This window comes from Chiloscyllium plagiosum, unplaced genomic scaffold (assembly GCF_037043375.1).
Source record: "Chiloscyllium plagiosum isolate Xiang-an unplaced genomic scaffold, Cpla_swu_hap1 HiC_scaffold_6, whole genome shotgun sequence".
NCBI lineage: Eukaryota > Metazoa > Chordata > Chondrichthyes > Orectolobiformes > Hemiscylliidae > Chiloscyllium > Chiloscyllium plagiosum.
In genome coordinates, this window is record NW_028270144.1 from 93,761,299 (window position 1) to 94,049,656 (window position 288,358).

The 288,358-nt window shown below is 42.2% G+C and overlaps 1 protein-coding gene across 1 annotated transcript; it reads left to right on the forward strand.

Moving 5' to 3' along the window:
- Positions 1 to 27,294: 27,294 nt before the first annotated feature.
- On the forward strand, positions 27,295 to 168,599 carry b3glcta (beta 3-glucosyltransferase a). Its single transcript, XM_087988554.1, has 13 exons — positions 27,295 to 27,409; positions 28,912 to 29,021; positions 57,962 to 58,038; positions 77,269 to 77,377; positions 77,857 to 77,993; positions 80,289 to 80,352; positions 88,756 to 88,887; positions 100,666 to 100,735; positions 107,177 to 107,290; positions 128,487 to 128,586; positions 149,065 to 149,184; positions 161,178 to 161,322; positions 168,108 to 168,599. Exons 1-13 carry the CDS (start codon positions 27,295 to 27,297, stop codon positions 168,279 to 168,281), a joined length of 1,467 nt encoding a protein of 488 aa, XP_087844680.1. The 3' UTR covers positions 168,282 to 168,599.
- Positions 168,600 to 288,358: the final 119,759 nt, after the last annotated feature.

Here is a 288,358-nt window from a genome sequence, read left to right on the forward strand (position 1 = left end):
GAAATCAACATTTTGGAAATAACTATTCTTCAGAAATGGAGGTGGAGGTAGGGGGAACTGCAGATAAAGAGAGTGGGAGAGGGTTTTGGGTAGGGTGGAATGGTGAGGTAGTGATAGGAGAACACAGGAGGTGGGTACAACTTTGTCATTGGGAAGAATGAATCCAGTTGGTAGCTGGAAGGAAGGGTCGGTAGGTGGAATGAAAGGGAGGAGGCAGGGCTGGAAAGGGTATTGGGGGTTGGAGAGGGAGGTTATTTGAAATTGGAGAACTCAATGTTGAGTCCTTCGGGCTGCAGGCTGCCCAAGCAGAATTGTTCCTCCAATTTATGGTCTGATTCACTGTGGCCTGAGGTCGAGGATGGACTTGTTGGAGAGGGAATAGGAAGGGAAATTGAAATGGACGGTGGCTGGGAGGTCAAGTGTGCCCTTACGGGCCTGGCTAAGATGCTTGGTGGAACGTTCCATAAGTTTATGTTTGGTCTCATTGATATAGAGAAGACCACATTGGGAGCACATGATACAGTAAACTAGATTGGAGGAGAGGCAGGTGAACCTGTTTCCCCTGGAAGGACTGTTTGGGGTCCAGGATGGAGGTGAGGGGGGTGGTGTGCTGGCAGGTTTTGCATCTTTTACAGTTGCAGGGGAAGGTACCGAGGGGAGGGTGGTGTGAGCGAAGGAGTCACGAAGGGAACAATCTTTGCGGAAGGCAGAGAGGGATGGGGAGGGGAAGATATTTTGGGTGGTGAGGTCTAGTTGGAGTTAGCAGATGTGTTTGAGGATGATAAGTGGATGCAGAAACTAGTGGGGTGAAAAGTAAGATCAAGGGGAACGCTGTCTTTATTACATTTAGAGGGTGGGGTTTAGAACAGTAGAGCAGGGAATAGAGGAGGTGCAGTGGAAGACTGTCTGAATGGCAGAGGGTGGAAAAGCATGTTGCTTAAAATAGGTGGACATCTGGCATATTTGGGAATGGAACGTCTCCTCGTCAGAGCCGATGGAACAGAGACAGAGAAATTGGGAAAACGACATGGAGTTCTTGCAGGATGAGGTGTATCCAGGTAGTTCTGGGGGTTTGTGGATTTATAACAAATGTCAGTCCGTAAACTGTTACCGGAGTTGGAAATGGAAAGGTCAAGAAAGGGGAGGGAGCTCTCCGATTTTGAGGGCCGGGTGAAAGTTGTTGGCAAAGTGGCTAATGGTGACATTGTAACATTGTGGCTGATTGTATTCCATATCAAGAGCAATGCTGCAGCAAGTTTTGCTCGAGACCAGCAGGTGGAGCCTTGGCTATTATTCCTCACTAACCTCTTGAGATGGTGAAGTTTAGTGTGCGACTGCTTTGTATTGTTATTCCAAACAGTTCCACCCCTTTTGCCTTTTGTTCCACAACATCTTTAGTGTTACTTAAAAAAACACATTTTGTCAAAGTTTATTGTCTTCTGTTGCTTTGTACTGTAGTGTGTAACCGAAACAAAATTAGAAATTGTTGGAAAAGCTCAGAAGGTCTGGCAGTATCTTTGGAGAGAAATCAGAGTTAACATTTCAGCCGAATGACCCTTCCTTAGTGTGTAACAGCTCATTTTAGATTTTACTCAAAGTTTTAAGATACTTTACCTTTCTAGGAAGTTCTGAGATGGACTGTAATTTTTAGGATTATGAATGATGCCCTTAGGACTTTGCATTAAGCTGTGAATGATTGTTTTGTCCTTGAGTTGGTATTCTTGCAAATTATCCTAATGAGTGCACAATGATACACTAAAATTTGTCCAAAATACTGAAGTTCTGTACCACCAAATATCTTTGGTATTTAAATTCCCCTGTCCTGACCCTTTTGTTTCACCTGATCTTTTTCTCAACAGCATTAAGTGCATAAAATTCTTACCTTTCTTCAGCTCTAAAGATGAATCATATTGAACTCAGTTTCTCTCTCCTCGGATACTGCCAAATCTGCTGAGTTTTTCTACCACTTCCTGTTTGATTTCAGATCTCTAACATCTGCAGAATTTAGCTTTTGTTATGTTGGAAATATGTCAGCACTCTTTCAGAGAAGTTATACCAAAATTCTGGAACTCCTCAAGTAACAACACTGTAGCTATATCAACACCACGAAAACCGCAGCAGCTCAAGAAGGTGGTTCATCATGAGCTTCTCATTGGCATTAGGGATGGGCAGTAAATGCATAAGCTATACATACATCCCACAAAATAATCAAACAAACACTTAAGGCCCTGTGTCAACTGCTCTAAGTTTTTTTTATACAGTGTGGAAACAGGCCCTTCGGCCCAACAAGTCCACACCGACCCACCGAAGTGCACCCACCCAGACCCATTCCCCTACATTTACGCCTGCACCTAACACTACGGGCAATTTAGCATGGCCAATTCACCTGACCTGCACATTTTTGGACTGTGGGAGGAAACCCACGCAGACACGGGGAGAATGTGCAAACTCCACATAGTCAGTCGCATGAGGCGGGAATTGAACCCGGGTCTCTGGCGCTGTGAGGCAGCAGTGCTAACCATTGTGCCACTGTGCTATTGTATAGCTTACGGTTCGCTTTTTAGTTATCATTAAAAAGACCAAGGGTTATTCTCTTCTCTTTTCTAGCTTATACCTCTTGAGCTGTGCAAGAAGCTATAATGGGTGACAGAAATGTATTCATTTTTGTCGAATTTGTGCATTAGTATAGTTGTACTTTTTGCCTTTTTGGCATGTATTTTTAAGTCCATCATCCCGGATTCTTCCAATGTTCAGTGCATCCTTTCAAATGTTTGTTGGGGGTAGATTGTTCAGCTCTCTCCTCTGATCCTTTTGCAACTGGCTAGCACTCTTACTGTGAAGATGCCAATGCTCAAATTCTTTTCTCTATACCCTAAGCATGAAATTTCAAGTTGACAATAAAATCATGTGAATTGTTAGAGTTAATTTCCCTGCACATCTTGAAATTTCTGGCCTAATATGTGTGAAATTTGTTTTTCCTCCAAAGCACACAACTTCTGAGTTTAATCCAATGTACTCTGGCATTATGAACCTTGTCATTGTCAGAAGATTCTGACCAGTAAAGAACCAGTTGCTCATAATATTAAGAGTGAATACTCAATTAGTTTGCTCAATTAGTTAGTCCTTCATTGGTAGTCAGTTAGCTCAATTGGCCAGACGGCTGGTTTGCGATGGAGAGTGATACTAACAGTGTAGGTTCAATTCTTGCACTGACTGAGGTTAACATGAAGGATTTTGTTTCTCAACCTGTCTCCTTGCCTGAGGTAAACCACCACCAGTTATCTTTCTCAAATGAGAGAGTAGCTCTATGGTCCAGTTGTACTTTGACTACTTAACTTTTACTTTGGATTTTGAGACAGCAAAATATTTGGGATTAATTTTGATTGGTATATGGTCAGTAATGGAAAGGAGGATTTGGTAAATTTTGAAAAGTTGGAAACCGACCCTGAGTTACAGAGCATTTGGGAGCAACATCAGCAAGCAGGATCGAACCTTGCTATGATCAATGAAAACACAAAATGTTGGAAATACTTAGCAGGTCAGGCCACATCTGTGGGAAAGAGTTAACGTTTCAGATTGATGATCTTTAAAAAAAAAAACTGAGAATATTTAGAAATGGAACAGCTTTTAAATAAGCAAAATGTAGGAGGATGGAAAAAGAAAAAAAGGAAAGATGTGTGAAAGAGTATCAAATGAGAAAATAAGTGACACAGGAGTTAGTAGTGTAAAGTCAAAGGGAGCTGTAATGATACACGTAAAACAAAGATGTATCTCGACGAGGGTGAATGATGAACCACTGGCATTCAAAAGCAAAAACAAGAGAGAACAAGAGAGACTAAAACCTATAAAGAGAAAGAAAACATGATGAGGGCTGGAATTACAGTCTGCAATTGTTGAACTCAATGCTGAGTCCAGAAAGCTGTGAAGGGCCCAAGTGGAAGATACTGTTTCTTGAGCTTGCATTGATCTTCACTCGAACACATCACAAGGCCAAGGTAAGGGTACATAAAATTAAAACTCAGATCTGCAACTTCAGTCTTCATTTAGTATTCCCATTGCAGAGAAGGCCACATGGTTAGCAGTGAATACTGTATACTAAATTGAATAAAAGTACAAGTAAATCATTGTCTCTCTGAAAGGCATGCATAGGTCCTTGGACCATGAGGCTGGAGGACTTAAAAAGCGTGGGTGTTTTGTTGCTGCTACAGAATGAAAAAGGGAAGATTATTGAGTATCACTGAGAAATTAATAAGGATGTCAATGAGGTAACAGTCCTTTGTAATGCTGAAAGGGGAGTGGAAGAAAATGGATATTTGGCATTGTGTTGGAGGAGGAAGAAATGGTGGTTTATCATTGTTGAAAATATAGGCTAGTGGAGTGATAGGTGAGTAAAAAGGACACGGGGTGAGGGAGAGTAAAGGGTGAGAGCAGAAGGGTAGAGAGTGGATTAAACTGGGTCAGTGACCCTGTAAATCATGGGTGGGGAGAATCCTTAATTGTGTAAGAAGTAAGACACATAGGATAGGTAGGATGGAAAATGCATAATTTAGTAAGATAAAACAGAGAGGTTGGGAGAATAGAACAGGGCCATTACAGGAAATAGGGTGAAAGGAAGTGTAATTGTCTTAATTGTGTAAAGCTGCCTGTGGGAGTAGTAGATTCATGACAAATATTTATTGATAACAATAGCCAGAAATAAATACAGAAAAGTCATGGAATAGAAGGCAAGAGTTGGAGTATGGCTGATCTGATAAACTTCAACCCTTGCTTTTCCTACTGATTTAAAAATCTGTCTATCTCAGCCCTGAAAATTCTTAACCACCCAGCCTAATTTCCACAAATGCATTATGCTCTGAGAGAAGAAACTCCTTTTCATCTCTGTTTTAAATGGGCGACTGCTTAAGCTATGTTTCTGCTCCCAGACACTCTCTGAGAAGAAAGCTCAAGTCTCCTAAGAATCTTGTATGTTTCAGTAAAGTCACTTATCTTCTAAATTGCAATGAATACAGTTCCAACTTGCTCTATCTCTCCTCATAAGAAAATTCCTCTATGATTAACCCAGTGAAGGACTGCTTTCAATGCTAGTACGTATTTCCTTTGATAAGGAGACCAAATCTATTTACAGTATTGTAGGTGCAGTCCACACAACACTGTTTGACTATCAAGATCCATGGTGAGTATTGGACAGTGTTGTTAATTGTCATGTTTTGGAAGCCTCCTTTCAATGAGGGCAGACATTACTAATGAAATTCAATTATATCACAAGTGCATCAGTGCAGCCTTTGGCCATCTGAGGAACAAGCTGTTTTATGACAGAGGCATTGAACCTGGTCCCAAGCTACAGTGCAGTAGTGCTTTCTGTCTGCATTGAAGACATGGACAGTGTACAAAAGACGCTCAGGCCTTTGAGGAATATTACCAGCAGTGCCCACAAAATCCTGCAAATCCAATGGTAGGATAGGTGCTCCAGTATTTATGTCTCAGGTTAATGACCCCAACATTGAGGAATTGGCTACAGTCAATCAGCTGCGTTGGGCACGCTACATTATCTACATATTTGACACAAAACCTCCAAAAAAGCCACATCCAGCTCTGTTACGACAAGAGGTTATTTGGATGACAGAGAAAACACTTTAAAAATGTCCTCAAATTGTCTCTGAGAATATGACACACCCCACCAACCCAAGAGAAACTCTTGCCTAAAACTGCTCAAACTGGAAAAGAGGCCTCCGTGAAGGTGCATCCATTTCGGGTATCTCCAACAGGCCCAGGTGTAAGCCAAGTGCAAGCAGCAGAATTCACTTGTGAAAACCTAAGAATCACACACACCTGTCTCCTCAAGGACCACCTTCCACAGCTAGGGGCAATGCTTGAAGATGCGATATTGGACTGTTTAGTCATCGCATGATCCACAACTCCAAAGTGGAAGAAAGTCATCCGCAATTTGGAGGAACTGGCTAAAAGAAGAAATCTTACAGCTATCCCAAGCGGAATTTAAATAATGAAATTATGGAGAGTAGCATTGTTCCTGATCACTGCACTCTCCAAATAGTTGATTCTATCAAAGGCTCAGAGATAAATGGGTGTCTTTTTTTATCCTTCATAGAATAATGTTTTGAAAATCTTGTCTTGGCATTTTTGATTTTTTTTAAAAAATCTGCCAAAGGTACAACAGCTGTATTAGAATTTTGGGAGGGCTAATATAAAAGTTTATAACATCAGGAACTACTCCGGGTATATTTTTAACTATACCTGAATGCTTTTATCCTGCTTTTAGGTTAATTTGATCTATAGTATAATGATGGACACTCATTCTCCCACAAAATAATCAAACATGGTCAGACAGTGCTTTAGAGTAATTGAAGATAAAATTGAATGGAAGGGGGATTAGTAATTGCAACAATCATTTGCATCTAAAGATCAATTAAATTCTACTATCCACTAGAACAACTCATTTCAGCATTCACAATTTAATTAGGTTTTGAGTAAAATACAAAGGGAGTTAGATAAGTATCATTCTAGTAGTGAAGGATTAGGTTTATGCACATAATTATTCACAAAAATATTGATCGAGGAGAATTTTTAATTTCTATCATCATGCAGATGTGATTAAGAATAGTGATTGGAGATGTTATGCAAATCAGTTTGACCATGATAAATTTAAAACAGAATTTTAAATTAGAATTTTACATGTTCATTTAGTCAGTTGTCAAATGTGATATATACATAATTCATAAAATGTAACAAACAATTTTTCCAGGTATTTATCCAGCACTTTGCATTTGCAAATGATTACTCTCTGGCTTTGCTTTCATAGGTATTGAAATTAATGATTAATGAATTGCCGAAGGAAGTACATTCATAATCTAGTAATTGTGGTGAAATCCAGTTTTTAATGGTTTGTCCCAATTATTTTAATAATAAAAACTAAGTTGTGATCATATGGCTGCACATCCCTATGAAGATTGGCCCTCACTGGCAAGGACTGGGACCAATCCTGTAAAGATGCATTCTCTCTCTCTCACCTCCTGCAAAAACAGCATTAGCATGGTTTCCACAGCCAAGATACTCACTGCAAGACATGCCCTCCTCCATCTCTGGGAACATGCACACAGATGTACAGGCAACCTCCTGCACCCCACAGCAGCTCAGATTCTGACATCTCGGGGGTTATTTTATCTGGATTAGGTTTGGGAGCATGTGCTATGACAGCACATCACTGCCATGTCTCCATGGGGAGGAAACTCCCAGGTTACTAGTACTAAGAGAGCTGCCACAGGCAAGTCTCCTGCTCAGCACCAGGCAGGATAGGCCCTCACAATGTCAGCTGGTCAGGTCTTCATTAAAATGCACAAGTGCAGCGGGCAGGTTTTTTCTGGGCATTATGAGCGTGATGCAAACACTACAGTCACACAATTGAGATCCTGCTTCAGGCGGGCAAGTGCCTGGCTTCCTTCATGGAGAGCTTGGTCCACACAAATTTGCTGGAAATACAAACAGAGCTGCACTCCATTGCTTTAGCATTAGTGCTCAGATCGTAGAGTCAAAAAGCACAGAAACAGACTCCTCGGCTCAACTTATTTGTGCCAACCAGGTTTTCTAAACTGAACTAGTCCAATTTGCCTGCATTTGACCCATTTCCCTATAAACCTTTTCTATCTATGTACCTGTCCAAATGACTTTTAAACATTGCAATGGTACTTGCCCCTACCCCTTCCTTTGGTAAATTGTTCCATATAAGTAGCACTATCTGTGTGAAATAGTTGTCCTTCAGGTCCCTTTTAAATCTTTCCCCTCTCACCTTAAACCTATGTCTTCTAGTTTTGGATTCCCTTACCCTGGGGAAAAGACTTTGGCTATTCATCTTATTTATGCCCCTCATTTCATGAACCTCTGTAAGGTCACTCCTTAATTTCCTATGCTCGAGGGGAAAATAAATCTCCGTCTTGGCTTATAACTCAAACCTTCAAGTCTTGGTAATATCCTTGCAAATCTTTTTTGCACTCTTTCCAGTTTAGTGACATCCTTTCTATAGATGTGTGACCAGAACTGTAGGCAGTATTCCAAAAGCGCCTCATAGCTGTAACATGACATCCAGGTCTCCCTCCTCATGAGGAGATAATGTAGTACCAGTAGCCATTCTGCCAGAGGAAGACACATACAGACCTCCTCAGGAATTCCATCTCAGGATACTTCTGAGGACTGCAGATTAGAGTCAAGATGTGGTGGTGGGAAAGCCAGAATGCTGCCTGACCTGCTGTGCTTTTCCAGCACCACACTCACGACACATCCTTCCTGCCTAGTCTGTCCAGCCCTGTTAAGGGAGCCGCGGTGGTAGTTTGGCACACCGATCTTTATATTGCTGAGACTAAATGCCAGCTCGTGGACACCTCCTCCTACTGCCCCCTTGACCATGACCCCACCTCCCACCACCAAACCATCATCTCCCAGACCATACATAATCTCATCACCTCAGGGGATCTCCCATCCACCGCCTCCAACCTCATCGTCCCACAACCCCTTCGTTGAATATGTGGAACAGTCCATCTTCCGCAGCTACACTGGCACCACCCCCCACCTTTTCCTCCGCTACATCGATGACTGTATCGGCACTGCCTCGTGCTCCCACAAGGAGGTTGAACTGTTCATCCACTTTACTAACACCTTCCAACCCGACCTCAAATTTACCTGGACCGTCTCAGACTCCTCCCTCCCCTTCCTAGAACTCTCCATTTCTATCTCGGGCGACCGACTCAACACGGACATTCACTATAAACCGACCGACTCCCACAGCTACCTAGATTACACCTCCTCCCACCCTGCCCCCTGTAAAAACGCCATCCCATATTCCCAATTCCTTCGCCTCCGCCGCATCTGCTCCCAGGAGGACCAATTCCAGTACCAAACAATCCAGATGGCCTCCTTCTTCAAAGACCGCAATTTCCCCTCAGACATGATTGACAGTGTTCTCCACTGCATCTCCTCCACTTTACACTCGTCCGGCCTTGAACCCCACCCCTCCAATCGCCACCAGGACAGAACCCCACTGGTCCTCACGTACCACCCCACCAACCTCCAGATACATCATATCATCCTTCGTCATTTCCGCCACCTCCAAACAGACCCCACCACCAAGGATATATTTCCCTCCCTTCCCCTATCAGCGTTCCGGAAAGATCATTCCCTCCGTGACTCCCTCGTCAGGTCCACACCCCCCACCAACCCAAACTCTACTCCCGGCACCTTCCCCTGCAACCGCAAGAAATGCAAAACTTGCGCCCACACCTCCCCCCTTACTTCCCTCCAAGGCCCCAAGGGATCCTTCCATATCCGTCAGAAATTCACCTGCACTTCCACACACATCATTTACTGCATCCGCTGCTCCCGATGTGGCCTCCTCTACATTGGGGAGACAGGCCGCCTACTTGCGGAACGTTTCAGAGAACACCTCTGGGACACCCGCACCAACCAACCCAACCGCCCTGTGGCTGAACACTTTAACTCCCCCTCCCACTCCGCCAAGGACATGCAGGTCCTTGGACTCCTCCATCGCCAGACCATGGCAACACGACGCCTGGAGGAAGAGCGCCTCATCTTCCGCCTAGGAACCCTCCAACCACAAGGGATGAATGCAGATTTCTCCAGCTTCCTCATTTCCCCTCCCCCCACGTTTTCTCAGTCCCAACCCTCGGACTCAGCACCGCCTTCTTGACCTGCAATCTTCTTCCTGACCTCTCCGCCCCCACCCCCTCTCCAGCCTATCACGCTCACCTTAACCTCCTTCCACCTATCGCATTCCCACTGCCCCTCCCCCAAGTCCCTCTTCCCTACCTTTTATCTTAGCCTGCTTGGCACACCCGCCTCATTCCTGAAGAAGGGCTTATGCCCGAAACGTCGATTCTCCTGCTCCTTGGATGCTGCCTGACCTGCTGCGCTTTTCCAGCAACACATTTTTCAGCCCTGTTAGAATGTCATACATTTGCATCAGAATCCCTCTCGTTATTCTAAACTATATGAATACGCACCCATTTGAATCTCTCCTCCTATAAAATACGAAAAACTTACCCTGTCCACTCCAGGTTTGATGGCAGCCATTTTCAGCTCCATTGCACACCTGTTATTTTACAGCATGTTGAAAGGAAACAATTCACACACCGAGTGTCAGCCTCATACCCGTGATATCCCTCATCATCACCCCCATTAACTTTGAATTTCTCCACATTTCCACCCTATCTCTCAATCTAACTCCGTATTCCACCCCACCTCCCTGGACCACAGGCATATCAAGTTAACATGCGTGATATACTAATGTACCATTCTGTACCCCAGCTACCCCTATTGAAACCAGGATGTTGCTGACTGTTGCTTGCCCCCCTCCCTGCCTCCAACACTTGCCACTCTCCTTCCAGTGCTCTGTCACCCTCTTGTATATTGAGTTCCTCCACCTCTTCAAAATTAGCTTTATATCCTAACACGCTACTTCCAGTCACCACATTTGAGTTTCCCAGCTTTTCTTCCAGAGTAGCACCACCTGATTACAAACCCTTTGATGTTTAGTGGGTATACATCCAGGACTGACTGTGGCCCACCACACCGGAGCAGCCTAGATGGCCTGCCCTGAACAACGAGTGACTGGACCCCTGACTGATATCTGTACAGCTTCCCAACTGATTTCCTGTGACACTCTGGACTGGTTGCACTGGACTTGCAGGACAATGGTCCATTCCCCTGACAGTAGAGATCCAGATCCCCTGAACCTGACCACTCTGGTCTGACTGATCACACCAAAGCCCTTGAACTGACAACAGTAGCTGTCCTTGACTTGTTGCCAGGATCTCCTGACCGAAGGGTATCTCCCTGATTTGATTAAGGAGTTTTGCACTGAAACTTTAAGATATGGCCACTTAGTTGAATTACATGCAGTGTGTTTGCTGCATACACTGCTGGCTAATGTAGAGACTGATATAACATCCTGATGTCCAGCCCATTGGACTGACAGACTTGCTGGCTTTGTGACTTCTCTAAAAAGAAAGTCAAGATAGAATTACTGAGTCTTTTAGCTCCAACAGAGGGGGAAAAATGCAAAAAAAAAGTAGAGGTGCTTTAAGCATCAAAATAGACACAATGAGTGAACGCAAGGAGAGAAAGTGAGGATCACTGAGATGCAGCCTGGTATATGAGATGGCTGCATGTCTTTGCATTCAAAGTGCCCTTGCAGTAGCATTGTAATGAAAGCTCTTACTGTGTTTCACAGTGCAGCAGTGTACTATAAGACCAGAGATGTGCCATGGTGATGCAGTGAGGCCAATACGTATCGGATGCCAATCTGTGGACAGGGATGCATCTGATCCCTGCCCATGAAGTGTACCTGGAGATGTTGGTGCCAGGGACCCATAATGGAGCTCCAGAGGAGCAAGTGGCAAGCTGGAATTGCTAGATAACAACTCTGACCTTCATGTTGGGAATTACCATTGTTTACTTTCTATCAGGCGGGTAGAAGAATGGGAAACTGTATTTTAATGAGGCAAGATTAACTAATACTGAGGTGTTAATGCATGCTAATACATTCAGCGAGATCTCTCACTGTCCACTGGTGAGAATTTCATCTTGATTATCAATGCTTGATTGGAAAATGGGACTTTTTGCTCTTGATGTTGAGAAGCTCCTCATTGGCTGTCTCACTCCATTTGCCCAACTCTCTTGCCATAACCCACAACATTCAAGGACTGAGAAGATTCTGCCATATATTTTTATTTTCAAAATGAACAGCCACTGCTGCACTGTGAAACACAGTAAGAGCTTTCATTACAATGTTGCTGCAAGAACACTTTGAATGCAAAGACATGCAGCCAACTCATATACCAGGCTGCATCTCAGTAATCCTCACTTTCTCTCCTTGTGCTCACTCATTCTGTGTCTATTTTGATGCTTAAAGCATCTCTACTTTTTTTTGCATTTTTCCCCTCTGTTGGAGCTTACACGCCATCAGTCAAATTCTTACTAATTCACTTAAACTGCCTTTGCAGATCTTTTGCATCATCATCACAACTTTCCCAACTATCTTTAAAGATATTTTTATTATTCTGCCTATTCAGTGATGCTATTACACACCTCTGGGGCAGCTGACACTACGTTAGGCCTTCTAGTTTAGAGGTAGAGACTATACTATGGCAACACAAGAGCCCAACCATCTATCCTTTTGGACTTAATTGTTCCCCATTGACTGTTTTCATATCTCTGCAAAAAAAACCCCACAGAATCCATTAATGGTGGATTACAGATTTTGCTTATACTTTTTAAAAATTATGATATTGATATGTACAAAAACACAACACTTTCTCACTGTTCAGAAATTGAAAGGAACTTGTGTGCTTGTTTTATTTGGAAACTCAATTTGCTTCACCTTTAAATTAACAGTCAACAAGAAGCTATAAATTGTTTAGTGGAATCTGATAGACGGTGGTTAACAATTTAAATGGTCATTATTAAACTCCAGAGCATTCAGTTTAAAGGTTCAGATAATTTCTGTCATCAGGTAAAATAGGATTTATTTTTGTGCTCAGTGGATCATGTTTCTTACCATCTCTGTTTTTTTCTCATTGCTGAGTGCTGTAAGTTGTTGCTACGATTAGTCAATAATGCTACATCAGACTAGAATGTGAACTTCATGCCTCCTCTATTTATGTTCCAGTTCTAAGTTGCTGTACGCTCAGGTATGAATGTTAGATATATTTCTGTTCATTTAATGTTCTGAATTCTAGAGCATATATTACCTTCACATTTTTACATTTTAGTTTATTTGCAAATATTTCAGAACTATTGAAATATATAAATGGAACTGAACCAGCTTTTTACACCAACAAACAATGGGCTGAATTGCTTCAGAAATTGGCTAAGGGTCAGTTTCGGCAGTTTCATGGAGGCTTTCTCACTGTGCGAGTTTTCTTATGCAATTCTCTGCAGCTTGCCTCGTAGCATATGCACCACACATTTATGGTGCCCCGCCCATATTCTCATGCACTCAGCAATGGCAGATATATTTGCCTGGTGTCAGTGCCACATTTGAAGTCAAGCTGTGCACCAAGTCAAACACTGCTAGCCAGCAGCTACTGTCACACTGCAGCAAGTGGGAGTGGAACGAAAATGAAATGCTTCTGACGTCACGTAGGTGGTACAGGTGACACTTCATTGCAAAGAAGCTTGCATATTTAAATGGACTAGAAACAGAAATGTATTCAAAACAGGATGTGCTCTAGAAGTTCAGCAGATCTGGCAGCATCTGAGGTAAAGAAACAAATTTTGTGTTTTGACTCTAATGACTGGACTTTTCTTCAGTTCTGGAGAGGAGTCATTCAACTCAAAATGTTGAATCTGTTTCTCTCTTCAGATGCTGCCAGACCTGACTGAGTCTCTCCAGTACTGAAAATGTGCCGCTGGAAAAGCGCAGCAGGCCAGGCAGCATCCAAGGACAGGAGAATCGATGTTTCGGGCATAAGCCCTTCTTCAGGAATCTCTCCAGTACTTTGTTTTTAATTCAAATATCTGCATTCACAGAAATTTGCTCTTATTTTCAAAAACATTCTGCTTTTTAAAATCATCATCTGTCTGATCACATGTCTTTGTAACTACAACTACAAGAATCAAGCAGCAAGCCATCCTTTCTGCCATGCTATGTTAGAACACTTGTTGTGGGAGCTATACTCTTTCTCTAATGCTCTGTGTAGCATACCATCTTCTCATTGCTCAATGTGGGAGCATCACATAACCAAAAAGCCTTCAAAGGATTGAAAAGATTCACTTGTGTTCAGCAACAGCAAAAGTAGAGAAAGAAAATAAGAATTTCATTTGTTATTGACAACAAACTGGGTTTATTTGTATTTCTGGAAACGAAATATTTACAATCATTACAGCAAGCTCACATCTACTGGAATTGGGTGTCAACTAAGTCCTGCCTGGCTTATTGTGTCTTGCGCTGCAGTTCAACATCTGTGCTGAAGGTAATATTTCTCCTGCTCAATGTCCTCCTCCTCCTCCTCAGAAGACTGCAGTAAGCTCTTCAGAGTCCACTATATCCCCTCTTTGCCTGCTCCTACTATGCAGGGATTGTGCAACACACTCTGATGGGACTGTACTGTAAGGTTGATCCAGGCATCATAAACTCATTGTCAGCCTATCTAGCCCACCATGGCCCTGGTGAAAGAAAGGACAGCAATGTATCTACATTCGAATTCGGTCAGGGGTGTGTGTGTAATGGAGTCATTACCCATGGTGGCAAGGATATAGGCATCAGCTGCTCCCAGGCTATGTTGTCCAGATGTCTAAGAAGCGGTGCCAATGATCAAAGGTGATTTGAATATAGATAGAATGAAACACTTTTCTTTTGAAGTTAGCCGTGTTATGATATGTTGCTGTCAACAGAACGTGTATAATTCGTGATGCTTTGCATCGGAGAGAGCAGCAATATGAGCATGGTCTCCTGCTTGGGTTGCAGTACCGACCTCGTCAACTGGTGACTGAAAGGAATAGCCAACAGCCCTGATGTATTTGTGGGTCAAGGGTTATGAGATCCCACACAGGTTTTCAGTGGCTTCTCTCAGAAGCGAACAGTTACATAAGAGTTTATCTACATATTATTTCACCTTGACAGCCACTGGGATAGGATGGCCACCCACTTCTTCACATCCTAGTTCTGCTGCAGTGGCTGCCATTGCTCTGTGATAGCGTCCCAAGTCAGTGTCTGTCTGTTATCAGACAGCACCACATTCATCTGGAGGAAACTGCATCGAGGATGATAGACTCTGGCACCCTTTACCTCCTCCACATCCTGAGGAGACCTTTATAACACCATAAGATATAGGAGCAGAATTAGGCCATTTGGCCCATCAAGTCTGCTCCACCACTCGATCATGGTTGGTATGTTTCTAAACTCGAATCTCCTGCTTTCTCCCAGTAACCATTGATCCCCTTACCAATCAAGAACCTAGGTATCTCCATCTTAAATACACACCACAGTGCTCTGCGGCAATGAGTTTCACAGATCAACCACTCTCTGGCTGAAGAAATTTCACCTCATTTCAGTTCCTTCACTCTGAGGCTGCTCCCTTGACTCCTAGTCTCTCCTACTGGGGGAAACATCTTCATGTCCACTCTATCCAGATCTCAGTATTCAGTAAACTTCAGTCAGATGCAACCCCCCCCCGCCCCCCCACCTTATATAGCAAGCCCTTCATCCCTGGGGCCATTCTTGTGAACCTCCTGTTGACCCCCTCCATGGCCGGCGCATTCTTCCTTAGATACAGGGCTCAATATTCCAGCCTCTGCAGTAATTTCTGCTCTTGTATTTTAACCCTCTTGAAATGAATGCTAAAATTGCATTTGCCTTCCTAATTGTCAATGGAACCTTAAGATAATCCTGAACTAGGATTCCCAATATATTTGTCCTTCAGATTTCTGAAGCATTTCTCCATTTAGAAAATAGTCTACACCTGTCTCCATCCTACTAAAGTGCATAACGTCATACTTTCCCACATTGTATTCCACCTGCCACTTCTTTACCAAGTTTCTGTTGCCAAGTCCTTCTGCAGCCTCCCCATTCCTCAGCGCTACGTCAATGTATCTTTGTATCATTTGCAAACTTAGCAACAGTGCCCTCAGTTCCTTCATCCAGATCAGTAATCTGTAATGTCAGTAGTTGTGTTTCCAACACTGAACCCTGCGGAACTCCTCTCGTCACTGGCTGTTATACTGAAAAAGAGCCCCTTATCCCTACCCTCTGCCTTCTGCTAGTCAATCAAACTTCTATCCATAACAGTACCTTGCTTATAACTTTATTTAGGAGCCTTCTGTGCAGCACCTTTTCAAAGGAAGTTTGGAAATCCAAATAGATTATGTCCACTGGCTGTTCTTTGCCTATCTTGTTCATTAACTCTTCAAAACATTTGAACAGATTTGTAGGCATGACCTTCCCTTCATGAAGCTGTGCTGACTCAGCCCTATTTTACCACACACTTCAAAGTACACTACAATCTCAACCTTAATAATGGACTCTAAAATCTAACCAATGACCAAAGTCAGGCTAATTGGCCTCTAGTTTCCTGTTTTATGCCTGTTTCCCTTCTTAAATAGTGTTGTTACATTAGCCATTTACAGTCCACTGGGATCCTCCCTGACTCCAGTGATTCCAGAAAGGTCAACACCTCAGCTATCTCTCTCAGAATCCAGGGTGAGATGCTGGAAAGCACAGCAGGTCAGAAAGCATCCGAGAAGCAGGAAAATCGATGTTTCGGCCAAAAGCCCTTCAGCAGGAATGAGGTTGGGAGCCTTCGGTGTGGAAAGATAAATGGAAGGGGGTTGGGACCGGGGTGGAAAGTAGGTGAGAGTGCAATAGGTGGATGGAGGTGGGGGTAAAGGTGATAGGTCAGAGGGAACGGTGAAGCAGATAGGTGGGAAGGAAGATGGACAGATGGAACAGGCCATGACGGCGGTGCTGAGCTGGAAGGTTGGAACTGGGATAGGGTGGGGGGAAGGGAAATGAGGAAACTGGTGAAATCCACGTTGTTGCCTGGGGTTGGAGTGTCCGGAGGCGGAAGATAAGGCATTCTTCCTCCGGGCATCGGGTGATAAGGGAGTGGCGATGGAGGAAACTCAGGACTGCTCGGCCAAGGAAAGTTATTAATGAATCTCATTATCCTTTCTTGTAGTATATCCCAGTTTATAACAATTACATTAAAAAATTGTGTTTTCCTTCAAACCTTTCTCTTGTCTGTCCCCATAAGAGAAGTCCTTCATCCCTGCTTTTCACCCATTGTGAAGCCTGAGCATCCTTAGAATGTAGTTCTCAGAATTGGGCCAGCTGAGGTCAAACTGTTGACTTATAAACATGAGTCCAAGATCCTTGCACTTTTATACTCTGTGCCTCTACAAAGCAATATTTTCCTTTTTAACAGCTTTCTTAGTCTTGTACAAGTTCGTTTATGTCATCAAGCAAACAGAATATTGGGAAAATTGAACATTTGCATGACATTCTTATTTCCATGCAAGTGATTATATCATTCATTTTCTGAACGTTTTAGCAGAGTCTGTTCAGTCCAGTGACTTCAGGTCATAAAATGTCCCTGTAGCATTATTCCTAGAGCAGTGGAACCTTCATGAATGCTTCACAATCATCCGTCACTGCAATGTTTAATAGGTTGTTTCCACTGTTACTATTTTTGACATTATGTTGTAAGTGGATTGACTACCCATTTCCCTTAACTTCAACATTGACAACACCTCAAAAATATGTAGTTGGCTTTGAGACACTTGGTTTTGCTAGTCCTGAGATTGTGAAGGTGCTTTATGTCAGCATGTTCTTTCGTTCTTACATTATCTATGCTAACACACCTCCAGCATTATGATTGTCATGTGGGATTCATCAAGCTTGACATATTGTTCAGCAGAGTGTCAAAATGAAATTAACTGTCAAATTAAACTTTCTTCCCTGCAAAGACATCTACTTGTTTCCTGAAACAGCTTTTAGTTTTTGCATATGAATAATTCTATCCAGATTCTCAGAGACAATGAGCAATTGTTAATTTCTAGTAGAGTAGTGCAGATAATAATGCTGAATGAATTTAGGAGACAGTGGATTGAACTAATATTAGGAAAGCAGGATGTGACTGGATAGATGAATTAATATGGATCATATAGCCTTCCTCATCAATAAATACTTGATGATCTCCTGAAGTTAGCTGCATATATTTCATGGGAGTACAGTTAGAGTTCTGTAATGATTCCAAGTATTCTGTTCTTTGGAGTTCAGTGCTCCATTAAATGTACATTGTGTCTGGAATATACATTGAAATCATCTAGGAATGATGCTTAGCATTGCTTTTAGTCTTTCATTTGAAGATTCAATAGTATATTTTATATACCATGTATGAAAAATCTTTTTTTGGACAGCAGTAAGATGAATTCATTGAGTAGACCGTCATTTACTGTGATGAATGCATTTCTGAGCTAAATATGAGAAGGGAGAAGAAATAATTCATAAGTTTAATAAATCAGTTTATTTTATAATATTTATAATTTATAATCTGTATAAATCTGTATAAATTCTAAAGATAGTAATAATAACAGTACAAACTTGGTACAAGTAGAAAAGTGTGTTAGCTGATGTAGTCACCTCTGATGGACCTCACCCTAATTTCCTCCTTTTCATTAACTTTAATGGAAAGTAAAATCAGGGTTGTGGATCCGTAATCATCTATTTTCTTCTCTACTGAAGTTGAATTTTATTCTGTGTATTTTTTATATAAAATCAATGTTATTGTATTTCTTCAATAAAATGTTCAATTTTTAATGCTTTTGTTTAACGCATACAGCAGTTGAATATATTATTGGTTTTCAACTTAGTCAATCCGAGTCTTTCTGAAAAGCTGAAATGTGAATAGATTTTGAATAGATAGCGAAAGCAACAGAGAGTATGGAGTCAAGTAGAAAGATAAGCAGCAGGTTAGCATGTGCGCAGGGTTTAAGTTCGAGGCAGACTAGGAATGAAGCAAAAAGGAAGGATAACTTAGGACATATTACTAAAGGTGATGGAAATCACGAGGATAAGAAAATTAGCATCAAGGTGCTTTATCTGATCGCTCGTAGTATTCGTAACAAACTAGATGAATTAACAGCACAAGTCATCGTAAATGATTATGATGTGGTAGGCTTCACAGAGACGTGGTTGCAGGGGGTTCAGGACTGGCCGTTAAACATCCAAGGATTTACAACAAATTGAAAAGACAGGGAGGTGGGCAGAGAGGGCAGGGTTGCCTTGTTAGTTAAGAATGAAATTAAATCTACGGCACTGAATGACATAGGGTCAGATGACATGGAGTCTGTGTGGGTGGAGTTGAGGAACCACAAAGGCAAAAAAAACATATTGGGAGTTATGTACAGACTCTCAGCAGTGGTCAGGACCAGGGGCACAAGATGTACCGGGAAATAGATGGGGCATGTCAGAAATGTAAGGTCAGGGTGATCATGGGGGACTTCAATATGCAAATGAACTGGGTGAATAATATTGCCGCTGGATCCAAAGAAAAGCAATTCATGGAATACTTATAGGATGGCTTTTTGGAACAGCTTGTGATGGAGCCCACAAGGGAGCAGGCTATTCTGGACTTAGTGCTATGTAACGAGCCAGATTTAATAAAAGATCTTAAAGTCAGGGAACACTTAGGAAGCAGCGATCATAATATGGTAGAGTTCCGTCTGCAGTTTGAAAAAGAGAAGGCAAAATCGGATGTAATGGTGTTACAGTTAAATAAAGGTAATTACAGGGGCATGAGAGAGGAACTGACGAAAATTGACTGGAAGCAGAGCCTAGTGGGGAAGACAGTAGAACAACAATGGCGGGAGTTTCTGGGTGTAACTGAGGACACAGTACAGAGATTCATTCCAAAGAAAAGAAAGATTACCCGGGGGGAATTAGACAACATGGCTGACAAAAGAAGTCAGGAAATGTATCATTGAAAAAGAGAGAGCCTATGAAGTGTCCAAGAGCACTGGAAAATCAGAAGATTAGGAAGACTACAAAAACAAACAGAGGATAACAAAGAGAGAAATAAAGAAGGGGAGGATCAAATATGAAGGTAAGCCAGCCAGTAATATTAGAAATGATAGTATAAGTTTATTTCAATACATAAGAAACAAACGAGAGGCAAAAGTAGAGATTGGACCACTCCAAATTGATGTCGGAAGGGTACTGATGGGAGATAAGGAAATAGCTGAATAAATGATTAAATACTTTGTGTCAGTCTTCACAGTGGAAAGCATGAGTAATATCCCAAAATTAAGGAGAGTCAAGGGCAAAGTTGAGTATGGTAGCCATTACAAAAGAGAAAGTACATGAAAAGCTAAAAGGTCTAATAATTGATAAATCTTCTGGCCCGCATGGGCTACATCCTAGAGTACTGAGGGAGGTGGCTGAAGAAATAGCAGAGACGTTTGTTGTAATCTTTCAAAAATCACTAGAGTCAGGGAAAGTCCCAGATGATTGGAAAATCGCTGTTGTAACCCCCTTTTTCAAGAAAGGATCAACACAAAAGATGGAGAATTATAGGCCAATTAGCCCAACCTCGGTTGTTGGTAAAATTCTAGAATCCATCGTTAAGGATGAGATTTCTAAATTCTTGGAAGTGCGGAGACGGATTAGAATAAGTCAGCATGGATTTAGTAAGGGGAGGTTGTGCCTGACAAACCTGTTAGAATTCTTTGAAAAGGTAACAAGTAGGTTAGACTAGGGAAACCCAGTGGACGTTACCTACCTTGACTTCCAAATCCCTTTGATAAGGTGACTCACGGGAGGCTGCTGAGTAAGGTGTTCGAGGTGAGCTACTGGCATGGATTAAGGATTGGATGTCTGACAGAAGGCAGAGAGATGGAACAAAAGGTTCTTTTTTGGAATGGCAGCTAGTGACTAGTGGTGTCCCGCAGGGTTCAGTGTTGGGGATGCAGCTGTTCACTTTATATATTAATGATCTGGATGAAGAGACTGGGGGCATTCTGGCAAAGTTCACAGATGATACAAAGTTAGATGGACAGGCAGGTCGTACTGAGGAAGTGGGGAAGCTACAGAAAGATTTAGACAGTTTAGGAGAGTGGTCTAAGAAATGGCTGATGAATTTCAATGTGAGCAAGTGCGAGGTCTTGCACTTTGGAAAAAAGAACACAGGCATAGACTACTTTCTAAACGGTGAGAAAATTCATAAAGCCAAAGTACAAAGGGATCTGTGAGTGCCAGTACAGGATACTCTAAAGGTTGACTTGCAGGTTGAGTCTGTGGTTGAGTCTGTCATTTATCTCAAGAGGGTTGGAATGTAAAAGCAGTGATTTGCTACTGAGACTTTATAAAGCTCTGCTTAGGCCCCATTTAGAATACTGTGTCCAGTTTTTGGCCCCACACATCAGGAAGGACATACTGGCATTGGAGCGTGTCCAGCGGAGATTCACACGGATAATCCCTGGAATGGTAGGCCTAACATATGATGAATGGCTGAGGATCCTGGGATTGTGTTCATTAGAGTTTAGAAGATTGAGGAGAGATCTAATAGAAACTTACAAGATAATTCATAACTTAGAAAAGGTAGATGCTGGGAAATTGTTTCCATCAGTTGGGAATGCTAGGACCCATGGGCACAACCTTAGAATTAGAGGGGGTCAATTTAGAACAGAAATGAGGAGACATTTCTTCAGCCAGAGAGTGGTGGGCCTGTAGAATTCATTGCCATGGAGCGCAGTGGAGACCGGGACGTTAAACGTCTTCAAGGCAGAGATTGATAAATTCTTAAATCTCGCAAGGAATTAAGGGGTATGAGGAGAGTGCGGGTAAGTGGTGTTGAAATGCACATCAGCCATAATTGAATGGTGGAGTGAACTCAATGGGCCGAATTGCTTTACTTCCACTCCTATTTCTTATGGTCTCATCTAAACAGAGAATGCCCAAGTTTTTAATACTATAAAGGACATTGCGAAGAATATAATGCAGAACATGACAAGATGTGGAAAGAAATCCAAGAACCTGAGTCATGAAGTCAGACTTATTTTAGGTTGAGTGACTTGAATTTAGTGTTTTAGGTGGATATGAAAATGTGGAAGGTAAAGAATTGTACAGTTTACATCATCTCAGAAAGAAGTAACAGGTGGAATCCAATAGGAGTCAGAGTGACCTGAGCAATGGTGAGATTAGATTAGATTACTTACAGTGTGGAAACAAGCACTTCGGCCCAACAGGTCCACACCACCCCACCGAAGCGCAACCCACCCATACATTTACGGGCAATTTAGCATGGCCAATTCACCTGACCTGCACATCTTTGGACTGTGGGAGGAAACCGGAGCACCCGGAGGAAACCCACGCAGACACGGGGAGAACGTGCAAACTCCACACAGTCAGTCGCCTGAGGCGGGAATTGAACCCGGGTCTCTGGCGCTGTGAGGCAGCAGTGCTAACTAACCACTGTGCCACCGTGCCGCCCACGGATTACCCATGCCCATGAGATCTAGATTACTGTGTTCAGTTCTGGTACCCAGTTATAGGAATGATATTATTAAGCCGGAGAAGGTTCAGAAGAGATTTATCAGAATGTTGCCAGGTATGGAAGGTTTGAGTTATAAAGGAAGACTGGATTGACTGGGACTTCTTTCACTGGAGCGTAGGAGGTTGAGAGGTGATCTCATAGAAGTTTATAAAGTAATGAAGGGTATTGATTGAGTTAATGATCGTTATTTTTTTCCCTAGAATGGGGTATTTCAAGACCAGGGTGCACAGTTTTAAGGTGAGGGGAGAGAGATTAAGAAAGACATAGAGGACAAGTTTCTAACACGGAGCGTGGTTCACATGGAGAATGAACTTCCTAAGGAAGTGGTGGATGTAGGTACAATTGCAACGTTTAAAAGATATTTAAATAAATTCATAAATAGGAAGTGTTTGGAGAGATATGGTCTAGGAGCAGGCAGGTGGGACTAGTTTGGTTTGGGATTATGTTTGGCATGGATTGGTTGGACCAAAGGATCTGTTTCCATGCTGTATGACTCTGTGGCTCTCTGTACTACAGAATGAGAATTCCAGCGAGGCCTGTAGGACATAGGCAGCATCTCTCTCCATCGTTTGTGCTTTTCACAACCACATGGCGAGTTTCTCTCTTGGTAATGACAAATTGCCCGTTGAGGGGTAGTTATTGCTCATTGAATGCTGAAATTGCCTCATAAATGTTCAGTCTTCTATCTTACCAAACAAGCTAGACATTGAAAAAACTCGACATGGAACCACAGCAGGTTCCTGCCAGATTTAGTGTGTTGCTTGCTGTGAAGAACCTCCATGTTGGACACTGGGCATCAACATCTCAGGACATGCTCCAAAGGCATAGGTTGCAAACATTGCACTTCCATGAACATTGGTATCTGATATGTGCCATCCTCTAGCAACCCTCCTGGCATATCTCCATGGCAGATCTCCAAACCATGTATAGATTGCTTCTGCATTTCAGTGCTCTTCTTGGGGTGCACTGGAAGTTGGCATTGTAATGTTCCTTATAAAGGCACTGTCACACTTACACGGAACCGACCTGGATGCTCACAATATTTCAGCCTTGCATTCCCTTGCCCTTTCTTTTTGAACTTTGTCCCCTCAGTCAGCAATACAAGACTTATTTCTGCCTTGCCATGCCATTAAGCACAGGCACCAAGCCAATAAGCTTGTCTTAGTTGTCAGCAAGTCTCATTCAAGTCAAGGGAGATTGATCATGAAGATTGTAAGCTGTTTGCTATCTGTCCCACAATGACAGAAAGCCCAACAGACTGAGGAAAGAAGGAAATCCTTTGTAGAGGGTGACTGTGAGGCATGGGTACAAGAGGTGCATAGGATGATTGAGCATTTTGGCTGCTGAGTTGTGAGGTGCCTTGGAAAGTTAGAATGTTTGGGCTTTGCTCTCACAAGTGTAATGTCACTCACCTGTTGTTCCCTCCTGAGATTGTGGATACTTTAGAGCATTATTTCAGGTTGGATTGAGCGTGTTCTTACTGCCTGTTGACTTAGTCTCTCCCCTTCACATTTGCTTGGTTGTGGAGGTTTTGCTCTTTCACCCAGTCTTTGGAAACGTCATTCAAATCCTATAGAACAATCTCCAATTACAAGTGAGAGGAGCAGTGAACAGCCATCTGATGTTCTTTCCCCATGTCTGGAATTGCAGCAACCAAAACATCTATGTCCTGATGTGCCATTGTAACTTGCTTTTCCTGAGGTGGAATGCTAATGTCCATGGCCCAGAGAATGAACTGCAGAAAAACTCACTCCTTTACCAGTCAGACACATGACTTACAAATTATCCCAATTTTTGTCCAGGGTCGAAGTCAACAAGGTTACATTTAAAATCTTGATTTCAACAGCATGAGGATGTAGAAAGAAAGAGCCTGTATTTTTAACGTAATCACAGCAAAAAAGGAAAGCGCTGTTGTTAAAATGGATCAAGAGAGATTGCAAGTTAGCGTTGACAGAGAAGGAATGACAGTTAGATATTAATATTTTCCTGTTTCCTATTTGTGAGTGTTGCAGTTTCCTCTTTGTATTGAAATGTTGCATCAATAGAAATTGTTGCGAAATGAGGTTTTGTGTATTATTATATCCTTATAGTATAAGGCTCAGTGATGTGGAACCTTAGTGTGTGGAATGTCAAACTAAGTGTACCAAAAGAACACTTTTTGGTTTCAATCTTGACTGAGGGCATTTCACAACACACTTCCTTATTTCAGCGCTTGGCATAAGAATGGCATAAACACAAGGCTAATCTCAAGTCATTTGCTTCTCTTCGTTGTTAACTAATGTGTGAAACTAAAGAGTCTGATTTTCAACTTGCTCAACATGAAAGACCTATTGACTATCACATGCAGTGAACTGGATTTTGCACATGGGGGTTGGGTTAGAGTGGTGCTGGAAAAGCACAGCAGGTCAGGCAGCATCCGAGGAGCAGGAAAATCGACGTTTCTGGCAAAAAGCCCTTCAGGAATAGAGGCAGGGTGCCTGCAGAGTGGAGAGATAAATGGGAGGGGGGTGGGGGTGGGGAGAATGTAGCATAGAGTACAATAGGTGGGTGCGGGTGGGAATGGAGATGATAGGTCAGAGAGGAGGGTGGGGGAAGGTAGCAAAGAGTAAAATAGGTGAATGGGGGTGGGGATGAAGGTGACAGGTCAGAGAGGAGGGTGGAGTGGATAGATGGAAAGGAAGATAGGCAGGTAGGACAGGTCATGGGGACGGTGCTGAACTGGAAGGCTGGAGCTTGGGTGAAGCGGGGGAATGGGAAATGAGGAAACTGGTGAAATCCACATTGATGGCATGGGGTTGAAGTGTTCTGAGGCGGAAGATGAGGCGTTCTTCCTCCAGGCGTCGGGTGGTGAGGGAGCGGCGGTGGAGGAGGCCCAGGACCTGCATGTCCTCAGCAGAGTGGGAGGGGGAGTTGAAATGTTAGGCCACAGGGCGGTGGGTTTGAATGGTATGGGTGTCCTGGAGATGTTCCCTAAAGCACTCTGCTAGAAGGCGTCCAGTCTCCTCAATGTAGAGGAGTCCGCATCGGGCACAACGGATACAATAAATGATATTGGTGGATGTACAGGTAAAACTTTGATGGATGTGGAAGGCTCCTTTGGATGGAGGTGAGGGGGGAGGTGTGGGCACAGGTTTTGCAATTCCTGTGGTGGCAGGGGAGGGTGCCAGGAAGGGAGGGTGGGTTGTAGGGGGGCATGGACCTGACCAGATAGTCATGGAGGGAATGGTCTTTGTGGAAAGGGGAAATGGGTGGGGAGGGAAATGTATCCCTGGTAGTGGGGTCTGTTTGGAGGTGGCGGAAATGTCTTTGGATGATGTGGTTTATGCGAAGATTGGTAGGGTGCAAGGTGAGCACTGGGGAGTTCTGTCCTTGTTACGGTTGGAGGGGTTGGGTTTGAGGCAGAGTGGCGGGACATGGATGAGGTGCGTTGGAAGGCATCTTCAACCACGTGAGAAGGGAAATTGTGGTCCCTAAAGAAGGAGGCCATCTGGTGTGTTCTGTGATGGAACTGGTCCTCCTGGGAGCAGATACGGCAGAGGTGAAGGAATTGGGAATACAGGGATGGCATTTTTGCAGGAGGTAGGGTGGGAAGAGTTGTAATCCAGGTAGCCGTCCACTAATGACGACCGACTGGACACTGACATTTTTTACAAACCAACTGACTCCCACCGCTACCTAGATTACAACTCTTCCCACCTTACCTCCTGCAAAACTGCCATCCCGTATTCCCAATTCCCAATTCCCATCATGGTGTCTCAAACCCAAGCCATCTCCCTTCTAAATCTCCCTTGCTAGGTGCCTTCTCAGTTGGTACCTGCTGAGACCCTATGCACTTACCCAGTTTTCACTTCACTATTCTGATTGGCTGGCAGCTCTCTGAGGCGGGATTCCTGTCCTTACTGCCACTTATGAATGGCCAATGGCTGTGGGGTAGCCAATTTTCCCTTAGTGGGCTTCATAGCTGTAGCTGGAGAAAGAGAAGAAGGAACCTGATCCCTTATATAATTCAGCCTACTGTTTCCTATAACTTGCACGGTTTAAGTTACACGCTGGAAGGTACTGTGCAGGCAGCTCACATAATGGCTCCTGTGAATTATTGTTCATGTGTGTACGTTGTCACACACACAAAAAAAGGTTTTGTGCATTCAAGTGAACTGCACAAGCTCAACGAAAGCATCTGGCAAGGAACAAAAATAGAGATTACTGGAGAAACTTCAGCAGGTCTGGCAGCATCTGTGTAGAGAAAGCAAAATTAACCATTTCAGGTCCAGTGACCCTTCTTCAGAACTGATCTAGGAAAAAGGTGGTATTTATGCTGAAGACAGAAGGTGGGTCGGGGAATGAAGAAGAATGGAGATGGAGCCCGGAGAGGGAAATTGATAGTTAGGCAGACAAAGAGATGGATGATATTATGCCAGGGAGAAAGAAAAGCTGATAATGGGGGACCCCAAATATGTGAAAATGGATTAGCTGTGCTGAAAGCAGCCTATGTCATGACAGGGCCTGAGGTGTAGTAGTGGGTAAGGGACATGAAAAAAGATGTTCAGGTTGTAAAATGATTGAACTTGATTGTGACTCCTGAAGGCTGCAGGATTCCCAAGCAGAAAATGAGATGCTGTTCTTCCGGTGTGTGCTGAGCTTCACTGGAGCATTGTAGCAAACTTCAGGTAGAAATATTAACCAGGGAACATAGTGGGGTGTTGAAATGGCAAGCAACTGGAAGTCAAGTCCTGAAGAAGGGTTACACCTGAAATGTCGACTTCTCCACCTTCTGACATTTCCTGGCTTGCTGTGTTCTTCCAGTCTTCTGCTTGTCTACCTTGGATTCCAGCATCTGCAGTTTTTTTTGTCTCTAACTGGAAGTCAAGCTGTTTTTTGCAGACAGAATGTAGTATTCTGCAAAGCGGTCGTCCTGTCTACGCTTCATCTACAAAATGGAGAGGCCACATTGTGAGCAGTGAATATAGTAGACTAGATTGAGTGAAGCACAGGTAAATTGCTGGTGGTGTGTCTGGAGCTCTGGATAGGGAAGAGGGTGGAGGTAAAAAGGCAGGCATTGCTGCTTCAGTGATTGTATGGGAAGGTACATGTGGATGTGAGAGGGTGTTGGGAGTGGAGGAGGAGTGAACTGGAGTGTCCTGGAGGAGATGGTCTCTGTGAGATGCTGACAAGGAAGGAGTGGGGGATGTGTGGGATCATCCTGCTGGAGGTGGTGGAAATGATGGCTAATGATCCTCTGGATGTAGATGCTGATGAGTTGAAAGTGAGGACCAGGGAGCCTGTATCAGTGTTGTATGAGGGAGTGAAGAAGAGGGATGAAAGCCGAAGTGTGCGAAGTGAGTCAAAACAGCTAAGTGCTCTGTCAGCCATGCTAGTGGGGAATTCTCAGTTTGGAGAAAAGGTGGACATTTGTGAGGCCCCTTGTGGATTGAGTTCTCATCAGAACAGATGCAACAGAGAAAGAGAAACTATGAGAGTGAAATGAAGACTTTACAGGAAGCAGGTTGTGAGAATGTATAGTCCAGTAAAAGGTGGGTATCAGTGAGTTTGTAGTGGATGTTGGTGGCCAGCCTGTCCACAGAAATGGAAACAGAGAGGAAGGAAAGGGCGGAGTCCGAGATGGACTAGGTGAAGGTGAAAGCAGAGTGGAAAGTGGAAGTCCAATTGATAAATTTTTACAAGTCTGAATGAAGAGAGGGAAGCAGCACCAATGTTGTCATCAGTGTAGCAGAGAGAGAGTTATGGGAAGGGCCCGAGTAGGATTGGAACCCCACAAAGGGAGAGGTATATCTGGGGCCCATGTAGGTACTCAGGCCACACCTTTATCTTAAGAATGTGAGAGGAGAAGTTGTTCAGGGTGAGGACGAGCTAGGCCAGGTGGAGGAGGGGAGTGTGGAAGGGGGCTTTTCAGGCATTTTCTCCAGGAAGAAATGGAGAGCCTTGAGACCGTCCGATGGGGGAACGGACATATAAAGGGATTTCACGGTGAAAAGGAAGCAGCTGGTGTCAGGAACTTCTGAAACTGATGTAAAGCATCAGAAGAATTATGAATGTAGGTGGGAAGGGGAGAAAAAAATCAAATAAACATAGAAATAACTAAGTTCTGTGGGGGATGGGCAAACTCAAAAACAGTATCTGGATTAGTGGTGCTGGAAGAGCACAGCAGTTCAGGCAGCATCCAAGGAGCTTCCTGAACTGCTGTGCTCTTCCAGCACCACTAATCCAGAATCTGGTTTCCAGCATCTGCAGTCATTGTTTTTACCTCAAAAACAGTATGTCTACCTGGGTAGTTCTGTTTGAAGTGTTTGGGAAGAAGGTAGCAGCGGGCTGTATGGAGTTGGGGGATTGACAGTTTGGAGGCTATGGGTTGTGTCTAGGAGTTTGGAGTGGGGGCAAGAGATTCCCAGACAAGATGAGATAAGTAATCATCATGGATCTAGAGAGGCTATTGGTTATACGGGGAGAAACGTTTCAGCAGCTACAATCCTATTCGGCATGAATCCAGGAGACAAAACCATTCCGTAGCTGTTGGTATTGGAGTGACAGTTTCGTTCAGATAGGCCATGCAATTTTGGACTGGAAGATGCCTCAGAAGTGCAATATTGGGACTTAGTGGAAGGAATTTTGCTGTGCTTCCACTTGTCTTGCAAATACCTTAGGAGTATTGTAGTTTTACGGAAGTAATACCTAATCTTTTGAGTGAGCGCATTTGCAAAACAAACAATATTGGAAACTGAATCATTTTGAACAGTCCTTATTGCTAAAAATTATATCAAAACAGATTTTGTATATGTTAACACAATTGTGCATTATTCTTCCATGTTACTTTGTCTTACAGAGATCGATGAAATTGTTTTTGTTATTCAGAGTCAAAAGCAATCCTTCCATGTGACTCAAGCAAGAAAGCTCAGACAGGATATCTTACAGCAGGCGGAAGCTTTAACTCAGGCAAGTATCTGAAGAGGATATGGGTAGTCATGCTAATCCATGCCGTAGAAATTAAATTGTTTTGCATCTTTATGCAATAAAGGATAAAATAGCTTGGCTTTGAAATTAATATTTAGACAGTTTCAATACTGTAGTTGTACCACTATAAAGAACTGGTGTCTTTCCTTTTACTAACCTAGAAATGCCATGCTATTTTAGATTCTGTGTAATGCTACGCTGATGTTATTTCCTCCTTTCTTTGTTGTGTAAAGTGCCAAAAAGTCCTGAACTTAAGGTGACTTTGTAAAGCCAGGAAAAAGCATTGATTTGTTTTTTAATGCCGATTGAAGCCTAAGACATGTGAACACAATGAGAGTGAAGTCACTCAAAATGGGACACCAGGGAATTGGCCAACTGTTTTACACTGGACCTGATTTCCTTCTTTCTTAAAGTCAGAGGAAAATCCAGTGTAGTGTAAAATGGACTGACAATTTATCATTAGGACATTTAAAGCTACTGATGCTAATCTATCTCAAATCAGTAGCATTCAATTTTGCCATTATTACTGGATTTGTAAGCATACTTCCCAATATATCACAAATCCCAAAATGCAAATGTATAGATTTGCCCTACATATTTAATACATTAGAAAAAAACATAATCGGTTAGAATGTTTGTACTTTATATTTAAACTACAGTAAAGGGAGCAGAGGCAGAAACCAGTGAAATTATGACAAGGAGTGATAGAGTCATAGAATCCTACAGTACTGAGATAGGTCCTTTGGCCAAAACTGGTCCATGCCAGCCAAAATGTCAGTCCACGCTAATCCCATTTCCCTGCACTTGGCCCATATCCTTCTAATCTTTCTCTATCCATGTATTTGTCCAAATGCCCTTTAAATGTTGTTGACGTACCCACCTCAACCACTTCCACTGGCAGCTCATTCCATATGTGTACCACCTTCTGCCCCTCAGGTTCCCTTTTATTCTTTCCTCTCTAACTTTAAACTCATGACCTCTGGTCCTCGATTTCCAAATCTGAGAAAAAGACTGAGTGCCTCTCATGATCTTACAGAACTTAGAACAGTGCAGGCCCTTCGACACTCGATGTTGTGCTGACTTTCTGTCCTGCTTTAAGATCAGACTAACATACATGCCCTTCATTATACCAACTTCCATGTACCTATCCAAGATTTGCTTAAATGTTCCTAATATATCTGACTCTACTATCACAGCTGGCAGTGCATTCCACGCACCCACCACTTTCTGTGTAAAGAACATTCCTCTGACATCTCCCCTGAACCTTCCTCCAATTACCTTAAATTTTGTCCCCCTCGTGATAGACATTTCTGCCATGGAAAAAGGTCTCTGGCTATCCACTCTAGGCCTCTCAACATCTTGTACACCTCTGTCAAGTCACCTCTCATCCTTCTTCGCTCCAATGAGAAAAGTCCTAGCTCCCTCAACATTTCTTCATAAGATATACCCTCTAGTCCAAGCAGCATCCTGGTAAATCTCCTCTGCATCCTCTGTCAGGCTTGCACATCCTGCCTATAAAGAGGCGATCAGAACTGAACACAATGTTCCAAGTGTGATCTAACCAAGACTCCATAAAGTTGCAGCATAAACTTGTGGCTCTTAAACTCAATCCCTCTGTTAATGAAAGCTAATATACCATATACGTTCTTAACAACCCTGTCAACCTGGATGGCAACTTTAAGGGATCTATGGACGTGGACCCCAAGATCCCTCTATTCCTCCACACAACCAAGGATCCTGTCTTTAACCCAGTATTCTGCATTCAAATACGACCTTCCAAAGTGAATGACTTCACACTTTTCTAAGTTGAACTCCATTTACCACTTATCAGTCTTGTTCTGCATCCTGTCAATGTTCTTTGCAACCTACAACAACCCTCCACACTAACCACAACTCCACCAACCTTCATGTTAGTGGCAAACTAACCCACCCTTCCACTTCCTTATCGATGTCATTTATAAAAATCACAAAGAGCTGATGTCCCAGAACCAATCCCTGTGGAACATAACTGGTCACTAAGCCCAGGCTGAATACTTTCCATCTACTACCACCCTCTGTCTTCTATGGGCCAGCACCAATTCTATATCCAGACAGACAGGTTTCCCTGTATCCCAGATTCTGGATCAGTGGTGCTGGAAGAGCACAGCAATTCAGGCAGCATCCGACAAGCAGCAAAATCGACGTTTCAGGCAAAAGCCCTTCATCAGGAATAAACGCAGAGAGCCTGAAGCGTGGAGAGATAAGCTAGAGGAGGGTGGGGGTGGGGAGAAAGTAGCATAGAGTACAATAGGTGAGTGTGGGAGGAGATGAAGGTGATAGGTCAGGGAGGAGAGGGTGGAGTGGATAGGTGAAAAAGAGCTAGGCAGGTCGGACAAGTCCGGACAGGTCAAGGGGACAGTGCGGGCTGGAAGTTTGAAACTAGGATGAGGTGGGGGAAGTGGAAATGAGGAAGCTGTTGAAGTCCACATTGATGCCCTGGAGTTGAAGTGTTCCGAGGCGGAAGATGAGGCGTTCTTCCTCCAGGCGTCTGGTGGTGAGGGAGCAGCGGTGAAGGAGGCCCAGGACCTCCATGTCCTCGGCAGAGTGGGAGGGGGAGTTGAAATGTTGGGCCACGGGGCGGTTTGGTTGATTGGTGTGGGTGTCTCGGAGATGTTCCCTAAAGCGCTCTGCTAGGAGGCGCCCAGTCTCCCCAATGTAGAGGAGACCGCATCGGGAGCAACGGATACAATAAATGATATTGGTGGATGTGCAGGTAAAACTTTGATGGATGTGGAAGGCTCCTTTAGGGCCTTGGATAGAGGTGAGGGAGGAGGTGTGGGTGCAGGTTTGGTGAGGGAGGAGGTGTGGGCATCCCATACAACCTTACTTTCTGAATGAGCCTACCATAGGGAACCTTATCAAATACCTTGCTAAAATTAATGTACACCACATCCACTGCTCTACCTTCATTAATGCATTTTGTTACATCCTCAAAGAATTCAATACGGTTGTGAGGCATGATCTTCCCCTCACAAAGCCATGCTGACTATTTCTAACAAACTATGGTTTTCCAAGTCATTGTAAGTCCAGTCTCTCAGAATTCTCTCCAATACTTTGTACACCACAGATATAAGACTATCTGGTCTGTAACTCACACAAGTGAATAACATTTGCGACCCTCCAATCATCTGGTATTACACCAATGGACAGTAAGGATGCAAAGATCATTGCCAAAGGCACGGCAGTCTCTTCCCTCGCTTCCTGTAGTACCCTTGGGCATATCCTGTCAGGCCCAGGGGATTTATCTATCTTTACGTTTTTCAAAATTTTCAGCACATCCTCCTTCCTAACATCAACCTGTTCTAGCATATCAGTCTGTTTCACACTGTCCTCAGAAACATCAAGGTCCCTCTCAGCAGTGAATACTGAAGCAAAGTATTCATTAAGGATCTCCCTTACTTTCTCCAACTCCAGGCGCAAGTTCCCTCCATTATCCCTGATCGGCCGTACCCTCACTCTGGCCATCCTGATGTTCCTCACATGTGTGTAGAATGCCTTAGGGCTTTTCTTAATTCTAATCGTTAAAGCTTTTTCATGCCCCCTTCTAGCTCATCGAAGTCCTTTCTTCAGTTCCTTCCTGGCTACCTTTAACCTTTTATCGCCCTGTCTGATCCTTGCCACCACAACCTGAAGTAAGCTTCCTTCTTCCTCTTGACTAGATGTTCCACATCCCTTGTCACCCAAAGTTCTTTCAACCTACCATCCCTTCCTTGCCTCAGTGGGACATACCCTTCCAGCACTATCAGCAGGTGCTTCCTAAACAACCTTCACATTTCTGTAGTGCATTTCTCTCTCTATATGCCTCTATAAGGTCCCCCCTCAGTCTCCTATAGGTCTGAAGAAAAAAGACCTAGTTTGTCCAACCTCTCCCTATAACTCAGACCATTGAGTCCAGCCACCATGCTTGTAAGTTTCTTCTGTACTCTTTCCAGTTTAATTTCATGCTTCCTATTACAAGGTGACCAAAACTGAACACAATACTCCGAGTGCAACTTCACCCAAAGTCCTGTATAACTGCAACTTTACTTCCCAACCTCTATATTCAGTACTCTGACTGATGAAGATCAGTGTGCCAAAAGCCTTCTTCACTGCCCTGTTTATCCATGACTCCACTTTCAGAAAACTGTGAACCTGAATTCCAAGATCCCTCTGCTCCATGACATTCCTTAAGGCTGTACCATTCAAAATGAACTCCTGCCATGATTTGACTTTCCAAGATGCAGCACTTCACATTTATCTGTGTTAGACTCCATTTGATTTTTCGGCCCACTTCCCCAGCTGATCAAGGTCTTGCTGCAAGTTCTGATAACCTTCCTCACTGTCCATGATACTGCCTATTCTAGTGTCACCAGGACACTTAATAATCATGCCTTGTATATTCTCATCCAAATCATTGATATAGAAAGCAAACAGCAACAGGCCCAGCACTGACCCCTAAGGCACTCCACTCGTCACAGGCCTCCAGTCCATCAAACATCCTTCCACTATTACCCTCTGCTTCCTACCATCAAGCCAATTTTGCATTCAGTTCGCTAGCTTGCACTGAATTCCATGTGATCTAACCTTACAGAGCAAAGGCCATATCAAAGGCCTTACTGAAATCCATACAGAGTACGTCTACCATCCTGTCCTTGTCAACCTTCCTGGTCACTTTACCAAAGATCTCTAACAAATTTGTGAGGCATGATCTCCCACTCACAAAACTGTGCTGACTGTCCTAATCAAACCCTGTCTTTCCAAATGCTTGTATATCTTATCCCTCAGAATCTTCTCAAGTAACGTACCCACCACAGCTGTTAGGTTTATTGGTCTATAGTTCAGAGGCTTTTCTTTTCACTTCTTGAATAATGGCACAACATTCTCTATCCTCCAGTCTTCCGGGACCCCACCCGAGGATACAAATGATGCAAAATTGTAACGAGCTTATGCTCAAAATGTCGACTCTCCTGCTCCTCGGATGCTGCCTGACCGGCTGTGCTTTTCCAACATCACACTTTTTGACTGCGAAAATATCAGCCAGGGCTCTGCAATTTCTTCTCTGACCTCTTGCAGTGTTCTTGGATATGTCTGGTCAGGACCAGGAGATTTATCCACCTTCGTACATTCTAATACATTCAAAACCTCCTCTAATGTGATATGGAGTGTCCCCACGATACCACCATTAACTTCCCCAAGTTCCCAAGTCTTCTTGTCATTATCCAGGGTAAATGCAGAGGATAAATACTCATTGAGAATCTCGTCCATCTCTTGCGGTTTTACACATACAAGTCCTCTTTGGTTCCTGAAGGGCTCTATTCTCTTTCTGTTATTTTTTCTTTAATAAACTTAAAGTACCTCTTTGGATTCACCCTAATCTTCTCAGTCAAAGCTATCTCGTGCTCCCTTTTCACCCTCCTGATTTCCTTCTTCAGTAAACTCCTGTTTCCCTTATATACCTCTAGGATTCCCTTGAGCCCAGCTGCCTGTACCTGAGCCACACCTTTTTTCTGGCCAGAACCTCAATATCTCATGTCATCCAAGGTTCCCTATTCCTGTCAACCTTGCCCTTCACTCTTACAGGAACATATAGACCTTGAACTCTAGCTATCTCACTTTTAAAGGCCTCCAACTTGCCAGAGGTCCCTTCGCCTGCAAACAAACTACTCCCAACAGCCCCTGCAAGTTCCTGTCTAAATCCATCAAAATTCTCCTTGCCCCAATTTAGAACTTGAACCTCTGGACCAGTTTTGTCCCTCTCCATAACTATTTTAAAATTAATAGAACTGTGGTCGCTGGTCCCAAAGTGCTCCCCCACTGTCACCTCAGTTACCTGTCCTGCCCTACTTCCCAAAGTAGGTCGAGTTTTGCCCCTTCCTGAGTAGGACCCTCTATATACTGCTTGACGAAATGTTCCTGAATGCACTTAACAAATTCCATCCCATCAAAGCCTTTAACTCCCTGGCAGTCCCAGTCTATGTTAGGAAAATTAAAATCCCCTACAATGTGTTCCAGCCTGACCTGCCTCTTCACTTTACTATTTCTGATTACTGTACATCATTCCAGCCTTGCAATTGCCTCCCTGCTGCTGAGGATCTCAACCCCCTGCCAATCAGGTTTAAACCCTCCCTTGTAGCACTAGCAAACCTGGTCACCAAGATATTGGTCTCGCTCCAGTTCAGGTGAATCCCGTCCCTCTTGAACAGGTTAATATATTCTTTCTCAAGATATGTCATTTTAATTTTTAATGTATTGCAGGACTGATATAGACTGATAGTTTGGTATCATGTACTTATTGTTCGCATCTAGGACCTGAGTTTCAACTTAGCCCAGATTGAAGAGGTGAAAACCTCCTGGCAAAATTACTACTACAGTAATACATTAGTAATTAATATCTCTCACTTAGTTTTGGAACCTCTCTTTCTCATGCTGAACAGGAAAATCAATCCATTTATCTTCCTCGGATATTTGTGGCGAAATTCCCAATGGGTGATTCTACAAAGCTCCTTCAGCAAGTGAAACCATGGTGACATTGTCAGTTGTATATTACCAACTGACAATCTCCCTGATCTCGCTAATGCCATTCTGCCCATCTACCACCCAATCCCCAGCAATGTATAGCCCTCACCCTTGCTGCCTTAGCCATTTACCTCATCAGTATATATCAACACATTCACCCATTCACTGTGCCACTAAAGAATCCTTGAGACCTTTAAACTCCTATTTACAAGAATACAGGGATTAATGCTGTAAAAATGCAGCGTGGTTTCTGCGCAGATTTCCATTGCTCATGTCACCATGGTTTCACTTGCTGAAGGAACTTTGTAGAATTATCCACTGGGAATTTTGCCAGAAATATCAGAGGAAGATTAGGATTTTCTGTTTAGCATTTTCTGTTTAACAGCTTAAGTCCCTGACTCAGATTCTGAATATTTTGTAGGTATCAAATATATACAGCATTGAACCAAAAACTGCATGCTAATTTATACATCAATTTAGTTTTGTTACTCATGAATTAAATTACTCGGCAAAAGTAAGTTACAAAATAATGGTAACCTAACCAGAATAAAATAGGAAATCACTCCTTGTTAGATTGAATGGAAATAATACTAACTCTCTCCATATTTGAGGGGTGAGGGCAGAAGCAACTAACACTAGATAACATAAAACATGTGAAGAACTTAGTTTAAAACGGGCATTAAATTTAACATCCTTTGCAGTAAAAGAAAATTAGAAGGAACATTGCCAAAACCCGGTTTATTTTCATGACCCTCAGATCTCTAATCTGAGCTTCAGCTAGCATAGTACTTCAAGTAGTTGAAAAGTTTTATATAAATATTGGAAGTGACATTCATTCTAGATTAGAGACTGGAAATTTCTGGATTGCAACTATACAGAAATGATGCTACTTGAAACTTATACCCTAATTTTCTGCGGTACCAGTGAGATGTGGTGAAAGATGAAGAGATTATCTGAGATAACAGCAGGTTGAGTCTCTGCTTTGCACCTTATACTCAGAGCCCCTTGCCTCTTTTGTTCCTTCTCCTGTTCCATAAAAGCATGCCCATTAGGAATGCCATTCTAGCTGCATGTTCCCTCTGAATGTGAGAGGGAGAGGGTGAAAATTTGAAATAGTTGTGGAGCATTTAGACTAACAGCATTGCTATTGATTACGGTGCAGATCTCGAGGAGAATTTTTAATTAATAAAAGGAAAACCCTATCAACCTGTCAAAATCTCAGTTGCACTGATATAGTGAGTTTGAACCATATTTCATTTATATTTTTACTTGTAAATCTATGCCACCATTTCTTTTATGTAAATCTAGGAATCCCATGCAAGTTGATCTTCTGCATGTTGATGCTGCAGAAGGTTACGGTCAGAATGGTATAAATAAGCAATATCATGGTTTCAGCAGAAGACGTGACTCAAAAGAGTGAGAAAATTTACATCCCATCAAGTTTCAGCAGAAATTCAGCACAATTCCTTTACAGGGAAATCTAGACAGAGATGTAGATAGATATTTTATATTCATATGTTATGCAGCTTCCCATTTTTCAGAGTTAAATTGTTAATTAGGGTGCATTCTGAGTGTTAATGAAATGTACTACATATATCACAGAAGGAATATTTAGCTATATTTGGAAGATGAAATAATAAGAACACCATCTGTGAATAATAGATTGAGGTTGTAAGTTTGCTGGCTGAGCTGGTAAATTTGTTCTCAGACATTTCGTCGCCATGCTAGGTAACAACATAAGTGAGCCCCAGTTGAAGTGCTGGTGTTCTGTCCCGCTTGCTATTTATGTGTCTTGGTCTATTATGGTGGGTGATATTACTTCCAGTACTTTTTCTGAGAAGTTGGTAAATGGGATTCAAATTGATGTGTTTATAAATGGACATCTGGTTTGACTGCCAGGCCTCTAGGAATTCCCATGTGTGTCTTTGTTTAGCCTGTCTCAGGATGGATGTATTGTCCCAGTCGAACTGTTGTCCCTCTTCGCCTGTGTGTATGAATGCCAGTGATATATCTTGGTTATATCTTTTGGTGGCGAATTGGTGTTAATGTATCCTGGTGGCTAGTTTCCTGCCCGTCCATCCAATGTAATGTTTGTTGCAGTCCTTGCAGGGTATTTTGTATATGACGTTCGTTCTGCTGGTTGTTGGTACAGGGTCCTTTAAATTCATCAAGAGCTGTTTCAATGCGGTGGTAGTTTTGTGGGCTACCATAATGCCTAGGAGCCAGAGTAGTCTGGTCATAATCTCCGAGATGTCTTTAATGTATGGCAGGGTGGATAGAGTCTCTGGGTGTGTTGTGTCTTCTTGTTTAGGTCTGTTGTGCAGGAATCGGTGGACTGCGTGTATTAGATACCTGTTGCTCCTCAATACATCGTATAGGTGTTTTTCCTCGGCTTCTCGTAGTTCCTGGGTGCTGCAGTGTGTTGTGACTCATTTAAATTATGTCCTGATGCAGCTCCGTTTGTCAGTGTTGGGATGATTGCTCCTATAGTGGTGTATCTGGTCCGTGTGTGTGCTTTTTCTGTAGATGTTGGTCTGCAGCTCTCCTTTGGCTTTTCTAGTTCTACTGTGTCGTTTAGGAAGGGAAGTCAGTTATTGTTCTCTTCGTATTTGATGAACTTTATACCAGTAAGGATGTTATTTGTGGGTTTCTTCTAATTTGTTGCTTCTTGTGATGACAAAGGTGTCATCCACATAGCGAACCCAAAGCTTGGGCTGGATCATAGGAAGGGCTTTTTGTTCTAACCTCTGAATAAGTGCTTCTGCTAAGAGTTGTCAGAACAGTGCTGCTGTGTCTAACTGATTTGTACACAAGTGTGTGTTTGTTTCTGACAAGTGCCTATTGGTGGAGAAGGTGAAAGCTGTTGGATAAAACTAATTTGCACTTTGTGCATAATGGAAATAGTGCTCAATGGAATATATTCTATATAATTTTAGCTTTAAAATTCGATCTTGATGCATGTACAACACAGAAGGAGAGCATTTGGCCTGTGCTGGATCTATCATACTTGTGCTGGATCTATCAGCTGGCAGTTGGGTTTCATCCTGTGTGTTGCTTTTTGCCTATAACTCAGCAAATTCTCCGGCCATAGATATCTGTTTAACTTCCTTTTAAAATTATTTTTTGAGTGATTCCACCACCATTCCAGGTAGAATTGGCCAGATCATGACAACTCATGACAGATATAGAAATTTAAATGTAATAAAATATAGCATTAGAAGCCTTTGTAACAGCAACCATGAAACCATTGTCGATTGCAGTAAAAATCCATTTGGATCACATATCCTTTATGAAATGAAATCTGCTATCATTGCCAGGTTTGGCTTACATGTGACTCCAGATCCTCCGCAATGTGGTTGATTCTTAACTGCCCCCTCAAAATTTCTTTGAGTCAATCAGTTCAAGAGCAACTAGGGTTTGGCAAAAAATGTCGGCCTTGCCAGCCATGTCCACATCCCATACAAGAATGAAGGGATCCTCAGTGTGAAATATCTGCTTATATATAAGCTCTCAATGGCTGACCCCTTACCTGTGATTGTGCCTCCTCCTTTTGACTCTACAGCCAGAGGAACCAGCCTTAACATCTAACTCGACAAGTTCTCTTAGGATCAGTCAATCAACACTCATTCTTCTGAACTCAGGAGTATAGGTTCATTTGGCTCAATATCTCACCATTTACAATCCTACTATGAGTTGTTTAGTGAACCTTCATTGTACTTTTCTCTAATCAAAACTGAGAGGCCTGGATAGAATGGAGGTGGAGAAGATGTTTTCCAATCGTAGGAGATACCAGGACCTGAGGGCACAGCCTCAGACCGAAGGGATTGTTTAGAACTGAGATGAGCAATTTCTTAAGCCAGAGGGTGGTTAATCTGTGGAATTTATTGCCAGCAGAAAGCTGTGGAGGCTAAGCCAATGACTGCATTTAGGATGGAGATAGGTTCTTGATTGGAAAGGGGATCAAGAGTTAATGAGAGAAGGCAGGGAATGGGGTTGAGAAACACATCAGCCATGATTGAATGGCGGAATAGGCTGGTTGGCTGAATGGTTTTATTCTTCTCCTAAAGTTAATGGTCTTATGGTCATAATGCAAGTATATTCTTTCTTAGGTTCAGTGGCCAAAAGGTTCAGTTACCAGTCCTCCAGTTGTAATCTCATTAAAGCCTATACAAAGTACAAGACTGCCTTACTCATTTACTCCTTGCAATAAAGGCCGAAATGCCATTTGCCTTCCTAATTGCTTGCTGTATTTACATTTTAACCTTCTGTCAAAATAAGCCAGAAAAGGTCTAACCAGTGATTTATAAATTTCTGGCATAATCTCCTTTGTTTTTATATCCTTTTTCTGTATGTGAACCAAAGTAACTGTATAGTTTTATAACCTACTTGCCCTGTCTTGATGATTTGTGTCTTTGTACATCGTTTCCATGCCTAGCCCCAAAATCAATATGAAGGTAATTTGCTGAAGGTTAAGGTAGTTATCTGGAGTGTTCCTTTAACACTTAAACAAATTACTTTTGATTTTTTCCTTTTCAAAGCTTTTGGGTTGAATGAGTTGCTAATAATACCCTAAGTATCCAGAGTTGTTCTTCAAGAATTAAAATCATCACTAGGTGGCAGTGATGTTGTGAAGTTCTGTGCAGTTCATGTACTTGGTGGTGATCTGTCTTATGATGATGTTGGAAAGTCTTCCATCTTTTAATTTCTGTTATCAATCCCTTTATTTCAGTGTGAGTGAAAGAGTTTTATTTAAACATCAATTTTGTGCTCCAAGTTTTCTTTTTTTCTCCTTTCTGTGCTGAAGTCAGTAACTTCCTGGATTATGAGTTGATGCAAAATGATCCTCTGGCATCCTTTCTAAATGGCCAATTTTCACATGTGAACTAAAAACTAGAAGTTGATGAATTGTTGAACTGTGGGCAGAATTACAGATCAATAGGAAGTGTCATCAGACAAAAATTGACACAGACTTGGCTGCAGAAAGGCAGTTCGAGGGGGATCTGCCTTTGGAGGTAGTATGGGCTGAAGTCAGAAATAGGAAAGGAGCAGTCACCTTGTTCGGTGTTTACTATAGGCCCTCTAATAGCAGCAGAGATGTGGAGAAACAGATTGGGAAACAGATTTTGGAAAGGTGCAGAAGCCACAGGGTAGTAGTCATGGGCGATTTCAACTTCCCAAATATTGATTGGAAGCTCTTTAGATCAAGAAGATTGGACGGGGCGGTGTTTGTGCAGTGTGTACAGGAAGCTTTTCTAACTCAGTATGTACATTGTCTGACCAGAGGGGAGGCCATATTGGATTTGGTACTCGGTAACGAACCAGGACAAGTGATGGGCTTGTTAGTGGGTGAGCATTTTGGTGATGGTGACCACAATTCTGTGACTTTCACCTTGGTTATGGAGAGAGATAGGTGCGTGCAACAGAGTAGGTTTTACAATTGGGGGAAGGGTAAATACGATGCTGCAAGACAGGATCTGAGGAGCATAAGTTGGGAGCATAGGCTGTCAGGGAAGGATGTCATTGAAATGTGGAACTTTTTCAAGGAACAGATACGACGTGTCCTTGATATGTATGTACCTGTCAGGCAGGAAAGAGATGGTCGTGTGAGTGAACCTTGGTTGACGAGGGAGGTTGAATGTCTTGTAAAGAGGAAGAAGGAGGCTTACATAAAGTTGAGGAAACAAGGTTCAGACAGAGCGTTGGAGGGATACAGGATAGCCAGGAGGGAGCTGAAGAAAGGGATTAGGAAAGCTAAGAGAGGACATGAAAAATCTTTGGCGGGTAGGAACAAGGATAATCCCAAGGCCTTTTATGCGTATGTGAGAAACACGAGAATGATGAGAACGAGGGTAGGTCCGATCAAGGACAGTAGTGGGAGACTGTGTATTGAGTCGGAAGAGATAGGAGAGGTCTTGAATGAGTACTTTTCTTCAGTATTTACAAATGAGAGGGACCGTATTGTTGAAGAGGAGGGTATGAAACGGACTGGTAAGCTAGAGGAGATACTTGTTAGGAAGGAAGATGTGTTGGGCATTTTGAAAAACTTGAGGATAGACAAGTCCCCCGGGCCTGACGGGATATATCCTAGAATTATGTGGGAAGCAAGAGAGGAAATTGCAGTACCGTTGGCAATGATCTTTTCGTCTTCACTGTCAACGGGGGTGGTACCAGGGGCCTGGAGAGTGGCGAATGTTGTGCCCCGTTCAAAAAGGGAAGAGGGATAACCCCGGGAATTACAGGCCAGTTAGTCTTAATTCGGTGGTAGGCAAAGTAATGGAAAGGGTACTGAGGGATAGGATTTATGAGTATCTGGAAGGACACTGCTTTATTAGAGACAGCCAGCACGGATTTGTGAGGGGTAGGTCTTGCCTTACAAGTCTTATTGAATTCTTTGAGGAGGTGACCAAGCATGTGGATGAGGGTAGAGCAGTGGATGTAGTGTACATGGATTTTAGTAAGGCATTTGATAAGGTTCCCCATGGTAGGCTTATACGGAAAGTCAGGAGGCATGGGATAGAGGGAAATTTGGCCAGTGGATAGAGAACTGGCTAACCGATCGAAGTCAGAGAGTCGTGGTAGATAGTAAATATTCAACCTGGAGCCCAGTTACAAGTGGAGTTCCGCAGGGATCAGATCTGGGTCCTCTGCTGTTTGTAATTTTTATTAATGACTTGGAAGAGGGAGTCGAAGGGTGGGTCAGTAAATTTGCAGATGATACGAAGATTGGAGGAGTTGTGGATAGTGAGGAGGGCTGTTGTCAGTTGCAAAGGGACTTAGATATGATGCAGAGCTGGGCTGAGGAGTGGCAGATGGAGTTCAACCCTGTCAAGTGTGAGGTTGTCCATTTTGGAAGGACAAATAAGAATGCGGAATACAGGGTTAACGGTAGGGTTCTTAGTAAGGTGGAGGAGCAGAAGGATCTTGGGGTCTATGTTCATAGCTCTTTGAAAGTTGCCACTCAGGTGGATAGAGCTTGTAAGAAGGCCTATGGTGTATTAGCGTTCATTAGCAGAGGGATTGAATTCAAGAGTCGTGAGGTGATGTTGCAGCTGTACAGGACCTTGGTAAGGCCACATTTGGAGTACTGTGTGCAGTTCTGGTCGCCTCACTTTAGGAAAAATGTGGAAGCTTTGGAGAGGGTGCAGAGGAGATTTACCAGGATGTTGCCTGGAATGGAGAATAGGTCGTACGAGGGTAAGTTGAGAGTGCTAGGCCTTTTCTCATTGGAACAGCGAAGGATGAGGGGTGACTGGATAGAGGTTTATAAGATGATCAGGGGAATAGATAGAGTAGACAGTCAGACTTTTTCCTCGGGTACAACAGAGTGTTACAAGGGGACATAAATTTAAGGTGAAGGGTGGAAGGTATAGGCGGGATGTCAGGGGTAGGTTCTTTACCCAGAGAGTTGTGGGGGCATGGAATGTGCTGCCTGTGGGAGTGGCAGAGTCAGAATCATTGGTGACCTTTAAGCGGCAATTGGATAGGTACATGGATGGGTGTTTAAGCTAGGACAAATGTTCGGCACAGCATCGTGGGCCGAAGGGCCTGTTCTGTGCTGTATTGTTCTATGTTCTATGTTCTAGACCTAAATTAAGGATATGTTGGCTTAGATTGGTTAAAGAGAGGATTTCAAGTGATGACTGAAAGCAGGGAAAAGAAGTGGAATGGATTTAGGGAGAGGATTGCAGAGCTTTGGACGTGGACACTGTAAGGGATGGCTGAAGTGAATGTAATTCATGGTGCCCAATGTTTTGACTGGTTGTAATGCTGGAGGGGTTATTGACCGATGGATTAGTGAGACTGTGAAGAGTTACAAACATGAGAGTGAGAATTTTGAAATCAGTGTCAGTGGATTGGGAACTTTTGTAGTTCCGTAAGTATGGTGTTATTGGGTAACTGACTTGATGTGAATTAGGATGCAGAGATTTGGAATGAAAATAGAAATGCTAGCAATACTCAGTAGGACAGGTTGCAGCTATGAGACAGAAACAGAGTTAACTTGTGACTTTTCATTAGAATGTAGTTTTGTTGGAGTTCAAGTTCATGGAGGATAGAAAATGGAAGGAATGCATTGAAATTGTTGAGTCCAGGGGCAATAAAAAATATAGAGCAGATTATAGCCCAACGCTGAGTGTTCAAATGGCACAAAAAGGTTACAAATATAGTTAAATAAAACATTGGTCAGGAACAGGGATGGAACCAGTGGCTAGAGTGCAGAATTTGTGGCTTAACGTGTATTTTAATTTTCAGTTGATGTTTGCGCAAAAATAGTGCTAAATTTGATATCCCTTAAAAATGATTGAGAGACATGATACATGATTAACTATGATTGCATTGCAGGCTACATGCCAACTCCATGCTGCCAGCCCATCTCAATAATTTCAGCAATAATCTCAGCTGGTGATATCAATGTCACTGATTGACTAGTCGACTGAACAGGGACCAATACTGTGAGTGGCCAGCCCTATTTAAAACTATTTTACACTGTTTAAGGTTATCCTGCATCTCTTAAAGGCAAGGTAAATGGCAGTCTTGCAGGAAGTGACTCTGACCTTGTGAGACGTTGAAGCTTGGCACAAAATGGTAGGGGAGCTGTTCAGATGTGGCTTCTTGAAGGAGGAGAAAAACCTTATTTTTGCAGGGGGACAGCAGGGCCTCTAGACACACCGAAAAGGCAGCAGGAGCAGATACCTGTGGGTCTAAGGTCCTGGATGGTGTGTTGCAAGATGTTGTGTAATCTCATATGATAGTCAAGGTGACCACAATAGCATCAACACGTCTCCTGTCCCACTTGAGGCCCGAACATCCTTGACCATTGCTATACAATCATCTGCTTAGAAGCAGAAATTAAAGTGTGAGGACTCAGTACATAAAATAGTGCAGTGTTGGCCTGATGCACAGAAGGGCTTAGAGTCAGTGGACTGGTCCATATTCAGGAACACAGCGACCAACCTAAATGAGTATGCCACTACTGTTACAAACTTCATTGTGTAGTAGACTGTGTTCCAAACAAGTTGATCTGAATGTCCCCCAACCAGAAACCATGGATGAACTGGGAATTCCACTCCCTACTGAAGGACAGGTCTGAGGCATACAGATCAGGCAACACTGACCTATACAGGAAATCCAGGTATAACCTTAATAAGGCCACCAGAGATGCCAAGAGATAATGCCAAACTTTCTCATAGCAACATAGAATTTAAAACACAAATAAATCATCCGTGACTCTACTGAATGGTAGAGGTGCTGAATGCTGAAAACGTGTTGCTGGAAAAGCGCAGCAGGTCAGGCAGCATCCAAGGAGCAGGAGAATCAACGTTTCGGGCATGAGCCCTTCTTCAGGCTCATGCCCGAAACGTCGATTCTCCTGCTGCTTGGATGCTGCCTGACCTGCTGCGCTTTTCCAGCAACACATTTTCAGCTCTGATCTCCAGCATCTGCAGTCCTCACTTTCTCCTAGAGGTGCTGAATGGCCTACTTCTCTTTCTAATCAATAAGTTCATTGTACAGTCCGGTCTTTCTTGAGAATGATGGTCTGGATCTCTCATCCACTGCCCAACTGGCAGCCGCGATTGTCTCTCTCCTCATAAAATTCTGCCCACAGTATTTCCTTGGATTGCAAATTTGATGTCAAAATGGTGATTTCTAGATCTCAGTATCTCAATTATCAGCATGAATTTTGTGTACTTCGCCATGTCAAAATTCAGTTTCAAAAGTCTGACTACATGGTGATTCTTTACATTGGACAAAATGTAAACTCAATCTGAAAAGACAAAATATGTGAAATCATTGTCTATTTGTACAAGATGGATTTCGTACTGTATATGAAAATAGAAAACTGTGTGAGTCAGAATGTCCACAAGTTCTATACAGTCAATGACTTCTTTGAAGTGTAGCCATTTTTGTAATGTTTGTATAAATGATAGCTAATTAGTGCACAGCAAAGCCGCCCCATAAAGCTTTGAAGTGAAGCTATCCTAAGACATTTAGTAAGGACAGGGTATTTTCCATGAATTTCGAGATCCCGAGTACACCAAATTTGGGGCCACCTGGAGTACCTGAGGGTGCCCAAAGCCACACCGGTGAGACTGTTTCCAGAAGCAACCTCCTAATTGGCTGGTTACACCCTTGGCAATCTCTAAATGCTGTTGATCCAATTACAGGGCTGGCAGCTCAAGAACCTCAGCAGCCCCACCTGATGAGATTGGCACTGCTTGGGGCAGTTTGGAAAATTTTCGAGATTATATTTTGGATAGAGGAAAACAATGGGTTGATTAGAGAGGAAGAAGCATTGATAGGAGTGTTGAGCCTTGGGAGAGGCCCTTCCTGTCATTACCCTGTCAATGGGGTATGGAGCCTTTGGGTCCTCTGCCTCTCATGTGGAGGACACCTCTATTGTGCTGGCAACTAACCTTTGCAATGGGAAGCGACCGTGAGTCTGACATTGGTGGTGGGTACATTGTTGGAGAGGATTCTGAGTGATAGGACTTACGTGCATTATGAGAGGAATGGACTAATTTGGGATAGTCAGCATGGCTTGGTGCATGGGAAATCATGTCTCTCAAACTTGATTGAGTTTTTTTTTAACCGAAAGATTGATGAGGGCACAACAGTTGACGTTGTCTACAGGGACATTAGTAAAGCCTTTGACAAGGTTCCACGTGGTAGAACAGTTAGTAAAGTTAGATCACATGGGATTCAGGGAAAGCTTACCAATTGGATACAAAATTGGCATTTTCGTAGGAGACAGAGGCTTGTGGTGGAGGGTTGTTTTTCAGTCTGAAGGCCTGTGACCAGTGATGTTCAACAGAGATTGGAGCTGGGTCCACTTTTGTTTGTAATTTATATGAACAATTTGCATGAAAATTTAGAAGGCATGGTTAGTAAGTTTGCAGATGATAAAAAATTGGTGGTACAGTTGACAGTGAAGAAGGTTACCTAAGATTATAAACGGATCTTGATCAATTGGGCCAATGGGCTGAGGAGTGGCAGATGGAGTTTAATGTGGAGAAATGCAAGGTATTGTATGTTAGTAAAACAAACAAGGGCAGGACTTCTACAATTAATGGTAGAACCTTGGGTAGTGTTGTTGAACAGAGAGACCTAGGGGTTTAGGTACATAGTTCTTTGAAAGTTCCAGCACAGGTAGACAGGATGGTGAATAAGGCATTAGCATGCTAGCCTTCATTGCTCAGACTGTTGTTGTTTAAAGATATTCATACATTTCCCGACTTCAACTTGCTGTCTTATGACTATCGTTATTGTGACTTAAGGTGGTCTGTTCAGGAAGTGGGGTGTTACCTTGCTCTTTTCCCTCTCTGAGCTGGGTAAAACCCATCCAAGATCAATATGGTGAAGCTCTTATCAATCACTGCTGGAATTAAGAATATGATATGTTACATGTCAACCTAATTTCTGTGTGCAAACTCCAACCAAACAAAACTGTGCTTAATGTTTAGGAATGGCTGATATACAAAATGGGAAGAATTTTTATTAATACGGTTAGGTTGCTGATGAAAAAAAGCATCACTCAGTTTGCAATCTGCAAAAGCACGTCTGCAAATCATTGATTCTTAAATTGCTCACCTTGATACACATGTACCATTCTACAGTCAGAATAAAAGGAAATGTGAAATTCAATTTGGATAGGCAAAATTGCCAACTGTGAATCAGCAACCAATTTTCTCTAACATTGACTTCACGTTAAATTTTCTCTTCCTCCTCTACCACAGCCTAATGTTTAATAGTGTGAAATACTGTAAATCAGAACTACTATGTTACCAGCATTGCACTGCACTTATATAAATTTATTTTAAAGTCTCATCAAAACATATCCAGATTAACTTGTGAAATGGTCCGTTTCTAATATGGACTCTCAAATTCTAATTCTCAGGATTTTGTCATATTTACAATTTCCTTCATCATAAAAGCAAGGACAGAAATCACTCATGTGATCCCATCAGATCAGCCTTGCAAGTGCTGCAATGAATACAAGTGCTTAATTTACACTGCATAAACCTTTTCTGTTGAGACCTGTAATCTTTACACATGCCTGATCCCAGGTCATGATAACTTCAGCAGGAACTAGTTGCTGTTACTCATCATCATAAGAAACAATGCTTCATTTTAATGTGCAAAAAAGAAAATGGTCCATTATGATAGTTAATATTCATTATGGATAACAAAACAACCTAATTGAAGCCAGAAATTTATGTGCCTTTGTTCAGAAATGGAATCTTAGAATCACATTGACAGATTAAGGAAGACAGATTAGTTCATACCCATATAGGATTTCTGTGCCAAACCACGAACAAGCTCACAGCATGCTTGATATATATATATATATATATAATGCTGTCAGTGGGGAACTGTGGAGTGCAGAACTTATTTCAGGTAATTAATATTATCTCAAGAGTATTATAAATGAAGCTTACAACCCATCATTTGCTGCTAGGTATTGTCTTCACATGATAAAGTGTCAAAATTTAGTTATATTTTTAATGAAATTTTAACCCATCTAAGTCTTGGGAGATAAAGTCTGTACGGATACAGGAATATGGTAAATAGACAGGAATACGGTAAATCCTTGATGTGTGTAACAGGCCTCCAAACAGTCTAGTTAAGATATAGATGGAGATCTGCAGGAAACTATAGAAGAACATATCAGACATTCATTTCAGTCAATCTTCCCTAAGCTATAATAGACTAGAAAAAAGACACTGAGTTGGATTTAATATTTGCAGCAGTGAGTCAGTATTACTAGCTAAAGATCCACAGGCAGCCCTTCCTGGGTTCCCAACATGACCAAAAGCTAATCGGGCATCTATCTGGTCAGTGTTGGGATTCCTGATCCAGTGTCCCATCTTGGAAAGCTGCTGGTCATTCAGGAACAGGATTCACTGTTGGCACAGCTATAGACCTGGGTTCAGAAGCAGGATTGGTGGCTCAGAGGAGAGGTAAGTGGACTGGGCTTATAGGATGTGCCTGACTGACTTGTCCTGAAGAAGAGGTGGAAAGGGGTCAGTTTAAAGGGCAGGAATGATCTTCTCATGGTGCAGACCTGGCTGCTGGTGTGAACACTCCATTTGGCACAGTGTGCTTGAGCAGGAGCAGCGCTCCCATCACTGACCACAGAAAGTATACCTGAGTATACCTTGAGGCTTGCTGCTGTTCAGCAATGGGCTGAAGCTGATAAATGTCCTTTAACTGGGTCACTTCAGACTTAATTGGGGAGAGTTAGGAAGGTGTCTGCTTCTGGGTTACATTATATTTCATCCAATGCATGTGGAGAAGTTGGGAAAATTTTCAGAATACATCTAAGGCTGCTTCCTAAATCATTTGGATTGGGATATCTGGTTGGCATGGACGTGTTGGACCGAAGGGTCTGTTTCCATGCTGTACATCTCTATGACTCTATTTTAAAATCTTTTATGTGCCTTTAAAAACACTCATCCCTTCTATATTTTTATTCATATATTCTTCTAGATGTTCTGATCTATCTATTCACACAATTTTGTTTTGCACAATTATCATTACTTTGTCATAACTATGAGCTGAATCTTACAACTTTTGGATTAAAGCTGAGTTGCACTGCATTTCTTAGAAGGATTCTCACCGCACAGCCCAGTGAGATTACTTGTCATATTTTATCAAATGTGTTGCATTAACTATCTATTCCCATGCCGTGAAATCTCTCACGTCCAATTCTAGCCCTATCTTACCACATGTGGTTCCCAATACAACTCACTTTTGACTCGAAATCCTCGCGAAAAACTCACCTCGCTGCTCAGAAAAACCATAAAAGTTGCAGCGAGACATTCCTCGTCAGGCTTCTTGTCCGAACCACAAAGAAGAATGTTGGCTGAATTGCTTTGAAGGTGTTGGTTTAATTATACAAGTGGATTTTAACTCAGTGTATTATGAATGGGAACTAAAGAAACATTGTAATATTTGAAACCTAGTGTGTTAAATTTAATTCTGAATGTTCTTCACATTTGAAAGCAGCATAATTCAGGATACAATTACCTACTCCCAGAGGTGGTGAGAAGAGTAGTGGGTATGCAAACTTAATTAGGTGGAAATTCAAAATTTAGATGTCCATTATCAGTATCAACTTCAGCAATTGAAGCTGAGAGAAGCTTCTTGCCATCTGGTGTCAGGAACCAAATTTGCATCTCATTACTTGCATAACTTTATGGAATTAACCATAAAATATAGGTGCAGAATAAGGCTATTTGGCCCATCACGTCTGCTCAGCCATTCAATCATGCCTGTTATTTTTCTCAACCCCATTCTCCTGCCTTCTTCTTGTGACCCTTGATCTCCTTACCAATCAAGAAACTATCTTTGTTTTAAATATACTGAATGACGTGTCCTCTACAGATCTCTGTGGAAATGAGTTCCACAGATTAACCACAGAAATTCCTCCCCGTCTCATCTCTAAAAGGTTGACCCTTCATGCTGAGAGGTCGTAGTCTCTCCTTCTAGTGGAACCGTCTTCTCCACACACACTCTATTCAAGCCGTTCAGTATTCTGTAAGTTTCAGTCACATCCCCCCTTTCATGCTTCTAAACTCCATCAGGTACAGAGCCAGAGACCTAAGCCCTTCATTCTTGGGATCATTGATGTGAACTTCGTGTGGACTCCCTCCAATGCCAGTACATCCATCCTTATATATGGAGCCTAAAACTGCTCACACTATTCCAAATGTGGTCTGACCAAAGTCTTAAACAGCCTTAGCAGTACATACCTACTCATTACTCTAGCCCTCTTGAAATGAATGCCAGGATTGCCTTTGCCTTCCTAACTACCAGCTGAGCCTTCAGAGAATCCTGATCTAGGACTCCCAATTCCCCTTCTGTTTCAGATTTCCAAAGACGTTCCCCACTCAGAAATTAGTCTATGCCTCTGTTCTTCCTATCAAAGTGGATAACCTCACACTTTCCTGCATTGTATTACATCTTTGCCACTTCTTTGCCCACTCTCCTGGCCTGTCTAAGTGATTCATTCCTGATGAAGGGCTTTTGCCTGAAACATGCTTTTCCTGCTCCTCCGTTGCTGCCTGACCTGGTGGTGCTTTTCCAGCACCACACTCTTGACTCTAATCTCCACCATCTGCAATACTCATTTTCACCTAAGTCCTCTGTAGCCTTCCCGCTTCCTTAACATTACCTGACCCTCCACCTATGTTCAACTGAATTTCATTTTCCCTATTAACTTCTGTCCAATCAATGACATATAGCAAAAACGTGCCTTGTGTTGCCAGTCCAATAAGCTCCTTACTTTTTCACACTTTTGCTATGAGCTTAATGCCAGGAATATGTGGTCACCTGAAGAGCCATTCCAATAATCAGGAGTTTGATGATTATTTAATGCTGAGCATCTGCTCTTGATTCCACTTAAGAAGTGTGTCTACGTAGGCCATACCATCCAATTTTAACCTGACCTCATGAAATACGTTGTGGCATGATTAAATTCTTGTAATGTTCTCAGGTCTGCAAGAATCAGTTAAGCCAGGCTCGTATATTCATAGTCTCATTTTCCCCATTGGCAATGGCAGACTGCTAGAAGAATTTAAAGCTATGACTTTGTGGTTGCCATATCCTCTCAAGTGAGATGAAGAGTGTCAGGAGAGATCTGGTGTGTTAAGGTTTTGGGTGTTGCTGGGGGATTCAGGAAGCAGCTTAATAGCAAGTCCATGTTGACAAAATTTAGGGCCAATATGAATTAGTTCAGGCTGACTGTTGTACTTGGGCAGAGATGGTGTCAGGTGAGAAGGTAATGCTGGTGTATTAAATGCCTCCAAGCACCTACAATTTCAGTGATAAGGAGCTGATAACCTAGCTAGGATATAAATCTTCCCAACTGCAGCTTTCAAATGAGCAAATATCATGGGATGAAGGCGAAAATATCATGTGTTGAGGGCAGCACAGCGGCTCAGTGGTTAGCACAGCTGCCTCTCGTCGTGAGGGACCCAGGTTCGATTCCACCCTCAGGCGACTGTCTATGTGGAATTTGTACATTCTCCCTGTGTCTGCTTGGGTTTCCTCCCGGTGCTCTGGTTTCCTCCCATGGTCCAGAGATGTGCGGGTTAGATGGATTGGCCATGCTAAATTAACCACAATATCCAGTGATGTGCAGGCTAGATGGATTAGCCATGGGAAATGCAGGGCTATAGGGATAGCATAGTTGGGTGGGTTGGTGTGGACTTGATGGGCTAATTAGCCTGTTTCTATGCTATGATTCTATGAAATGGGAGGAGAGAAGGAAGATTAGGAATATATAATCACCTTTGGTGTTTTCATCCCCATTTTTTGCAAAAACCTCAATCATGTCTGGTCTAATAATGGTGAATATAATTTCTTTCATTGGGTTGAGGACATGCATCCATTGCAGTCCCTGCCTGTAGGTGATACTGCCTGATGGAGCGGTTACCTTCTCCCTGCAAGACAAAAGGAAGTGTTTTGATGAGTGTTGTGCACTGTGTTTGAGTGATATGGCTGTGATGATAATACAGGCGAAAGTGTGAAAGATGAGAGTTCTGGTGTGAATACCATAAGTGGTGCGAAGAGTGAGCGTGGAATGAAACCTAAAATTAATGTCTGAATCCTAATTGATAGAGATTAGTGATGGGTGAGTGGAAGGAGTGAGTTGAGCCATGAAACATTAATAGTTAACTTGCAAGAAAATGATATTTGAAGATATATTCACTTATCTCGACCACTCGTGAGTTATAGAAGTACAAGGAGCAGAGCATTCAGGTCTGCAGGGATTTGCTGCTACATTGACATCAACAATTACGTAGTCTCATACCTTTTGTAGTCTCTGTTCAGAGAACCTTCTGGTTTCACTAAGCACCTTTGTCCTCCTGTAAACTGATGTTTCTGGTGTTGCGTCAGTGAACCTTGGAGTGTGCTCTCTGCCACATTGCAGCATTTGTCCATGATGTTCCTGCTGAAATACCCTTTTCCAACCACTTATGGAACCTGCTTCAGTCAAAATTCACCAAAACCTTCAAAGGTGCAGACTGCCTCTGAGTGGTGCTAGTATCTCATAATTTTTGCCCAGTATGCTCAGACGTTCAGCAGTACATTTTCTACTGACACCACGTAAAAAAGATTTGGGGTGTTTGTGTACTGTCCGAATAGATGGGAATTGATTTTATCATACATCATAAACGCTGAGTTTGCTCTTAGCCCTATCCAATTTTTGTGTGATAGTGTGAAGTAAGGATTATCTATGTATTTTGTGATTACTAAAATTATTCCTTGGAGGATTAGTAGGGAAATCTGAACGGCAGCACAAAGTAAGTCCTCTGCATCGTGCCTACAACTGAAATAAGTAATGGATAGTGTAGTCACTAACTGTAGCATAACACGCTGGATTACCATTCCCTAACTATGCATTAGCTTTTATTCCAAACTACCATCATCAATGAAGATATGAGACCTATCGGCGATTAACCTCCAAGTTATGTGATTCGCCAGCTAGTCATTGGGTCAGCCGAGCAGTTGTTTTCTCATCTGCATGGCATCAAATTCCTCCCAAGACTGAATTATTTGCTTCCTTGTTTGAAAATTATTCAAATCCATCCAATCTGGGTTACTTTTCTGACCCAAAACTTATTGCAAAAAACAATTCTTTAAATTGCTTCAAGCCTTTATTAATTTAATGACTACATCAAAATATTAATGAAAGTGCAGATTGGACATTAGGTCCATAATTATACACATGAAAATAATATTTTTCTCCTGCTAATGTCATTGGCACCTGATCTGTCTACATCCATGAGGTATTCTGACCAGGCATGTTCATTGACTGTAACAAAAAAGTGAATAGTCACAGAAACAGGAAACATGTGGAAATGTGGTGCTAAGTACATTTTACTATAAGATTGTAAAATCACATTTGTGCCTGGAAATTGGTGCTAATATTGCCTATATTGTCTTTGCAGAGTTTTTCAGTTCTACCATTGTTAGAGCTAGGCCGAATTTAATACAATCAAGGATGAATTTTGTTACCTAGTCTTGACATAACATCAGTATCAGCCACATTTTGGGATAGGAGTCCTCTCTGTTTAAGATACTATGACCTCCCTCAGCAATTTTTGCAGGTCATTGTGACTTTTTTGTATTATCTTTCCGTGTCTAGACACAAGTTCCAATTCTTACCATGCATCATTTTGATCAGTATGATAGAACCCATTGTTCAATCCCTTTGAACTGCTGGATTCCAACAGCTGCAAAGACTAATAATTACTGAGTCAGTTGAACAATCATTTTCTTAGTTTCTGTCTGTCTTCCTGCACTCTCTGCTGATGTCTGGTAAAGGATTTCCCAGTTCAGTGACTGAGATGTTTATTTATTATTGATGCGCCTAATTAATTGTTTACCGTTTACAATCTTTGGAGAGCTAAGTGATGCCATAACCCAATGGATCACCTCAACATTCTGCAGTCTTGCCGCATGCCAGTCATGTATGTTGGCAGACAGCAAAACAACTAACCAAAGCAGAAAGATTCCCAAATATCCCAAACCCTACTAAAAGGAAAACGTGTAAGCTGGAAATCTGAAATAAAAACAAAAATGCTGGAAATTCAAAGTTTGGGAGAAGATTTGTAGCTCGGGTGCTCGTTGTTGTAGTTCTGTTTGCCGAGCTGGGAATTTGTGTTGCAGACATTTCGTCCCCTGTCGAGGTGACATCCTCAGTGCTTGGAAGCCTCCTGTGAAGCGCTTCTGTGATGTTTTCTCCGGCATTTATAGTGATTTGTACCTGCCGCTTCCAGTTGTCAGTTCCAGCTTTCCACTGCAGTGGCCAGTACATTGGGTCTAGGTCGATGTGGTTATTGATTGAATCTGTGGATGAGTGCCATGCCTCTAGGAATTCCCTGGCTGTTCTCTGTTTGGCCTCTCCTATAATAGTAGTGTTGTCCCAGTCGAACTCATGTTGCTTGTCATCTGAGTGTGTGGCTACTAAGGATAGCTGGTTGTGTGGTTTCGTGGCTAGTTGGTGTTCATGTTTGCGGACCGTTAGCTGTCTTCCTGTTTGTCCTATGTAGTGTTTTGTGCAGTCCTTGCATGGGATTTTATACACTACATTGGTTTTGCTCATGCTGGGTATCGAGTCCTTCATCCTGGTGAGTTGTTGTCTGAGAGTGGTGTGTGTGCTGTTATGAGTCCTAGTGGTCGCAGTAGTCTGGCTGTCAGTTCAGAAATGTTTTTGATGTATGGTAGTATGGCTAGTCCTTTGGGTTGTGGCATGTCCTCATTCCGTTGTCTTTCCCTTAGGCATCTGTTGATGAAATTGCGCGGGTATCCGTTTTTGGCGAATACATTGTATAGGTGTTCCTCTTCCTCTTTTTGCAGTTCTGGTGTACTGCAGTGTGTTGTGGCCCTTTTGAACAGTGTCTTGATGCAACTTCTTTTGTGTGTGTTGGGGTGGTTGCTTTCGTAGTTTAGGACTTGGTCTGTGTGTGTGGCTTTCCTATATACCTTTGTGGTGAAATCTCTGTTCGGTGTTCTCTGTACCATCACGTCTAGGAATGGGAGTCGGTTGTCCTTTTCTTCCTCTCTAGTGAATCGGATTCCTGTGAGTGTGGCGTTGATGATCCGGCGTGTGTTCTCTATTTCTGTGTTTTTAATGATTACAGAGGTATCATCTACATATCTCAACATGTTCAGCATGTTGAGTATCATCTGTGGAGAGAAATGGTTCAAGTGTTTTTGCAAGAACTGAAGATTATCAACCTGATGGTCTCTTTCTCTTCCCAGATACCTTAATGATGTGGAGCTCAGCACATCAGTGCAAAAGGCAAGGCTTGAGCATTTGCAACATCTTCAGACAAAGTTGTCAAATGGATGATCCATCTCTGGCAAAGTTAAAATAAATAGTAACCACAGTGAAAACTCTCAGCAAGTGGGAGTCATGCATATCACAAAGTTTGTACTGGTTGAAGGCCAACCATCTAAACACCAGGACACCAGTGCAGGAGTTCTTTAAGGTAGTGTCATGGGTCTAATCACCTTTCGTTGCTGCATCAATAGCCTTCCCTTCGTCTTAAGGTTTGAAATGGTGTCACTTAGAACAGAAGAGGCTGAATAGTGAGTTATTTGAGTTATATAGGATAATGAGGGGCTTGGATACATTTCTTTTGGACAAGACAGACCTGTATCCCTGAGCAGAGAGGTCACTCATTGGATGCACAGACTTTGAGATGATGACTGGAAGGATTAGAGGCAGCATGAGGAACAACCTCTTTATCCAGAGGGTGGTGTGTGTCTGGACTTTGCTACCCATTTTGGTGGTTGAGGTGGAAACCCTCTACTCAATTAAAAGGAATCCAGAAGCAGTGTAACCTACAAGTTTAAGGGCCATGTTCTGGAAATGGAATTAGAAAGAACAGCTGGTATGTTCAGCTGGCACAGACTTAGTGGGCTGAATGGTGTCTTTCTATGTTGTAGGTGTTCTGTATATCCTATTGTTTGTGATGATTACACAATGCTCAGCACTATTCGTGACTCCTCAGATACTGAACATAGAAATAGACCCTTTAGCCTCTTGCACTGATGTGCTGAGCTCCTCCTCATTAAGGTATCTGGGAAGAGAAAGACTATCAGGTTGATAATCTTTAATTCTTGCGAAAACACTTGAACCATTTCTCTCCACAGATGATATTCAACATGCTGAACATTTCCAGCATTTTTGTTTCTATTTACAACTGAATTTAAAAAGCATAATATTCTGATTTTACCAAACTTTTACATTTTGTTGCTTTGTTCCTGAGATTAAGGAAATTATTCCACCTTTTCAAATAACCACTTAAATTCGCAAGTGGTCCTGATTTGGACAATTTCCTTAAGCATCTGCCAGTACAACAAGAAAAGATGCACTTCATTAAAATTATATTAAGGCAGTATTTTGAAGTCACTATTGAAGTTAAGTGTGGAATAGTGACTGATAAAATAGCTATGCTGTACTGCACTAATAGCACATTTGAATCCTATGTTATAACAATAATGATGGTTCCTGTACGAAAATCAGTTTAATTGCTATTAGACAACAAATTTATCAAACACACAGACAACAAAATTTGCATTTATAAAGTATTTTTATAATATAAGAGTGTTTATTGCAAAAAAAGCCTTCTAAACAGCAGCTGATGAGAAAAGAGAAGTTGAGAAACAGGAGAACATGGGAAAGCTGACCCAGAGCTTGACTGAAGAAGTAATTTTGAAGAATTTTTTTTCGAAAGAGAGAAAGAAAGAGAGAGAAGTTTAAGGATTGAATTTCAGAAACTAGTCTTCAGACACTTGATTGTCTAGGTTCTGCTACAAATGGTGTGAAATACATTAGGCTAGCGGGGGTTGTTGGTTGGAGTCCAACAGAAAAGAGAGGCAAATGGCTTTCGAAATTTAAAATATATGAAGTGCAACTAGACCTTGGTTGGATTTGAAGACGAATCACGAACGATTATTAGGAGCATAACCTTCCCAGGTGTTAAGTAACATGGGCAGTGAGGAACTTCCCACTGCTGAGCGCGAAGTGTTGAACAGCAAGTGGGGATTCTCATGAGTGAGCAGAGAGAGGCCTATTTGAATGTATCAGCATGCATTAACTTCTTTGTTAATCTGTCATCTTTCCTCATGGATATGCAATTTCCCATTCTCCCACCCACTGCGTAGAAACTAGACAATGGCAATTCCTCACATGAAAGCCAGACTGGGCAAGTCATAACTCTAGTTTGTTGCTTGATCTTCTGGACCGTCCATCAGTTGCCAACATCTTGGACATGCTCCATGGGCAGGAACCTTGAGTATAGCCCTTCCCCTACCATTGAGCTGGACCTCCAGGTCTCTGTTGGGAGGACAAAACAGAATTCCAGTTACCCTCTGTTCAACATGTATGTGGCAACTAGAACTGTGCAGGGCAGACTGACAGCACTTGACCATGTGTACAGCTGGCTTTTTAAGATGACACTGACAACGGGAATCCTGGCAGGTCCTGGCGAGGATTGTACTTCCATCTATAGCGAGTGGGATAATACAATGAATGGAACGCTGTAGAGTGTGATATGTAGGTTGTGATGAGCTTGGGAAGATGCGTGGGAAAACCTGCCAAGGCTATCAATGAAACTCACCAAAATTGGCAGTCAGTTTCTGGAAAGATTCAACCTTAGGTTTATTTTGAAATATGCAACTGCTAAATTGTATTTAGTTTTGAGGGAGTTAGGCCATAATTATATGTATCAGTGCTGATGGCCATGCTGACACATAGATGGTTCAAACCATTCCACTAATGACACAATGAGAATTCCCATAGAAATGATGATGAGGGAAAAATAATATTTTTTGGTTTCATGTTAATCCTATTCATGTTTTTCCCCTCTTAGCATCTACCCACAGTGCTGCTTATCCATGAACTGGGTAAACAGGAAGGAACTTGGACAATCATTCCCATTATACCACAGTAAGTGTTCCATCTAATGCAGACAAAATTTATGGGCAATTAAATTGTTTCTGTCTACCCTTAATATCCATATGGTCAGAAAGGTAGTGATCCTCACTGCTGACGTCGGGGGTTTGTGTACCTATTAACATTGTTTGCTTTCAAATAATATATTGTAAATATTTAATAATCAACTGATTTACTGTATGTGCCAAGTATATTTGTTTGAAACTTTTTGAAATGTAGAACAATCTTCTATCAACACATGTTTCTCCATGCAGCAGAAATAAATACTTCACAAATATGATTTTTACATCGAATGAAGTATTCCCAATGTATAGGATTATGGCAGAGAATGGATTTTTCAACAGTCATAATGTGCAGCCCTAACACAGGTGGCATGGTAGCTCAGTGGTTAGCACTGCTGCCTCACAGTGTCACGGACTTGGGTTCGAATACAGCCTCGGCCAGCTGTCTGTGTGGAGCTTGCACATGAATGTTGCCCATGTCTATGTGGGTTTCCTCCGGGTGCTCCAGTTTCCTTCCACAGTCCAAAGATGTGCGGGTTAGGTGGATTGCCCATGCTCAATTGCCCACAGCGTCCAAGGATGTGCAGGCTAGGTGGATTAGTCATGGAAAATGTAGGGATGGTTGGGGGTAGGTCTGGATAGGGTGCTTTTCGGAGGGTCATTGTGGACTTGGTGGGCTGATTGGCCTGCTTCCACACTGTGGGGTTTCTACAATTAGATGTTTGTTGCATCGGGTTATGCTTGTAATATCCAATTTTAATGTTTTTATCTGTGAAACAGTTAATAGGGCTGCAACTTGTGAAAAGCACAATCTATTCTATTTAATGGACAGTAATTTGTGTTTTGAAAAAGGCAACTAAAATTTAATTAAAACTCTCACTGGGACATTAGCTGTGGCTTTCATTGTTGATATTTATTATAAAAACGTAAGTCCCCTTTAATTTGTCAGTAGCAATGAACTGAAGCAGATGGCAAAAATTAAGTTGAACTAATCACGTTTCAAATTTGGACTTCAATATCTGTAGTTTTCAAGAGATTGTAGTTCAAAGTTTATTCAAGATTGTACACTGACATTTACATGGAACTATATAAAGCCAAGAATCAGACCCTTTTTATAGAATTTATGGACTCCCTACAGCGTGGAAGCAGACCATTCGGCCCATCGGGTCCTCACCAATCCTCCAAAAGCATCCCATCCAGACTCACTCTCCGATCCTAACCCTATAACACTGCACTTCCCATGGCTAATCTACCTAGCCTGCACATCCCTGGACACTATAGGCAATTTAGCATTGCTGGTCCACCTAACGTGCACCTCTTTGGACTGTGGAAGGAAACTGTAGCAGACATAATTATTTTTGTCAAAACAATTAAATCCCTGATGGGATTAGATTAGATTAGATTAGATTAGATTAGATTAGATTACTTACAGTGTGGAAACAGGCCCTTCGGCCCAACAAGTCCACACTGACCCGCCGAAGCGTATACCACCCAGACCCATACTCCTACATTTACCCCTTCACCTAACACTACGGGCAATTTAGCATGGCCAATTCACCTAACCTGCACATTTTTGGATTGTGGGAGGAAACCGGAGCACCCGGAGGAAACCCACTCAGACACGGGGAAAATGTGCAAACTCCACATAGAGAGTCGCCTGAGGCGGGAGTTGAACCCGGGTCTCTGGCACTGCGAGGCAGCAGTGCTAAGCACTGTGCCTCCGTGCCGCTCACTTGTATGGTTTTGAAATATGTAAATGTGATTTTGTAAATGTTAGTGAAAGATAGCAATCAATTGTGAGACTGACTTAACCAGGATATACCATTATAGAGACAGGTGTGGAAACAGGCTATTTGGCCCAACAAGTCCACACCGACCCTCTGAAGATTATCCCGCCCAGACCCATTTCCCCGAATTAATGTACCAAGCCTATACATCCCCGAACACTATGGACAATTTGTCATGGCCAGTCCACCCAACCTGCACATCTTTGGACAGTTTAGGGAAACTGGAGCACCCAGAGGAAACCCACACAGACAGCGGAAGAATGTGCAAACTCCAGACAGACAGTCAACCGAGGCTGTAATCGAACTCACCTGGGTCCCTGACGCTGTGAGGCTGCAGTGCTAGCCACTGAGCTACTGGACTGCCCTATGTGACAAAAGGCTCAATATTGCAAGAGAAAGTTCTGCTTTACTTGCGAGCACTGTATGCCTTCTGTCAGTAATAGCAGTCCTGATGATTATTTTCAAGGATAATTTGAACAATTTTTGGTTGTATAAATATGGTAGTCAAAGAAAGCTTCCCACTATATTAAAAGAGTTGCCTTTATAGCGTATATGTCAATAGATTGAGAGTAGGTGGTGACATAGGGGTAATGTCACAAGATAAGTGATCCACAACCAGCATAAAGCTCTGGGTCAAAGATTAAAAGCCCACAGCACATAGTGAAATTTAAATTCAGCAAAAATATGCATTTAATCATGTAAACATTTGTTGATCATCGTAAATAACCATTTGGTTCGTTAATATCTTTTAGTGGAGGAAGTTTGCTGTTCTAACCTTCTCTATTACATATCACTCCATAACTAAAGATTTGTGGTTGTCTCTTAACCACCTTCTGAAAGGGCTTAGCAAGCTGCTCACATGTATCAAAACTGCTACAAATCTAAAGGAGGCCTGAAACTGGATAGTCCATGCAGTATCGACTAAGACATTGGAAATAACAATGACAAACGCAGCCCTGTTAATCCTGCGAAAGACTCCTGACTAATGTCTTAGGATTGTGCTAAATTTAGGAGAACAGACCCAAAGATATTCATAGTCATGGCATTGTAGATATGGAATCATTTGAGCTAATGATCTAGACATCATCATTGCTATCCCTGAGGATGTTGTGTCCCACTGGCAGACAAACCTACCAGAGGTAACCGCACTGTGATATACAGTTGGGAGGGAAGAAGGGCTTATGCCCGAAACGTCGATTCTCCTGCTCCATTGATGCTGCCTGACCTGCTGCGCTTCTCCAGCAACACATTTTTCCACTCTGATCTCCAGCATCTGCAGTCCTCACTTTCTCTTAGTTGGGAGGGATTGCCTTGGAAGCCTACACCATTGAATTCATGTTTCATGAAGTTTGATGTTATCAGATCAAATAATGACAAGGAAATCACCTGCTGATTACCATCAATGATCTGTTCTGAATCAATGTTCTTCCATTTTAAACTCCACTTGAAAGAAGCACTGAGGATTGCCAGAACACAGAATGTAACCTTGGTGAGGGATTTCAATGTAACACTAAAGTGACCAAGCTGACTGAATCCTAAAGGATAAGTCTGCAAGAGTAGATCTGCAACGAGTGCTGAGGGAACCAACAAGATGGAAAACTTATTTGATCTCATCCTCACCAATTTACCTGTCGCAAATGTACCTGTTTATGACCATATTGGTAGTAGTGATGACCATACAGTCCTTATGGAATGCAGTCCCATCTTCATATTGATGGTAACCTCCATCATGTTGTGTGATATTAACACTCTGCTAAATGGAATGGACTTTGAACAGATCTAGCAACTTAAAACTGGGCATCTTGAAGGCTCTGTGGACCATCAAAGATATATACAGTACAGAAAGAGGTCATTCATCCCATTGTGCTCTTTGTGGTCAACAGAGATCTGACTACCCTAATCCAATTTTCCAACTTCTGGCTCACAAGTTTGGCAGACACAGCAATCAAAGTAAATTTATAAACTGCTTTGATGTTTTGAGAGTTTTTGACTCAACCACACTTTTAGGCAATGAGTTCCAGACTCCCAACGCCATCTGAGTGAGCTTCTCAACTCTTAAGTTAGCCTTTTACATCTTAGCTCTAGTCTATACCCCCTGTTTATAGACCCTTCCACTAATTTAAAAAGTGCTTTCCTATCCAACATATGTCTGTCATAATCCTACACATCTCTATCAAGTCCCCACTCAATCTTGACTGTTCCAAAGAAAACAATACTAACCTATGTAGTCTTTATCATAGCCATAATATGCAGAAAAAATTGTATTTAACCACAATCTGTAACCTGGTGGCCTAACAAATGTCCACTCGACTGTTTATCATCCAGCCGTGAAATTAATCCTGGTTCAGTGAGGAGTGCTGGGGGCAGTGAAGAGGGCTGAAGTACCAAGTAACTAAAGCAGCATGCAAAGACAGGACTAAGCAATTCCATAATCAAACATCTGATATCAGCTTTGCATCCCTGCCACATACAGTCATGAAAGTAATGGACAATTAAACAATTCACTGGAGGGCAAGGCACCACAAATTTTGTCATCCTCAATGATGGGGAAGCCCAGCATATTAATGCAAGAGACAAGGCTGAAGCATTTAAATTCATCTTCAGTCAGAATCCATAGAATTATTACGGTGCACATGGAAGCCATTTGGCCTATCATGACTGCACCAGCTCTATTATTTGTACAAAATGCCTTTCTTATTCTCAAAAGTACTGATTGAACAATCCACCCAGCCTCTTCTAAGGTTCCAGCATCACAGGTACCAGTTTTAACCAATTTGATCCACTCCATGTCACATCAAGAAATGGATCCAACAACACTGAAACAGCTTGACACCATCCAGAAAACCATCTCCAAGATGCACTGCAGCTCATCACCCGGGTTTTTCTGACAGCACCTTCCAAATCCATGTCTACCACTGAAAAGGAAAAGAGCGGCAGATACACAAGAACCCTACTACATGCAGGCTCCCCTCCAGATCTCATAATGGTCCTGACTTGGAGCCCAATAACCTTACTGTTGCTAGGTCAAAATCTTACAACTCCCTAGCTCCCAGCGTTATTAGTGAACTCTTACAGTTTAACTGAGAAAGTGTATCAATAATAGAGCACAACTATTCCACAAACAATGTAAGTACCAATGGAGCCACCAAGATGATCAATTTGCCTGAATGACTGATGGTCAGAATGGAAGCAATTTCCACCAAATATTGTCATTAACAGAAAATAACTACTGTAAACACACTTATTATTGAAGAAATGGCAGGGAATGAAAATAGGATTAGTGGTCCACCATTCTGCCTCTTAACCTATACCTAAAATGTGCGCACACAATCGTGTGTGAATGCATCAGATGAAGGACAAACAGCTTAATGCAAATATTATGGTTGGGAAAATGCAGACAGTGAAAACAAAATTTAGTATAAATCACAAGAGTGGGTCATGTTGTTTCTTACAGTTCTTTTGATTTGAGCAATGATGACATGCTGTTACCTGCAGAGCAGTGGTTGTTCATTGACTCGGTGGTTGATCAGGTGGATCCAGGTCTTGTATAAGAATTCCTTTTTTAAACGTTTCTTAGTTTTAATGTATTTTCACTCCTGATTGCACTGCTCCAATGAGTCTTTAGATTAGATTAGATTCCCTACACTGTGTAAACAGGCCATTCGGCCCAACACGTCCACACCAACCCTCCAAAAAGTAACCCACCCAGACCCATTCCTCCAGTTTACCCCTGACTAATGCACCTAACACTATGGGCAATTTAGCACGGCCAATTTACCTGACCTGCACATCTTTGGATAGTGGGAGGAAACTGGAGCACCCAGAGGGAACTCATGCAGGCACGGGGAGAATATGCAAACTCCACACAGACAGTCATAGAGATGTACAGCATGGAAACAGACCTTTCGGTCCAACCCGTCCATGCTGACCAGATATCCCAACCCAATCTAGTCCCACCTGCCAGCACCCGGCCCATATCCCTCCAAACCCTTCCTATTCATATACCCATCCAAATGTCTTTTAAATGTTACAATTGTACTAGCCTCCACCACTTCCTCTGGCAGCTCATTCCACACATTTACCACCTTCTGTGTGAAAAAGTCGCCCCTTAGGTATCTTTTATATCTTTCCCCTCTCACCCTAAACCTATGCCCTCTAGTTCTGGACTCACCGACCCCAGGGAAAAGACTTTGTCTATTTACTGGAATTGAACCTGGGTGCCTGGTGCTGTGAGGCAGCAGTGCTAACCACTGAGCCACTATGCTGCACCAAAATTCCATCTTCGGCCATGGCAGGATTTGAACTCAGGCTCCCAGAACTTTACTCGATCACTGGATTAGTGGTCTAGCGATAATACCACTAAGCCATTGCCTTTAGCAAATTATCTCAACCAATCCAAAAGATATTGTCAGTTTTTACCTTAACTCAGAAACTCCTGATACTGCTCTGACTCAATAATGTATCAGTCTCATTGATCCAAAAGCATTGCTGTCTAGTCCATTTCAAAATGTGCACCACTTGATTTTCCAACTTGCAAAACTCTCCTGGTACCACAGCTATGTAGCAGCATCTGACTTCCATATCAGCAAATAGTTCAAAAAGGAAAAAGATGTAACACAGAAAATGCTAGAGAAACACATTAGGTCTGGCAGCAGTTGTGGACAGAGAAACAGACATAGTGTTTCAAGTTCAGTGTTACTGTTCTGCAGAACTGATCATTGCATTAATACCTACATTTTATTTTGTAAACATTAGCAACAGCATTTTAGTTTTTCTTGGAAATAATAATTCCACAAAATATAAATGTCCTATTCTCGCTCTAGTAATCCAATCTTTTTTCCCTTATTATTTCTCTTTGTCTACCTCATCTGACAGCAAATTGTGGCCTTTTTTTTCCATGAATTTAACAGGATTTTTTTTATTGGGCCTTGCCATGTCTCCTCCAGACAAAACACACTCAATACTTAGATGGTAAATATGATTGAAACCTTGTGTGCAGTTAAATCTCATAAAAGATTATGAAATATTTGGCTAGTTAATCTGTTTTTGGTATTAATTGGGAAAGTATTGTTGGCAGAACCAACAGAAGAACTTATCGTTCATTAAAGTGTTTCAAGTTCACCTGAAAAAAAGTCTCAGTCTAATTTAAAAGAAGCTTCCAACAGAACGGTACCAGATGTTAATTACAATTGTTTGTCAGCTGAGATTTTAGCTTCATGGCCTGGAATGATATTTGAAAAGAAGGAAGTGGTTTGTGAGAAAGCTTATTTACTATAGCCTACATTTCAATTTGCATTTCGATTGTTACAAAAGCTGGAATGCTATAAGAGCAAGTTTTAGTTGGAAAAAAACTAAGATATATGCAATATGGAAAACATTTAGTGCATTAAGTGCATGAACATATACACTGCGTGGTTTTTTTCAGTTTCTGACAATAGAATAAAAAATCTAAGCTAAAAATGCAAACCATCTCCTGTCTTTTACTGCAGAGGACAAGCAGTTCTGCTTGATTGTTGATTGCAATAATATAATCTGCAAACGGACAAATACCTTGACAATATACAAGATACTGCTCAACATTCTGAAAACACATACAGGTTAATTAATCTGATTAGTTCTGAGTTTCTTGTTTTTCTTTTGGAGGTTAACAGCTTTCCTGTGCACTTTCACTGTTTTCTGTCGCTTCCTCATAGATTTATAACATTCCTGTTTCTTTTCATTTTATTTACAATGATGCTTTAAAATTGAAAATTGTACTGAACTCCAGTAATCTGTAATTTAAATCTGTTCCATAATACAGAAGAATTTCTTGTTTCTCTTTTTAAGTGTGGTTTGTTCTGACCATTTTCCCTTTTATAAACAAAGCCATTTTTGTGATTCTAATTACTGCTACATCTTTGTAGTGTTGAACTTTACATGTACAGTATAGGCTTGGATTTTGAAGTCAGTGGCAAATGAACCCATTCATTTTGCCAATGTCTTCGCTTCTTTTTGTGAACTTTTGAAGGGCGTCTTATAGTTTTTTGGATCTGATATAATGTAGTGTCCTCTATAGGAGAATTCTGAGACCAGTGAGAACAGGTCAAGCTACGAAATATTACTTCAACAAATCAGATTGAAGAACCCTCACTGAAACACAGAATTGCAAGCTAGAATGTCATATTCACCATTAAATCAAAGACAGGGATAAAAAACAACAAATAGAGGAAATGAAAAGTAGGATTGAGTGAGACAGAGATAAAAGAGATAAAGTAAAATCACCATCACTGGATTCCCTATTATCGATATCCTGGGGAGTTAACATTCACCAAAAACTGAATTGTGCCAGCCATATGATTTTGGACCAGCTTTTCCAATGGCCAGATAGTCATATCTGAAGCATAGATGGGAGTTGCAGTCAGGACCCTGTGCAATCCTCATCTTAACAGACTCTGGGAAGATTGCCCAGAAATTGTAGATTTTGCTTGGCAATTTCTCTCAGCTTCGAAACTCAGAAAAAGTCCATTTAAATTGGGACAGTCATATTGTGGGCACAAAATTGGCTAAGTAATAGGAAACAGAGAGTAGTGGCCAATTAATAATTTTCAGCTTGGAAGGAGGTCTGCCGAGGAGCTCCTGAGTTGATATTGGAAAGCTTATTTTCCCAGTGAAGAATGGCGATTTAAATCTTGATGTGCAAGGGACAGTTTTAAAATTTGTGAATGACGCAAAACTTGGAACCATTGTAGCTATGAGCAGTACAGTATTGAACTCTGAAAGGACATAGATAAGTTGATGGAGTAGACAGGTATATCGCAGATGAAGATCAGTGTGGAAAAGAGTGAGATGATGCATTTTGGTAGAAAGAACTTGGACAGACAATATAAAATAAAGGGTACAGGAGAGGTCCCTGGGTGTATATGTGCACAAATCACAGAAGATGGCAGAACAGATAGAGAAGCAGTTAATAAAATATACAATAACTTAGGCTTTATTGATAAAGGCATAAAGTACAAGAACAAGGAGGTCATGGTGAACTTTATTAGACACGTGTTAGATCTCAGCTGGAGTATTGCATACAGTTCTGAGTGCAGACTATAGGAAGAATATAAATGCATTGGAATGAGTGCAGAAGAGGTTTGTTAAAATTATTCCAAACTTGACAAATTTTAGATATAGAGGATAGTCTGAAGAATTTGGGACTGTTCTCTTTGGAAGGAAGAAGGCAAAGAGGTATTCTGTTGGAGGTTTTCAAAATCATAAGGGATAGAGATAGATTAATAGGGAGAAACTGCTCTCACTCATAAATGAATTCAGAATAAAAGGGCAAAGATTTAAACTAACTTACAAAAGTAGTAAATGTGATGTGAAAAAGAGCTTTTATACATGAGTAGTTAAGGTCTGGAAAGCACTGCCTAAATGTGATGGAGGGCAAGTCCATCGTGGCATTCAGGATAATGCCTGTTTGAATTGAAACAATATGCAAAGGTATAGTGCAAAGATAGGCGAATGGCAACAAGACCCAATGTTTGTTGGAGAGCCAGTTTAGACACGATGAGCGGAGTAGCCTCTTTCGAACAGTTTGGTGATTCTGGCTCATCTGCTCTGAGGAGAAACCCAAGCCTATTCAATCTTTTCTCAGAGCTGCAATTTTCAGTCCCTGGCAACATTTTTATAAATCTCTTGGAGTAATTATGTCCAGATGTTGACCAGAATTGTACACTAAACTCCAGTGTTCCTAGCCAGTATCTTATATAGTTCTAACATAACATCCCTTCTTATGTGTTGAATTTCTTGTCTAATGAAGGAAAACATTCTCTGTGCCTCTTTTTTAACCAAACTTCTACCTGTCCTGTCATCTGCAGATACCTGTGGACATGCACTCAAACGTCTCTCACTTATTCTCCCTCTTCCAATATTCTCCCATTGGTGTGTTTTCCCCTGTTTGTTTGACGTCCCCAATTCGTAATCTCACACTTCTCCAGATTGAACTCCATTTGCCACTTTTCCCCCAGTGAATCAGACCATTATTTCAAACTGCTGCATTTAAGTTGAGTACCAACACCTTGTGGATTGGAATAGTTTTGGGAGGCTCACCACCTTCTCAAAGGCAAATAGCAATCAGCAATAAATGCTGGCCTTTACATTCTAAGATTGAATAAGATAAATCAGTAGAGGGCAATCCATGTCTACTGCATATCGGAGAAGTGACATTAGAGGCAACTTGTGTGGTTGACCATATCAGAGGCAGCAGAGGAGTGGAGTAAGAATAGTGCACCTTGTTCACCGTCGGAGTGGATGCCATTCGTGACTTTTGAGTTCTTTCAGTTCTTTGGCTGTTTAGATGGTTTCTTTTCCACCAATTTCCATATCCTTTCTAATGACTTCATTCAAACAGAAATAGAAATTTCTGTAGAAACTCAGCAGGTCTGACAGCATAAGGAGAGAAATCCTTATTGCCTGGAACATTTATCCCCCAGTTATGCTTAGCCTGCAATCAGTTTTCATGGCTATTAATTAAAGTCATGTTTTTCTTCTATTTTATTTGTTTTCCTCCTTGTGCTACTTGCATTTGTGTGGAACTCTCAATGCGCCCATTCTATCTTTTTGTTCTTATGTAGTTGAACACAGTTTCTAATTTATTACACATACTGGAGGTATTCCTTTCTTTCCACGTCCTCACAATACAATAACAATTAAAACTAGAAAGGCACAAGCATCTTGCAAACCACTCAGAAACATTTTCATTTTAATTAAATTTTTGCATTTTCCGCACTATTTGGGAATTGAGCAGACAGCTAGTTATATGGGATCTTTAATAAAAAATTTAAAAGCAGGAACTTAGTGTTCCTTGGGTGGGACCGCTGCTAAACATGGTTATCCACAGAATCTGCTTGAACAAAAGCTGCCACTACCAATAAATGACAAAGTGTCTCGTTATTGTATTTTTAATAGCTTTTTAATGGAGTGGACTCAAGATAATTGTGTAGATTCATTTGGTAGTTTAGATTTTAAAAACAAATTATATCATGATGGGAGTTATGCTGTAAGAGCAAATTCTATAGCATGGATTTATAGTTTGAGCTATGAGGTTTGTTTTTATAGCAATTCCTGCAGTTCTCAATTTGTCATCTTTAGATCTGTGTTCACTCTGGAACTGATCTGCTTTCCCCAAATTCATACTGACAGGCTTCAGCTGCAAGATTTCAATTCAACCTGACACATCCTTTCTGTTCTCTTCAGCTTTACTGCAAGTATCCTTCCCTCCTACAGGTTCCTGACATTCCAGAGAATTAAAATGCCTGTGTATGCCATGAATGAGAATATTTTGTGCCTTAAGTGGCTTTGGCTCAGAAAACATTTAGAATGGTGCAGAATGGAAAAGTTTGGGATCAAAGGTTTTCACATACTGCACTGGAGGTTTTAAAGGAGGTGGAGAGGAGACAGCATGTCTTTTATTCACAGGCAGTGCTCTGGACACGTATATGCAATCATGACAGCCACTTCATCGAACTGATTGGATGGCACATTCTGACAAGGAGAAAGTGAGTCTGCAGATGCTGGAGATCAAAGTTGAAACTTTATTGCTGAAACAGCACAGCAGGTCAGGCAGCATCCAGGGAACAGGAGATTCGACGTTTCGGGCACAGGCCCTTCTTCAGGAATGAGCAGAGAGTGTTCAGCAGGAGAAGATAAAAGGTAGGGAGGAGGGACTTGGAGGAGGGGAGTTGGAAATGTGATAGGTGGAAAGAGGTCAAGGTGAGGGTGATAGGTCGGAGTAGGGTGGAGGCGGAGAGGTCAAGAAGAAGACTGCAGGTCAGGAAGGCGGTGCCGGGCTGGAAGGATCCGGCTGAGACAAGGTGGGGGGAGGGGGGATGAAGAAACTGGTGAAGTCCAAGTTCATCCCCTGCGGTTGGAGGGTTCTGACAAGCATCACTCTCTCATGAAAGACAAGGTGGCATACAATCAAGGCAGTGAAACAAGGCAAAGGAGGTTAAGTGTCTTTACATCTCTTAATGGCCATGCTTTGATACTGTAACACTATTCATTCACTGTGGCTGGGTGAAAGTGCTGAAACTCCCTCCCTAACAGCAAGATGGATGTATCTACCACTACCCCTCACCCCCATTACAAACACACAGATGAAAAAGAACTGCAGTGGTTCAAGAAGGCTGATAACCACTAATTTTTCAAGGAGAAAGTGAGGACTGCAGATGCTGGAGATCAGAGCTGAAAATGTGTTGCTGGAAAAGCGCAGCAGGTCAGGCAGCATCCAAAGAGCAGGAGCATCGATGTTTTGGGCATGAGCCCTTCTTCAGGAAGAAGGGCTCATCCCGAAACGTCGATTCTCCCACTATCTTTTCAAGGGCAATTAGTACTGGGCAATAAACTCTGGTCCTGGTAGACCAGAGTTTATTGCCTGTAAGTTCTTACTGGAATCCCATTGCTAAGTCTGTGTGAAGCCACAGAAAATGACAGTATCTTCACTGTGAATTCTATTTCAAACATTCTGTCTTCCCTTCATTCCCTATTGCATTTCAATAAAACTGCAGACTTCTGGTCCCAACTGCAAGGCAGCATTTGATGGCTGAGAAATGTCTTTGTCCTGGTGTCGATGCATGTTCTGAAGTAACTATGGTGATATCTTTTGTTTGAAAGCTCAGGGTCTTACCGTGAAGGCTGTGACTCACAAGACTGACTTTCACTGGGCCCGAAAAAACAGAGGAGGAGTTGGAGGATGTGCAAAAAATTGGCCTGGAGATGAGGGCCTCACATGCACAGAACCCTAACATCAACATAGGCATCTTATGAATTTGAGAGCTCCACTTCCCTGTCTTTTCTCCATAACGCTCAGTACTCTTACTGATTAAACACCTGTTTAGCCTTAAATATCCTTAATGACCCAGCCTTGACAGCTCTGTGTGGTAAAGAATTCCATTGATTCATTACTCTCTGAGAGAAGAAATTCCTCCTCATCTCAGTCTTAAATGTGCAACCCTTTATTTTGTACATATGTATGTACGTCCTTTGGTCGCAGATTCTCCCACAAGGAGAAACAACCTTTCAATCTAACATGTCAAGTGCCCCAAGAATCTTGTATGTTTTAATAAGGTTGCCTCTCATTCTTCTATATTCTAATGAGTGCCACTGCCCTGATGAAGGGTTTCAGCCTGAAACGTTGCTTTTCCTGCTGCTTGGATGCTATCAAACCTGCTGTGCTATTCCAGCTTCACATCTATTAACTATGACTTCCAGCATCTGCAGAACTTACTGTTTCCGAGTACAGGCCCAATCTACTCAACCTCTCCTCAGAAGACAGTCCTCCATACCCTTTCAGCCTGGTGAACCTCCTGTGGATTGCCTCCAATGCCAGTATTTCTTTCTTTGGATAAGGGACCAAGAAGTGTTCACATTGGTGCAACCATGGTCTAACTAGTGCCTTGTATAAGTTTAGCAAAATCCCCTTACTTCCATACTCCATTCCCTTTGAAATATAGGCCGACATTACGTTAAAAATTATTTGATTTAGGAAACTATCCAAAAGAGCTTGAACAGGAATCTCCTGGCAGAAATGATCCATTCAGCAACCAGAACCATCCTCCTTTGAGCTCAGAATAACTTGGCCTAATGGAGACTTACCCCTCTGATTACCATTGTCGGTAATTTTGTTAGAGCTTGTTGATTATGCATTCACTCAGATGCTGGCTTGTTGTCAAAGGCAGTAATGGTCATCTAACCTCTAGATTTCAAGTCTTTTGTCAGAAGATTGTCCAGACGACATATTTTCTTAAATATGCTGATCATAGCATCATTGGCTAAAAGGGAAAAGTAATTAGGATTGAATCAGTAACCAAACAATTGAAGTTTCCAACATTTAATTATCCATACTATGTAGTTAATGACTTATGTTTGCCCTGAATGTGTAGAGTTATAGAGTATATTTCTTTTGAAATGTATAATATGAGAGTCATAGGAACATAGGACTTCAGAAGGGGAGTAGACCATTTGGCCCTTCAAGCATGCCTACCCATTCAATAAGGTTATGGCCGATCTGGTTTACTCAGCTCCATTTTTCTGCCTGCCCCCTTGACACTTGATGTTCTTATCTGTCAAAAGTCTAACTTGACTTTGAACAGATTTATGAACTGAGCATTTGCTACCTTCTGAAGGAGAAAAGTTCATGACTCTTTAGGGGAAAGAAATTTTCCTAATCTCTGTTCCTAATTTTAGATCTTCCCCCACCCCCAACACGAGGAAACATCCTCCCTTTGTCTACTCACTTCAAGATGATATGCTTTAAAATCCCCTGTCATTTTTCTAAATTTAAATGGTTCGAGGCCTAACCTTTTCAATGTCTCTTCAAAGCAAAAGGTCTTTATCACAGCAATGATATGGACCTTCTCTGAGTTGCTTCTAAAGCACTTATATGCTTTCACAAATAAGGAGACTGAAACTATACATTGTACTCTGGATGTAATCTCAATGACATTCTACACAGCTGCAAACAACATTCCTACTTTTATATTTAATTCTCCTCGCAATTGACAACAACGTTCCACTTGCTTTACCTGTCTACTAACTTTATAACAGAATTTTCTCATCTTTATTTTAAGAGGGGAGGGGGAATGAATGTGAAATAACTGCACAGAGGCCCTGTCACCGAGTCACCCTTTATTTAATGTGCACAGTATATAGTCTCTGGCAAGAGGGCCAGCTCAGGGCCACTCTCTAGCATAAGGACACTTTCTGAATCCCCTGTTTATATGCCAGGCAGGGCACCATTCCTGAAGAAGGGCCTGTGCCCGAAACGTCGAATCTCCTGTTCCCTGGATGCTGCCTGACCTGCTGTGCTGTTCCAGCAATAAAGTTTCAACTTTGATCTCCAGCATCTGCAGACCTCACTTTCTCCACCATGATTGGCCTAGATTAGCAACCCCAACCAAGGATCTCATATGAGAGCCACCTAATCACTGTATTCTAATCACTGTAGAATGTGTGAATGGAAAATAGCATTATTGCCATTCCCATTGCTAGAAAACCTGTCCTTCATCCACTAAGCAGTTCATTAAAAACTGACAGAAGAGAGTAGGTGAGTTTTTGGCAAAATCACAGGCCTTGAAATTGGGATCCTGAATCACTAGAATCTGCTGGCCAGTGAGAAGCCCTGGTTTCTGGGTTCTAACATCCACCTTCAAGGGCTTATCTTTGGGGGAACCATGAGATGAGAAGTTAAGTATTTTTTATATTCTTTTTCTCAGAGTGCGGGAGGGCCGAGGATATTGGATATAAGGGCATCCCCACATAAGGGGGTAGCATTCAGAGGCCATACTCTTATCTACCGTTTGCCCTCAGTCAAGAAACTTAATTAGTGAAGTTGCTAAGAGGGTATGAGACTCTCTCAAGGGCCATCATGGCCAGCTATTTCCTCTTCTCATCAACTCACTTGCCATCACCAGGGAGGGGGATATTGCATCCTGGTGATTCATGTACCAGGGCATCTAGATCCTTCTGTATCACTAAGCTCGATAGTCTCCCTCTCTCCATGCCAATAGTATAATGCTTTTCTATTCTTTGTGCCAAAATGAACAGAAGAGTTGTTTGTCCTGAATGGCTGGATTTTCATCGTCCTCGTGAGATGGGAAAAGAGAAACCTCATAAAATGGTGGAAGAGTTTGGGAAGAGAGATAACTATTTCCAGCTGGTATTTGGTGTTACCAGTGACAATAATGTCAGTGTTGGGTAGTCCACCAACCTGAGATAGTAAACTAATTCCAGAGATAAGAGCAAATTACTGCACGTGCTGCAATCTGTACTGAAAACAAAAAATGCTGGAATTTGGAACTATGGTTCAGTGGTTAGCACTATTGCCCCACAGCATCAGGGACCCGGGTTCGACTCTAATCTCAGGCGACTGTCTGTGTGGAGTTTACACATACTCCCCATGTCTGCATGGATATCCTCTGTGTGCTGCGGTTTCCTCCCACAATCCAAAGATGTGCAGGCTAGGTGAATTGGTCATGCTGAATTGCCCATAGTGTTCAGGGATGTGTAGGTTAGGCGCATTAGTCAGGGGTAAATGTGGAGGAATGGGTTTGGGTGTAATACTGTTTGGAGGGTTGATGTGGACTTGTTAAGCTGAAGGGCCTGTTTCCACACTGTAGGGATTCTAAGATCACAGCGAGTCAGACAGCATCCAATGAAAAATGCAAGCTAATGTTTTGAATCTAGATGATTCTTCATCAGAGCTCCGACAAAGAGTCATCTAGACCGCGAAATGTTAGTTTGCTCTTTCTCCATGAATGCAGCCTGAACAGCTGTGATTTCCAGCATTCTTCATTTTCAGTTCAAGAGGCACTTACCTGTATCATCATCTATGTGAATGTGATTCTGCTTTTGTGATAGTCACTCATCTAGTTGTGTGATGAGCAGGAAATGAGTGTAGTGTTTGATATTATCTGTGGATCATCTGTTGTAAAATGTGTGATAATTCAAATAACATGCTGGTTTGTTTAAAGGTTAAGACCATGCAATGCATATCATTAACTGTTACAGTGATGCATTGTTGTTGTTTAAGGTGACCTATCCTTTTGAGGACAAAACGGATAGTTGCTTTGACTATGCAAGGCACAAGGTCACTTCAAGTTTAATTATTATCTACTTAGATAACTTTAACGTTAAATAAATAGATTCATGAAGAAATTAATAGGATATTTTGGGTTGGTAGACTGTTGCTACTGTAGAGCTACAAGGACCAGTGCTCACATAAGTTATTTAAAATATATATTAATGACTTAGATGAGGGGACGGTCTAATGCACCCAGGTTGCTAATGATACAAGATTATGTGGGAAAGTAAATATTCAGCAGAATGCAAAGGAACATTGGCAAGTTAGTTGAGTTGGCAAGAACATGGTGATGAATTACAATGTGTTGTAGTGTGAGATTTTTCATTCTGTTTGGAAAAATACAAAACAATTTTTTTTGAATGAAGGGAAATAGTTACATTCAGAAAAACCTAAGTGTCTCAGTTTGTAATTCACAGAAAGTTAACATGTAGATTCAGCTAGCAGTTCAAAAGACGAAGGGTGTATTGGCTTTTATTAAAAGGGAGGGGAGTGTAAAGGTAAATTAATCTTACTATAAATATATAGGACATTGTTGAGACCAGACCTGGAGTTTTGTGTGCCATTTTGTATCTACCCTAGAAAGTGCAATGAAGGTTTACTAGATTGGATTATAATAGGATGATCAAATTGTTCTTTGAGGACAGGTAGATTAAACCTATATTCCTTGGCTTTAGAAGATGGAGGGATCTAACCGAAATATGTAAAATTCTTCAGAGGCTTTACAGAGCAGATGCTAAGAAACTGTTTGCACTGGCTGGAACTTAAACATGAGTTCACAGTCACCGAATCAGGGGTCAACCATTTGGGACTGAAATAAGGAGAAATATCTTCACACAGGTGATTATGTATCTTTGAAATTATATACCCCATACAAGCTAGGGCTGTGTAGTCATTGAAATTATTCAGGACAGAAGTCAATATGTTTTTGGCAATAAGGGAATTACGTCTATCAGGAGGGTGCAGGAAAGTTGAGTTGATATAGCCATGATCTTGATTGGCAGATTAGGCTTTGATTAGATTACTTACACTATGGAAACAAGCCCTTCGGCCCAACAAGTCCACACTGACCCTCCAAAGAGTAATCCAACCAGACCAATTCCCCTACCCTATATTTACCCCTGACTTGGCAATTTAGTATGGCCAATTCACCTGACCGGCACATCTTTAGATTGTGGGAGGAAACCCACGCAGACACTGGGAGAATGTGCAAACTCCACACAAACAGTTGCCCCAGGCGGGAATCCAATCCAGGTCTCTGGTGCTGCAAGGCAGCAGTGCTAACCATTGAGCCACCATGTCGCCTGTTAGCTTGATGAGCTAAATGGCCTAATCTAGTTCCTGTTTATCATTTTCTTACGGCCTCATTAGAATGAGCCATGATCTGAACGAGCCTTTCAATTGAGAACCAATGCCTTCTCAATGTGCAGCTCTACTGCCTGAACAGTTCAGCAATTTTAAATTGTGGTACAAAATGCCAAATACTTCTACAAGCAGTCAGTAGAAATCTATCAGAAACTGCCCTCATAGCACTTGTGTCTTTTTTGTTTGTTTGTTTAAAATAACACTGGTATCTTTCCTGTTGTTGAAAGTGTGTTCAGCTACATTAAGCTGACAAAGAGATGTTAGCTGCTGCATAGGATTGAAAATGGCATCACTAGAGTCAATTCAGTGTTACAGACTGACTGATGTCTCATGTTGCATACTTCCAGTGCATGCTTCCAGTACCCACACTAATGACTGCCACAACCTCTTTATGCACAAGCTGCACCAGAATCTTGCATCAGCATCACTTTGGATTCAAAATGGCAGCTGGGCTACAAATTTTGCAATCTGCCCATCTCCATGAGGATTCTCAGGAAGTAGGTCATTCAGCCAGTCCTTTCGTTCAGTTAAATCATGGCTGATCATCTACCGTAATCCACTTTCCTGAACTGTCTCCACCTATTTTTGGTATCAGCAAATTTGAATATATCGCAATTTGTCACCACATTCAAACCCTTTATTAACATCATATGGGGAACCTTACTAATCAGCTTCTGAAAATCTAAATACAGTATATCCACTGAGTCTCGCATATCTATTCTACAAGTAATGTCCTCCAAAGACTCAAACATTTTTGTCAAACATAATTTCTCTTTCATAACTTCAAATCCATTCTGCCTCATTTTATCATTCTTTTCTCAATCTCCAGTCACTGTATCCTTTATTAATGATTCTATCATTTCCCTCTTATTGTCATCTTATTGTCTGTGTTAGTTAATACCAAATTAGAAAATCCTAATTTTCTTTTTTCTTCCATTCTTAAATTCCATTCTTTGCTATTTTCCAATCTGCAGCAACCTTCCCAGAATAAAAAAAATCAGCAATACATCTTCCTAGCCACCTCCTTCTAAATTCTAGTATGTAGCTCATCTGATCCATGGGATTAATCTACTTTTAAAAAGTTAACCTTTGAGGTACCCTCTCTTTATTAATATTACCTTCAGTCTGATTGGTTGAGGGTATTACTGTTGTTTGCCCTGTTCACACAGGTGCGTCTTCGATGGCAATGCAAAAGTCTACATAAAATCTGTAAGCAAGTGCAAGTTCATTGAATGGTGAGCACTATTTGCTCATTGCTAACTGAAAAAAATAACTTGGTCATTATGTTTTCTCTGGGAAGCATTTAAGTGGTCAATTGATTCTTGGAAATAAATAAAATAGCACATTAACAGCTGGATGAAATGATTTGCATTGGAATAGAATGAGTGATGAATCCAATGATATCTGTAATTAGGTTTTAATAGGAGTGAATTTTTCTGATATTAATTTTGCCTTTTTTATTCATTAGCCTTTCAGCTAATTATGGCAAGAAATCCTGGATTTTCTTTTGTGAAGAACAAACCAGGATACATATTCCAAAGTTGTTGGAGGTCATTAGTAGATATGACAAAACAAAGGTATTCCAGTGAATGAAACTTGGCCAGGGAGCTTTATGATTACTGTTGCCCTTTAATGCTGTATTTTTTTCTGAATTAACAATTCACACTTGATGTGAGAAACTGACACACTCTTAATTAAGTAACATTCATCACACCTTTCCCTTGCCTGCTTTGTTTGCTTTGAGAAAATCGCAAATGATGTGTGTACTCTTAAACACACCAGAGTGCAATTTTTATAATTATAATTTGAGAAAAGATATAATGTTTATGTGATATAGTATAGACTTAATTGCTTGCTAATGTTTTTTACTCTCAAATTTGTCTGATAAATGAATCTAAATACAATTTTCTAACCTTTTTCAAACCTCTGCAATTTATACATGTCTACAAAATAGTGCATTACTGATTTTTTTTTATGTCACTTTCATGTGTAAAGCCTTCACTGGAATGATAAGCTCATTGTTTTAAACTTTATGTGTGTTATATATTTGCTATAGGAATGGTTCTTAGGAAGGGCTCTGTATGATGAACAATCTACAATTATTCACCATTATGCTTTTGCTGAAGATCCAGTGATTTTTAAATATCCAGATTTTGCAGCTGGCTGGGCCTTGAGTATTCCACTTGTCAACAGGTAGGTGACTGATTAGCATATAATTAACTAACAGTGTGGATAATACCTTTACATTTGCAATAAATCCTGGCTAATCCTAATTCTGCAATATTGGAAATGTATTATTGGCATTATAGAGTTACACAGCACGGAAACAAGCCCATCGGACCAACCCATGCGGAATAGGTTTCCTAAAATGAATCAGTCCCATTTGCCTATGTTTGGCCCATATCCCGCTAAACCTTTCCTGTCCATGTACTTGTCCAAAAGTCTTTTAAATGTTGTAATTGCACTCATCTCCATCACTTCCTCTGGCAGCTTGCTCTTTCATACATGCACCACCCTCTCTGTGAAAAAGCTGCCTCTTAGGTCCCTTTTAAATCTTTTCCCTCTCACCTTAAATCTATGCCCTGTACTTTTGGATTACCCCACCCTGGGAAATAAACCTTGCTGCTAAGTGAGATAATTGGAGTAAAATTATCATCAAACTCCAGGAAGCCTTCTAACATTTGAGAAACAATGAGCTCCCACTTCTGATGAATGAAAGGAGGCCATTGCAAAATGGAGGTGTCACTCTTCAACTTCTAAAGGTTTTAAATAAGAAAAGTCATCAGTTGCACGGCCATTATCATAGAGGGGAAGCAGAGGCTCAGTAGAAAATTTTAGTTAGGCTTCTTAATTGGCATCATACTGATTACCAACATTTGTCAGCAGGCAGCCTCATTCTCTTCCATCTTCTCCGCCTACCACATAAAGTATAGATTAGATACCATGGTAACAGTCATCATGGCCTTAAGAGTGTAAGAACTATCATTGGGATCAGCTAGAATTGAAAGTGAATTGCCAGCTTTCTTTTACTTGCAGTTTAAAATAGTGCCTGGTCAACCTTTTGATAGCATTTCCATTCAGATAGTTATAGTGAGATATGATTCAGGTTCACCATTTCATAGATTTTGCACAATGTCCTTAATGGTATGAACATTTCTATGGGATAAAACTAAAGGTCATTTTACAAAACTTTGCTTTAAAAATGGGAAATCCAGCACTGTTCTCACTCAAGTTCTAACTCCCTAACTTCCACTATCATTGTTAGATTTTTGAAGAACTAAATAAAATTCTTGCCTGTTTGTTTTAATGACTTTGTATTTTATAATGGTGACTGGTATTGTGGAAGTACATGTTGGGTATAATGCAGGTTGTCAATCATTTTCCAAACATATATGGCCATATTGTTAATAATATTACAACCTTTAGCACAATTAATGAGAGATTATAACAACCTTTCTCACCAACAGTATCATTTTCTTCAAAGTTGGAATGTTGCAATTGAAATTGAAATGATTTTGGATTTCACCAGCATCATGCATCAGCACAGTGTGGATTAACATTAAGTTCAGTACCCATAGTATCTTACTGGAGGGTTTACTGGGTATTTGAGCCACATTCATGAAAGTTTAGAAAGTTAATGACAGATTTGGCAACAGTGTGTTAAATTAATTAACTTTTAACTGATTCCGGACAAGCTCAGTGTATAGTTTTATGTGACCATCTTGTAAATGTCATTAAACTATTTCCATCAAAGCTGCTGTTCCATGACTGTAACATAAATTATCTTCTTAACTGTGCCAGTTTTTGCAATAAAAGTTTTTGATGATTCATTGTGGGAATACTATCCAGGTGTTGGGTGGAATTTGGTGCCAACTTTGAAAATGGTCACACAATCTAGTATTATAAATTGGGTCCTAAATGCATGACTCATTGAATACATCTGTCCAAATAGCCTGGCTTGTAATGATTTAGGGCACCTGATGTGATCTTTACAGATTATGAATGACAATCAGTAATTTGAATGTGTATGTTAGTTAACCTAATTTCACTTCCTCATAATTGGACATCCATTTATTTAAATTGATGGCAAGGCAAGTGGACTGAGAGTTAGGGACGCTGGCATGAACTCCATATCTGGCAATGTGGCCCAAGAAAACGAATTATTTTTGTTTTCAGCACTATAATTCTGGTGTTACATGTCAAAAGGAGAAAATATAGCTGTAAGCTTCACCAGATGTCAAACGGTTACAAACTATACATTGTGTTTGAAACATTTTTGTGCCTGTAACTCTGGCTACAGCATCTTCACCTAATCCTTTTGTATTATCTCTGAGGCTCTGTCAGATTTGTAACTGATTGCAAGAAAATTATTTAGTCTAGTGCACTTCTCAGGGATGACATCATACAGTGAAATTAGCTACATCTCAAAAATAGATTACATCAGTTTTATCTGAAATTAACTTTTCCTCACTTCTGTTACGTTAACAGGCTTTCAAACCAATTGAAGATAGAAAAACCTTTTGCAGACTTTACTATAGACTTGAAACATGAGGTATGTGATAGTTAATAATGTTTAGTAAAATAGTCACAAATTATTGACAATCTTTAAAACTTTTCCATATGCTAAGTAATTAATAGTAAGCTTTAGTTATTTTTAACTTCTTTCTTACCTGCTGCTTATTTGTGTGCTGTAATTTTCTTTTTAAATGCATTTATTGTAAAATAAGCCAAAATACTATTTCATACACTATAAATCAAACAGTCTCACCATTATGTATTTAACTCAAGTTGTTAATATAAGACCTGGATTTGAATACAGTCAGATCAAGGTGGTAAAAATCCTCCTCATCTGCAAATAGCAAGGTCCTATGTGAATTGAATACACAAAATCTCAACCCATCCCATTGAATTACTTTCTTTGTTTTGAATACAAATAGTGTATGTTGAATTTCAACTTGATCGCTAGTGATATGTTTCGCAGTGCTAGTCTGTTAATAGAATTCTAAGACCTCCCCTGTTAATCAGAGGTATCCATCTGTCTAATGTACTTAAATACTTAATCATTCTTGGCTACATGTAGGAGTCAGAAGATATACTCCATATGAAAAGTAATGGTACTCACCTGTCTCTTAGCTACCAGTATTAATGATTCTCTGTCATGAATATCTCTTGTGATGGTAGGTTGGCTTCAATATGTCTTCGTTAAAGCGATAATTTTGTTAGCTGTGATGAATTTCAGTTGCAGTTTTATTTGTTCAAGAAATGACTCTCTGTGAGTCTCAATCTCTCTTATGTATGGGTCATCATATTATTCAATGTGATATGATCCCTGTCTTAACACCATTCTTGGACAGTCTGTCAGAATGATCCCCCTAGCTGAGCACTGAAAATCAACAATAGCCTTCTGTTTTGTTAGTTTATTATAACTTCACATTTCTGATGCAACATCATTAAATCTGATTTGATTGCAAACTGCAAATTAAACAATAAATTACACTTGACCTTATTTATTCATGTAAACCATATGAGGTAAATTTACAAATTTAGATGTTGAACTTGACCAGGTGGGAACATATATCCTCAGTCTTAAGATTATTGGTGTATTCTGTACATTAGAATGAATGGATGAAATTTCTGCAGGGCCTGTTGACCTAACTGAATTCCTCATGTCTTCTCTGAGCAGCTGAAACTCTGTGTAGTAAGGATCAATTTGTGAAATTTCCTTGAGTTATATCATAAAATATTTCTTGCTGTAGCTTGACCATTTCAGCAATATCTTGGTCTTTTGTTTGAGTGTTTGTTTAGTGAACACTTTCATTCGAGAAAGAAAAGAGATTTATGGGGAACAGAAATCTTCATTCAATATGGATAAAATCTCGCGAACTTGATCCATGATGAAACCTCCAAAAGAGTGGGCTTTGCCAACTTAGTTTTCATTTGACCTAATTATGTGAAGTGGGCAATTTCACACTAAGAATGAAGACTACTTTAGCCCTCTGATTTTTAAATAACTGTTACAAATATTCAAAAACAGATGTCAGAAACAAAATTGTTTGAATGTAATTGTTTTTGAATCAAATAATTTGCCACAAAGATTTAATGATAGGAAATATTATAACAGCAATTTAAGCCTTTATATGTCTTATGTTATGAGTAGCATGGATTCAATTTATTTGAAATGCTCATACAGGTTTATTTAATAGCTCAGACTACAACTTGCAGTTGCAGATAATTGTGTATATACTGTATTCAGACTGTAGCTTGCTTCTGCTGGACGACACGTCACGGTTTGTCATGTTGTTTCATTCTGGTCCTTGGTCTATTAGCATAGTCAGCTCTTAAAGCAATACAGTTCTTAAAGCAATTGCACAATACCACTCCTCTTCCCCCTTCTCCCACAGCCAAGATAAAACTGCATAACAACTAAAAGTAAATGGTAAAGTTGCCATAGTCCCAGAGGACCACAGAGAGAGACACAAGTGGTAGTGGTTTAATCTGAGGGTCATCATACATCAGGTGAGGGGCAAGGTTGAGAGATGTGATCTTCATAATAACCTCAGCAGGTATGACTTTTTATTTACTAGAAGTAAAAATCCATTTACATTTAGGATAATTGCAAAGCTATTGAGACAGAAACAAGCTTTGAAAAACTCTAGCATTTGAGAGCATAAGAGAAGCCTGTATAATGTATAGATGGTTTGACAATCCTTTAAAATCTTGTGATTATATAGCCTTCTGGGGATTTAAACTTCACATGTTTGTTCTCGACTTGTAACTGTGGTCGAAACTTGCATGTTATTAATGTGTTGATTATTAGTTTCCCACACCTTCATTATACATCCTTATTTTTCTGTGTGTTTTCTCCTTTACTAGAGTGTTGTGCAGTTCCATGAGTTAGCTTCTGTTTCTCCTCAATGTTATCCCTTTCAGTGTTATGACTTTGTAGGAGCTAGGCTCATTGCACACATTGGCTACCTCAGTGGATATTCAAATTTCCTGTGCAGGATGTATGACTGACTTTCTATACTACACATAGCTCCATACCTTCATGACCATCTTTATGCTCCCTTGATTTTTCAGAGAAATTTGCCCTGTATCTCTCAGAACTTGATCAGGTGATAGTTTCGCAGGAATGGCCTCTACTCATGTTGTGGATAGACCTGTAGCTTGTTGGTTGTAAGATTGCAATAAAAGATATTGCTTCATCACTGCATTTTATGATGAGTGCTTTAACAGTGGAAACCATTCGTTAGGCAGGATCCTTGGATCTGGGATCTTTTAGTGAAGCTGTCACATTGTTTATGAACTAATTGATACACATGTCTCTGAAAGGGATGGCTGAATATTGTTGCCCATTGCAAATGCAATACCTCCAAATGAACTGAATATTGCACTCATTATGTCTGCCATGTTTGAAGAGTCCTGTAACTGTCTAACAATTGGAAAAGTAGTTAATGGCTAAGAGAAAATGTCACTATTTATGATAAATATGATACACTTCTGATGAATAAATCAGTAACATGTTTGGACCAAGGGACTGATTGAATCGTGTAGATGTTCTTGTTGATGATTTTGGCATGCGTCACACTCTCCCATTCTCTTCCATGTCATTACTGATCCCTGGCTATGACACACTATTCCATGTTAGGTGGTCTTGTTTGTGCAATGCCCATGTGTTCTCAATCTAATTCCGACAGCATGTCCTGAGGAAGAGCTTTGGGTAAAAACACTTGTTCCCCTTTAAAACGTATTCCACTTTGATACCTAGTTCATCCCTCTTTGGCCAAAAGCATTTGAGAATGCCTGACACCTTTTGTATTGTGCCCGCCCATTCATTTATGATAACTTACCAAACTGCCTTCAGTCTGAGATCATGAGCTGCTTCTTCCTGAAGTTGATTGTATTGGTGCTGAACAAACTTTATCAGATTGATCTTAATCACATCTTCCACCTCGATGGCCATATGGATGACTTGTAAATCTAACAGAATGTTTGCAGTCTTACTTGGATTTGTAATCTGCCCAGTGTGTCTGAGGTTACCATTTGGTACTGGATGTGTAGCAGAAGTTGAAGTTGTATTCCCTTACTTTTGGTAGACATTATAATTGTCTTGTCAGTAGTTTAAGCCAGGTCACCTCCAATGCTTTGTGATCAGTTTCCGCAATGAATTACTCACTGAACAAGTAGGAATGGAATCTTCGGCTATTGAATATTATATAGCAAGTGTTTTCCACTGTACAGACCTTGGGATCCAAATGCAACTAGTTTGCCGTCTTGCATGTTGCAAGGTCCTAGCCCTTCCTGAGATTTATTGACTTCCAGGACTGTCTTCTTCTTTTAGCCATAGTTTTATGGCTATAAAACTTTGGTTAGACCGCACAAGAATACTGCGTCCAGTTCTGGTCGCCATATTATAAGAAAGGTGTGGATGCTTTGGAGAGGGTTCAGAGGAGGTTTACCAGGATGCTGCCTGGACTGGAGGGCTTATCTCATGAAGAGAGGTTGACTGAGCTCGGACTTTTTTCATTGGAGAAAAGGAGGAGGAGAGGGGACCTAATTGAGGTATACAAGATAATGAGAGGCATAGATAGAGTCGATAGCCAGAGACTATTTCCCAGGGCAGAACTGATTAACACGAGGGGTCATAGTTTTAAGCTGGTTGGAGTAAAGTATAGAGGGGATGTCAGAGGCAGGTTCTTTACACAGAGAGTTGTGAGAGCATGGAATGCATTGCCAGCAGCAGTTGTGGAAGTAAGGTCATTGGGGACATTTAAGAGACTACTGGACATGCATATGGTCACAGAAATTTGAGGGTGCATACATGAGGATCAGTGGTCAGCACAACATCGTGGGCTGAAGGGCCTGTTCTGTGCTGTACTGTTCTATGTTCTATTACAGGATGCACATTTCTGATGACAGTATTTATTTAAGTTATTTGATCATGTGTTGATGATCCTCTTGCCATACATAGCTCCTTAAGAGCTCTCATAATTTTTTAGAGATTAGATTACTTACAGTGTATAAACAGGCCCTTCGGCCCAACAAGTCCACACTGACCCTCTGAAGAGCAACCCACCCAGACCCATTCCCCTACATTTACCCCTTCACCTATCACTACGGGCAATTTAGCATGGCCAATTCACCTAACCTGCACATTTTTAGACTGTGGGAGGAAACCAGAGCACCCGGAGGAAACCCACGCAGACACGGGGAGAATGTGCAAGCTCCACACAGACAGTTGCCTGAGATGGGAATTGAACCCGGGTCTCTGGCGCTGCGAGGCAGCAGTGCTAACCACTGTGCCAATGCCTTGTCAGAAAAGTTTGATATGTTTCAAATTTGAAAGAACCAGACATCTCTGCAGGTTTTCTTTCACTTGAGGAGTTAGCACATGACTTGCATCTTTCACATTGCCCTGGGTTGGACAAATCCTGTTGTCAGAACCTTCTTAGATTGCCTGGGGATGTTTGGAAGGTACACAGGGAAGAAAATATCAGTTTCCAGAGGAAATAGACACATTTGGTCTTAAGCCCTCAGAAACCCAAATAGGTCAGTTATTCCTGTTTTGCATTTATTAGTATATCATGAATCCTCATTAAAAACCTAATTACATTCTTAAGCATAATATTCTTACCTGAAAACCAGGAAAAGTAATGTTATAATATCCAGCTAAATATTCTAAACATGTAACTGGGTGGACTGCATCTTCCCAGATCTGGTGAATATCATAAACCATAAGATGTAGGAACATAAGGAGGCCGCTCGGCCTATCAAGTCTTCTTTGTCATTATCTGAGGACCTGGCTGATCTATAATCTTAAACTCCACGTTCCTGCCTTTTCCCCATAACCCTTGATTCATTTAATTATTAAAGATTGTGTCTATTTCAGCCTTGAATATTCCTAATGATGCAATCTTGACAGTTCTCTGCGGTAAGGAATTCCACAGATTTACAACTGAGTGTGAGAAATAATTCCTCTTCATCCCTGTCTTATTCTGAGATTATACCTTTTGGCCACAGACCCTCGCGCAAGGGAAACAACCTTTTCACATCTATCTACCAAGTCTATGAAGAACCTTATATGTTTCAATGAGGTCATCACTCATTCTTCTATTTTCAAATGACTATAGGCCCAACCTACACAACCTCTCCTCATAAAACAGTCCCTCCATATTTGATATCAGCCGAGTGAACCTTCTCTGGACTGCCTTCAAGTATATCTTTCCATAGATAGGCGTTCCAAAAATCTTCGCAGTATTCCAGCTATGGTCTGACTAGTGTCTTGTGTAGTTTCAGCAAAAGCTCCTGACTTTCATACTCCATTCCCATGGAGAAAAAAAAGCCAACATTCCCTGTGCATTCTGTATTAACTGCTGAGTTGCTAGCTTTTTTTCACAGATGAGGATTCCCAAATCCCTCAGCTCCATGGCTGTTTGTGGTCCTTCTCTATTTAAATAAAGTTCAGCTCCTTCATTCTTCCTGCGAAAGTGCTTAATGTTCGACCTTCCCTATTATATTCCACTTGTCAAGTTTTTACTCACTCACTTAATCTGTCTGCATCCCTCTGCAGACTCTTTGTGTTATCCTTTCTATCTATTTTTGTCATCTGTAAACTTAGCGATAGTCAAGTATAACATTCACTTTCCTCATCCAATTCATCAATATCTATTGTAAGTAATTGTGGTCCCAGGATTAATCCCTGTGGGATACCACTAGTTACAGGTTGCAATCCTGAAAATGCCTTCCTTATCCAATTCTCTGACTTCTTTTAATTTGTCAGACCAGTATCCATGCTAATATCCTACATCCAACAGCATAAGCTCTTATCTTATTAAGTACCTTAATGTATACATCTTACCAAGTGCCTTCTGAAAATTCAAAAATATTACGTCCACTGATTTCCCTTTATCTCCCCTGCTTGTTACCTCTTCAAAGAACTCTGGAAAACTTTGTCAGGCACGACTTTCCCTTCCTGAAGCCATGCTGACTCTGCTTGATCATTTTATGAAGTTCCAAATGGTTTGCTATTATATCCTTTGAAGTAGACTCTAACATTTTCCCAATAATGGGTGTTTGGCCAACTGGCCTATAGTTACCTGTTTCTTGACTCCTACCTTTTCTAAATAAAGGTGTTACGCTGGCAGTTTTCCAATCCCTTGGGGTCTTCTTATGAATTGAAGGATTCCTGGAAGATTAATACCAGTGTCTTTGTTGTCTCTCGTTATTTCTCTGTCTTTTTCATTTCTACTCTTTTCGTCCCTCCTTTTTTTCCCCACTAATAACTTGGACTTACCTGTAGGGCAATGGAGGAGCTGGCAAGCTCTGGAGGCAAATGCCAGAGCAGAGGCTAGAGTGGAGGTTGACGATGGGATTCGAGTCCCGGAGAGGAGCCTGGAGTGGGGAAGCAGTCCCGGAGTGGGGAAGCAGTCCCAGAGCGGAGACTGGAGTGGGGAAGCAGTCCCGGAGCAGAGACTGGAGTAGGGAAGCAGTCCCGGAGTGGAGACCGGAGTGGGGAAGCAGTCCCGGAGTGGAGACCAGAGTCTGGAGTGGGGAAGCAGTCCCGAAGCGGAGACCGGAGTGGGGAAGCAGTCCTGGAGCGGAGACCGGAGTGAGGAAGCAGTCCCGGAGTGGAGACCGGAATCCGGAGTGGAGAAGCAATCCCAGAGCGGAGACCGGAGTGGGGAAGCAGTCCCGGAGCGGAGACCGGAGTGAGGAAGCAGTCCTAGAGCGGAGATCGGAGTCCGGAGTGGGGAAGCAGTCCCAGAGCGGAGACCGGAGTGGGGAAGCAGTCCCGGAGTGGAGACTGGAGTCCGGAGTGGGGAAGCAGTCCCAGAGCGGAGACCCAAGCGGGGAAGCAGTCCTGGAGCGGAGACCGGAATGAGGAAACAGTCCCGGAGCGGGGATGCCATCCTGGAGTGGAGACCGGAGTGAGAAAGCAGTCCCGGAGTGGAGACCCGAGCGGGGAAGCAGTTCTGGAGAGGAGGACAGAGCGGGAGCACAGAGAACAGAGACCGGTATGGAAGGCAAGTACCAGGCGGAGACTGGTGAAGAGAAGCAGTCCCAGGTGGAGGCTGCTAAGGAAAAGTAGTCTCAAATAAAACTTAACTTGGAGCAGCTGAGAGCGAGTGTGGAGTGGACTGGAGGCTTGGAGCAGAGCAGGACTAGTTGTTGGACTGGGGTCTAGCGCGGGCAGTCAGACCATGTGTGGAAGACCCTGCACTGAGCTACTGCAATATAATGTTTATTTGTAATTTGTTTATTTGACTGTAATGTCTATCCTTTTAACTCTGTCTTATTTCTAACTCATATTATGAATGACAATAATGCAACTACTATTTTTTTATTCCTCTTTTTTATGTTTAAGATTTGTACCTAGGAACTTGTACCTAAGATGGAGCCATAAGAGGCAACATTGTAAAACTTTTCACTGTACCCCTGTACTTCAGTACTTGAGTACACATGACAATAAATGATATTCTAAAGTATATTCTAATTTCCTTTAAAATCCTGAGATACGTCCCACCATATCGGACATATCAGTCTTCAGCCCATTAGTTTCCCTAGCACATTTCCCCTACTTCTAGTGATATCCCATTGTAGAGAAGGAACATTTGAAATCTTAGATTTCCTTTCATTGGTTATTTTGATAAAGGCATGCAGTAAAATTTTAATTCTTAAATTAATTCTTCATCTTCACTATCATGCCCCAATTTATTTATACATTCTGGTGGGGTTTGTGCATGGTAAGTTGAAGACTGTAACTGCACTTTGAACTTTTCTAAGGAATTACTAATGATGCGTGCAACTCTGCTAAATTAGTAAACTCCTCAGGACTATGTAATTTAATTAATGTGGTTTTGAGGACTGAATGTCCTCTGTAAGTACATAACGCAGTTTTGATCTTGTGGTGTGATTTAAGTGAAACTGAACGTATTGAAAATGTCTGCATTTTCAGATTGCACTCTTTATATCCCAAAAATCTAATGGTCCTCAGCTGACTTCGGTAAAGGAATTTTGTACAGAAGGAGTAACCGCACCTGAAGCAACCAACTGTGCAACTACATTTCATACCTCTCTTCCATTTTGTGTGAGTCACCTTTTTCAATCTATTTCTAACATTGCAAAGTGACTCTGATGTAAATGATTTAACCGTTCAAAACTTGACAGACTTTATGGATTCTATTCAAACATCCCCTTCTCTCCCAGATACATATAACTAACTTTGATACAATGGAGACAAGTCTTAAGTGGGTTTTCACAATGCTGTCAATGTTCTGCCATTAAGCTCGTTCTGGAGACTGCTGGATATATCTGTTACTTGACATCAAGAAGCAGATGCATTGCTCGCTGTTCTTATATACAGTTCCCTCAGGATTTTTGAACACTTTGTCCCCAGTTTTGAAATATGAGTTTGAATTACTTAATTTTTGGGATTTTGTTTCAGCTGGTACATACATCTATTATGCAGGTGCTGGGCCTCCTCCATTGCTAAACCCTAACCACCTGACACCTGGAGGAAAAATGCCTAATCTTCTGCCTTGGGACCCTCCAACCACGTAGGATTAATGTGGATTTCACCAGTTTCTTCATTTCCTCTCTCCCTCCCCCCCCCGCCCCCACCTTATCCCAGATTCAACCTTCTAACTCGGCACCGCCCTCATGACCTGTCTTCCTGTCCATCTTCCTTCCCACCTATCTGCTCCACCCTCCTCTTCGACCTATCACCTTTACCCCCACCTTCATCTAGTTATCTCACTCTCAGCTACCTTCCCCCGCAGCCCCACCCCCTCCCATTTATCTCTCCAACCCTTTGGCTCACAAGCCTCATTCCTAATGAAGGGCTCATGCCCAAAACATTGATTTTCCCGTTCCTCGATGCTGCCTGACCTGCTTTTCCAGCAACACGCTCTCAACTCTGATCTCCAGCATCTGCAGACCTCACTTTCTCCACATACATCTATTAGCCATACTGACAGTGCCGTTCTGAATAAATTTTCATGGAATAAATTCAGAAATAACCCGCTTTATCTGTAATACATTAGTTCTTGATGAGTTTTGAATTGGCAGCTACTTCTATGCCATTCTTTTTTCAGTATTTTCAGTCATAACCAAAAGGGGCCTACAGTTTGGAAACAGGCCCTCGGCCTAACTTGCCCATGCCACCCAGTTTTCACAATTAAACTCGTCCTATTGCCTGCATTTGGTCCATATCCCTCCGCACCTATCCCGTTCATGTACCTGTGTAAATGTTCCTTAATTTGACAGAATTTGCAGAAATGATTCTGAATAGATTACTCACTGAGCCCTAGTTTGGAAGCATTAATAGCTTTTCATTCCCAGGGTGATTCTAATAGTTAGGTCAAGTCCAACAAGTTCAACAGGTTTATATCAGAATAATAGGGAGGCAGTGGGGCCTAGTTGTACAATTGCTGGACTATAAATCCAGAAACTCAGTTAATATAATGGGAACCCAGGCTCGAATCCCAACATAACAGATTATGGAATTTGAATTCACTGAAAACTATGTGGAATTAAGAATCAGGCATAGCTAAAAATGAGGTGTCAACCTGGTGAAGCTATCAAACAGGACGATTTGTGTGCTAAATAGTATAAGCATCAAGTGATAGAGCTAAATGATCTCACAACCAATGAATCAGATCTAAGATCGGCAGGACTATTTCACTCTGTGGCGGACAGTTAAACAACTCATTGGAGGAGGAAACTCAACAAATATCCCCATCTTCAAAGATGGAAGAGCCCACCACATGAGGGCAAAAGATAATTTGCAACAATCTTGAGCCAGACATGCCAAGTGGAGGATCCCTGTTGGCCTCCTCCAGTGGTCCCCAGCATTACAGATACCAATCTTCAGCCAATTCAACTCACTTCACGTGATGTCAAGAAACATTTAGAGCACTGGATACTATAAAATCTCTAGGCCCTGACAAATTCCAGCAATATTACTGAAGACTTGTGCTGCAGAACTTGCCACTCCCCTAGCCACGCTGATTCAGTAAGCTTAGAATATACTAGCATCTACCCAACAGTGTGGATAATTGCCCTGGTATGTCATGTACTCAAAAAGCAGGACAAATCCAACCCAGCGAATTACAGCCCCACCGGTCTATACTCGATCACCAGTAAAATGCTGCAAGGCATTATTAACCAAGTAGCAAACAGCAGTTGCTCAGTGATGCCCAGTTTAGGTTCCACCAGGATCATTCGGCTCCTGACCTCATTACAGTTTTGGTTCAAAAGAGCTGAATTCCTGAGATCAGTTGAGAGTAGCAGCCCTTGACATCGAGGCCGCATTTGACTTGAGTGTAACATCAAGGAGCCCTAGCAAAACTAGAATCAATGGGCATCAGGGGGCAAACTCTGGTGGTTGGCACGTAGAAAGTTGGTTGTCTTTACCTTTATTGAAGGTCAGTCATCCCAGCTCCTGGATATCTCTGCACAAGTTCCTCGGGGTAGTGTCCTTGGCCCAACCATCTTCAGCTGCTTCATTATTAACCTTCCCTCCATCATAAGCTCAGAAGTGGAATGCTTGCCAATGATTGCATAATGTTCAACACCATTCATCATCCTTCAGATATTGAAGCAGCCACATTGAAATGCAACAAGATCTGAACAATATCCAAACTTGGGCAGACAAGTGGCGAGTAACATTCGGGCCACACAAATGCCTGGCAATGACAATCTCCAGTAAAAGACAATCTCATCACTGCTCTTTGATATTAAATATGTTACCATCACTAAATTCCCATTATTAACATCCATTGATCAGAAACTCGACTGGACTCCCCATATGAATACAGTGGCTACAAGAGCAGGCCAGGGACCAGGAATACTACAACAAGTAACTCCCCTCCTGATCGCGCCACCCTCCCCTCCCCCCCAAAGCCTGTCCACCATCAAGAAGGCCCTCTTGCCCGAATGAGTGTAACTCCAACAATACTCAAGAAGCTTGACACCATCCAGGACAGAGCAGACCACTTGATTGACATCACATCCACAAGCATCCACTCCCTCCACTACCGATGCTCACTAGCAGCAGTGTGTAGTACCTACAAAATGCACTGCAAAAATTCACCAAAAATCCTGAGATAGATTCAAACCCATAACCACTTCCATCTAGAAGGACAAAGGCAGCAGATATTTGTGAACACCACAAAGTATAAGTTTCCTTCCAAGCCACTCACCATCCCGACTTGGGAATGTGCAGCAACCCTTTTATTGACCAGCACCTAACGAACCAAGAGTGTGCTGATTGTTCAAATATTCTAGACAATCAAGAGGTCTGTATAATTAGTGTAAAAATACACACTAAGTAATAGAACCATAATGCAGGTGGTATACACAGCACTGCTATACTTTACTTAAAGCATAAATCAATTAAATAATAATGCAACTGTGCCTTAAATAAAACTTAGCAGCAAAGAGCTTCTCACCTGCACCCTCAACTGACTACTCAGACATATGGTAATTGAGGAGAAATTGACTCAAAGTTGAATATATTGTTAATATTTTGTGTGCCCATTTGATTGAACCACAAGTATATTTACATTGAGGTAAATAAATTAAAAAGCTATAGTCATTGAACAGAATAATACAGTAAACCTTGCAGCATTTGAGGTATATAACGTTTGCCAGTTTATCGAGTGTGCTGATTCTTAAGGTGCTGGTTAAAACAAAGTTTTCTGCATCATCGTTCCTTCACTGTCACTGAGTGAAAATCATGGAAATCCCTCCCTAAGGGCATTGTTGGTTTATCTACATTATGTGGACTGCAGCAGTTTGAGTAGGCAGCTCACCGTCCCCTTCTCAAAGGCAACTAGGGACAGGCAATACATGTTGGCCAGCCAGTGACACCCATGTCCAATGAGTGAATAAAATGAAACTGCCATCTGATCTCCTGTCAGAAAAAGGACCAGTGGAGATGTTCCAGTTGGACTCTTTGTCCAAACCATATTGGTGTGCCCAGGATTTTGTACTCTCAGTCTTTCTTTATCTTCTAATGATAATGAAGAATCTCTGCTGCCTCATCAATTTGACAGCTAATGGAAGCTATTTTTCATCATTTACCCCCTCAAATAATTTTCAATAATTATGGAACTTTTCCTGGGTTCTAATGACAGCGGAAGAATATGGAGAAAATAATGTTACTGGCTGAATATGATTAAAAAGAGAAGATTGACTAAATTAAAATCTGTATGCTGGGCACTAGCTATGTTTCTCGAGTGTATAAAACTCTGTCCTTATTGTTTACTTGTGTGAGCAGATTGCTTCATCCTTCTCTGGAAGAATGGTATTTGTTTTTTAATTGTCAGAGTGATGAGCCTCCATCTTCAAAATGTTACCCAATCCTCTTCCGATTATAACAATTGGAAGCAAAAGTAGTCCGTAAGGCCCCTCAAGCCTGCTGCATCATTCAGTAGGATTGTGGCTAATTTCCTCCTCAACTCCACTTTATTTCCCTGTTCAATTTCATCAATTCCCTTGTATTCCAAAGATTATCAATCTCACGTTTGAATATCCTGAACAATTCAGCATCCACAACCCTCCAGAATAAGAATTCCTCTGAGAAGAAATTTTTCCTCATCTCTTTCACAAGTGGCTGACCCTATCTTGAGACAGTGACCTCTAGTCCTAGATTCTCCACAAGATCATAAAACATAGAAACAGAGGGTCAGTACAATTAGTGAGATTGTGCCTGATCTAAAAATCTCAACTCCAGTTTTCCTGCCCTTTCAACATAACCCATGTTTCCCTGTTTTTCTTCACCTTAAATACACTTAATGACTCAGCCTCGACAGTCCTGTGTGATAAAGAATTCCACAGACTCACTATCCTCTAAGAGAAGAAATTCCTCTTCATCTCAGCCTTAAGCGTGTAGCCCACTATTCTGAGATTACACCCTCTGATCCGAGAGTCTCCACAAGGAGAAACGTCCACCATGTCAAGTTTCCTAATATTCTTACACGTGTCACTTTCAAACTCCAATGAGTACAAGCCCAACCTTTTCAATCTTTCTTCATGCGAAAATCCATTCTTGTTCAGGATCAACTTATTGAACCTTTTCTGAACTGCCTTCAGTGCTGATATATCTTCCTTCAGATAAGGAGACAGCATTACAACTATGGTCTAACTAATACCTTGAATAGTTTTAGCAAGATCTCCCTATTATGCTTCCAATCCTTTTGAACTAAAGACCAACATTCTGTTTGTTTTCCATGTTACCCACTGACCTTGTGTGCTAGCTTCTTATTCCTGCGCCAAAACACCCGAATCCCTCTGCGCCTTCTGTTGTCTTTCCATATTTAAATAATATTCAGCTCTTCTATTCTTCCTGGCTAAGCACATAATGCCACATGTTCCTACATTATATTTACTTGCTAAGCTTTCTTCCACTCACTTATCCTGTATATATATCCCTGTGTAGATTCCTTTTGTCATCCTCACGACTTGCCTTCTCAAATATTTTTGTGTAATCCACAAACCCGGTGATAGTACATTTATTTCTGTTATCCAGGTCATTAATATAAGTTAAAAGTATAATTTATATTTTTGAATGTGGTCTGGTTTATCAGGATATGATCACGAGTAGGGAAGTAATGACAATATTGGGATGGTCTCTCTGAGCATATTAGCTCATCAAGAACCCTGATAGTTAATAATCAGGGTTATTAATCTGTGATGTGTCTCCATCACAGATTCCTTTGGCACACTACTAGTTACAGATTGAAATCTTGAAAATGTCCCTGTTATTTCTCCAGCTGAGAATAACAACCTGGAGGTTGTTCTTTAATCAATCTGATTAAAATGTTATGACACAACTCAGGCAAGTTGAGAGTTGAAACTGGATCTCTGGCTCAGAACTAGGGACACTACCACTCTACCACTAGAGCCCTTTCATTTGGAATCTATGAACCTACAATGGGACTGGGTGGATTCGGGTAAGTGGGATTCATGGAGGCCAACAACATTCAATATTTGTGTTCTTTGACAAGATTTGTGAGAAGATTTGTAGCTCGGGTGCTCGTTGTTGTAGTTCTGTTCGCCGAGCTGGGAATTTGTGTTGCAGATATTTCGTCCACTGTCTAGGTGACATCCTCAGTGCTTGGGAGCCTCCTGTGAAACGTTTCTGTGATGTTTCCTCCGGCATTTATAGTGGTTTGTCTCTGCCGCTTCCGGTTGTCAGTTCCAGCTGTCCGTTGTAGTGGTTGGTATATTGGGTCCAGGTCGATGTGCTTATTGATTGAATCTGTGGATGAGTGCCATGCCTCTTGGAATTCCCTGGCTGTTCTCTGTTTGGCTTGCCCTATAATAGTAGTGTTGTCCCAGTCGAACTCATGTTGCTTGTCATCTGCGTGTGTGGCTACTAAGGATAGCTGGTCGTGTTGTTTCGTAGCTAGTTGGTGTTCATGGATGCGGATCATTAGCTGTCTTCCTGTTTGTCCTGTGTAGTGTTTTGTGCAGTCCTTCCATGGGATTTTGTAAACTTCATTGGTTTTGCTCATGCTGGGTATTGGGTCGTTCGTTCTGGTGAGTTGTTGTTTGAGAGTGGCTGTTGGTTTGTGTGCTGTTATGAGTCCTAGTGGTCGCAGTCGTCTGGCTGTCAGTTCGGAAATGCTCTTGATGTATGGTAGTGTGGCTAGTCCTTTGGGTTGGGGCATGTCCTCGTTCCGTCGTCTTTCCCTTAGGCATCTGTTGATGAAATTGCGCGGGTATCCGTTTTTGGCGAATACATTGTATAGGTGTTCTTCTTCCTCTTTTTGCAGTTCTGGTGTACTGCAGTGTATTTTGACCCTTTTGAACAGTGTCTTGATGCAACTTCTTTTGTGTGTGTTGGGGTGGTTGCTATGAAAGCAACTGACAGCCAGACTACTGCGACCACTAGGATTCATAATGGCACACAAACCAACAGCCACTCTCAGACAGCAACTCACCAGAACGAAGGACCCGATACCCAGCATGAGCAAAACTAATGAAGTGTACAAAGTCCCATGCAAGGACTGCACAAAACACTACACAGGACAAACAGGAAGACAGCAAATGATTCGCATCCATGATCACCAACTAGCCACGAAATGACACGACCAGCTATCCTTAGTAGCCACACACGCAGATGACAAGCAACGTGAGTTCGACTGGGACAACACTAATAATATAGGACAAGCCAAACAGAGAACAGCCAGGGAATTCCAAGAGGCATCCACAGATTCAATCAATAACCACATTGACCTGGACCCAATATACTAACCACTGCAACGGACAGCTGGAACTGACAACCGGAAGCGGCAGAGACAAACCACTATAAATGCCGGAGGAAACATCACAGAAGCGCTTCATAGGAGGCTCCCAAGCACTGAGGATGTCACCTAGACAGGGGATGAAACATCTGCAACACAAATTCCCAGCTCGGCGAACAGAACTACAACCTTTGACAAGATTTTGCACTTCACTCTAGATTCCTGTCCCAAATAATAGTTTCCAAAAGAGAATTTTGATTAGCATGTTAGCTACTTTCATACTTTTTAGACAAGTGGGTCATTTTTTGGCATTTGGTCATCTCATTGATATTATTAACTATCAGGGTTCTTGATGAGCTAATATGCACAGAGAGACCATCCCAATGTTGTCATTACTTCCCTGTTCGTGATCATATCTTGAGAAACCAGACCACATTCGAAAATGGGGTGAGAAATATCAAGTGTATTTTAAGTAGAGAAGTTCACTGTCAATACAGAGGCAATAACAGTGACAATAAAAAGGAGTTGAGTGTAATTATTGGGTTCCTCATGGGAAGTTCATATTCAGTGTGGCACACAATCAATAGAGCAAATCAAAGGTTAAATAATGTTCAAAAATTATACAAAGTAGTGAACACTATTAAGGTACATCCAATATGTCCTTCCTTTTTTGAAATATTCTGTACACATCAACTGAAAGTTTAAAGAAGAGATTCACGGATGATTACAGCACATCAGGCTCTAAATTGTAAAGGGAGACTTTTGGAAGTGATCCTATTTTCATCGAAGCAAAGAAGATTGTGAAAGGAAACATAAAGGAAAGGCTTCAAACCACGAATGTAACTTTGTTATCTTGAAATTGCAAGTGCAGAAGCAGAGTGCAAAATTGCATATTGCATAAAAATATCTCTGAACAAATAGTGAAATATAGATAGATCCCCACAAAAAGCAGGTGCATGCTGTGTTGAGAGTTTTCGTATCAGTCTGGAATCTCAATAGTAATAGTCATAAAACAGTATCCACTCACATAGACTCATAGAGATGTACAGCACGGAAACAGACCCTTTGGTCCAACTCATCCATGCCAACCAGATATCCCAACCCAATCTAGTCCCACCTGCCAGCACCTGGCCCATATCCCTCCAAACCCTTTCTATTCATATACCCATCCAGATGCCTTTTAAATGTCGCAATTTTACCAGCCTCCACCACATTCTCTGGCAGCTCTTTCCATATATGTACCGCCCTTTGGTCTCTTTTATATCTTTCCCCTCTCACTCTAACCTAAGCCCTCTAGTTCTGGACTCCCCCACTCCAGGGAAAAGACTTTGTCTATTTATCCTATCCATGCCCCTCTTGATTTTATAAACCTCTATAAGGTCACTCCTCAACCTCTGACGCTGCAGGGAAAACAGCCCCATCCTATTCAGCCTCTCCCTATAGCTCAAATCCTCCAACGCTTGTAAATCTTTTCTGAACCCATTCAAGTTTCACAACATCTTTCCGGTAGAAAGGAGACCAGAATTGCATGCAATGTTCCAACAGTGGCCAAACCAATGTCCTGTACAGCCGCAACATGACCTCCCAACTCCTGTACTCAATACTCTGACCATTAAAGGAAAGCATACCAAACGCCTCCTTCACTATTCTATCTACCTGCGACTCCACTTTCAAGGAGCTATGAACCTACACTCCAAGGTCTCTTTGTTCAGCAACACTCCCTAGGACCTTACCATTAATGTATAAGTCCTGCTAAGATTTGCTTTCCCAAAGTGCAGCACCTCACATTTACCTAAAATACACTCCATCTGCCCATTGGCCCATCTGATCAAGATCCTATTGTAATCTGAGGTAACCTTCTTCGCTGTCCAATTTTGGTGTCATCAGCAAAGTTACTAACTATGGCTCTAATGCTCACATCCAAATCATTTATATAAATGATGAAAAGTATTGGACCCAGCACCAATCCTTGTGGCACTCCACTGATCACAGGCCTCTAGTCTGAAAAACAACCCATCATCACCACCCTCTGTCTTGCACCTTTGAGCCAGTTCTGTATCCAAATGGCGAGATCTCCCTGTATTTCATGAGATCTAACCTTTCTAACCAGTCTCTGATGGGGAAACCTTGTCAAACGCCTTACTGAAGTCCATATAGATCACATCTACTGCTCTGCCCTCATCAATCCTCTTTGTTACTTCTTAAAAAAAAGTTTTTGAGGCATGATTTCCCACACACAAAGCCAGGTTGACACTACCTAATCAGTCCTTGCCTTTCCAAATATATGTACATCCTGTCCCTCAGGATTCCCTCCGACAACTTGCCCACTACCAACATTAGGCTCACTGGTCTATAGTTCCCTGGCTTGTCCTTACCACCCTTCTTAAACAGTGGCACCACGTTAGCCAACCTGCAGTCTTCTGGCACCTCTCCTGTGACTATCGATGATGCAAATAACTCGATAAGAGGCCCAGCAATTACTTCCCTAGCTTCCCACATAGTTCTAGGGTACACCTGATCATATCCTGGGGATTTATTCACCTTTATGCATTTCAAGACATCCAGCACTTCCTCCTCTGTAATATGGACATTTTTCATGATGTCACCATCTATTTCCCTACATCGTATATCTTCCATGTCCTTTTCCACAGTAAATACTGATGAAAAATATTCATATATTATTTGCCCCATCTCCTGCGGCTCCACACAAAGGGCGATCTTTGCTGATCTTTGAGAGGCCCTATTCTCTCCCTAGTTACCCTTTTGTCCTTAATGTACTTGCAGAAACCATTTGGATTCTCCTTAACTCTATTTGCCAAAGCTATCTCATGTCCCCTTTTTGCCCTCCTGATTTCCCTCTTAAGTATACTCCTGCTGCCTTTATACTCTTCTAAGGATTCACTCCATCTATCCTGTCTATACCTGATGTATGCTCCCTTCTTTTTCTTAATCAACTCTCAATTTCTTTAGTCATCCAGCATTCCCTATACCTACCAGCCTTTCCTTTCACCCTGACAGGAATATACTTTCTCTGGACTCTCGTTATCTCATTTCTGAAGGCTTCCCATTTATGTCCCTTTACCTGCAAACATCTGCGCCCAATCAGCTTTTGTAAGTTCTTGCCTAATACCGTCAAAGCTATCCTTCCTCCAGTTTAGATCTTCAACCTTTAGATCTGGTCTATCCTTTTCCATCACTATTTCAAAACTAATAGAATTATGGTCACTGGCCCCAAAGTGCTCCCCCATTGACACCTCAGTCACCTGCCTTGTCTTATTTCCCAGGAGTAGGTCAAGTTTTGCACCTTCTCTAGTAGGTACATCCACATACTGAATCAGAAAATTGTCTTGTACACACTTAACAAATTCCTCTCCAACTGAACCCTTAACACTATGGCAGTCCCAGTCGATGTTTGGAAAGTTAAAACCCCCTACCATAACCACCCCATTATTCTTATAGATAACTGAGATCTCCATACAAGTTTGTTTCTCAATTTCCCTCTGACTATTAGGGGGTCTATAATACAATCCCACTAAGGTGATGATTCCTTTCTTATTTCTTAGTTCCACCCAAATAATTTCCCTGGATGTATTTCTGGGAATATCCTTCCTCAGCACAGCTGTAATGCTATCCCTTACCAAAAACGCCACTTCCCCTCCTCACTTGCCTCCCTTTCTGTCCTTCCTGTAGCATTTGTATCCTGGAACATTCAGCTGCCAGTCCTGTCCATCCCTGAGCCACGTTTCTGTAATTGCTATGACATCCCAGTCCCATGTTCCTAACCGTGTCCTGAGTACATCTGCCTTCCCTGTTAGGCCTCTTGCATTGAATATTTTAGAACATTCAAGTACATGTGGTAATAATAAGTTCACATATTTAAAGCAACAATTTACCTGATGTAACATAAATTCTTATAATATCATTTGGCTGCAATCCATTCATTGTTTACCGAGGAGAAAATCCAGTTTTGATGGTGGAGTTTTGGAGTGCCATTTTTGGCTTTTTCTCAGGAATGAAAAATTCTCAAAAGAGCAACCAAACAGGAGCATTTTGGATTCAGCAAAACAATTATTTTATTTGTTTATTGGGCCACCTTACAGTGGACTATCCAGCAATATCAAGTTTAATATAGTGATAGTGCACAGGTTCTCTTAAAGTAACCAGAAGTAATTAATTCAATTGATTTTCTGGATAAACTTAATTATCCTAACAAACCTGCTACTCAGTTTGCAATGGCATCACTAATTAAGAATGCCGTGTTAAGACTGGATCAGCTTTTCTCATTGGTGTTGTTTAAAGGATAAATATTGGTTAGGGGAATTTCCCTGCTGTTCCTTGTGTAGTTCAAATGCATCATTTATTTCCATACAAGCATGCAGATGAGATCTCAGTTTAACATCTGCACTAAAAGGATCCATTCAGTACATGGGCTTAATTCTTGGAAGCAGGGTTAAAGCCACAACCTTTTACAATGGAATCAAGAGCCCTCACTAAGTCAAACGAGTATTTACGTTTTATTTAATTTACATTTTGTAGAATGCTGAAGTCAAAAGTTTACAGTTGTGTTACAATTTGTTTAGAATCTTCAAACAATTTTATGTATCATTTTACAGGGAAAACTAGTAGAGAAGGGAAACATCTTTTTTGCTGTAAAAACCTGCAAAAAGTTCCATCAGGAAAGAAGTAAGTATCTGCTAATATACAGTGTATTTGAGAGATAACATTTTCAAATTCTGTGGTACCAAAAACTAGTACTACATCTGGTAAGTTTTTATATTGACATTGCACCATAGTCTGCTTACATACATTTTTTTTAGATTAGATTAGATTACTTACAGTGTGGAAACAGGCCCTTCGGCCCAACAAGTCCACACCACCCCGCCGAAGTGCAACCCACCCATACCCCCACATTTACCCCTTACCTAACACTACGGGCAATTTAGCATGGCCAATTCACCTGACCTGCACATCTTTGGACTGTGGGAGGAAACCGGAGCACCAGGAGGAAACCCACGCAGACACGGGGAGAACATGCAAACTCCACACAGTCAGTCGCCTGAGGTGGGAATTGAACCCAGGTCTCTGGCGCTGTGAGGCAGCAGTGCTAACCACTGTGCCACCGTGCCGCCACTTTGGGGAGCTATAATAGATAATTTAAGTCAGAATTATTCTGGTCTTCTTAGAATACTATGGAAAAGAGTTCATTCCTTTCATCAGTTCTGTGCCACACTTTGAAAGAGCCAACCACTTAGTTCCAGATCTGCTCTGGTTCCCCACCCTGCAGTGTTTTCCTTTCACAATTATGTATTCAATTCACTTTTGAAAATGTCCATTGAATTTGCTCACTACACACTTTGAAGTAGCCATTGAATATTCGAACAATACATAGCACAAAGTATGAGGGGTCTGTTAAAGACTTAAGTTACAAGAAATTACAAGTTTTAATGATTCATATTCTGAAGAAAACGTGATTTCAGTTTCTGGAAAATGTTATCTCTAGGGCATTATAATTCTTTGAATCTTATTATAGATTACCTTTCCTTTTTGTTTCACCACATTTCAAGTCTTCCTTTGGGAAAACATTTTGAAGGGCTAAAAATGTCTCTATAACATTGAAAAATTAATAAGATTAATTAATTCAATCCAGTGCAGAGTTTGTTTTTAAATTTGTGATTTCCCCTCAAATTATTGATGTGAACTGAGATTCCTTTAATTCCTCATTTTTTAAAATATTGCTGGCTATTTTACACAATCGGTTAGATTTGAACTTTGATCTCCAGTTAAAAGAAACTAAGGTTTTTAATTAGTTTGGAGCCTACATCATAATTGTAAAGTATCCCAAAGTATCTTACAGCCAATGAAATGGTTTCAAAGTGTCGTCACTGTTGTAATATGGGAAACCTGGTAAATGCACCTACTCTTTCAAAATGCTCCCTGTTGCCTCAAAGGAATTGAGGTAGGTTGCTCTGGCCATGTGACTTTGAGATGTACGGTGGTAGCTGTCAGCGTACTGGAATCTGTAGCTGTTGCAGTGGAAATAAAGAAATCAGGAGAATGGAGTGCAGTCCTTACAGGAGGTAGGGTGAGTACCAGTATGGTTAAAGAAGGTGTGGGAGTCCATGGATCTGTAGAGAAATTGAAGTAAGATTAGAAGTGGACACATCTTGAATAAGTGTCTTCTACCATTATTGGTCCTAATTTCCTACAAACCAGAAGTCTTCCCACCAACATTGTACCTCAACTCGTACATTGATCCTCCCCCATCACCCTATTTCAACACTCACTAGCATGTGGCACTGAGAATGATCAATATGTGGCAATGGGAGTAATCCTCATATTTCTATCTTTGTGGTCCTACTATCAATTTCCTCCCTAGCTCCAGGTAACCTAACCATAGGTTCTCAATGCATGTTGTCTCCATACTTTTTGTATTAATGTGTGCTCCAGACGATGGCTCCCTTTCTTAGAGTCATAGAGATGTACAGCGTGGAAACAGACCCTTCGGTCCAACCCATCCGTGCCGACCAGATATCCCAACCCAATCTAGTCCCGCCTGCCAGCATCCGGCCCATATCCCTCCAAACCCTTCCTATTTATATACCCATCCAAATGCCTCTTAAATGTTGCAATTGTACCAGCCTCCACCACTTCCTCTGGCAGCTCATTCCATACATGTACCACCCTCTGTGTGAAAATGTTGCTCCTTAGGTCTCTTTTATATCTTTCCCCTCTCATCCTAAACCCATGCCCTCTAGTTCTGGACTCCCCGACCCCAGGGAAAAGACTTTGCTTATTTACCCTATCCATGCCCCTCATAATTTTGTAAACCTCTATAAGGTCACTCTTTAACCTCCGACGCTCCAGGGAAAACAGCCCCAGCCTGTTCAGCCTCTCCCTATAGCTCAAATTCTCCAACCCTGGCAACATCCTTGTAAATCTTTTCTGAACCCGTTCAAGTTTCACAACATCTTTCCAATAGGAAGGAGACCTGAATTGCATGCAATGTTCCAACAGTGGCCTAACCAATGTCCTGTACAGCCGCAACATGACCTCCCAACTCCTGTACTCAATACTCTGACCAGTAAAGGAAAGCATACCAAACGCCTTCTTCACTATCCTATCTACCTGCGATTCCACTTTCAAGGAGATATGAACCTGTACTCCAAGGTCTCTTTGTTCAGGACCTTACCATTAAGTGTATAAGTCCTGCTAAGATTTGCTTTCCCAAAATGCAGCACCTCGCATTTATCTGAATTAAACTCCATCTGCCATTTCTCAGTCCATTAGCCCATCAAGATCCTGTTTTAATCTGAGGTAATCCTCTTCGCTGTCGACCTCACCTCCAATTTTGGTGTCATCTGCAAACTTACTAACTGTACCTCTTATGCTCGCATCCAAATCATTTATGTAAATAACAAAAAGTAGCGGGCCCAGCATCGATCCTTGTGGCACTCCACTGGTCACAGGCCACCAACAGTCCACCTGGTCCCAGTTCCAGACACCCACTTCCCTCCGAAATGTGAGAAACAGCATCCACAGCAATTGTGTTCAGTTAGCGTCAGACTGTGGCTAGCTTTCATTTGTACCACATCATTAATTGGACAGCAGACTTGTCTCTAGAGTTATTGAAGCAACAGCCTTCTGAAAAACCCAACAGCTCAACAACCAGGGTGAGTGGGCAACCTGAAATTAATACGCTTAGATATTTCTGCTTCACACAAGTGAACACCATGGCACAGATTCTATGTTGTTCTTTCTAGGCTCACGCACTCTGAGAAAACAGTGTGACAAAGGGGTGAGAAAACAGCTAAGATGGAAGAGATGGAGGGGAAAACAAATGATTGATTAACCACTTAAGAGAGGAGGAAGTTAAAGAGATGGACTGGTGTTAACTGAATATAAGGGTTGCAAAGTTATGTTGAAGTTGTACAGCACATCGGTGAGGCCTCTTCTGGAATACTGTGTCCAATTCTTGGGCGAATTGTTATAGGAAGAATATTATTAAGCTGGAGAGGATTCAGAACAGATTTGCCTGGATGTTGCCAGGTATGAAAGCTTTGAGTACAAAGAAAGGTTGGATAGGCTGGGACTTCTTTCACAGGAGCAAAAGGAGGTTGAGAGGTGACTTGTTGGGCGTTTATAAAATAGTGAGGTGTTTAGACTTACTGATAGATGTCTGTTCCTAGGAGGGGGATGTCAAGGCTAGGGGACGCATTTTTAAAGTGAGAGGAGAGAGATTTAAAAAAGACATGAGGGACAAATGTTTTACATCGAAACTGGTTCATCTGTGAAATGAACTTCCTGAGGAAGTGGTGGACGTGGGTACTATTACAACATTTAAAAGACATTTGGATAAGTACATGAATAGGAAAGGTTTGGCAGGATATCAGCCAGGAGCAAGCAGGTGGGACTAGGTTTAGTTTGGGATTATGTTTGGCATGGGCTGGTTGGACTGAAGGGTCTGTTTCTGTGCTGTATGACTTGATGAAGATTGCAAAAGCATAAAACAGTTTAGAGTTAGATGTATCTAACTATAATTACACATGATTCCGCAACAACCTACTTACATGACCCATGGATCAGGCTCATTGTTTGAAAAAGGTTCGATCAATTAGATACCAAAAAAGAGAAAATGCTGGAAAATCTCAGCAAGTCTGGCAGCATCTGTAAGGAGAGAAAAGAACTGACGTTTCGAGTGTAACTGACCCTTTGTCAAAGCTCAACGCAAACTGGAGGAACAGCATCTCATCTTCCGACTGGGCACGTTACAGCCTGCCGGTCTTAACACTGAATTCAACAACTTCAGATGATTATCCCATCTCGACCCCTCTGTTTTCATCCTGCCCCGTAATTTTATTTTATTTATTTTTTTATATATTTCTTTCACTGTTCTGTGCCTCTTATTTCTTGATTGTCTCTCTTTCTCTCGCTCCCCACTCTCTCATCACCTTTTTCTTCTCCTCTTCCCTCTTTGCTACCCTTCTCCCCTGTTTTCCATTTTGCCTCTGCTTCACCCATCCACCCCCCACACGTATCTTGTCACATAGCACTGGCTTCAGCCTTGGTCATTCACAGCTCCTAATCTCCCTATAATCTCTCTATGCACTGTCTTTATCAGCTCTTTATTGCTACCTTTGCTTCTGGAGCCATGACTCACCTTCTCTCAGCCCATTATAAATACTATTTCTCCTTTTTTTTAGCTTTGAAAAGGTCAGTTACACTCGAAACGTCAGCTCTTTTCTCTCCTTACAGATGCTGCCAGACTTGCTGAGATTTTCCAGCATTTTCTCTTTTTTGGTTTCAGATTCCAGCATTCACAGTAATTTGCTTTTATCTAATACACTGTATGCCTTCTTAACAACCCAAACAACCTGGGTGGCAACTTTCAGGGAGCTATATACATGGACACCGAGATCTCTGCTCATCTACACTACCAAGAATCTTACCATTAGCCCAGTACTCTTTATTCCTGTTGCTTCTTCCAAAGTGAATCACCTCACACTTTTCTGCATTAAATTCCATTTGTCACCTCTCAGCCCAGCTCTGTAGCTTATCTATGCTCCTCTGTAACCTGCAAACAGCAGTGGCCCCAAAACAAATCCTTTGTGCAATAGCCAACCGTGGGGAAGCTTATCAAATGCCTTACTGAAATCCATATACACCATATCAATGGTTTTACCCTCATCCACTTGTTTGGTCACCTTCTCAAAGGACTCAATAAGGTTTGTGAGGCATGGCCTATCCTTCACAAAACCGTGCTGATTATCCCTAATCAAATTATTCCTATCGAGATGATAATAAATCCTATCTCTTATAAGCTTGTCCAACACTTTACCCACAACTGAAGTAAGACTCGCTGGTCTATAATTACCAGGGTTGCCTCTACTCCCCTTCTTGAACAAGGGGACAACATTTGCTTTCTTCTAGTCTTCTGGCACTATTCCTGTAGACAATGACAACATAAAGATCAAAGCCAAAGGCTCTGCAATCTCCTCAAAGGCTTCTGGAGAATCCTAGGATAAATCCCACCTGGCCCAAGGGTCTTATCTATTTTTACACTTTCCAAAATTGCTGACACCTCGTGAACCTCAATCCTGTTTAGTCTAGTATCCTGTACCTCAGTATTCTTCTCGACAACATTGTCTTTTTTCAGTGTGAATACTGATGAAAAAATATTCATTTAGCGCTTCTCCTATCTCCTCGGGCGCCACACATAGCTTCCTACTACTGTCCTCGATTGGTCCTAATCTTACTAAAGCTACCTATTGAAAGCTTTAGGGTTTTCCTTGATCCTACCTGCCAATGACTTCTCATGTCTCTTCCTAGCTCTTCTTAGCCAGGGAAGACCTAAAGAGAAAGCTAACTAGTAACACTCAAGCACCAAACTGAGCCTTCACGTCTCATCCTAACATAAGCCACCTTCTTCCTCTTGAAAAGAGATTCAGCTTCTTTAGTAAACCACGTTGGCTTTGACAAAGGGTCAGTTAGACTCGAAATGTCAGCTCTTTTCTCTCCTTACAGATACTGCCAGACTTGCTGAGATTTTCCAGCCAGCATTTTCTCTTTTTTGGTTTCAGGTTCCAGCATTCGCAGTAATTTGCTTGTATTTTAGATCAATTAGATTGTGTCTTATCAGTTTAACTAGTAATGGTTAGAGTTTTGTAAAAATTGTTTAATGTTTGTTCTGAGCTTGTATATTTTTATTAACTCTGGGTACAATTTTATGTTTGCTTTCTGCATTCAATTTCAGTAGACATGCAGACTGTCTCAAAATATCAAAATTGAGACAACTTATTGAATGCTTTTATGTGAAAAGTGACTGTAAAGGATAATCTTATTGATGCTCATTTGGTACTTGACCTACTTGATACCTTTGAACTGATCACAAAGAGGACTTTATAGAGTTTACAGTGGCAAGTGAACCAGATTGTTTCTCAGTTATTTTTTGGGTTCTTGTCACAGTATAGAAGCAGGGTTTAGATTAGGAGCTGTACTATAAAATTACCAAAACATTGTTGCTTTCTGAAGCTATAACCAGATGATAGTGTAGATTATTTTGTTTTTAGGTATATATTCAACTTTTTCTTACAGCATTTCTCAACATTCAATTCTATTATCTTGCAGTCCCAATTGTAAAGAAAACTTGGGAAAAACAAGCAGCTCTGATTGAATACTATAGCGATTATGCAGATAGTTCGATTCCAACCCACTACTTAGGAATACCAAATACTGAAAGAGGTGAGTTTTTGAACAAATAATTATGTTGCTAGTAAACAGCAGACCTTTTGAAGTTTTCAAATCAGTATTTAAAGGCCATGGCAAATATTTTCACTTTTTGCTTCTTTTCCATTTGTTAGCAAGCTTTAAATGCTATGTGATGACACCAATTTTTCCACAATGCTGTGAAAGTACTTTTATTTATCAGACTACCTCATTATCTATAATTGCTAGATAGTGCAAATTTCAGTTATAAATAATTTAATGAGTTTTGTAGAGAAGCTCTTTTTGATACATTATATCCATGTCAAACATTTAAGAACATGTTTGATAATACAGAATTGAAAACAAATTTTATTTTGCCAGAGGCTAGCATATGTATGTTACTGCAAAATCAAAAAAATAATATGCTAACCCAAGCTGCACATCCAAGATGGTTGAGTTTTACATTGTAGCACCAAATTCTTATCTTTCTATTCCAAATATACCCTGGAGGTCATGCTATCTTTCACTATAAAAACCATTTTGCCAGACAACACTATATAGATCTTTTATAAACATATTCGGTTAGAGATGAAGGGTTCAGTCCCTTCTCAGGTTCACCAATGTGGGCTATGGTGAGAATTTTGGGAATGTCGCGTGAGATGACAAGCAATGCCTTTTTTGATGTCAATACTGACAAGTCACATGTTCCAACCAAATCTCAGATGGTGAGACAGGATTTTCACTATTGAGCAGTGAAACTCCTATTTTTGGCATCATTGCTCATTACCATGCTCATTACTATAAAATCTCACCACATTATGTGCAGGTTCCCATTCTTGGATTGCTGGATCGAAACTGGATGCCAAGAATTCCCGATATGAAATTCTGGTGACTCCAGCTTTCCGTATTTGCTTCTGACCCTCTTCTTGGGCACCAAGTACCAACCTTTCAGTGCACACTCCATGGACACTGGCCGCACACACCTCATGTCTACCTTCTTAGGCATCTGACAAGTAACTTCCTGTCTGCACCATTAAGGAACACCTCCAATCCACTTACAGTATACTTCTGCTCTTTGCTGCTGCACTTAAGATTGCAAAACACCTTTTATTAAAAGGCTGCTACAAGAACACTTTGCACACAGGGACACACCCAGTCATGTACTGAACCAACAAGCATCTCAAAGTTGCTCTATTAGCACCCAATCACTTTCCACTCAAAGTTTGGGTGAAGATTTGTAGCTCGGGTGCTTGTTGTTGTGGTTCTGTTCGCCGAGCTGGAAATGTTTGTTGCAAACATTTCGTCCCCTGTCTAGGTGACATCCTCAGTGCTTGGGAGCCTCCTGTGAAGCGCATCTGTGGTGTTTCCTCCGGCATTTATAGTGGCCTGTCCCTGCTGTTTCCGGTTGTCAGTTTCAGCTGTCCGCTGTAGTGGCCGGTATATTGGGTCCAGGTCGATGTGTTTGTTGATGGAGTTTGTGGATGAGTGCCATGCTTCTAGGAATTCCCTGGCTGTTCTTTGTTTCGCTTGCCCTATAATGGTAGTGTTGTCCCAGTCAAATTCATGTTGCTTGTCGTCTGCGTGTGTGGCTACTAAGGATAGCTGGTCGTGGCGTTTCGTGGCTAGTTGATGTTCATGGATGCGGATCGTTAGCTGTCTTCCTGTTTGTCCTATATAGTCTTTCGTGCAGTCCTTGCATGGGATTTTCATGAGCAAAACTAATGTAGTGTACAAAATCCCATGCAAGGACTGCACAAAACACTATATAGGACAAACAGGAAGACAGCTAACGATCCGCATCCATGAACATCAACTAGCCACGAAACGCCTCGACCAGCTATCCTTAGTAGCCACACACGCAGACGACAAGCAACATGAATTCGACTGGGACAACACTACCATTATAGGGCAAGCCAAACAAAGAACAGCCAGGGAATTCCTAGAAGCATGTTGAAACTTTATTGCTGGAACAGCACAGCAGGTCAGGCAGCATCCAGGGAACAGGAGATTCGACGTTTCGGGCACAGGCCCTTCCTCAGGAATGAGCAGAGAGTGTTCAGCAGGAGAAGATAAAAGGTAGGGAGGAGGGACTTGGAGGAGGAGCGTTGGAAATGTGATAGGTGGAAAGAGGTCAAGGTGAGGGTGATAGGTCGGAGTAGGATGGAGGCGGAGAGGTCAAGAAGAAGACTGCAGGTCAGGAAGGCGGTGCCGGGCTGGAGGGATTCGGCTGAGACAAGGTGGGGGGAGGGGGGATGAAGAAACTGGTGAAGTCCAAGTTCATCCCCTGTGGTTGGAGGGTTCCCAGTCGGAAGATAAGACGCTCCTCCTCCGACCGTCGCGTTGTTGTGGTTTGGCGGTGGATGAGTCCAATGACCTGCATATCCTCGGTGGAGTGGGAGGGGGAGTTGAAATGCTGTGCTACAGGGTGGTTGGGTTGGTTCGTCCGGGTGGCCCAGAGGTGCTCTCTGAATCGCTCCGCAAGTAGGCGGCCTGTCTCCCCAATATAGAGGAGGCCACACCGGCTGCAGCAGATGCAGTAGATGATGTGGGTGGAGGTGCAGGTGAATCTGTGGCGGATATGGGAGTTTCCTTTGGGGCCTTGGAGAGAAGTGAGGGGGGAGGTGTGGGCGCAAGTGTTGCACCTCCTGCGGTTGCAAGGGAAGGTGCCGGGAGTGGAGGTTGGGTCGGTGGGGGGTGTGGATCTGACAAGGGAGTCGCGGAGGGAGTGGTCTCTACGGAAAGCTGATAGGGGAGGGGAGGGAAATATATCCTTGGTGCTGGGGTCTGTTTGGAGGTGGCGGAAGTGACGGCGGATGATGCGCTGTACATGGAGATTGGTGAGGTGGTAGGTGAGGACCAGTGGGGTTCTGTCCTGGTGGCGGTTGGAGGGGCGGGGCTCAAGGGCGGAGGAGCGGGAAGTGGAGGAGATGCGGTGGAGGGCACCGTCGACCACGTCGGGGGGGAAATTGCGGTCCTTGAAGAAGGAGGCCATCTGTGTTGTATGTATTTTGAACTGGTCCTCCTGGGAGCAGATGCGGCGGAGACGAAGGAATTGGGAGAATGGGATGGCGTTTTTACAGGGGGCAGGATGGGAGGAGGTGTAGTCCAGGTAGCTGTGGGAGTCGGTAGGTTTGTAGTAGATGTCCGTGTTGATTCGGTCGCCTGAGATAGAAACAGAAAGGTCTAGGAAGGGGAGGGAGGAGTCCGAGACTGTCCAGGTGAATTTGAGGTCGGGATGGAAGGTGTTACTGTAGTGGATGAACTGTTCAACCTCCCCGTGGGAGCACGAGGTAGCGCCGATACAGTCATCTATGTAGCGAAGGAAAAAATGGGGGGTGGGGCCAGTGTAGTTGCGGAAGATGGATTGTTCCACATACCCTACGAAGAGGCAGGCATAGCTGGGGCCCATGCGGGTGCCCATGGCTACTCCTTTTGTTTGGAGAAAGTGGGAGGATTGGAAAGAAAAGTTGTTCAGGGTGAGGACCAGTTCGGTCAGTCGAAGGAGGGTGTCGGCGGAAGGGTACTGGGTGGTACGGCGGGAAAGGAAGAAGCGGAGTGCTTTGAGTCCTTCGTGATGGGGGATGGAGGTGTACAGGGACTGGATGTCCATGATGAAGATGAGGCGTTGGGGACCGGGGAAGCGGAAATCCTGGAGGAGGTGGAGGGCGTGGGTGGTGTCACGAACGTAGGTGGGGAGTTCTTGGACTAATGGGGTCAGGACCGTGTCGAGGTATGCCGAGATGAGTTCGGTTGGGCAGGAGCAGGCTGAGACGATGGGTCGTCCGGGGCAGTCAGGTTTGTGGATTTTGGGCAGGAGGTAGAAACGGGCGGTGCGGGGTTGTGGGACTATGAGGTTGGAGGCGGTGGATGGGAGGTCCCCTGAGGTGATGAGGTTATGGATGGTCTGGGAGATGATGGTTTGGTGGTGGGGGGTGGGGTCATGGTCAAGGGGGCAGTAGGAGGAGGTATCTGCGAGCTGGTGTTTGGCCTCAGCGGTGTAAAGGTCAGTGCGCCAAACTACTACTGTGCCTCCCTTGTCAGCTGGTTTGATGGTGAGGTTGGGGTTGGAACGGAGGGAGTGGAGGGCTGCGCGTTCCGAGGGTGAGAGGTTGGAGTGGGTGGGAGGGGTGTGGGAGTTCAGGTAGCGGTTAATATCGCGGCGCCCGTTTCTACCTCCTGCCCAAAATCCACAAACCTGACTGCCCCGGACGACCCATCGTCTCAGCCTGCTCCTGCCCAACCGAACTCATCTCGGCATACCTCGACACAGTCCTGTCCCCATTAGTCCAAGAACTCCCCACCTACGTTCGTGACACCACCCACGCCCTCCACCTCCTCCAGGATTTCCGCTTCCCCGGTCCCCAACGCCTCATCTTCACCATGGACATCCAGTCCCTGTACACCTCCATCCCCCATCACGAAGGACTCAAAGCACTCCGCTTCTTCCTTTCCCGCCGTACCACCCAGTACCCTTCCACCGACACCCTCTTTCGACTGACCGAACTGATCCTCACCTGAACAACTTTTCTTTCCAATCCTCCCACTTTCTCCAAACAAAAGGAGTAGCCATGGGCACCCGCATGGGCCCCAGCTATGCCTGCCTCTTCGTAGGGTATGTGGAACAATCCATCTTCCGCAACTACACTGGCCCCACCCCCCATCTTTTCCTTCGCTACATAGATGACTGTATCAGCGCTACCTCGTGCTCCCACGAGGAGGTTGAACAGTTCATCCACTACACTAACACCTTCCACCCCGACCTCAAATTCACCTGGACAGTCTCGGACTCCTCCCTCCCCTTCCTAGACCTTTCTGTTTCTATCTCAGACAACCGAATCAACACGGACATCTACTACAAACCGACCGACTCCCACAGCTACCTGGACTATACCTCCTCCCATCCTGCCCCCTGTAAAAATGCCATCCCATTCCCCAATTCCTTCGTCTCCGCCGCATCTGCTCCCAGGAGGACCAGTTCAAAATACGTACAACACAGATGGCCTCCTTCTTCAAGGACCGCAATTTCCCCCCCGACGTGGTCGACGGTGCCCTCCACCGCATCTCCTCCACTTCCCGCTCCTCCGCCCTTGAGCCCCGCCCCTCCAACCGCCACCAGGACAGAACCCCACTGGTCCTCACCTACCACCCCACCAATCTCCATGTACAGCGCATCATCCGCCGTCACTTCCGCCACCTCCAAACAGACCCCAGCACCAAGGATATATTTCCCTCCCCTCCCCTATCAGCTTTCCGTAGAGACCACTCCCTCCGCGACTCCCTTGTCAGATCCACACCCCCCACCGACCCAACCTCCACTCCCGGCACCTTCCCTTGCAACCGCAGGAGGTGCAACACTTGCGCTCACACCTCCCCCCTCACTTCTCTCCAAGGCCCCAAAGGAAACTCCCATATCCGCCACAGATTCACCTGCACCTCCACCCACATCATCTGCTGCAGCCGGTGTGGCCTCCTCTATATTGGGGAGACAGGCCGCCTACTTGCGGAGCGATTCAGAGAGCACCTCTGGGCCACCCGGACGAACCAACCCAACCACCCTGTAGCACAGCATTTCAACTCCCCCTCCCACTCCACCGAGGATATGCAGGTCATTGGACTCATCCACCGCCAAACCACAACAACGCGACGGTCGGAGGAGGAGCGTCTTATCTTCCGACTGGGAACCCTCCAACCACAGGGGATGAACTTGGACTTCACCAGTTTCTTCATCCCCCCTCCCCCCACCTTGTCTCAGCCGAATCCCTCCAGCCCGGCACCGCCTTCCTGACCTGCAGTCTTCTTCTTGACCTCTCCGCCTCCATCCTACTCCGACCTATCACCCTCACCTTGACCTCTTTCCACCTATCACATTTCCAACGCCCCTCCTCCAAGTCCCTCCTCCCTACCTTTTATCTTCTCCTGCTGAACTCTCTCTGCTCATTCCTGAGGAAGGGCCTGTGCCCGAAACGTCGAATCTCCTGTTCCCTGGATGCTGCCTGACCTGCTGTGCTGTTCCAGCAATAAAGTTTCAACTTTGATCTCCAGCATCTGCAGACCTCACTTTCTCCTCGAAAATTCCTAGAAGCATGGCACTCATCCACAAACTCCATCAACAAACACATCGACCTGGACCCAATATACCGGCCACTACAGCGGACAGCTGAAACTGACAACCGGAAACAGCAGGGACAGGCCACTATAAATGCCGGAGGAAACACCACAGATGCGCTTCACAGGAGGCTCCCAAGCACTGAGGATGTCACCGAGACAGGGGACGAAACGTTTGCAACAAAAATTTCCAGCTCGACGAACAGAACCACAACAACTTTCCACTCAGCTGGATGCCCAGAGACCCTTATCTTGCATTGCCTTCTTGTGCCTTCTTGCTTTAGCCAGCTCTTAAAGTACTTCTGGTCTGCCCTGCTGTTCATTGCATGCAGGAAACTAGGCAGCTTGACATGTTTGTCATCAGTTAAGGGGGTAGACATATTACTGTGTGGCACATTCCTAAGTCAATCTTACATCTAAAGCATGTACAGGCCTATAAACCAAACATCCATCAGTCCTGATGAAGGGCTTTTGCCCGAAACATCAATTTTCCTGCTCCTCGGATGCTGCCTGATCTGCTGTGATTTTCCAGCACCACTTTAATCTAGATACTGCATATATATCAATTGAGTAGCCATGTGTCGACATCTAAGTGGAGTAGTCCTCAGTCAAGGCAGAGAGAAGCAGCTTGGACAAGGGCAGATCCCAATATCAGTTTAAGGACTTGGGTGCAGTTAAGTAGCTGGTCATGGGGTCCGTACCTCTGTAATGCAGGGAGTGGATCAAGGTCAGCACTGTGGGTCTTGCGCAAACAATATGAGAAGCTGTATAGATATCATTCAGGTATCGGTTCACTAAAAGTCAAAGGTGGGAAGGGGTTTGAGAGTCATTGGGGTCGTGGCGATGGGAGGGTAGCTGGGGCATTCAATTCAAGGAATTAAATGAGCCGGTTCACCTGGAGTATAAAAATAGAACCATGTGAAAGTATTAACTCTGGTTCAACATTTTAAAATTTATTGTAAAAATTAAACCAGGATTAAAGGGAGAGTGTCAGTGTGGCTTCAAAATGAAAACAAAAGATGGCAAGAAAAAGTTTTTCTTAGCAGTGGCAGTAACCATACAGTGGTATTCTCCAGGGACCGGTATTAAGACTGCAGACTCTGTTTGTTTTATCTATTCATATTTACTTGGGTAAGCAGGGAATAATTTTAAAGTTTGCATATGTTACAAAATTCAGATGTGTACGTACAAACAAGGAAATGGCAGGGTAGTCACAGGATGAAAGTTCCCAATGACCAGGGAGACCATGACAAGAGCTCATAGTGGAAGGATATGGGGTAAATCATTTTGGACTGAGATGAGAAATTTCTTCACCCAGAGATTGGTAAGCTAATGGAATTTGCTACCACAGAAAGCACTTGAGGCCAAACCTTGTATGATTTCAAGAAGGTGTCAGATTATAACACTTGGGACTATAGAAATCAAAGGATATAGAGGAAAGGTGGGAACAGGCTATTGAGTTAGATTATCAGTCATGAGCAAAATGAATGACAGAAAGTTCAAGGGCTGAATGGCCAACTTTTGCTCTAATTTTCTATGTTTCTCTGAATCAGGTTTATCATAGTAGGTGTGAATGTAGAATTCAAAATACAAAAATATCAGTTATGATCTTATTGAATTGCAAAACAGGCTCAAGGGGCTGAATGATCTCTTTATGCTGCTAATTCCAGTTCATATGGTGAACTGGGAAGATACATGACAAATTAAACTTAAAATGAATTGATCAATTTTGATCGGAAAATGAGGAAAGATGACATAAACTTTGTAGTAGAAGTTTAAAGGGGAAGTAGAGATAGAAGGACCCATATCTCTCAAATTTTTGAATACAGCACAGTAAGTTGAAAAAGTTGTATAAGATCATGTAGTTTTTTTTACTTTATGAATAGAAACTTTGAAGAAAAATGCAAAGAAATTACAGTATGCTAAATCTTTATAAAATGGTAGTTGGATCTCATTTGGAGTATTGTGGTTAATTCAGATTACAATGCTTTATGAAAACATTAAAGCCTTAGACAGGGTACAGAAGAGACTTTCTAGAATTGTAATCTGGTGAAATTGAAGAAGCACTTTTTTTCTCCCTAGAACACTGAAGGTGATGAGGAAATTTGATGAAGATCAACAAAATCACGTATTAGTTAGTAGGTACACAGTTAGAAACTGATTACAGTACCAAGAGGGTCAATAAGTAGAGGACACATATTAAGATGATTAACAAATGAACCAGAGGAAAGATAAGGACATTCTGTTCTACACAGCAAACTTTGTGATCTGGAATATACCCTGCAAAGGTGTTGGAAACACAGCCATAGTAAATTTCATAAGGAAGTTTAGTAAATGCTTGAAGGGAGAGTGGAGAAAGATCAGGGCAGTCGCACTAGCTGGATAACACTTTCAAAGAGTTTGAAAGACTTTGGCATGATGGATTTAATAGTCTCATTCTGTGACATATTGATCTTCAAATCTATTCAGATTGTCTTTCAATATTCTTGCCCTCATCTCAAACTTGTTTGCATTGAAGCTCATCTGCCACACATCCGCTTGCTCCTCCAACTTCTCAATGATCATTTGGAGTTCCACATTGTCCTCTTCACAGTTCACAATTCTTACTACATTTAGTGTCATTTGCAAACTTTGAAATTGTCCCGTCCACACCAAAATCCAGATCATTAATAGAGATCAGGAAAACCAAGGGCCCAGGACTGGCGTCTGGAGTACGACAAATCTTCCTCTCACCCGCTAAATATCCATTGACCATTAATCTCTGAAATGACAGAAGAGTTGTATAAATATTTTGCATCAATCTTCACAGTAGAAGAGGATGAGAAAACTGTCCATGTAACACCCTTATTAAAAAAGAGAAGGAGACAAAAAGCAAGTAACTATATAGGCCGTCTGACATTGGGAAAATGTTCATGTCTATTATAAAGAATGTAACAGCAGAACGTTTAGAAATAGAAAATTCTGGTCTCCTTCCTATTGGAAGGATGTTGTGAAACTTGAAAGGGTTCAGAAAAGATTTACAAAGATGTTGTCAGGGTTAGAGGCTTTGAGCTATAGCGAGAGGCTGAATACATTGGGGTTGTTTTCCCTGGAGCGTCGGAGGCTGAGGGGTGACCTTACAGAGTTTTATAAAATCATGAAGGGCATGAATAGGATAAATAGACAAGGTCTTTTCCCTGGGGTGGGGGAGTACAGAACTAGAGGGCATAGGTTTAGGGTGAGAGGGGAAAGATGTAAAAGGGTACAAAGAAGCAACTTTTTGACACAGAAGGTGGCACATGTATGGAGTGAGCTGCCGGAGGAATTGGTGGAGGTTGGTACAATTACATCATTTAAAAGGCATCTGGATGGGTATATGAATAGGAAGGGTTTAGAGGGATTATGGGCCAAGTGCTGACAAATGGGACTAGATTAGGTTACGATATCTGGTCGGTATGGGCGACTTGGACTGAAGGATCTGTTTCTGTGCTGTACATCTCTGTGACTCTATGACTCTAAAATGTAATCAGCATGGAGACAACAACGGCTCTAATACACCACAATATTGGGATAAAGGGAACACTTTCACATGACAATCTTTAGTGCAATGTCAGGGACCAGTTCTGAGTCCATAATTATTACAATATTATTAATGACTTGGATGAGGAAAGTAAATGCCCTGTTGCCAAATTTGCCAGATGACACAAAAATAGATAGGGATGCAAGTAGTCAGGTTGATGCTAAAGTGCACTTAGGGATATATACAGGTTAAGTGATTGGACACAAATCTGGCAATTGGAATATAATTTGGGAAAAGATGGAGCTAAGCATTTTTGCAAGAAGAGTAGAAGAGCTGGCTATTGTTTTAATGGAGGGAGATTGCAGAAAACTACAGGATATAGGGATTTGGGTCCTCAGTCATGATTCTCAGTAAGCAGACAAATTCAGCAGCCGGCGGGGAAGGCATATGGAATGCTGGCCTTGGGAATGGAGTAAATAAACAGGAAAATCTTGCTCAAATCAGATGAGGCACTAGTTGGATCACGCCTGGAATGCTGTGGATAGTTTTGGGCCCCTTATCCAGGAAACTTAAACTAGCATTGGAAGCAGTCCAGAAAAGGTTCACTAGACTGATCACAGGTATGGAGGGATTTTCTTATGAGAAGAGATTGTACAGGTCAGGCTTGAACTCATTGGAATTTAGAAGAATGTGAGGAGACCTTATTCAATCATATGAAGTTCTTGTCACTTTTGACAACGTAGATACAGAGAAATTGTTTCTCCTCTTGGGAGTGTCTAGGGCTAATCTCAGAGTGTTGATGTGTCCATTTAAAGCAGTTGAGGAGAATTTTCTTTTCTCTTTTCAGGGTTGAGTTATTCACTGCAGGACACTGTAAAGGCAGAATCCTTCAAGGCCGAAATATTTTTAGAATTAAATCAATAAGGGAATTAAGGGCTGTGGGGAATGGGAAAAAGGCAGGACCTTCAAATCAACCATGGTGCCATTGAATGCTACACCGCACCTGATTTCTAAATCCTCTACTACCGCTCCAATGTCTTAGATACTTGATATCTCAACCAAAAATGGTACTTCTGAAAATCCAGATCTCCCACAGTACTGTGCTGCAGTATCAGCCTTGATGATGTCTTAGAATAAGACATGAATCTGTCACCACTCTGTAAGAAGTGTGTGTGTTCCCAGCTGAGCCAAGCTTTACAGACATTTGTGGGATTCTATATGCTTGCTCTGATATCTTGAGCTGGCACTGTCATATTAGATTACTTACAGTGTGGAAACAAGCCCTTCGGCCCAACAAGTCTACACCGACCCACCGAAGCACAACTCACCCAGACCCATTCCCCTACATTTACCTCTGCACCTAACACTATGGGCAATTTAGCATGTCCAATTCACCTAACCTGCACATCTTTGGACTTCTCCTCTTTTGGTTGTCCAGATCAGCTTCTATTCTTATTGACATTGCACTTGTTATGCATTCGCCAGCCATGGATTCGAGGATGGTGATGTATTTGCTGCGGCTTGTTAGGAAGTTCATGGAGAAGGATTAGAGTTTTTCTCACATGATTAGATACTGGAGAGAATGTTAGTTTGATGGTGGTGGTAGAGATAATGTAGGTTGAGGTGAAATTTATGAATCAACCGTTGAAACTAACATTTGCTCACGTTGTGATGGTGTCCTGAGCTCTTTCCCTTTGCCCTGTTTAAGATCCACATGATTAATTGTACCCAGGAGTTCATTACATGAGATTGAGAATTAGGCCTGTAGATTCTGCTGGATGTTCAGATAGACACTGACCTCTTTCCAGTTTCATGCTGTTTCTGCCCTGTCTCTTTGGGAGATACCTTAGAAAGCAAAAGTTATGGAAACTTAAAAATATGTCCACTGCTGGTTTCTGTGAACAAATAGCATTATTATGCCCTTCTTATGTCTGCATTATAGAGTAAATGAGTTAAATATAGACATTAAATGACAAAACATTTCTGCAATGAATCAGCCAATACTTTTAACTAATTGATACTATAATAACAGTACTTCATTTTGTCTGAAAAATTATTTTGCACACTTTCTTGCTTCATTACGAGGGCTTTTATTGGATATTGCAGGCAATGTATCCATATCCAATTTACAGATATGTGACTGTACAGTGCCTTGAGCAATTTGCCAAGCAGAAAGAACACTCGTTAATTAAACTAAATAGTTTTTCATTGATCCATTTCACAAGTAAACTAGTACACTTTGTTCTAGACAGTGCAACTTAAAGGACGGGAATTTGCTGAAATTTATGCACATTTTGCCATTGGTAACTTATGGTGTAAATTGCAGAGGATCTTATTTTCCTAAGTCAGAATGTTCAAACACAATACGAAGTAAGCAGAACTTCAGCCCAGGCCATCTTTAACTCCTTCCTTATTGTATTGAGGTTATGGAAGTTAGTTCAGTTAAATTAAATAATCTGTAATTATGCATTCGGAAATTTAAAAAGTAGTTTTTCTAAGTTCTGACTCTTCTTATTCAGTCAAGGGGATGTGGGTATCACTGGTTGGGCCATCATTTATTGTCTGTCCCTAATAGCCCTTGAGAAGCTGGTGGTGAGCTGCCTTCCTGAACTGCTGCAGTCCATTTGCTGTAGGTAGATTACCATTGTCATTAAAGAGGCAGTTTCAGGATTTTGAACCAGTGATATTGTTGGAAAAGTAATATATAAAAGTAATACTAGTCCAGGAACCTTTATGTATTTTTCACTACTTTCTCAATTTGTGCTGACACTTGATTTGTGCTCATATACTCAAGTACTGTCTCTGCCCCTGTGCTCATAACCTCAGGTACTGCCTCTGCCTCTGTGCTCATATACCGTAGGTACTGCCTCTAACCCTGTGCTCGTATACCCCAGGTACTGTCTCTGTCTCTGTGCTCTAATACCCCAGGTACTGCCTCTACCCCTGTGCTCTTTTACCTCAGGTACTGACTCTGCCTCTGTGCTCGTATACCCCAGGTACTGTCTCTGTCTCTGTGCTCATATACCCCAGGTACTGTCTCTGCCTCTGTGCTCATATACCTCAGGTACTGATCTGTCTCTCTGCTCATATACCCCTGTACTGATCTGTCTCTCTGCTCATATACCTCAGGTACTGTCTCTGCCCCTGTGCTCTAATACCCCAGGTACTGTCTCTGCCCCTGTGCTCATATACCTCAGGTACTGTCTCTGCCTCTGTGCTCATATACCTCAGGTACTGATCTGTCTCTCTGCTCATATACCCCTGTACTGATCTGTCTCTCTGCTCATATACCTCAGGTACTGTCTCTGCCCCTGTGCTCTAATACCTCAGGTACTGACTCTGCCTCTGTGCTCGTATACCCCAGGTACTGCCTCTGCCCCTGTGCTCATATACCTCAGGTACTGTCTCTGCCTCTGTGCTCATATACCTCAGGTACTGATCTGTCTCTCTGCTCATATACCCCTGTACTGATCTGTCTCTCTGCTCATATACCCCTGTACTGATCTGTCTCTCTGCTCATATACCCCAGGTACTGTCTCTGCCCCTGTGCTTGTATTCCCCAGGTACTGCCTCTGCCTCTGTGCTCATATACCCCAGGTACTGCCTCTGCCTCTGTGCTCATATACCCCAGGTACTGCCTCTGGACTCATTTATTCCAGTGCACTCCAAGCTGGCCTCTCACATTTTACCCCTCCATGAAATTGAATCCATCCAAAACTCTGCTGCCCTGTACTGACTGATACCAAGCCATGGTCCCTTGTCAGTGATGTTCTGATCTTACAATTTCCATTCTTACTTTAAGTTCTCATTATGGCCTTTTCCCCTCCCAATCTCATTTATCTCATCTAGCCCCATAACCCTGACGATGTCTGTGCTCATCCAATCCTTGACCTTAAGCTCTAAAATTGCCTCCCTAAACATCTACTGTTCTTTACTCCTCTTTCTTCCTTTAAGACAATTCTTAAAATCTCCCACTTTGACAACATTTTGGGTCACCTTACTTAATGGATGAAAGTGAGTCAGTGGGAAAATAGGGTAAGATTGGCAGAAATGAGGTTCCTGATAGCCAGAAAAGAAAGTCCAATTCTCCAATCAAGTTTTGAATAGTAAGTCAAAAGAGTTGCCAATAAGTTGCAAGAGACTTATTTGCATGCATTTCAAGCTATTATTGCCTAATCTTGCCTCACTGATGTGCAGTTTCTCACTGTCTCACCCACTGAATAGAAACTGTACGATGACCATTCCCATTATGAAAGTGAGAGTTTTTACTTGGCAACTCCAGCTTGCTAATGATCCTCCAGGCCTCCAGTTGGACAGCAGGCCCTAAACTCTCATGGCATACTCCAATGGCTCCAACCATCCGTAACGGGCAGATATGGGCTGCACCATGCAAACCTCATCGTTACCATCATGTGATACTTCCAACCCATTTATAATAGTCTTGCACTTCAGTGCTGTACATTGTAGTGCATCAGCACCTCTCCCAGGACACTTTGCATGCAGGGACAAGCACTTAGCTCATGGGTTGGACCATGGCAGCATTTCAATGTTCCTTGCTTGCTCTCTTAGCACTCACTTTGATCCTACTTGGATGCTGACAGTATCAGTACCTTTTTGTGCTTTGATCCTCAGCCAAAGGTTCTGTCTTGCTTTGCAGTTTAGCTCAGACACAACTTGAGGCAGCTTGTCGTGGTTGGCAGCAGTGATCAGTCAAGGAAGTGGACATGTTGGTGTAAGGCACCACGCTTCATTAATCTTTCCTCTGCAACATGTTCCTGTAGCATACAGCATGTGCTGCAACCAAACAAACATGTCTCCAAAGTCCAAGGGGAGTAGTTCTCAGTTAGGTTGGGATTGTAGCCTCAGTTAAGGGGTCCTAGCACAATGTCAAGGACAGCATCTGCTATTAGTCCAGGGGCTTGGACTTGGTCAGCCAGCTACTTTGGGGTGGTCAAGTTCAGAAGTCTGTATCTTAAAGACTTGGGAGTGCACCATGGTCCATCCTAGAGGTCCAATGGAACCAGTCCAAGTGAAATAACTCCTCAGAGGTTGGTGTCTTGTCACCAAGTCACCTTAATTTACATGTGGGAAGTCCATGATGCTAATGTAGCTTCCTTGGAATCAGCTCTCAGAGTGAACAGAGCCTATGACACTCTTATTTTTATCTGTCAGTCATTGCTCCCTGATTGGACCAGATTGACTGCCTGCCTCTTGCACCTGGAGGGTCTTGGAAGAAATTCATCCTCTTAGGCGGTAAAGGTGTTGAGGCTGCAACATCCGAATATCCATCTGGATCTGTCCTCGTGTCAACCATGCCTCTTATTCACACAGGGTCATTCCCATGGTTCCTACACCAAACGTAGTCACCTGATGTAAACTTTCTGTCTTGCTTAGCATTCTGGCATTAGCATTCCTGACGCCACTTCAGCATCTCATTAAGGGTTAGACGAAAGTCACATGTATCTGGCAGTCCTCTTAACCAATTCAAAAATCCAGATATAGATTCCCCAGTTCTCGAACTGCAGTGTAAAAGCAATAGCGACTCAGTATTAGAAGAAGCTTGGTGTTGTGATATTCCTTAACTAAATCTGTCAACTCTTGAAAGGTTTAGTGTCTGGTCTCAAAGAGAAAGTTAGGCTCCTATAAACTGATAAAGCTATAGGTTCACAAGTTTTCAGAATTACTCGTTGCTGTTCATTTGCCCGGAAAACTAACACATTCTTTACACATACTGAGTCCAGTCATCAATGGGCACGATTGAATGAGTTCGATTGGCAGGATGCCAGAAATGCTTACCCCCAACTCAAAGACAACTCTTGTGAGCGAATTTCTTCAGGAGTGTGCTTTGCTCTCGTCGCTACTTAAATAACTCCCCAGAGGCTTGTATCCCATCACTAAGTCATCCTTTATTTACACATGGAAATTACTGAACACTGATCCTGGCACCTCAAAGTCTGACATTCCTGTTCTTTTTTTTTCTTTTTTTTCTTTTCCACCAGGAAGAAAGGCAACATCTCCTGTTTTTTTTTAACCCCCACCTACCGCCTAACTGCGATAGTGCTTATTTTTTCCCCAGCACCCATGGTGTGTGTGTGCAGGCGTGAGACACAGCGAGAGACACAAGGTGCACAAAGCTTTATTCAATTTCCACCACCAGGCAGAAAGGAAACACCCGAGTGGCCAGTGACAAACACTGCCCTTCACATCAAAGGGCAGTGCTGTGTGATCAAACAGTGAAGGAGAGGGCAGGGATTAAATCAAAATAGAGTTGGAGGGGGAAATAATGCACTCCACTCCCTGAGGCGCCCACCTCTCCCTGAACAACTCCAGGGTGTTGGTGGACACCGCGTGCTCCTTCTCCAGAGACACCCGGGCTCTAACGTAACCGCGGAAGAGGGGCAGGCAGTCGGCCCTAGCGACCCCCTCCACGGCCCGCTGCCTGGACCTGTTTATAGCTAGTTTGGCCAGGCCCAGGAGCAGACCCACGAGGAGGTCACATTTCCGTTCTTTTTTCTTTTTTTACACTGATCCAGCTCCCTCACGAGCCAGCTCTCAGAGTGAACAGAACCTCTGACACTCCTTTTTTTTTTAGTGCTTATTTTTCCTCAGCACCCATGGTGTGTGTGTGCAGGTGTGAGACACAGTGAGAGACACAAGGTGCACAAATCTTTATTCAATTTCCACCAGCAGGAAGAAAGGAAACACCCGAGTGGCCAGTGACAAACACTGCCCTTCACATCAAAGGGCAATGCTGTGTGATCAAACAGTGAAGGGGAGGGTACGGACTAAATCAAAATAGAGTTGGAGGGGGAAATAATGCACTCCACTCCCTGCGGCGCCCACCTCTCCCTAAACAACTCCAGGGTGTTGGTGGACACCGCGTGCTCCAAGCAGTGCCCTTCTCATCAAAGGGCAGTGCTGTGTGATAAAACAGTGAAGGGGAGGGTAACATTCTTGTTCTTATCTGTCAGCCAGGGTTCCCTGATTGGACCAGGTTAACAGCCCCAATCAGAGAACTCATATTCTATGAGGTCCATTTGGCTGATCTTGTCACAGTCACTACATAGGGATTTGTGGTAATTCAATAGGAGAGCTGTACAGAGATCAGAGCAATCACCAGTCAAAGTCTTTCTTCAAGTCAATCAGAGAATTGACTGTGATTAATCCTTGGGATCTGCTCAATTAAAGTGTGTCATTCAGAGCCGCTGAGAAGGGAAATCACTTTTGGGAATCGGAGTCAGCATACTGGATTGCAGAGGAGACAATAATTGTGAAAAGGGAAAACAGAACATACAAGATTATCAGATCAGCCATAAATCATGGATTGATGGAGTAACTCAATAGACCACATGGTCTACCTCTGCTCCAAGATGTTCCGGTTTTACGGTAGCATTGACCTAGTGGATAGCTGGGCATTAAAAATGGCACCATACTGGGAATCCTGTGGGTTCCAGCCTTGATGAGTACTTCCACTTCTGACAAGAGGGAAGCTCATACGTGGAGGCTTGGTGCACTGGTAATGATGCAAGTTTCAAAGAAATAACACAAGAAACCTCACTAGAGAGACACCCTTGATGAAACTCACCAAAATTAACACTTAAGTCAATTTCTGTGAAAATTTAGTAAGTCTCCATGTATGATTTGATGTTGGACTTTGTGTTGCATTGTTTCTGTTCAGATTTAGGACATTTTCTGATGTTAAAGACAACATTTAAAATGTTTTTATTGTCCTTTTCCATAGCTGTTCCAAACCTCATGATACTGTGAGTGAGCATTATTCACTGGATGTTCCTCTACAGACACTTGATCCATTTGACCCATTTTGCTCCCCATAACCAGATACAACATTCCTTCTATTGATTTGATTTGATTTATTACTGTTACGTGTACCAAGGTACAATGAAAAGTGTTGTCTCATGTGCTTTGTGAGCAGGTTGTACTTTACAAGTGCATCAGGGTAACAGAACAATTTGCAGGATACAGTGTTAGAGCTGCTGAGAAGGTGCAGAGAGAGATCAACATTAGCATTATCCTCATTAGGCTCGAAATATACTAATGGAGAAAATCCTCCTAAATGCATTTTAGCAAGTCTCTTTCTCTCTCTCAGCTCTTTACACTCTGACTCTTTCAGTTTCTCTTCAGGCAAGTGAAGTCCATTATCAGTGCTCAAATGTTCTTGCACCTTTCTGTAGTAAACCTGTTTAAGTACTCCTCTATATTGTATCCACTCAGAAGTGACTTAAAAGATTCACCCTGTACTGTAGGAGTATCACTTCTTTTACTTAACTTTGACCAAATAAAATTTGTCTTTGACTGCTCCAGGATATCCCTTTCTGCATTAATTGAAGAGATAACATTCTCTTCAGTTAATATCTCCACTCCCCCTCCTTTCTATTCATTCATCAGGGCAAATGCAAGAATGCCACATTTCAAACTATTTGTAAGGGATTCCTCCCAATTGCTTTGTCTGTGGCATTGCCTCATCCAGTCAGAGTCAATTTGCCAACCATTCAGCAACCTTTTTATCATCTTGTATAGCTTGTTGTGCTCATTCGAAATACGGCATTCTTCCATTTGTTCTGATGTGTGAAAGAGAGATAATTTCAGCAACACGACTCTTTCTTTAGCATTATTCAATTCTGTACTACCAATCGATTGTTTGGTCATAGCAAGTTTTAGACTTTTGAGTTGAAAATTACAGAAATAATGAGATCTCACTAAAAAGATCAGTTATCCATAAAAAATGTTAACTACTCTTTGACAGTACAGGGGAACCTCGATTATCCGAACGAGATGGGCAGGCACTATTTTGTTCAGGTAATCAATGATTCGGTTAATCGATTCAATGCCTTTCCTCTGGGACTCAGAGTTTTCTATTACGTCTGTTCCCCATTCAGATTAGGCAACAGCACACCACGTGTGAGACCCCACGCCCCCCGCCCACCCCAACCTCTTTCCAACACCGCCACTGCCCGCCATCAACACCGCACCCTGCCCACTCCCCAAACCATGTCCAACACCGGCCCTCGCCCGCCCCAACTCCTGTCCAACACCTCCCTGCCTGCCCCAACCCTGTTCAACATCGCCCCCGCCTGCCTCCAACCCCATTCAACACCGCCCCCACCTGCCCCCAACACCGCCCACCCTCCAACACCACCCCCGCACGCCACCCAACCCCCATCCATCACCACGTCTTGCCCACTCCCAACACCGCGCTGCACCGGCCCCCCAACCCCTTCCAACATCGTCACCAGCCCGCCATCCAAACCCTGTCCAACACAGCCCTCCACCCGTCTCCAATCCTGTCCAACACTGCCCCTGCCCGTCCCCAACACTGCACTTTTAATCACTGTAAACAAAAGACGCGATCAGTGTTGGACACACGCCTTCGATGTAATGTTTCTGGTGGGACCTCGAGATCTCCTTCGGAGAATCCAATTTTTGGATAACTGGTATTTGGATAATCGAGGTTCCTCTGTACACTATAAATCCATGTATTCTTAATCAAGCAATACAATTCAAATTTAAATTTTAGATCTGATATTTTTTTTGTTAAGCAAAGATATTGAGAGATATGGGCCGAAGGCAGATTTTTGGAGTTAGGCCACAGATCAGCCATGATCTCATTGAATGACAGAAGAGGCTGAGGGGCTGAATGACCTGCTCCTGTTCCTATGAATTTAGTCTTCAGTGATTCACCACGTTAGCCCCTCTGTCTCTGATGACTGAAATTCAGAAGTTACTACTCTTATACAATTAAAGTTCCATCAGCAAGTTGGGTGCAGATCCTAACCTTCATCAGCTAAGCTTGGTTTAGACTGACTGAGTGGGCAATGTTTCAGTTAGTAAGCCTTAGTTCTTTGTTGGCTAGTAATTAATTGTGCTTACCAAGTCACAAGGACACTGACTGACACTCATTTGCTTTTCTAGATCCTCAAGGTCTATTTAGAGGCTTTTAAAATAACATTTTGTTTCCCTTAATGAGATTATCTCGGTTCAATCTGCAAGATCCTGAAATATAACTTGAGCAGTTTTAAAAATAACAAGCTGTTTGCCCATCAGTCCTGCTCTCAATGTCTCGAAGTATGATGGGCTGGATTTTAGTCTTGTTTAAGCATTTTATATATGTATACGTAGTATATCAGTGTTGGATAGCATATCATGTCTCAACCATAAACTCCAACTTATATGTACAATCTTGGCAATGCCATGTCTTTGGGCATGCACAGTGCTGTTAAAACTGAGTACAACTGTGTGATTTGCTGAGTTCGTAAGTTCACTAAATATGTATTCACACAATGATGGTGGGTCTAGATTGCCATAATATGTGCTACAAGTGCAAATGTTTATGGTTTCCTTGAATGATGCATCAGTAGATAGGCTCATAATGCCAAATTAATACATGGATACGAGCCACTCAGTCAGCACTCTCATTCCATAGAGCATAAATGTTGGTTTTTCTCCTTTATTTAGTATTCCTGCAAATTGTCTTGATGAAAAGCTTTGGTACGTGTCAAGTTAGAAATTCTTTTTCAGTAATACTCAAGTTCTGTGCCACCTTATGATTATTTCAAAACCAAATTCTTAAAAGCATCCCACTTGGTGTTTAACACAAAACAATAGCTTCTTCTCAGCTACAGCAGCCCTTTCTTAGTGTGATGTATTGTGAAAGATGTTAAATTGCTACTTGACAGTGTGTTTCTGTTTGTGTTTCTCTCCACATGATAACTGAACCGCACCAAACTGAAGTGCTTATCAGGAATTCAAATTGTATATTTCTTTCCATAATTCTGTTTTCTTTTAAAGGAATATTTAAAAATATATTTTCTTGCAAAATTCAGCATTCATAACATTGAAACCTGTGTATATGAATTTTGAAGAGTTATTTTATACAATTGGCAAGGTTTCCTTTTTGATATTATGCTTAGCAAGACAAAAGTAGAATGTTGTGATGTGAAAGTATTTGCTTTGAATATAATTGGTATGCCACATTGATTGCTACAGGCAAATAGCAGATGCTGTGCATGTTAATTTATGTTAGCTTTGTTTCAAAACATTTGTGAAATTGCTACAGGTGGTACACTGGTTATCGCAGGGTCTCAGGAAAGCTGATAGATCACTTGGGAACGTTTGGCGATCATCGGGGCAGAGGACGATTATCAAGATTAAAGGATTTTTACATGTTTAGCTGGTTTGACATGGAGAAGGCCCCCAACTGCTCTCTGGAATCATGTAGTTCTGCAAAGGCACTTATTATGGGTGCATTCATTCTTCACTCTTCCAGCCTACCTCCTTTTAAAACAAGATGTCATCAGATTGAGTTCATATATAAAATTTATAACATTATGACATCCTACTTAAACCAAACAGGAACATTGAAATTATATTCAATACGTGTTAGTCTGACTTGAACAAGAAAGCAAGTTCAAGGATAGTGTTCTTGAGTTCCTGCCCCAGCGAACCCAGATACAAAGTTGGTTTTGGAAAATAATTCATGTTATGTAACAAGTTGGACATGTTTTAACAAACAGTGTGTAAAATTGCTGTATTTATTTTGGGTGTATTAAAATTAAAGGCATTTAATGAGACAAATTAATGAAATGTTTTCCGATTTTCTGTACTTTTCAGGGCACTGTGGCAAAACGTTTGCCATTCTGGAACGATTCATAAGTAATGCTGTTCCTGAAGTTCCCTGGCTCATGATTGTGGATGATGACACATTAATAAGGTACTGTAAATAAAATTAAAACAAATTTCTAAATCTGCATATGATAGTACTAAAGATGGAAAAATTCCAATTCTTAAGCATTACTGTTTCACTCATGGAGTCACAATCGTAGAGTCATACAGCATGGTAACAGACCCTTCAGACCAACCAGTCCATGCCAACCATGTTTCCAAACTAATCTAGTCCAATTGCCTGTGTTTGGCTCAGTTTTGTAACATAACTGACTCTCAAGAAATATTTATCAGTAAAAGTATGTTTTTCCAATTCATGAGAAAACTGAGATGTGAGTAGATGGAAGTAAAAATCAAATATCATAAAATATGGTGAAAAGTATATCATTGCAAACTGGGACTGGATATTAAAGAATATTTTGAATTGTCAGGTAATCCAACTGATACGCTTTCAACGTTTCCTATTTGCTTCCATTTCTTTCCTTTCTTTAGTTCTCTTTTATTGTCCATCCTAGTTTCCATTGAAAAGGTGGTAGCCTTCTTGAACCATTGCAGTCCATTTGTTGTAGATAGATGTACAGTGTCATTAGGAAGGGAGTTATAGGATCTTAACCCAGCAACACTGAAGGATTGACAATATATTTCCAAGTCATGATGGTAAGTGGAGGAAAACATACAGATTGTGGTGTTCCCAGGTGACTGCTGCCCTTGTCCTTCTAGATGCAAGTAGTCATGGGTCTGTAAGTTTCTCTAGATAGAAGTGTTCAGATGTTTGAAAGCTGCTGTGTAAGGAGCCTTGGTGAACTTCTGCAGTGCGTCTTGCAGATGGTACATACTGCTGTTAGTGTGCTTTGGTGATGGAGGGACGAAAAAAGGTGCCAGTCAAGCAGACTCTGTCCTGGACTGTGCCCATGACTTGTCCGGACTTGTCCTACCTGCCTATCTCCTTTTCCACCTATCCACTCCACCCTCTCCTCCCTGACCTATCACCTTCATCCCCTCCCCCACTCAACCATTGTACTCTATGCTACTTTCTCCCCACCCCCACCCTCCTCTAGCTTATCTCTCCACGCTCCAGGCTCACTGCCTTTATTCCTGATGAAGGGCTTTTGCCCGAAACGTCGATTTCGAAGCTCCTTGGATGCTGCCTGAACTGCTGTGCTCTTCCAGCACCACTAATCCATTAGCTGGGCTCATCCAGATAGGAGTGGATCAAGCAGAGAAAGGGGTTTCATAGAGTTTTTTTTCCTCAACAAACAATATGGAGAGCTGGTCGAAATCTACATGACGATATAAAATAATATCATTTTGATAAAATCCTATAAAATTGTAGATTTTCATAATTATACGATTTGTTACATGAGATGTGCAAGTATTAATATGCTGAACTCTAATATACTCATGAACAACATTAATGAGTATATTAATATTTAATATAACATATTAATATTCTCTGTGTGTTACTTTGCTGCTTTGTTGCTGTTTTGTTATTGGATATTCATTCATGGAATGTGGGCATTGTTGGAAAGACCAGAATTTATTGCTTATCCCTAATTGCCCTTAAAGATGATGGTGAGTTAAAATTAAATCACATTAGGAAATTGTGTACTGTAGTCTGTGGCGTGGTACAGTGGCTCAGTGTTTAGCACTGCTGTCTTACAGCACCAGGAACCTGGGTTCAATCCCAGCCTCAGCTAACTGTCTGTGTGGATTTGGAGATGCCGGTGTTGGTCTGGGTGTACAAAGTTAAAAATCACCTGATGAAGGAGCGGTGCTCCGAAAGCTAGTGTGCTTCCAATTAACCCTGTTGGACTATAACCTGGTGTTGTGTGATTTTTAACTTTGTCTGTGTGGAGTTTGAATATTTCTCCCTGTGTCTGCATGGGTTTTCTCCAGGTGCTCCAGTTTTCTTCCACATTCCATTGATGTGCAGGTTAGGTGGAATGGCCGTGCTAAATTGCCCATAGTGTCCAGGCATAGGTATAGAACATTGAACAGCACAGCACAGAACAGGCCTTTCAGCCCTCGATGTTGCGCCAACCTGTGAACTAATCTAAGCCCATCATGCTAGACTATCCCATCATCATCCACATGCCTATTCAAGGACTGCTTAAATGCCTCTAATGTGGCTGAGTTAACTACATTGGCAGGCAGGCCATTCCATGCACTTACCACTCCCCGAGTGAAGAACCTGCCTCTAACATCTGTCTTAAATCTATCACCCCTCAATTTGCAGCTATGCAAGCAAATGTCATCATCCTAGGAAAAAGACTCTCACTGTTCACTCTATCTAATCCTCTGATCATCTTGTATGTTTCTATTAAATCGCCTCTTAGCCTTCTTCTCTCCAGTGCGATCAGACCCAAATCCTTCAGCCTTTCCTCATAAGACCTTTGCTTTAAACCAGGCAATATCCTGGTAAATCTCTTCTGCACCTTTTCCATTGCTTCCACATCCTTCCTCTAATGGGGTGACCAGAACTGCACACAATACTCCAAGTGAGGCCACACTAGTGTTTTGTACACTTGCAGCATGACATCATGGCTCCGGAACTCAATCCCTCTACCAATAAAACCTAACACACCGTATGCCTTATTAACGCACTACCAACCTGGGTGGCAACTTTCAGGGATCTATGTCCAAGGACATCAAGATCCCTCTGCACATGCACACTACCAAGAATCTTTCCATTGACCCTGTATTCTTCCTTCCTGTTAATCTTCCCAAGGTGAATCACCTCACATTGCCACCTTTCAGCCCAGTTCTGCAGTTTACCAAAGTCTCCCTGCAACATTCTTCGACACTGTCCACTACTCCACCAACTTTAGTATCATCTCCAAACCCATCCACCTATGCTTGCGTCCAAGTTGTTTATAGAAATGACAAACAGCAATGGTCCCAAAACAGATCCTTGTGGCACACGACTAGTAACCGGACTCCAAGCTGAATATTTCCATCAATCACCACTCGCTGCCTTCTTACAGAAAGCCAGTTTCTAATCTAAACTGCTAAATCACCTTCAATTCCATGCCTCCGCATTTTCTCCAGTAGCCTAATATGGGAGGCTAGTAATGGGAGGTGCACGGTTGCAGGTAAAGGGTGGGATGCTCTGAGGGTCAGTGTGGACTTGTTGGGCCGAATGGCCTGTTTCCACACTGTAGGGATTCTATGATTCTATAGTTCCTTCTTTCGCTTCACACATACATAATCCAGCAAGAACATGGTCTGTTAGTACGGATGCCGTTCTGTAATGAAGCATCAACTATGGTGAATATTGAAACGCTGAGATCACTTTGATGATTTGGTACAAATTCACATTCCATGTTCTTAATTAATAAAAATCAAGCCCACATTTGTTCTACCTACTTAAGTGTAATAACTTCACTTATTTGAAATGGCCTAGAAGTATTTAGTTTTTGTATTTCGATACAGATTATGAAATGTGCTATAATTAGGTGCAATTCCTTGTCACAAAAACATTTTCAGAACCTTCCTTCACCACTCTTCCTTTGGCCAGTCTTCTCCCTGACAATCTTGTTGTACTATTTCAAGAAGGGCATGAAAGTTAACTCTGGTGTCCTTTGCAATTTTTGCAATAATCACCATCTCAAAAAAGTTGACCTGGTTAATGGCTGTTTCTGGTACCTTTCTTTTCACAAATTGGTTGTTTACTTTGTACATAACACCGAGGACTACACTTCGTTAGCTTTGGATCACTTTGGGGCATCCTACAGTTGTGAGACAGTTACTATAAAAGTTAAGCTTTCTTTTTTTCTTTAACATGCTGGTAATATATTAGTTATTTCTATAATTTGAATGAATAGTGGTGTCAGAAGCATTTTTCCATTTTATTAGCAGTGCATCATTAATATTAGTCCAATCAAATGCCCAACCAAAGCGTCAAGCATTTAGCTAGATTTTGTCCGGTGAAGATCAGGCGAACTTGAAACCACCAGATCAGTCACAGTCAGGATTTCGGAAGGTTTCATGGGTAGAAATGTAATAGATTCTATAAAAAATTTACAATATAGAAGGAGACCATTGGGCACATCATATCCATGGTTCTGAGACCCTAGACCAACATCATGTTAAACTTTCAGCACTTCTTCTCAGAGAACCTCAAAGAAAACTTGACTGCTTCCCATACAAGACCTCCAGGTTGACTAAATGGGTTCTGCCACCTTACCTCCAGGAGAGCAATCACCCTTTAAATTTTACGTTGTTCTGGATTAGATAAATGCCTGGTGGTATGCGGACAGAACAGTGACCGATGCATTGCTTATACATTAGCTGCAATGTATCTGTTTTCCATTAGCCAGAGGGAGTTAAGTCTCCTGCTAAAGTGTTTTGAACTTTTCTCTAGAATGACTGACTGTAATAGTTATGGCAGTCACAAATAATCAAGTTCATCTTGTCTCATTGCTTTTCCCACAAAATGATTTAATAAGCTAGAGACCTCTTTGACCTGTGATGTGGTTTTGCTTGTAAGACAATAACTAATGAAGATATTCCCAAGAGCTAACAATTGGACTTAGCTAATATTGAGTATTGCTAAAATTTGACCCCAAGGCAACATAGCAACAATTTGCAAAACTCTGCTTTTAACGTGCATGAATTAACCTAGCTATATATTTTTAAATAATGATATTACATAGAAATACTTTATAATAGAGATTATTTTCCCATCTCCACTTCTCTGCTGGAAGGTCCAAATTCTGTGCCTCTTCACATCTATTTTCCCAAATTTTTCTTAGACTTTTATAGAATCTTAGCATGGCAATAGGCCTTTCAATCCAACTATTCCATGCTGATCTTTATCTTCTCTGATTTCATATTTCTAATGGCCTTTTCTTCCAACCACCATTTAAGTCAATATTAAAATTAATATGGGCCCTGCTTCACTGATGAATGCTGGTAGTATATTTCACATCCTCAGAAAACGCTTCTTGTGTTGTCTTTCTAAAATTTCTTATATTTAATAATTTATCAGCATCCCCTTGTTCAATACACCTCAACGACTGGAAATGATCTGTCCATTCTGTCCAAAGTAATCTAATCTGATATATCTTTATCAAATCATTTCACAATTTACTCTAAACCCACTGTTTCCTATAGATACCTTGATTGTACATCCTTTGTCCTTGCTTCCTGTAAGGACTCTGCCTTTTGCCCAGTTCCTCAAACAAAATCTGTTTAGACAAAGCTGCAATCCAAATCAGTGCTTCCTTTGTGCCTTGTTCTTTCCTTAACCAAGAATTTCCCCTCCCTGTATTTAATACTCGCCGTGACGTCAAACACGTCTTCTGCCGCCTCCGCCCCCGAGCTTACTTTCACAATCAGGACTCCTGCCCACCTTCCGAGGACCCCTTCGCCCACCTCCAACACACTGCATCCACCTGGACACCCCGCACTGGCCTAAAACCTGCCCTCGACCTCTTCATTTCCAACTGCCGCCGGGACATTAATTGCCTCAACCTGTCTACCCCCCTCCCCCCACTCCAACCTCTCACCCTCACAACGCGGAGCCCTCCAATCCCTCTGCTCCAATCCTGACCTCACCATCAAGCCAGCAGACAAAGGGGGGGCAGTGGTAGTCTGACACACTGATACCTACACCGCCGAAGCCAAACGCCAACTTGAGGACACCTCTTCCTACCGCCCCCTCGACCATGACCCCACCTCCCATCACCAAACCATCATCTCCCAGACCATACAGAACTTCATCACCTCAAGAGATCTCCCACCCACAGCTTCCAACCTCATAGTCTGGGAACCCCACACTGCCCGGTTCTACCTCCTTCCCAAGATCCACAAGCCTGACCACCCTGGCCGATCCATTGTCTCAGCATGCTCCTACCCCACTGAACTCATTTCTACCTACCTCGACACTGTCCTATCCCCCCCCCTAGTCCAGGAACTCCCCACATACGTTTGAGACACCACCCAGGCCCTCCACCTCCTCCAAGACTTCTGCTTCCCCGGCCGCCAACACCTCATCTTCACCATGGATATCCAGTCCCTCTACACCTCCATCCGTTCATTTAGATTTAGATTTAGATTAGATTACAGTGTGGAAACAGGCCCTTCGGCCCAACAAGTCCACACCGACCCGCCGAAGCGCAACCCACCCATACCCCTACATTTACCCCTTACCTAACACTACGGGCAATTTAGTATGGCCAATTCACCTGACCCTGCACATCTTTGGATGGTGGGAGGAAACCGGAGCACTCGGAGGATACCCACGCAGACACGGGGAGAACGTGCAAACTCCACACAGTCAGTCGCCTGAGGCGGGAATTGAACCCGGGTCTCTGGCGCTGTGAGGCAGCAGTGCTAACCACTGTGGCACCGTGCCGCCCACGTCATGACCAGGGCCTCCAAACCCTCCGTTTCTTACTCTCCCGATGTCCTCAACAGTACCCTTCCACTGACACTCTCATTCACCTAGCCGAACTGGTCCTCACCCTTAACAATTTCTCCTTCGAATCCTCCCACTTCCTCCAGACCAAAGGGGTAGCCATGGGCCCCCATATGAACCCCAGCTATGCCTGTCTCTTTGTTGGCTACGTTGAACAGTCGATCTTCCGTAATTACACCGGCACCACTGCCCACCTCTTCCTCCGCTACATTGATGACTGCATTGGTGCCACCTCGTGCTCCCACGAGGAGGTTGAGCAATTCATCAACTTCACCAGCACATTCCACCCTGACCTTAAATTTACCTGGATCATCTCTGACACCTCCCTCCCCTTCCTGGACTTCTCCATCTCCATTAATGACGACCGACTTGACACCGACATTTTTTACAAACCCACCGACTCCCACAGCTACCTGGATTACACCTCTTCCCACCCTACCTCCTGCAAAAATGCCATCCCGTATTCCCAATTCCTCCGCCACCACCGTATCTGCTCCCAGGAGGACCAGTTCCACCACAGAACATACCAGATGGTCTCCTTCTTTAGAGACCGCAATTTCCCTTCCCACGTGGTTAAAGATGCCCTCCATAGCATCTCGTCCACATCCCGCACCTCCACCCTCAGACCCCACCCCTCCAACCGTAACAAGGACAGAACGCCCTTGGTGCTCACCTTCCACCCTACCAACTTTCGTATAAACCAAATCATCCGCCGACATTTCTGCCACCTCCAAACGGACCTCACCACCAGGGATATATTTCCCTCCCCACCCCTTTCCGCCTTCTGCAAAGACTGTTCCCTCCGTGACTACCTGGTCAGGTCCACACCCCCCTACAACCCACCCTCCCAGCCTGGCACCTTCCCCTGCCACTTCAGGAATTGCAAAACCTGCGCCCACACCTCCTCCCTCACTTCCATCCAAGGTCCTAAAGGAGGCTTCCACATCCATCAAAGTTTTACCTGCACATCCACTAATATCATTTATTGTATCCATTGCTCCCGATGCAGTCTCCTCTACATTGGGGAGACTGGGCGCCTCCTAGCAGAGCGCTTTAGGGAACATCTCTAGGACACCCGCAACAATCAACCACACCGCCCTGTGGCCCAACATTTCAACTCCCCCTCCCACTCTACCGAGAATATGGAGGTCCTGGGCCTCCTTCACCGCCACTCCTTCACCACCAGACGCCTGGAGGAAGAACGCCTCATCTTCCGCCTCGGAACACTTCAACCCCAGGGCATCAATGTGGACTTCACCAGTTTCCTCGTTTCCCCTTCCCCCACCTCACCCAAGTTCCCAACTTCCAGCTCAGCACTGTCCCCATGACTTGTCCTACGTGCCTATCTTCTTTTCCACCTATCCACTCCACCCTCCCCCCCCGATCTATCACCTTCATCCCCCTCCCCCACTCACCTATTGTACTCTATGCTACTTTCTCCCCACCCCCACCCTCCTCTCACTTATCTCTCCACCATTCAAGCTCTCTGCCTGTATTCCTGATGAAGGGCTTTTGCCCGAAACGTCGATTTTACTGCTCCTCGGATGCTGCCTGACCTGCTGTGCTTTTCCAGCATACTCTAATCTAGACTCTGGTTTCCAGCATCTGCAGTCATTGTTTTTACCTTTGATGGGGCCTTCAACTTTGTCCTGTTTTCTGCATTTGTACACTCCCAAATCTTCCATTCCCATACCTTGCGAGGACTTTTGCAGCATTCTCTTTGTCCTTAATTGACACCTGACTAGCCTCCACATTCAACTGATTGGTTCCGGCCATTTCTGCCCCCTCCAGGATTATACTGTCACCATCTTCCTTTCCTTTCCCTTCCCTTTTCAGTATTCTCAAAGATATCATATCTACTCTTCAGTCGCCCCCATCTTTCCCTCACCTTTCCACAAAACATGCCCATACAAGTATAGGAAATGCAACATCACCCTTTTAGGTCCTCAATTCCCAAGAGCCAGAGTCCCAAACACGTTTTCTAGATGAAGCATTCACTAATTTGTATTCTCCTGTAGTTGGGATGCACACAATGCTGCTAATGTAACCCACATTCTGTCTCTGAGCATGACCCTCAACGTCCGGTTGCTTGATGTTTTAATTCCCCATGCCCATCCGCTCTGTCCTTGGTGTCCTAACCTGGTTTAATGAATCTCAAAGAAAGCTCATGGAATAGCATTTCACCTTTTGTTTAGATATTTTACAATGTTCTATGAAGACATTGAGTTCAACAATAATAAATAGGAAGTGCTGGAGAAGCATCTATGGAGAGAGTAACAGAGTAATGTTTCACTTCTGATATGACCTCTTCTAACCTGAAGTTAACGCTGTCTTTCTCCACAAATGCTTCCAGACCTGCTGAGTTTCTCCCGCATCTTCTGTTTTTTAATTTGGATTTCCAGCGTCTGTAGTATTTTTCTTTGTAATTGAGATCAACATTATGCAATGACCTTTAGGAAGCCGTGCAGTAAGGAAAATTTGTAATTTCTTAGAAGTTCCTTTCAAATATGTTCCACAAGCATCTTAAAGAGTGGGCCTCAACTGTAAAGCGAACACTAAGTTTCTTTTAAGTCATATGAAATATTAGTCAGTGAGTACTGGTGACCCATGACTTAGAAGCAGTGCCATCAGGAAGGAAGTGCAGAATAATGCTATGTGATCAGTAAATGCAGAAGCTACTACAGTAGAGAGAAAAGGAAAGCTTATAAACAGAGTAGCTGGAGGGTGAAGACACAAATGCGGCACTGAATTCTTGTGAGGCAAACAGGTGATTATCAGGAAGAGTTCAGTTTTGCAGAAAGGGTGACATGAGCTTCTGGAAGTAATTTGAGAGTTGCTTAATAAAATCTAAAACCACGAAAAATGTGTGATTAGCATGATGACACTAAAGAGTTAGGTGCTCCCCATCAGTGATCTGCGAACTATAAACCAGGATGTTGTTGGTTGGAAAGGAAGTCTGGAAAGCTATTCCATCAGGACTTCCAAGAAGAAAGAGGGGGTTTGTAGAAGAATAACTCGTTGATTATAAGTATATCCGTGAAACTTGAAGATGAAAGCTGTTGTCAGACAAGAATTTGCATACTTCTTCAACAAGAAAGTGTGCATACGCACAGAAAATACACAGTCACTTTCAGGACAGCGGCAATGCATGGAGCATGTGGAAGAGCATCCAGGCTGTCTCCAACCATAGAACAGCATTGCCTGCTTGTGCTGGTGATGTCTCCCTCCCGGATAAGTTGAACATGTTTTATGCACAATTTGAGGCACAGAACAATGTGGCAGCAAGGAGGTACTGGCGGCTGTTCTCATGGACATCATCAACATCACTCTGATGGCCACTACCATTGTCCCTGTGCCAAAGATGTCTTCAGCGTCCAGTCTCAACAACTACCGCCCCATTGCACTTACACCCATCGTCATGAAGTGCTTCGACAGGCTTGTGATGAGGCAAACCCTCTACCCTCGCAACATCTTGTAAATCTTTTCTGAACCCTTTCAAGTTTCAACATCCTTCCTATAGGATGGAGACTGGAATTGAACGCATTGTTAGAGAGTTGGGGGATACCATTCATTCCACTTAAACTAATGCTCCATAGAAAGCTATAGTGCGCTTTCCAACAGTATCTACCTCCCTCTTGAACCCTTGCTTCTGTTAATCAAACCCAGTAAGACCCCGCTGCCCCACTGCTGAACATCCTGCAGTTCGTATATCGACCCAACTGCTCAACATATAATGCCATTTCTACTATCCTCCATCTGAACCTGGTATAGAAAGACACCTAGATCAGACTACTGTTCATAGACTCCAGTTCGGCATTTAATACTATCATTCCTCAGCATCTGATTGGAAAGCTGAGTCTGCTGGGCCTAAATACCTCCCTTCGTAACTGGATGTGGACTTCCTGACTGGGAGATCTCAGTCAGTCCAGATCAGGAACAGCATCTCCAACACCAAGACCCTGAGCATAGGGCCCCCAGGGCAATGTGCTCAGTCCACTCCTGCTCACCCTGCTGACACGTGACTGTGCAATGATGCACAGGTCAAATCACATCATCAAGTTCACTGATGATATGACTGTAGTGGGTTTCATGAACAGGAACGACAAGCCAGCATACAGAGAGGAGGTGCAGCGGCTAATGGACTGGTGCAGAGCCAACAACCTGTCTCTGAACGTGGTCAAGATGAAAGAGATGATTGTTAACTTCAGGAGGGCACAGAGCGGCACTCTCTGCTGGATGTCGGCGCTCCCCCATGGAGATCATGCAGAGCACCACATTTCTTGGAGTACACCTGACGGAGAATCTCAACACCAGCTCCATAATATCTCTATTTTCTGTGCAGCCTGAGGAAAGCCCACCTCCCACCCTCCATCCTCACCACATTCCAAAGAAGGTTCATTGTGAGTACCCTGAACTGCTGCACTACTGCCTGGTTCAGGAATTGCACCCTCTCAAATCGTAAGACCCTACAACAGATAGTGAGGACAGCTGAGAAGATCATCGAGGTCTCTCTTCCCACCATTATAGACATTTACATCACACGCTGCACTCGACACGCTAAGAGCATTGTTGAAGACCACACACACCTCTCACCCAACTCTTCTCCATCCTGCCATCTGGCAGAAGATACTAGAGCATTCGGTCTCTCACAGCCAGACTGTGCAACAGTTTCTTCCCCCAAGCCATCAGGCTCCTTAACACAGTGTAATCGGACCCTTTCTGATCTGAAATTCTTTTATATTGTTGCACTGTAACTTGAGTGTTTTGCACTTCCTCTGCACTTTATGCTGTGTATGATCGTGTAGTTTGTGCTGTCCATGTAGCACCCTCAGTACTGGAGGAACGCTGTCTCATTTTTACTGTATCAATTGTATATGGTAGAAATGACAAATAAAAGCTACTCTACTCTAGAAGTCTGACCTATTGTACTTGAATAAAGAACATTATATTGTGAAACTACGTAGCTATCCATTGTGCACATTTTTGTGGGGAGTCATGGAGGATGTGTGAATGATTGTGGTTGTTGTGGTTTTGATTATTGTAGTGAGGCGTATCTTTTCTCCACTCTCACTGCTATATAATTTCCAGCAACCGGCAAAGTGAGACCTTTAAATGTGCATCAACTTCCATTTAATGACCTCAATTGGCCCACAAGTAGACGGTTTGCTTGACACCACCTCTGCCATTGGTATAATTGCACTGGGGACTGTAATACAGTGGGGCAGGCAGGAGATGGGCCTTAGCTGGATTTAATGTGAGCACCTCCCCTACCAGCGTCATTCTAGCTTGAGATCTGTGAAGCCTTTAACTTTCTCCAATTCTGAAACCATTAATTCTCTCTGCACAAATGTTGCCGTACCTGGTGAATATTTCCAGTACTTGTCTAATGTTTTTATTAAACCCTTAAGTTTCCCTGTTCTAATACAACAGTTTTAAAATATCAAGTTTGTCTTCATTATATTTGTTCAAACCAGGCAGCATCCTTGTTTATCGCAGTGGTGTGTCAATTTCTATCAAAAATGCTGGTGCAATGTTTCCTAAGTTGGTTGGCTCCAGTGCCACCTTAGAATACAATAGAGAGAATTAAAAACAAGAGCAGAAATTAAAGAAACAGAAACAAAAGGAAAAGAAAATGTCCAGATCACCCTCGTTGCCACTGCCAAGAGTCTTGAGCCTGGTTCACCAATATCACCTACGCTGGACTCACCAATGCTGCAGTGCCGCCACCATTGCCCCGAGTCCTGTGCCTTGCCACCGCCTGCGCTGGCCCCATCAATGGCAGAGTTGCTAATCTCCAGCGCCATCACTCACTGCTTGGTCCACCTCACCGACGCTGCTGCCATCTAGGAATCGATTGAAGTTCAGAGTCCACAACCTTCCTGAACGAATGCATCAGTGTGACCCTTTGAACCAGCATTGACATCGGAGCTGCCATCGATGCCAGTGTCACCACCTCGAGTCATGCGTTGGGCCCACCATCGCTGAAGTCCCCACACTCTGGTGCCATCTCTCACTGCTGGGTCCAGGCTCACTGCTGTCGCTGACATCAACAATTCCATTGCAGCTGAGGTCCCCAAAAGCAAAAGATAAGAAAGAACTGTAGAGAAAAAAAGTAGAAAAAGAAGAAGAAGAAAAAAGGATGAAAAAAGCAGCGAATGAGCAGGATCCTGAATGCTGCTACTTTGGGGCCACCATCTTGTCCCTGTGTTGAGGAAGAGATTTTAGACAGACTGTACAACAAAGGTCAGTACTCGGGCCTCAGCGGTTTTTAAATGTAGATTAATGTCTTTGACACATTACTCTGTGTCGCTTCATCTCAGATTGCTAATGTTACAAAGCTAAGTCGAAAGGTAAGCTGTGAAGAGGACACAGGCTACAAAGTGATGAAGGTGCGTTAAGTGAATGAGCAAAAAGTTGGAAATGGAGGATAAGTAGGGAAGTGTAATAATTCACTTTGGTTATAAGAATAGAAATGCAGGATGTTTTTTAAAAGGATTGAAACTTGTAAGTTTTTAAGTTCAAACTGACTCTTGCACAAGGTACGCAGAATGTAAGTATGTAGGTACAGCAAACAATTAGAAAGCCAAATGGCTTATTGGCCTTTATTGCAATGTGATTAAAGTACAAAAACAAAGCCTTCCTTGTTAGAATTATACAGGATTTTGGTGAGGCTGTATCTGGATGACTGTGTGCTGTTTGGTCTCCACATTTAGGAAATTAGAGGAAGTAATACAAAACTTCAATAAAATAGTTGCGAGAATTATGGGGTTGTACAGTGAGGTCACACTGAGCAAGGCTGAGTCTTCCAATCTTCTAAGCTTAAGAGAATAGAGGTGATCTCAATGAAGTCTGCAAGGTTCTGAAGAGGCTTGATAGGATAGTTGCTAGTCACAGATTCTAAAACATTGGGGCACAGTCTCAAAATAATGAGCCAGTTATTTAGGACCAAAGTTTAGAGGAATTGCTTCATTCAAAAGACTCAGAATCCTTTACTTCTGAGGGTTGCGGAGTTTCTATCATTGAATATATGTAAGGCTGAGAGAAACAGAGGTTTGGTCTCTAAGGGAGTCAAAGGATTTAGGGAGGGTACTTCTGCTGAACCCAAACTTTGGAGTACAGGACAGAATTAAAACAGTTACAGAAACAAATTTGGAAGTAATGTGAACTGAGGCAGAATAATGTGAAGCCTCAAAAGAAAATCAAATGGTTGGTGGAATGGGCAGACAGATACTAGATGAAGTGTGAAGTACCGCATTTTGGTGGCAAGAATGGGGACAGTCAAAATCATGCAAAGGCTGCAAGTCTAAAGGTAGGTAAAGTAAACACACCTGAGGTGTATGTACACAAATCATTGAAGGGGACCATGCACAGTGAGAGAACAGTTATAAAAAATATTTGGAGTCTTGGGCTGTATAAATAGAGACAACGGGTAAATAAAATCCGGGAAGTTATCATACACTTGCATAAAACATTAACTTGAACAATTGTGTTCAGTTCTGGGGACCACATTTTTCCTTATTAAGGTGTGAAAAAAGGTGAAAGTATGTTCTAAAATAATTCATGAGTATGGTTTCTAGAATGAGATACTTAGCTACATCGATTAGAGAAGCTACAACACTAGATCCTACCTGAAATTGCAGAATATTGCCTAGGTATATCCTGTGTACAAAAAATGGACAAATCAAATCTGGTCAATTATGTTTACTCTTGATCATCAGTAACGTGATGGAAAGGGTCGTGGACAATGTTATAAAGTGGCAACTGAATAGGAACACCCTACTTACTGATGCTTTGGGTTCTGTCAGGGCCACCCATCTCAAGGCCTCATTTCAGTCTTGGTCCAAATATGAATGGAAGAACTAAACTCGTGAGGTGAGGTGAAAAAGATTGCCTTTGATATCAAGGTAGCATTTGACAAAGTATGTGGATAAATTGTCCATTGATTGCTGTAATATCTGGCGCAATGGAAGACAGTTGGGTTTGTTGGAGGTCAATTAGTTCTGCTCCAGGACATCTCTGTCGGAGTTCCTCAGGATGTTGGTCGTAATGTCTCAATCCAACCATCTTCAGCTGTTTTCCCTCCATCTGAAGGTCAAAAGAGGGGATATTTGCTGATGATTGCACAAGTTTCAGCACCTTTCATGATTCTTCAGATATTGAAGTCATTCGTATTCATATGCAACAAAATCTGAACAATGTCTAGGATGGAACTGATAAACGGCAAGTAACATACATGCTTAACAAGTGCCTGGCAATAGCCATCTCCAACAAGAGAGATCTAACTACTGACTTTTGATATTCGATTGTTTTACCATAGCTTAATCCCCTACTATCAACATTCTGAGAGGTTGCTATTGACCAGAAACTGAACTGGTCTAGCCATATACATATTGTGGCTGCAAGAGCAGGCGAGACACTGGGAGTTCTGTGGTAAATACTTCACCTCCTGTCACCCCAAAGCCTATCCATTATCCATAAGGTACATGAGTAGGATGCTACCATCGGAGCTCTCCTGTTCGACAGTTCCTTTTCCTTTTCCTTTTTTTCTCCTCTTTGTAGCATCTTTTTTCTTCCCCCAATGTTTGACTGCCCTACCTGGAGTCAAGGGAGATGGGTTGTGGATGGAGCCCGGGCAGGAGCAGAACGCACGAGTTGAGTCCCATGGCGGCAGCAGAGCGAGCATGGGCTGGGACCCCCAGCAAAGCAAGTCCTTGGTGAAGGCCAGCAAATGGAGGCAACATAGCCTCATATTCAGAGGCCAGAGGGCATGGGCTCGTGTTGGAGATGGAATGGAATTGAAGTACTATATAGTCACTTTTTATTGTCATTCTGGACTTTTTAACTTTGTTCCATGCTAACCTATATTTTTAATTAATCCATGCCAACACTTAAAATATCTGTACCTAGATACTGTGTACCTAAGATGGTGCTGAGAGGCGACATTACAAACTTTTCACTGCACTCATTTGAGTGCACGTGACAATAAAGGCTATTCGATGTGTGATTCATTTCCACTTGCCCAGATGAGTGCTGCTCCAGCACCACTCAGGCAAACCTTGATTAATCGGCACCTGATACACTCCTTTCACCTCCAAAGCATAGCAGCAGTAGTGTGTACCCATCTGAAAGATACACCGCAGAAAGTCACTAAGGTTTCTTCAACAGCACCTTCCAAACCAACAACTTCAACTGTCAAGAAGGACAGCATTGTCACCTGCAAGCCCCCGGGTTAAAATCCTGGAAGTCTCTTCCTCTCTGCACTGTCGATGCCTGTACCCCCCAAGACTGTGGCAGTGTGAGCTGGCAGTTCACCAGCATCTTCTTCAGGGCAGTTAGGGAAAGCCTTTAATTGCTGGCCTAGCTAGCAACACCCACAGCCCATGAACAAATAAGTTAAGATTTTTTTAAAAATGGACTGCTCTTCAGAACGGGGTTAGAACAGAAGGCTGAAAAGAGTTTTGATGGAGTTATTGAAAACCATGAGGATTTGGAGAGTGTAGATTGGGAGAAACTGATTCCATTTGTGGAAATAATGAGAACAAGATGACCCGTATTAAAGTTGATTAGTAAAGCAAGCATTGTCCTTTTGACACAGCAAGTGGTCATCATCTGAAGTACACTCCTGACAATGTGTCAGAGGCAGATTCAATCATGGCCTGCAGAAGAGAACTTTATCATTTCAGGTTGATTACTTAAGGCCTAGTTGAAGAGAAATTCCATCATTCAAAACGATGTGAATCATGGAACACAGTATTCCAAAGAGCTGTTCGTACTCACTGTTGAGCATATTGAACAGAGAAAAGGACAGTACAGGAACAGGTGCTTCGGCCCACCAAGTCTGTGCACCCGACACCTTCCTAAACTAAAAACCTTTTGCCTCTCCACATTTCATACTCATGGATATTTTGTACTATGATCACTGCATTACTGCTTCAAAACAGAAACCATTCTATAACTCATGTGCATTAAATCCAACCAGAAAAAATCTGATGAATTTAACTCTGCTTTGTCTCCACAGGTGTTGCCAAGTTTCACCAGCAATTTCTGTTTTTCTTTCAGGTTTCCAGCGTCCACAATTTTTTGTTTTATTACATCGGGGAGAAATCAAAACAGACTTGGGAAGTGAAATCCTAACTCATTTTGTCCTTTGGTACTCAGTTAAATGCTGGATTTAACATCTGAGACTTTGTGGAATTTTGCAAAAGACTGTTTATGAGTAGACCCTATTAACCGCTCTGAATTTGAATGAATGCATATCATTCCCATAATACGTTTTTCTCAATAAGAGCAAAGTTTCAACAGGATTTCACATTAATCATATTTTCACCTTGAACTTAAATAGAAACATTTAATGTTTTGCTCTCATCTGTACAGCTTCTTGTCCTTTCAGATATCATATTAATCAGTTGGCATATCCTTTCTGTTCAACTGTTACGTTTTTTTTTGCTTTTGTCTCGATCATTGTTCACTTAAATCTCAGGATTTTGCTTCCAATTTAATTTTGAAAATTCATTGTTTTTCTGTATCCTGCTGACAGTGCTGAATTTTTTCGAAATCAGGTAAGTCATTCTCAGCGTGAAGTATGGATGTGCTGTTTCATTGAATAGCAAACAAAGCTGGAATACACCATATTGATGAGTTCATTGTAAGATGAAGAAGTAATATTCCCACTTCACAGCCCATAATACCATACTTTATCTATCACTTAAGGCAAATTAATTTAGTAAATGATTGTTTTTGACTTGTCTATATTAGCGGTTTCTTCCACAGAAGTTATTACTAAGCTATCTGTTTCTAGTGCATGTTTAGTATTGTAACTAAGCAACGTTTTGATTAACAAAGACAGTAAGGTCTATATTTTTTATTCCTGATGCCGTTGCACAAAATCAAGAAATCTGCCCACTTGCTGAGCCTGCCTCAGAAAGTGCCTCAAAGCTCAGGTCATTCTTCTGCGAGTGTGGGTTTAGGATAGAGTCAGGCGAGTCACTCAGTGTGGCCACAGAGCTGCTAAGTACAGAGGTGGATTAATTCTCTTGCATTTAGGAAGCAGTGGCCAAATGTTATCATTGCCACATTATTAATCTAAAGACCCAGATACTGTTCTAGTGACCTGGGTTCGAATCCCATAATGGCAGATGATGGAATTTAGAGTCTAATGAGGACCATGAAACCATTGTCAACAAAAGCCATCTGGTTCACAAATGTCCTTTAAGGAAGGAAATTTGCCATCCTTACCCGATCTGGCCAACATGTGACTCCACGTCCACAGCACAATGTAGCTGACTGTGGGCAATTAAGAATGGGGAATAAATCTTGGTGTAGCAAGTGCACCCACGTTACATGAAGGAGTTTAAAAAACAAGTTGTTTTGCAAAATATTAGGCCTCTGATCCTCACCTGTTCATGACTTCACCCTCCCCAAACCCTTGGTCCCTTATAATCACCTATGTCAATTTCTTGCCAATCCATGCCTATCTATCCTTCTATGTATTAACCTTTTCCCTTATGTCCAAGCCATTTCATGTGGACAAATATCAGGAATTATGCTGAGATGAAATAAAGTAAAGTCCATCCATAGTTGACCTTGAGAATGTGTTGGTGACTGCCTCTCAAACTGTTGTAGTCCCTTTGTAGTAGGTAGACCCAAAACTCTGTTAGGGAGGGAGTTCCAGGATTTTGACTCAGTGACACAGGAGGGATGATGACATATTTCCAAGTCAAGATGATGAGTGGCTTGGAGGGAACATCGTTCAAGGTGTAGTGATCATGGGTTTGGAAGCTGTTGTCTGTTTAAATGCCCTCAAGTACTTAATCCCTTATAACAACAAATATTCATTTTCAAAGTCCCACATCAATGTCACCAAATTCATTAATAACCACTTTGTGATATCAATTAAACTGTGAACCTATAGGCTTCTTCCCTCACTGTGATAAAGTAAGATTGTGGAAGCACTCAAATAGTAATAATGCTATCTCATAGTGTTATATCAATTGGTTGGACTAAAGGGTTTGTTTCCATGCTGTATGACTCTAAAAAGAAAAAAAAATACAGCTATTAAAATGAGAAGCATAAGTTCTTTTGTTTTCAGCTCATAGGCTGAGGCAGACCTAAAAGAAAATGTTAAGTAACAGCCTGGTAATTCCACAGACCTGCTAGACCCAAAGAAGTATGAATGACGTTTATGTAGGTTATTCTCATAATTTAATCCATTGAAGCCAGCATTATTCCAGTGAAAGTGAACTGTGCTACCCCAAAGGCTAATGGTCTTGCCTAAAATTTGCTGCCAGATTCGAAATGGGTATTTCAGATGTGCGTTCTCATCACCGCTTCGTACAACTGAAGCGTCAATCTTCACCATATTCCAGTCCATAAAGCTAAACAACTGACTCTTGTATATGTGCTCTAGTTTTTGTAATCTTTGCAAAAGGGCACCTTTACTCCTCCATTTTATAACTATTTAATTAAGGTACTTTTCAAAGGTGCAACACATTATCCTAGAAAGATCTGTCCCTGTAGCTTGCCAGTAGTGAATGTGATCGCCGATGTCAAACTCGTGATGATGGGTCAAGCATTGAAGATTTAAGAAACTTTTGTGCCATTAAATGCTATCACTGGGAGGAACTGGACAAGGATTGAAGTTTCCTTTGTGCTGTTATTTCATTAACACTAATAAGACAAAATCATAGGCTATGAGTTTCTAACAGTGTATCAGGATGATATCAGTTTGGTAATATCACCCTGTGAGTAGTAGCATGACTGGATGAATTGAACTGCTGTCAGTCAGTTAATAGATTGCAGCCAGGTTTGATATCCAATTAGAAGAAGCAGGCAGGATGAAAAGGCAGAAGCCCAATTGAGGACATAATATTTAGAGGGACACTGGAAGCACACATAATAGTAGAACTGCATTTGCTCAGCAAAGCTTCAGAAGCTGGAGGGGAAAATGGATACAAGGAGGGGAGGCAGACATGTGATCTACAGTAAGGCACCTTTTTCCATTCTTTCATTGGGGGAGGATGTCATGGAGGAGGCCAGCATTTAAATGCCGATATAAAAACAAATATTGCAAATGCTGGAAATCTGAAATAAAAATGGAAACCACTGGAAAAACTCTTAAGTCTGGCAGCTGATCTGAAGAAAGATTATATAGGAGTTGAACATTAATTCTGTTTCTCTGCTAACTGCTGCTGCTGGACCTATTGAGTTTGTCTAGCACTGTTTATATTTGCTGCTTCCCTAACAGCCCCTGACAATGTGATGGTAATCTGCCTGTTGAACTGCAGCAGTCCTTGTGGTGTAGATCACAACCCAAACTCAACACCGCTGACAGGTTATTGATATTGCATCTGTTGACGACCCCTTCCATCCCTTTGCTGATGATCAAGGACAGGCTGATGGGGCAGTAATTGGCCGGGTTGGATTTATCCCACATTTTGTGGTTAGGACACACCTGTGCTGTTCTCCAGATTGTCAGGTAGATACTGTTGTTGTAGCTGTATTGGAACAACTTGGCTAGAGGAGCAATTAGTGTTGAAAGTATTACATTTCTGTTTTCACTCTATGCACAATTTCTTCCTGGTCCTTGAAGGAGGTTTCTTGTAAAGGAATACAGATGGTGTTTTCATGCAGCTTGCTTCTGAGAATCCCTCCTGTGTTACAAAAATTCCATTAACAATCACTTCTTGAGTATTTTATATGTATAAAAATTATACTTATTTATTTTTATTCTATTTATTTTTACAATAATTCCCTGAAGATCTGAAGAAATCTCCACCAAACGTGTGTTTAAAAAGTGGGAAATAATTAACATGTTCAAACTCCAGGGGAATAATGTTAACATTTTGCTGTCATTATTACTACAAAGTCCAGCCTGTCATGTTAATAATGAATGCATGTACATTTCCCAAATGTAGTACACATAGGAGATGCTTTTTCCTTGATCTTCATGCTTCATGATACTTTGCTAACCAAGATAACAATAAATAATGTATAATCTTTGAATGTACAGTGACTTACTGATTTTGTGCTTTTATATGCTTACAGTTTCACATTATTAAATTAGCATGTTCCACACTTACAAATGGTCAACTGTATTTTTTGATATAGTATCCCAAGACTCCAAAGATTATTGAGCTGCTACAGTCCGAAAGAGCCAATTTTCCTTGGAGAACGTTATGGCTATGGACTCGGTACTGGTGGATACAGTTACATTACAGGAGGCGGAGGGTAAGCTTTTAAGCAAGACGTGTGAAGACAGATCAAAAATAAAAAAAGAAAGACCCCTAGGTGGGCAAAGGCAACATTAAGGTTACATTGGCAGGGTTGGATAGCTGCTGGTTGGATAACTGGCTGGGTTGGATAGCTGGCGGGGTTGGATAGCTGGCGGGGTTGGATAGCTGGCGGGGTTGGATTGCTTAACTATAGTTTAAGCGACAATAGCAAGGTTAGTGGCTGGTGTCCACTTAGCCATCACGAATGAACCGAAAACAATTTCCTGCTTCCTGGGCTACTGTCTTAATTAAAGTAATCTTTGTGCCATGCACTTGCAAAAAACAAGTTTCCAAATATATATAACAAATATTTTCCTTGTGTAAGATAACAAAACGAAGCAGGTTAATCTCAAACATTTTTTTCACAATGATGTAGCCCTCATTTCAAAATATTACCTTACCACCTGAATTCTCACAGTAGCTGGGAGGAAACTTGTGCACATTTACAACCAGAATGGGACACCCACCATATTTGACAAGGAAATACAAGAGGTATCAAACCATACCAGAGGCAGGCTTCTGACCTCACATGGACACAAATATATTAACACCGACTTGAGATTTTCGGGTAACAGCAATCCCCAATTTACCCACTCCCTCCCAACAAAAAGGTAAGTTACTTAGCTCTGTGTATTGGAGCTGGAGTATTCCTCTCATTCCTCTGTACAGTGGCAACCAAACTCAACCATGGTAGGTTGAGAATTTGAATTAGGATTTAAAGAATCTCGAGGTAAAGAGATATTATAAGTGAAAGTAACCAACTAGAAGCCATAATTTGAAGGTGAGAGGAGAAAGATGTAAAAGAAACCTGCCAGGCAACTTGTTCACACAGAGGGTGGTTTATCTGTGGAATGAACTGCCAGAGGAAGTGGTAGATATCAAATACAGTTATAACATTTAAAAGACATTTGGACAGGTATATGAATAGGAAAGGTTTAGAGAGATATAGGCCAAATGCACGCAAATGAGACTAGTTTAGTTCGGGAAACCTGGTCAGCCTGGACTGTGCAACTGTAAGGAAATCTACCGTCCTTCTGGATCGAGCCACTGTCTAACTCAAGTCCTACACAAATATGTTTGACTCTTAACTGGCCTTTGAAGGAGTCTTCACAACATTCGTTTTTATCATAAGAACATAAAAGTACAAACAATATTAGACCATTTTATCTGCTTATGCTTTCAATAAGATTATGGTTCACTTTGTACGTTAACTCAGTCTTTCCATACTATCCCCATAAACCTGGATTCCTTGGGTCACTGTCTTGGATATGCAGGTGATCATTCATGACACTCTGTGGTTGAAATTCAAAGGGTTCAGAAAAAATATACAAGGTTATTGCCAGGGTTAGAGGGTTTGAGCTATAGGGAGAGGCTGAATAGGTTGGGGCTGTTTTCCCTGGACCGTCAGAGGCTGAGGGGTGACCTTGTAGAGATTTTTAAAATCATGAGGGGCATGGATAGGATAAATAGACAAAGTCTTTTCCATGGGGTGGAGGAGTCCAGAACGAGAGGGCACAGGTTTAGGGTGAGAGGGGAAAATTTTATAAGGGACCTAAGAGGTAACTTTTTCACACAGAGGGTGGTGTGTATTTGGAATGAGCTGCCAGAGGAAGTGGTGGAGGCTGGTACAATTACAACATTTAAAAGGCATCTGTTTGGGCATATGAATAGGAAGGCTTTAGAGGGATATGGGCCAAGTGCTGGCAAATGGGACTGGATTAGGTTCGGATATCTGGTTGGTGTGGGTGAGTTGGACAGAAGTGTCTGTTTCCGTGATGTACATCTCTGTGACTGTGACATTCACAATGCTCTGAGTGAAGAGGTTTCTCCTCATTTAAGTCCTAAATGATTAGCTCCTTACTTTTAAGGTTGCATCAAACCGTCTTGAGGTTAACTGGGAATTGTGCAATAAATTGCCAGTTTTGCTACTCTATCGAACAAGAAACAAATAATTCAGAACAATTCCCCTCATTAATATTGCTCTTTTCCTCTGATAGCTCCTCACCCATAGCCAACCTAGTCCCATGATCTCTCACCTTGAGATTCCCCAGCTCCAGATTCTCATCTCCAGGCTCCCAAGCACCCAACCTCCTAGATGCAGATTCCAAAGACTGCTGTTACTCTATACCTTCCTGCTAGAAGTCAAGGCTGATGAAAAGTCATTATTTATTTCTAGGCCACTACTAACTCTGTTTTAATACGATTTACCTGCTTAGCTCCTCCAACAGCACTACATCTATGCAAATAAGGCCCAGGACCTATTATCCAGGACTACTTATGGTCGACCATTCATCTATATAACAAACCAATGGAGTGAAAGGCAGAGCATGAATATGAAGTTGGCTGAGTGTTGGAACAAATAGTGAATGATTGATTGATTGATTGTTTTTCAGACTGGAAGTGCGGTAGGGTTCCCCAGGTATCATATTGAAAACACTGCTTTTTAAAATTCATTTGATTGAAATGGAATTGGGTGTGAAGGGCACAAATTTTCAGGTAGCACAAAAATGCAGACATATTGTGAGATTGATAATGATAGACTTCAACAGGACACAGGCTGATGAAATGGATGGCCACGTGGCAGATGAAATCAAAAAGAACATGTACCCAATGAACATAGTCCGCCAATTTCTCAGCAACAAACCCAAACAAGCAGACAAAACAAGTCCAGAAACTCCAGCCATTCTCCCCTACATCAAAGACATCTCGGAAATGACTGCCGGACTACTCAGACTCCTTGACATCATCGTGGCCCGCAAACCTGCCAACACACTAAAACAGCAGCTAATGAACGTGAAAGACCCTATACAACACCCAGCAAAACTAATGTCATTTATAAAATACTGTGCAAGGACTGCAACAAACACTATATTGGACAAACATGCAGAAAACTAGCCACCAGGATACATGAACATCAACTAGCCACAAACGACATGACCCTTTCACTAATATCCTTACATACGGATGAGGAAGGACACCACTTCGACTGGACAATGCATCCATCCTAGGACAAGCCAAACACAGACATGCATGAGAATTCCTAGAAGCATGGCATTCCAACTAGAACTCTATCAACAAACACATCCACCACCCCCTGAGAAAAAGACCAGGAAATGACAGCACCACAGGAAATGACATCACCAACCCAAAGAAACCCAAACATATAAATAGAAAGCAGGAGTCAGCAGCGATGCTTTGCCTGGGGACCCACTGAAGATGTTACCTAGTAGGGTGACAAAACATCTGGAAATGAACCTACCAGCTCAGCGAACAAACCGACATCCAGAACCTCAACCTGAGCTACGAATCTTCTCAAAACTTGCTAAGATGAAATCTAAGGCAAATAAGTCTGAAATGATCATTTTTTAAAGAAAATAAATGATGCAATTCTAAAAGGAATTCAGAAGCAGAGAGGGTGATATATTTGCAAAAATCATTGAAGGTGACATGGCAGGTTGAGAAATCAGTCAATGATGCATATTATACCCTGAGGTTTATAGATGGGGCATTGAGTATAAAAGCAAGAAAGGTGTAACGAGCCTTTTGTGAAACACTGATTTGGCCTCCGCTAAAGTATTTTATCCAATTCTCAGCACCTTACTCCAGCAAAAATGTGGAGGCACCAGAGAAGGATTTGTGAGAATGGTTCCTGAGAGTTGAGCCTTGGTCGTGGGGATAGATTGATTAATCTGGACCTTTCTTCGAGAAGATAAATATTGAAATGAGATGTAATAGAGGTGTTCAAGATCATAAAGGGCCCAGACAAAATAGGTGGGAGAAACTGTTGATGGAAAGTTTAAGCACAAGGGAACAGAGACTTGAATAGCAAAAGAGGCAAAGCTGATATGAGAAAAACCACCTACATCCAGCGTATGGTTAGGATTTGGATGGCTGCCTGAGAGTATGGTGGAGGAAAATAAAATCATGGCTTTTGAAAGAATTGGATAATTGTCTGAAGAGAAAAAAATTCCGGGTGTGCTGGGAAATGGCAGGAGAATCACAGTAGCTGTGTTGTTCTTTCAGACAGCTAACATAGACATAACAGTCTAAATGACCTCATTCTGCACTGTAAATATCCTGTGGCCCTAAGCTGTTGTTGAATCAAATTCCACTAGTTTTGACATGGAAATATTTTCTTGTTCAATTGTTTCATAATCTGCCTCTTTCAATTAGGTTACTTTCAGTCAAATAGCCTTACTTCTGAAATTTGCCAGTTTCTTTTACTTTGTGCCCATTTTTATGCACTTTGTGCTAATAATGAAATTCAATTCCTTTGGAACCATTACATTCTTCAAATTATATTTGCAAAGCTTGTGAGCATTATGTACTGAGGCTTACTGCCAAATCAGTGCACCCTAAAATGCCCATATATGCCAACCTCGGAAACTAACAAAGGCTACCCCAGATGCAGTAAGTTGAGAAGCAACAACAGGACTGACATGACCACAAGTACTTACAAAGGCACACACTATGGGCAGTAACGAGTGCTGGGGCTGCTCTTGGCAGAAGGTGATGCCATGGAAGTATGCGGCCTTCCCAAGTGGGCTCTGGGGATAGGCCCTGAGGAGCTTATGCCTGAAACGTCAACTCTCCTGCTCCTCAGATGCTGCCTGACCTGTTGTGCTTTTCCAGTACCACACTTTTTGACTGTGATCTCTAGCATCTGCAGTCCTCACTTTCTCCTGAAGGAGAGAGCCCTCCAAACTGTAGGTGTAGTCTTGCCAACTTTTTCAGATTTTCCACCGGTCAGGCCTCTGCTGGTTGGGTAAATTCTTTTCCAGGATTGCCTGCAGCTTTTGTTGAGAATGGCAAGTAGGGAAGGCCATCTCCATTCTGTCTGCAGGGACTTCAAGGGCAACTCAAAAACACCAGCTGCAAGTACCAGAGGGTTAAATCTACTTATAGACAGTAGCCACACCTACCAGCTGGTGAAGTGAGGACTGAGTCTTCTCGGCTCCACCAGCTCTGAAAGCTATGGGCAGATTTTACTGAAATAGGCCTGTTTGTTATCTGAGATCATCACTTCTACATCCATAACTAATGATGCCCTCCCTCAAAATATCACTGCCAATCAGATGGCTGGTAGCTTTCCAGTCCCAAAGAGTGACCAGTCTGTTATCAAATTTGGGGAGGTGAGGGCCCAGTGGTGAATTATTAATCCAGAGACCCAGGTAACGTTCTGGAGAGCTGGGTTCAAATCCTGCCACGGCAGATGGTGGAACTTGAATTCAATAAAAATCTGAAATTAAAAGACTAATGATGACCAGAAATCCATTGTGATTGTTGGAAAAATCCATCTGGTTCATTAATGTCTTGTAGGGAGAGAAACTGCCTGTATGTGACTCCAGATCCACAGCAATGTGGTTGACTGTTAACTGCCCTCTGGGCAATTAGGGACTGGCAATAAATACTGGCCTAGATAGTGATGTCTTCATCCCACAAATGAATAAAAAAAAAGAATTATTTAAATATGAGAGACAAGCTGCTCTGGACTGTGTGAAATTCACCTATTCCTTAAAAGATGAGCACACACACCAAGTTTGCACTTTTAATATTATAGTATCCCCCCAGTGTGGAAACATGCCATTTGGCCCAACAAGTCCACACTAGCCTTCCAAAGACCATCCCACCCAGATCCATTCCCCAACATTTTCCCTGTAACCCTACATTTCCCATGTCTAATGCTCCTAACCTACACATCCCTGAACACTACAGGTGATTTAGCATTGCCAATCCATAAATCACACATCTTTGGACTGTGGGAGGAAGTCCACTCAGATTTGGGCCGAATATAAGAACTCCACACAGTCACCTGAGGCTGGAATTGAACCTGGGTCCCTGGCGCTGTGAGGCATCACTGCTAACTGCTGAGACACCGTGCCACCCCAACTGGAGCTGGATTTTGTTTTCAAATGTATGCATGTCATTCAAGGAGCAGACATGATGTTGTTCACAATCTCTACCCCTGGCTGCAGTGCCAGAAGAAATGTAATGATCTCACCAGGGTTGTCATGGTAAGATTCATCTCCAAAGCTCTTGATCTTGACCATTTACTTAAGCTTCATTCCTTCCCTCCCATACTTCCCATACTTTTATCATAGTCATCACAGGACATTTCACTAGTTATCACCTACTTGTACTCAGAATTGCAGTAGCTGCTATTTTCCTGGTAACCACCTTTCCCTCAGCTGTACTTTCGCTCTTTTTCCCAGCGTGAATACTACGGCACACTGCTTTTTAGATTGTCAGCATTTTTGATCAATACACATATTCTTCGATCAAGAGTAACAACAAATAAATAACTGACATTAACCAATAACCACAACTGGGACCAGTCTGTCATTAGCTGGAAGAAGATATATCGGACTTGTGAGGCTGGAGTGAAGCAACGGGAAGTGATGCTCTTGCTGTGCCTAAAGTTAGATCAGTCAGCGTGGAACCACAGGGGAGGTCCCATTTAATTGAACATTAGAACAGAGGTCACCTGAATTGGAAATCACAGAAAAATGCATGCATTTGTTGTTCATTGTGAAGAAAAACAAAAACAGTTTAATCAACTGAAGTGCTACCTTCAAGCTTTCAGTGAGCTTTGTTTTTTTAAAAAAATAATTTCTTTAATAGTTCACTCTGAGCCTGAAGCTCAATGCTGGTTATGTAAGTGTCCATGTAATTAATGTCTGCACTCCTTCATGTGCTTCCCACTGGGTAACAGCGTGACACTTACTGGGCTTTCAAATATGTGATTTCCGGATGACTTCAATTCCAATCAGTTTTCATTTGAACAGATGTAGTTTGGAAACAGACCTCAACAAACAGACCAAGGACATCAATTCTCCATTTCTCTACTTTCACAAAGCAGGAAGAATTTCACACAGCTGACAAGGCTTTGGCAATGGCAGGCTGAATTTTAACACACAGGAGTGTGACCCAATAGGGATTAGAACTGGGAAAATGACAGAAAACTGGTGCAATCGCTGAATTCTGCATTTAACTGCAACATGTTAGGCTGTGTTCAAGTTGTGAGTTTCAATCTTTAGTCAGTCATACCAGTGATATGAACATGGCTGTTGTATTTTAAATATGGACCCATTGTTTTCTGACCTTCATGAAATTCACCTGTGAAAGCAAGGCAAGAATACAGTGCCAATTAAAGGGGTTAAAGACATGATCATGAAATATGCTGCTCTCTTCTGAAACTTCATGTCTGTAGCTCAGCAGGCTCCACATCTTGAATGGTCATCTGATGTTGACAGACATTAGCAGCTTCCAGAGACAAAACCTGCTGCCAAATGGAGCCAAGCTTTACCTAGGCTTGTCAGAATTATCACTGCCCTCATGTACTTATCCAGCTCATTCCAGGGCCCTGCTGAACACAGTTGCAGGTTCCCGCAGTCAGTACATGACAGATGTAGAGGAAAGGTGACTGATGCTTGTTCATCATGGCTCACTTCCCAGATGTGAAAGGAGCCACTGACTGCACATTTTTAAAACATTCAGTCACAGGATGCAGGCATTGCTGGCTAGAGAAATATTTGTTGCCTGTAGTTATTGAAAAGATGATGGACAGTTGCCTTCTTGAGCTACCCAAAGTCTGTGGGTTGTATGTACACTCATATTGCTGTTAGGAAAGGAGTTACAAACTTTCACTCAGTGAGTTGCATAGGGGGGTACTTGCAGGTATCTACTGCCTGTATCCTTCTATTTGATAGATCGGTGACACAAACATGGCAGTGAAGGTGCTTTCACTTCAACCATGAGTGTTCGTCACCTGCAAGGCTTCCTCTTATGGGTTTGCAAGTAGACAAGACTTTTAAAGTACAACATTTCTGCTCAATTGCCTAATGCTTTTGTCCTGTGACAGTCGACTCTCCTGATCGCTTTGCGTCTCAAACTGTTACCGACTGGCAGCCTACATAAAGTGACAATCCAATTCAAAGATCTGACTGACACCTACTGTACCCACACATAGACCATTCATGAGACGTTAATGGACTGGACATTCCAGTCTATTAACGTCTCATTCACTTTCCAGTGAAAGAGAAAGATAATGCATCAAGGACACTCTCATTGAAGTACATCAGCATTCACATTACTGATTGGCTTTCCTTCGTTTGTTCAGAATGCAACAGCTTATTTGTCAGGCTGCATCATAGAGCAATTTATTATGCTTTGTCCACAACATCTTAATAATGAAGCTAAGCAGTAGCAGAACAAAAACCAAAAGGAAATAAACTTTGCACGCCAGATCCCACCAGCCGGTGGGCCACCTGCCCTCGGTGTCCAAAAATCTGGAAGCCAAGAATTGGCCTGTTCAATCACATGAGAACCGATTGGCAGAAATTCACCACCAGGACTGGATGGAAAAAGTGAGCACTGCAGATGCTGGAGATCAGAGCTGAAAATGTGTTGCTGGAAAAGCACAGCAGGTCAGGCAGCATCCAAGGAACAGGAGAATTGACGTTTCGGAGGAAGGGCTCATGCCCGAAACGTCGATTCTCCTGTTCCTTGGATGCTGCCTGACCTGCTGTGCTTTTCCAGCAACACATTTTCAACCAGGACTGGATAGCCTCTTTGACTCTATCTGAAAGCAAGCATAGTGTGCTAGCCAATGTATTGTATGTGGCTTGCTAGTGCTCCAGAACTATCATGGTGAATAAGGTTCAGACCCTATTTACAAGGTTATTGATTGCAATTGTACAGTACATGGAATTGTAGGAATCCCAATGTGTATACTGACGAGTGAAAGTAGATTTGTGACAGACAGTAGAATATACCTTCAGCCAAAAAGGCACACCACATTACTTATTTGTGAAATAGGTGGTGTATGAATTGATGGTGTGATTCCAGGTATGTGGGCCGTACTTTCCATGGATTGCCGGGTGGTATCTGTTCAGCAACAAGCAAAGTAATCTCCATACTCAACCAGCTGAAGCTTGAAAAACCCACAGCCCATTTGCAAATGTGAGATGATTCTGTAACTGGACAGCATTTACTGGAAAATCCTGAATGTATGATAAACTACACTGACAACCAATTTAGAATTGTCAACCATGCCCACTTATGGTGCACCTGTGCATACTGAAAACTGCATATTAATATGCCGAGCCTATTCCTTGCAGGCAGAAAGAATGTGTACATGCATTGCGCCTGTTTTGACTCAGCAAAGTAGGGGACACCCGTTTCCCGGTTCATTTCTCAGGGCAGCACTAGTCAGAGTCAGCCTGCCTGGTTTAAAATTTAGCAAAGCCTGTTAGTTAATTGTCAACGGGTATTAATGGATATATGCACCATGGCAGCACCTCTACCAATCAGAATCCCTTTTGCAATCATTCGGTATTCTCTTCTCATGTGGTATTAATGTTGGCTTTCCTTTGAGAAATTCTTGCAAATTGTCAGCAAAATATTTATTTTCTCAGCAATGCACTGATCAATATCTTATATATTTGCATGTTAATGGTCAATATTGTAACATTTAACTTTTTGTAGACAGAAACATTCTAAATTTGCATTAAAATTATTTGTTTCAGGTAAAACTAATACTTACAATAGTAAAGAGAAAGTAAATAGCCTATCTTGGCCAGAAAAGTGAACAAAACATTGCAGGAGAAAATACGAATTCAAAACAACAAAAATCATATCCCAAATGGCGACTTGGAGAATAGAAAACAAGTAATGTAGAATTTCAATGATTGTTATTTAAAAAGCCAGGCTAGTCAATAATAACAATGCAGTATTTAAAAAAGCAAACCAAATTGACAATGAGACTGACGGCCATTTTTCTGTAGTGGAATTCATAATCAAGGAGATGGCAGCTTAATACTTTAAAAAAGGAATAAAATAAAAACAATACTGCTTTAAGTAATGCCATATGCATAACTATATCAGATTTTTTTTACCTCGTAACTACAACTAACATGTGCATAATCACGTTATTTGGTGTGCAGTATGCTGAAAACAGAATGAGGACTTTTCAAAACTGAAATCTGATCAGTGTGGAAATTAAGAGAAGATAGTTAAGGAAATTAAGTTTTCAACTCCCTAAGTTGGCAAGAATAATGTCAAACATGATGAATGAATTGGGTACAAGTTCAAAGATCAGATTTTTGCCATCAGGATAATCTTCTAGAGTTATTGGTGCTCTCCTTGAATGGCATCCACGGAATGCGGGTGTTGCTGGCTGAGTCAGCATTTCTAGCCTGTCCCTAGTTGCCCTCACTAATGGCATTGTGGGTCAACCTAAATAAAATGAACTGCAGTGGTTCAAGAAGACAGTTCTCCACCACCTTGGTTTGTTACAGTTCTTTCAAGGTACTTTGTAAATAACGTTAGTTTTGCTTGTTGTCAGTATAGGATATTTCAAGTTCATTAGCTGCTGTTTTAGAGCGTTGGTGGGTTTGTGGGCTACCATGATGCCAAGGCGTCTGAGTAGTCTGGCAGTCATTTCCAAGATGTCTTTGATGTAGGGGAGATTAGATTTTCTGGACGTGTTTTGTCTGCTTGTTGTCTGCATCCCAACACTCTCAAATGCAGCTGCATTCGAACGTTATTTCAGGGAGCCACCGCACAATGCAGCACAGAGGAACTACGCAGCGCAGAGGCAAATCACCTGTACAGTGTATTCAAAAAGAACAGGTACCCAATCAACACAGTCAGCTGATTTCTCAGCAACAAACCCCAACAAGCAGAAAAAGAACAGGAAATAACATCACCACAGGAAATGACATCACAAACCCAAGGAAAACTAAACACGTAAATAGAAAGCAGACTATGCCACCAGTACTTCACGAACATCTGAAAACGAACCTTCCAGCTCAGCGAGCAAACCTACATCCAGAAGCTCAACCTGAGCTACAAATCTTCTCAAAGCTCGCTAACTGAGTACCATTACAAGACTAATGGTGCATAATGGTTAATATGATAAATTAACTTGAATGCCACTCAATTTTGCTACTGAAATCAAGCGATATTAATTTCTTTCTCTAGAAATTGGGAAGAACGGTGGCTCAGTGGTTAGCACTGCTACCTCACAGCGCCAGGGACCCAGGTTTGGTTCCTGCCTCAGACGACTGTGTGGAGTTTGGACCTTTTCCCTGTGTCTGCGTGGGTTTTCTCCGGGTGCTCCAGTTTCCTCCCACAGTCCAAAGATGTGCAGATCAGGTGAATTAGCCATGCTAAATTGCCCATAGTGTTAGGTGCATAGTGTCAGAGGTAAATATAGGGTATAGGAATGGGTCTGGTTGGGTTACTCTTTGGAGGGTTGATGTGGACCTGTTGGGCCAAAGGGCCTGTTTCCATACTGTTGAAAATCTAATCTAAATTGTCGTCAACTTTTCCATTGAAATAATCGCCAATATGGATTTTAGAATCATGATAGGCTGGAACTTTTGTCCTTGGAGCTTCGAAGGCTGAAGGGTGATCTTACACAGGTTTATAAAATCGTGAGGGGGTTGAAAAGGGTGAATAGCCAAGGTCTTTTTCCCAGGGTAGGGGAGTCCAAAACCTGAGGGCATAGGTTTAAAGTGAGCGGGGAAAAATTAAAAGGGTCCTGAAGCGCAACTTTTTCACACAGAAGGTGGTGTGTGTATATGGAATTGACTGCCAGAGGAAATGGTAGAGGCAAGTACGGTTACAACATTTCAAAGACATTTGGACAGGTACATGGATAGGAAAGGTTTAGAGGGATGTGGGCCAAATGCTGGCAAATGGGACTGGTTCCGTTTCAGAAACCTGGTCAGCATGGACAAGTTGGACCAAAAGGTCTGTTTCTGTGCTGTTTGACCCTGTTGCATCCAGAAACACCTAAATTCACAAACAGGCTTCAGAATATGCAAGATCAAGACTTTTTGAATGATATCAACTAGCCAGATTTGCACTCATTTTAAAATTAATCTAATATATTGTTTTCTTATTCCCATTTTTATCTCTATTCTCTTGCTTTATTTTCTATAGAATTGTCTTTAGTAGAGAAGCAGTGAAACAGTTACTTGCAAGTGGATGCAGTTGTTACAGTAATGATGCGCCTGATGACATGGTTCTAGGAATGTGCTTCAACAGCCTTGGTATCCCAGTAACACACAGTCCTCTTTTCCACCAGGTAATCCTCCCTTTCACATCATTCGCTGTCAGTACAAAAACAATCGTTTGCAACCTATAACTGAGTGACTATTTCATTACTTGTAAATATAGTGGATGTTCTTCCCGCGTATTTAAAAATAGGGATTACTGCAAATGCCAGTCAGTACATGAAAAGAGAAATGTTAGCATTGCCATTTCAGATGACAGATGATTTCTATTCAAAATGCTAACCCTTTATTCTCAGATGCTGACAGACTATATGTTCACTTCCAACAATTTGTTTTCCTTTTCACTATATGTTCAGTGCTTTTAGTCTGTTCAGTGCTTTTAATTAGGTTTTAGCGATTAAAAATTATGCACTATTTTGCAAATGAATTCAATGTTAATGTTAATTTTTTTGTCAAATATAGTGGACCCTTGAGCATTATTAGATGGTCACATGTTATCTGGCTGACCACTCTCTACTGATATGGGTTTTCAAAAGGACTTTAGTACCAAACGCACTATGACTCCTTTCCTAATCAAAAATCAGACAATTGCTGAAAATAAAGAGGGAGTGCGTTCCGTTTCAGCAGTTGTATGTTTGTTCCACAATTCTATCTCACTTGTAATAAATAGGTTTAAAGTGAGGTGGTGAAAATTTAAAGGAAATATGCAAGACATGTTGTTTATGCAGAGAATAGTCAATGCCTGGAACATGCTGCCAGGAGGGGTGGTAAAAGCACATACAATAGTAACGTTTGAGAGGCATTTAGACACATGAACAGACAAGCTACAGAGGGATATGGACCATATGCAGACAGATGGAATTAGTTTAGAACAGCAATGTGGCCAGCATGTTTGTGGTGGGCTGAAGGGCCTGTTTCTGTGCTGTACTGTTCTATTTTCTTAAATAAAGCCACCTACATTTTTTTTCAGGTTTATGACTTAAAATGATATTCTTTTACCCTTAAATCCTGTGACCCAAACATAGACATCACTTTGGATCTAAACTCTTAACAACTCCTCTTCCTAAAGCATAAATTTCTATAGGAGACAACTGGCTCATTCTGATCCCATGCTAACTCTGCCTGATCAGATCACACTTTTGTTTTTTTTTTTAAGCTGTTGTCAAACATTTTCCCAAAATTGAGTTGAAGCATAAGGGTGAATTCCCTTTTTTTCAGGATGGATATCATATTTCCTGCTTTCTAATCCATGTTCCTCAATTTCAATGAGTTTTGAAAGATATCGTTGAAGGGATCTGTGATCACTTCAGCTAATTCCAATGTGCTCCTGGACTGAAATTGTCAGTCTCTTTTAACTTCAGCTCCATCAACCATCTATTATGCTTTGAAGTCTTCCTACGCCCACATATTTCTTTCTCAAATCAGTTGCTCCTCTTTCAACAATAAAAAGTCAAAATATTTATTTCAAATACCACGGTTTATCTACTTTTAGATATCGATTCCTCAGTGCCAGTGAAACCAATTCAATTTCTCTTTATGCTCTTTCTCCTAATGTACTTGGTTTACAATGCAGAATGATGCCATCAGCGTGGGTTCAATTCCCACACCTGCTGAGGTTAACATGGAGGATTCTCTTTCTCAACCTCTCACCTCATCGGAGATGTAGTGACCCTCCAGTTAAACCACCACTAGAAAAAAAGAGCATACCTATGATCTGGGATAACTATAGAGACTTTATATTTTTACTTAAAGAATTCCTTGCCATTATCCATTAGATTTTCTACTTACATTCGGTGTTTATGTCATTTCCTGGATGTCCCTCTAACTGATTTTGTAAGTCTCCCCGTTTATTCTTTCACTGTACATTTCAAAATTTTAATGTACCTTTTTTTTCTTAATTACACCTTTATGATTCTTTTTGGGCTCTCAGATATATTACTGAAATGAGAATAGAAGAGAAATTAATAAAATAAATTTATAACACAGATTCCAATGATCCAATATATCAGTTAGTTAGACACAAATTCAATACTCCCCTTGTGGTTTTGCTTACTGACTATTGGGAAAATATTTTGAAATAGTACAGTAAACTCTTATAAATGCAGATGGTCTCCATCGCAAGTCTAGTCTATGCCAGGAAGAATAAATTCCATCAAGACTGCAAATGGTGTGTTGACACCCACCAGTTGTTAGGATTATCCACAGTAGTACATTATCTCCATTTCAACCTCTAGTGGCCTGTAAAATATTTCTACACTAACATTTATCCCTTTTCTACCCCTGTGTCTACATTCAAACATTTTGCACCAATTTCCACTTTTATGGTAGCTTTATTTGGAAAAAGCGAGCGACCCATGTGCAGATTTTTTTTTCTAGAGAATTAAATTGGATATTTTGGACTTACAGTATTTTCAAAGGTTTATATTCTCTTTAAAATAAATAGTTCCATGCTGACAATAATGGTCATTTTAAGACCGACACGTCCTCTTCCGATTCACCGTAATGGGGGGAGATCTCTCACCTCTCTGTACAGTGAAACGAGCAGTTCCTAATTTATATTCAAGAGTGTTACATGCAATTTTGAATATTTACCAACTTTTACTAATAGTAATCAACTTATTGTCCGATTGGCCATCATAACGGATTCAGAATTCCCGTTACTTCCCCTCACACAACTTCAGCCATTGCTACCTATTTAAGACTAAATATGCCTATCAAAATACATTTTCAATGCCATTCACTATTCTTTCAACAACAGAAGTAAGAACTAAATATTCTGGGTGCACAAATCAATATATAATGCGCATTTTAAGCTATCTTTCAAGACTGTGGGTATAATGTGTAATGGAAGAGTTCAGTTAGAAACGAAAACATTTGATTGAGAATATCCAACTGATCTCCCGAGGCAGTGGATAGAATGTGTAATGGAAGAGTTCAGTTAGAAACCAAAACTTTTGATTCAGAATATCTAACTTATCTCCCTGATATCAAGTTGTGACTTTGCCACTCACCCTGGTGAAACAATATAAACAGTTGCATATTCTATCCCCCAGGACCTCCTCAGATGTTACAGACACAACAGAGATTGGCTGTTTACTTTCTGTAGAGATTTTTCAGACCTGTCCCCCAATTGAAATGGAAAATGATACTTGCTTATGATTCTTTCTGCTTTACCATGTATGAGAGTAGCTTTAATAGTTAAACTCTTAAGTTAAGCAAGCAGAAATAACCAATAATAAAAAGAAGCATTAGTGGTCCGTCTTCTTGACCTCAAGGTTCCATGGAAAAAACAACTTAACCTTTATCGATATTAAAAGTCACTTCAACCTCAGATCATATTTTCTTTTATAAGCATGTACAACCTTCTTAGCTGTACAAAAAACATAAAAGGAGTTGTGTTTCATGATCGCACAAAGATCTGAATGAATAGTTTATGCATATTACCTGAACCTTGATTATCCAAACGAGATGGGCGGGCACTATTTCATTTGGATAATCGATTATTCGATTAAATGCCTTTCCTCTTAGGCTCAGATTTCTTAAAGTCTGCTCCCTATCTAGGAGACTGCAGCAGCACACAGCGTGCGAGGCCCCGCCCCCAACACCACTCCTACCCCCCTGTTCAACCCCGCAGCCCCACCTCTCAACCCGTCCAACAGCCCCCTGTCCCCAGAACGCCATCCAACACTGCTCCCCGCTCCCAGAACCCCATCCAACCCCACCCCCCAACTCTGCCCCCTAACTGCCCCCAATCCTATCCCCTGATCCCCAGCCCCATCCAACACCACCCCACCACCTCTCCAGGGCATCCGGAGTGTACACCAACAACAAGACTGCTGCAGCGTACGCACGCACCTTTTTACTGCTACTGTTTGACAGGCTCCGTGTCTGCCCTGTGCAGGACAATGTTGGAGAGATTATCTGGGGAAGGGTGGTTTAGGGTAAGTGTGGGAAGAGAGAGAGGGCAAGCAGACAGTCATTTGGAGACAGTGCCTGTTTAATCATTGTCACAAAAGACGCGATCACTGTTGGAAACACGTCTTTGATGTAATGTTTCTATCGGGACCTCGAGATTTCTTTTGGATAATCCGATTTTTGGATCATTGATATTCAGATGATCGAGGTTCCTCTGTACGTTGAGAAGCAAATCTAAATGCTATCCCCAAAAGTGGGTGGGTGGTTGCATTGCTATAATGTCACTGAACTAGTAAGCTAGGTAAATGTCTGGGGCGGGGTGGGGGGGTGGTGGGGTTAGTGGGGTGTGTGGTTTGAATCCTGCCATGGCAACTGGTGATGTTTGATCAATAAGAATCTGGAATGACCATATAACCACTGTCACTCGTTGTAAATACCCATCTTGTTTACTAATGTCCTATAGGGAAGGAAATCTGCTGTCCTTTCCTGATCTGGCATACATGTAACTTCAGACCTGATGTGGTTGACTCTTAACAGCCCTCTGACCAATTAGAGATGGGCAGTAAATGCACATCCTGTGAACAAATACAAAGGTTAGACTTACTTAATGATATAACTGTTCATCATGACATTGCATAACATTGGGCTGCAGTAAGCTTCTAGATAATAACAGCCAAAGGTATGAAAGGCATTCCAAAACTAACGATTTGTAATTATAAAGCACTTTTAACATGGTAAAATATTGCAGCGCTCAGAAGAGAATTATCAAACAAAATTTGACAGAGCTAAGTAAAGAAATTCTAAGATAACTGAGAGGCAGATTTTAAGGAATGCTATTAAATCTTTTTTTTCCCATTTTGATTTAATGTCTTTCCAAAAGATGGTACCTGTTATTGTAGCACTCTCCCAGTTGTGCAGTGTATTATCAGGCTGGATTATATGCTCAATTTATGAAGCAAAAGAGTTCCACCACTGAGCAAGGCTGAATTTATTATCAAATTTACGTTTTAAAATCCTCTTATATTTTCCGGAATAGAATATTTTTGCCAAGTATTTGTTAATTCTCAAACACAAAATAATAAGACCATAAGACATAGAAACAGAACGAGGCCATTAAGCCCATCAAGTCTGCTCTAACATTCAATGTGATGATGGCTGATTTGATAATCCTCAACACTTTTCTCCCTTTTCCCCATAGCTCTTGACTCCCTTACTGATTAAAAATCTATTCATTCAAGTCCTGTGTTGATTCCAGGTTCCCCAGTATTATTTCCCGAGTCTTGATCTCTAAGGGTCTATGTTGTTGCCATGTCTCTGAGAGACAACAGTACATACATAGTTGGAGATACAGCTGAGAGACTTAGACCTCTATAAAACTGCAATTAATTTATTAAGTACTTAAACAAATAACACACACTTTTAACTCCTGGAGATATCTCAATCACTGTCTTTCACTATCCTGATTTCTGTAACTAAATCCAGACATTATTATCTGGGAGATTTTGCAGCTGGCCAGACTGGAATTCTGCTTGATGTCTTCAGCATGCCTCCTGCAACATTAATCTTCAAAGTTTTGCTGCACCAAGGGCTTTCTGTGCCTTATTTGGAATTACCTGTGCACGTGACCAATCCTGAATACTTTGGTCAAAAGTATGCCTTATTGGACTAATCCATGCACGTGAGCAATCCTGAATATTTTGTCCAAATGTATGCCTTATCTGGCAAAGTCAGCAGTTACTGATTTCCTGCAGTTTTAACTCTTAGCAGACTTGATTGACTCAGCATAATTTCACTCACATAACGGCCCATTATCAGTTCCTGTTATCTTCAACCTGATCCAACAAAGTTCACTGTTGCCTCATTTCTTATTTATATATTTATAGAGGTTCTTGCTGTCCATCATGATTTTACTTGCAAATTTATCTCAAAGTTTATCTTTTCCCATTTCTTTTGGCTTTTTTGTTGGATTTTAAAGCTTTCCCAATCACTAATAATTGCCACATGGTACATTGTTTTTCTTTCAAGTTGATGTCAGCCTTAACTAATTTGGTTAATCGTGGCTGTCGTATCTCCTTCCAGAAACCTTCATTCTCACTGAGATATAGCTTTGCTGTGAGCTATGACTTATTTTCTTCAATACCTGCCATTTTTCCTCAACTGCTATAGTATGAAATGTTCCAGACGGCTTTCAATCTGGCATCTTTGTGCATGTAAACAGGTGTCACTGGACACATGAAGTTGCTATTTGAATCTAAGGAAGTTGAGAGGAAGTCTTCCAGAAATTGCTTAGAGACAATAGCTGTTTTAGTTTCTCAGCTGTCAGATCCTCAAAAGGGCTTCTCAGAAAAAGTGGCAGCGATTGAGCTGGGTGACTTATCTTTTCAAAGGGCATAATGAACCTGATCTCCAAACAATATCAAAACATCAAAACTCCTAAGAGCCATAATACCAGACTTGTGACTTGCAGTAAGTCGCAGAAGTTCCACATCTGCCAACTTCAGTTGTTTACTTAGCTTAAGACCTGTGGCTTTCAATAAGTGGTTTTGAAAAAAAAAGCATCTTACTGTGTCCTTTCAGTGATCTTCTAACAACAGGTCCCGGTATCTCCTCAGTATGTCAAATAAACCAATTATCCAAATCTCCTTTAGACACAAGTCCTCAAGAAATATTAATAGTGGAAATGCTCAATAACACTGTTCACTTGCAGCATTTTTTTCAGCAAATTCTGGAGATGTAAAACAGTTCTGGGAATGAAGTAAGTAACATAACAATAAAATGATGCTTCCTTAAAAACAATAAGCATTGTAAAATCTGAAGTTAGAACTTTTCAAAGGCTGATGGAATAGCTATTAAAAATTTGACAAACCAAGCAAATTAGAATTATCTGGTAATTATGAACAGGAAAGCAATATCTAACATCACCATTGCATTTATTTTCTAGGCACGACCAATGGACTATCCAAAAGATTATCTTGCACATCAGGTTCCAATTTCATTCCATAAGCACTGGAATATTGATCCAATTGAAATCTATCAAACTTGGTTGGCTAAAGAAGATGATCCTGTATCACACCAAATAATAAAGGAGCCAAAAAATGAAAGGGAAGATTTATGAATGCCTTAATAATGAAAATACATTTATAATATATAGGTAAATAGTTCATTTAGTTTTCACGAAGAAGGTATTCAACTAGCATTGCGGTTTTTGAAACACCTTCCAAAGCTGTATTCGTATTAATAACTTTGCTTAATACTTTTTATATTACAAAGTAAAATGCTGAATTATATTTGTAATTCCCTTGGACAGTATTTGACAAGTATTTCTGGAAAGTATGTGCACTTTTTCTTTTCTGTTAATGTTAAAAATAATTATCTAATTTTGTAAAAATAAATTCCTATCTGTATATCTATATAAATAACTTATTTTATTATACCCAAACTGCCATTTGCTACTTCAATTTGCCACTGTGATAATGAAAATTACTGGGGGAAAGCTTATTCTCTGTCAACAAGATCAGACTGGCTATCCATTTTACACCATGGGTGCACAGACAGTGTACATCACTGAAAGAGGCCAATCGCTCCATTGTGTTTGTGTTGCCCAGAAAAGAGCCATCCAGTCTGATGCTATTTCCCACTGTTAGTCATCTACCGATTACAGCATTCTACTTGTATATCCTGTTTTTTCTTAGATCAGTAAGGGTTTCTGTTTGTACAATCTTTTCTAGCTGTGAGTTTGAGACTTCTGCCACCCGACTCTGAGTGAAAAGAATTCTTCTCAATTCCCTCTAATCCTTATGACAATCACTTGCGTTTACCGTTCTCTAGTTATTGATCTTTCTGCTAAAGGAAATAAACCCTTTCTTCAATTTGCTCCAAACTCCTCACAATTCTACACTTCATTACCCTCACCCTCATCTGTTCCAAAGTAAAGCATCGCCCCCCCCCCCAACCCCTTCCCCACCCCACCCCAATTAAACTTCCCTCACAGCTAAAATTCTCCATACCTGACCACATTTTCATAAATTTGCTTTGTCCTCTCCAATACAATCATATCCTTCCCTGGAACAAGGTGACTAATGCTTCTTGTTGTGCGATTCTAGTGCAACCACTAGAATTGCATTCTGTGGTTCAGCTAATGAAGGATTTTGTCCCATTTGCCTTTTTAGTTGCTTTACATATCTGTCTGTTAGCTTCAGAGATCTACACTTCCCAATATCTTACTATTTTGTATTTTGTTGTCTTATTTGCTCTTCCTAAAACCACCTTGGATTAAGTTCAATTCACAGTTTTATTGCCAACCTGATTTGCATGCAGACCAAACTTTTTCTTCATTACCATCAATCATGCACTCATTTCTATATCATCTTCAAACATCTTTTAATCATTGGTTGTACAACTGGGCATATTACTAAGTCTTACGGAACACCTCTGGCAACAACCTTCTTGTCACAAAAACACATCAGCTTTGCTTCCTATCACTATGCCATTTTTGCATTTGATATAATATTTTCCATTGGAGCTCATGGGCTGATACTTTTCTGATTTGCGGGCACATTACAAAACCTTTTCTTTTTTTAAATCAAGGTAGCAAGGATGATCAATCAAATTAATCAGACACGATTTTCCTTCAGTGAATCCGTGCAGATTAATATGCACCTTCTTATAAGTGGCAACTTGTTTTGTTCTTCAAAAGATTTTTCCAATAATTTGCCTGCCACCAAGGAGGACTGGCCTGTAATTACTCGATCTATCCCTTCTTCAGTTCTTAAACAGCTACATAACAGTGCTAGTTTATGCTTGACATCAATGGCGGGTAAAATTAGTAGCAAGGCTTAATAGTGATACACAATAAATGGTACAGAGCTGTGCAGATTATGAGAATGCTGTGAATTTGAGTCTGAAGACTTTGTTCAGGCCATTGAATTTTGTCCCATATTGTTGCTTGCTCTGTAATATCATATTCTGAGCTCAGGTATACTCATATTAGTGAATCTTCATTATGTTAGGAAGGGTGGCACCAGATGAAGAATGCATCCCAGGTGGACAAGAGAAGGTGAAAGGTGCAGAAATGGCTGTATTTTTTATTCATTCACAGGACATGAACATCCATCCCTAAATGGCCAGAGGGCAGTCAGGGAGTCAGCCACATTACTGTGGGTCTGGAGTCACATGTAGGCCAGACCAGGTGAGAATGTCAGATTTCCCTCCATGACGGGCATTAGTGAGCTAGATTGGTTTTTCCCACCAAATGGCAATTATTTCGTGATCATCAGTAGATTCTTAAATCTAGATATCTTTCAATGTATTCAAATTCCACTCAGATTTGAACCTGGGTCAGCAGAACATTAGGCAAGTCTCTGGATTAATAGTCTAGTGATAATACCACTAGGGCCATTGCCTCCTTGTGGATACTACTCTGTGTCAAGATGATTTACGTACTTCAGGACAAAGCAGCTTGCTTGCACCGCATCCACCATCTTCAACATTTATTCTGTCCTCCAATGCACAGTGGCAGTTCCAAAATGGTAAGTTAGTCAACAAAACAAGCATTTGGTAGGACCAAGCACCTCCATCCTATGGTCATTTCCTCCACCTGCATCTCCATGACACTTACTATGGAATGAGCTCCACAACACAAAAGGGTCCAGAAACAAGAAAAGCTAGTCTAGCTTTAAAACCTTGCTCTTGATGTTTTTTTTCTAATCCTTCCAGGTTAGGCAATGCCAGTATTTATTGCCTAACCCTACTAGCCCAAGTTGAGCTATTTTATTGAATAATTGTAGTTTGTTTGAGGCAGGTACACCTGTTGTGCTATTTGGTAGGAGAATTCCAGGATTTTGGCAAGTGACAGGAAAGAAGTATATTCCTGGGAATATGTCCAGGGAAGTTATTTGGTCTGAACTGAAAAATAAGAAAAGGATGGTCACCTTATTGGGATGTAGTATAGACCCCTCCAATAGTCAGCAGGATATTGAGATACAAATTTGTAAGGAAATCTCAGCTATCTGTAAGAATAATCGGACAGTTATGGTAGAGGATTTTAACTTTCTAAACATAGACTGGGACTGCCATAGTGTTAGGGGCTTGGATGGAGAGGAATTTAAGTGCGTACAAGAAACCTTTCTGATTCAGTATGTGGATATACCTACTAGGGAAGGTGCAAAACCTGACCTACTCTTGGGAACTGAAGAAGGGCAGGTGAGTGAGGTATCAGTGGGGGAGCACTTTGAGGCCAGCAACCATAAATCTATTAGTTTTAAAATTGTAATGGAGAAGGATAGATCGGATCTGAATGATAAAGTTCTAAATTGGAGGAAGGCCAATTTTGACTGTATGAGGCAAGAACTTTCAGAAGTTGATTGGGGATGAATGTACTCAGGTAAAGGGACGGCTGGTAAATGGGAAGCCTTCAAAAATAAAGTAAGTGTCTGCAGACAATATATTCCCGTTAGGTTGAAGAACGAGGCTATATGTGTAGGGATAATGAGAAAAATTGAGGTCAAGGGAAAATTTGTTCAAGAAAAAGAAGGAAGCATATGTCAGGTATAGACAGCAAGTTCGAGTGATTCCCTAGAAGGGTATAAAAGCAGTAGGAGTATACTTGAGTGAAATCAGGAAGGCAGAAGGTGGATATGAGATAGCTTTGGCAAATAGGGTTAAGGAGAATGCAAAGGGATTCTGCAAATACATTAAGGACAAAAGGGAAACGAGGGAGAGAATAGGGCCTCTTTAAGATCCCGAACTCAGCACCACCTTCCTAACCTGCAATCTTCTTCCTGACCTCTCCGCCCCCACCCCCACTCCGGCCTATCACCCCCTCACCTTAACCTCCTTCCACCTATTGCATTTCCAATGCCCCTCCCCCAAGTCCCTCCTCCCTACCTTTTATCTTAGCCTGCTTGGCACACTTTCCTCATTCCTGAAGAAGGGATCATGCCCGAAATGTCGATTCTCCTGCTCTTTGAATACTGCCTGACCTGCTGTGCTTTTCCAGCAACATATTTTCACCTCTTTAAGATCAGCAAGGTCACCTAGTATGGAATCACAGGAGATAGCGCAGATACTAAATGAGTATTTTGTATCAGTGTTTAATGTAGAGAAGGAATTGGAAGAAAGAAAACGTGAGGAAATAAGTAGCAACATCTTTAAAAACATCCATATTGCAGAGGAGGAGGTGCTGGACATCCTAAAAGGAATAAAAGTGGATAAATCCATGGGACCTGATGAGGTGTACTCTAGAACTCTGTGGGAAGCTAGGGAAGAGATTGCTAGACCCCTTGCTGAGAGATTTGTATCATTGATAGTCACAGCTGAGGTGCCAGAAGATTGGAGGTTGGCTAATATGATATGACAATTTAAGAAAGATGATAAGGAAAAGTCAAGAGAATTTGAGGCCGGTGAGCCTGATATCAATGGTGACCAAGTTATTGGAGGGGATACTGAGGGGCAGGATTTACATGGATTTGGAAAAGCAAGGACTGATTAGAGATAGTCAACATGGCTTTGTGCATGGGAAATCATGTCTCTTGTACTTGACTGAGCTTTTTGAAGAAATAACAGAGGATTGATGAGGGCAGAGCTGTGGACTTCAGTAAAGCGTTCGACAAGGTTCCTCATGGTAGACTGGTTAGCAAGGTTGGATCACTTGGAATAGAGGGAGAGCTAGCTTTCTGGATAAGAACTGGCTTGAAGGTAGAAGACAGAGGGTGGTGGTAGATGGTTGTTTTTCAGACTGGAGGCCTGAAAAGGATCAGTGCTGGGTCCACTGCTTTTCATCATTTATATAAATGATTTGGATGTGAATATGGGGAGATATAGTTAATAAATTTTCAGATGACACCAAAATTGGAGGTATAGTGGACAGTGAAGAAGGTTACCTCGGATTATAATGGGATCTTGATCAGCTGGGCTAAGGAGAGGCAGATGGAGTTTAATTTAGATAAATGTGATATGCTGCATTTTTCTGGTCTTTCTGGGAGGAAAATATGTCTGATAATGTGACTGAACTAACAACCCAGAAGCCCTGAGGAAAGCTTGGGCTCATGGGTTCAAATCCCACAGCTGTTAGGCATTTAAATTCAGTTAATAAATCTGGAACTAAAGTTAGTTTCAGAACTATGGTCGAGGATTGTTACAAATACCTATCTGGTTCATTAGTGCCCTTTAGTGAAGAAGATCTGCCATGCTCACCAGGTCGGGCCTACACCTGGCTCTAGAATCACTGCAACACAGTTCAATCTTAACAGCCCTCTGAAATGGCGAAGGAAGCTAATCATCAAGGGTAATTAAGGAACAGTTACATCCACATCAACATTCCATGCTGAGCATTTCCAGCAACTTCTGTTTTTGAAAATTAGAATTAGGTTTATTGTTACATTTACTCAAGGACAAAGTACTGAAGTACAGTGACGTGTACAATGTTTCCATGTCAGGCACCATCTTAGGTGCAAAGTACCTATGTACAATTCTTAGGTACCAAAATAAAGAGAGAAGCTAAAAGTTCTACATTTCCGTACTTCATGGTATACATTGGGAAGATAAAGAAATAAAGTTAAAAGACAAATGTTACAGTCATTCTATAGCCTGCAGTCTCAGTAGTCGCAGTTACAAAGCTGGATGGTCAACAGTCACAGGTCCAGTACAGAGCAATATAGCCAGCAGTCACAAGACCGGTACAGAGCGGGACAGCCAGCAGTCACAGGGCCATTACAGAGCGGGACAGCCAGCAGTCACAGGGCCAGTACAGAGCGGGACAGTCAGCAGTCACAGGGCCAGTACAGAGCGGGACAGTCAGCAGTCACAGGGCCAGTACAGAGCGGGACAGTCAGCAGTCACAGGGCCAGTACAGAGCGGGACAGTCAGCAGTCACAGTGCCATTACAGAGCGGGACAGTCGGCAGTCACAGGGCCATTACAGAGCGAGACAGCAGTCACAGTGCCATTACAGAGCGGGACAGCCAGCAGTCACAGTGCCATTACAGAGCGAGACAGCAGTCACAGTGCCATTACAAAGCGGGACAGCCAGCAGTCACAGGGCCAGTACAGAGCCGGACAGTCAGCAGTCACAGGGCCATTACAGAGCGAGACAGCAGTCACAGTGCCATTACAGAGCGGGACAGCCAGCAGTCACAGTGCCATTACAGAGCGGGACAGCCAGCAGTCACAGTGCCATTACAGAGTGAGACAGCCAGCAGTCACAGGGCCAGTACAGAGCGGGACAGTCAGCAGTCACAAGAGCGGGACAGTCAGCAGTCACAGTGCCATTACAGAGCGGGACAGCTAGCAGTCACAGTGCCATTACAGAGCGGGACAGCCAGCAGTCACAGTGCCATTACAGAGTGAGACAGTCAGCAGTCACAGTGCCATTACAGAGCGGGACAGCTAGCAGTCACAGGGCCATTACAGAGTGGGACAGCCAGCAGTCACAGGGCGATTACAGAGCGGGACAGTCAGCAGTCACAAGAGCGGGACAGTCAGCAGTCACAGTGCCATTACAGAGCGGGACAGCCAGCAGTCACAGTGCCATTACAGAGCGGGACAGCCAGCAGTCACAGTGCCATTACAGAGCGGGACAGTCAGCAGTCACAAGAGCGGGACAGCCAGCAGTCACAATGCCATTACAGAGCGGGACAGCCAGCAGTCACAAGAGCGGGACAGTCAGCAGTCACAGTGCCATTACAGAGCGGGACAGCCAGCAGTCACAGTGCCATTACAGAGCGGGACAGCCAGCAGTCACAAGAGCGGGACAGTCAGCAGTCACAGGGCCAGTACAGAGCGGGACAGCCAGCAGTCACAGGGCCATTACAGAGCGGGACAGTCAGCAGTCACAGGGCCAGTACAGAGCGGGACAGTCAGCAGTCACAGTGCCATTACAGAGCGGGACAGCCAGCAGTCACAGTGCCATTACAGAGTGGGACAGTCAGCAGTCACAAGAGCAGGACAGCCAGCAGTCACAGTGCCATTACAGAGCGGGACAGCCAGCAGTCACAGTGCCATTACAGAGCGGGACAGCCAGCAGTCACAAGAGCGGGACAGTCAGCAGTCACAAGAGCGGGACAGTCAGCAGTCACAAGAGCGGGACAGTCAGCAGTCACAAGAGCGGGACAGTCAGCAGTCAGAGTGCCATTACAGAGCGGGACAGCCAGCAGTCACAGTGCCATTTCAGAGCGGGACAGCCAGCAGTCACAAGAGCGGGACAGTCAGCAGTCACAGGGCCAGTACAGAGCGGGACAGCCAGCAGTCACAGGGCCAGTACAGAGCGGGACAGTCAGCAGTCACAGTGCCATTACAGAGCGGGACAGCCAGCAGTCACAAGAGCGGGACAGTCAGCAGTCACAGGGCCAGTACAGAGCGGGACAGTCAGCAGTCACAGGGCCAGTACAGAGTGGGACAGTCAGCAGTCAGAGTGCCATTACAGAGCGGGACAGCCAGCAGTCACAGTGCCATTTCAGAGCGGGACAGCCAGCAGTCACAGTGCCATTACAGAGCGGGACAACCAGCAGTCACAGTGCCATTACCGAGCAGGACAGTCAGCAGTCACAAGAGCGGGACAGCCAGCAGTCACAGGGCCATTACAGAGCGAGAAGGCCAGCAGTCACAGTGCCATTACAGAGCGGGACAACCAGCAGTCACAAGGCCAGTACAGAGCGGGACAGTCAGCAGTCACAGTGCCATTACAGAGCAGGACAGTCAGCAGTCACAGTGCCATTACAGAGCGAGAAGGCCAGCAGTCACAGTGCCATTACAGAGCGGGACAACCAGCAGTCACAGTGCCATTACAGAGCGGGACAGTCAGCAGTCACAGTGCCATTACAGAGCAGGACAGTCAGCAGTCACAAGAGCGGGACAGCCAGCAGTCACAGTGCCATTACAGAGCGGGACAGCCAGCAGTCACAGTGCCATTACAGAGCGGGACAGCCAGCAGTCACATGAGCGGGACAGCCAGCAGTCACATGAGCGGGACAGTCAGCAGTCACAGGGCCGGCACAGAGCAGGATGTCCAGCAGTCACAGGGCCATTACAGAGCAGGATGTCCAGCGGTCACAGGACTGGTACAGAGCGAGACAGCCAGTAGTCACAAGACCAGTACAGAGCGGGACAGTCAGCAGTCACAGGGCTGTTGTCCTCTGGGCTTCTGGGTTGTTAGTCCAGTCATATTATCAGACATGATTTCCTCCCAGAAAGACCAGAAAAATAATACGTACTAGGAAATGGATTTTTGATCATACAGGAGCTCCATTTTAAGACAAATTGGACCAGTACTTATTACTCACAAGTTTTATTGGATTTTCTTTCTGGCTTATGTAAGGTCATAGCGCTAACAAATATTTTAAAAGTGATTGTGTTGGCGCTGAGGACAGTGTTGCTTCAAATGTCCTTTTTCATTGATTGGATGAATTTGTGTTTGTTCAAACATGGGATAGTGAATCTAATTTTTAAACGTTTTTAGTGATTCATGGGATGTGGTGACACTAGCTTTGTTGCCCATCTGTAATTGGTCTTGAGAAGGTGGTGGTGAGCTGCTTTCTTGAACTGCTGCAGACCATTAGGACTAAGTAGGGAGGGAGTTCCAGGAATTGGATTCAGGATCACTAAAGGAACAGTGATACATTTCTAAGACTGGATGTTGACTGGTTTACAGGGGAGCTTTCAGCTGCCAGTGTTCCATGTATCTGCTGGCCTTGAGCTTCTAGGTGGTAAGGGCCATATGTTTGGAACAGCTATATATAAGATTGTGACTTATTATGAATAATTAACATCAATCCCAGTGACAGATTTGTTTAACCAACCTTCAGTCTGCATCAATATAACCCAAATTCTTTCAAAGGTTCTTAAAATACACGATGAATTAAAATGTGCAAACTTAGCTGTGACTTTACACAGCTAAAACACTTGATTATTTGTTTCAGTGTTTTCAGAAAAACTGCTGGAACAGCATTTTTTCACTCATGAAGAGACATTAATGAAACACTGCAGAAATTTTACAGTAATTTGAAAGAAAGAAAGTTGCAGTTACTATTTGGGACACATCTGTCTCCCGTTACAGTTAAAAATTGAAGACTGCTTGGACATTGTTATTTAAGGAAAAGGTTTTAATGTTCATATGGTGGGGTTCATTTCTGGCAGACACAATAATCACTCCCTATTTCAATGAGGCAAAACTGGTTAGCTGTCTTGTAAATCTTTGCCTGTTCTTAGGAAATTCATAATATGGACAAAATATTTAATCCCCTTAGAACAATTTACTTAGCTCCCTATGTGCATCAACACAGCTGTGAGAACTAAGGTAATTAAGTCCAACATTCAAAATTGTCCACCCGCAAGGATCTAAGAAGTGCTAATTTTCAGAAGGAAATAAATTATTTGAGTCTTTACATAAATCAATCTAAGATTGCAGGCCTCAGAATGAAGTGAACGTGCCATCTGTTGTATACCTGAACACGTGAAAACTAATTTGCTTTCAGTAAGTGCTGGTTGGATTATATTGAAGCAGGGAATTCATTTCATCAGTTTCACGAAGTGGAAAATGTCAAGGATATGCTGATGATGGCAATTTTGCCTTTGTAATAAATTTAAAACAAGTGAGAGTTAAATTGGATGATCTTCAAAAATAAATGTTGGGATTGTAAAGCAATTAACTCACACGCATTGATTGCAATGTTGGCAGCATCCCAATTTTGCTATTTATTCATTTGAATAAGTATTGCATCTAGCACCTGAACAGAAGTTGGTTAATGAGGATATCAGTGGAGGGAGCACTATCAAGATTGATGAAGGACACAAATCTATCCTGCCGTGCTTCATTGGGAGGTGTACTTTGTCTGGAAAATGTGCTGCAGGTTGTAATAAAGAGAATCCGACCTTAGAAAGAATGAAGGATGATACAGCAAAGGAGAGAACAGGCACCCTGTGTTTCAGACACTGCACTTGGGTTTTTGTGGAGAACATCACTTGGAAAGAAACACTGATAGCACTTACAGCACAGTGGCTCAAAATTGTGACTATGAACTCAGCTGGCAGAAGAATATATCTGTCAGATTGGTATTACAACAAATGCTGGAAGACCAGCAAGATAGAACAGTACAGCACAGAACAGGCCCTTCAGCCCACAATGTTGTGCCAACCATTGATCTTCATGTAAGGTAAACCTAATGTATGAACCGTCAAATTTCTGTGACCATATGCATATCCAGCAGTCTCTTAAATATCTCCAATGACCTCGCTTCCACAACTGCTGCTGGTAATGCATTCCATGCTCCCACAACTCTCTGCGGAAAGAACCTGCCTCTGACATCCTCTCTATACTTTCCGCCAAACAGCTTAAAACTATGACCCCTCGTGTTAACAACTTCTGCCCTGGGAAAAAGTCTCTGGCTATCAACTCTATCTATGCCTCTCATTATCTTGTACACCTCAATTAGGTCCCCTCTCTTCCTTCTTTTTTCCAATGAAAAAAGTCAGAGGTCAGTCAACCACTCTTCGTAAGATAAGCCCTCCAGTCCAGGCAGCATCCTGGTAAACCTACCCTGAACCCTCTCCAAAGCATCCACATCTTTCCTATAATAGGGCGACCAGAACTGGACGCAGTATTCCAAGTGCGGTCTAACCAAAGTTTTATAGAGCTGCAACAAGATCTCATGACTCTTAAACTCAATTCCCTTGTTAATGAAAGCCAAAACACCATATGCTTTCTTAACAACCCTGTCCACTTGGGTGGCAATTTTATGTAGCTGCACACCAAGATCCCGCTGTTCCTCCACACTGCCAAGAATCCGGTCTTTAATCCTGTACTCAACTTTCAAGTTCGACATTCCAAAATGCATCACTTCACATTTATCCAGGTTGAACTCCATCTGCCACCCCTCAGCCCATCTCTGCATTCTGTCAATATCATGCTGCAGCCTACAACAGTCCTCTATACGGTCAACGAAACCTCCAACCTTTGTGTCGTCTGCAAACTTGCTGACCCATCCTTCAATCTCCTCATCCAAGTCATTAATAAAAATTACAAAGAGTAGAGGCCCAAGAACAGAGCCCTGTGGAACACCACTCACCATCGACTTCCAGGCAGAATACTTTCCTTCAACTACCACTCGCTGTCTTCTGTCAACCAGCCAATTCTGTATCCAGACAGCTAAATTTCCCTGTATCCCATTCCTCCTGACCTTCTGAACGAGCCTACCTTATCAAATGCCTTGCTGAAGTCCACATACTCCACATCCACCACTCGATCCTCATCAACTTATCTAGTAATATCCTCAAAGAACTCAATAAGATTTGTGAGGCATGACCTGCCCCTCACAAAGCTGTGCTGACTGCATTTAATCAAGCCATGCTCTTCCAGATGGTCATAAATCCTATTCCTCAGAATCCTTTCTAACACCTTGCAGACAACAGACATGAGACTGACTGGTCTGTAATTGCCGGGGATTTCCCTATTTTCTTTCTTGAAGAGAGGAATTACATTTGCCTCCCTCCAGTCCTCAGGTATGATTCCGGTGGAGAGCGAGGATGCAAAGACCTTCGCAAGCGGCAAAGCAATCACGTTTCTCGCTTCCCAAAGCAGCCGAGGACAAATCTGGTCTGGCCCTGGCGACTTGTCAATCTTAATGTTTGTCAAAATTTTCAGCACATCAGTTCCTCAATCTCCATCCGTTCCAGCATGCTTACCTGCTCCTCAATGGCTTCATTCACTACAAGATCATTTTCTTTAGTAAAGACAGAAGCAAAAAACTCATTTAGGGTTTCCCCTACCTCCTCAGACTCTATACATAAGTTGCCTATGCTATCCCTGATCAGCCCTACTCTTTCTTTGATCATTCTCTTATTCCACACATAAGTGTAAAATGCCTTTGGATTCTCCCTAATACTTCCTGCCAAGCCTTTTTTGTGCCCCTCCTGGCTCTCCGCAGACCAGTTTTGAGCTCCTTCCTCGCCTGCCTGTAATCCTCTCGAGCTGAGCAAGACCCTTGCTTTCTCCACCTTACGTAAGCTGCCTTCTTTCTTTTGACGAGAAGCTCCTCTGCTCTTGTCATCCAAGGTTCCTTTATCTTACCCCTTCTTGACCTGTCTCAGAGGAACACATTTATGCATCACTCGCAACAACTGTTCCTTAAACAGTCTCCGCATGTCTATAGTGCCCTTTCCATGGAACAATTGCTCCCAGTCCATGCTTCCCAACTCATATCCTCCCATTGTGCCTGCTTCTCTCCTTCTCCAAAGCTATGTGGAATGTGAGGCAGTTGTGGTCACTATCACCAAAATGCTCTCCCACCACAAGATCTGACACTTTCCCGGCTCATTGCCGAGCACCAAATCCAAAATGGCCTTTCTCCTCATCGGCCTGTCAACGTACTGCATTAGGAAACCCTCCTGAACACACCTTACAAAAACAGCTCCTTCCAAACCATCTGCTCGAAGGAGGTTCCAATCAATATTGGGAAAGTTAAAGTCACCCATTACAACAACCCTACTACATTCACAGTTTTCCAAAATCTGCCGACCTATGCTTTCTTCCATCTCCCTGCTGCTATTGGGGGGGCCTGTAGTAAACCCCTAATGAGGTGACTGCTCCCTTACTGTTCCTAATTTCCATCCATACTGACTCAGTAGGCAGACCCTTCTCGACAATGGTAACTTCTGTAGCTGTGATACCCTCTCTGATTAGCAGTGCTACACCCCCTCCTCTTCTTCCCCCCTCCATATTCTTTTTAAATGTTCTAAACCCTGGAACATCCAGCAACCATTCCTGCCCCTGAGAAACCCACGTCTCTGTTATGGCCACAACATCATAGCACCAGGTACTGATCTATGCTCTAAGCTCATCACTTTTATTCCTGATACTCCTTGCATTAAAGCAAACACACTTTAACTGATCTCTTGGTTCTTTCCCAGGAAATTCCTTCTCACTGGCTGCGCTACCTCTTGCTATTGCCTTTTCTCCATCAATTCTCACCCTCCGGTATACAGCTCAGGTTCCCTCCCCCCTACCATAATAGTTTATACCCTCCTGAACCACTCGAGCAAACCTTCCACCCAGGACATTGGTCCCCTTCCAGTTCAGATGCAAGCCGCCCTTCTTGTACAGGTCTCACCTTCCCCAGAAGGCATCCCAATTATCTACATATCTGAAGCCCTCCCTCCTACACCAGCTGCGCAGCCACGTATTAAGCTGCGCCCGCTCCCTGTTCCTCGCCTCACTATCTCGTGGCACCTGTAGTAAACTAGAGAACACTACTCTGTTCGTCCTGCTCTGCAGCTTCCACCCTAACTCCCTGAAATCACTTCTTATATCCTCAATCCTTTTCCTGGCTATATCATTGGTGCCAAAATGTAACACGATTTCTGGCTGTTCGCCCTCTCCTTTCAGAATCTTATACACCCGATCGGAGACTTGCCGCCTTGTTAATATATATGGTCACTTCCCTTTCCGGCAGCCGCTCTGGTCCACGTCACTTCCACCGCTGCTCCCGCTCCTACTGTGGAGGAAAAGCACTGCTGGCCATTACCTGTAAGTAATTTAAAAAATCTCCCTTACCTTAGCTGTAGCCTTCCTGGTTCACCTTACCTCCGCTGCTGCTCCCACTGAGAAAGGTCGCTGGCATCGAAGGGTAAGTACTTATACTTATACTTACCCTTTGAAGATGGTAAAACTTACTTGGTCTTGTCCATACCAACCCACCCATTGCAGATGACCTTGCCAAGATAGTTTTGACAAGAATGACCACTGCATTATGAAAACCAAGTTGTTTATCTAAGGCCCACTCAATTGCAAATATATGAGCTAGTACATGATCTACCAAAGTGCTGTGACAGTACAAATTTAACATGGAGTAACTTCCCCTGAGGCATCATTGTCATCATGTACCACCTTCTGTTGGAGATAAAGAAGATGAGATAGAGCTGTTAAGCATATTTGAACTTGTCATCTTTCACATTTTCCTTTAGTTACTTTGAATGTTAACCAATAAGATTGAGGGTTGTATGTCATTTGGTTACTTGATATTTAACTTTGACACCAGTGTCCAGCAGTCCCCAGCTCAGATATTCTGAAAGACCATTGAGCCCCAGTGCCTTATTTGCAACTTTTAAAAATGTATTTGTTTGAAGGATGTGGACATCATTGGATAGGCCAGCATTTATTGCACCCGCCTGGGTGTTGAACGAACTGCCTTCTATGAACTGCTGCATTCCATTTACTGTAGGTGTGCCCAGAGTGATGTTAAAAGGGAACGGTCTTTGCAGAAAGCGGAAAGGGGTGGGGGGGGGGTAAGTATATCTCTGGTGGTGGGGTCCGTTTGGAGGTGGTGGAAATGTCGGTGGATGATGCCGTTAATGCGAAGGTTGATAGGGTGGAAAGTGAGGACCGGGGGGGGTTCTGTCCTTGTTACGGTTGGAGGGGTGGGGTTTGAGGGCAGAGGTGCGGGATGTGGATGAGATGTGTTGGAGGGCATCTTCATCTTCAGTGCCCAGAGTGAGGTTAGCAAGGGAGTTCCAGGACTTTAAACTAACAACAGTGAAAGTAAAGCAAAAGAGTTCCAAGCCTGCATGGTTTGTGGCAATGAGGGCAATTTGTAGATTTTCATACAAATGCTAACCTTGTCCATTTAAGATTGCAGACTTGGAAGAAGCATCCTATAGATGGTGGAAACATTGCATCAGTGGTGCCAGGAGTGGGTTTTTAAGCTCGCAGTCAAGACATGGTTGAAGGGTCACGTCTTGTTCTCTGCTTGCTCTTGTGCTCCGTACTGCCTTCTCTGTAAGGAAGGAAAGAAGAGTGAGAAGGTGGAGAGTACTTGAAGTGTTTGGATTAATGCCTATTTTTGCATGGTAATGATATGATGGTCAGTGTGAAGTGACACTGCTGCCTATATCCTAATTCACATCAACTTCTGCTGACTCATGGGTCTGAGTATGAGTCTGGGTGGTATACGCTTCGGCGAGTTGGTGTGGACTTGTTGGGCCGAAGGGCCTGTTTCCACACTGTAAGTAATCTGTGAGTAATCTAATCTAATCATCAACCCTATGTTTGGTGATTTAAGTTGTATTCCAGTTAGTAATGTCTCAATTCTAGAAATGTTCATCCTTGCTTTAAAATTCAAGGTGAACTCAGGTACCAAAAGCAAAATCAAGAGAGAGAAAGAAAGATTGAATTCAGAAAGGGTGATAAAAGCGATATACCAACAAGGATCAGAAATAGGTCATTCAGTCCCTTAACCATGCTGCGTCATTCAATAAGGTCACAGCTGATCTGATTGTAATCTCAAATCTGCATTCCTGCGTTACCCTAATAACCTTTCACCCCTTTGCTTAATAATTATCTATGCACCTCTGCTTTAATAATATTCCAAAACCCTTTTAAGGGCAGAGTTCCAAAAACTCACAACACTTCGAGAGAAACTAATTTTGCCTCATCTCTTTTTAAAACAAGCAACACCTGATTTTTAAAACGTGGCAGAAAATGAAAGTGAGTTGACATTGATAGCTAAAACTATCCACAATTAGATTACCTACAGTGTGGAAACAGGCCCTTCATGCCCAACAAGTCCACACCGACCCTCTGAAGAGTAACCCACCCAGTCCCATTTCCCTCTGACTAATGCACCTAACACTATAGGCAATTTAGCATGGCCAATTCACCTGACCTGCACATCTTTGGACTGTGGGAGGAAACCCACGAGACACAGGGAGAATGTGCAAACATATGCAGACGGTCGTCCAAGGCTGGAATCGAACCTGGGACTCTGGTGCTTTGAGGCAGTAGTGCTAACCACTGAACCACTATGCCACCCAAATGATTAATTTTTTTTTAAATTGTAAACAATTAAAATGACAGGGTTTTGGTGGTCAGTTGCAGAGTTGACAGCACCACACTGCCACGTCTTTTGCATCTCAGGCACTTACAGATCAGTGATAGGCCACTTCTTGGAATCAAGGCCCTCATGAGCAGAGGCGCCATCCACCATGAGCTGCCAGCCATCAGATGCCAGCAGCTATTCATTGCTCAGCAGCATCACCAATGGCTACTTCAAGTACTGCACCCACCTGAATCCTCAGATCCAGGATGGATGTCAGCCACAGGTGGAAAGGGGATAGCTGGGAAGAGGAGAGGTATGGAGAGTGGTCTGCAGTAGGTTCAGGGGATGGCAGTCAGCAGACATAGCCTTGCTGTGCTCAGTTTTCTTGGTCGGCACTGAACGTCTTTGAACAAGTGATTACCAATCTCCAGGAAGCTCACAAATAAACTCACTTGGATTTGCTTGTTGTACTCGCCATGTAGTGAGCTCTCCATAGATTGTTGGGTTTATAGTAGTGTCAGTGGATTGAGGTCTTAAGTGGACACTTAATTCCCACGTAAGGGCCCCATTGGTAGTGAGATGGGAAATCTATCCACAGTCCTTCCCACCACAAACTTAATTCAGTGAGGGCTCATCTGACTAAACTGACTTTGGAGGAGAGCACAAGATTCTGAAATTTGTTTTTTGAAAGGTATTTAGAAACATAGGAGCTTACATAGAATTTGTTCATTTGCTCCATTGTAACTGAGCCAGTCGAGAAAAGGAACCAGCCTAATCACACTTTGTTGCTCTCAGTCCATAGCCCTAGCAGTTATTGCATTTCAAGTGAATATCTAAGCACCTTTTAAATGTGACGGGATTTCGGCTTCTATTAGCCTTTGCCTCATTATGTTCCAGTCCACTGTCTGGATAAAAATGTACATATCAACTCCACAATAATTTCACTTGACAATTATTTAATTAATTACTTTAAAACTTCCCCTGGTTGTTGATCTTTCTGCAAAGGATGATCGGTCCTGACTCTTGCCTATCCACACAATCTCGGCACTTCATCATTTTATACAACTTAATGGAATCTGTCCTCACCTCACTCTGTTCTGAAGAGATAACCCCAACCAATACAATCATTCCTCATAGCTAAAATCTCCTTCCCTGGTGACATACTCAAAAATGCCCTTTGTACCTTCTGTAGTTTGATTACATTGTTCCTGTAAGGCAGTGACATTAGCTGAATGCAATGCTCTGGCTGTGTCTTAAACAGGGTGTTTTTTTTTTTAAATAGTCTGAGCATAGCATCCTGTTCTTATATTCTATGCCTCAGCTAATAAAGGAAAAGAATTCTGCATACCTTTCTGAATACCTTGTTTACCTATCCTGCTACCTTTAAGGATCTGTGGTTATTTTTACAAAGTTAATCTGTTCCTTTATTTGCGAGTTTTGTGTCCTTCTCATGCAGGAAATGATTCCCATTCCAGTGTGCAATTATTTTTCAAAGTGGAGATTTTCCTTGATCTGTTGTAGCAAGCTGACATTATTACTGGACAAGTCCGATCCCAGAAATCTGGTTTGATAGACGATGTAATTTTGTTTTATTAAATGAGATCATCTTTTTAGATTAGATTAGATTACAGTGTGGAAACAGGCCCTTCGGCCCAACAAGTCCACACCGACCCGCCGAAGCGAAACCCACCCATACCCCTACATTTACCCCTTACCCAACACTATGGGCAATTTAGTATGGCCAATTCACCTGACCTGCACATCTTTGGACTGTGGGAGGAAACCGGAGCACCCGGAGGAAACCCACGCAGACACGGGGAGAACGTGCAAACTCAACACAGTCAGTCGCCTGAGGCGGGAATTGAACCCGGGTCTCTGGCGCTGTGAGGCAGCAGTGCTAACCACTGTGCCACCGTGCCGCCCAATCTTTTACTGCAACACAAGCATGCAATGCTGTAAATTTAGTTTCAACAATAAAAAAGGTTTTTATTCTGTAAAATAAACAATGATAAAATAGAAGGAAGCAATCTATTTAAGTACAATGCAATTTTAAGATTTCAAATTACAGACTAAAAATACAATCCTATCTATCCCAACACAATCACTTTACAGTACTGAAATACTAGAGAGACTACCCTCCTCTATCACATCTCTAGAGTTAATTTATCTGTTTCTCTCCATTCCCAATCTTAAGGATTTGGTATCTTTTTTATTGATTATTCATTAAGCTCAATTTTTCTTTGAGTCTTTCTTTAAGTAGTTCCAATTTGAATCTAATCAAACATGTTTAATCTAGAATTTTAAAACTAAAACTCTTCCACTGAGGTAACCTACTTCCTAACTGTTCAGCGCTAACTCCTGTTTCCAAAAGAAGCTTGTATGAGTGGCACAGTGGCTCAGTGGTTAGCACTACTGCCTCACAGCACCAGGGATCCAGGTTCCAATCCCACCTCAGGCAACTGTCTGTGTGGAGTTTGCACATTCTCCCTGTGTCTGCATCGGTTTCCTCCCATAGTCCAAAAATGTGCAGGTTAGATTAATTGTCTAAGCTAAATCGCCCATGGTGTTAGATGTAAATGTAGGGGAATGTGTCTGGATGAGTTGCTCTTTGGAGGGTCGGTGTGGACTTGTTGGTCCGAAGGGCCTGTTTCCACACTGTAGGTAATCTAATCTAACCTCACATCAGGGGAAGGTGATGACATTGTGGTATTATCACTGGACTGCTAATCCAGAGACCCAAGTAATTTTTTTGCATACTTGGGTTTGAATCCTAACATGGCAGGTTGTGGAATTAAGAGTTTAATGATGATTATGAAACCATTGTCAATTGCTGGGAGAAAACCATCTGATCCTTGTTCACTAGAGCCATGTAGCACAGAAACAGACTGATTGGTCAGTGTGGATGAGTTGGACCAAACATCTCAATCTGACCTAGTCCCATTTGGCCTATATCTCTTTAAACCCTTCCAATTCACATCTAATGTCTTTTAAAAGGTTGTAATTGTATTCGACTGTGTCACTTCCTCTGGCAGCTCATTCCATATACACACCACCCTCTGCATGAAAAAGTTATCCCTCAGATCCTTTTTAAATCTTTCCCTTCTCACCTTAATTCTATGCCCTCCAGTTTGGGACTCTCCCACCTTGGCAAAAAGACCTTGGCAATTCACCCTATCCATGCTTGTCGTAGTTCTATAAACCTGTAAAAGGTTACCCGTCAGCCTCCATGGTCCAGGGGAAAAAAGCCCCAACCTAAACATCCTCCCCCTATAGCTCAAACCCTCCAACCTTGGCAACATTCCTGTAAATCCTTTCTGAACCCTTTCAAGTTAAACAACATCCTTCCCATATAAGTGTGACCAGGATTGCACGCAGTGCTCTAAAAGTAGTCTTGCCAATGTCCTGTCCTGCTACAATGTGACATCCCAACTCCTATACTCTGACCAATGTAGGCAAGCATGTCAAACATCTTCACTAACTAGTCTACCTGCAACTCCACTTTCAAGGAACTATGTACCTGCACCCCTAGGCCTCTGTTAGGAAAGGAAACTGCCATCCTTACCTGGTCTGATCTATATGTAACTCTAGACTGACTCTTAACTGCCTTTTGGACACTTGCAGATGGGCAGTAAATGCTGGCTCAGCCAGTGATGCCCTCACCCTGTAAATCAATTTTTAAAACATCTGAATTCAACCAGGGCTATTTTGAACTAAAACAAATAGCTTTCTCCCCCTAAGCAGAAACAATCAATTCCTGATTCTTCTAAATTGAAAGCAAGCTAATAATTTTCAAAGTTTATTCTGTCAAATCATAAGCTTCTCAATGCAAATTTCCATCAACACTCCAGGAGCTCTCTGTCTCTCTCCTACTAGTTCTAAGTATCATGGTTCCAGAAAGACTTACCATTGATCATTAAGCCCCTAACACACACAGATCAAAAGCCACATGCCACTACTTCAAAATCCAAGTTCTAAAATAAATGATTTTCACATATGTATGTAACACGCCTTACATCATGCAACACCCATGCAGCTTGGATTGTTTGATGTGGCAAATATGTGAAGCAGGATGTCTCAAGACTACATTCATAAAGGAAGCTGCTCAATTTTTTCTTCAGTAAAACACCGCTGTTGTGATCCTAATCCAGGCAATTCTCACCTACAGTTTATTAATCTGCAAAATCACGGAATTGTTTGATGTTGAAAGAGGCTATTTAGATTGTTGCATTTGTCTTTGAGCATTTTAACTTTGTGCCAATCTCCTGCTATTTTTCCTGTAACCCTGCACATTGTTTCCTTTTCACTTCGTATGTAGTACCCTCATGAGTGCCTCACATCAAACTGCCTCCACCACACTTCTAAGTGGTGTGTTTCATACCATCACTCCCCATCATGTGAGAACATTTGTCTCACCTCACATTTGTTTTTTTTTTGCAAAGTACTTTAAAACTGTGTCCTCAATCTGTATTAAAAGCAGAACAGTTTCTCCCTATCTGTCCAGATCCCAATGATTGTGCAAACTATCAGAACTCCTCATAGCCTTTTGCGCACAAAAGAAAGTCTCTTTTGTATGCTATCCAATGTATTCACATCCTTCCTACAGCATGCCACCCTGGACTGTGCATAGTTCTCCAGCTGAGGAGTATATAACGTATAATATAAATTCATCGTCACTGTGAACTTTGAAATTGTCTCTTGCACACCAAAATCTGGACCATCTATATATATCCACAGAAAAAGCATAGGTCCCAATATCAACTCTTGGGGAACTCCACTGCAAACCTGAATGGCTATCACATCCATTTAGAATGTATTTTAGTGCATGGTTTCAGGCAAATTTCATTTGAGATTTCTTTTTCCTGTTTGAATTTTAGAATAGTAATAGTAATGATTATTTAAGAATTCACTATTGCCAAGATTGGGAAGATTATGGCCCAGGGATACACCAGTTAGTGTCAAGTATACTAGACCGATGGGGATCTCTTTCAAATTACCCATTTAACTGTGCTGGCTCTCCCAGACAAGATTCCAAGTCTAGAGAAAACCTGGGGCAAATCCACTCACTGCAGGAGTAGCATTGCAGGCTAAGGCTAGTAACACTGCATTTCAGAAGTTAAAGATCTCAGAGGAATTTTGCTGGTGACTGAGAAAATGTTGCAATGTAAGATAAGAAGGTAAGGACAGGCACGGCAGGGTACCTGGTGAGAGGGTAGATTGCCAGCTGGGTAGGGTTTCATGAGGGTGAAGGAGGTAGGGATCCAGGTGGATAGGTAAGGGGGTATGATGGGAATGGTGCCAGAGGTAGAGGGGATTAAGTTTCTGGTTAAGTAGCTCAGGGCTTACAGTAACTTAGGGCCAGAGAAATGGTGCAGGGCTGGAACAATGGTGATATCGGTTTCAACTGCATCAGGTTGGTTGGTGGCAGTAGGCTGTGAAAGTGGGTGGGTAGTGGTGGTGCCAGATCTGGCAGGGTGGGATCTGGAAATTGGGTTGGGGTGAGGTTGGTGAGTTCTGGAATGTAAAATGCATCAGTGGTTGGGGTTGTAGTTAAAAGGGGTAATTGCTGGAGAGATGGTTCAGTTTAATAGTTACCCATGAGTTAGAATAAGTTTTTAATCCTCTAACCTTTCCTGGGCAACAATGAAACTTAAGTGATAAGGAATCTTCCAAAGGATGGTGAGTGCCTGGAACTCGCTGCCAGAGGAGGTGGTGGGAGCAGGGAAATTGGCAGCATTCAAGACGAATACATGAACAGGAAGCGTATAGAGGAATACAGATCCTGTAAGTGAAGACTTTAGTATGGAAGGGTAAAATGTGTCGGTGCCGGTTCAGAGGGTTGCAGGGCCTATTCCTGACCTGGACTGTTCTTTGTTCTTTGTCATTTTAGGACTTTCCCACATGATTCTAGATACACTTTGAAATTGACCACTGGAAATTTCAATACTGAGACAATTCCCGTGGAGTCAGCTGTATTGGGAATTCCACATTGTCCTAACCTACAAATCCGGTTGATGCTGCTCCAATGAGTTCCTGACCATCAGGATAACTGGGCTTACATTTTAGGCCTGTGCATTAACAGCAAAATGCAGAGTAACAACATATAAATGAAGAAAAGCAAAATATTGAAAACACAGCTTCCTTTTGAATTCCACAAACACCTCCAACCCTGTCCATCTACGTATTATTGATTTCATTCAGTTTGAGTTTGAATATAACATTCAAATCCCAGCATACTATCAAGGGACTACATTCTTGGTCTGGATAAAACAGATGAAATCTTAAATATGTACATGTCAGCTGTGATTAATTCTTATTCACTGCTAATTTTGTAAGCTGTCAACTGGATTGACCACATCAATCTGAAGTATTTGATAAAATATTGATAAATTCAATAACTTATTCAAGATGATACCCAGACTTCGTTATCTTAGCTGTACAGCCTCAATTGAAACTGTCTGCTGGAGTAAACTAAGGACACAAAAAAATCCAACTTCAATGTTTGTGGTTTATTTTTAGAGCTATTAATTCCTTTCACCTTGAGACGACAATGCAAATTTCACATTCATGCACGAAGCATAAACTCATTTCACGTGTTTCTTACTCCTGTCTCTGAACTCGCCAATGTACATGAGCTGGTGATCAAGCACTGCGTCCAATTTATATTTGCCTCATAAAATCAGGTAATTCATTGCATTCAAGGCATCAAGCAGTGGCTGGGAAACTAAAAGGAGATTTTGCCTCTTCAACAGTGTTGGCAAGTTGGAGTAATTTTGTAATAACACAGGAAACCCACCTGAAAAGGAATATCATTTATTGCAGAACACCAAAATAGAGTCACGACTTGTGGCCCTGAGTCTGTTTTTTTTTTAGATCTGGAAATGTTATCATGCAACCAAATGGTTTTTATCCCCACCACCCAAATCAATCCAAATTTTTTTCACGTTTTTCATTTGCACATTGGCGGACACCACATGCTCTGTCTCCAAGGACCTCCGGGCTTGTACGTAACTGTGGGAGAGGGGCAGACAGTCAGCAGGTATGATCCCCTCCAGAGCCTGCTGTCTGCACCTGTTAATAGCTAACCCAACCACGCCAGGAGCAGCTGGGTCTGCTTTACCTCTTTTTAATTTATTTCATATATCCAGAAATGTTCTTAAACACAACTGAATGGTTTTTTTTCTCACCCATCATAAAATCACAGTGACTTTGTTTTTGTTTTTTACCTATTAACTGCCACCAGTAAACCAGCTGTGTCGCCAGATAGATATTTACAAACAAAGCCCATTACAGGCAATGCAAACAATCAAAAGGTGACGGAAAGCTAGGGTGAGTGAAAAAGGGGTAAATCAAAATGGAATTGAAGTGGGACATTAAGCACTGTATCCTCTGTCATGCCCACCTCTCTGTAAAGACATCAAGAATATTGGTGGACACTACCTCTCCATAGACTGTAAGGTGCAAACATAATGACAGAACAGAGGCAGACATGGCTCCCTCCACAGTCCCCTGTCTGGACCTGTTAATAGGCAACCTAGCCAGGAGCAGCTGGTTTTGCATCAGTGAAATTAAATGTCACCATTTCAGCCCAGGTCTCCAGCACATTACTTGGGAGTCTGGATTAATAGTCTAGTGATAATACTATTAAGGCACAAATAACCTTCACTGGGTCTGTTCTATTTTTTTTTAAATCAACCAATTCAGATGTGTTATTACACACCACTGGAGCAAGTGGGACTAGAACCCAGGCATTCTGGCTCAGGGATAGGGACATTACCACTGCACCACCCATCTGGGTCTGCTTTATTATTGTGTTTCTTCATCATCTGGAAGTGTTATCACACACAAATGAATTGCTTTCCCACCACCAAGTCACCACTTTTTTTCAAATAGGTCTGATCTTTATCATTATTTTCTACATATCTAAACGTGCTCTTACACACAACTGAACAGCTTTCCCACCACCAAATTACTGTGACGTTTTATATTGTTGTTAAGTATCACCAGCCATCATCAGTAAAACTGTTGTGTGACCATTTAGATATGTCTATGCAAAGCCATTATGGGCAACTGGGTTTGCTTTTTTTTTTTAATTTTCTTGCCTTCATTCCCAGAGGTATTCCACATAGAACTGAGTGACTGTGACCTCTAAAATCACCATGACTTTTGTTTTGGTATTTTTTTTTAATTATCATCTGTGATCACTCATGCAGCCAATCAAATATTTACAAACAAAGCCCATTGTGGGCAATGCAGACCAACAAAAATCTGGGTCTGCTTTTTTTTTTAAAAACCTATTTTCTGATCAACATGTTCAGATGCATTATTACACATCTCTGGAACAGGTAGGACTTGAGCCCAGACCTCCTGGATCAAAGGTCTGGTTGGATCAAAGGTTTTGTCCCCTGTCTAGGTGACATCCTCAGTACTTGGGCAACACAAACGTCTGCAACACAAATTCCCAGCTCGGCGAACAGAACCACAACAACGAGCACCCAAGCTACAAATCTTCTCACAAACCTTGAATACTACCACTGTACCACAAGAACCCTTCTGGGTCTGCTTTAATATTTTTAAAAATCGGTTTTCCATTCAACCTGTTCAGACGTGTTATATTGTTGAAATCTATTCTTAAAACATATTTTCATTGCAGATCTCAATCCCAGCATCTCCCAATAGTATTTATCTTTTCTTCTTTTTTAAATGTCGAATAGCCATAATATGTTTGTATATTCTCTTTTCCTGCTTCAGTATAAAGGGCTGAATTTTTGATGTGATTTAATGTGTGAGAATTGTGGCATGTTGACCGACATGGCTCGGAGTGACCTTTCTCATGTAAGCGTCCGCCCTTCACCTCATTAATTATGCAATTGGGCTTTTTGCACCCTTCTCATGAATTGTGCTGCGAGACAGGCAGAGGTTTTTGACAATGCTAGAACATTCCCAGTATTTAAAGCCAAACTGCACTCAGCTTTAGACACTGCAAGCCAGGAACTGCCTCCCTCACAGTGTCCTCTAAGTAAATGACCCACAGATGGGCCTGCAGGCTTGTAGAGGAGGCCACACCACCAGACACAGCCAGCCTGATCACAGTGAATGTTGCAGGCCAGTGCTGTGCACGGAGATGAATAGAAATAGTAGCAGTGGAGGAAGAAGTTAATGCTCTTCTGCACTTTGCAAGATAAGTACCACCACCTTTTCTCTGCAGCCCTAATAGTCAACACACTACTCATTGTAACCACGATACACTTCTCACCTCGTCTCAGACTACAAATATTGCATGCCTCATGTCCACTCAAATGGTTCTCACCCATTTCATCCTCTCAAACTACCAACCCTCCTCTCACACTGGCGACACCTCACAACCTCTCCTGTCTCTAGGTCAGCACTAACTGTTCTTCCATCACTTTCATTGCAGGTCTGGGCCCAGAGGGCAAAAACTAGGATGAGATGGGCAGGGGGGAACAAGAACAGATAACAGGCTCCTCACTTTTGGAGGAAAAGATACTCAATTTGGTCAGAGAAAAGGGCCTGTGCCCGAAACGTCGAATCTCCTGTTCCCTGGATGCTGCCTGACCTGCTGTGCTGTTCCAGCAATAAAGTTTCAACTTTGATCTCCAGCATCTGCAGACCTCACTTTCTCCTCAGAGAAAAGTAGGGCCTCTCATACAAGGAGAGGGAACCTCCTTAACCAACCAACCCAGTAAATCCCGTTGTTCTGTGCTGCAATGCTCTCCCCGTGTCCCCAGTACGAATATGTTCTTAATCTGCACAAACTTTTCTTACATGACTAATTCTCTCTCTCTGCTTTTATTAATGACACGCATCAAATTTCCACTAAGTCGAGATTGGTTCTAGACAGCCTCAGTTCTGCCACTAGCACTGAGGAGGAAGCCATCGATGCACTGACATGTTTATCTTCTGTACTCTTTAGCAGCTCAGAGACTTCCACCTCAAGGGATTCTGTTTCTAGATCAGATTCAGGAGCACAATCTGAATAGAACATCATTGACATGACTCCTCATCGAGTAAAAAGCACCTCGGGTCACTGGTACTCGGAGGACTGTCAGGTTCCAGGCACATAACCAATAACATGCAGAAGATTGATTACCTTGGGGGGGACCTGTGTGTCCTTTAGCAGAGGGAAATAGTCTGGAGAAATTGGAAATTTTGTAGCAGCCGTAAGAAGCTGCTGTTTTCTATTAGTGTTGTAACTTCTCTCTCCTTTTACAATACTTTGCATTTGAGCCAAGGCAACAAGGATTCCAACTACAGTGACATCTGTGTCAGATGTGAGAGCAGTTATTCTGTGGGGAGGATCAGGCAGATATCATTGTTTATTGAAGGAATTCCTGGTCCCTCATATTTATTACAATGAAACCATATTATGCCCTCACAAAGTGTGGCATGGAGGCTTTGCTGGGAGGACAATGTCAAGCCTCCAGAACTGCACAACCAGAGTTGTCATGCTTCAATGGGGGAATAGAATGCAAGTGAGCCAACACTCACTCCAAAATTAAAAGCACACTTGCATATCGGAATGCCATTTTTTTAGTGTCTTGTTCAGCACTGGGTAGCTGGTTATAACCATGGGCCAAATTGAGACAGCAAAATTACTTTGCATCTTTGAGAACTTGCATTGCTTTCTCAATACTAGGTAAAAGGTATGCATCTTTATCAGTCTTTACATTAAGGGCCCAGTAATTGACACAGATCTTCAATTTTAAAACTTCCTTCCTCATAAGGACCATGGTGGGGTGTATGGACTTGACAACTCTGGGATGACACCTTGCTCCAAAGAGTTCCAAAGGTAATCCAGGGCTTGCTCCCAGTGATGGAATGGAATCCAGTAGTAAGGAATCGTTACCAGACTGAGATCTTTAGTTCATGGCTCACCAGGTTACAATACCCAATGCTAACTTCACCATATGTTGTCCTATATTGGTGGGAGGAGAAACAAGCTGCCCACCTTGGTGTCCTCCAACTTGTCCATGCCCATCTTTGAAATGAGTTCAGAGAGGGAAAGTTCAAAGAAGATTTGAGGGTTGAGTTTTTTACAGAGTGGTAGGAGATTAGAATGCTGTGCCAGGAGTGGTGGTGGAGGCAGATTCGATAGGAATGTTTAAGGGACTTTTGGATAAGCACATGAATGGAGGGAAATGGACCAAGTGCGGGCGGAAGGGATAAGTTTAATTTGGTGTCATGTTCGGCACAACATTGTGGTTTGAAGGGCCGGTTCCTGTGCTTTACTATCCTCTGTTCTATATATCCTCCAGATGGCCCACTGTCCACAACAGTGGCAAGTTTAAGGATGCCTCTGCACATTCTTGGTTGGAGGTAAACATCTTTTTCACTGAAACTGGCAATCTGCGTGGATGTCAATCCTATTCTCCCCAAGTCGTGATGCTAGGTCCCCGAGTTACACCACCTGGGTGCTTTGTTACTTGTGATATGTGGTGCTCCAGCAAATCCTGATGTAAACCAGTTGAAGATGGCTGGCATGGGCCTTCAAGAACAGTGATGGTGCAGGCAGAAAAAAGAACAGTCCAATTCCCTGTGATCGAAGCAGTTCTAAGTTCTTGTACAGGCTATCACATCTCACATGCAACCTCACTTGCCACTTGGTTCTCAGTAGGCTCATTAGTTTAATGAGATGGGAAGGCCTTTATTTGGGTGTCTATGATCCTATGGTTTGCTGTTGTTCAGTCGCCTGATCCCCATCCGCAATCACCACACGTTTCCCAAGGACACCCAGCTATCTCGTAGCAGATTTGACTCTGACACTGCGGGTATTCTCAAGTTTAATACTTCCTCTGAAGTATTTAGCAGGTCATAAACTAGCAGAAGCCCCATGTTATGAAAAGTGTGATTGAGGACAGTAGGAGAGCTGATGTAGCCATGATAAGGTATTTCTGACTCCTGTGAAGCAGAGACCTGGATCAGGAAACAGACATGAATCAGCTTGTACTTCTGAGCAAGATGGCAAAACTGGTGAGTAATGATTAGAACATGGAACATAAAACAGTACAGCACTGGAATGGGTCATTCGTCCCATGATGTTGTGCTGAACATAACGCCAAATTAAACTAATCCCTTCTGCACACCCTTGGTCCAAATTGACACCTTCATTCCCGTGTCAATAAAGCACAATGATTATACCTCACCAACTTTCACATTCAGTGTAGGGCAAGTCCCTATCACTCTACGTAAGGCTGAGCCTATTTCTGAATTAACCTCATTTGCCACCTGGTTCTCAGTAGGCAACCCAATTAGTTCAATGCGATGGGAAGGCCGTTGTTTGGGTGTTTATGATCCTAGTGGTTTGCTGATGTTTGCTTCTGTGGACAAAGGGTTGGGGAGGATGGCTGTCCATGCAGAGAACTCATAATGATCACACAGTTGGGTGTTGGCCAGCACAAACAATCTGGCTTACTGTAAGGGATTTGTGCTGTCTAACGTCTCAGGGAAAGAGAAGAGAATTGAAAATGGCATAAAAATTGGGCAACTGAAATCAAAATACTACAAATGCTAGAGATCTGGATCAAACACAGAAAGTGCTGCTTATTCCTCTGATCCCAAAATCCGAGTCTGTCTCCATCGCCTTTTATGAAATAATATTTTCAGAATATGCACCTAACAAATGAGCTTCCTCAGAGCTGTTGGGAATTGGAATACACTATATTACTTTAATTTCAGGTACATTTTGTTGTTTTTGCCTTTAGCTATGCAAACAATTAAATAATATTACATATATTTCACGTATGTTTCAGGGACTCAAGGACAATGTTATAAACTTCCCAAGCAAGAAATGGTGTTTTTTTTTCTCATTTGGGAATGCTTGTTATTTTAAAGCAAAACATAGTGATCACAGTAATAATATAATACATATCATGATTGACTTTTGCAAGCTATTTAATTTTTCCTTTATAAATCAATGAATCAAGAAGCAAATTAAATTACCATTGGCATACTGTATAAAATGGAAGTGAAATCATAAAATCAACTGCAGCCTAAGAAATTAAGTTTTGCGGATTATTATTCTGTGAGAAACACCGAAACCCTCTCATTTGTAAATTGTGAAAGTAATAGCTTCCATTGACTCAGCTCAATACAGTATTCTCATTCCAGGTGCACAATTGGGTTTGTGCTTTCTGAGAAAATTAAACTTCAGAGATTTTCAACTTTATGAGTTTGGACTCTGTAAATTTTATTTCTCAGAAGTATGTTGCAGTATTACCAGATGATTCTGTACACAGGGATATGTATAGCATGAACAGGAATGTTGGGAAAGTGCAGCAAGAATGGCAAAGATCAGAATCTCAACATTGAGAACATTATTCCTGGTTTTCCCCTTAATTGTTAAATGGCAAGGTCAGAATCTTGCTAGAGTGACTATTCAGAGATGATTATTGTATTTCAATGCACTTATATCTCATCATTTGGGGCAGCATGGTGGCTCAGTGGTTAGCACTGCTGCCTCACAGCACCAGGGTCCCAGGTTTGATTCCAGCCTTGGGCAACTGTCTGTGTGGAGTTTGCACATTCTCCTTGTGTCTGTGTGGGTTTCCTCCCACAGTCCAAAGATGTGCAAGTCAGGTGAATTGGCCATGCGATATAGCCCATAGTGTTAGGTGGATTAGTCAGAGGGAAATGGGTCTGGATGGGTTACTCTTAAGAGGGTCGGTGTGGACTTATTGGGCCGAAGAGCCTGTTTCCACATTGTAGGGAAGCTAATCTAATCATTAACACAGCTCATCCTATTTCTAACAAACACAGAGAATGCTGGAGAATCATCGCAGGTCTGGCAGAATCTGGAGAGAGAGAAACAGAGTAATTGTTTTGAGTTTAATATGACTTTTTAGGAACAGGAAGTGGAGACATATTGGACTAACAACATAGTTACAATGGAAAGGCCTTCTCCCCAAACATGGGAAGATGATTCAGGCTGATCTATTAATGTGTAAAGGATCATCTCCTATGCCACCTTTTAATTACATAACTGCAAAAAATTCATCATAATGTCTGAATATTAAATAGTTAGATTTCTTAGTGGGGAGGCATTGGTATCAATCATCTCCACTTCAGGTTCATTCTGAACTTAACCTGTCTCAGCCTCTCAAGAATCAAGGTAATAATGCTTTAGTCTTTAATGGATAAGCTTTCAAAGTCTTCCAAGTTTGAATTGTCTTGAATTCCCTCATAGAAACGAGAACTATTTTTTTCTTCTTTTCAGGATATTATTAAGCTTTATAATTTTTATTCTCTGTATCACTGAAATTATAGGTTTTCTTTTAACAGAAAATTTATGGATTTAGATAAAATTTGAATTGTCTCATCTAACTTTCAGTGAACCAAACTTGGGGAACCCTTACATGGGGAAATACTTACACTGGGCGGCACGGTGGCACAGTGGTTAGCACTGCTGCCTCACAGCGCCAGAGACCCGGGTTCGATTCCCGCCTCAGGCGACTGACTGTCTGGAGTTTGCACGTTCTCCCCGTGTCTGCGTGGGTTTCCTCCGGGTGCTCCAGTTTCCTCCCACAGTCCAAAAATGTGCAGGTCAGGTGAATTGGCCATGCTAAATTGCCCGTAGTGTTAGGTGCAGGGGTAAACGTAGGGGAATGGGTCTGGGTGGGTTGCGCTTCGGCGGGTTGGTGTGGGCTTGTTGGGCCGAAGGGCCTGTTTCCACACTGTAAAATGATCTAAACTTTGAGGAATTTCATCTGGACTTCTACAATAATCAGGAAAATTATAATCTCACTAAATATAATTGAATTTTATATTGAAAGAAGCTAATACTCTTAAATGGCTTTCTTCCTTTGAAAGGGATGAGGTGGGTGTCAATATTGCTACTAGTTAGCTGTGTGATCCCAGATTACTTGTACTAGAGTCTAAGACCTTCTGTCTGAAGTTAAAGAAAATTACTGGAGAGATTTGTCGGATTTCATTAGCTTCAGGTGAGGAGTTTCAGTTAAAAAACACCACAAAATACATCTTACTGGTGATGTGCCCTGCAGACATAATGGTAACAGGAGATTCTGCCAATGATAGCTTCTCATTACAATGAATTGCACATCTTTGTTTTTCACAACAGTCTCTTTCCAGTCTGCAGCAGGCAACACCGGTGACAACTCCTACTTTGCTATGCATTAGAGGCCAGCAAACCTCTACAATCACTTCAATACTGTGAAAAGCAGGAACATGCCTACGTTATAAGTAAGAAGATGTAAGAACCATGTATTGGACTTACATGGAATCATGGTTACAGCACTGAAGGAAGGCATTGAGTCCTTATGTCTGTACTGACCATATGCAAAAATAACTCAGTTATTCTCATTCCCCAGCCCTTTCCCTATAACCCTGAAATTTTGTTTTCTCTTCAGACCTTATCCAATTCAATTTTGAAAGTCACAGTTTTGTCTGACTCCAAGGTATTCTTAGATAGAGCATTTCAGGTTCTAATTACAGTCTATGCAATGTGATCTTTCCTTATGTCAGTGTTACATCTTTTGCCAATTAGTCTATCAGTGTCCTCTGATTCTAGGCTCTCCTAGCAATGGGAAGAGCCTCCTTATTGTTTGTCTATATCCCTCAGGATGATGAACAGTTCTATTAAATCTCCTCTCAACCACCTATGCTCTCTAAGAAGGACAAATCCATTTTCCCTAATTTATCTACATAACTAATATATTTCATTCTTGGAAGCATTTCTGTAAATTATTTCTGTACCCTTTTAATCCTTCACATTTTTCCTGACATACAGTGTCTTGAATTTGAGTACCATAGACCAGATGAGGCCTAACTAGCATTTGACAAAGGTTCATCATTAGTTCCTTGCTTTGTTTAAACTACAACTCTGTGTTTGACATTTTAACCACTTTGTCAATCTATCACGCTGCTTTCAAAGACTTCAGTATACATGGTGCTGGACCTCTCTACTTCTAAACTTTCTTCTGAATTATGCCTTCCATTTTGTAGCATCTCTTCTCACTTTTCTGACCATGGTATACAGTGTCATATTTCTCAACATTAAATCCAATCCACCATTCCACCAACCTGCCTATATCCTCTTGAAGTTTATCTTCTGTTTATCAGCAAATTTCAAAATTGTGTTTTGCAGAGTCATGTCTAAATTATTAATATATTTCCAGAAAAGAAGTGATCATACTACAAATCCATATGGAGCTCCACTGTATACCATCCAGTCTGACAAAGCTATGTGTGAATATAAGATATGTGGAGACTATAATGAATAAGCAAAGAAATACAGACTGGTTAATCTCAGTAAATAGTGCAACAAGAGACTAAATAGTCCATACTTGTTCTTAAATTCAAGTTAGTCTCTGGCCTTCCCTTGAAAAGCCTATAGCAAAATGACAATGAAAGTGAATGTGATACTAACTATTCATACAGCTTTACACAAAGATCCCCATATAAACCGAATAGTCTCAATGATCTAATTTTAACATAAATCCCACGAAGTCTAAATAAAACTTTAAATCTTAATTCTATCTGTGTACTTCTTTGTATCACCAGGAAAATTAAATACATTTTTCACTTTATTTTAATCGGACATTTCTGTGATTTGATGATGTGATGAGTTTGAATGAAGATCCTATGGCCTTCTTCTGTCCCTGCAATGGTACCGATATCTAATGAAGTCACTTTCCAAGTTTAAGTATTCTCATTTTGCATACAGTTTTGGATGCTTTGAAGTCATACTCACTAAGAAGCTCGAACTTCCAATTTTCAGTTTTTGATATGGTGTGTTACTATGATCTAATTTATCACTAGAATATAAAATTACTCATAGCTATCCATTACCCCTCAAAAACCTGGACAATTGTATCCTTAAGAAACTTGTGACAGACCATTTGCATGTATGCTTAATAGTACCTAAAAGGGAGACTGAATATGCCATTGTTCCACAATTTTCAGTTGCAAACAAATGTTGTGCAAAGAAAACTGGTTGAGATAAGAAAGTATGGATATAATGGCTTTAGAAGAAAAATATCACAAAGCCAACTTTTGCAGACAAATGGAATAGAAAACAATTTAAGGCAGGTGTTGTATAAGTGTTTGGTTATGAAAGGGCTAATGCATCAAGCTCCACCCATTATAATACCGTCCTAAGGTTGTAGTTTAGGAGAACAGCTCAGGACCTCATTGGACATACACGTACCATCTGGGTCTCCTCATAGTCTTAGGAACAATGTCTGTAATACCAATGTAACTTTAACCTGATTGCTGTCCTACAATAAATCACATCTTGTTTAAGACAAGGGCTTCTTCTCATTATGGTATCTTGTGCTTTTCCTCTCCACACTAGACAGAGCAAGCTCTTCAGACCCTGACTTAAAAGGAGATGGTGGCAGGAAAACCATCTGCTGGAGACCAGGCTAGAAAATACAATATCATAAGCAGCGGTGAGGGATCATCTTACAAAAATGTGGATTGGAATTCTGTTAGAACTAGCTGTACTGCATTAAAGTGTAGATAGCAGTGCAAATTCCAGTGGACCCAGAAGAATTTTCCAGGTACAGTTTTAAGAGAGCAAAACCTACAGACACTCAGCAGCTGAAAGAAGTGAACCCCTGACAAGTTTCAACAAGGCATAAGTGACATTCATTGAGAAAAACCTTTCCAACCTGGTAAGAGAATCGCAGGAGCAAGTGTGAGTTGATAGCTAAATGCATGTGGAGCATGACTTGGATGCCATGATTTGTTGAAGTTGTCCCAAATCAATGTTCAGCTGGAGAATGAATAAGCATTGGAGGCTCTATGAGGAAAGTAAATCCCTGTTGGAAAATGAGGAATTTCTTTTTAAAAACTGTGTAATTTTAGAAGGAGAAACCCAGACAAAGCAAAATATTAATAGCCCCGAGCACATAGAGCTATGACATGTGGCCACTGTGAAGCACAGTTACAATCAGGAAAATCAAGAGACTGCAGCAGGGGAGTGCTGCAAAGCCAGAATTAAAGCCACTAAGATGCAACTTACAAGCCCAACAGAATAAAACTATAAAGTGACAATTGAAGCCAAAGTAAGAGCAAGAGGTCCAGAAATGAAACTGCTCCAACTGGTTGGCATAAAGCCACAGGGATTCATTCAGTATAGTCATTAGAGAGAAGAGGACTTAGCTTTAAAACCACAGACAGCAGGATTGATTCAGTGAAGTTTTTCAAGAGAGCAGGGTTCATTGCAAAACTATACAGTATTATGGAATTGTTCCATACTGTGCAGATCAGCTATGGTAACCTATTAGGAGAACAGGACTCAGTTTTAAAACTGTAGGCAATGGGATTTGATCACAAAAGAAACTAAACAAAATGGGAATAATTTATCAAGATGTAAAAGTCCATTTTGGATTTTTAAGCATGGGAAAACCCTACAATTCAATAGTACAGAGCAGCAGCCTCTACGGTAGATTTAAAATCCTTTAAAGGAATGAGAATAAAGCATTAATCTACGACAGAATTTAAAGCAAGAAAAATAAATAGCCATGGTAGGAAGAAATAGCAGCAGAGGGAATCCTACCTGGATTTTTTAATTTCAGAGATGGGCCAAATACAAAATTCAATATCTTGGGGAAAAACTTGAGATACAGGATAGCATTCAAACAAAACACTAAATCAGAAACTGCACAAGTAAAATCACTTTTGTTTTCAATTAGAATTATAACTGATGACTTTATAGCACATCTGTGAATTTAAATAATCCAGCTAGGATTACCTCTGTTGCCAACCAGCAAAACTAATGTCATTTACAAAACACCCTGCAAGGACTGCAATAAGCACTACATCGGACACACTGGCAGGAAACTAGCCACCAAAGGACATGACCAACTATCACTAGTATTCTTACACACAGACACAAGAGGAACACCAGTTCAACTGGGACAACACATTCATCCTAGGACAGGCTAAACAGAGACACGCATTGGAATTTCTCGAGGACTGGCATTCCAACCGGAACTCCATCAATAAACACATTGATTTGGACCCCATTTACCAACCTCTGAGAAAGAGAACCGGAAATAATATCACCCATCTTAACAGACCAAGACACATAATTAGAAAGCAGGACAGAACGCCAGCGCTTCATCCGAGGTTCACTGATGATGTTACTGAGCATGGTGACGAAATGTCAGAGAACAAACCTACCAGCTCAGCGAGCAAACTTACAACCTGAACCTCAACCTAAACTACAAATTTTCTAAAAAAAAAAAATCACAGAATTTGTTCAGTTTATGAGATTCAAAAATCCTAAAGGCACACATAATAAACTTGTACAGAGATTAAGCCAGTCAAGAGATATTAAGAAACAGTGTCCAAGCTGTGGATCAAGGAAATTTCATAGCTAGTTATGAAAAATAGTGTTATTTATATAAAATGGTAAGTTGTATTCAGAAGATGTGCAGAAGCAGGATATAGTAACAGTACAACAAAAGGAGATGTTGTGAAACTATCTGTCCAAGAGATATAAACCTCAATGTTAATGTTTGTTGCACAATCGATGTCATATAGTAATAAATGCATATGTACTTCACAATCAGGAAATTTACACTTCAGCATGGATTGAGCAGTGTTGACTTCAATCTTATTCAATTGTAGATGAATCCAGTCATCAGTAAACTGACTGAGGTTAAGCCAGGAATGCCATAACTGTTCAAGCAAACAGCAGACATAAAACAACTGGCCAAGGAAAAGGTGGTCATGGAACCAATGATAAAGAAATGTGAGTTGTTGAGTAACTGGTCAAATGACAAGTCCAGTCTGCCCTTAACTTACTGTGCTAGAAGCCCATGAGTGAATGATTTTCTCCTTAACTCCACTGAGGCCTGCTAACAATCATGATTATCTTCTGTCCTTTGTGTCTGTGCTAAATGTCTAGGCAAAACACAAGTTTTGGTATCAAGAGCTTGGTATCTCTAGCCAAGTTTGCAAAATGCAAAGAGGCATGGCAAAGCAGGGATACTGTGTGCATCCAAGTAGATACAGAAGGAGTGTGCATTTGGCAGCAAATGAAAAACCCCAGTGCAGTACCTGAGCTGGGTGCATGTTGATAAACACTGTCCTTGCTGCAGCATTTCAATGACAGTTGTTAGCACAGCACAAGGGACAACATTGAAGCACAGTTGTGACCTGTACATGGATCAGAGATACAGCACAATTGTGCTTAGAGGCTGTCTCACATTGGATCAATAGGGGAATTGTGCAGGTATGGGCTATGTGTGGCTAGTGTCCATGGAGTGTTCCCTGGCAACTTGTTACCCAGTGTTCAACATGGAAGCTTTTCAGATCAATCAGCAAGTGATATCCACTCTGCTTTCCAGTTCAAGTTTTTTCAACATCTAGCTTGTTTGATCAGTTTGGTGAAATAGGAAACTGTATGTTAAGGAGACAATCTGAACCAGTTAACAAACAATAACTAATCTTAATTGCTGCTAAGTGAGAAAATCAGTGCACCAACAGTGAAAAGCTAAAAGATGTAATGAGATGCTGATACAGAGCTTAGTCGAACTGGACATCCTGTCCAACTCTGTCACACATCTCACCACTGCCCATGTCACTCAGACCCCTTTAACATTCTGCCCAATGTTCATTGTGCCAATGTAACTTTAGCTTGATTGCTTACATGGAATAAGCTATATCTTGGTTAAGAGCTGCTTCTCATTGCAATACTTACTATTTTTCCTCTACCACACTAGATCAAGCAGATGATACAGATCCCAGCCTGACTGGAGGGTTGTGGCAGCAAATCTATCATATAGTAACCAAGAAACCAGTTACCTCATAAAATATGATGAGCATTAATCTGGATTTATCATGTAATAGAATGATCCCACCACTGAGGTTTTGTTCTCCTTCATGTGCTACCTCAAAGTCTATTGGCATCAAAGTGACTTCTTAGTCAGTTAAAATCAGTTGTTTTTTTATGTACATTCTTTTCATTGCTATGGTAAATTTAGCTCCCATAAAACATATCAACCAAAAGGTCAGGCTTTTATTATCAGAGCAAACCATATTCGGTGGAAATCTGCCGTTCATATCTCAAAATTTATAAAAGGACTCTTAAATTAATTTTCATAAAGAACACTTCTTAGCTTTACTTTGGAACATCTAGGTGAATACAATTGGAAAATATCAAGATCTATTTATCTCCTATACACAAAATAAATTAATCTTTGAAAGAGAACATTGTGTTCCATGTGTTTTGTCTAGAACTTGGAACATTTTGTTCATGCTGTAGTCTACCAGCACCAATGAAAATCCCAGATAAAGGATTTACAATTAGCTTTAGGAAAGAAATGATAGGAAAAGAGAACAGTTCAAATAAGGAGGTTCCTATTCAGGATTTTTTTTCTCTCTTTATTCTTTCAGGAAATGTAAGCACTGCGGGCAAATCCAACATTTGTTGCGCATCTCTTGTTGAGGCTTGAACAGATTAGCTTATCCGGTTATTTCAGATGGCTGTTAAGAGTCAAGCACGTTGCAATGCTGGAGTCACATAAATGACAGGCCCAATGAATGTCCTTCTCTAAAGTACATTAGGAAATGAAATGGGTTTCTATGACAATTTATGATTCTTTCATGCAGGCAATTACTGAGACTAGCTTTATGTTTCTGTTGACTGGTGGGATTTGAACACAGGTGACCGCAGCATATCAGTCTGGGCCTCTGGATCTCTGGACCACTGGATTACTATTCCAATGACAAAACCATGACGGGACACCACTACCTCCACCTAAATGAAGATGGTTGTTATATGGTTGTAAGAATTCTGACATCCTTGACCATAAAGTGCACAGATTACAGGAGGATTGGGAAGAACTCATCTATTGCATAAGACCTGATATTCACTTCAATAAAGTTTAAATGAAAGCCACAGGTAGAACTTTTTCTCCATGATGCCAATTCACATACAATTAGCAAAACTAGTGTAAAAAGCTGTGGAATGTAAGCAAAGATTATATTCAGTCTATGTCAAATTCCTCAATCTTTTGCACTGGTTTAAAAACCATTGTGCCCATCAAAACTGGTTTGATCAATCCCCATATTCAATGTCTCCATTTGGAGTTTTTGTCACTTGCACCCAATTTGAGCTTTTGAGGAGACAAAAAAGTTGAGGTTCAAAGATACTAATAGTGATATACTTTTTTCCTTTGCTAAGAAGTTGACTACACCAATGTATCTAGTAAATACAAATCCTCAAACAGAAGAAGTAGGAGCAGAATTAGGCCATTTTGTCCCTCAGCTCACATTCATACATTTCCCCACTATCATGACTCTTTTGTTATTCAATAATCTATTTATCTCTCCCTTAAGAGTATTAAATGACCTTGACTCCACTGATCAATGGGGAAGTATGTTCCTCAGGCTTATGATCTTCTGAGAGAAAATAAATCCTTTAATCTCTATGCTAAATTGAATTGAATTGAATTGTCACGTGTACAGAGGCACAGTGAAAAGCTTTGTCTTGTGAGCAATACAGGCAGATTACAGAGTTAAGTAGCATAGATAGTAAATAATAGGTAAACAGCAGCAAAAACAAAAACACAGGTACAGGTGAATGTTAAGAGTTTGTGAGTCCATTCTGTATCCTAACAACAGTAGAGTAGAAACTGTTACGAAACTGTCTGGTGCATGTGTTCAGGTTTCTGTACCTTCTCCCCGATGGTAGAGGTTGTAGAAAAACATTGCCAGGATCTTTAAGATTTCTGGCAGCTTTTCCTTGACAGTGGGCCTGGTAGATGGATTCTGTAGATGGGATGTTGGCCTTTGTGGTTGTTCGGGCAAAGTTCACCACTCTCTGTAACCGTCTCCAATCTTGAATAGTACAGTTGCCATATCAGGTAGTGATACATCCAGACAGAATGCTGTTGATGGCGCACTTATAAAAATTGGCAAGAGTATTCACCATCATGCCAAATTCCCTCAGCTGCTGAGGAAGAAGAGATGTTGTTGGGCCTTTGTAACCAGTGCGTCCACATGAAGAGTCCAAGAAAGCTTGTTCTGGATGACCATTCCCTGGAGCTTGACACTCTCCTCTCGTTCCACCTCTGTGCTGTTAATGTGTAGGGGGTCATGAGTAACATCCCGCCGAAGACAATAATGGGTTCCTTGGTTTTTCTCCGTGCACCATTTTTCTAGGTCATCCACCTTCCGTCTGTCGTCTGTTTTGTCACCATCTGAGATTTGACTGACTATGGTGGTGTCATCAGTGAACTTGTAAATGGCATTAGTCTGGTATTTGGTGACGCAGTCATGAGTATACAGTGAGTACAGTGCGGGGCTGAGTATGCACCCCTGGGGAGCTCCGGTGTAGTTTGTTAGTGAGGATGAAATATTGTCCCTAGTCCTCACTGATTGTGGCTTGTTGGTCAGGAAACTGAGGACCCAGTTGCAGAGAGAGGAGCTTAGTCCAGGATCACTAAGTTTAGTAATCAATCTTGTTAGTAATCAGCTTAGTAATTAGTAAATAGCAGATGCCTTAGTTTTAAGCTGTGTTTCCGAGCTCTAGTCAAAACACAAAGGGGAAACATCCTTACAGAATCTGCACTGTCATGCTCCCTTAGGATGTTATATGTTTTAACAAGGTCACTTATAAATGCTTGAAGTGCCAATGGCTACAGGCCCAACCTATGCAACCTTTACTTCATAGCATATTTCCTTATCCCATGAATTACTTGACGTTCCTTTCCTTTGTTGGAGGTAGTGGCATTATTATATTGCCTCTGGATGAGAAGTTTAGATTAGCCCATGGTCTCTGCAAACTCAGGTTCAAACTTCACCACAGGAGATGTGAAATTTGAATTCAACTAATAAAAAGGCTAGTCTTGTGGTAAGCACTGCCATAAAAGCCCATCAGGTTTACTAATGTCCTTTGGGGAAGTAAATATGCCATCCTCACCTTGTCAAGCCTATGTGTGACTCCAGACTCACTGCCATGTGGTTGACTCTTAAATACTTTCTGAAATGGGCTGACAAACTGTTCAATTATATAAAAATCACTACAAAATTTATGAAGAGGAATACAATTGAATGATCAATTGGCATTCCCTAAAGCACCAGAAACTACAATGGTAAACCCAATCCTGTCTACCCTGAAAATTCCTCTGGGGGATTGGGGCAAAATTAGGAAAGGAGTCTCACGGACTAGTCAAACAACAGCCTAACATAGTGTGATTGCAAGCTGTATGATGTTCATACATAAATATAATTAATTTTAGAGTTTGAATTTTGAATTAGTGGCATGTGGATTTTGGTTTATACATGCGATAAAGGTAAATAATTAAGTTGTGAGTCCTTCTCGAAACTTGAATATAACAGTAGTCATATTAATGGATTGATATCTTCAAACAACGTCCTGGATGAAACTATTGCCATCCCTGAGAATGTTCTGTCCCACCGACAGGTCAGACCCAGTAGAATAGTGGAATAGTGGTATACAGTGGCAAACAGTAGACAGTGATTACTTTGAACCCCATAAAGTCTCATGGCATCAGGTCAAACATGGATGCATAACCTCTGTTGACCAAACTGATCAAGCTCTAAAGGACATAGCTGCTGGACTGGGCTTACAGCAGATGGTGAGGAACCAACAAGAGGGTAAAAAGGAGTATTTGACCTGATCCACGCTATTCTATGTGTAACAGATGTATCTGTCCATTACAGTATCACTAGGAATAATCACTGAACAATCTTTATGGAGATAATGTCCTGCCTTTGAGGACTGAAATAAATGAGAAAACCCTCATTTGTGTTGTGTGGAACTACTGTTATGCTAAATAGGACAGATTTCAAAGAGATGTGGCAACTCAAAACTGGGTATCCAAGAGTCACTGTGGGCCAATGGCAGCAGCAGCATTATAATCAATGACAATCTATAACCTCATAGCCTGACAAATTCTCCACTCTACTATTATCATCAAGAGGGGCATTGATGAGTGCAAGAGGGCATGCCAGGAGCAGAATCAGACATATTTAAACATCAGGTATCATATAAACATACGAATTAAAAGCTGAAGTAGTCTATTTGACATGCCAAGCCACTCTGCCATCCAATAAGACCATGGTTGATAGGTTTGTGCTCTGCATTCCACACTCCAGTCTCACCCAAATAACCTTTCACTCCCTTATCTAACAAGAATCTACCTACTTATCTACCCTTGAATATTGCTAATTGATTCAATGACCACACCTCCACTGCTTTCTGAGACAGAGAATTCCAGAGTTGTACAATCTTCTGAGAGAAAAAAAGTCCCCTCATCTCTTTTCTGAAAAGGTAACCCATAATTTTTAAACTGTGCCACCTAGTTGTGGGCTAATCCCCTGAGGAAGCATACCTTTCACCTTCACTTTGTCCAGGCATTCAGGATCTCATTTACTTCAATCAAATCACCTGAACTCTTCTAAATCCAGGGTAACCAAAGCCAACCTGTCCAATCCTTCCTAATGGGACAACTCTGTCATTCCAGGTATCAATCTGGTAAACCTCCACCGAACCACCTCAACTGCACTTACCGCCTTAGCGTGTTTTAAGAAAATTTGTAGCTCAGGTTGAGGTGTTGGATGTAGGTTTGCTCGCTGAGCTTGAAGTTTCATTTCCAGACATTTCATTACCCTACTAGGTAACATCTTCAGTGGGGCGCAGGTGATGCACTGCTGAAAATTCCTGCTTTCTATTTATATGTTAGGGTTTCTTTGTGTTGGTGATGTCAGTTCCTGTGGTGATGTTATTTCCTGTGCTGAAGTCACTTCCTGTTCCTTTCCTCAGATCTATCAACAAACACATTGAGTTAGACCCCATTTTTCCACCTTATATTCCATCTGCTACTCAACTAACATGGCTATATTGATCTGCATCCTTGTTAAATCATCTTCACAATATAGCTTCTTACTTATCTTGGTGTTAGCAACAAACTTATTCACCATGCCTTCAATCCCCTCATCTAATTTATTTATACAGACTGTAAAAACAGTTGTGGGCACAGCACAGACCTCTGTGGGACCCCATTCATCTCATCAATATGAAAAAGACCCTTCTGCCTGTCAGCCATTTCTATCCATCCTAATATGCTATCCCCAACATAATTTTGGGAAGGCAAGTCAGGGCAGACCTGATTTGCCATGTGGTAGATGGGGTCTAACTCGATGTATTTGTTGATAGATCTGAGAAAAGGAACAGGAAGTGACTTCACCACAGGAAATAACATCTCCAACCCAAAGAAACCCAAACATATAAATAGAAAGTGAAATTTTCAGCAGTGCTTCGCCTGAGGCCCATTGAAGATATTACCTAGTAGGATAACGAAACGTCTGGAAATGAAGCTTCAAGCTCAGCGAGCAAACCTACATCCAAAATGTACCTCCTTCTTTAAATATAGAAATCAAAATTGCACACAGTATCTGATGTCTGTTCTGACTAACACCTAATAAACACTAAATAACACGACTGCTTTTGTGGTGCAGCATCCATATCTTAGAGCTAGGAGATCCAGGTTCAAGTCCCATCTGTTCCAGAGGTTTGTAATAACATTGCTGAGCAGGTTGATTAGAAAATAGGTATAACTGAAGCATAATTTCCTTATTTTTATATTCGATTCCTCTTGTGATAAGGCATATTGTTCCATTACTTAATTACTTGCTGTTCTTGCACATTAACTTTTCATGACTATTGCATTGATATGCCTGAATACTTCTGCACCTTGAAATTCTGTAGTCATTATTATTTTAAATTATAATGTTACTTTATCATTCCTGTCTAAGTGAACAACTTCCTATTTTTCCACCTTATATTCCATCTGCCACTCAATTAACATGACTATATTGGTCTGTATCCTTGTTATAACATCTTCACAATATACCTTCTTACTTATCTTGGTGTTAGCAACAAGCTTATTCACCATGCCTTCAATCCCCTCAACTAATTAATTTAAGATTTCACTTAAAACAGTTGTGGGCACAGAATAGACCCCTGTGGGACCCCATTCATTGCATCTTATCAATATGAAAAAGATTCTTCTGCCTGTCAGCTATTTCTATCCTTCTAATATGCTATCCTCAACATCATTTTGGGGAAGGCAAATCAGGGCAGAGTTTATACACTTAATAGTAAGGTCCTGGGAAGTGTTGCCAAACAAAGAGGCCTTGGAGTGCAGGTTCTTAGTTCTTTAAAAGTGGAGTCACAGGTAGACAGGGTAGTGAAGAATGCATTTGGGACACTCACCTTCATTGGCCAGTGCATTGAGTATGGGAGTTGGGAGGTCATGTTGCAGCTGTACAGGACATCGGTTGGGCCACTTTTGGAATGTTGCATTCCAGTGCCGGTTTCTCTGCTATAGGAAAGATGTTGTAAAACCTGAAAGGGTTCAGAAAAGATTTACAAGGAAGTTACCAGGGTTGGAGAGTTTGAGCCATAGGGAAAGACTGAATAAACTGGGGCTATTTTCCCTGGCGCGTTGGAGGTTGAGGGGTGACCTTATTGAGGTTTATAAAATCATGAGGGGCATGGAAAGGGTGAATAGCCAAAGTTTTGCCCCAGGGCAGGGGACTGCAAAACATGAGGTTTAAAGTGAGAGGAGAGAGATTTAAAAGGGACCTAATGGATAACTTTTTCATACAGAGGGTAATGAATGTATGGGATGAGGTGGCGGCTGATATAATTACAACACTTAAAAGACACCTGGATGGGTTTACGAATAGCAAGGTTTTAGAGGAATATCAGCCAAATGCTGGCAAATGGCACTAGATTAATTTAGGATATCTGGTCAGCATGGGCAAGTAGGACTGAAGGTTTTATTTCTGTGTTGTACATCTCTATGACTCTGTGATTTCCCAATCTATACAATAGCCTTTTAAGTGAAATCTTGTCGAATGTCTTTGGGAATTTCAAGTACAAATCGTCAACTTTATCTTTTACTCAAAGTGCATGCTATTTCAAAGAATTCTAATAACTTGGTTTAACATAATTTCCCTTTCAAACAAACCATGCTGACTCTTCCCAATTACTTTGAGGTTTAATAAGTGCCTAGTTATAACACCTTTAATGATTGAATCTAATACCTTCCTGATAATGGATCTGAAGCTAACTAGTTATAGTTTCCTGTTTTCAGGCTCCCTCCATTCTTGTATAGTTGCGTTGTACTGCATGAGAGGAGAGTGCTGATTAGCTGACAAATGGATAGAGGCATTCTTAAGGTGAATCCATGTATTCATCCTGATTGACAGTTAACAGCCAGGTTTTGTTTAAATTTTAAACCAGACAGGTTGACACTAATTGATCATTGTCCTGAGAAATTAACCAATGGATGGCTGACACTTATTTTGATGAGTTGAAACGGGTACAGTTCATGCACATGTTATTTCTGTCTATTAAAAACAGGGCCCCGTGTATCAATATATCTAGCATCCAGTACATGCAAATGCACCATACCAATGAGGCTCAGTGACAGTCCTAAATTTGTTCTCAGCATAATTCTTCACACATTCAGGACTATCCAGCAAATGTTGTTCAGCTGCAGAGCATATCTAATTCTGAACACTGAAGCAAGTGTTTGCCACATGGGATTGTTGGGCATAATTGGTACCTTGTTCGTTGTGAATAGCCAAAGGATTCAGTCCACCAGTCTTTGGGATGTATGGCCTACATACCTAGCATCACACTAGCACTAGAATTAATATACTGCATTACTTGTCTGTGTGATAGGCAAAATGTCCTTTTGGCTTGACGACAGGATCCTGTTAGTAGCGAGTAATGCTCATATTTCTGCTGCATACTTAAGAGTGTGAAACTTGAGCTCAAGTGCTCAAGTGTTTGAGATGCCTTCTCCTTCCGGGGTAATCCAAGATAGTTTGTGCATATTTCAGAACCAAGAGCCCCAGGGCCTTTCATGAAGTTTGTGTGACCAACAGCAAGAAGTGATCTAATCAAGGGAAAATTATCTATTATCCATCTGATGCGCTCTTGTTTATCATAAGGTTTGTGTGGTGAACAAATGGCTCGGACACTATTTATGAGGTTGGTAAAACAGCCAATTTTATAGCTCGTAGAATTGTAAGAATCCCTGCATGGTATACTGACCAGTGAAGGCTTAGACAATACTGCAAAAGACCTCAGTCAATTTCTCAACTAGGACATCGAGAACAGGGAGCTCATTTTACAGTTCCACTTCAAACTTGAATTTGAGTACAGGACAGAGCTCAGTAAGACACGTAAGGCAGCTCTTACATGCTGCTGCAGATTCAAATATAGCAAATATATCATCTGTGTGAGTGTTAGGAGGTTAGGGTTTATTCCATTGAAGAGTCCTTTGTCAGGGAATTCAGAAAAGATATTTGTGAGATCTGAGTCTAGCACCATCGTTTTGGGCACACAAGGTGTTATTGAACTGAACTGAACTGCGTGAGTTTCTAAGTTCATAACTTCAAATACTGATTCATACAATGGAGGTGGCTCTTGATCTTCGTGAAATAGTGTTTCAGTGAAAATGTCCTCATGACTTCCTTGTGTGGTACATACATATGTTAGAGTTTGTCCTCATGGCTGACAGCATCCCTGTATGCAGAGGCTACCCAAATACACAAAAGTGATATGCCTTTACATCCCACTTTATCTATGACCAGGCCTGCACAGCATGAACTAACCAAGTTGTTGGGTTAATCACTACAACCAGTTTTGAGCAAGTTTTCTGCACACATAGTGAAGGATTGTTGTTGTTGCAGGCCATCTCATTTGTGGGACATCACTGCAGGAAATCTTCAAAATCTTAGCCATCTTCAGCTCCATTATCATTAGCTTTCCCTCCAACATAAGGGCAGAGGTGAAGATGGTTGCTAATGATCATACAATGTTCAGCACCATTTGTGACTCCTCAGGTACTGAAGAACTCTAAGTCCATAAGTAGCTAGATCTGGACAATATCCAGCCTTGGGCTGATAGATGATAAGTAACAAACAAATTGCAGAAGTGTCAGACAATTACAATCCCAAATAACAGACAATCCCTTTGATATTCAGTTAAAGATTGCCATTGACAGAAACTAGTTGTATAAGTACTATGGCAACAAAAACATGTCAGAAACTAGACATTCCAGCAAAGGGTAACTCACCTTCTGACTCCCCAGAGTTGAGAGTGTGTTGCTGGAAAAGCACAGCAGATCAAGCAGCATCTGAGGAGCAGGAAAATCGACGTTTCGGGCCAGAGCCCTTCATCAGGAATGAGGCTGGGAGCCTCGGTGGTGGAGAGATAAATGGGAAGGGTGTGGAGCTGGGGAGAAGATAGCTGAGAGTGAAGCAAGCCTACCTTGAAGAGGTTCTGACTCTCCAGAACCTCTTTATCATCTACAAGGCACAAATCAGAAATGTGATGGATTATTCCCCACTGACCAGGATAAATGCAGGCCCAATAACACTCAGGGGCATGGCACTACTTAAGAAAAGACAGCCCAATTGATTGGCACCACATTTACCATTCATTTCTTCCACTACTGACAGTTAGAGATAGGACTGTGTACCATCTCCATGATGCACTGTTGCAACTCAAGCCTCCTCTGACATAATCTTACAAGACCACAACCTGTACTACCTGGAAGGACAAGGATGGTACATGGGACCACAGCCACGGAAAGTTTCCTTTCAAATCACTCATCATTCGAACTAGGAACTTTATCACTGCTTCTTCACAGTCAAAATCCTGGAATTTCTTCCCATGCAGCACGAAAGGTGCATCAACATCACAATCACTGCAGTGGTTCAAGAAAGCAGTTCACTATCTTCTCCAGAGCAATTAGAAATGGGCAACAAATACCGGCCTCGCCAGTGATACCTGCATCCCATGACTGAATGAAAAAAGTCAGAAGGTAGTGAATTTTGGAATTCTCTATCCCAGGGGACGGTGAAGCTCAATCATTGAGTATTTTGTCATGTTTACAGATCTCTTGATATTAAATATATCAACAAGAAATGCGATGGTGCAGGAAAATAGTGTCAAAACAGAAGGTCAGCGTGGACCAAGTTAAATGTAGAGCAGGTTTGATGACCGATGTGGCCTTCCCCTGCTCTTTTTTCCTGTGTTCCAGTTAACCTTCTCTGAAATGTATTGAAGATGAATATGTGCTGCCTTAACTATGGAGGCTAATACTATAAACAATGCTCTACTTATGGGACTGGATAGTACATTATTAGGTGCCCCTGCCAAGTATGTTTTCGGCAGTGCTAAGAAGAAACTTGATAGGTCGGATGGCTCACCTGTGAACATCCCATTCGCACCTTATTCCAGAGAGTGTTAGATATCCAACTAGCTCCAATGTTATATGGCCCACACACACACCCCTCACAGACACTCATAATGCCACTGTGCCCCCCACCCCCCCACCACACACACACACGCACACATACACATCTAAGTTTGTGGGGTGAATTTGTACTTGCAGAGTTACGTTTTACTTTGCTGAAGAACTGAATGAATCCATGTAAGATTCTGTAAATCCGTTTTTTAGATTAGACTCAGTCTGGCCATTGTGACACAGACAATATAACACAGGGAGCATCACACCTTCAATACATTATCTGGGCCGACATGACACCGATTGTTAAAGTTCATTTGAGAGTGTAACTTTTGAAAAAAGTTTTGCAATTTACATATGAAAGGGCTGATACCAACATGGTCGTTCTAAAGATGAGAGACTTAACAAACGATCCAGGTCTTTTTCCATACATCACACTATAAACTTTTGCTATAAGTTCTATGTCTTACAATCTTATACTCCACAACCACCTGGTGAAGGAGCAACACTCTGAAAGCTAATGCTTCTAAATAAACCTGTTGGACTATAACCTGGTGTTGTGTGGTTTTTAACTAAATGAAAGAAAGGGTAACTAGGGAGAGAATAAGGCCCCTTAAAGATCAGCAAGGCGGCCTTTGTGTGGAGCTACAGGAGAAGCGGGTGATACTAAACGAGTATTTTGCACCAGTGTTTATTGTAGAAAATGACATGGAAGATATAGAATGTAGGAAGATAGATGGTGACATCTTGAAAAATGGAGGAGGAGGAAGTGCTGGATGTCTTAAAATGCATAAAAGTGGAAAGATCCCCAGGATCTGATCAGGTGTACCGTAGAATTCTGTGGGAAGCTCGGGCAGTGAGTGCTGGACCTCTTGCTGAATATTTGTGTCATCAATAGTCACAAGTGAGGCGTTGGAAGATTGGAGGTTGGCTAACTTGGTGCCACTATGTAAGAAAGATGGTAAGGACAATCAAGGGAACTATAAACCAGTGAGCCTGACATCGGTGGTGGGCAAGTGGCTGGAGGGAATCCTGAGGGACAGGATGTACATGTATTTGGAAAGGCAAGGACTGATTACGGATAGTCAACTTGGCTTTGTGTGTGGAAAATCATGTCTTACAAACTTGATTGCATTTTTTAAAGAAGTAACAAAGAGGATCGATGAGGGCAGAGTGTTGACATGATTTTTATGGACTTCAATAAGGCGTTCGACAAGGTTCCCCATTGGAGACTGATTAGCAAGGTTAGATCTCATGGTATACATGGGGTAACTGGCCATTTGGATACAGAACTGGCTCAAAGGTAAAAGACAGAGGGTGGTGGTGGAGGGATGTTTTTCAGTCTGCCACAAGGATTGGTGCTGGGTCCACTACTTTTCGTTATTTATATAAATGATTTGGATATGAACATAGGAGGTAGAGTTAGTAAGTTTGAAGATGACACCAAAATTGGAGGCATAGTGAGCAGTGAAGAAGGTTACCTCAGATTACAACAGGGTCTTGATCAGATGGGCCAATGGGCTGAGGAGTGGCAGATGGAGTTTAATTTAGATAAATGTGAAATGCTGCATTTTGGGAAAACAAATCTTCGCAAGACTTATACACTTAATGGTAAGGTCCTAGGGAGTGTTGCTGAACAAAGAGACCTTGGAGTGTAGGTTCATAGTTTCTTGAAAGTAGAGTCACAGGTAGATAGGATAGTGAAGAAGGCGTTTGGTATGCTTTCGTCTATTGGTCAGACTATGGGGTACCGGAGTCGGGAGGTCATGTTGCAGCTGTACAGGACATTGGTTAGGCCATTTTTGGAATATTGCATGCAATTCTGGTCTCCTTCCTATCAGAAGGAAGTTGTGAAACTTGAAAGGATTCAAAAAAGATTTACAAGGATGTTGCCAGGGTTGGAGGATCTGAGCTATAGGGAGAGGTTGAATAGGTTGAGGCTGTTTTCCCTGGAGCGTCGGAGGCTGAGGGGTGACCTTATAGAGATTTATAAAATCATGAGGGGCATGGATAGGGTAAATAGACAAAGTCTTTTTTTCTGGGGTGGGGATTCTGGAACTAAAAGGCAGAGGTTTAGGCTGAGAGGGGTAAGATATAAAAGAGACCTAAGGGGTAACCTCTTCACGCAGAGGGTGGTGCGTGTGTGGAATGGGCTGCCAGAGGAAATGGTGGAGGCTAGTACAATTGCAATATTTAAAAAGCATCTGGATGGGTATATGACTAGGAAGGGTTGGAGGGATATGGGCCGGGCGCTGGCAGGTGGGACTAGATTGGGTTGGGAAATCTGGTCGGTGTGGATGAGTTGGACTGAAGGGTCTGTTTCTGTGATGTACATCTCGATGACTTTGTGACTCTATTTGATTCCTTCATTAAAGTCATAGTTCTACATTGTTTTCAAATCGTTTTTGGGTTTAAAATCAGGTTATCTGTAAATACTGAGCAAAATTCTCTGATCAGAAATGCTTATTTTATAAACTCTTTTCAGCTGTATTAATGAAATTGCACATGATTATTGCTGTATGTGGGTCTGAGATGCTTAATTCTGAGGAATGTGATAAGGACAACCCACTCTGAGGATGTTATATGGGTATTTGGACAGAACAGTTTAGCATTTTGATGGAGAGCGGTTGCAATACATTCTTCTGGGAGAGGAGGAGTAGCCAGATGTTTAACTCCATGATGCTACCAATGGCTCAGGTGGGAAGCGGGATATGGTGCTGCAATAGAATTGAGTGAACTAGGTAAAAAAAAATTAGCAAGCAGGCCCCCAACTGTAGTAATCTCCAAATGACTCGTGATTCCCAGTACCACATGCCAGTGAGAACAGAGGATAAAGCAAAGAATGTGTAGCTGGAAATATACTAAAAGAGAGAGGGCTTTAGATTCCTTGGACACTGTGCATTGCTCTGGAGGTGAAGGGACTTGTTCAAACCAGGTGGGTTGCACCTGAACAGAGCTGGAACTGATTTCTTTGCAGGCTGCTTTGTTAGTGCTGCTGAGACGGTTTTAATTAGTTCAGTAGTAATGTGGGAATGTATCAGAGAAGAATACTAAGCTGCACAAAATATTGGGAGAGACAGAGGCACATTCAGAGTAAGAGAGAAATTAATGAAACCTGAATCAGGACTGTACTGTAGGTATGTGGATGACCAGAGTACAATAAATAGGGTTGGTGAATTACTGATGCAGATTGCCATATGCAATTATGCTTTGTGATAATAGAGACCTGGCTCAAGGAAAATAAGGTCTGGATGTTAAATATTCTTGGGTACAGGGTATTCACAAGGGATAGGAAAGCATGTAAAGTAGGAGAAGTTAAGTATTGGTTACAGAAAGCATTCTAATGTTTGAAAAAGAGGACAGTCCAGAGGGTTTATTGACAGAATTTATTTGGCTGGAGCTAAGGAACACAATGTGTGCAATTACATTGCTCAGTGTAGTCTGTCGCCCACCAATTAGTGGAAAGGATGCCAAGAAACCAATCTGCAAGGAAACTATAGAGAACTGCAAACATTTTGATGTAGTTATAATGTTTGTTGTTAACATGTATACAGATGGATAGAGGTAGAGTAAAAGTGAGAGAAGGACAAGCTGTCACAAAATCATACAGCACAGAAACAGACCCTTTCGTCAAATTCATCCAAGTTTCCCAAACTAAACCAGTCCCATATGTCTCGTAGAAGAGATTAGGATGTGAGGGCACAGTCTCAGAGTGAAGGGACAGCCTTTTAGAGCTAAGATATAGAGGAATTTCTTCAGCCAGAGGGTGATTAATCTGTGGAACTAATTGCCACAGAGGGCTGTGGAGGCCAAGCCATTGAGTATATTTAAGACAGAGATAGATAGTTTTGTCATTAGTAAGGGGATCAAGGGTTAAGGGGAGAAGGCAGGAGAATGAGCTTGAGAAACATATCAGCCATGATCGAATCACAGAGCAAAATCAATCAGCGAAAATGGTCGAGTTCTGCTCCTATATCTTATGGTCTTGTTACTTTGTTCTGAAACCTGAAAAAAAAATTGATTTTAAGTTGCTCTTGGATCACTGCCAGTGCCTAAAAGAAACAATTAGTGGGTGACATGTGAAGATGCTGTCAATCCATATTTATTACTGAATCAAACATGGTACCATTGGCATTACGCAGTTTGGTGTGTAATGAGGAGAAAAGAAGGAAATGAACAATGTCACAATCAATACCAATTCTGACTTGGTCAAGTTGACCTAAATCTTTGACAACATTGTTGTTCAGATGTCTTTTAAAAGCTAGAATCAATTCTGCTTCCAACACTGTTTCTGGGCATTTGGAACTTAAGCTCTGAATAATATAATATCTCCTACACATCAGTTGTATCTTGTCATTATGAATTATAATGTATGCCCTTTAGTTATCTAGCTAGTGGAAATAACATTTTTTCAACTTACTGCATCCAAATTTATTATTTTTAAATACCCTCTTGGAAGTTTTTTTAAAAAATAAATTGAGGTTGAGAGGTTACCTCATAGAGGTTGGTATAATCTTGAAGGGTATAGATAGGGTTAATGGTAATTGTCTTTTCCCTAGGATGGGGGTTTTCAAGACAAGGGAGCATATTTTTAAAGTGAGAGGAGAGAGATTTTAAAAAGACACGAGGGGCAAAGCTTTTACTCAAAGGGTGGTTCGTGTGTGGAATGAACTTCATGAGGAAGTGGCAAATATGGGTGCAATTGCAGTGTTTAAAAGATGCTTAGATTTGTGCTTGAATAGGAAATGTTTGGAGGGCTATGGGCCAGGAGCTGGCAGGTGAGACTGCATGCAATACTCGAGTGTGGCCCAACCAGCTTTTTAAACAGTTCCAGTATCATGTTCCTGCTTACACTTTATGGGCTTTGCAGGTAAAGGTAAGCATCCCATATATACCTTCTTGACTGCTTTACCCGTCTACCCTTTTACCTTCAAGGATCTGTGAATTTGCTCATCAAGGTCCCTATCATTTTCAGTAAGTTCCAGGGTCCTACCATACTGAGTACAATCCTGTAGCCATTCCAAAAAGCAATACCTCACACTTTTCCAGGTTGAATGCCATTTGTTACAGTTCTACTCACCTGTGCAGTGCATTGATATTGTCCTCCATTTTATAGCTATTGTCCTCACTACATACTATCCTATCAATTTCTGTGTCATCCTCAAACTTGTTGATCAGACCCTTACAGAAACAGACTTTCAGACACAGAAAAGCCCTCCTTGCAGCATCCTCTACTTCCTACCTCTCAGTCAATTTTGGATTCAATGTTCCACTTTGTCTTGGATCCCATGAGTTCATCCTTTCTTGACCACTGTGCAATGAAGAATCTTATCAAAAGCCTTACTAAGTCCACAGAGCCTACTTCTTCAGTTGCTTCATTGATGACTTTCTGTCTGTCATGAGGACAGAAGTGAGGATTTTAGCTGATGATTGCACAATGATCAGCATTATTCATGTGTTCTTACTCACTGAAGCAATCAATATCCAAATGCAACAAGACCTGGGTAATTGTCAGGCTTAGATCAAAAATAGCAAGTAACATTCACTCTGCTAACATGACAAGTATGAGAATCTCAAGCAAATGAGAATCTAACCATCACCTCTTAATGTTCAATGGCATTGTCATTATTGAATTTTCCCCACTAGCATTATCCTGGGGGTTATGATTGACCATAAACTGCAGATGAAAATCAGGATTTGGGTGGGATTGGCAATAAATGTTGGCTCAGCTGGCACCCAGCTATCATGAGTGAACAAAAAATTGATTTCACTCTCAGTTCCAAATGCCATTGCCTTGTTTACCTCCACATGTCTCCCTGATTTGGTGTCACATTTGATCCAGAGATACACTTCTGGCTCTGTATTCGTACCTTCATTAAGACAAAGTTAAAAATCACCCAACGCCAGGTTTAATTGGAAGCACTAGTTTTCGGAGCACTGCTCCTTCATCAGGTGGTTGTAGAGTACACAGTTGTGAGATACAGAATTTATAGCAAAAGATTACAGTGTGATGTAACTGAAATTATAAATTGAAAAATACCTTGAATATTTGTTAAGTCTCTCATCTGTTAGAATGACCATGTTAATCTCACATTTTTTATATCTAAATCACAAAACACTTTTTAAAAGTTACATTCTCAGGTGTACTTTAACAATTGGTGTCAGCCCAGATAATGTGTTGAAGGTGTTAGCTCCCTGTGTGCTGCTGTCTGTGCCATAATGTTTAGACTGATTCTAATCTAAAAAATGATTGCAGTCTTGCAGAGTTACATTGCACGTTGCTCAAAAACTGCATGAATCCATGTAAGATTCTGTTAATTCATTAGAATCAATCTAAACATTATGACACAAAGTTCACCTGGGAATGTAACTTTTAAAAAAACGTTTTGTGATTTACATATGAAATAAGTGAAACGAACATGGTCATTCTAACAGATAAGAGACTTAACAAACAATCAAGGTATTTTTCAATTTATAATTTCAGTTATTCCCCATTGGCAGCTATGCAATCATTTGCTTCTGAAACTCTAGAATGTTCTCTTTTCACCGCTTTGGGTTTCTAGCTCATTTTCTTCCCATGAGACACTTCTTTGACCACAGTTTTCTTCATCTGAATTAATGTCTCCTAATATGGTTCCATGTCAGCTCTGAAGCACCTTGGGACTTCTCTTTATATTAATGATGCTATGTAAATGTAAATTATTATTATTGCTAAAACAAACTCTGAACTTTCTGATGTTTGGCAAAGACTCATTCAGTTTAAATTCCATTCCTTCACTGTTGGTGTGAAAGATCAGCTTCAGCTGATAGAAACAGCTGAAGGGACAATTTTTGACAAGGCAATTTAAAATTAATGATACTTTACAAACTATTTAAATCACAGTATTTAATGGAGGATGTTGTACAAAATTAAAAACGGGTTTGTGACTGCTATTTGGCAGGCAGCATTTCTTTCTATGTTTTGCTGATCACTGACTCGTTGTATCTCCATGTAATTATTGTCCCTTGGACTTCTGCCATGATATTGCAAAAGATGTTGACTTTGTGCAACAGTGTAAAATGGATGAGAGAGAATGGCCATTTTATCTCTCCCAAGTTTGATTTCGATTGGCACCATGACAGCAGAATTTTCTCTGAGCTGCCATTTCTGGCAGATGGAAAAAAAAAGAGATGGCAGTATTTAGTTTGGGTAATGAGAGTCTTTCCCACTGGCCGGAGAGGACTCAGGTTGCGTCCTTTCAGGAAGTGCCCAACATGCTGTGATGAACCTTCTCTGGGATCAGGGATGCTAGGGTTAAAGTCCTGCCAGTGAAGAGATGGCCTCCCCAGTCAAAGGATGCTAAACTGAGCATTGCAGGCAGTGCCAGTAGGAGCAGTGACATGCATCCAGAAGCTCAGAATCAGAAAGCAGCCCCAGGTTAAAGATCTATGAGAGGATTGTGAGTTGGGGTTTGACCGTGAGGAGAGCTAGGGGTTTCAGGGTTGCAAGTAAAGTCTGAAGGGTGGATCTCAGCATAATCTTTGCGATGCTAGGTCCTTCAACCATACACTGGCTACTTTTGGGTGAGGACTTGCTGACCTAAGAGCCTGCCCGAGGTATTTGCCACTTTTACCAGAATGTGGTTGTTTTCGTTTGCTGCAACTGATTCTCTGTCTTCACTTTGTCTTGGGCCTACCTAGAAAGTTTTGATGGAGAATACACCAATACAGAGCATCGACAGAACAATCACTGTTTTTAAATAGCAAGAAGATTTATTCCATATTAGTAATTACAACTACATTTCATCAGGCATAATTCCAAGGATCTTAGGAAGCTGGGACAGGTACTTCTGCTCCCTCTACAAGTTAGAGTAGTCTCTCTCCAGAAACATCATCAGATTGGGTGGAGTTACTGCATCTTCAGCAGGAACTCTTTCAAACCATTACATTGTATAACAGAGCTCATAAACTTTGGCTTCCCCATGTGCTTCTACATGGCAACCTTACTGTCCACTGCTGGTTTAAGTGCCATTAGCGAACCTTCACTGAGCCTTCAGTGTCCATTTAAGGGCTTCCGTTGATGATGAGGCAGGAAGACTGTCCTATTCTGACTTAATTGGGCAGAAGTGAGAAGACAGCAGAGTCCCAATTTACTACCCTGCTGCATCGTTACATGGCCCTCCACCAAATGTGGCTCAGGGGATGAGCTTCAATCCTGCCCAAGTTTTCCAATTGCATCTTAGCACCTGATTGGAAATGGTTTTGACGCAGGGGCCTGAATTTCCATATCTACGCTTACTAGCACTAAATGTCACATCCCTTATTTGAATATATGAAAGTGGCAGCGTAGCAACAGAAAATCAAAACCAAGCTCCTAAGATCAAAATTGTTTGAAATCGTTCCCTCTTCCTAAAACTAAGAACAGGAGAAAATAATGCAGCCGTTTGGTTCTAACAGTCTGAGGCCCACCTTTTAATTATTTACTTTTTCATCTTGATCATCTCCTATTTCTGTTAAAGAGATTGTTCTGTTTCTGAAATGTTGGCAACCTAGCAGTTGAGAATATTTTTGAAAGCTGAGTCTGTACTGATATGTGCCCAGTAATGTATAAAATCTCTACTCAATGCATGGCCTAAAAATGGGTCAACTGTAAATTGTTTGTGAACTGATTTTACATGCAAACTTGCAGGGTCCAGAGTGTGTTCCTTTGTCTGCGTTAAGTCGTCTTGAGTTCTTTGTCCAAGGCATGTCTGACACATAGCACCACAACCTCCACTATGCATCAGGTAAGGAGATAAGCCCTAAGTCTACCCCTTCCATAACAGGACATTGAATTCCATGCTGTTGACACTAATCTGATCCACACCGGCCAGCTAATCATTAAAGCTAACTAGCCTCCCAAATGCTCTATGTAGGCTGGAGACATGAATAATGGTGGTAGAGATTCCATCATGTGACTGACTCCACACTTACCACCTATCAATCGCAATGGTTAGGGGATGCAATGGTTCAGTGGCATTATCGCTGGACTGTTAATTCTCCATTGTGGTGCCATTTTATGAATAGGAAAATAAGGGATAAAATTAGATGACGTCGACCAGAATTCTTGTCAGCGAGTTGCTGACAGCCATAAACTGAGAGAAGATCCTCGGATTGGATTGAAATCTTGCTGGATCCTAATCTCTGGAATGTGGCTACAGTTCAGCTTTTCAGGGTTAACAAGGTAGTCAGAAACACCGGCATTTGTAAACTTTATCATATTGCCAGAAATGTGTGCAGAGAGATGGAAAGGGTTGCCAGACAATGATTTGTACAGAAGCCCTCATAATCCTGTCAAAGCCATGATTTTTGAGAAATTAAGGACCATAAAAAACACTTCTCATCTCCCTAAAAGATTTGATTGTCTTTTCTCCAGTCATTTAAGTTTCTCTTTACAACAGATATACCACAGCATACAATAAATAGTTCACTTCATTTCCAAGATACCACAAGGTAAAAACTCTTTTCAATCCAACAACGTATCCATACAGCCTCACAACTTACAATTTTCAGTCTATGAATATGAGTAATATTCCCAAAACAAAGTCTCAATATATGAAGATAACATTCTGTATTTTTTGCTAATGAACTGCCAATAGCATGAACTGTCACATTAAAATATTTCTGCACATAATCCCCTGGTCCTTCTATCCCTGCATGCTGTTTTGATCTGTGTCAATATTTAGATTAAATTTCCTACAGTGTGGAAACAGGCCCTTCGGCCCAACAAGTCCACACCGACCCTCCGAAGAGCAACCCACCCAGACCCATTCCCCTACATTTACCCCTTCACCTAACACTACAGGCAATTTAGCATGGCCAATTCACCCGATATGCACATCTTTGGTCTGTGGGAGGAAACAGGAGCACCCGAAGGAAATGCAAGCAGACATGGGGAGAATCTGCAAACTCCACAAGACAGATTCCCAAGGCAGGAATTGAACCCGGGTCCTTGGCACTGTGAGGCATCAGGGCTAACCACGGAGCCACCTGCTTGCAATTCCTTATTCTGCTGCCAAAATGTATTCTGCCATATTTCTCTGTATTAAACTTCATCTGACATTCTACGCAAGTTTTGCCATTGATTGGTATCATCCTCACTATTTGCCATCGCTCCAAGATTATTATTCACCAAATTTAGATGCTTTCTCTTTTTTTTTCTAATATCCAAATTACTTATCTCCAAGTAAATAAGTATATGGAATTGGTAATAAATACTGGTCAAATAGCGATAAAGACCTGAATATCAAAATATATCAGAAAAACAGCAGTCCTATCAGTTTTAAAAGAATGAAACCAGTTCTGAGGATGGGTCCCTCGTGCTGAACCATGAATTCTGATTGCTCTCCACAGATGCTACCAGACCTGCTGAGCTTTTCCAGCAATTTCTATTTTTGTCCTAGCTGTTGTGTTATGTTTCAAGTTAATATGCAATGTTATCTTTAGAACACATGCTTATGGTATCATCATCATATCATAACATGTGACCTGAAAGTATAAATGTCTCAGACTCCATCTTAACTAGATCCACTGATGGAAGCATTCTACTCTTTGTAACTGAATAGTTTAATATTAGCCCAGACACTGAAGTGCTTGTGAGTTTACTATACGTACGTATCAGGAGCTGTAATAAGCATCTGTTGAATCTTTCAAAATATATTATCCATGTCTTGCTAATATGTTATAGAACTAATGTAAACATTACCATAAGTGATACAAATATCCTGCTCGAGGAAATGTCCCCATCATGGTGGCAGTTCACCAATGCTAACCCACGGGAGCACCATTATCTATCATACTTTAAAGAGAAAATGAGGTCTGCAGATGCTGGAGATCAGAGATGGAAATGTGTTGCTGGAGAAGCGCAGCAGGTCAGGCAGCATCTAGGGAACAGGAGAATCGACGTTTCGGGCATTAGCCCTTCTTCAGGCCTAAAGCCCACATCCAGCACATTCCTGAAGAAGGGCTAATGCCCGAAACGTCGATTCTCCTGTTCCCTAGATGCTGCCTGACCTGCTGCACTTCTCCAGCAACACATTTCCATCTCTATCATACTTTAGTCTAAAATACAACGAAATTCACTATTTTCTGTCCTTAAACCAATTGTTTTTATCTAATCTGACACTATTTCACAGACCTCAATTTTGTTAACCAGCCTTTTATATGGTATTTATCAAAAACCTTCCTAAAGACTAAATATTATGGGCTACATTTCTTACTTTAATCTTCTTCATCGCTTGATCAAAACATTCCATTCAGTTACTCAAACACAGTTTTACAAATCCATGCTGGCTGTCCTAAAACCCAAAGTTTTCCAAGTGCCTATTAAGTTTTGTTCCTTTTATTTCTACTACTGATATTAAACTGATTGACCCTAGTATACTTTAACTGTCCTTACCTCCTTTCATGAATAAGCATTTGACATTAGCCACTCTGAACCCTCTGGTCTTTCCTGTTTCTGGAGGATATGGGAAGTTTGTGACTGGTTCATTTTTGCTTCCATATCTCCTTCCCTTAGCCACCTGGAATTCAAGTCACTGAGTCTGGCAACCCAGCCACTCCAAGCATAACCAGCCTTTCCAGCACATCCTGCCAATCAATGTTCACCCCCATCCATTATCCCTATTACTTCTACTTCTACTGATATTTTGTTATCATCACCTTCCTTAATAAATGTTGATACAAAGTGCTTGTTAAGTATTCTTTCCTTGCCTTCCACCTCTAACAGTTTACAGCAATTTTTATCCCTAATAGACATGTCTCTTGCTATTTGCTTACCATTTACATGCAACTGTAAGTTTGCTGGCTTATCTCTAATATTAACTGGTGTCTCTTCTCATTCTGTCTTTCCCAGTTTTGAAAGTCTGACCAAGGAACCTCAGTAGCTGCCCTCTTTGCTATTGGTACTGATGTGTACCACAACTCCTAACTCACAGCCATCCCTGCACAAAATACTCTGCACCATTTCCAATATGTCTTTTCTCCTGGCATCAGGGAGCCACCTGAAATTCTCAGCTTCCTGTTGCTCTTCAAGCTTGGATACCTGGAGCTCAAAGTCCAACATGCCGGAGACACCCTCTATACTCTTGATCCCACAACACATGACATTTCCTTACGTTGCTGCATGTTGAAGTAATTGCATGTAACAGATCTCAAGTGCCCATCCATGATTAAAATGACCTCTATTCTCTCTGTTAGAAAATAGCTTGTACCTCATTTAAACTATAATTTTAAATCCAGCCTCCAAGCTTCTGCTCTCTGACCTCACAGGGCAGAAAATTCAGATTATCTTGGATGTTGAACCAAAGATTGCAGCACCAGAAATTATCATCAGAGAATGGTGTTCTGAATTGCTTGACACGTTCTCTCCTCCAGCCAGTCTTGATAATGGCTGACTCAGGGTGAGGAGGAGAGATAAAGTTAATTGGAGAAGAGATCCAGAGTTGCAGAATCATTTTAAGCATGTTACCACCTCCTTCCCTTTGGAACTGATATACTGAGATGACCACAGCTGAACCCATAAGTTGCCCTGTAGTGGGATTTCTCCATCCCAGTGGCTGGGGTGCAAACTTTGGACACATTTTGTTTTGAAAATTTGTGGAGAATGAGGCTTCCTCTTTCCCTTTCTCTTGCTGACATCAGCAATGGGCACTTCTGATGGTGAGGCTTCAGCTCTCTCAGCGTTGAAGTACCTTCTTATGGCCATCCAGCATGACAAACCTGCTTACATTACTTAATGGGATGGTGGGAGTGTGCACAATGAGTGGCCATCTCCTTCAAAATTGTGTTAATTATCTGACACCAACATGGTGCAGAATCAGGACCTGGAAGTGCTCCCAACATCAGCGTTTTGACCCCCGATGTAAAAATTCAGCCAATGTTTCCTGGTGGTTCCCTCAGCCCATTATATATGAGAATAGGTCTTCGATCAGAGCACTGAATTTCCTTGGTTTAATGCTCTGTACAACAAATTATAGATAAATAGAAACAGACTGTATGGTACTGACTCCTTCAACAACAATATCAGTTATTTATATAGCACCTTTATTATAATGAAATATCCCAAGACAACTTACGAGTGCATTATTAACCAAAATATGAAAATGAGCCATTTTCTTCTAAAGTGTATGTAGCAAACTCTGCTGAACATCTTCACATATTGATGTAAGCTAAGGATAAGATTCAATTTGAAATCGTGTCCATTTCTTAGACACTGCCAAGATGCACTGCCATGTCTGAAAGATGAAAATTGCCATTTTGGAAAAACGATGGCAGTAGGATCGAAAGAGTCTGTGATTTAGTGAACAAGGAGAACAGTCAATAAAATGTTGGAAAAAATGGGTAGAAAATGGTATTACGTTTTAAGCTGATTTTAATGATATGATTGGAAAAATTATCAGTTGAAGATTCTAATTACGTTAAATCTGCACAGCCAAAAACATCAAAGGGCCCTCTCATGAAAAGATTCAGATCTGATTGTCATGGACTGACAGGCAATTATTCTAAGATGGTTGCCTTCTGCTTTCATCTTCCTCTTCCCAAAGTCTTGTAATCTTGCTGGGTTTCAGTTTCATGGGAGCCTGCAGCCATCCAGGAGGTCACCAAGTCACTTTTCCTCATAAGAACAAAATAAAGTATAAAATGGCCCATTCTTTGTGATGGAAGATGTATAATTTATACTTCCTGAGGCAGGTGGCCAAACATAGATAAAACTTCAAAGAAGTCAAGGCTGTAAATCAGTAAACATTATTCTCATGTTCTGACAAACAAGCCTCTTTATGTTACATTAACTAGTAAATAATAAGTGCTTCAATGTAGCCTTATAAACCTTGGTTTTGCTTCCAGCTTAATAATTCTATGTACCTATGATCATCCAATTCCTTCCTAATGGAATAAAATTGCAGTATTATTTCACACAGCAAACATTTCTGGAAAAATACTTCTACGATCCCATACTTCAAAGAAACATTGGCTATTTAAATTTATATCACCTTAATGACATTGTGTTTGAAGTTGGAATCTATCTACATTAGGACTTGTCTCATCCTTTCCTTGTGTTGATGGCATGGGTTATGATGACCATCAATCACGTTCTATCCAATTAAAATTAAACTTCAGTTCTATGTATCTACAATAATGATTGGCTTGAGTCTCCAATTTCCTTTTTCAGTTAATGTAGGTAAAATTGAACTTTGACAAAAGAGAATAAATGGGGTGTATAAGATCATGAGGGGCATGGACAGGGTAGATTGGAAGCAATTGTTCTTCAATAATTATAATTTAAAGATGAAAGGTAGGAGGTTTGGAGGGGATTTGAGGAAAAACATTTTCATCAAAAGGGTGGTGGGAGTCAGGAGTGCACTGCTTAGGTTAGTTGAAATGGAAAACCTGGCGTTTAAAAATTACTTGGATGAAAACTTGGAATGTCATAACACTCAAGGATATGTGTCAAGTCTAGAAAGTGTGGATAGTTTGGTGCAGAGACAATGGGCTGAAGGGCCTTGCATGTACTGTGTAGTTGTATAAGAAATTGCACATCTATACTTGGGAATGTCACTAACTCCTCCGCCTCACCCCACTCACCCCTGCCCTTGCTTTCCCTTGCCCCTCCCAAACAAAATTCAAATTAATTCTCAACTTCACATTGTTTGGAGTTGTTCCAGTAGAGTGGAGTGAATTACCATTCAGCTATACAGCCTGCCCATTTTTGTTTTCACTAATTTGTATGACATAAAAAGATGGCCAATTCAATCATAGGCAGTCTGTTGTCTCAGGTTATCATCCAATCAGTCAAGCTGGAAATTTATCCAATCGCATTTTCTGTAATATTAATATTTTAAAAGCATACTTTACTTTAATCATACAATCCATTCATTCAGTATGGGAGTTGGTATGTATTGACAAATATCACTTTTGTTAACAATCAATAAATTCTACCCAAATGACTTTTGGCACCTTACACTTTATGGTTATATTTGCTCTTTTCAGTATCTGTTGTTTTCTTCATTATTCATAGTCACCATTTTTATCCTTGGTTTGTTATACACATCCTGACAACCTCCAAATGTGTGTACTCTAGTGTTAACTATTTATAGAGTCGTGTAACTTCTGATTCTTATTCTGCCATGAAAATATTAACAAATGAATACTAAACATCAGAAGTACTTTTAACAACAGTTGGAAAAGAGACACAAAAGATTCCCCTACTTAGCTCAGAAAGAAAAAAAAACAAGAAAAACTAATTTAAAAAAGCAGACACAGGAATGGTCTGTCCTATCTTGTCAATAGACAATAGACAATAGATGCAGGAGTAGGCCATTCCACCCTTCGAGCCAGCACCACCATTCGTTATGATCATGGCTGATCATCCTCAATCAGTATCCTGTTCCTACCTTATCCCCATAACCCTTGATTCCACTATCCTTAAGAGCTCTATCCAACTCTTTCTTGAAAGTATCCAGAGACTTGGCCTCCACAGCCTTCTGGGGCAGAGCATTCCATACATCCACCATTCTCTGGGTGAAGATGTTTCTCCTCAACTCTGTTCCAAGTGGCCTTATTTTTAAACCACGTCCTCTGGTTCTGGACTCACCCATCAGCAGAAACATGCTTCCTGCCTCCAGAATGTCCAATCCTTTATTAATCTTATACATCTCAATCAGAAGCCCTCTCAGTGTTCTAAACTCAAGCTTATACAAGCCCAGTCGCTCCAATCTTTCAACATAAGATAGTCCTGCCATTCCGGAATTGACCTCGTGAACCTATACTGCACTCCCTCAATAGCCAGAATGTCTTTCCTCAAATTTGGAGACCAAAACCCTGCGCACAATATTCCAGGTGCGGTCTCACCAGTGCCCTTTACAGCTGCAGAAGGACCGCTTTGCTTCTATACTCAATTCCTCTTGTTATGAAGGCCAGCATGCTATTAGCTTTCTTCACTGCCTGCTGTACCTGCATGCTTGCTTTCATTGACTAGCGTACAAGAACACCTAGATCTTGTTACACTGCCCCTTTACCTAACTTGACTCCATTTAGGTAGTAATCTGACTTCCTGTTCTTGCCACCAAAGTGGATAACCACACATTTATCCACATTAAACTGCATCTGCCATGCATCCGTCCACTCACCTAGCCTGTCCAGGTCACCCTGTATTCTCCTAACATCCTCCTCACATTTCACCCTGCCACCCAGCTTTGTGTCATCAGCAAATTTGCTAATATTACTTTTAATACCTTCATCTATATCATTAATGTACATTGTAAAAAGCTGCGGTCCCAGCACTGATCCCTGCAGCACACCACTGGTCACCAACTGCCATTCCGAAAGGGAGCCGTTTATCACTACTCTTTGTTTCCTGTCAGCCAACCGATTTTCAATCCATGTCAGTATTTTGCCCCTAATACCATGTGCCCTAATTTTGCTCACTAACCTCCTATGTGGGACTTTATCAAAGGCTTTCTGAAAGTCCAGGTACACTACATCCACTGGATCTCCCTTGTCCATCTTCAGATTTACATCCTCACAAAATTCCTGAAGATTAGTCAAGCATGATTTCCCCTTCATGCTGGCTCTGACCTATCCTGTTACTGCTATCCAGATGTGTTATAATTCCATCCTTTATAATTGACTCCAGCATTTTTCCCACCACTGGGGTCAGACTAACTGGTCTATAATTCTCTGTTTTCTCTCTCCCTCCTTTCTTAAAAAGTGGGTCAACATTAGCCACCCTTCAATCCACAGGAACTGATCCTGAATCTATAGAACATTGGAAAATGATCACCAATGCATCCAACATTTCTACAGCCACCTCCTTCAGTACCCTGGGACGTAGACCATCAGGTCCCGGGGACTTATCAGCCTTCAGACCTAACAGTCTCTCCAACACCATTTCCTGCCTAATAATTTCTTTAGGCAAATGGAGTAGCAGGGAATCACTGACAAGCAGTGATTTTCCTAATCACTTGTGGGCCCTGATCTTCAGCATCATAAAGAGTTTAATCGATCCAGCTGCTTCAGAGTTAAAATATTTTGACGAATTGATGGATATGGTAGTGGAACAGTACAATCCCAAACTACCTGTTGCATTGTGACATTACAGGTTTTACACTTCCTGGGGAACTAGTCACTGAATTCTTGAAGAGACTGTGGAAATTGGCAAAACACTGTCATTACAGATCAACAGTTCAGGAAATGTTAAGGGATTACTTAGTTTGTGGATTTAATAATATTGCAACCCAAAGGAAGCTACTGACTGAACCAAATCTGGACTCAAGAAAGCCATAGAACTAACCCTTACCAAGGGAAATGTGAAGAAAAGGGGTCAGGAGCTTAAGGGGTCCATAGACAGCACCGTCCTCAGCCTTGGGCTACTCCCATATTGCAGAGCCAAATCCCCACCGGATAATACTCATGGCTTCCATTTGTTGCCAAGGAAAAGTGATTGGAGTCAGAGGCCGCAAGGTTCCAGAACTGGACAGGAAGTTTCTCCACAATGTAGTGGGGAGCAAGAGCATCCATGTTGCACATAGTCAAATTATATGCCACAGACAAGGTAACCAATGAGTGCTAACCAGGCAATAGGATGAAGTCACCTCAAGTCAGGGCGTTGCAAGTAAATTAGTCCGAGGATGAGAAATTAATACAGCTAAATTACATCACTGGTCCCAAAGTAGTCTCAGTTAAGACAAAACCATTAAGGTAAATGGCCACTCTATAAGACATGGAGCTAGACAAGGTACCACTGTCTCTATTGCTGGGAGCAAGCCTTGGGAAACTCTGATGGGGCATCTTACCTTTAAGTCTGTGAGATACCAAGGCTAGATTGCCACACACACTGGGAAGCCCTTAAGTATTATTAGAACCATTGTAACCCCAGTTCTGCAGAGGCAACAGACAGTCTGACTCCCCTTAATGGTGAAGGCAGGGACTGGCTATAGAAAATCTGCCTGGTTTGGCAACAGATTTTTAAAATGAGTATCAGTGATCTATATGAGGTTATTGGGAAGTATACTAAAATGTCCCAAGAGAACCTCGGGATGATAAACGCAGCCAGGGCCAAGACCTATGTAGACCCAATGGCCCGACCTAACTCATTCACGATATGACCAATCTCTTATGTACTAAGCACCAAAGTAGAACGTCTAGAGGAACTGGGCATCATATGTGCATTACAATTTGCTGAATAAGCCATGCCATTAGCCTCAGCTGTAAAACCTGACAACTTGGTCCTTCTCTGTGGGGATTATGAGTTGACAGTCAACAGGATTTCCTGTTTCGACAAATGAATGAATGAATGACTTTATTGTCATGTGTATTTACAGTAAGAATACAATAAAATCCCATGAAAGACTTTCATTTGTCACCACGAAGTGGCGCCATTTGGAATAATTTAAGAATAAAGAAAAAACAACAAAAGAGAAAGATATAGATTAAAAAGAAGCAATCAGTCTTGAGCCAGCTCATCATCATCAACATTGCCTGTGCCACCAGCCCGTCTCCACTGCTTCGCTGCTGTCTACACCGGACCCAACTGACGTTGGCGTCATGCCTCTCGCTGCTGGGCCCACTTTATCGATGTTGATGTGATGTCCTCCACCACTGTTTCACCGCCAGATTAGATTAGATTAGATTACTTACAGTGTGGAAACAGGCCCTTCGGCCCAACAAGTCCACACCGCCCCGCCGAAGCGCAACCCACCATTACCCTTACATTTACCCCTTACCTAACACTACGGGCAATTTAGCACGGCCAATTCACCTAACCTGCACATCTTTGGACTGTGGGAGGAAACCGGAGCACCCGGGGGAAACCCACGCAGACACGGGGAGAACGTGCAAACTCCACACAGTCAGTCGCCTGAGGCGGGAATTGAACCCAGGTCTCTAGCGCTGTGAGGCAGCAGTGCTAACCACTGTGCCACCGTGCCGCCAAGTGTCAGATCCAAGCAACAACATGGGCGGCACGGTGGCACAGTGGTTAGCACTGCTGCCTCACAGCGCCAGAGACCCAGGTTAAATTCCCGCCTCAGGCGACTGACTGTGTGGAGTTTGCGTGGGTTTCCTCCGCTTTCTCCGGTTTCCTCCCACAGTCCAAAGATGTGCAGGTCAGGTGAATTGGCCATGCTAAATTGCCCGTAGGTAAGGGGTAAATGTAGGGGTATGGGTGGGTTGCGCTTCGGTGGTGCAGGTGTGGACTTGTTGAGCTGACAGGCCTGTTTCCACACTGTAAGTAATCTAATCTAATCTAATCTAAAAACAAAGTCACCAATCTTCAGGCACCATCTTTAGCCACTGGAGTTATCTCACCAACATCACCTCCTCTGATGCAAAGAAGACTTGTATGAAAAGTAGGCTGGGGTCATATGTTTTCTAGGTAAAAACAATGACTGCAGATGCTGGAAACCAGATTCTGGATTAATGGTGCTGGAAGAGCACAGCAGTTCAGGCAGCATTCAAGGAGCAGTAAAATCAATGTTTCGGGCAAAAGCCCTTCATCAGGAATAAAGGCAGATAGCCTGAAGCATGGAGAGATAAGCTAGATGAGGGTGGGGGTGGGGAGAAAGTAGAGTACAATAGATGAGTGGGGGAGGGGATGAAGGTGATAGGTCGCATGTTTTCTATCTGAACATGAGCCACACTTACCTGCAACTAGACCTTGAGGCATCATTCAGGAAGTATGTTACTATAAAAACTTACAAAGGACTGTATGAGTAAACTCTCTAGCCCTTTGGAGTATCTTCGGCTTGCACTAACCTTCAAAAAGTAATGGAGAAGGGTTCCCTGAGTTGCAGAGGAACATGTGGAGAATTTGGAGGATGTTTTATTTTCCTGAGGCTGGCATCTGACTAAAAAGGGAAAAATGTGTGTTCCAGGTAAATGAGGCACTGTACCTCGGTACAGGGTTGACGAGGATGGATTATACCCTATCGCAGAGAAGAGAAAGCCCTAAAAATGGGCTCCAACTGTAGGGAACAAAATGGAGCTGATTTTTTTCTGCAGTCCCAAGCATGACTGGGGGAGGTACAGCCCACGTAAGGAACTTCAATGATGGTTCTCCAGGGATTCCTGCAGTTGTCGTTAAAAAAAAACCAATATTGTACATGGTCAAAACTGTGGAGAAGATTGCAAAAACAAACATATTGCCCCCTCCAGCAGGAACTCTCCATAGGTGTGATTGATAGATGTGGAGTCTTTGCCTCCTTGCTCTGAATTGTGATAAATTTCCTTCAGCTGTCTGGGTTATTGCTGCATAATAGCCAACTGGTTTTCTTTGGGTCTAAACTGAGTTTTAACTGCAGAGAACAGGCAGTTTCCATCTGGGAGAGGATTTACACACTACTTTCTCACCCTTCGTCTTTCTGTTTCAGTAACCTGTATCCAGCTCCAAGCTGTTCAGTCACCCAAGAACCAATCACACAATAAATTCACTGCAGGAAAAGATCTCTGTCATTGGTAACCGTCACTTATCCATAGACCAATCAACTTCTTGTTGCCATCAGCACATACCCTGCCATTTGAACTTCAATTACTGCTTGTTTCAACAGTTGCTTACAATGTCTGCTTTGAGTGTTAGTTTACTTGATTTCAACATTATTCTTTCTTATTTCAGTCCATACTTTGTACAAATGACAAAAGTAAAAGGGTAAGGTCCTTACGTCTTATGTGGGTGTCTGTGGCTAGGCCAGCCTTTATTACCCATCTGAAGTAACTCTTAAACTGAATGGCTTACTTGGTTATTTCAGAGGGAAGTTGATGGGACAACCACATTACTGTATGGAGTCACTTGTAGGTTGGACCAGATAAAGGTGGCATATTTTCTTCCCACAAGGACATTGTGAAACAGATGGACATTCAGCAATAATTCGAGAGTTGCCATTAGACTCAATTTTATTTCCATTTTAAAAATAACTTGTATTTCACCATCTGCCATGGTGGGATTCAAACCCATTGTCCCAGAACATCAATATGAAGATCCCAAGCTGGTGAAGTTACTACTCTGCCATTGCCCCACCTCACTATTGTGTGAAATACAGTTTAGGGAAATTACAGAGCAGCTTCACAACTTTCAAATAGACACTAGGTTGGAAATGTTCTAAAAATCAATTCAGAATGTTGAGTATTTAAAGTAATCTTTAATGTAAATATGGATTCTCCCTTGTTTGTATAGATTGGAAACTGAGAGAATGGCAACCAAATGGTTCAGATTTCAAATATTCCATTGGATTGCCACACATGATATTGTGCATTGCGTTGGTGCTGTCAATTCAAACCATCACTAGGATATTGTGAATGTTAAATTAGACTGTAAAGCATGATAGACTCAGAGGATTGTAATGGTGCAGAAGGAGGCTATTTGGCCTGTTAAATTTATGCAGGCTCTCCCAGCTATTTCCAAATTTCTGTCCTTTTCCTGCAGTGAATTTATTTCCATTTCAGTGCTTATTATTCTACAAAGTTAATTTTCTTAAGAAAACTAATATGATCATTTTATTTAGTGATTATTGTTGTACTTTGATTTGCTGCCTGATCACAGATCAACAATATGTAATACTCCTGAATTTTCAGAATAGTGTACAGTAGAAATATTAAATAGAAATTGTATGTATTTAAGAATTGTCTAAGCTGCAGACAGTATTCAGTGCATTTATAACAAAGCAAAACATGAGTATTCAAATGTTGAAGTAACAGTTACAGTGCTAACCAGAATATGAAAGACAATCAGAAGTTAACGCTTCAAGGGCTTTTCACTAGAATTCTACAGTGCTCAGCAATATGTTGTGACAAAGATTTGAAAGCTATGAGGGAAATAGATATTATCAGCAAATTAACCATTAGACTAACAGCAAATCTAACTCTGCCTGAAGTGACTTTGTTTTTGTTAACCTTATGTAGCATATTATGCTACAAGTAATGTTGTGAGGGTACTGCAATGAGAAAAATATCTCTATATATATGAAAGTCTCAATCCTTCAGAATATCTGCAATCATGTTCAGAATAGGTAAATAACTCCGATCAGTTAGTGAATCATAACATACAACTACTTTGCAGAGCTGAGGTAATAGATATTTTCAGTTTTCTTTCTAAATGTTGTTTCTTCAACAAGAGCAACATTCACTGTGTAATATCATCATGATGCATATTATTACAAAAGTTAAAAATAAATGTAGAAGGAACATTGAGGCAGTGGAGCTGTCAACTGCCCTAACTCAATTTCCAGTGATGGGTCATTTCTATAAAACCAGAAATGGCTTGATGCTGAGGATATAGGGATGGTATTACAGTATTTATGCTGGATGAGTAAACCAAAGAGCCAAGAGATATTCTGAAGACCCATTTAATCCTCACCACAAGAGACTGTGGAATTTAAGTTCAATAAAATATCTGGAATTAAAAATCTAATGATAATCATGAAGCCACAACTGATTTTCATACATTCCCAACTGGTTTACTAATATCCTTTAGAGAAGGAATTCTGTTTTCCCTTTACCAAGAACAATCTTTAGCCTGAACTCCCATTTGAATGATATATCTCAGCCTCTCCAGCAGTCCCCAGCATTATAGGTGCCATTTCCAAACAATTAAATTCACTCCACATGACACCAAGATGTAATTGAAGACACTGGAAACAAGAAAGGCTGTGAGCACGGACAACATTTCAGCAGTGGGACTGGAGATGTGTGCTCCAGAATGTGCTTTGGTACAATCAAGCTGTTCCAATTTAGCAACAACAATGGCATTTAACTGACAATGTGAAAAATTGCCCAGGTACTTGTACACAAAATGCAGGATGAACACAACCTGATCAATCAAAGATAAGTGGGAAAACAGAGGACTGGGAAGCTTTTAAAGAACAACAGAGGATTACTAAGAAGGAAATACGCAGAGAAAAAATGAAGTACGAAGGTAAACTGGCCAAAAATATAAAGGAGGATAGTAAAAGCTTTTTTAGGTATGTGAAAGGGAAAAAAAATGGTTAAGACTAAAATTGGGCCCTTGAAGACAGAAACAGGGGAATATATTACGGGGTTGAAACTTTATTGCTGGAACAGCACAGCAGGTCAGGCAGCATCCAGGGAACAGGGGATTCGACGTTTCGGGCACAGGCCCTTCTTCAGGAATGAGCAGAGAGTGTTCAGCAGGAGAAGATAAAAGGTAGGGAGGAGGGACTTGGAGGAGGGGCGTTGGAAATGTGATAGGTGGAAAGAGGTCAAGGTGAGGGTGATAGGTCGGAGTAGGATGGAGGCGGAGAGGTCAAGAAGAAGACTGCAGGTCAGGAAGGCGGTGCCGGGCTGGAGGGATTCGGCTGAGACAAGGTGGGGGGAGGGGGGATGAAGAAACTGGTGAAGTCCAAGTTCATCCCCTGTGGTTGGAGGGTTCCCAGTCGGAAGATAAGACGCTCCTCCTCCGACCGTCGCGTTGTTGTGGTTTGGCGGTGGATGAGTCCAATGACCTGCATATCCTCGGTGGAGTGGGAGGGGGAGTTGAAATGCTGTGCTACAGGGTGGTTGGGTTGGTTCGTCCGGGTGGCCCAGAGGTGCTCTCTGAATCGCTCCGCAAGTAGGCGGCCTGTCTCCCCAATATAGAGGAGGCCACACCGGCTGCAGCGGATGCAGTAGATGATGTGGGTGGAGGTGCAGGTGAATCTGTGGCGGATATGGAAGTTTCCTTTGGGGCCTTGGAGAGAAGTGAGGGGGGAGGTGTGGGCGCAAGTGTTGCACCTCCTGCGGTTGCAAGGGAAGGTGCCGGGAGTGGAGGTTGGGTCGGTGGGGGGTGTGGATCTGACAAGGGAGTCGCGGAGGGAGTGGTCTCTACGGAAAGCTGATAGGGGAGGGGAGGGAAATATATCCTTGGTGCTGGGGTCTGTTTGGAGGTGGCGGAAGTGACGGCGGATGATGCGCTGTACATGGAGATTGGTGGGGTGGTAGGTGAGGACTAGTGGGGTTCTGTCCTGGTGGCGGTTGGAGGGGCGGGGCTCAAGGGCGGAGGAGCGGGAAGTGGAGGAGATGCGGTGGGGGGGAAATTGCGGTCCTTGAAGAAGGAGGCCATCTGTGTTGTACGTATTTTGAACTGGTCCTCCTGGGAGCAGATGCGGCGGAGACGAAGGAATTGGGAGAATGGGATGGCGTTTTTACAGGGGGCAGGATGGGAGGAGGTGTAGTCCAGGTAGCTGTGGGAGTCGGTTGGTTTGTAGTAGATGTCCGTGTTGATTCGGTCGCCTGAGATAGAAACAGAAAGGTCTAGGAAGGGGAGGGAGGAGTCCGAGACTGTCCAGGTGAATTTGAGGTCGGGGTGGAAGGTGTTAGTGTAGTGGATGAACTGTTCAACCTCCTCGTGGGAGCACGAGGTAGCGCCGATACAGTCATCAATGTAGCGAAGGAAAAGATGGGGGGTGGGGCCAGTGTAGTTGCGGAAGATGGATTGTTCCACATACCCTACGAAGAGGCAGGCATAGCTGGGGCCCATGCGGGTGCCCATGGCTACTCCTTTTGTTTGGAGAAAGTGGGAGGATTGGAAAGAAAAGTTATTCAGGGTGAGGACCAGTTCGGTCAGTCGAAGGAGGGTGTCGGTGGAAGGGTACTGGGTGATAGGTGAAAAGAGGTCAAGGTGAGGGTGATAGGTCGGAGTAGGATGGATGGACCTCTTTCCACCTATCACATTTCCAACGCCCCTCCTCCAAGTCCCTCCTTCCTACCTTTTATCTTCTCCTGCTGAACACTCTCTGCTCATTCCTGAAGAAGGGCCTGTGCCCGAAACGTCGAATCCCCTGTTCCCTGGATGCTGCCTGACCTGCTGTGCTGTTCCAGCAATAAAGTTTCAACTTTGATCTCCAGCATCTGCAGACCTCACTTTCTCCTCGAATATATTACGGGGAACAAAGAAATGGCAGAAGAGTTGAATTGGTACTTCAGATCTGTGTTCACTGGGGAAGACACAAGCAATCTCCCTGAGGTAACAGTGGCTGAATGACCTGAACTGAAGGGAATTTATATTTGCCAGGAATTGGTGTTGGAGAGACTGTTAGGTCTGAAGGTTGATAAGTCCCCCGGGCCTGATGGTCTACATCCCAGGGTACTGAAGGAGGTGGCTCTAGAAATCATGGATGCGTTGGTGATTATTTTCCAGAATTCAATAGATTCAGGATCAGTTCCTACGGATTGGAGGGTGGCTAATGTTGTACCACTTTTTAAGCAAGGTGGGAGAGAGAAAGCAGGAAATTATAGACCAGTTAGTCTGACCTCCGTGGTGGGAAAGATGCTGGAGTCTATTATAAAGGATGGAATTACGACACATCTGGATAGCAGTAACAGGATAGGTCAGAGTCAGCATGGATTTATGAAGGGGAAATCATGCTTGACTAATTTTCTGGAATTTTTTGAGGATGTAACTCTGAAGATGGACAAGGGAGATCCAGTGGATGTAGTGTACCTGGACTTTCAGAAAGCCTTTGATAAAGTCCCACATAGGAGGTTAGTGAGCAAAATTAGGGCGCATGGTATTGGGGGCAAAGTACTGACTTGGATTGAAAATTGGTTGGCTGATAGGAAACAAAGAGTAGTGATAAACGGCTCCCTTTCGGAATGGCAGGCGGTGACCAGTGGGGTACCGCAGGGATCAGTGCTGGGACCACAGCTTTTTACAATATATATTAATGATATAGAAGATGGTATTAATAGTAACATTAGCAAATTTGCTGATGATACTAAGCTGGGTGGCAGGGTAAAATGTGATGAGGATGTTAGGAGATTACAGGGTGACCTGGACAGGTTAGGTGAGTGGACAGATGCATGGCAGATGCAGTTTAATGTGTATAAATGTATGGTTATCCACTTTGGTGGCAAGAATAGGAAGGCAGATTACTACCTAAATGAAGTCAAGTTAGGTAAAAGGGCTGTACAAAGAGATCTGGTTGTTCTTGTACACCAGTCAATGAAGGTAAGCATGCAGGTACAGCAGGTAGTGAAGAAAGCTAATAGCATGCTGGTCTTCATAACAAGAGGGGTTGAGTATAGAAGCAAGGAGGTCCTTCTTCAGCTGTAGAGGGCCCTGGTGAGACCGCACCTGGAATATTGTGTGCAGTTCTGGTCTCCAAATTTGAGGAAAGACATTCTGGCTATTGAGGGAGTGCAGCGTAGGTTTATGAGGTCAATTCCTAGAATGGTGGGACTATCTTATGTTGAAAGATTGGAGCGACTGGGCTTGTATACCCTTAAATTTAGAAGACTGAGAGGGGATCTGATTGAGACGTATAAGATTATTAAAGGATTGGACACTCTGGAGGCAGGAAACATGTTTTTGCTGATGGGTGAATCCCAAACCAAGGACACAGCTTAAAAATAAGGGGTAGGCCATTTAGGACAGAGATGAGGAGAAACTTTTTCACCCAGAGAGTGGTGGGTGTATGGAATGCTCTGCCTCAGAAGACAGTGGAGGCCCAGTCTCTGGATTTGTTTAAGAAAGAGTTGGATAGAGCTCTCAAGGATAGTGGAATCAAGGGTTATGGAGATAAGGCAGGAACAGGATACTGATTGAGGATGATCAGCCATGATCATAATGAATGGTGGTGCAGGTTCAAAGGGCAGAATGGCCTACTCCTGCACCTATTGTCTATTGTCTATTATGGGCCAATGGACTGAGAGATGGCAGATGGAGTTTAATTCAGATAAATGTGAGGTGCTGCATTTTGGGAAAGCAAATCTTAGCAGGACTTATACACTTAATGGTAAGGTCCTAGGGAGTGTTGCTGAGCAAAGAGATCTTGGAGTGCAGGTTCATAGCTCCTTGAAAGTGGAGTCGCAGGTAGATAGGATAGTGAAGGCGGCGTTTGGTATGCTTTCCTTTATTGGTCAGAGTATTGAGTACAGGAGTTGGGAGGTCATGTTGCGGCTGTACAGGATATTGGTTAGGCCACTGTTGGAATATTGCGTGCAATTCAGGTCTCCTTCCTATCGGAAAGATGTTGTGAAACTTGAAAGGATTCAAAAAAGATTTACAAGAATGTTGCCAGGATCTGAGCTACAGGGAGAGGCTGAACGGGCTGGGGCTGTTTTCCCTGGAGCGTCAGAGGCAGAGGGGTGACCTTATAGAGGTTTACAAAATTATGAGGGGCATGGAAAGGATAAGTAGACAAAGTCTTTTCCGTGGGGTCAGGGAGTCCAGAACTAGAGGGCATAGGTTTAGGGTGAGAGGGGAAAGATATAAAAGAGACCTAAGGGGCAACGTTTTCATGCAGAGGGTGGTACGTGTATGGAATGAGCTGCCAGAGGATGTGGTGGAGGCTGGTACAATTGCAACATTTAAGAGGATGGGTATATGAATAGGAAGGGTTTGGAGGGATATGGGCCGGTGGGACTAGATTGGGTTAGGATATCTGGTCTGCATGGACGGGTTGGACCGAAGGGTCTGTTTCCATGCTGTACATCTCTATGACTGTATGACTCTAATTACTGCCCCATCACAGTCTACTCTCGAACATCAGTAAAGTGATGGAAGGTGTCATCAATAGTGCTATCAAGCAGTCCTTCCTTAACATTAACCTGCCACTCAGCTCCTGACTTCATTTTGGCCTTGGTTTAGTCATGGGCAAAAGTACTGAATTTCAGGGGTGATTTTCAGGATCGAATGACTGTTGTTAATGTCAAGGACACATTTGTCACCGTGGATTCTCAGCAGCCATCTCCAGGATTCACCAAGGCTCCTTAGACAGCACCTTCTAACATAAAACCATCTGTAAGGACAAAGACAGCAGGTACACAGGAACGGCACCACCTGTAAGTTTGCCTCAAAGGCACTCAACATTCTGATTTGGAAATATATTGTTATTCTTTCACTATCACATGGTCAAAATTCTGGAGATCTCTCTCTAATGCTATGAGGGTGCTGACCCAAATGGAGCAGAGGTTCAACACGGCATCTCGACATCACCTTTCAAGGTCAACTAGAGGTGGACAATAAATGCTGGCCCAACTAGCCATTCCCATATCCCAAGAATGAATAAAATAATATAAACACTTTGCAATGGAGACTGGTTGTATTTTGGCAGCTGATTCCTTCCCCCCTGTCATTCCAATTCTCCTAAGCACAGATGTGTTACGTGCAGAAAGAGGCCATTTGACTCATTATGTCTGCACTGGGTTGTTAACTAAGTCTAATTACTTTGAGACATTAACTCTGTTTCTCTCACCACTGATGATACCACACTTACAGGGGTTCTCCAGCACATTCTGAGTTTGTTATGAGCATATTTTTGTCGACATTGTATTATTTTCTACTGTTACTTATTGATGCTCTCCATTTGGGACACATGCATATATAATACATTTATGTATACACTTACTTGATCTCAACATGGTTTCATACTCAAAATATGCTCAGATCAGCTTGAAGGAAAATGATGTTTGAAAGTTATCTCTCTACTTAACATGAATCAAAAGATATTTATTAAGCAAACTCGTTTATGGAGGTAATCAAATGTCAGACCATGCATTTAATTCTGAAGAATTGATTCATTAGGATTCTGCACTTCTTAGGGCTAACTAACCTGGCATCCAGTCTGATGAAAAGATATCATCTGATTCTTATTGTCAACGTTTATAACCGAAGCAGTCATATTTTGAACATTTGATTTATTTCTTCAAATTAAAAATTATTAGCAGAGACAAGAATGAACTAGTGATGCCAAATCATGTCTTAAGTTGCCTGATTTTCAAAAACTTTGTAAAGGATGTAGGGATAAATCTAAGTAACTTCAATCATGTAAAACTTCATGTAAATTGGTGATCAGTTTCTTTACAATATATGACATAAAATGATATGAATTTGTGCGTATCATTATATGAGAGGAAAAAATATGGCAGTATGTTCTTAGTCCCATGGTGGTAGGCTTTAAAAAGAGAGAATAGTGGGAGCCATATTGGACAGTTCTCCAATGTTTCCTGCTGCCAGAAAAGCTTTCTACTGCACAGGGACAGGCAGCTTATTTACATAAGTAAGGATACAATTTTGAGGGCACCAATGATTCTCCCTGGGGATTTGTCTCTCCATTCCATAGGGTCTTCTATCTTTCCTGCTCTTCACTATAAGTTTAGTTTTATGCCTGTGAGAGTGTTCTCTTGTGCAGCACCATCACGATTTGCCACATAATTCTTTCACTTCCATGAGTGAAAATGATGAGCACTGTTCTGATCTGGAGTTCCACTTGAGATAAAATTATTTCAGGTCCCCTTTATCCTCCCAGTGGAGCTGCCAAGGATCCAGAGTTACCAGCCTTGTGCTTAGGCCAGTATCATTGGGAGCTTGCCAAAGTACTTGCCATCCTTACTAGGATGATGATCATGGAAGCAACCACCTGTGAGGCTGCCTCAGGAAAAATAGCTGTAGAATTCTGGTTCCCAGCAACTGTGGGCTTACTTTGGGCCTCAAGTGAGGGTCACGAAGACCCTGAATCATCCTGCCCATGTAATCTGATGTAAATTCATCACTAGCTATGCTGAGTTCAATGATTGCATCTTTACCCAGAGTCAGGCATTGATATACTTTGTAATCAGATGAAAAGTATTACATTTTAAAGGGCTAACAAACACATGCTGTAAATTGCAGTCCAGAAATTGCTACAGGTTTACCACTTGAATATATTTTTATAAACCATCGAGGCAATACAGAAGTATTCAGCTAATCATCAATCCTGCTGCAGTAAGTCATTGCATCTTAGCTAGGACTTCCTTATAAAATCACCCACGTGATCGTAATACTTAAGAGTAAACTTTCTCGCCATAACCAAGGAACGAGTTGTTGTCGCTAAATGCATCATCCATGTGCTGTAACTATCATAACATAACATTATTTTCCTTTGCATACTATGTTTTAGATGATATATGGTGAATATTATTTGAATTTTTCCCAATTTTAACAGATTATATTGCAGTCAGTGGGAGCAGTTTTTAATTAGGTGGTAAACCTGGAGAAATGGACTCCCTGCCCCCGGTAGAAATTGCCCACTTTTCACTGCATTGATTCCAGTTACTGACCAAATAGTGAACTTGAAAATTACCTTCAATACTGAGAAGAGGAATTGACAATTCCTTTAATTTCTCCCCTGTTCTTTCAGTTAAAATAGAATTTTCACATATGTAATCAAAAGGATGTTTCAGTGTAGTAGAGGTGACAATCAGTGCAATCTTCTAAACAGTATGAAAAATGAAGATTTTCAAAAGTTAGTCAAGAAATGAGTGATCATGTACCTATTAAAGCTAATGGAATCTTCTTAGTTCTCTGACTGACGGCACATGGTTGGGACTGAATTTTCCCAAAATTTGGCTAAGTGTGAATTTTGGGGGTGTTTCATGGAGGATTTCTATGAACCCTTGTGAGTTTTCTAGTACAATTTTACAATGCTTACCCTCATTAAGAATCACCATGCTTCCGTGGCAAACTCCTGCACAATCTTATGCTCAGAGTGGTGGAGCGCTCACAGATGCCAGGACCTTAAAGCAGTCTGTGCTGCACAAGAATGCATGCCACAATTTCTCTGCTGTAGCTCACACTCTAACTCTATTATTAAATGCACCTTTCACCAAGACTCATGGTCTAACACTTTCAATATTGAATGCAACATCTTCCCTAAATGTCTTTCATCCAACCCATCTCTCCAGACTATTAAATCTTCCTGACCTATGCAGTTCCTCTTCTCTAACACATGGCACCTCAAAATCATTCCTGGCTGAAGACATATTATTCCCTTATTGATCATTAGTCCTGCTTGACAGGACAAAAGACTACTCCCCTTAGCCATTTGGCTGAATCAAATGCTGTGTTCTTGCAATGTGAACTGCTGTCATGGGCTATAGATGTGAGGTTGACTTACATGGTGCTGTTCACTAACATCTCCATCCGCTTGACTATTCATTCCTGCCAAATATGACAATTAGCCTGGCTTTCTGTGTGTGCTAACAGGACAGGTAAGCAAAGTTGAGATGCTCTGAGCATCCAAATAAGCACAAAGAGAGCGAGTGCTGAGACATGCAAGCTAAGAGCCCTGAGATGTGTTGTGTTCTAATGTATTAGATTGGACTGGACTGCAATGAAAAGTTTTGGAGCCCCAAAGTACAGTATTGAGTTGGTGAGCTGTATTCTAAATGGGTCCGAGGTGTGCCAGGGAGATGTGGTGAGGCTGGTGCTGTTCAGATGCCAACCCCTGTGAAAGGAAGCTGCAGGTGGTACATGAAAAGTGCCTGAAATATTGGAGAATGCTGCCAGAGAAGATACTGGAGAGCTGCAGCCACCCGATATGCGAACTGAGTTATTTATTTATTTATTAGATTCCCTACAGTGTGGAAACAGGCCCTTCGGCCCAACAAATCCACACTGACCCTCCAAAGAGTAACCCACCCAGACCCATTTCCCTCTGACTAATGCACCTAACCTATGGGCAATTTAGAATGGCCAATTCACCTGACTTGCACATCTTTGGACAGTGGTTACAAGCTGAGAACTGTTAGTCTCTCTTAGCTCCTATTAGGAAGTGCAGGATTGTCTCTGCTGCCTTGGAAAATAGCAACCTGCATATAAATAAGGTGAGATCAGATGATAATAAGATGTTAATGCATGCAAATAGGCTCCTCTCCACTTAGCAGCAAGATTCAAGATTAAAACCTAAAGTAGAAAATTGGTATTGAAATTTTCATTTTTCCACTTCAGCGAATTGTCCAACTGTCTTGTCGTTTATGCATTGCTTAGAGGCTGGGAAAATTCCATCCTTAATGATTATCTACTAAAACTTTGAAGTTTGTTACAATTTGTCACAATGGGTAGGGTGAGGTGATAAGCCCCAAATCCACTTCAGCCTCAGCAGTGTTTGAAATTTCTGCTATTGATGTTAACTTGACCAACATGCTAACCGCCTCACCAACTGAGCTAAAATAGGAATTGTTGGAGAAACTCAGTGGTTTGGAGAGAAAACAGTGTTAAAGTTTTGTGTCCGGTGACTTGTGATGACGAGTCCCTGGACTCGAACTGTTAACTCTGCCTTCTCCCCACAGATGCTGCTGGACCTGCTGAGTTTCTCTAGCAATATCTGTTTTTATTTCACATCTCCAGCATCTGCAGTTGTTTGTTTTATTTTAGCTAACCGAGCTGATTGGATCCCCAGTAATGGGAGTACAAGAACAAACACAGTTTTTGTTTAAAATGGCAGCTGTCCGGTGTACCAGGTTGTAAAAATCTTGGTGAATATAATATTAATATGCACCACTCTAGCATAGGGTGCTTCTTGAGTTAAGTACATTCTGCTTCCTGTTCGGTTGTAGATCCAGGATTTTGACCCAGTGACAGTGAAGGGACAATGACAACCAAGTCAGGATGAAGTGAACTTGACAGTGATTCCATGCATTTGCTGCCCTTGTCCTTCTAGGTGGTAGAGGTTACCGGTTTGGAAGAAGCCATTGGGGGAGAGTTACTGCAGTATATCTTCTAGATGGTACACACTGTATCAGACATGAATAGAGTTGAAATTGGTGGAAGAAGTGCCAATCAAGTAGGCTGTTTTTTTCTGAATGGTATCAAGCTTCTTGTTAGTGAAAGATGTTGCACTACCATTAAAGTGGGTAGTATCCCATCAAACTCCTAATTTTTGCCTTGCAGATAGTAGATATGTTTTGGGGGGACAGAAGGTGGGCTATTTACTTCAGAATTCCGAGTCATTGACTTGCTCTTTTTACCATACTATTTATATTGCTATTCTAGTTCAGTTTCTGTTGAGTGGGAAACACTCAAGCACTGACAGTAAGGAATTCAGTGATGGCAATTCCACTGAACATCAAGGGCTGATAGTTAGAGTCTTTCTTTTTGGAGATGGTCATTGCCTGGCAATTTTATTGTACAAATATTATTTGCCATTTATCAGCCCAAATCTAGATGCTGACTATGCCTTGCTGCATATAAACACGCACTACTTCAGTAATTGAGGAGTTGTGAATAGTACTGAATGTTGTTCAAACTTCAGTGAACATCCCCTCTTCTGATCTCATGATGAAGAGAGATCAGTGATGAAGCAGTTGAAGATAGTTGAGCCTAGGACGCTATCCTGAGAAACTCCTGAGGAGCTATCCTGGAGTTTAGATAACTGACCTCCAACCACTGTAACCATCTTCCTATGTGCTAGGTATGACAGTAACCAGTGGAGAGTTTTCCCCTTGACTTCTACTGACTCCAGTTTTGCTAGACCTCCTTTGTGTGATACTCTACCTTGATGTCAATGGCAGTCACTCTCACTTCATTACTTTAGTTCTTTTATCCATGTTTGAACCAAGACTGTAATAAGGAAGGGAGCTGAGTGAACCTAATGCTGGGGTATTCCTTTGTAGGTGCTTCTTGAGTTAAGTACATTCTGCTTCCTGACTACCCTCAGAGTTTCCTCTGAATGGAGCAGTATTGATTTATCATCAGAGCAGGGGAGTTCCTTCTTCTTCAGGAGGAGATTTCCTTGTCCATGTTTGACCTGAATCCATGAGATTTCATGGGGTCTAGGGTCAATGTTGAGAACTCACAAGGCAATTCCTTCCTGACATTGTACCATTGTTCCACAATCTCTGGTGGGTCTGTCCTGTAGGTGGTGTCTAGAACACTGTCTATAAGCCGTGATTCGGTATCACCATGTCAGGCTATCACTTGACTAGTCTTTATGACATGCATCTCATTTTGATACAAGCCCTGGATGTTGGTAAGGAGAACTTTGCAGAGTTGACAGGCCTGTATTTGCCATTCTCATTTCTGGTTCTTAGCTCAAAGTCAGATGATTGTCTGGCTTCTTTCTTTAGGCATTTTAGCAGTTTGGTACAACTATTGGATTGAACTGTTGTAGGTCTTAAAGAGGGCAGTTAAGAGTTAACCACATCATAGTGGGTCAGGAGTTACATGGAGACCTAACTCAATAAGGAGGCAGATTTCCTTCTCTAAAGGACATTGTGAACCAGATGTATCATTACGACGATCAACAATGTTTAAATTTTTTTTATTTTGAATTCAAATTTTACAATATCTCATATGGGATTTGTACAACTGTCCCCAGAACAATAGAGTTTTAGAGTCATTGAGATGTACAACATGTAAACAAACCCTTCTGTCCAACTTGTCCATGCCAACCAGATATCCCAACCCAATCTAGTCCCATTTGCCTGCATCCAGCCCATATCCCTCCAAACCCTTCTTGTCCATATACCTACCAAGTTGCCTTTTAAATGTTGCGATCATACTAGCCTCCGTCACTTCCTCAGGCAGCTCATTCCATATATGTACCACCCACTGTGTGAAAACGTTGCCCCTTAGGTCTCTTTTATATCTTTCTCCTCTCACCCTAAATCTATACCCTCTAGTTCTGAATTCCCCCATCCCAGGGAAGAGACTTTGTCTATTTATCCTATCCATGCCCCTCATGATTTTATAAAGCTCTCAGCCTCTGACGCTCCAGGGAAAACAGCCCCAGCCTATTCAACCTCGCCCTATAGCTCAAATCCTCCAACCCTGACAACATCCTTGTAAACCTTTTCCAAACCTGTTGAAGTTTCACAGCATCCTTCTAATAGGAAGGAGACCAGAATTGCAATATTCCAAAAGTGGCCTAATCAATATCCTGTACAGCTGCAATATGACCTCCCAACTCCTGAACAATTAAAGGAAAGCATACCAAGTGCCTTCTTCACTTCCTATCTACCTGTGACTCAACTTTCAAGGAGCTATGAACCTGCACTCCAAGATCTCTTCGTTCAGCAACACTCCCTAGGAACTTACCATTAAGTGTATAAGTCCTGCTAAGATTTGCTCTCCCAAAATGCATTTTCCTAAACTGAACTCCATCTGCCACTTCTCAGCCCATTAGCCCATCTGATCAAGATCCCAATGTAATCTGAGGTAACCCTATTTGCTGTCCACTACACCTTCAATCTTCAAACTTACTAACTATACCTCTTATGTTCACATCCAAATCATTTATATACATGATGAAAAATAGTGGACCCAGCACTGATCCTTGTGGCACTCCACCGGTCACAGGCCTGAATAGCCTGGGGTTCAGGATTGTTAGTCCATTGGAAAATAACCATTATTCCCCACCACTTTCATTATTCCTTACATGTCTTTGTTGATTATTCCATGTTGTTAATATCTTCAAGTTCTGCAATCAAACTGCAGGGAACAAAAGGCTGTAAATATAGTAGGTTAACACTGTTTTCATAACAGTTGTAATGCCGAAAATTGGAATATTAATATATAAATAATTAATGTACTTGTATGCATTTCATAGCAGCTATTTTGCTGAAGGCATCAACCTCTAAACACCAAAACGTTTCCCATTAACTGCTCAAATGGCTGAAAATTCTCATCCTGGCGTCCTCATCTGACATTCTCGAAGACGTTTTCACAATTCCCCAGTGGTGGTGGATGCTGTAAGTTTACAGGATTCACAGCTGATGCTGAGCTAGTCTGGTTAACAGATGTGATGCTTCCTGCCTTTAATTATTTCTGACATTCACAACTCTGTGTGTAACGGAGCCTGGAAGAAAGAGAATATATTTCTCAGTGGATTATCACTAGAACAACCAGATTTCCAGGTGGTGCCTGGAATATATGAATCTATTTCACTGTGTTAAGTCCTAGTGTTAAAGGATAAATACATTTTTAAAACCATTTGGTGGTTCACTTCTCATTTTAATTTCATCCTCATTCTCGTCTCATTCTTGTAATTTCTTACTTCGTCTGAGGGTGGCACAGTGGTTAGTATTGTTGCCTCACAGCTCCAGGGATCCAGGTTCAATTCTAGCCTTGGATTTCTGCCTGCGAGCAGGCTAGGTGGAGTAACCAACTTAAATGCAGGGTTCTGGGGATAGGATGAGAGATTCAGTCTAGATGAGAAGGTTCTTTGGAAGGCTGGTGCAGACTCAATGAGCTGAATGGCTTCTTTCAATCCTGTTGGGATTTTAGTTTTTTTGTATCTAGACCAATGATTATAGTTGGTATCTTAAAAACTCCACAAATATGAGCAAGAGGCAAGAGAAATAGAGACTGAAGAAATTGATTTCTTTCCTTCATCTCTTTCATGGAAATGGCTTAACAAGAAGCAGATCCTGTCTTCCCTATCTTCTATCTCCAGGTCTCTTCCTTTCAGCATCAGAGTTCTCTCTGGGGCTGGTGTTCGAGTGTTGCATATAAGCATGTGAATTAGGAGCAAAGGTTGCCTAGGTGGGCGAGTGAACTCTGATGAGGATGTAGAGATGCTTCAGTGTGATTCAGACAAGTTGAATGAGTGCCAAATACATGGCAGATGAAGTACATTGTGAATCAATGCGAGGTGATCCACTTTAGTAGCAAAAATATGAAGGCAGATCTGTGATAGATCAGGAAAGGAGGAGATATAACAAGACTTTGGGGGTTCTTGTACATCAATCCCTGAAAGTCAATAGGCAGTGCAGAAGACAAATGATATGTTGGTCTTCATAGCAAGAGGACAAGAGTACAGGAGCAAGGATGTCTGGCTGCAATTGTACAGGACCTTGGTGAGACCACAGCTTGATTGTTGTGATCAGTTTTGGTCTGTCTATCTCAAGAAGGACAAAGGAATGAGGGCAACAAAGGTTTTCCAGATTGATTCTTGGGTTTGGAAGGCTGACGAATGAAGAAAGACTGGATTGGTTAGGACTATATTAGTGGAGCTTTGAAGAATGAAGGGTGTATCTCATAGAAACCTGCAAAGTTTGAACAGGATTAGACAGGGTAAATGCGAGAAGGATATTCCCAATGACTGGGGATGCAAGAACCAGGATTCACAGTGTAAGGATACGAGGTGAGGCATTCAACATTGGGATGAGGAAAAAGATTTTCATCTAGAGAGTGGTGAATCTATGGAATTCTCTGCCACAGAAAGCAGTTAAGGTTAGAGTATTGAATGTTTTTAAAGAAGCAGTTAGATATAGTTCCTATGGCTAAAGGGTTCAATGGGTATGGGGAACCAGGGACTGAGTAGGGTGATCAGCCATAATAATATTGAATGGTGAAGCACACTTGAAGACCGAATAGTTAACTTCTGTTCAACTTGTGATGTTTCCATGTTTCTAGGCCACTTGACCATATGACTACTCAAGCCAGCTCTATCATTCAATAAGATCATGATTGAGACTGTGTAAAATTTCTCATTCCTGCCCATCTCTGATAATTTTTGATTCCTTACCCTCTCAGGATCCTAACAAACTGTGCCTTCAAAGATTCAATGACCTCACCCACACCATCTTCTGTAGCAGAGAGTTCCAAGCTCACACAATGTTCTGAGAGAAACAAATTCTCCTCAAGTTTGTCATGAAAGAGCGACACCTAGTTTAAAACTGTGCCCCTAACTGTGCCCCTAAAACTAGTTTTAAAACTGTGCCCCTAATCTGGCCTGAGCATCAAGGGGAAACATTCTTTCTACATCCGCCTCATCAAGAACATTCAGGATCATATACACTTTAATTAAATCACTCTAACATTTCTAAACTCCAGTAGAAACAAGCCTAGCCTGCTCAATCTTCCTTCATAAAACAACCAGCGCATTCCATGTATCAATCTCGTAAGCCTTCCTTGCACCGTCCAACGCTTTTACATCCTTCCTTAAAGAGGCAAAAACAGTGTCCCCAATAAAATGAGGCAGCACTTTCTTTCATAATAAAGGATAATATTCCATTAGCCTTCTTAATTACAGCTGCCTACATGCTTTCATGGCAACAGATCATAGCCTGAATAACTTAGAACATTGAACTTGTAAATAAAACAGGCTTTTCTTTAGAGAAAAGCAGAAATGGCTAATAAATAAGTCACTCAGCAATAAAGATAGAAGTTGCCAGAGAAACGTCCAGGTTTGGAAGTATCTGTGGAGAGCAAACCAGTATAAATGTTTCAAGTCTGATATGACTCTCCTTCAGAGCTCTGGTTTTGAATTGTCCAAAAAAAATGTTATGTCAGACTCAGAACATTAACTCTGATTCTCCAGAAATTATTAATTTTACTTCAGATTTCCAGTAACTGCAGAATTGTACTTTTATTTGAGAACATAATTCAGTGACTGACTGGAAAATTCCTGTGCAGATTGCACTCAACCTCAAGAGAGACCCTGGAATGTCACACCTGGAATAGTATCAAGGAATTCCAGTGAAAAAATTCAAAGAAAGAAATACAACACAAAAACCTGAAGTAAGATACATGCAAGACTATGGGCATTGTATGAAGTTATGGAAAGCAGTTCCAGGAGAAAAGCATGTTTACGTCCTCCCTTCTTAGCTATATGCAACAGAAGGGGCGAAAAATCAACTGCCTTCCTGGTATGAGTATATTAGCGTTGAAACTTTATTGCTGGAACAGCACAGCAGGTCAGGCAGCATCCAGGGAACAGGAGATTCGACGTTTCGGGCACAGGCCCTTCTTCAGGAATGAGCAGAGAGTGTTCAGCAGGAGAAGATAAAAGGTAGGGAGGAGGGACTTGGAGGAGGGGAGTTGGAAATGTGATAGGTGGAAAGAGGTCAAGGTGAGGGTGATAGGTCGGAGTAGGGTGGAGGCGGAGAGGTCAAGAAGAAGACTGCAGGTCAGGAAGGCGGTGCCGGGCTGGAAGGATCCGGCTGAGACAAGGTGGGGGGAGGGGGGATGAAGAAACTGGTGAAGTCCAAGTTCATCCCCTGCGGTTGGAGGGTTCCCAGTCGGAAGATAAGACGCTCCTCCTCCGACCGTCGGGTTGTTGTGGTTTGGCGGTGGATGAGTCCAATGACCTGCATATCCTCGGTGGAGTGGGAGGGGGAGTTGAAATGCTGTGCCACAGGTTGGTTGGGTTGGTTCGTCCGGGTGGCCCAGAGGTGCTCCCTGAATCGCTCCGCAAGTAGGCGGCCTGTCTCCCCAATATAGAGGAGGCCACACCGGCTGCAGCGGATGCAGTAGATGATGTGGGTGGAGGTGCAGGTGAATCTGTGGCGGATATGGAAGTTTCCCTTGGGGCCTTGGAGAGAAGTGAGGGGGGAGGTGTGGGCGCAAGTGTTGCACCTCCTGCGGTTGCAAGGGAAGGTGCCGGGAGTGGTGGTTGGGTCGGTGGGGGGTGTGGATCTGACAAGGGAGTCGCGGAGGGAGTGGTCTCTACGGAAAGCTGCCCCTCTCTGAGGATGAAAGATCAGTCCTCAGCAGAGGTCTCACCTTCGTTCCCACACGTTCTCGGGTCAATGAATTCAATACACGGAGTGACACCGAACAATTCTTCCGCCGCCTTCGCCTCCGTGCCTTCTTCTTCAATCAAGACCCTCGCCCACCCTCTGACGATCCCTTCTCCCACCTCCAACACACCCCGTCCACCTGGACACCCCGTGCTGGCCTCCTACCTGCCCTCGACCTCTTCATAGCAAACTGCCGCCGCGATATTAACCGCTACCTGAACTCCCACACTCCCCCCACCCACTCCAACCTCTCACCCTCGGAACGCGCAGCCCTCCACTCCCTCCGTTCCAACCCCAACCTCACCATCAAACCAGCTGACAAGGGAGGCGCAGTAGTAGTTTGGCGCACTGACCTTTACACCGCTGAGGCCAAACGCCAGCTCGCAGATACCTCCTCCTACCGTCCCCTTGACCATGACCCCACCCCCCACCACCAAACCATCATCTCCCAGACCGTCCATAACCTCATCACCTCAGGGGACCTCCCATCCACCGCCTCCAACCTCATAGTCCCACAACCCCGAACCGCCCGTTTCTACCTCCTGCCCAAAATCCACAAACCTGACTGCCCCGGACGACCCATCGTCTCAGCCTGCTCCTGCCCAACCGAACTCATCTCGGCATACCTCGACACGGTCCTGTCCCCATTAGTCCAAGAACTCCCCACCTACGTTCGTGACACCACCCACGCCCTCCACCTCCTCCAGGATTTCCGCTTCCCCGGTCCCCAACGCCTCATCTTCACCATGGACATCCAGTCCCTGTACACCTCCATCCCCCATCACGAAGGACTCAAAGCACTCCGCTTCTTCCTTTCCCGCCGTACCACCCAGTACCCTTCCACCGACACCCTCCTTCGACTGACCGAACTGGTCCTCACCCTGAACAACTTTTCTTTCCAATCCTCCCACTTTCTCCAAACAAAAGGAGTAGCCATGGGCACCCGCATGGGCCCCAGCTATGCCTGCCTCTTCGTAGGGTATGTGGAACAATCCATCTTCCGCAACTACACTGGCCCCACCCCCCATCTTTTTCTTCGCTACATTGATGACTGTATCGGCGCTACCTCGTGCTCCCACGAGGAGGTTGAACAGTTCATCCACTACACCAACACCTTCCACCCCGACCTCAAATTCACCTGGACAGTCTCGGACTCCTCCCTCCCCTTCCTAGACCTTTCTGTTTCTATCTCAGGCGACCGAATCAACACGGACATCTACTACAAACCTACCGACTCCCACAGCTACCTGGACTACACCTCCTCCCATCCTGCCCCCTGTAAAAACGCCATCCCATTCTCCCAATTCCTTCGTCTCCGCCGCATCTGCTCCCAGGAGGACCAGTTCAAAATACGTACAACACAGATGGCCTCCTTCTTCAAGGACCGCAATTTCCCCCCCGACGTGGTCGACGGTGCCCTCCACCGCATCTCCTCCACTTCCCGCTCCTCCGCCCTTGAGCCCCGCCCCTCCAACCGCCACCAGGACAGAACCCCACTGGTCCTCACCTACCACCCCACCAATCTCCATGTACAGCGCATCATCCGCCGTCACTTCCGCCACCTCCAAACAGACCCCAGCACCAAGGATATATTTCCCTCCCCTCCCCTATCAGCTTTCCGTAGAGACCACTCCCTCCGCGACTCCCTTGTCAGATCCACACCCCCCACCGACCCAACCACCACTCCCGGCACCTTCCCTTGCAACCGCAGGAGGTGCAACACTTGCGCCCACACCTCCCCCCTCACTTCTCTCCAAGGCCCCAAGGGAAACTTCCATATCCGCCACAGATTCACCTGCACCTCCACCCACATCATCTACTGCATCCGCTGCAGCCGGTGTGGCCTCCTCTATATTGGGGAGACAGGCCGCCTACTTGCGGAGCGATTCAGGGAGCACCTCTGGGCCACCCGGACGAACCAACCCAACCAACCTGTGGCACAGCATTTCAACTCCCCCTCCCACTCCACCGAGGATATGCAGGTCATTGGACTCATCCACCGCCAAACCACAACAACCCGACGGTCGGAGGAGGAGCGTCTTATCTTCCGACTGGGAACCCTCCAACCGCAGGGGATGAACTTGGACTTCACCAGTTTCTTCATCCCCCCTCCCCCCACCTTGTCTCAGCCGGATCCTTCCAGCCCGGCACCGCCTTCCTGACCTGCAGTCTTCTTCTTGACCTCTCCGCCTCCACCCTACTCCGACCTATCACCCTCACCTTGACCTCTTTCCACCTATCACATTTCCAACTCCCCTCCTCCAAGTCCCTCCTCCCTACCTTTTATCTTCTCCTGCTGAACACTCTCTGCTCATTCCTGAAGAAGGGCCTGTGCCCGAAACGTCGAATCTCCTGTTCCCTGGATGCTGCCTGACCTGCTGTGCTGTTCCAGCAATAAAGTTTCAACTTTGATCTCCAGCATCTGCAGACCTCACTTTCTCCATGAGTATATTAGCTAAATATTCTAGTGCTAATGGACTAGAGAGTGCTGAGACAATTACAGTCAGGTAAATTGACTATACCTGTGATTTCAGGTATGAAGAGAAAAGAACGTAAAGTCTCTCTTTGATTACTGGAAGCAAGTTCTCAGTCAAAAGCCTCAATTACACAGAAAAATAGGCAACTCCTTTGACTCAACTGTCAGTCAGTTGGAATAATATGGCCTGATCAGAAAAATGAGACTCTCAACCTCAAGAAGAAGAGGTCTGATTCTGCAACCAGGTTTTGGATATTGGATGAGAACCTCATTAATGAACGGTGAGAGGCCATTTTCTTGTATCTGCAGGTGATCAGTACCCGATCTTACCTCAGCAATATGCAGTTTCCATTCTCCTGCACCCAGGACAGAAACTAGTCAGCAACAATTCCTGACATGAAAGTCAGAATGGGTAGCTGGCAGCTCCAGCTTGCCACTTGTTCCTCCAGGCCTCCATCTCAGACAGCAGTCACTAACGTCACATGGAATGCTCCATGAGCAGTGACTGTCTCCATCCTTTGTCCATAGAGGTTAGCATCAAATATGCACAGCCATAGCATATCATGACTCCACGCCTTTGACCCATATAGGATATAATTCCCCATTTTAATGCTGCCCTTTGGAACCTTTCAGTGCAACACCATTGCCAGGGCACTTTTCACACAGAGATAGGTACCCAATTCATGGGTTGGACCAGTGTCCATCACAGGGCTCCTCACTTGCTCTCTTGCTGCTCACTCACATTTTGTGCAAGCTTGAGGCAGTTTGTTAATAATTGTCGATTCTGATAGGCCACTTCAGGAATATCATGCGCAATTCTGGTCTCCCTCCTATTGGAAGGATGTTGTGAAACTTGAAAGGGTTCAGAAAAGGTATTGAAGGGCCAGGGTTGGAGGGCTTGACCTAAAAGGAAGAGGCTGAATAGGCTGGGGCTGTTTTCCTTGGAACTTCAGGGGCTGAGGGGTGACCTTATAGAGATTTATAAAATCATGAGGAGCATGGATGGGTTAAATAGACAATGTCTTTTCCCTGGGATGGAGGAGTCCCGAGAGCTGGAGGGCATAGGTTTAGGGTGAGAGGGGAAAGATATAAAAGGGACCTAAGAGGCAACTTTTTCATGCAGCGGGTGGTGCGTGTATCGAATGCTAGAGGAAGTGGTGGACGCTGGTACAATTACAACATTTAAAAGGCATCTGGACGAGTATATGAATAGGAAGGGTCAAGAGAGATATGGGCCAAGTCCTGGCAAATGGGATTAGATTATGTTAGGATATCTGGTTGGAATGGATGATTTCAACCGAAGGGTCTGTTTCCATGCTGTACATCTCTATGACTCTATGACTCTATGATCAGTCAAATAGGTTGGAATGTTGGTGTGCAGCACCATGCAACATCAGTGTCCCACTTACATCATGTGCTAGCAGTCCATCCGGCAAACACACACATTTGCTTCAATCAAATGGCCATGTCTCAATGTGTAGAGTCATAGACTCATAGAGATGTACAGCACAGAAACAACCCTTCAGTCCAACTTGTTCATGCTGACCAGATAACCCAACCCAATCTAGTCCCACCTGCCAGCGCCCGGCCCATATCCCTCCAGACCCTTCCTATGCATAGCCCTCAGTCCAATCAGGAGGAACTATTGTCATTCCTGGTAAACCTCTTCTGAGCCCTCTCCAGTCATTCAGGGAGCTGGTGCACCCTCAGTCAGGAAAGATGCTGAGTTGTCCTGCATGAATGAATGTGCTGCCTGTTTGGAAGAATGAGTGGGTGAGAGTGGTTAAGGAAGATGCTGCCTACAATATTGAGAATGTTAGAGCCTTGATGAAATATGGGTGCAATGGCAGAGTTAGAGTTAGTGTGATGTAGCAGAGAGAAGGTGGAACAAAGAAATTCATTCACTTTTTTGTCAGTTGGGTCATAGTTAGTCAAGGGCATTGACTGAACTCAGTCCAGAGGCTTGGACACAGTCACTTTGCTGCTTTGTCTGGTCAGTCTCATGGCTCCTATATCAATTCAGTACAGGAACCAACCACATCAGTCTTACTGATTACTCTGGGAGGGGGAGTGGCTCCCCCTCTTGTGGTAGAGTCCATTACGGAACAGGTAATTTTAGATTTGGTAAAGTGTAATGAGGCAGATGTGATTAAGGAGCAGAAGGTGAAGGAAGTCCATGAAGCCAGTGACCATAATATGACAGAATTCACCCTGCAGTTTGAGTGTGAGAAGTTGGAATCAAATATAGTATTATTTTAATTGAGTAATTGAGAGAGGAACTGGCTACAGTTAGAGTCATAGAGTAATACAGCATGGAAACAGACTCTTCGGTCCAACCAGTCCATGCCGAAGATAATCCTAAACTAAACTAGTCCTACCTGTCTGTGCTTGGCCCATATCCTTCCAAAAATTTCTTATTCATGCTCTTATTCAAATGTCTTTTAAACATTGTAACTGTACCCACATCCACTACTTTCTTTAAAAGTTTACTCCATACACGAACCGCTCTCTGTTTAATAAAAATCCCTCATGTCTTTTTAAAAATCTTTCTCCTCCCACCTTAAAAATATGCCCCCTAGTCTTGAAATCCCTCATCCTAGAGTAAAGACACCTGCCATTCACCTTATCTATGCCTGTCTTGATTTTATAAACTTCTACAAGGTCACTTCTCAACCTTTTATGCTGCAATGAAAAAAGTCCCAGTCTATCCAGGCTCCCCTTATAACTCAAATCCTCCACTCCTCCCGGTGACATCCTGGTAAATCTCTTCTGAGCCCTCTCCAGTTTAATAATATCCTTCCAATAACAAATAAGTTGATTAATATGTATTAATATAGATTAATGTATATTAATATCTATTAATATATAAATATGATGAGTTGATTAGAAGGGGAGCCTAGCAAGGAAGACGATGGAGCAGCAATGGGAGAGGTTTCTGGGAGTTATTTGGGAGGCACAGCAAAGATACATCCCAAGGAGGAAGAAACAATTTAAGAAGAGAATGAAGCAACCATGGCTGACAAGGGAAGTCAGGGATAGCATAAAAGCAAAAGAAAAAGCATACAATGTGGTGAAGATCGGGGGAAGCCAAAGGATTGAGAAGACTTTTTTAAAAAACCTGAAGAAGCAATAAGAGTGCAGAAGATGAAATATGAGGGCAAGTTACCTCGTAATATGAAACAATATTACAAGAGTGTTTTTTAGATATATAAAAAGTAAGAGAGGGGCAAGAGTGGAAATTGGATCACTGGAAAATGAGGTTGGAAAAGTAGTGATAGGAACCAAAGAAATGGTGGAGGACCTGAATAGGTACTTTGCATACTTCCACAGTGGAAGTCATCAGCAACATACCAGAACTTCAAGATAGTCAGAGGACAGAGGTGAGTGTAGTGGCCATCACTAAGGAGAAGGTGCTAGGGATGATAAAAGGTTTGAAGGTGGATATATCACCCAGACTGGATGGAGCACACCCCAGGGTTCTGGATGAGATACTGAGGAGATTGTGGAGACATGGGTGGTGATCTTTCTGGAATCACTGGAGTCAGGAAGGGTCCTGGGGAACTGAAAAATGGCTAATGCAACAGTCCTGTTTAAGAAGGGAGGGAAGCAGAGACAGGAAATTATAGGCCAATGACCTCAGTCATTGGTGAGATTTTCGAGTACATTATTAAGGATGAGTTTGTGGAGTTCTTGGAAGTATATGGTAAAATAGGGCTGAGTCAGCATGGCTTCAGCAAAGGAAGGTCATGCCTGCTAGAATTCTTTGATGAGGCAATGATTAAGTTAGAAAATGGCCAGTCAGTGGACTTGATCTATTTGGATTTCAAGAAGGCCTTTGACAAGATGGTGCACAGGAGGCTGTTAAATAAGTTAAGAGCCCACAATGTTGGGGCAAGGTATAGATAGAGGATTGGCTGACTGGCAGAAGGCAGAGAGTTGGATAAAGGGGTCTTTTTCAGGAGACTAATGGAGTTCCATTGAAATCAGTGCTGGGTCCACAACTATTCACCTTCTACATTAATGATTTGGATGAAGGAACTGAGGACATTGTTGCTAAGTTTGCAGACAACACAAAGGTAGGTGGAGGGACAGATAGTATAGAGGAAAGAGGGAGACTGCAGAAGGTCTTGAACAGGCCAGGGGACTGGGCAAAGAAGTGACAGATGGAACACAAAATGGGAAATTGTGAAGTTATGCACTTCGGTAGGAAGAATACAGATGTAGATCATTTTAAAATGGGAAAAGGCTTTGCAAATCTGAAACACAAAGGGCCTTGCGAATCCTAGTTCAGAAGTCTCATAAAGTTAACATGCAGGTTCAGCTGGCAGTTAGGAAGGCAAATGCAATGTTATCATTCATTTTGAGAGGCCTAGAATACAAGAGCAGGGATGTACTGTTAAGGATATATAACACTCTGGTCGGACTGTATTTGGAATATTGTGACCAATTGTGGACTCCTTTCTAAGGAAAGATGTGCTAACGTTGGAGGGGATCCAGAGGAGTTTCACAAGAATGATGAAGGGCTTGTCATACAAGGAGTGATTGAGGACTCTGGGTCTGCAATTGATGGATTTTAGGAGGATGAGAGGGCTGTCACTGAAATTTTCAGAACACTGATAGGCCTGGAGAGAGTGGAAGTGGAGAAGATGTTTCCATTTGTAGGACCTGCAGGCACAGAGTGAAGGGATGATCCTTTGAAACTAAGATGAGGTCTTCAGCCAGCAGTGGTGTGGCTGTGGAACTTGCTTCCACAGAAGGTTGCGAAGGCCAAGTCTTTGAGTGTCATTAAGACAGACATAGATGGGTTTAGATTAAATTTTTTTTTAGATTAAATTAGATTACTTACAGTGTGGAAACAGGCCCTTCGGCCCAACAAGTCCACACCGACCCGCCGAAGTGCAACCTACCCATACCCCTACATTTACCCCTTACCTAACACTACGGGCAATTTAGCATGGCTAATTCACCTGACCTGCACATCTTTGGACTGTGGGAGGAAACCGGAGCATCCAGAGGAAACCCACGCAAACACAGGGAGAACGTGCAAACTCCACACAGTCAGTCGCCTGAGGCGGGAATTGAACCCGGGTTCTTGATTAGTAAGGGGATCGAGGATTATGAGGAGAAGATGGAAGAATGGAGTTGAGAAACATATCAACCATGAGTGAGTGGAAGAGGAAATTTGATGGCCAAATGACCTAATTCTGCTCCTATAGTCTTGTAGCCTTTTGGATAGTAATAAAGTCAAAGGGATGTATGGCATGGAAACTGACCCTTCGGTCCAACTCGTCCATGCCGACCAGATATCTTAGAGAAATCTAGTCCCATTGGCCAGTATTGGCCCATATCCCTCTAAACCCTTCCTATTCATGTACCCATCCAGATGCCTTTTAAATGTTGTAATTGTACCAGCCTCCACCACTTCCTCTGGCAGCTCATCCCATACACACACCACTCTCTGTGTGTAAAGGTTGCCCCTTAGGTTCCTTATATATCTTTCCCCTCTCACTTTAGATCTATGCCCTCCCCCCCCCCCCCCAGCAAAAAAAATAACCTTCTCTATACACCCTATCCATGCCACCCATGATTTTTGTAATGCTCTATAAGGTCACCATTCATCCTCCGAAAATAACCACAACAACTGACTTCAAAAGTACAGCACAATTGTTGGTATAGTTTATCAGTTAGGCAGGGGCTCCGATGAAGACTTAAATGAAATAATTGGGTGAGAATGTCTGTGAAATAACTTCACAGAAGCTGATATTCCATCACCAACTCACCTTTTATTTACATGTGGAAAATCCTTGACATTAATCCAGTTTCCTCCGAGCCAGCTCTCAGAGTGAACAGAACCTCTCACACTCCTGTTTATGTCTGTCAGCCAGGGTTCCCTGATTGAACCAGGTTAACAGCCCCTATCAGGGAACTCATATCCTATGAGGTCCACCTAGCTGATCTCTTTACAATCATGACAGTCTGAATGAGCTCTCCAAATGAGATTAATTTTCACGCCCTTTCCCTGGAACCCTGAACTTCATTTCTACTTAAATAATCACCTATTGATCTCTTGAATGCCTTGATTACACCAGCCTCCACCACACTCCTAGGTGAGAATTCCAGAGTCAAAGCATTCACTGCTGTATAATTTTCTTCTGACATTGCATTTACTTTGTTTGCTAGTCACTTTAAATCAGTACCATCTTATTCTTGACCCATTTCTGAGCTGGAAGTGTTGCTCATTGACTATTCTACTGGACCTGTCATGGTTTTGAAAACTTCAAAGAAAGTTCCTATCAAGCTTTAGCTAACAAAGGAAAATAGTCCCAACTTTTCCAATCTTTCTTCAAACTGATGTTTTCATCTGTGCAACCATTCTCATAAACGTCTTCTAAACTCTGTCCAATGCATTCACATTTTTCCTAAAATGTGTTGTCCACAACTATACACAATAAGTTTAGGTTTAGGTTTTATTGTCATGTGTACTCAAGTATAGGGCCACAGTGAAAAGTGTACAATGTCACCATTCCTGGTGCCAGCTTAGATACAAAGGTACCGTGGTACAAAACCTAAGGTACAAAAATAGAAAAATTAAGAAATAAGTTAAAAAAGTTCAGCACTACAATTCTTCTCAGTATAATGTCGAAAACAATGCTCTATCTAATGTTTTTTGCAGGTCCAGCATAACCTCCCTGCTCTTGTACCTGTGTCCCTATTAATGAGCTCTAGGATACTTTATTCACCTCTCTTTTCACCTGCCTTGCTACCTTTAAGGAACTATGCACATTTATGGCCAGGTCTCACTACCTCAGTACACCCTTTAAAATATCACTTTTTTTTTGTTGTGTTTCCATGTTCTCTCTATCAAACTGTATCACTTGACACTTCTCTGCATTGCATTTCATCTGCTACCTGTCCACCTAATCCATCAACTTGTCAGTGTCCTTTTGAACTTCTATGCTGTTCTCCTCAAAGTTAATAATGCTTCAAAGTTTTGTTTCATCTGCAAACTTTTAAATTGTCCCCTGTACTCCAAGATTTAGACAATGAACCTAAATTGGGAAAAGCAAAGGTTCCAAAACCAACCCCTGGGAATCTCCAGCCTGATTATTTTGCTTCCTGTTACTTAGTAATTTTGTAACAATGTTGCTACTGTCCCTGAGGTATTTAATGAAGTATGTTGCCTCAAAAGTCTTCTGTGTTCTATTGAACACCTTTTGGAATAATTTATTCGGTCACGTTCTTTAAAAAGTAAATTCTGCTCAGGATTGTAAAATTTCAGCCATAAAATATGAATCTTAAACCTCAGGCAATTAGTGCATTAATATTCAGTGTAATAGTCAGACCTAACTAAGGTAGCAATCAGCTAAAAAAACTAACTAGTTTTGAAAGAATAGTGTAGTTAACGCATGAGTACTTAAACTTCAAGGTTCTTTATTCAACTTTGATGAGGCATTTATAATCAATACGGAATTTGTGTTTCATGTGCAAAGTGTATATAAAGTCCTAAGATCCACCATGGATTTGTAACTCCAGTTTTGAAAAAAGGTAGTTTGTCCAGGGTATTTCCTAGTGGAATGATGGTGCTATCAAAGTTTTTAAAAAGTATTTCAGAACTTCTTCAAGGATTTTCTTTATAAAGCATTTAAAATCATAATACACCTCTCACTGAGTTGAAAACCAACCTCAAAGGCCATGTCTGTTCCCAGATGCTGGCTTTAATGTTTTCTGCCTCAAGCACTTAAGCAGAAGGTAACGACATCAGAAGCCACTTGACCATAATAACGCACAGTGTACAAAAGCATTTTTCCATGCAGCCCTTGTTAATGAAAAATAAATGCATGTCCCACCACATGCTGCTACAATTATTCCAGTATATACGGTCTACCAAAAAAAAATTATCACTATTTGTTTTTTCTAGAATTTCCCACCTTCATTTGTCCCTACATACACCGCATAAATAATGTTTAAAACTTTCAGACCTCCCAATGTTTCAATATATGAGGTGTTGGGGCTGCTCTTAGGCCTGGGTAATAGTTCTTCACTGGGAATCCCACTTGTTTTGAGTTAATGCTACAATTCTTTTTTGGTACTGTTACAAAATATGCTTTATATTTAATATTGTTTGAAGGACTTACATTCTGAAAGATATGGAAAATGGATCTATTTCAAATTTTTGTAGAAATACTTATATTTTTTTTTCTATTGTACAAGGCCATTGTACGTTTCTATAAATCAGAACTTAACTGCGATAGTTCATTTTGGAACTTTTTTAAAAACATGGCTTTCTATAAATTATAAGACTGTTGGTAACTGCTTGCTTTGCTGTTATGCCATTTACAGCTGTTTTGAACAGTGACTGTTTTGGAGACGTAATTATTTTACCTTGTTCAGTGTAAAATCTGCTAATTACAAGCTGAGTTGGAGTGAAGCCTCCTTAAAACAAACCGAGTTGAAGGAAAGCTTGTTAAGAACAGGCTGTCCGGCTGAACTCTTTCCTTTCTGAAAATAAAACCATCTAATTAAGTTCAAGCTGAAACCTTTTTTGTTGTTTTGAAAGAGTACTTGAAGAAGCATGTCATTTGTATTTCTTGAGGTCAAACCTGCTATGCCATTTTGGCTCATTGTGGCTTTGTTCCAGAAGGCAACAAGATGTAATTAGGCACTTGCCCATTTATCTGAAATTTTGATCACAGCCATTCTAGTGAGTGACTGTACAATCAACTAGATTCAATTAGTTTTACACTAATCTTTCAGCGACAAAGAAAAAGCCACAAGTGCTGCAATGAACTGAAGAACATCGTCTAAACTGACACTTTAGAACTGAGAGATTGCTGTGCTGTTGGAGCTGCCATTACCTGTCTGCAGATTGAGATTCCTTCTTCCTGATCAATCATAAGTTATTCCATGACACATTTTAAAAAAGAACGGCGTTCTCCCAAATTCCTGGCAAACATTCATTTCTCAATTAATGCTATTGAAAAAAACAGATTAACTATCCATTCTTTCCACTGGGGACTAATATTTGGGAAATTTCATGGACCTGCTCCCCGATCACTGACATTCCTTCACTGGAAAAATGGGAATCAATTGTTTAGGAGCATAAATGAGATTTCCAGCTTTATTACACTGGCAGGGTGGAACCGGATCTGTGGAATGTCCTGGTTCGTGCTAGTTTCAGCATTGTTTTCGGCAATGAATAGTGTAGAATAAATTTACCACTACTTCTGAGTCACTGTGGCTAAAATGCTGAGCCTTGACAATGACTTGTTTTGGTGTGTTGTGCTCATGCAGATACCACTGTTTTTTGTGATGTCACCTGTACACTATTTTATCTGTGGAGATTTTATTGACTGGCTTAGAATTCCTACTTGGGGAAAATATCTCAAGATATTGTAAACAAGTGATATCAAACAATATTTTGTATTGAACCATATAATCATTTGTTTTGACAGAATGGTTGGTTTTGGAGGAATGGCTTAAAAAACCAGGTCAGGAACTTCAAAGCCTAGGGCCTAACCCTCTGAATGCACAGATATTTTTGAAGGTTTTAGGGCCAGAGAAGGTTACAGAAATAGGGAGAGAGGGGTAAGACCATAGAATAGGATTACACTTTTAAAAATTGAGGCATTTTGCAAAAGGAAAACAATATAGGTCAATGAGGGTAGTGATGATAGACTGAACAGAACTTGGTGTGAATTTGGATAGACACAGTAGAATATTCAATAAACTCAACTTTATAAACAGTAGAAAGACTGCCAGGAATGTGCTGGAACACTGAAGATTAGGGATAACAAAGGTATGGAAGAGGATTTCATCAGGTGATAAGCCAAGAAGGTAAGCAATGTCACAACAGTGAGAGTAGACAATGTTGGTGATGGAGTAATTGGAAACTCCTCTCAGTCAAATACCTTTAACGTCTTGGACATCAAAGCAGTGTTCCTGAACTTTTCACCCTTCAGGTTATATATTTCTAAATTCAGATTAATTCAAAAATACTACACTAAACCACTGTCCATCACTCTGCATTATACATTATCTTAAATAAAATAAATAGTCCTTGACTGGTATACATATGGTTCTTGAAATTTAGAAATAACAGGAATTTAAGAAATTAATGATGCCACCAACAAAATAGAGAAAGATGATCCAAAGACTCAAAGAAACCAGGATGTAGAAGCAGTTTGGGTAGAGAGGAGAAATGTTAAAGGCAAGAAATCATGTGTGGGAGTGGTGTCGAGGCTCCTAACAATAACCACATGATATGATGTGGTATGAAGGTGAAATAATAGAAAGGTACAATGATTATCATGGGGAGTTCAATTAGCATATCGATGAATGAAATCAAAAAGTGAAGTAGCCGAAGTAAAGAGCTCTTATAATGTTTTCAGAATAGTTTCTCTGAACAGGATGTCCTGCAGCTGACCTAGCTGTATCCAATAAGATAAAATTAATTCATTACCTTAGAGTGAAGTTGTGCTCAGTAGCAGTGATCATAATATAATTGTATTCCAAATTCAATTTGAGAGGAAAAGGTTGGAAAAGAGTCTAATTTTTTGAACATAATTTAGAGCAATTATGAGGACATACAAGCATAGTTAGATAAAATGACTGGCAAATAATGTTAGGGAATAAGTCAATAGAGATGCAGCAGCAGACTTTAAAGGGGATGTTTCAGAATACCCAGGATAGATACATTCCAATAAGAAAGAGCAGTTCAAGAAGACATATCAACTGTGATTAGCTGAAAATGTTGAAGATAACATCAAACTTAAAGAAAAAGCATATCATTGAAGAAAAATGAGAAAGGTCTGAGCAGAAATTAACAACGCAAAGAAGGACCAGCATGTTCCTGAAAGCACGAAAAATAAGGATGGCAAGATTCAAGAATCCTGGATGACAAGAGATATTGAAATTTTATTCAAAAAGAAAAAGGAATCATATGTAAGGTTTAGGAAACTGAAATCACACAAGCCCTGGAGGAACAAAGGAAGCAGGGAAGAACTTAAACAAGGATATAGGAGTTCTAAAAGAGGCAATGAAATGTCCTCAGGGGGTAGGAGTAGGAGGTATCCCAAGGCATTTATAAATAGATTAGGAACAAGAGATTAGCTAGGGAAGAATAGATTGACTCAAGGCCAAAGGAGGGAATTTATGCGTATTGCCAGGGGAAGAGTGCGAGGTCCTTAATTTGTATCAGAATTCACTAATGAGAAGGATATGGATAATGGTAACATTAAGGAAATGTATGTTAATATTCTAGGGCATGTTGATATTAAGAAGGAAGAGATGTTTGGTGTCTTTAAAAACACTGAGGCAAATTAATCCCCAGGGCCTGATGTCATCTATTCCAGTATACTGACGGATATCAGGGAGGAAATCAATGAGGTAAAAACAATGACTGCAATCCAAGGAGCAGTAAAATCGACGTTTCGGGCAAAAGCCCTTCATCAGGAGTACAAGCAGAGAGCCTGAAGGGTGGAGAGATAAGTGAGAGGAGGGTGGAGTGGGGAGAAAGTAGCATCGAGTACAATAGGTTAGTGGAGGAGGGGATGACCGCAAAGACCGTTCCCTCCGAGATTGGAGTGGGGGAGGGAGGTAGACAGGTAGACAGGTTGAGGCAGTTAATGTCCCGGCGGGAGTTGGAAATGAAGAGGTCGAGGGCAGGTAATAGCCCAGTGCGGGGTGTCCAGGTGGATGCAGTGTGTTGGAGGTGGGCGAAGGGGTCCTCGGAAGGTGGGTGGGAGTCCTGATTGTGAAAGTAAGTTCGGAGGCGGAGGCGACAGAAGAATTGTTCGCCATCACAGCTTGTATTAAATTAATTGATGCGTGGACGGAGGGGGATGAAGGTGAGTCCTTTGCTGAGGACTGATCGTTCGTTCTCAGTGAGGGGAAGGTCTGGAGGGACGGTGAAAACATGGCAGGGCTGGGAGCTGGGATCTGGTGTGGATGTGGAGCTGGGAGTGGGGGTGGAGCCTGTAACTGGAGTGGGTGTGATGGTGGGGGGAATGGGGGTGGAGTTATGAGCAGGGATAGAGTTCGCCTCAGGGTTCAGGGGGGTGGGGATGGTGACAGTGGGATCTGTGGGGGGCATGTCAGCAGAATGCAGGTGAGTGGCGTTGGTGGGGGCAGAAGTGGTGGTTGCCACTGCAGGGTGTGACATCAGCGATGATGTGAGGGGCGGATGTGATGCCAAGTGTGGTGCATGAGGAATTGTGAGGGGCGGAAGTGGCTGTGGGAGTGGCCATGATGGGGGCGGAAGTGACATCATCAATCAGCGTGGGGATGGTAGCTGCAGCAGCCGCATGGCTAATGGCATCTGAGTAGTTCCAGAGGCCTGGGGAATCTACGGGAATGTTTGAGGAGCACAGGTTATGGAGGTGTGTAAATAAAATTTTGTTGTACTTACAGTTTTTGATGTTTGAGATGGAGTTGAAATACTGTTTGTTGAGAGTATGAATTCTCCTGAGGATGTAGTACAGAGTGGGTCCTTTGCAATTCTGAGAGAGTGTGGCCCTCAGCTGAGGCAGGGCTGACTGTAGAGAGGTTAGGTGCCGGCGCATTGCTGCGAGCGTGGAGCGGAGGATCTTGAAGGAGAACTGTTGCTGGTGTTTTTGAATCTGTAGTCTGTACTGTTTGTCCTGTTCGGGTCCCAGCCCTGTCATGTTTTCACCATCCCTCCAGACCTTCGCCTCACTGAGGACGAACGATCAGTCCTCAGCCAGGAACTCACCTTCATCACGCACAGCCCTCCAATCCCTCTGCTCCAATCCTGACCTCACCAGCAAGCCAGCAGATAAAGTGGTAGTCTGACCTCTACACCGCTGAAACCAAACGCCAACTTGAGGACACCTTTTCTTACCGCCCCCTCGACCATGACCACACCCCCCCATCACCAAACCATCATCTCCCAGACCATACAGAACCTCATCACCTCAGGAGATCTCCCACCCACAGCTTCCAACCTCATAGTCCGGGAACCCCACACTGCCCGGTTCTACCTCCTTCCCAAGATCCACAAGCCTGACTACCTTGGCTGACCCATTGTCTCAGCATGCTCCTGCCCCACTGAACTCATTTCTACCTATCTCAACACTGTCCTATCCCCTCTAGTCCAGGAACTCTCCACATACGTTCGAGACACCACCCATGCCCTCCACCTCCTCCAAGACTTCCGTTTCCCCAGCCCCCAACGCCTCATCTTCACCATGGATATCCAATCCCTCTACACCTCCATCCGCCATGACCAGGGCCTCCAAGCCCTCCGTTTCTTCCTTTCCCGACGTCCCCAACAGTACCCTTCCACCGACACTCTCATTCACCTGGCCGAACTGGTCCTCACCCTTAACAATTTCTCCTTTGAATCCTCCCACTTCCTCCAGACCAAAGGGGTAGCCATGGGCCCCCATATGGGCCCTAGCTATGCCTGTCTCTTTGTTGGCTACATAGAACAGTCGTTCTTCCGTAATTACACCGGCACCACACCCCACCTCTTCCTCCGCTACATTGATGACTGCATTGGTGCCACCTCGTGCTCTCGGGAGGTTGAGCAATTCATCAACTTCACCAACACATTCCACCCTGACCTTAAATTTGCCTGGACCATCTCTGACACCTCCCTCCCCTTCCTGGACCTCTCCATCTCCATTAATGATGACCGACTTGATACCAACATTTTTCACAAACTCACCGATTCCCACAGCTACCTGGATTACACCTCTTCCCACCCTACCTCCTACAAAAATCCCATCCCGTATTCCCAATTCCTCCGCCTCCACCGTATCTGCTCCCAGGAGGACCAGTTCCACCACAGAACACACCAGATGGCCTCCTTCTTTAGAGAATGCAATTTCCCTTCCCACATGGTTAAAGATGCCCTCCAACACATCTCATCCCCATCCCGCACCTCTGCCCTCAGACCCCACCCCTCCAACCGTAACAAGGACAGAACGCCCCTGGTGCTCACCTTCCACCCCACCAACCTTCGCATAAACCAAATCATCCGCCACCTCCAAAAAGACCCTACCACCAGGGATATATTTCCCTCCCCACCCCTTTCCGCCTTCCGCAAAGACCGTTCCCTCCGTGACTACCTGGTCAGGTCCACACCCCCCTACAACCCACCCTCCCATCCTGGCACTTTCCCCTGCCACCGCAGGAATTGCAAAACCTACGCCCACACCTCCTCCCTCACCGCCATCCAAGCCCCTAAAGGAGCCTTCCACATCCATCAAAGTTTTACCTGCACATCCACCAATATCATTTATTGTATCCGTTGCTCCCGATGCAGTCTCCTCTACATTGGGGAGACTGGGCACCTCCTAGCAGAGCGCTTTAGGGACCATCTCCTGGACACCCGCACCAATCAACCACATTTGGTGCCTAACATTTCAACTCTCCCTCCCACTCTGCCAAGGACATGGAGGTCCTGGGCTTCCTTCACTGCTGCTCCCTCACCACCAGACGCCTGGAGGAAGAACGCCTCATCTTCCGCCTCGGAACACTTCAACCCCAGGGCATCAATGTGGACTTCAACAGGTTCCTCATTTCCCCTTCCCCCACCTCACCCCAGTTCCAAACTTCCAGCTCAGCACTGTCCCCATGACTTGTCCTGAATTGTCCTACCTGCCTATCTCCTTTTCCACCTATCCACTCCACCCTCCCCTGTCCCCAACCTATCACCTTCATCCCCTCCCCCACTCACCTATTGTACTCTGTGCTACTTTGTCCCCGCCCCACCCTCCTCTGACTTATCTCCCCACCATTCAGGCTCGCTACTTGTATTCCTGATGAAGGGCTTTTGCCCAAAACGTTGATTTTACTGCTTCTCGGATGCTGCCTGAACTGCTGTGCTCTTCCAGAACCACTAATCCAGATATCAGGGAGGAGGTTGTTGGGACCATGACAGAGATCTTTGTATTCTCTTTAGCCACAGGCAAGGTCCCAGAAGAGTGGATAATAGCCAATATTTTTCCTTTGTTTAAGAATGGCAACAGGGAGAATCTAGGGAATTATAGACTGGTGAACCTTAAATCAATGATAGGGAAATTATTGGAGAAGTTCTCAGGAACAAGATTTTCTCATGTTTTGAAAATAAAGGACTTATTAGAGATAGTCAGAATGGCTGTGTGAGGGAAGGGGAGAGAGTGGCATAGAGTACAATAGGTCAGTGGGGAAGGAGATGAAGGTGATAGGTCAGGGAGGAGAGGGTGGAGTGGATAGGTGGAAAAGGAGCTGGGCAGGTCGGACAAGTCCGGACAGGTCAGGGGATCGAGTTGCTGGAGGTTAGAAGCTAGGATGAGGTGGGGGAAGGGGAAATGAGGAAACTGTTGAAATCCACATTGATGCCCTGGGGTTGAAGTGTTCCGAGGCGGAAGATGAGGCGTTCTTCCTCCAGGCGTCTGGTGGTGAGGGAGCGGAGGTGGAGGAGGCCCAGCACCTCCATATCCTCGGCAGAGTGGGAGGGGGAGTTGAAATGTTGAGCCACTGGGCGATTTGGTTGATTGGTGCGGGTGTCTCGGAGATGTTCCCTAAAGCGCTCTGCTAGGAGGCGCCCAGTCTCCCCAATGTAGAGGAGACCGCATCGGGAGCAACGGATACAATCGATGATATTAGTGGATGTGCAGGTAAAACTTTGATGGATGTGGAAAGCTCCTTTGGGGCCTTGGATAGAGGTGAGGGAGGAGGTGTGGGCGCAGGTTTTACAGTTCCTGCGGTGGCAGGGGAAAGTGCCAGGATGGGAGGGTGGGTCGTAGGGGGGCGTGGACCTGACCAGGTAGTCACGGAGGGAACGGTCTTTGCGGAAGGCGGAGAGGGGTGGGGAGGGAAATATATCCCTGGTGGTGGGGTCTTTTTGGAGGTGGCGGAAATGTCGGCGGAAATTTCGGCGCCCCCTTGACCATGACCCCACCCCCCATCACCAAACCATCATCTCCCAGACCATACAGAACCTCATCACCTCAGGAGATCTCCCACCCACAGCTTCAAACCTCATAGTCCGGGAACCCCGCACTGCCCGGTTCTACCTCCTTCCCAAGATCCACAAGCCTGACCACCCTGGCCGACCCATTGTCTCAGCATGCTCCTGCCCCACTGAACTCATCTCTACCTACCTTGACATTGTCCTATCCCCCCTAGTCCAGGAACTCCCCACATACGTTCGAGACACCACCCACACCCTCCACCTCCTCCAAGACTTCCATTTCCCCAGCCCCCAACGCCTCATCTTCACCATGGATATCCAATCTCTCTAGACCTCCATCCGCCATGACCAGGGCCTCCAAGCCCTCCGTTTTTTCCTCTCCAGACGTTCCCAACAGTACCCCTCCACCGACACTCTCATTCGTTTGGCCGAACTGGTCCTCACCCTTAACAATTTCTCCTTTGAATCCTCCCACTTCCTCCAGACCAAAGGGGTAGCCATGGGCACATGTATTGGCCCCAGCTATGCCTGTCTCTTTGTTGGCTACGTAGAGCAGTTGATCTTCCGTAATTACACCGGCACCACTCCCCACCTCTTCCTCCGCTACATTGATGACTGCATTGGCGCCACCTCGTGCTCCCGTGAGGAGGTTGAGCAATTCATCAACTTCACCAACACATTCCACCCTGACCTTAAATTTACCTGGACCATCTCTGACACCTCCCTCCCCTTCCTGGACCTCTCCATCTCCATCAGTGACGACCGACTTGACACTGACATCTTCTACAAACCCACCGACTCCCACAGCTACCTGGATTACACCTCTTCCCACCCTACCTCTTGCAAAAATGCCATCCCGTATTCCCAATTCCTCCACCTCCGCCGTATCTGCTCCCAGGAGGAGCGGTTCCACCATAGAACACACCAGATGGCCTCCTTCTTTAGAGACCGCAATTTCCCTTCCCACGTGGTTAAAGATGCCCTCCAACACATCTCATCCACATCCCGCACCTCCGCCCTCAGACCCAACCCCTCCAACCGCAACAAGGACAGAACGCCCCTGGTGCTCACCTTCCACCCTACCAACCTTCGCATAAACCAAATCATCCGCCGACATTTCCGCCACCTCCAAACAGACCCCACCACCAGGGATATATTTCCCTCCCCACCCCTCTCCGCCTTCCGCAAAGACCGTTCCCTCCGTGACTACCTGGTCAGGTCCACGCCCCCCTACGACCCACCCTCCCATCCTGGCACTTTCCCCTGCCACCGCAGGAACTGTAAAACCTGCCTCCTCCCTCACCTCTATCCAATGCCCCAAAGGAGCTTTCCACATCCATCAAAGTTTTACCTGCACATCCACTAATATCATCGATTGTATCCGTTGCTCCCGATGCGGTCTCCTCTACATTGGGGAGACTGGGCGCCTCCTAGCAGAGCGCTTTAGGGAACATCTCCGAGACACCCGCACCAATCAACCAAATCGCCCAGTGGCTCAACATTTCAACTCCCCCTCTCACTCTGCCGAGGATATGGAGGTGCTGGGCCTCCTCCACCGCCGCTCCCTCACCACCAGACGCCTGGAGGAAGAACGCCTCATCTTCCGCCTCGGAACACTTCAACCCCAGGGCATCAATGTGGATTTCAACAGTTTCCTCATTTCCCCTTCCCCCACCTCATCCTAGCTTCTAACCTCCAGCAACTCGATCCCCTGACCTGTCCGGACTTGTCCGACCTGCCCAGCTCCTTTTCCACCTATCCACTCCACCCTCTCCTCCCTGACCTATCACCTTCATCTCCTTCCCCACTGACCTATTGTACTCTATGCCACTCTCTCCCCACCCCCACCCTCCTCTAGCTTATCTCTCCACGCTTCAGGCTCTCTGCCTTTATTCCTGATGAAGGGCTTTTGCCCGAAACGTCGATTTTGCCTGTCTTCGGATGCTGCCTGAATTGCTGTGCTCTTCCAGCACCACTGATCCAGAATCTGGTTTCCAGCATCTGCAGTCATTGTTTTTACCTGTGTGAGGGAAGGCCTTGTCTTACAGAGTTGATTGAGTTTGTGGAGAAAGTGATAAAGATGATTAATGAAGTTAGGGCAGTGGGTGTTTTCTATATGGACTTTATGAAAACATTTGAGAATGTCCCTTATGGCAGACTATTCAGACAATTAAGTCACATGGGATCCACAGAAAGTTGGCGATTTGGACTCAAAGTTTACTTGGTCAAAGCAAACAGAGAGTAGATGTGAAGGGTGAATTTCTGACTAGAGATCTGTGATCAGTGCGTACTACAATAATCAGTGTTGGAACCTCTGCTGTTTGAAGTATATATAAATTATTTGGATAAAAACATATGTGGTCTGATTAGTAGGTTTATAGATATCACAACGATTGACAGAGTTGTGGATAATGAGGAATATTATCAAAGGATACAGTAGGATGTAGATCAGTTGGAAAGTTGGGCAGAGAAATAGTAGATGTAGTTTAATCCAGACAAGTGTGAGGTGATACATTTTGGGAGGTCAAAAGACTTAGCAGCATTGATATGCAGAGGGATCTTGGGGTGCAAGTTCATAGCTCCTTGAAAGTGGCAACACAAGTGGATAAGGTGGTAAAGAAGAGATACAGTATGCTTGCCTTCGTTGGTCAGGGCATTGGGTAAAAAAAGATGAGAAATCATATGACAGCTATATAAAATTTAGTTAGCCCACATTTGGAGACATGTGTGCAATTCTGTTTGCCACACTATAGGAAGAATATGGAGACATTAGAGAGGGTGCAAAAAGGGTTTAGCCGAATGATGCCTGCATTGGAGTGTATGAGTTATAAGGAGAGGTTGGACAAACTTGGATTGCTTTCTCCAGGGTGTTATAGGCTGAGGGATGACCTGATAAGAAGTATATAAAATTATGAGAGACATGGATAGGGTGGATAGTCAGAGTCTTTTTCCCTCTGTGGAAGTGTCAAATACTAGGGGGGGTTAGGTTTACAATGAGAGGGAAGACGTTTAAAAGAGATGCGCGAGACAAGTTGCATAGAGGGTAGTAGAGCCTGGAACATGCTGCCAGGGGACGTGGTAGAATCTAATACGATAACAATGTTTAAGAGGCATTTAGACAGATGTGAATGGGCAGAGAAAATAACGATATGGACCATATGAAGGCAGATTGAATTAGCTTAGAATGGCACCATGCCTGATCCAGACATTGCGAACTGAGGGACCTGTTCCTGTGCTGTAGTGTTCTATGTTCTAAGGAATAAAAGTTTATTAAGGAGAGAAAAGTTAGAATATAACAAAAAGATAACTGTCCTTATGGACTACATTCAAGTATCATAAAATAAATAGCTAGTGAGATAATTGAAGCATTGGTTTTTATTTTTCAAATTCGTTATATTTCAGGGAGGTTCCAGTAGAATAGAAAATAACAAATTTAAAGCTTTTTTCGAAAAGAAAGGGAGTCAGAAAGTTGGAATCTCCAGACAGAGTTATTTAGGGTTTATTAAGGACTGAGATTGATAGTAATTGATCTGTAGGGGATCAAGTACTATGGAGAAAGGTAGGAAAGTGGGTGTGATGAATATTGTATCCACCATGATCTAACCGAATGGTGCAACTGGCTTGAGGGGCTGAAATGCCTAATCCTGTTCCTATTACTCATGGTCTTTTGGATAAAGGGGAACTGGTAGATGTACTATACATAGGTTTCCAGAAGACATTTGATGAGGTGCCACAACAAATGTTATTGTGGGAAGTAAAAGCTCATGGTTAAGGCAATAGCATATTGGTACAGAGAGAAAATTGACTAGCTAACAGCCAGCAGAGATTAGGTATGAATGGGTCAATTTCTGTTTAGCAAGATATAATGAGTAATGTGCTATAGAGTTCAGTACTGCAAGCTTAACCTTTCATAATTTATACAAACAATTTGAATGAAGGGTCAAAGACATGGTTGCCAAATTTACTGGACACTGTAGGTGTGTAAGAACAGAAGTTGTGAAGTGAACAAAGGGAAACGATAAATAAATCAAGTGAATGAACAAAATTCTGTGAAAAAAGGAATATTGTACAAAGCAGCAAAATATGAGATTGCCCATTTTGGCAGGAAGAATAAAAGCAAAATATATTATCTCAAAGGTGAGAACTTGCAGAATCTGGCATGCAGAGGGATCTGATTATTCTAGAGCATGAGTAACAGAAAGTTGGTTTGCAGCTACAACAAGTGAATAGGAAAACTAATAGAATGTTATTGATTGTGAGGAGATTGAGGTTTGTTGAGATGGATATGAGGATGCAAGAGTATCTTTTTAAAAAAAATCCAACATACACCACAGATTATCTGCTCATGGTTCTCATATTGAGAACACAGGGGCTGGAGTTAGTTCTAGCTTGGTACTACTGCAAATATGACACCAAAGACCATGATTATTACTTGATCAGCAAGCCCACAAAAACAGTAAGCTCCAGCAGCTACTGCATAGAATCCAGATGGAGAAGTAGCAAGTGAAGATCTACCAAGAAGGTGGGGGAGAATGATATGATGCTGGATCTGCAGACCACGTTATTAATTTCTTTGACTGGGAGACTGTGCAGACACTGATCACCAAACTGTGTCATCTGCAGGAACAGGACACGTGCTCACAAGGCAGGTGGTGATCCTATCCTGATGGCCATTAAAGTTTCTATACATCCACAAGTCAATGGTTTGTCATTTTGTCCAGAGCATTTTCAATAAAAATCCAGAATGAAAAACTAGTCCAAAGGCATCCATTGTCAATTATTGTAAAAACCCATTTGGTTCTCATTTGCCCTTTTATAGTGTAAATCTGCCATCCTTACCATGTCTGGCTTAGGTATGAGTTCAGACTCGCAGCAATGTTGGCCCACTAAAGACTGGAAGTGGAGATATTCTCATTGACTATAGGGAAATGGTAGCTATGTTTAGTCATTACTTTGCCTCAGTATTTACAGTAGAAAAGGAAAATAGCTTACTGGAAGTCCGTCGAAACTCTTAGTGGTTCAGGGACAGGAAATAAATAAAAGTAATGGAAATAAACGATTGGTAATGAGGAAATTAATGAAACTAAAGCGTGACAGATCCTCAGGACCTGATGTTTTCCATCTGAGAGTGTTAAAGGAAATAGGGGAGAACATTGTAGTTGCTCTAGTTATAATCTTTCAGTTCCCTGGGTTCAGGTGACATCTCTGTAGATTGGAAAATTACACATCACTCTGCTTTTTAAGCAGGGTGAAAGGAAAACGAAGGAACTACACACCAGTGGTGGGAAAATAGTTGGAGTCAATAATTAAAGATGAGGTAACTGAACACTTTGAAACTTATCAGTTAATCAGGAAGAACCAACATGAATTCATAACAAATAGGGCATCCCTGACAAACTTCACTGAATGTTTTGACAAAGTAACTAAGATAATGGATGGGGAATATCCATGGATGTCATTTATATGGACTTCCAGAAGGCATTTGATAAAGTCCCACATAAGAAACTGCTAATAAATGTTCTGCCAATGGAATCATGGCCAAATTACAGACATGGCTGGAAAATTGATTCAGTGGTGGGCGATAGAAAGTGGGGATAATGAGTAGGTCTTCAAACTGGTAAGATGGTGACCAGTGGTATCCAACAAGGATCTGTGTTAGGACATCAAATATTCACCCTAACTATTAACCACTTGAATAATGACATAAAAGTCAGATTTTCAATTTTGCTGATGACACAAAGTGAAGTGCATCATAGACAGTGTAGATGATAGCATAAAATTACAAATGGATAAGATAATTTAGGTGAATGGGTAAAGCTATAGCAGATTGTTGTGGATAAATCACCACATGTTACCTTTAATTCAGCTATTTATTCAGAAATGGCATAGACAATCAAGTACTGAAACAATGATTTAAGCCTTATTGCAGGTACCAACCAAAATAAGACACCTCAAGTAAGTGAGTTAAGCCTCACAACCAATCTGGCCATTACTTGATTACTGATGGGATCTGGTCAGGGTTTCACCAACCGTATCTGTCTCTGAAAGCGTCCAGTGTTTGATCCGTGTTCAGTGTTGATCTTCAAAGTACTGCTGCTGAACTGTTCTGGTGTTGGATTCTTATACAATTTTCTCTCTTTCTAGTTTGTGATGTGGCGTTGTTGATGATTCAATACATTCTTTCATCCCTAATGTCAATTACTGTTTCTGGAGACCTCAAGTCTGTAGTTTGCCTTCTTTTCAGAAGTAGCTTCCTTGTTCCTTATTGTGTTCAGTGTTAGCTGTCTGTTTAAAGCACAGCGTTTCCTGCAATTAACTTCTTAAATTCTTCTGCAGGGCAATCCTTGCCCTTTGTGGCAATAAAGCATCTAGTTTATCATGCAGGTGCCAGAGCAGTTTAGTTTATGTAATCTCACCAAGACATAGCTAATTGCTTTCAATTTCTGTGTAACAGTTTGTCTTTGACCCTTTCATCTCAAGAAATGGTTTCTTCCATAAAGAATGACTGCTGCTGCTTTGAATCCATGAAGTTATTAAAGTTGTGACGTTTACATTGTCACAGTCCCTCCTCTTTGTTCATCTTTTTTAAGCTGAAAAAACACTAATGATTAGCCATTTTCCACCATATCCTATCATAGCCAAGTTGAGTTGCTACACTATGCACTATTGGGAAATGATACACCATTTTATTATGCGGTATGGGTATAAGCAAACCATTACTCAAGAAATGGATTACAGAACTATGATCAGTAAATAAATCACAAGAGTAATAAACATGCACAAAGTAATAAACATTATAATTTTAAGACTATCAAGTCTCAATAAGAGACTTTTCAACTTTTCAACTACTACATTTATGGCTGATGCCAAAGAGAGACATAAAAATAGATCCAAGTTCAAAGTTTGGGTGAAGATTTGTAGCTCGGGTGCTCGTTGTTGTGGTTCTGTTCGCCGAGCTGGAAATGTTTGTTGCAAACGTTTCGTCCCCTGTCTAGGTAACATCCTCAGTGCTTGGGAGCCTCCTGTGAAGCGCTTCTGTGGTGTTTCCTCCGGCATTTATAGTGGCCTGTCCCTGCCGCTTCCAGTTGTCAGTTTCAGCTGTCCGCTGTAGTGGCCGGTATATTGGGTCCAGGTCAATGTGTTTGTTGATGGAGTTTGTGGATGAGTGCCATGCTTCTAGGAATTCCCTGGCTGTTCTTTGTTTCGCTGCCCTATAATGGTAGTGTTGTCCCAGTCGAATTCATGTTGCTTGTCGTCTGCGTGTGTGGCTACTAAGGATAGCTGGTCGTGGCGTTTCGTGGCTAGTTGATGTTCATGGATGCGGATCGTTAGCTGTCTTTCTGTTTGTCCTATGTAGTGTTTTGTGCAGTCCTTGCATGGTATTTTGTACACTACATTCGTTTTGCTCATGCTGGGTATCGGGTCCTTCGTTCTGTTGAGTTGTTGTCTGAGGGTGGCTGTTGGTTTGTGTGCTGTTATAAGCCCTAGTGGTCGCAGTAGTCTGGCTGTCAGTTCTGAAATGCTCCTGATGTATGGTAGTGTGGATAGTCCTTTGGGTTGCGGCATGTCCTCGTTACGTTGTCTTTCTCTTAGGCATCTGTTGATGAAATTGCGCGGGTATCCGTTTTTGGCGAATACCTTGTATAGGTGTTCCTCTTCCTCTTTTTGCAGTTCTGGTGTACTGCAGTGTGTTGTGGCCCTTTTGAATAGTGTCTTGATGCAACTTTGTTTGTGTGTATTGGGGTGGTTGCTTTCATAGTTCAGGACTTGGTCTGTGTGTGTGGCTTTCCTGTATACCTTTGTGGTGAATTCTCCGTTCGGTGTTCTCTGTACCATCACGTCTAGGAATGGGAGTTGGTTATCCTTTTCTTCTTCTCTCGTGAATTGGATTCCTGTTAGTGTGGCGTTGATGATCCGGTGTGTTTTCTCTATTTCTGTGTTTTTAATGATTACAAAGGTGTCATCAACATATCTGACCCAGAGTTTGGGTTGAATTTGTGGTAAGACTGTTTGTTCTAACCTTTGCATTACTGCTTCTGCTATGAGTCCAGAGATGGGTGAGCCCATGGGTGTTCCGTTGATTTGTTCGTATATCTGGTTGTTGAATGTGAAGTGTGTTGTGAGGCACAAGTCCAGTAGTTTAAGTATGCCATCTTTGTTGATAGGTTCAACGTCCTGTTGTCTGTTCTGTATGTCCAGCAGGTTGGCTTTTGTTTCTCTGGCTAGGGTTTTGTTAATAGAGGTGAACAGTGCCGTTACGTCGAATGAGACCATAGTTTCTTCCTTGTCTATGTGTATATTTCTGATGATGTCCAAGAATTCCTGTGTTGATTGTATAGATTGTCTGGATCCACTGATCAGGTGTTTCAGTTTCTGCTGTAGTTCTTTGGCCAGTTTGTGTGATGGTGTCCCTGGTAGTGATACTATGGGTCTGAGTGGGATGTCTGGTTTGTGCACTTTAGGTAGTTCATAGAATCTGGGGGTGTTGTTGCTTTCAGGTTTCATTCTTTGTAGGTCCGACCTGGTTATCTGTCCGTTTGTTTGTAGATTCCTCAGTGTGTTATTTATCCTATTGGTGAGCTGTGGGGTGGGGTCAAACCCCCTCAGACAACAACTCACCAGAACGAAGGACCCGATACCCAGCATGAGCAAAACTAATGTAGTGTACAAAATCCCATGCAAGGACTGCACAAAACACTATATAGGACAAACAGGAAGACAGCTAACGATCCGCATCCATGAACATCAACTAGCCACGAAACGCCACGACCAGCTATCCTTAGTAGCCACACACGCAAACGACAAGCAACATGAATTTGACTGGGACAACACTACCATTATAGGGCAAGCGAAACAAAGAACAGCCAGGCAATTCCTAGAAGCATGGCACTCTTCCACAAACTCCATCAACAAACACATCGACCTGGACCCAATATACCGGCCACTACAGCGGACAGCTGAAACTGACAACCGGAAGCGGCAGGGACAGGCCACTATAAATGCCGGAGGAAACACCACAGAAGCGCTTCACAGGAGGCTCCCAAGCACTGAGGATGTCACCTAGACAGGGGACGAAACGTTTGCAACAAAAATTTCCAGCTCGGCGAACAGAACCACAACATAGATCCAAGTACACAAAATAATAATATGTTATGAAATAATATGAATGCATGCAGCCATGTGAACATTACTTCACCAATTCCAGATGTCATCCCACCAAGAATGTCCCTTAATGTTTTTAATATCTTTTTTGATTCTCTATGTATTGTGTTGACTCTTAACATGTGACCTGTGTACCTTTCTCAAAGATCTCTTTTATTTCTTTCAAATGTTCCCTTTGCAAGGCATCTAATATCCAGTTGCCCATACAAAGTTGCATTTATTTGATATTGATTGCTCTTTCCTGCTTCCCTTATTAACATGTTGATTACATTGATGTGTGATTCTAAGATGTCAACTATATGAAATACAATACTGATAGTGGAGTCCTCTGCTTGTCTACAAAGTTTAATGCTATCATGCATTGCACTTTTAACTTGAGAAGTTAACTGATTTAAACATTCACTTATAACACTGATACCTAGGTCATTTACACCATAAATACCTGCAGCATTTCATATCAAACTTCTGCACTTCCTAGTTTTCCCATCAATTGCATAATCTTCTTGATTCAACCCACAATCCTTTGACCAATTCATTATAAATGCTAGGTAACCATTTCTAACACTATGATGGTAACTAAATATGTGATAGGTTCAAAATAACTGGTACAATTTCACAATGGACATTTCCATGGAACACTTCACCCATATTTTGTATAAACATCCCTCCTCTGCATCCTTCATTTCCTAAAGGATACTCTGCAGAGCTTTCAATTGCTTCTGGTGTAAGTGCAAGTGTTCTGTGCATACCATCTGTGCATCTGAAGTTCTGTGCATACCATCAGCACAAATAAACATGAATTCTGTGTTGCATATAGGAAGTTCTGTGCACAAGCATCTCCCAATCCTGTCAGTCTACAAATGTCAGTGCTTGGTTATGTATACATACTATGTCCACTTCGGATGAGCATTGGATCCCTGCTGCTGACTCCATACTTCACTTGGACTTTTGTTGGGTCAAATGGCCTGTTTCTGCATTGTAGGGATTCTATAAAAATAAAGTAAAGCCAGAATACCATTGCAATAATCAGCTTCATAGTTTATCTGAAGCTCAAACCAAAAAGATCAGGGTAGTTTCTGCTCTTATTTAATCCCAAAGTGATTGAATTTAAAAGCAGGGAGGTTATGTTGCAGTTGTTTTGATGCTGGTAAGGCCACACCTGGAGTGCTGCGTGCAATTCTCATCTCCTTACTTGAGGAGTAAGGAGAGGGTGCAGAGGAGGTTCACTAGGTTGATTCTGGAGTTGAGGGGGTTGGTTTATGAGGAGAGACTGAGTAGACTGGGATTATATTCATTGGAATTTAGAAGAATGGAGGTGGGGGATCTTATAGAAACATAAAATTATGAAGGGAATAGAAAAGATAGAAGTAGAAATGATATTTCCACTGGCAGGTGAAACTGGGATAAGTTTCACCTGCCTCAAAATTAGTGGGAACAGATTTAGGACTGAATTGAGAAGGAAGTTATTCACCCAGAGGGTTGTAAATCTATAGAATTCCCTGCCAGTGAAGTAGTTTACACTACTTCGGTAAACATTTTTAAAGCTAAGATAGATATTTTATTGAACAATAAAGGAATTAAGGGGTATAGTGAGAGTGAAGCTGAGTCCACAAAGAGTCAGCCATGATCATATTGAATGGCAGAGCAGGCTCGAAGGACCAGATGGCCTACTCCTGCTCCTGATTCTTATGTTTGTAGTTTACACAGATCCATGATTTGAATTTTGTTCTTCCAATGTTTGCACTCATCAGACTTGATATCTATAAAATATTCTATTCAGACACTTTGATCAATTTATTACTTTAAAAATAAATTTATGCAAGTGCTGTTACTTTAACACAAATAAAAGACTGCAGTTCAAACTTATTTTTAATCCTCTTTAATCTCTCTTTTTCCCTCTCTCTCTCTCTCTGACTTTGTCACAGGAATGTGGGAATCAATTGGCATTGGGATCAGGCTTTCACTAAATTTCTGTTCTAGTCCCTCGAAGTCTAAGGTGTATCAGAAAAGCACATCATACCCTCTGACACTCCAGGAGTTAAGTCTAAATCCTTCTTATGGCTGACCCTGGAGTTTACCCACAGCCTTAACTAACTTAGCTTCAAAAGCTGCCATTTGTTTATTTCACTTTTCAGAACTCCTGGTTTATGGTCCATTTACTGATTGATTCCCTGTATTTTCATTTGTGTTGTTGAATTTTCATTAAATTATTATCATTATTTTGGATTTGTATCAGGTTGCTATAAGTAAATACAGGGAACCTTTATCCGAATATGACAAACGGGCACCGGGGTCAGGATTATAGCCAAATTTCTGCCCTTAACTGCTTATTATGTGGTTTCATTCTCAATCAATCCCCAGTTGGGATCAGCCATTTTGTTCTCTAATCTCCCAAAGCACAGTGAAATCCCGTCTAGTGGCAAATGTGTGTCAATCTCTCATTGACATTTAGAGTGATCAGCATTCTGCATGTGTTGCTCAAGCTGTGTTTGATGCAGTACTTTAACTGATGCCTGAATATCTTTACATGTACTTTCCAGTTCCTGAGTCTTAATTTCTGACTCCAGAACCTGCCTCCGTGACTTTTCGGAATATCTGTTCATTGTCTCAAAATGACTTTGATCATTTGAGAAGTAAACTATCTTCTGTTGATTGGCAATCTCTAAGGATTTAAATGTTTCCTTTAAATCTGTGTTTTCTGATTTAAAAACTGCATTTTCAAGCCTGGAAACCTCTAGGACATTAAGTTTCTGTTTTAGCTCTGCATTTTCTGACTTCAATTCACTTATCTCAGCATTTCTCAACTTCAATGCATACTTCACGTGCCAAGTTTCTGTTAAAAAAACCCATTAAATTAGACAAAAGAAGCATGAGTGTAGGGTGGAGTCATGCTCACACAGACCCAAAGTTTCAGTTTGTTGAAGTTGAGGTTTTGGAGTTGAAGCTACAAGATACAGCTCTCTCTCTGCTGCCACAAAAGTTTGAGTTCTCTCTCTTTCTGCTGCTGGGTTCATTCTGTCAGTGTTCCTTCTCCTAAACTGGAGAGGCTAGCAAAAGAGGGAAATCTGTTTTGCTGAATTTGCCTTTGCCTAGGGTGTGTTTATGGGATGCTACTATATTGGAGCATTTGAGGAATAGCAATTAAATAGCATATTATTTTGTTAAATATTTCGATGGAGTTTAAGTTATACCAATTCTTTTTTTTGTTGGTGTTCTAACTGTGGTGTAAGAATAAAGTATGCTTTGCTGAAAGCTTAGTAGTTTGACCAATTGAATCACATCTGGGATGCAGTGTCTTACACTTCCCTTTAAATGCGATTCAAGTCAGGGTCTAGACAATCTCCTTGACATATTTTGAGGGTGCTTAGTCCAGTGCATAATGCTAGTGGTATTATTGCTGGGCTATTAATTCAGAGATCCAGGTAATGTTCTGGGGACCCATGTTCGAATTCTGCCACGGAAGATGGCGGAAGTTCAATTAAAAGACAGGAATTAAGAATCTAATGATGAATATGAATCCATTGGCAAGAGAAAGAAATTAGTTCAGTAATATCCTTTAGGGAAGAAAACTGCCATCCTTATCTGGTCTGCCTATATGTGACTTCAGACCTACAGCATTATGGTCGACTCTTGACTGCCCTCTGTGTAATAAATGCTGACCCAGATAACAATACCCTCAGCCCAAGAATGAATGAATAAAAAGAAAAGTTACAGTAAACGCTGATTAGTAACCTATCTCTGTTTCACTTGAGTTTATTTTCCTTCAATTTTATTTTATTATTATTTTATTTTACTTGATTTAATTTTACTTTTGTTTTGGTAATGCTTCTTACTGAAATCCAAGTAGCTCTGTTTTATTTATAAATGATACATTTCTGAGGGTTTAGCTGTTTAAGCCAACCCCCCAATCAGTAGATTCTAACCAACTCAAGTATGTTTAGTTTTCCCATGATGTCACTCTTGGTCACAGTCAGCCTGGCTGCTGAATAGTCTTGAGTAGAGGCTCCCCCTCAGCTTTGATTGCCTCCCCTTCCATGAGAGTGAAGGCCCTGAATCTCGCCCTCTCTTTATCCACTGCTCAAGTAGAGGTGCCTTTCATAGTCTGGCTATCTCTATGCCTGATGGGGGGGAGTCCAGCACATCAGTGGCAAAAGAAAAGACTGAAGTATTTGCAATATTGTTCAGCCAGGAGTGCCAAATAGATGATCCATCTTGGCCTATTCATAAGGTTCTAAGCATCACAAAAGCTAATTTTATTCACACCACATGATATCAGGAAATAGTTGAAGGTATTGGATTCTTTAAAGGTTATTGGCTTTGTCAACATTCAGGAAATCGTACTAAAACTGCTTGCTCCAACACTTGCCTTGCCCCCCAGCCAAGTTGTTCCAGTACAACTCAGGTACCTATCCAACAAGGTGCAAAGTTTCCTCAGATTGCCCTATGCACAAAAAAAAGTTCAAATACAAGCTGGCCAATTGCCACCCAAACGTCGACTCTCAATCAGTAAAGTGATGGAAAGTATCATCAACAGTGCTATCAAGCTGCACCTGTTCAGCAATAACCTACTCACTCACAGTCAATTTGCATTCACCAGAGCTAGTCAGCTCCTAATGTCATTATAGCTTTGGTTCAAACATGGACAAAAGGGCGGAATTCCAGACATCAGTTGAAAGTGACTGCTCTTTTGTATTCAAAGTCCTGTTGATTGGATGTGGCATCTAGGACCCCCAACAAAACTAGGGTCAATAGGAATTAGAGGCAAAACTCTTCATTGATTAGAGCCGTCCCTGACCAAAAAGAACATGGCTATGGTTGTTGAAGGTCAGTGGTCTTAGCTCCTGGACATCTCTACAGGAGTTCCTGAAGGTTAAGTCCTAGGCTCAACTATTTTCAGATGCTTCATCAATGACCTTTCCTCTATCGTAAGGTCAGAAGTAGGGATGTTTGCTGATGATTGCACAATGATCAGCACCATTTACAGTGACTCAGATACTGAGGAAGTCCACAATCCAGCAAGACCTGGACTTGTGCTGACAAGTGGCACATAACATTCATGCTGCATAAATGCCAGGCCATCTCCAATAAGAGAAAATCGAACTATTTCCCATTTACATTCTGAAGATTACCATTGTCCATAAATTGACCTGGACTAGCCATATAAATACAGTGGCTACAAGAGCAAGTCAGAGGCTAGGAATATTGTAGTGAGTAGCTCATCTTCTGACTCCCCACAGCCTGTCCACCATATACAAGGCAAAATTCAGGAATATGATGGAATCCTCCCCACTTGCCTGCATAAGTGCAACTCCAGTTATACATAAGAAGCTTGCTACTATCCAGGACAAAGCCACTACATCCACAAGGATACCCTCCTTTCACCACTGATGCACAGTTGCAGTTGTGTGTTCCATCTAGAAGATGCACTAAGATATTCACCACTAGTCAAATCATAGTTGAAATAATGTAAGCCCATTATCTAAGGAAACATAAACTGGCTTTGGAGGCAGTCCAGGGAAGTTTCACTAGACTGAGATTAGGAATGGAGGGATTACTTCATGAGAAGATGTTGAGTAGATTGTACCCAAACTTGTTGGAATATAGTAGAATGAGAGGTGACCTTATTGAACAGACAAGACTTTTAGAGGAATTCACAGGGTAGATGTGGAAAGGTTGGGAGAGCATAATTTCAGAATAAAGGGTTGCACATTAAAGACAGAGATAGATAGGTTTTTGATTGTCAAGGGGATCAAGGATTATGTGGAGAAAGGGGAGAACAGGGTTTAGAAACTTATCAGCTATGATTGAATGGTGGAACAGACTCGATGGGCTGAATAGCTTAATTTCTGCTCCTATGTCTTATGGTCTTATGGTCTAAGTAAGACTCTGTACCTCTTGTACTCTTTTGCTCTTTTAATTAACTCTATTCCAAATACCACTGCCAATATGAAATATAAAAATGCACTTTAGTAGATGCCTCCTTCAATCAGGATGCACTCTAAGTGCCTGCCCTATTGAGATGATAAATTGATTTAAAAATCAATATTTCACTCAGGATGATGAGCCAAGATTGTTCATTAGGTATTACTGTCAGCAATATCCTTCCTTATTGCAAACAAGTGGACTTCAAAACCTCATTAAGAGACAATTAATCTCAATACAAAGTCTTCATATTTAATCAAAAAATACAGAAGAAAGTTAGTGGAGATTCTGTCCCATATCTAATTGACATCATGGGGAACCAGTCAGGAAATAATAGGAAGTAACACAAGTAGATAAGCATCATCATTAAGAGCTAATCAGAAACCAGTCAGGCTTTACTTGG

Bases quoted from the DNA above. Each gene is read 5' to 3' on its own strand.
- b3glcta (XM_087988554.1), top strand. From the start codon at position 27,295: ATGGCTAATGATCCTCTGGATGTAGATGCTGATGAGTTGAAAGTGAGG. The intron at 80,353-88,755 runs GTATGTGATAGT...CTGCATTTTCAG, and splicing joins CTATAGACTTGAAACATGAG to ATTGCACTCTTTATATCCCA. The intron at 88,888-100,665 runs GTGAGTCACCTT...ATCATTTTACAG, and splicing joins ATACCTCTCTTCCATTTTGT to GGAAAACTAGTAGAGAAGGG.